We start from the raw sequence: 255786 nt of genomic DNA, 5'->3' as shown, positions 1-255786 counted from the left end.
GAGAGGGCGGGTGTGTGTGTGTTTAGGGCCCGGATGGCTTGGGGATAGAAGCTCCTCTTGAGTCTCTTTGTCCTTGCCTGGATGATTGCAGAACCTTCTACCAGATTGCAGAAGTTGGAACAGTTTGTTGCCAGGATGGGACGGGTCCTTCAGTATCTGCGCTGCTCTAGTCCGGCATCTCCTGGTGTAGGTGTCCTGAAGCGGTGGGAGAGCAATCCTGCAGCAGCGTTCTGCTCTGGAGAGCTTTTTGGTCCTTCACACAGCTGTTCCCAAACCACGATGTCATGTTCTGTGTGAGGATGCTCTAAAAGTCGAGACGAGACTGAGACAAAAAGTCTTTAAACTGCAGCCAGATCCTGCTTCATTTACGGGTGTCAGGCATATTTATGTGTTTTTGCGATGCACTCGCACAGCCCTCCTCACCGCTGTCTACTGTCTCACTCACTGAGAGGACAGACGCACACTCCACTTGACTGTCGCGTCTCTCACCCTCTGTTTGTCACATAATGATTTTATCCTATATCCTCACATGTGATTGGCCACAATATGGAGGGATTGGAGCATAGCTGAGCCACTGTGTGAGAGCTGAGCAGTGAAAGGAAATTAAGTGAGGAGCTGGCTCTCGCTCAATGGGAGTCGACTCTTCTGATTCACTACAAAGCACTCTCTAAGCACGGCTCTTAGCTGATGCTTTTGCATGACACATTATCAAACGTTATGTTCTGTGTCATGGATACTGTTGAGTCCAAATCTCCCGACCACTATGTTGATCTGAGACAGCAAGGCGGAGACAGCGAGACCAAGACAAGACCAAGGGATCCAAGACCAAGACCACGTAAAAGAGACCGGTCTTGCTCTCGAGACCGGTCTCTCTCTTTTCTGCTGTGACTCTCCTTCCTTTAGGCTGGTTTTCTCCCAAACCATTTGCCCTGCAGACACTGCTGTCATGCCAAATCGACCAGCACAAACGTGCCTACAAAACAAACACATTTTTGTTACTGTACTTTCTTCAGTTTTTCATTTATTTTCCAAAATATCACCAAAAATATGTGTGAGAACTACAGTGAGGTTAGAGTAAGAAATTTATTTAAAAAAAAAAAAAAAAAAATTCCCCACTCGCCCCCTGTGGGCGGTCAATCCTTCAAGCTCGGGTCCTCTCCCAGAGGCCTGGGAGCTTGAGGGTCCTGCGCAGTATCTTAGCTGTTCCTAGGACTGCGCTCTTCTGGACAGAGAGCTCCGCTGTTGTTCCCGGGATCTGCTGGAGCCCTAGCTTCGGAGTCACTGCACCTAGTGCTCCGATTACCACTGGGACCACCGTCACCTTCACCCTCCACATCTTCTCGAGCTCTTCTCTGAGCCCTTGGTATTTCTTGAGCTTCTCGTGTTCCTTCTTCCTGATGTTGCTGTCATTCGGAACCGCTACATCGATCACTACGGCCGTCTTCTCATGTTTGTCTACCACCACTATGTCCGGTTGGTTAACCACCATCATTTTGTCCGTCTGTATCTGGAAGTCCAACAGGATCTTAGGATCATCCCACAGGATCATTCTCCATCACCCTTGGGGGCATCTCCCATTTTGACCCCGGGACTTCCAGGTTATACTCGTCACAGATGTTCCTGTACACTACCACTTGTTTATGGTGTTCCATGTATGCCTTGTCTGCTAGCATCCAGTGTTGAGGAGTAACGGAATACATGTCCCACCGTTACGTATTTAAAATACAAAATATGAGTAACTGTATTCCGTTACAGTTACCGTTTAAAAAGGTGGTATTTAGAATACAGTTACTTTGTTGAAATAAATGGATTACACGGCGGTACTTCCGTGTTTCATATTGTGGCGGGTCAGGACTGTTTGGGTTTTGTTTGACAGCTACGTTCTGTTGTTCCAGGCGGCAGCGTTACGGTTGCCATGGTTACACGGTGACGCTCTCTCTCTGCGTGTTTCCTGGGTGAGAGAGGCCTTTTTGTTGTTGTTGTGCTAAGCTAATAGGCAGAATGCTACTGGTATAGCTCTAAAGAATGTAGCATCATAGGCAGTGTAGTCCGTGCTGCAGGGAGAATGGACTGCCATACCCGTTATGTGTCTGTGAGCGAGGGAGGGAGAAAAAGGAAAAGTATGAGCTGTCATCAAGCAAAAACGGGAGCTGGAAGCATGTAAATATAATAATAACCACTGCAGCCAAGAAGAGTGCATGACGAGCCCAGTTGTAAGTAAGCTATTAAGACTCGACTGTACACCGTGTTCGTGTTTTCCTCCAAAAACAATAAGTTCCGTTGGAGCAGCCTTTCAACGCCTCTCTCTGTCTCTCGCTAGCAAAGTTGACCCAGAAAACAAAGTAAAGCTAGTTTTCGGCTACGAGCCCGACACGGAACCCACCGTATTAGCCAGAGGTTCCTTTACTACGGTTCGGAGCCGCAGACCTTCAGTAACAGTAATAAATCACAGCAATAGTACATTCATGTAGTTGTAAACAGCATGATAATATATTAAGTAATCCAAAGTATTCAGAATACGTTACTCTTATTGAGTAACGTAACGGAATACATTACAGAATACATTTTGGGGCATGTATTCTGTAATGGAATACATTTTAAAAGTAACCTTCCCCACACTGCTGGCATCTTACACCCTGCTGTTATATGGACGATTGGCTCTGGAGCATCTTTACACAGCCTGCACCTGGGGTCTTGCCTGGCGTTGGGTCTAAAGTTACACTCATATTCATACATACATACATATATATATACACGTGTATGTATGTATATATATACACGTGTATGTATGTATGTATATATATGTATGTATATATATATATATATGTGTATGTGTGTGTGTGTGTGTGTGTGTGTGTGTGTGTGTGTGTGTGTATATACAGTGGGGCAAAAAAGTATTTAGTCAGCCACCGATTGTGCAAGTTCCCCCACTTAAAATGATGACAGAGGTCAGTAATTTGCACCAGAGGTACACTTCAACTGTGAGAGACAGAATGTGAAAAAAAAATCCATGAATTCACATGGTAGGATTTGTAAAGAATTTATTCGTAAATCAGGGTGGAAAATAAGTATTTGGTCACCTCAAACAAGGAAAATCCCTGGCTCTCACAGACCTGTAACGTCTTCTGTAAGAAGCTTTTCTGTCCCCCACTCGTTACCTGTATGAATGGCACCTGTTTGACCTCATCATCTGTATAAAAGACACCTGTCCACAGCCTCAACCAGTCAGACTCCAAACTCCGCCATGGCCAAGACCAAAGAGCTTTCGAAGGACACCAGGAAAAGAATTGTAGACCTGCACCAGACTGGGAAGAGTCAATCTACAATAGGCAAGCAGCTTGGTGTGAAAAAATCAACTGTGGGAGCAATCATCAGAAAATGGAAGACATACAAGACCACTGATAATCTCCCTCGATCTGGGGCTCCACGCAAGATCTCATCCCGTGGGGTCAAAATGATCATGAGAACGGTGAGCAAAGATCCCAGAACCACACGGGGGGACCTGGTGAATGACCTGCAGAGAGCTGGGACCAAAGTAACAAAGGTCACCATCAGTAACACACTACAACGGCAGGGAATCAAATCCCGCAGTGCCAGACGTGTTCCGCTGCTGAAGCCAGTGCATGTCCAGGCCCGTCTGAAGTTTGCCAGAGAGCACATGGATGATACAGCAGAGGATTGGGAGAATGTCATGTGGTCAGATGAAACCAAAGTAGAACTTTTTGGTATAAACTCAACTCGTCGTGTTTGGAGGAAGAAGAATACTGAGTTGCATCCCAAGAACACCATACCTACTGTGAAGCATGGGGGTGGAAACATCATGCTATGGGGCTGTTTTTCTGCCAAGGGGACAGAACGACTGATCCGTGTTAAGGACAGAATGAATGGGGCCAAGTATCGTGAGATTTTGAGCCAAAACCTCCTTCCATCAGTGAGAACTTTGAAGATGAAACGAGGCTGGGTCTTCCAACATGACAATGATCCAAAACACACCGCCCGGGCAACAAAGGAGTGGCTCCGTAAGAAGCATTTGAAAGTCCTGGAGTGGCCTAGCCAGTCTCCAGACCTCAACCCCATAGAAAATCTGTGGCGGGAGTTGAAAGTCCGTGTTGCTCGGCGACAGCCCCAAAACATCACTGCTCTTGAGAAGATCTGCATGGAGGAATGGGCCAAAATACCAGCTACTGTGTGTGCAAACCTGGTAAAGACCTATAGTAAACGTTTGACCTCTGTTATTGCCAACAAAGGTTATGTTACAAAGTATTGAGTTGTATTTTTGTTATTGACCAAATACTTATTTTCCACCCTGATTTACGAATAAATTCTTTACAAATCCTACCATGTGAATTCATGGATTTTTTTTTCACATTCTGTCTCTCACAGTTGAAGTGTACCTCTGGTGCAAATTACTGACCTCTGTCATCATTTTAAGTGGGGGAACTTGCACAATCGGTGGCTGACTAAATACTTTTTTGCCCCACTGTGTGTGTGTGTGTGTGTGTATATATATATATATATATATATATATATATATATATATATATATATATATATATATATATTTATTAGGGCTGGGTTTTTATAATCGATTTATCGATTAAAATCGATTCTGGCTTGGATAACGTAAAATCGATTCATTAAAATCCTGAATCGATTTTTTAATATAAATTTATTTTGCCCACAAAATTTCAACAACCACCAAACAGCTAAGACAGTAAATGAGAGCAGGAACAGGGATTCTGCACAAAGACTTAAACACACAGCGCAACCCGCGGATCAGAATCAGTGAGATGTCGCCTTTCTCACCTGACGGCACGGACACGGTTGGGGCTGAAAGCCGACAGCTCGCTGATTCTGATCTGTCGGCGGGTCCGCGCTTTGTGTTCACGCCCTTTATGCGCTGATTCTAAAGCTGTTAGTTTTATCTCCCTCCAAACAATATTGACCGAACCAGCAGCAAAAGAAGATCCAAACTACACTTCACATAAACATCGTCATGTATTCACTCTGACTTTTACTGTTTTGCTTCAACCACGATGCACAGCTCTCTCTCTCGCTCTCCCCCTCTCTCTCTCTGTACTGTTTTCTGCATTATTCACTTGCTTGTTAAGCACAAGTCTACCGTTGTTTACAGCGCTGTCGGCCGATGGGTTTTTTTTTTTTCGTTTTATATACTTCCGAAAAGAAAACCTAATTTCTGCCGCTCAATACTGAACAAATTTAAACTTTTTAGAATTATGCAAAATGCAAAACGCTTAGCCGTGTCTCTAATAAAACCGCTGTAACTTCAGAGGTAATGTTCATGTGTTGATTAATGGTTTTCTTTCGTTTTTGATGTACTGCAGAATATTTTTATAAAATCCCAGGCCAGGAAAATCGCCTTCATGTTTTTCTGTGCTTTATCCTCAGCTACTTTGACACAAAGGCCTCTGCTGTGATGCTCACACCTTTGATAAAGTCTTGCGTGTGTCAGCTTCCTTTTTATAGATACAAAAATATGTAACTGTACTGATCTGAATTATAATATTTCTGACTGTCAAAATTTCCCAGATTCAAATCGAAGTGAATCGAATCGTGGATCGAATCGATTCGGGACCTTGTGAATCGGAATTGAATCGATTCTAGAAATCAGTGACGATACCCAGCCCTAATATTAATATATATATATATATATATATATATATATATATATATATATATATATATATATATATATATATATATATATATATATATATATATATATATATATACACACACACACACACCCCATATATCATTTGTGAATTGGTTGTCTGTGTTTCACCTTAGTGCGATCCCTGCCCTCTGGTTCACAATTACCACTGGCTCATGTCTATTTTGTCAGCTAAGTGTTGTGTATCTTACCTAGGGGTTGTGTATCTTATGGGGCTTGGTGGGTAGAAATATTTCATCTATGAAACGCTGAAGGTTCTTGGTTCAAGTATAGTGGTGCTAAATAAAAGAGAAAAGCAGCAGAGTGAACACAGTGGGTACACAACACTCAGAATGCACAACACAACTCAAAGCAGCATGCAGGAGTCATTACCTTATTGTTGCCCTTGCAGTACGGGATTCTGTGGCCATACTGCTTGCTGATGTCAAATCCGTGCTGCACCAGGAAATGCACTGACTGGTGCGCTATGATGTACTCCTCTGAACACAGAACGGTGAGGTTATACACCTGGACTAGGTACGAGTCTGCAGGCTGGGGGAAGAGAATGAGGATGCGTTTGATCACCTGTTGCATTTGTGAAGTCTGCAGTGGCAGTTTCTGTAATGTAATACACAAAGATCTAAAAGCGTTATTTAACTCTGTGTATCAACGGTCTAACTAGCACTGCTGTACCAGCATGTTACACTTATGAGTACTGTGTAATAACTGTTTTAATGTGCAGTACGTGACAACATTTAAGCTACTCTAAGTATAATTTTTGCACATTTTGATCCAGTTTCTTGTAGCATCCGATTCCCAACGAGGGGATGGAGCGGGACCGGGTTGCATGATATATAGCTTTGTATCTGTCCTCAGTGGATCTGAAATATTACCAGAGTCAGAGAAAACGACAAGCATCTGTTTCCCAAGGCTTCTTGCACAACCTACTAATACACTACTTCATCTCACAAAGACTTTTACCTACTCAGCCAGCAAGGACTTCCTGTTCCCAAATTTTCCACTAATACACTACTTCAGCTCACAACGACTTCTATTCACTCGGTCAGCAAGGATTTCCTGTTCCCAAATTTTCTGCAAACTCCCACATTACAAACTGTGCATCTAAAGTGATGAGAAACAGTAACAGTGACGATAAATGTGATTTGATTTTATTTGAAACCTCGTAGAAACCAAATTATTTTGACATGGAGAACTTGTACTTACCATGTTCAGTGCAACAAAGGACACCGTTTTAATAGCCACGACCAAAGCAGGCCAAAGGTCTTTAAAATTTTCATTCCGGACATCAGTGACAGGAACTACCAGTGAAAATGCCATGCTTGTCTCAAACTGCAAAGTTGCTGATGACTACCTGACCATGAGCTACTTTAGCTCAGGAAGAGTTTTAATTAACACTATTAATTAAAACTTTGCACCAGAGCCAACTTTGGCTTTAGTTGGTGTTTTGTGTGGAACAACTTCATTTTGTCCTTTCATTTTCATCAAATACTTAAGCCCAAGTTTATATCTCATCATTTTTAAAGGCATTTCACCTATTTCCATTAATGACAGATCTTATGCTGGCTCTATATATCATCAACATTCAGATACTGCCAGGTATCTAAACACAAACACTTTTTCCAAAAGCTTTCTGAATTTGAGAGAAAATAGACAGAAAGTTTCTTCCTCGTTTCTAGATGGTCCCATCATCTCCAAACAGAGTAACATCAAACTCTTTTCCCACCCTACTAACCATGCCATGCACATGAATGTTGAACAAAGCAGGACTAATGCTACTTCCTTGGGAAATAACATTCTGAATCTCCAGCTACTCAGAAGAAATTATTGATCCAATTAATGGTAAATGGCCTGTATTTGTATTAGAGATGGCACGATACCACTTTTTATGTCCGATACCGATATCATAAATTTGGATATCTGCCGATACCGATATGAATCCGATATAGTGTGTTTTTTAATCAATAAAACGTTTTTTTTAATATCTTGCTGCATTTTGTATAAGTTTATACTCAAGTTTAAATAAATAACAACACTAAAGCTATTCTGTTATACCTGTATGTAAAAAATACACTGCGTCCAAAATATTTCATAGTTCAGCAACACTGATCAATCTAATAAACTTAAACCTAATCCATCCTCCCTATTCTGGTATTTTAAAGACTACTTAGCAGAAATATTAAGCAACCTAACTAATAGGGTTGCAAACTCCCAGCAAAAAAAATAAATAGGGAACCACCCTCCACCCCATGATGCTTAATCGATGTAATCAAATTTAATTTGATGCAGGGGGAAAAATGCACAGAAATAAATTATTTTTCAAGAATAATTAAATAGATTCAACATCTTTCTTCAACAGAATTGCAGACTGCACAGATGGTATCTTCCCAAAGGAAAAAGTACTAGCTTACTAGGGTATATTACATTTAACAGTTACTATATACAGTAATGGACTTCTATATATTTTACATCAGATTAAAACTTTGGGTGTAAGAGTCAGATAATTATTTATTAAAAGCTAGACATTTTAAATGAGAATAAGAAAGAAAAGTATGTCTTTGTGCCCCCTTTTCCCTGTTCATGCCCTATCGGCCCCCCTGGCAAAACTTTGCTAGATCCGCCCCTGCACAGTTACCAGCCATCAGCTACGTAGAAAAGGATCCTGGTCTAGAAAGTAATAATAAATAAATTCTAACAACAGCTTATCAAGCTTAATAGTGCTGCTGTTGTTCAGCCGCTGGTTTCCTCTTTCTGGTGAGAAGTGGGCTAAAAACTAAGAAGAGAGACGGACTCACAACAGAAAAGCCGATGAGCTGATCATTAAGCAGTTTCACGATTGAAGTAGCAGCAGCAGAGAGAGAGAGAGAGAGAGAGAGAGAGGCAGTCCCCCCATATATGTGTTGTTAAGCTTAACGTGGGAACGCTTTACAGACATTCAAAGATGAACTTACACACTTGCTTTACTTCTCTCTGGGAAAACTTCCTCGAAATGCTGGTTTGGTAGCGAGGCTACAAATACACACAGCCGCTCTATCACGTGATGCATACTGCAGCAACGGTTATGAGCCCAGTTATGCCGTGTAGCAAGTTTTGTGAGGTGCTTTTTTAATATTTAATGGATCGGATTACATTTTTTATTTCTCGCCGATATCCGATCCAGTAATATCGGATCGGTCCATCTCTAATTTGTATAGCACTTTACTTAGTCCCTAAGGACCCCAAAGCGCGTTCAGTCATCCACCCATTCACACACTGGTGATAGCAAGCTTCCTTGTAGCCACAGCCGCCCTGGGGCGCACTTACAGAGGCAAGGCTGCCGGACACTGGCGCCACCGGGACTTCTGACCACCACCAGTAGGCAACGGGTGAAGTGTCTTGCCGAAGGACACAAGGACTGAGACTTTTTTGAACGGACCAAATCTGCCATTTAAAAGAGAAGAAGATGACACGGGAAAAAGCAGAAGCTTCAGCTAAGTCAGCGGTAGCCTCCAAGAGCTCCGCAGCCACTGACCACGAATATTCAATGGAGACTTCGACACCGTCAGCCAAAAGAAAAGCTCCACCTACGCCCACCAAACCACCAACACCACCTAGCAAGGGAATTGTGTCCCAAAGTGTGAAAACCAACAACTCTATAATACAAGCCATTAACGAGCTAAAAAAAACAAGATTGATGACTTTGGTGTGCAGCTAAGTAACAACATTATAATGGTGGCTAACACTGTCAAGCTAGATGAAATGAATGCAGCGGATATAAAAGACTGTAAAGCTAAACTATCTGGTTTGGAAAAAGGCATGTCTGCTTTCAACAAAGAAAACACGGAGCTGAAGGAGAGAATGTTGGAACTAGAGCAATACATGCGTCGCTGGAACTTAAATTCATCGCTGGAAAGAAAAAAACAACGAAGAAGAAAGTTATCGACATTGGGCTTCTTCACTTGGCAATGCTGTGGACACCCACCATCGCCTTGTGAAAAAAGAAGCGGGCAATCCTCGACAAATAATAGTTCAGTTCACCGTGAGGCACTACAGAGACACTTTCTGGAAATCTGACCAAGAATTCCTGGGTGTGCAAGGAGCTAGGCCAGGGGTCGGCAACCCGCGGCTCTTTAGTCTTTATTTTGCGGCTCCGGGTGGTTATTTTTTTTTCATCGCTCAAAATAAGCGTCACACTCGCGGAAGTCGGTATGCTCGCCGAAACGGCATGCATTTATTGAGACTTTTGACCCCAGGTAGGCCAATTATGGATCTTCGGATCCACATTATGTCAGCAGCTATTCTCCACCGTGAACTATGTTACAAACACCGCTCACGCCTCACAGATGACAGCTTACAGTCCTGCGTAAAGATGAAAGTGACATCGTACAGCCCCGATTTGCAGATGCTGTGCGCAGAAGTTCAGGACCAGAAGTCCCATTGTAAACATATCACGGCAGACCCGACGATGTTTGCATGAACATGCTTTTCAGCATCTCTTTATCGACCGCTTTTCACACACGGTAGCTGTACGCACACAGCCGGCTGCAGCTTTTCAACTCACAGCCCGACAACACAACAGCAGAGAGAGCACAGACTTTAAGGCAGCGAGGCGTGATTGCGGGTGCCAGTCAGGTCCGTCCACCTCCCCTGCAACGCTGCTGCAGACCACGCTCCGCCACACACATTAACCAGGTAAAATACATATTTAGGCAGAATTTTGCAAATATCTATTTTTTTTAGCAGCATGTGCTTTTTTTCCCAATTACTTTTTAAAAGTCAGGTCAAGGCTCCAAAAGCCCAAAGTAATAACAGTTTTTGTTTGCTACATGGATCATTTTAGTTCAGCTGGGTGTCTTTCCTTTTGTTATATTTCTTTAAGAGTTCAAAATGTGTTAATTACATAAATAAAATGTAATTTTCTCTGTAGCACTTCATGGATTTCATAAGCAACACACTTTAGTTGCTCTGTGGATTCTTTAAAAAAAGCAGTTAAAAACTTTTCTGTTCAAACAAGCCTTTTGTTGATCTACATATTTTATATTCTTTACATTATTTACATTTGATCTTTTACATTGTGTATAATGTCTATTGATTGTATTGTTTATTTTAATATTTGTGTACAGCGCTTTGTGACTGCCTGTCTGTGAAAAGCGCTTGATAAATAAACTTTACTTACTTTAGTTGTTCACACAAAGCATAAAGTTAAAAAAAACAATATATACAATATATATACTTCATTTTAGATTTCAAAAAGTATTTGCGGCTCCCAGTGTTTTCTTTTGCGTGGAAACCGGGTCCAAGTGGCTCTTTGGGTGTTAAAGGTTGCAGACCCCTGAACTAGGCATCTAGCTCCTTGCACACCCAGGACGATTTCTCCAAACTAGACTGGGAGGAAAGAGCTGCAGTTTGGCCCAAAATGGAGCAAGCCAGAGCTGAAGGGAAGGACGTCTACTACCGAGGGCATCAGCGGAGTTCGGGTATTCCCTGGGTGACATTCCAGCTACTCACACATTACTCTATGAGTACAATGTGTTTTGCTAACAATACTAAATAAGTTACTTTCTTCAACCAAACTTTAAGAATGCCAAAAGTTTTAAAAAGGCAGGCTCAATACTTACTGTTTATATTACCTATTTGCAGTGTTGGGAAGGTTACTTTTAAAATGTATTCCATTACAGAATACATGTCCCAAAATGTATTTTGTAACGTATTCCGTTACGTTACTCAATGAGAGTAACGTATTCTGAATACTTTGGATTACTTAATATATTATCATGTTGTTTACAACTACATGAATGTACTATTGCTGTGATTTATTACTGTTACTGAAGGTCCGCGGCTCCGAACCGTAGTAAAGGGACCTCTGGCTAATACAGTTCGGTGTCGGGCTCGTAGCCGAAAACTAGCTTTACTTTGTTGTCTGGGTCAACTCTGCTTGCGAGAGACAGAGAGAGGCGTTGAAAGGCTGCTCCAACAGAACTTATTGTTTCAGAGGAAAACACGAACACTGTGTACAGTCGAGTCTTAATAACTTACTTACAACTGGGCTCGTCTTCTTGGCTGCAGTGGTTATTATTATATTTACATGCTTCCAGCTCCCGTTTTTTCCTTTTCCTCGTACTTTTCCTTTTTCTCCCTCCCTCGCTCACAGACACATAACGTGTATGGCAGTCCATTCTCCCTGCAGCACGGACTACACTGCCTATGATGCTACATTCTTTAGAGCTATACCTGTAGCATTCTGCCTATTAGCTTAGCACAACAACAACAAAAGGCGCTCTCTCACCCAGGAAACACGCAGAGAGAGAGAGCGTCACCCTGTAACCATGGCAACCATAACGCTGCCGCCTGGAACTACAGAACGTAGCTGTCAAACAAAACCCAAACAGTCCTGACCCGCCACAATATGAAACAGGAAAGTACCGCCGTGTAATCCATTTATTTCAACAAAGTAACTGTATTCTAAATACCACCTTTTTAAACGGTAACTGTAACGGAATACAGTTACTCATATTTTGTATTTTAAATACGTAACGGCGGTACATGTATTCCGTTACTCCCCAACACTGCCTATTTGGTACATGACTATAATGATTTTATTAGAGGTCGTTTGCACTTTGTGAATTCAATTTTAAGGGATTCAGTGTTCCCAGTTTTATAGAGTACTACTATTTGTATTTGTCACAGTACTAACAAATCAGCTGGGGTAGCCTTACTATTTTAAAACGTTCATAATAAAATTGATACTCATAGGAAAGGCAATCTGGACATTGGCTAATTTTTTTACGTGGATAATAGCTTTCTGATTTTATGTAATGCTTATGGTTACAACAATGTTGCTCAGAACAAACTTTTATTAACTGAAATAGCCAATCACCTAAAAGAACTATCTTACAAATACTCCACAAACAATCTTATATTAGGAGGAGATTTAAATATGGTTTATGACAAATGGCTTGATAGATCACCCTCTGAATTCCAATCCAATCATATAAGTTCATTTTTACACAACTTCTGTTTAGAGTTAAGCCTAATAGATCCTTGGAGATTAGCTAACCCACTTGTTCAGTCCGTTTCATGGTTCAAGCCTAATGGCTCGGCTAAATCTTGTATCGATTTCTGGCTAATCTCAGACAGAATAATGCAGAATAATGTAGATGTGGGTGTCTCAGCTGTGTCTTTTTACATTTTGTGTGGTTTGAATAAATAAAAGAATAGTTATATAATAAACATATATAAATAAAAATACATTTTTTACATCAGTAGTTCATTTTGTGCATAATTTTATACTGTTGTTGATAATAAATTAATTAAAGCAACAAAACAACCTGAAGAGCCACTTGGGAGCTGAAAGAGCCGGCTCTTTTTAGTGAGTTGAGCCGAAAGAGCCGGTTCTCTAAAAAGAGCCAGAATTCCCATCACTATTGCTTTGGTACCTGGTCAAACGAACAGTTATTTTTATAACTTCTGTTCCCTGAAGGAGAGGAATGAGCACATAAGTATGGGATATCACGCCCTCGCGTGTCCTGGCTGAAGAAACCTTTATTCACGCCTTTAAGGCAGATGACGTGTGATGACACGCGCACAGCCCCGCCTGCACACATAGCCGCTGTCATCACAGTCATCCCTCAGTTCGATAGCCCCTCTTCACTGAGCCAAACTGCTCAGTGAGGCCACCTTGTGTTGTACCTCGTTCCTCTCCTTCAGGGAACAGACATAACTATTATAGACATAACTATTCGTTCCCTTTCAGTCGATTCACTCGGTACAATACATGAGTATGGGACATATATGCAGCCCGGCAGAGCAGCCACCGAACCGGAATCGGACCACCACCACCTTAGTGAGCGGTAGATCCAGCAGAAAGTACAGTATGAGCAACCGAAGGGGCTGTAACGTCCAACGGATAAAACCGCACAAAAGTGTGCGGTGATGCCCAACTAGCTGCCACACAAATATCAGCTACAGGCACCCCTTTAAAAAGAGCCCATGAGGTTTCCATCCCCCTGGTGGAATGAGCTCTCACCCCGTGGGGCAAAGCATGACCTCTGGTGCCGTATGCCAGTGAGATAGCTTCCATAATCCAGTGGGACAGCCTCTGTTTAGACAGAGCTCTACCTCTATTTGGATTAGTGAAGCAGACAAACAGATGGTCACATAAATGCACATTCTGAGTGCACTCAATGTAGGTGCGTAGTACACGCACTGGACAAAGAGAATGCATCCTCCTCTGCTCCTTAGATGCAAAAGGAGGGGAGCAAAAGCTCAGCAAGTCAAACTCCATTGAGCTATAAGATGCAGGCATGAAAATAGGCAGCATTTGGACGCAATACGACCTTGTGGCCATGAGGAGAGAACTGCGTGCAGGAGGGATGCACAGACAGCAAGCAAGATGTAATGCAGTCTTATATGAAATAAATTTCATATCCACAGACTCAATGGGTTCAAACGGGTGGCTACAAAGGGCCTCCAGCACCAAAGACAAGTACCAAGCAGGGACACTCGACTTAAGCATGGGTCTCAGCCGGCGAACACCTTTCAGAAAACGTATGGCAAGGGGATGTGCACCTGGTGTCACCCCGTCAAAGTCAATATGACAAGCAGATATAGCTGCTAAAGAAACCTTAATTGTCGAAAATTAAAGGCCCTTATCCAGCAGCTCCTGCAGGAATGTCAAAACATCCACAATAGAGCACTAAAATGGGAGAGTGTGGCAGTCCTGGCACCAATGCTCGAAGGCTCGCCATTTGCAAGCGTACAAGCCTCTAGTAGATGAGGCCCTAGTGCTCTGAATTGTCGCTATCATACTAGGTGGCAAACCCTTAGCAATCAAGTTTAACCTCTCAGCAGGTAAGCATGAAGGTGCCACAGATCCGGGTGCGGATGAACCACTTCTCCTCCTGCCTGAGAGAGGAGGTCCCTGTGGAGAGGAAGCTGCCAAGGACTGGCTGCTAGCAGGCTGATTATCTCGGCATACCACAATCTTGTGGGCCACCAAGGGGCCACTAGAATCAGAGAGAGAGACTGCCGACGCACTCTCTCTAAAACTGGACATATCATTTCCATTGGGAGAAATGCATACAGGAGCACGTCTGGCCATTAGTGCGCTAGCGCGTCCATGCCCAAGCGTGCATCGTGGTCGATTATGGAGAAGAACAGGGGGCAGTGAGTATTTACCCTGGAAGCTTACCCTGATTACCCTGAAAATCTGAGCCACTATTAAAGGGTGTAACCTCCATTCTCTCACCGGAGGACCCCCCCAAGAAAGAAGGTCCAGCCCCAGGTTCAGGTGGCCCTGGACATGGTTGGCTCATAGAGACAGAAAAAGAACACTGCACCATAACAGCAGAGAGCGAGACAGCTTCAACAGAGGAAGAAAGCGTGTTCCTCCCTGCCTGTTTATCTAAGACACCACTGTTGAATTGTCCATCCTGACTAAGACATACTAGCCCTGCAGGACTGGACGGAAATGTTTTAGAGCTAAGAACACTGCTAACAGCTCTAAGTGGTTGATGTGCAGCTCGCGCTGGGCTGCGGACTGGATCCCTCTCACTGATGCACTCTCGCACACACTCTAAGAAATAAAACATGGGCTTTTTAAAAATTAATTCATAGTTTTATGTTCAATATACTTAAAATTGTTAATCTTATGGGTGTAATTAATATTTTTAAATTTGATTTAATTAATTCTAAACTGTTTTAATGTTAAATAATATTGATATTTCCAATTTATTGAACACATTTAATTAAATCCAAAGAGCCCTTTCCACATCCTTTCTGAGCATGCGCAGAGAATGAAAAAAAAATCATTGCGCATATGCGTTGACCTTCTTCATCTACGCCACAGTGTGCTTTGGCCACGTGTCTGGAAAGAGGGATTCATCCCGATTCATCCGTTGGAGTTAAGGTAATTTCTTCTTATTTTTAATAGAATATAATTTAACTAGTACTTTGTGATAATATATGGCGTATATTTTTCCGGTAAATATGTGGGCCGTATGTGTTCTGTAGGTTGTAGCATTTTGCTAGCATTGGAAACATTCATTTGCATATTCGACGTTACTGCACATCTGAATATTGTCCCATCTGCGTTTAAAATTTCATTCAAACTCCGAATAGCACACTTATTTTATTTGTTTTATTGCACTATCAAGTTAGGAGAACGTTAGACCGAACAAGAATAGGGATACATGTGCAGTGATTGTTGACGAGTCCATACTCGTCAGTTTCACTGAAGAGAACCGCGAACTGCGTAGTTTGCATATCTTCGCGCATCGAGTCTCAAAGAGACCTCTGAAGGTGACCCCCACTTGCCCCCAAAAATAAAATCAAGTATACTGGGTGGTTAGTGCTCCGTTTGTTTGCTACGGTGTCAAAGATATTGCACTTTTATTTAATAGGTCATTGAGAGTTGAAGAGCCCCCCTTCCCCCCCATGCAAAACGAAAACGGCCCAAAATAGGCCAAAACATGCCACAAAATGCTCTGCTTGGTTAGTGCTTGTTTGTGCTGTTAAAATTAACATTTGTGCTGCTACGGTTTTCCAGTTATTAATGTTTTACTTTTTTGCAATGACGTCACGGGCATCAAGCACGCTCCCCGTGCTTACGGGCGCGAGTGAGCGTCCGGGTGATGTAGACGTCGTAGGAAACGCTCGCTCACACCCGAGCATTTTGTGGCATGTTTTGACCTATTTTGGGCCATTTTCGTGTTGCTTGGGGGGGGGGACGACGACTCTGAATGAACTATTAAATAAAAGTGTCATATCTTTGACACCTAGTGATGCAAACAATGATTTTACCAGCAAAAACCGACACAAACGGAGCACTAACCACCCAGTATACTTGATTTTTTTTGGGGGGGCAAGTGGGTCACATTCACAGACTGGGCTGCTCCGGTATATAATGGTAAACGTGCTCACAGGAACAGATTTATGAAATGAGTAATAGAAATTTTGGAGCATTTGAAATTTAACTTGTATTATTAATACATTTTAAAAGAAACAGGATTGTTCTTAAGTTTAGACCATCTCTGTGCTACCCCTTTGCATGTGTCTCACTGTACACGATTTTGGGAAAACAGGACGTTGCTAACATGATACACGTCAGAGTTTCCTTTTACAACTAAAGTGCAAAATTTGTGCATTTTGTGATTTTCGTACTGCATGGGTGAGGCACTCTTTTGCAGCCACCTGATTCTGCCGGTCCATCTATAAATGTTTTGGGTGGCATGTTGGAATAACTTTTCTGTCGATTTAAAAATCTTTTTTTTTTCTTTTTTTTGTAATCGTAATTGATTTTGCACATTCCCATCTGAGTAATCGATTCCCCCCCCTTTTTTTTTCTTTAAATCAAACCTGGACAGCACCAGAACTTTTTGTCTGGGATTAGATCAGGTTTGGTCTGGATTTAGTCCTGTTTTGTGCTGAACTATTTAAAAATTTTACTTTTGAACTTTGTAGATCAATGCGGAGTTCACCCGAATCACCACAGTTCCACTGCTGTCCACATTCATGAGCAGTCTTGACCAGTACTCTGACCAGTTGATGAAGATTCTATGAAAAAAAGGAGGGGAAACAGCGCGGCCGATCACAGCAGCGTTGTCTGCAATTTCACAGGTATTCTGTCTTGTTAAAATGTTCTGTAACTAATAGATTAGTTGCAGGTTGATCTCAGGTCTGGTTATTAACCTGTATTTTTAACTTTCTTGGGTCATTTTATGCTTGTTCTCTCCTGCGTTATACGTCTCATCTCGCTTTTGGCTTATATTCTGGATTTGGTCCTGACACAAAGCAGAACTAAGTAACTCATGCCCCTAGAGGCCATAAGTGCCGCTGCTGGCATTGTAGCGTTTTTCTTTTCTTTTTTTGTTACTCATTAATTGCCCAAAAGAATAATTAGCTACACTGAGAAAAGACAAAGGCAGAGGACATTTCACATTTTGCCACAACTCAGTGACACAATAGATTATTTTTTTCACTCAAACTTGGTATAAATACGGCAAATGTGGTGGTAGCCCGCATACCTCATATTAACGTGACAGTGTGTCGTTTTTTTCATTAATTTTTGGAAATATCTATCAAAATGTTTTTGATTCCTTTGAACAACACTCCTATGCAACAACACTTTTCTTCCTTCTTTCGGGTGGTACACCACGCTAAAGCTGCATTTTCCGCGACCCAATGTATCGCAATCAGTGTAATTGGACTCATAACTTATAATCTTTATGGGAATGAATTGGTAAGCTTCTCATTCTCTAACACAAAATACTACTTGCTTGCAAAAAGCATGTTTAAAATTACTTAGAAACAATTATGAATTGGTTAAACAACAATAAAAATTGACTTAAGTTCTGTGGGGGTCTCTAAAAACTTCAAAAAAAGTAATTGCGCTGCATGTGTTGTTTTGTTTAGAGTTCCTGAATCGAAGTGAAGTGTGAATGCATCCTTAAAGCTGTGATTATATACCTGAATGAGAACCCTGAAAATCTCATCAAAGAGTACATGGTAAGTTTATTTTTAAAAGGATATTCCACCCCTCAGTAAAATTTTGACTGTCATAATTCCCAGAGTTTTGTAAGTTGAAAAATGTATTTTCTAAACAAGCCCAGGCATTCTCCTGTTCTGGCAGCAATCAGTTTTCTTTAAATTAGCTTACAACAATAAAGTGCATGGGAAATACTAGGATTTTGTTTCCATTCATTTAATTGTTTTATGCGAAACTAAAGAAAATAACCCTGGTCAGCAGAATATTGATAATATTATTAATGCATACTCCTTCTGCCCTCTGTCCATGTTTCATGTATCTTCTTCTTGGTCTTTATTTGGTGATAGTCTTAAATCCACATTTTTCTTTGGTCTGTTCTCCTCAGTCTCATTCAGGGATATGTGTAATTAGGGTAGTGTGGACCATTTTAACTAAAATGGAGTGAATAGATAGATGATGCGATGACCAAAATACAACGGATTTAAAATATTTCTGTTTTTAGGATTTCAACGTGATGGAAGCTGAAGAGCTCGAGAGGATGGATTTGGGTGTTTATAAAATAATCCATGAAGGAGCACAGCCTGATGACTCCCTTGAAGATGTTGACATCATTATCGAGAGATGCACAGTCTTGCCGGATCTTCTCGATGTGGCGAGCAGGTGTGCACTTTTGTTTGGGCTAATTTACTGCCTCAATCTGAGTTACCCAAAGCCACTTCGCTACACATTTGAGTTCTTCCAGAAGGTGCTCATGGGACTGGAAGACAAAAAAAACTGTCTAACAAAATACAAGTGCTGAAGAACAAACTCTGCCAAAAGGAGACGCAATGACTCTTCTAGATCGAAATGTCCCCCAAAATAAGTGCTCTGTTTTACTGTTTAAAAGTTTATAAATATATATATGTTGATCCTTGTTTGTAAATATTTTGTCATAGCTTTTAATATTTAAGAGATTTACTGAATGCCATTTTTCTTTTGATTGTGGAAAAGAAAACATAATTGAGAAACTGAGTTTTTTGAACTGGGGACAAAATTACCCAGATGGATATATTTTCTTGTTTCACAACATTTTCTTCAGTTTGAGTTGCTGTGGTAATTCTGCAGACTGTAGCCATTGCAGACCTACAACTGTAGATCCTGAAATCATTCTGTCAGGTTTGACATCCTACTCCTCACTACGTCACTTAGTTGAAACTGGAAAGTTGTTTCAGATCTTTACATTTTATTTTACACACTTCATTTAATGTTGCATTATGCAGTGTTGTTTCCCTGTTTAAGCTTTGCCTCATTGAAGGCTTTTGTTCAAGTTGTTAAAGCAACACAATTTATTTTGTATTTACACTTCATATTAGTTCTCGTGTACCAGGTTTCCATTGTAGGTCAAGGATCTTGAGTGTTATAAATGTTAAAGTGTATGTGCAAACAAATGTGAAAAGGTTCTAAGGTTGTCACTTGTACTCAAGTTAAGTACTGGATTTTTGGTCTTAGCATGTAATTAAGAATATTTTGACATTTGCTATATGCATTTCTTTTATTGTAAAATTTATTACATAATAGAAAACTTATAATTCTGAATCTGATTTTTGGAACTGGGGACTAAATCGTCCAGATTTACCTTTTTGTGTCACTTAAGTATTTTCTGTAAGTGCATTATACAGTGATTTTTAAGTTGCTGTGGTAAATCTGCAGATCTGACTATAATCACAAGTTGTATTGAATTTGACATCTTACGGCACACTACAATGTCACTTTGTTGAAACTCGAAAGTTGTTTCCAATGTTTAGATTTTGGTCATGCACTTTAAGCATTTAATATTGCCTTATGTGGTGTTGTTCCCTGTAGAAGCTTTGCCTTGTTAAGGCTTACCGTAAATAAAGTTGTTGATGCAGCACCCTTTTTTTGCATTTACACTTTATGTAAGCTTTGGTGTAAGAGTTTTCTATTGAAGTGCAAGGATCTTGAATGTTATAAATGGTAACGTGTGAGCAAGTGTAAAAAGGTTCTTGAGTTGTCACCTGTACTCTGTAGTTAAGTGTTAGACCTTTGCTGAAGACCTCTGAAAGGTCCAAACACCTAATTACAATGTATAGATGACAACTCAGGAACCTTTCTAGACTTGTTTTGTTGATACCTAAACATTTAGCATATAGATGAAACTATTCATTAAATCATAATTAATCAAATTAATTAGGTCCAAAACATAATCTAAATGGTGCCATTAAATTCAAATTAATATTGTCAATGGAACCTAAAGCAATACAGTTAATAAAATGAATAAAGTGTTTAAATTCTAATTAATGGTGTTAAATAGTAACAATGAAAGGAAAGCTGTTGCTTTTATAGGACAATTTCACTTCTGATATACATCACCATTGAAATTGCAGATAACAACCATATTGATTTATGTTTAATTGACCAGGTTTTGTGGAAAAGATTGCCTTAACTTTGTCAATTAAATCCAACGTTTTATTTCTTAGAGTGCAGTGCTCCCCACCTTCTTAGGGAAGCATCTGTGGACACCACCTTACGAAAAAACACCATCAAACAGATGGTCACATAAATGCACATTCTGAGTGCACTCAATGTAGGTGCGTAGTACACGCAATGGACAAAGAGAATGCATCCTCCTCTGCTCCTCAGATGCAAAAGGAGGGGAGCAAAAGCTCAGCAAGTCAAACTCCATTGAGCTATAAGATGCAGGCATGAAAATAGGCAGCATTTGGACGCAATACAACCTTGTGGCCATGAGGAGAGAACTGTTGAATTGTCCGTCCTGACTAAGACATGCTAGCCCTCCAGGACTGGACGGAAATGTTTTAGAGCTAAGAACACTGCTAACAGCTCTAAGTGGTTGATGTGCAGCTCGCGCTGGGCTGCGGACCATATCCCTCTCACTGATGCACTCTCGCACAGCGCTCCCCACCTTCTTAGGGAAGCATCTGTGGACCACAAGATACAAATATGGAAGCAAGATGTATAATCGCTCAGTTTGGGGAAATTGTGGGTAGCCTGCAAGGGCCTCAACTTCTCCATTCCCACAAAGTGCAACAAATGGGCACAGCTGATCTTCAACAGTGGAACATCGGCCAGTTACTTCCAACTTTAACGCAGCTTGCAGTCTTGGAGAGCAGCACGCCAAAACTGCATGCACAACTTCTGCTAACAGTGGAAACGGATTAAGAAATCCATGCAAACAGATTCATAAACTGAAAGAATATTATTTTACAGGATTAATTATATCAGCCGCTGGCTGATCACAAACCCTGAGGGTGTATACAAGAAGCAGAGGGAATATCCCGTTTAAGTTTAGATAGTATTTGTAAAGATATTGACCATATCCTTTTCTGAAAGTGTGGATATAATGGATGGGGTAAGGTACATGACATGCTACAACTTTATAGTTGTTAAATTCTGGGTACAAGTATACATACCCATCTTGTACATGTTTTTTATTATTATCATCATCCTACCCAATTATGTTTCTTTTAATCAGAGTATGCTGTTTTAATGACTTTACAATATAATTTACATTGTGTTCCTTACATTTATCCCTAATTGTATGTTATATTAATCCTATATTTCCGTTTTAAAATTTCTAATGTTTGCCTTGTTTTCTTCACTGTCTGGTCTGCCTCTGTCTCACCTGTATGGATGCATTTACACCCAACAAAGGATGTTTTAATTCACCATTATTCCAGTGAAACACGAGTATCCCATCTTCCTGCTACCGGTCTCGAGTTTTTGTTCACCAAAGCACACACCAACTTCATACTGACGGACAGATCACTGCCCTTTTGCCGCCTTGTCTGACCGTGTTTTGTGGCTTTGGTTCACTTCACCTCACTCTTCCCCATTCTTGTCATTAAATCAGGCCGTTCTGCAACCATGACGGCCATTCACTCTATGGCTTTATTCATGGTGTATTTTACCCCTTCCCCAAAGGCCGTTCTCGTTTCCAACATTATATTTGCAGTGTTCGTCTATCTATCAATATCTGCGGAGTATGGTTTTGTACCGAGTATCCTATTTTCTAAAACACAGCATGTAAAGGGTAGCTCGGTTAGCAGGATGCTAGCATGTAGCGCTTAGTGAGACACGCCTCAGACAAGTTGAGCAAAGACCCCGTCTGTGTACTTTATACGTGAGCAACGGATAAAATGAACGTTTCAAAAGACAAACTTGAAGATAAAAAACAATACACTTACCGGAGAACCGCCAGGGTTTGCCGCTGCCATCTTGCTGCTCCTAAATTCAAAACTGCCTCTGCAGACAGGCAGGGGAGGCGTGGAAATTGTCTTTGAGTTAGTCAAACGTTTTCCTTAGTTCGAGTAGATGATAAAATAAAATAAAAATAAATGGGATTTTAAGTAGGACTAGGCGTTCTGTAATGATCTCTATTTAGGAGAAAAACTTGATCACTCATCTTTAAACAGCTCTCTTTTAGGAGACACACTGCTGGCTAACGGTGTCATGTGATCAAGCAGCGTAATTTAATTGGCTGAGAGCCGCTCGACTCAATCTAGTGCTGATTGCTCTGGCTTTTGGGTCAAAGGTTCATCACTTTTGCAGTTGAATTTTTGCAGGTGAATTTTTTGCAGGTGAATTTTTGCAGGTGAATTTTTTGCAGGTGAATTTGTGATGGTGAATTTTTTGCAGGTGAATATTTGATGGTGAATTTTTGCAGGTGAATTTTTTGCAAGTGAATTTTTGCAGGGAAATTTTTTTGCAGGGAAATTTGGAGGATAAAAATTCAGTGTTATAAATTCAATGTCTAAAAATAGTTGAATTCTGATGATACTATATTTCTTCCATAATCAAGTCCTTGATCCTGCCAGCAGCACAAGGTGGCAAGGTGGAGTGAATAAATAAAAGTATATTTATGGTGGCTCCCAGAGACAAAGCACACACAAACTTCAAAACACGTACAAACCCCAAAACACGTAAAAAGTCCATAGCACATAACGCCGAAGCACGTACAAACTCCAAAACACGTAAAAACTCAGAAGCACGTAAAAACTCAGAAGAACGTAAAAACTCCAAAACACGTACAAAAGACAAAAGAAGTGCTCCAGAATGCTACGCGCAGGGTTGAGCTTTTGTTACTTAGTGGCTACACAAGCCAGCATGTACCAACGACTGGATTTGGTGTGTGGTAGTAACAGGTAAATTAACTTTTTTTTTTTTAATTATCTGAATATATATATGTGTGCTTGTGTTTTTCTGGGCAAAGAGGTCTCTAAAGGCAGCCAACTTTTCCCCTGCTCTTTAGTAAGATTTATCTTTGACATGTTCAAAACTTGTGTCCTTTTGTGCATAATTTTATATTATTGTTAATAATAAATTAATTAAAGCAACAAAACAACCTGAAGAGCCGGTTCGGAGCCGAAAGAGCCGGCTCTTTTTAGTGAGCCGAGCTGAAAGAGCCGGTTCTCTAAAAAGAGCCGGAAATCCCATCACCAGTGTGCGGTAGTAACAGGTAAATTAACATTTCTTTTTAAATTATTTGAATATATATATGTGTGCTTGTGTATAAATACACAAACAATACGAATATGCTTTCAATTGTGTAATTTAAGTGATCTAGGTAGCTCTGTTTTGGATGTTCAGTTAATGCTAGAAATGTGTTTTGGAGTTTGTACGTGTTTTGTCTCTAGGGGCCACCGGATATATTTATATATAAACATATATAAATAAAACCACTTTTTTTTTACATTAGTAATTCCTTTTGTGCATAATTTTATATTATTCTTAATAATAAATTAATTAAAGCAACAAAACAACCTGAAGAGCCGGTTCGGAGCCGAAAGACTCGGTTCTTTTTAGTGAGTCGAGCCGAAAGATCCGGTTCTCTAAAAAGAGACGGAAATCCCATCACTAGAAGCAAAATCCCCTAAGACTCTCCTCCTCCTCCTCCCCCTGTCCTTTCGTCAGCTTTTCCGTATTCCGTATAAACCTTGGTTTGATTTCCACTGGTCATTACTTGTCTTGCTGGTCATCCACCAACCCCACAAGCTACATATCTTTTTCTCTTTTTTCAAAACGATGGATACTGTCGCTTTACTTTTGCTGTTTGTGGTCAACGCTGGGACGCTGGTTCAAGGTAAGCTTCGCTTATAATGTAGTAGGAATGCCTCGTAGCATGGTTAGACAGGTTAGAGTGCTGATGTTGATTTGGCACAAAAATACAATACAGACTAATGCAGTACTAATATTTCTTATAACTAAATGCCAGTTAGCGTAAAATACAAATAACTCACCAGCTGGTGAGGAAACCGAGACATGCTCGTGACTGATTTTCAGCTTTGGGCTTCCCACTTTACCTTTTTTAAAAAAATAAATAAATAAAAGGGAACTATTTTATGTTAAGTGGGTAAAGCAAAGGAACCTGTTTTGTGTGTGTTTGTGTATTGTTTTATATGCCCAAGTAGGTTAAGAAGAAGCCAGAAATACTTTTACTTTTATGTCTTTTGTCATGTAAGTCAGGGAGGTCTTGAATTTTTAATATATATATATATATATATATATATATATATATATATATATATATATATATATATATATATATATATATATATATATATATAGTTTATATATATAAAGTCCGGGGACTTTCTGCTGTGTATTTTCACGGCAGAATGAAAAAGCACCTGACTCGGTGACTCACCGATAGAGCATGAACAGTAGCTGAAATTAGAATCGGGGAAACTGAAACTGAAAATAAATGAGATCACTGCTAAACACACAAACATGAACACTATTCATATGATGCGTTGTAATACACTGGTATCACTTCTGCCCTGTGGTGTGTTAGGTAGTTTCCATCTTGAAATGACGTTAGCTTAGTCATTTGACAATTACAGGTGAGTGTGACTAAACAAGAAGTTAAACACTGTTTTTGGCCAAATCCCAGTGGGGGAGTAGCAGCTTTTAATATACAAAAAAAACCCAAAAAACAGTTCCTCCCACACTGAAAAGAGGAAACTGGAGAAATCCAAACTGAATGGACTTGGACATCCAGGATATTGATAACGCAGTTGTACTGACAGCAGACTGACAGCAGACTGACAACCTACACTTACTATAGTTGAACAGAGAGATCAATGTTGCCCTTTGGGGCCCTTATATGTGTGTGGGGTTTTGTTGTTGTTTTTTTTAAATAACATCTTGATCCATACTTCATACCAGCGAGGGATGGTAATATACCATTACTTCCTGGCGGTAATCCTAAGCCTCATGCAGCATGAACCTCTTTCTTTTTAAAGCTAAAAGCCACCTCTGTGCTTGTAAAACCATCTGTGGTACACTATGAGGCGTCACATGTGATATATGATGACTCTAACGCTGTCAAGCTGCTCAGATTTTCAGTGTTGTGAAACAGAAATGCTCCCTATGCTCATCCACGTTTTTTTGTTTTTGTTTTCCTCTTTTTGATGCATATATACCATCAAAACAGTGTACATCACTGTCACAACAGCGTTTGTTTTCATTCAAAGGCTTTATGATTTTTCCTTTTTTTTTTTTTTTTTTTTTTTCTTTCTTTCTTTCTGTTTTTTTGCCTGTCCCATTTGGTTCTTTAGCCGTCAGAATTGTTGTCTGAAGACCAACAAGGATACCCAATGGATTTATTTTGACAAATGGATCATCATGGCATTGCCGTATTGGTCCATTTGATCGACCTTTGTTTTTATTATTTATTTTATTTTATTTTCAGTTGTTACAGACGGGACAGACATGAGTGAGGGATAGGAAAGGGAGAAAGAAAGAGGAAGGAAAAGAAAAACAGAAGGGGAGAGGGACAGTGAGAAAGGGGGGGAAAAAAAAATATCTCCGGGATCACCTGTTGAGAGAAAAAGAATAGAAAACAAGCAAAAAACAACCAAAGCAACATACTAAACACAACACCATTGCATTAATCTAGCTAAGTGTAAACAGCAGTAAATACTAAATATTGAATGTTGTTGTTGTGCAGCACGCAGGACAGACAGCGCACAATGTACTTTGAAGTAGCAGCCAAGAAAGGTGTGATTTAAGTCTACGAACAGTGAACACCCGTGTGCACACCTGTGTGGATCGGCGCGCTTGTATTCAAATGGTTTCCCCATGTAATGGTCTGCAAGAGGATGTAGAGAGCCATAGCCCTGTCCCCCAGGGCATGAAGCAGGCATGGAGGAGATCCAGGCCCCAGACATCTAGAGGCCCCAGAGTGCAAGAGCCCAAGGAGGACCACCGGAGGGGCATCCGTGCCACCCTCATGGGAAGGGCTGAGGATCCCCAGACGAGGGGTCACCCAGTAGCCACCGGGCAGAAGCTAGAGGGGGCTGCACCGGCGTGCCCGCCGGCTCCGCCGGCAGCCAGCTGTGCCAGAGTGAACCGAGCCGCAGGCACAGAGGCCGGAGGCCCGAGGGCCCCCCACGCCCCGGAAGAGGCCTGACCGAGCAACAGGCACCAGGCCCCGCCAAGTAGCCACCGGGAGTGAGCTGGTACATACCTGAGCGCCCAGCCCCAGAACCAAGAACCACCAATGCACCGACCCCTGAGGGCATCAGGGAGTGTGGTGAGGGGAGATAGGCCTCCACGCTTTGGAGGGCCTGGGAGTTCCCAGAGAGGTGGAGTCTAAGACCCGACCTGACATATAGACACAGACAAACAGGCACACACAGACACAGACATGCATTCCCACCCTCATGCACACATATACAAACACTCAGCACTCACCCAACGTAGGGATAAACGTAAATGGACATGTATACACAATCACACTCCCCAAACATACTCTATACCCCGGGTCCAGGTACCCTCGCCCCCAGAGGGGGAAACGGCACCCAGACCCAAGAGATGTTACCCTTCCCTCCGGGGTGGAGGCAAGCAAACCGTCCCAGGCTCCGCAGCAGGGAAGCCAATCGGACAGCCAGCATCTCCTCCCAGCCCCTCCGCCCCGATGGCTAGTAGAGAACGGGGGGTGTGGTTAAGACCCCATACCTCCCTCCTCCCACTCAAGTGTAGTGTTGCTGCGTGTTGCTCTAAAGTGCATTTAAAACAAGGGAGAGCATGGTGCTGCTGCCAGAGAGCAGCAGGTGTTAGCACGGCCCCTCCCGAGAACCCTCAATGTCTACATGGATTTAAAATTGAGAGGTGGGCACCGTCGCCAGAGGTAGGTTTGAATACACAGACCGTCTACTGGACGCCGTTAACGTGCCCACCCTCAAGGCCCTATATATATATATATATATATATATATATATATATATATATATATATATATATATATATATATATATATATATATATATGTATATATATATATATATATATATATATATATGTATATATATATATGTATATATGTATATATATGTATATATGTATATATATGTATATATATATATATATATATATATATATATATATATATATATATATATGTATATATATATGTATATATATATATGTATGTGTGTGTGTGTGTTATGAGAGTGTAAGTAATGTGGATGTCTAAGTTGTGAGATAAAATTGAGGCACAGGTGGCCAAAAGAGGACGGGGGGGGAATGTCTCCCCTGCACCCTGGTGACACACCCGCACCCCAAGGCCCTACCTGTGTGGGTGGGTGTGGTGGAGCGGGAAGAGGGAGGTAGCCAGGGATGGGGAGGAAAAGAAGGGAGGGGAGGATGCCCCTCCCTAGGGCCAGCTCCCCCGCTGACCCCAGTAGGCACCCCCGTCCTCTGGTATCCACCAAGGCAAGGGAGCCCAGGCCCATCCAGACCGGGGCCTACGGCAGCAGCACCGCCAAGCCCCACAGGACCCGGGGCAGCCCACCCTACCCCACCGCAGAGGAAACTGTACCCACCCCAACATTCAATCATCTCCCAGACTACACAAGACAACAGACACCCAGGTTAAGTTTATTCTCCACCTCTCCTATGTCTCTCCCCCACCTCATCCACGTGTTTACACAATCTTCTAGTGTTTCACATGTATATATTTTAGGCATATTACCAGTGAATTTTAGTCCCATGTCACAGAATATTAAGGTCTTTTAGCCCTTAGAACTAAAGACATGGTTTGGAGAAAGAGACTTTGTCCTATCTGTGATGGCACACAGATCCTTAGAGAGTAGAGTAGATAATTCTTCTATGTGGAGCTTGCTAATGTTTATTTGCTTTATCAGAATCATGTTTATTACAGGAGCCAGTTGAGGTGGTTTGGCCATCTCATAAGGATGCCTCCTGGGTGCCTCTTTTGGTGAGGTGTTCCGGGCATGTCCCACCAGGAGGAAGGTCTGGGGCAGACCCAGGACATGCTGGAGGGATTATGTCTCTCGGCTGGCCTTGGTGTTCCCTCGGACAAGCTAGAAGAAGTGGCTGTTTAGGCTGCTGCCCCTGCAACCCGGCCCCGAATAAGCGGATGAAGATGGATGGATGTTTATTACAAATTTTAACATAATTAAGGATTTGTGTCTCATTTTTGCTAGGTAATCATTGATTATTGTTTTCAGCAAGTCTCACACACGTCTCCTGGGCAGTTCCAGCCCTTTTTTTATTGGCAAATCTGTCAATCTCCTCCAGTTTTGATGGTCTTGTTGTACGGACCGTGGTCTGACCTTGTTCAGGTCAGACCACAGATTTTAAATCAGATTCAAGTGAGAGCTTTGTGCAGAACACACAGTACTTTGTTCACTTTGGTCTTCTGGAGTTATTTACTAGGAGCAAAATATGTTTTGGGTCATTGTTGTGTTGGAAGACAAAGTGACAACCCAGACCCAGTTTTGCACAAGTATCTTTTTTTCTTCATAATTCCTTCACTTTGATGAAATTCCCAGTTCTGGACGCACTGAAGTATCTCCAAGTTTCACTGCTGGATGGTGTTCTTTCAGTTGCACACCTCTCCCTTTTTTCTCCAAAAATAAGCAGCATCTGCAGCACAGCGCTCCCAGCTGCTATGCACACTTTCGTGCTTTTGCATTTTTTATGCTTTTTTAGTACAACACACTGATCACTTTCAGTCAGCAGGAACTGAGAGAAATTGGCCTCAGCCTGAACTTTATATTGGATAGGACCCAAAGTATCCCACCTGCGATTGTGAAACCACTGGGTGCTCTGTGGGTTATTGTCTACTAATTGTAACTGAATCCTGGCTCCATTTGCAAATCCCCGATGCCTCAGTGGAGCTACCAAAATCATCCGTGTTTTTTCGAACCGGAAGCTTTGGATAACTAGCTCCTGCCAAGAGCCTTCCTACCACATTTTGGATCAACTTAAGGCTTTTCAAGGAATTTTTAGGACATCTTGATAATAATGAATTGCAGTAGTCCAGCCTACAAGTAATAAATGTTTTTCAGCACCATTGAGAATGAGACAGGATGTTTTTAATTCTACAGAGGCTGTCATTTGATGCTTAGGTCACATGCTGACAAACCTGAAAAACATGTGTGACTACATTTCTGCTATGCAGATTTTGTTTTGCTTTCAACCAGCATGGTGTCACATTTTGCATGCTGTGTGGAAAAGGCCTCTTTCTTTGTTAAATGAAGGCTTTGCGCCTTTCGGTGAGTAAATAAGAGTTAAATGTTACCATTTATTGTGAAGATCTTAGAAAAAGTTGTGGCTAACCAGCTAATAGCTGTCTTGGAGAAGTACAGTATTCTTGATTAGTTTCAATCTGGCTTTTGTAGAGCTTATTCCACTGAAACAGCTCTTAAGTGACATTTGATGTGAACTGATAATGGAGAATGTTCCGTTTTGCTGAGTTTAGAAGCTACCTCTGCTTTTAATACTGTTGACCATCATGTTTTGTTCAATAGGCTGAGATATTAGATGAGTGTATCTGGGTCTGCTTAGGCTATTTCTAAGTCCAGGTCTTCTTCCAGTTCTCTTATACATGGTGTGCCACAAGGTTCTGTTTGGGGTATCTGTTTCTGTTATCTGTTCCCTCTTCAGCAAATTTTGAGCATCTTTAAGGACATTTCTTATCACTGCTATGCAGATGACTTTCAGTTTATATCTGTTTTAAGTCCTAGGATGTTACTAAGCTGAAAAAGGAAATTATCCTGAATAGGTGATTAGACTCTAAAAGTTAGATGGCTGGTATCTTTTTCCAAAACCAACAAGTATAAAAAACTGAACCCTTGTTTGTGCCTCTGGCAAATTTGCACCTAACACAATCAAAACACTTGGTTACGTTGCCTCATTTGCTAAATCTTTCATTAGGAACTTTGGGATAGAAACATCCATCATTTAGAGAAAATATTACGCATTTCGTATTGAGCTGAGAAGGAACGCAGTTTGTCCTGTACTTCATCTAGAATGGAAAAAGACACAAAGCTGGAGTTATTCTGCGTCTTTATGCTGTCAGCTGCCTTTTCTTCTCTTATTCTCTTCCCCTCCCTCTCCTGTTGCTACTTCAGTCATGAAACTGATCAATGATCAGCTGATCAGCTTTTCTGTCGCAAGTCCCGTCTCTCTTGTTTGTTTATCTCCCACTTTGCGCCAGAAAGAGGAAACCAGTGGATGTAAGCTTGATCAGCTTTTGTTAGAATTTATTTAATATTAATTTCTAGTATCAGCTGATGTTTGCTGGAGCCACAGCAGTAAAAGCTGCTGGTCATTATATCGGTTTGGTTATCTGGTGAGAGGGAAACATGAAGATGAAACCAGGAGATGTCCTTACTGAATCATCAGAGCTGAACAGGTGATGGAGGGAAGTTATAAACTGTTTCTGAGAAATAACACCAGGATTCTTTTCTAAGTAGCTGACAGCTGGTAACTGTGCAGGGGCGGGTCTAGCTAAGTTTTGCCAGAGGGCCAGGTAGGGCGTTAACAGGGAAAGGGGGCACACAGAAATACTCTTTCTTTCTTATTCTCATTTAAAATGTCTAGCATTTAACAAATAATTATCTGAATCTTACAACCAAAGTTTTTATCTGACGTAAAATGTATAGAAATCATACATATACCAACAAGACAGTGTACATCATTGTCACAACAGCGTCTATTTTCATTCAACCACAGCACTGAAACTGCTCTGATCAAAGTGTTTAATGACATATGTCTGAATACAGACAGTGGAAAAATGTTAGTTTTAGTTTTACTGGATCTCAGTGCAGCATTTGATACAGTTTGACCACAACATATTACTCAAACGACTGGAGAACTGGGCAGGTCTTTCAGGAACTGTACTAAACTGGTTCATAACATAGTTAAAAAACAGGAAATACTTTGTATCAATAGGTAACTTCACATCTGAGCAGACAAGTATCAGTTCCCCAAGGTTCCATCTTGGGACCTCTTCTGTTTAACATCTACATGCTCCCACTGGCACAGATTATAAAGAACAACAAAATAAACTATCACAGCTATTCAGATGACACACAAATATATATCACAATGTCACCAGGAGACCAGGGCCTTTACAGGCTCTTGGTAATTACATTGAGGAAATTAATGACTGGTTGTGTCACAATTGTTTCCAGCTAAACAAAAACAAAACTGAAGCAATAGTCTTTCGAGCCAAAGGAAAACGATTACAGGTCACCAGAGAACTTCAATCTATACACCTAATGACCACCAACCAGGCGAAAAAATTTGGGTGTAGTGATGGACGCAGACCTAAACTTTAAACCAAAAAAACCCACATTAGGACAATAACAAAGTCAGCTTACTATCACCTCAAGAATATTTCAAGAATAAAAGATCTGATGTCTCAACAGGTCCTGGAAAAACTAGTCCATGCATTCATCTTTAGGCTTGATTACTGTAACAGCATCTTTACAGGTCTATCTAAAAAATCAGTCAGACAACTACAGCTCATTCAGAACTCTGCTGCTCGAGTCCTCACTAAGACCAAAAAAGTGGACCACATCAGTACAGCTCTGAGGTCTTTACACTGGCTGCCTGTCCACCAGAGGATAGACTTTAAAGTTCTGATGCTGGTCTATAAAGCTCTGAATGGTTTAGGACCAAAATACATCAGTGACCTCGTGACCCAGTATGAACCTTCCAGATCCCTCAGGTCATCTGGATCCGTTTTTTTATCAGTTCCCAGAGTCAGAACCAGACAGGGAGAAGCTGCATTCAGCTTTTATGCTCCATATATCTGGAACAAACTCCCAGAAAGCCTCAGATCAGCTGAAACACTCGGTTTATTTAAATTCAGGTTGAAGACCCCCCTTTTCTCAGCTACATTTGAATAAAGCACCAAATGCACACTGTTTTACTTTTAAGCTTAAATTTCAAAACTTACTCTTTTTTTTCCCATTTTAAATCATGCTTTTTATTTGTTTTTGTTTTTTAATGTCTCTGTAAAGTACATTGAATCACCTGTCTGTTGAATTGTGCTATATAAATAAACTTGCCTTGCCTTGCCTTGCCTTTATGGCTTTTCCTATAATACCTGGTGGGTTGGTCTCTAGTCAAAATGCCCGGACCGATTTTTTTTTTTTTTTTTTTTTTTTTTTTGTCCCAGGGCATGACATGCAGTGAATTAATCTGAGAAGAAAAAATAAATAAATGACCAGGCCAGTGGTGCACATCGCAAATTAGCTCGCATAGACTCATTAGCTGTGCCGCTTCTTAATGACAGTATCTTAGCTAACAACCCCAACTACCAGATTCAACTTGTAATTGGCTAAAAATCACATAGCCTACCAGTGAGAGGGGCATTGCTAGCTGGCAGTTTTTTCAAGCGATGTTGAATTTTCCACATTCCGACACTTCAAATGCTGCAGGAGCTGTCCGCTCAGCGCAGCATCAGCACTGTGGAAATACACGGATACATCCGTAGATGCGCGACAGAATTCACAATGTGTTTTCGGGACTTTCAGGTGTATGGACCAATGTCTTCTTTTCTGATCAAACCAGAAAGCTTTAATGAGCAGCTGGATTTGTCTCGCATTAACTGCCTGGACACAGAGGACATTGAAATGCAGCTGATTGAACTGAAAAGCTCTAGTCTGTGGGGGTCAAATTTTGCAGAACTACAGATGCAGCTGGAATCCATAGCTGTGCATGTTCATGGAGCTGCATTTTCACCTGCTGGACATCACTACCTGACAAGTTTAACTGTCTTCAGAACAGAACATTGGCTCTACATATCTGTGTGAGCAGATTTTCTCTCACATGAGTGTCCTCAGGTAGCTGTCTGAATGCTGGACACTCGGAGACCTGTGTCTCTGCGAGTGGGAGACCAGCGATCAGATTAACATGTGTATATTAACAAACATGCCATATTGGCCCAGTTTATTTTTCTGATCCTTGTTGTGAGGAGACCATAAATAGCATCTGTATTTTCTGTTGTACAGTTCATTTGCTGTAATCAAGTTCTTGTTATGGATAAAAAGTGTCCTTTTTTTTGTTTCAAAATAGCTGATAACTATTTAGTGATAGCTGCCAACATCTGTGAACAAATATAATTCTGTAAAGTTGTTCTATGTAGTGTGTAACTGTTAATATAGAGCATTATTCAATTTATTGCTAATGCAATTATATGGCACATTCACTTCTGAGGAAATTTTAGATGCCACTCATCATCAGAAAGGTTGCCTACCCCTGCATGCATTTATTTCATTATGTTTAGATTATCTTAAATCACTGGTCGCTTGTCTAAGTAAAAACTCCTTGGAACATCTGTAAGTTGTTTAGAATGATGCTGCAAGGGTGCTGACAAAGTCTTCCGAGTACTGAGGTCACGCTGTTACTGACCCACCTGCATTGGATCCCCATTAAATTTAGAGTCCATTTCAACATTCTGGCTTTTAGAGTTCTTCATGGATAAGCACAAACTTACATCAATAAACTTTGAAATCTTTATGTCCCTAACATGCCCCTGAGGCCATGTAGTTGAGGCCTGCTGGCTGTGCATCATACAAAGCTGAAAACTAAAGTAGACAGTGCTTGTGCAACTCTGGAAGGGTCTACCTCTGAAATATGTGGTCTCAGCGGTCTCTTTTAAAATACGGCTAAAAATGAATCTTTTTGGCCTTGTGTTTGGTTAACTTTGGTGTATTTTGTTGTGAAGTACTATGTGATGTTTACCTTGAAAGTTGCTATTGTTGTTGTTTTGTTTTCACAAGAATAGGCAAATATGCTCAAATTATAAGTTTTCACAATTTATTATCAGACGGTTAGAATTTCCACTTGTTTTATGTGGACCTCTGGCTCAGAGGCAAATGCTGCTGGGCCCAGGCAGGAAACACTTTTATTGCATGTGGTAAAAACAGAATGTTAACACGATTGGTAAAACATTGGAGGGAAGCCTTTAGACCACATCTCAGGCTGCACCTTTCAGACACCTATTGCGCCCCCCCCCCCGATCCCATGTAATAATAAAACATGGAGAAAAGACAATTAAAAAAAAAAAACACCGAAAACCGATTACCATTGACTAGAAGCTAACTCTGGTACTAATGTTAGTCGGTCGGTGGGTGGGTGGGGTGGGGGTGTTTAAAGGGACCAGATTATGTGCTGGAACTCCTCCATAATTTAGGAACCACAAAAGAAAAAAGTTCAGTGTCGACATGGGAAGAACAAGGAAGCAGTTGTGAATGTTACTGACCACATAGTCACAGACTTCATCATGGTGGCCCAAAGACCCAAAGTCCTCTAGTGGGCCCTGTGTTCACTGCCCAGCATTGCTTAGAAAACTAGGATTGCCAGGTCCACCACTGGTGCCTTGTGATAAGCACACTAACATGTATAAGGAGGAAGGACATCTGCAGGTCACATTGTCTTAGTTTTTAATTGGTTTACTTGCCTGTTCGACATGTTTCGGACCTCAGAAAACAAGTTCTTGTACTGGGCATTATTTTTTGTCTAATTACATGAATTGTAAATAATGAAAGGCATTTTGAACAAGAGGATATTCTGTTTCTCTCCAGACATGCTGGTGCCTCAACAGTCTGCTGAGTCTACACAAGGCCATTTTCCCATATAGAATTAATTAGCCTTAATTCCCAAGGGCACTTGCCTTTCCATCCCTCTGTGCTTCTCTAGGGCATCACATCTAGGATTAACCATGGGCCAGCATGAAGTTGATCGAGAAGTTTATATAATTTTAACTTTGATTTTATATATGGTCTTCCGAAAGACAGAGGGATATGTCACATTTTAGGTTTTTTAAAAGCAAGGAAATTAGTTCTTTTATAAAACGGATGGTATTTTTTTTTCTCCCAGATGAATAGAAATGTGTTTTGTTTGTTTTTAATTTTGAAATCAAAGGCTTGGGCTTGGATTCGCGCTGCTCTGAACACTGCAGCCTGTGGTATTCACATTCCAAGTTGGCGACATGAGGAAAATCTAATATCACAATATTTTTTGCCTACATCACGATACATGATATATATCACAATATGTTTAAATAACCTCCAAAAACAAATGTTATTTTTAGCCAATCAGTCATTCAAATTGATCCCTCAGTGTTTTGTTTTGTTTTTACAAACGAATGTACTGTCAACAGTATGTTTCTTCCTGTGGTCAACACTAGACCTTTACCAGCAAACAATCACAGCAACAAAAAAGGACATGAAGCAAGAATTCACCACAGTGTACCAGGTAGAAAATGTTCCATTTGGGAGGGGGAAATTAATGATGCATTCGCAGAGTTTGGGAGAAAAGACACTCACAGTGAATTGCATGCAGACAGCTTAATATTGACATGGCAATTTATACTCAATGGTTACGGTAAAGCCATTTTAGCCATCATATATGGAAAAACTCGGAAAAACTCGTGATACAGTATATTCGATATATCGCTCACCCCTAAGTCCAAGACCTTAAAGAGTATTGAGATTTAGAAGTTGCAAGAGTTAGATTGAACATAGTCACTTATATATCAAGTTTGCATCAGAGAAATTTGCAATGCCTTCAATGTCTTCCTATCACCAACTCTGCTGTGGTTGTGTAAGATGTAGTCAGAGTTTCTAGCAAATGCTTTGTTCATTGCAGATGTGCCGTAGTGTAATCGGATCGAACCTAATTTGAGAACTTGGGCCCATTGTCAGTGACAACTTTATCTGGTATTCAGTGTATTGCATACATTCTCTGGAGTGTGTCAGTAGTGACTGGAGCTGTAAATACCTGAAGTGCAAGACTACTTGGGGCTCCTATTTTTTTTTAAATCAATGTAGACAACCAGAGGATTGAGGCAACAAACAAGGCAAGTCACCTGGACTGGATTGGACTGCGCGTTTTAAACAGAGAGACCATCTACACTTCCTGTTTTGTAGGACTACACGATATGACCAAGTGCAATAGTGCAATTCCTACAAATTTAGTGAATAGTTTATATCATTACCACATCAAAAGTTTCTCTATTTTTTTTACATTTAGATGAGATTAACAAATATGGAACTTACATGATGTTATCGGGTAGTGACACACACTGGATGACTCACACAATCGCACATAAGCTTCCCTGATGCCTCCAGCCATCATTACTGCTCCTGTATGGGGGCTTGCAAACATCGACTGCAAGAGTGTCCAGTCTCTCAAGTGCATGGTTAACCTAATATAGGATTGCGATGTTCAGCTCGTCCACAAAACTGTTGTTGCAGCGTTGTCTACATATAAAATGATAATATAAATGAGGCAAATCAACTTATGTGAAGTGTTTGTGCACTTGGAGTCAATTTTTTTTGCCATTGCATGAAACCATATATTTATAGATGTAACTTGTAATAGACATGATTATTTTTCTGAGTCTTTATTACATGCCGTACCACAGGGAAAAGCCTGTTCTAATGTTTGAGTCTGAGGTTTATTATGAGGACCTGGCTCATATTTGCCTCCGATTCATAAACTCTCTCTGTACTCTTTAATGTGATTCTTGCGTAAGTGGTAAAGAAGGTTTGTTGTGTTTGTGTCTGTGGTGGGGACCATTTTCTTGTATAATTTATGCAGTTTTCTCCTCCATGTCACACTTTTCATAACTGAATCACGTCCACGCCACAGAGGTAGGCCCTCGTTTAGGAACAAGCTCCTCAATTTGTTTTACCTGGTCCTTCTGCTGTATTGTGGTGATTATTGCAAACTGTCATCTAAAGCAATGAAAACATATTACAGTAAACCGTGTCTTTTGCGACAGCACAAAATAGAGTATAATATAAAAAAGATAGATGTTTTGATATCATCATCTGATATATTTCGTTATATCTCACATCTCTGTATTGAGGTGCTGGTTCCACGGATCGGCAACATCTGCACTTTATAAAGAACTCAAACAGCAACTTGCTTAGAGCCAAAATAAATTTTACAGATATAGTATAACTTTAAACAAAGCTACATTCAACATCTATAGAACACACTTATACAGTTACACAGAAACTATACTAAACAAAGTTGTTGGGGTTTTTTTTTTACTCGCTACTCAGCAGGGTGAAATTTTGAACAATAACTCCACAAAGTCACTTCAAACCTTAACAAATAGCCAAGGCTACATTAACATTTTCATCATAATAAAAAATAAAAAGTGTCATTGTATGTTGTTGTTAGCCTTTCTCTTACCATTCTCACTTTCTATATTTTTGGCTAATTTCACTCAGTAATATTCGAGTGTTTGTACTCACAGTTTTTCAACATGCTTTGTTTTTAACAGTTAATATATATTTTTTGTAGAAATGCAGAATTCAGTGACAAGAAACTGGACAGGGAAACAAGCAATATTGTTTTAACTGTCCATCCATCTTTTTCCACCAATTTTCTTACTTCTTTGACATTACACATGATCGTTGTGATACGTGGTATCACACATCACATTTGGAGTGACAGGATATTGTGGTATAGTTTGACTCACTTATTAACACCCAGGCATTTTAAGACAGTTATAGTTGGGAGGAGCTGCTCACTGACCCACTGGTACATTAATGATTCTTGTCGTTGCTGGGTTTCTTATGATCTCAGCAGTTTTTAACATCTTGGAAGTGGGTTTGATGTACACAAGGATTGATTGAGTCAGGGGAGAAGAGCTACATGGATATGTTCATGTACCCAGGTTTGGCTAATCAGGGTGCAAACAAGCAGTACTCAAAATGCCAGCTGTTGCTGTACACATGTTACTGAGGCTACGTCCACACGTACCCGGGTATTTTTGAAAACGCAGATTTTTCTATGCGTTTGCACCTTTCGTCCACACGTAAACGGTGTTTTCGGTCACTGAAAACTGAGATTTTTAAAAACTCCGGCCAGGGTGGATATTTTTGAAAACTCAGTTTTTGCATTTCCGTGTGGACAAGAAAAACGGAGAAAACGCAGCGTCAAAGGTGTGCGCCTTTTTTGACGTCACACTGTGCGCCACGTTATTGTTTCGGTGAAATGAATTTCTACAATACTGTTACTGTTAATTGTACTCTCTGCAGTGTTTAAATGCTTACATATACACACACAGTTACTGTCCCTCCACACATATGACTCGGTTCTGCTTCTATGCCCCATCCTTGTTTACTATTTCCCACCGAGGCTTCTAGACTTCTGATTGGCCAACATTTCTACACGGTTAGGAATATATCGCCACCATTTCTGCGTTTACGCGTGGACGAGATTATTTTTTAAAACGAAAACGGAAAATCTCCGTTTTCAAAAATATCCGTGTACGTGTGGACGTAACCTAAGAACGTGGGTTTTTTTTTTTTTTCAATTAAATGGCAGATGGTAGCACTTTAGAATAGAATAAATAGCACTATGTGTATTTATTCTAACAATTTGTGGTCTTTTGTTATGCAGTAAAGGGAACAGCAAACTTGACTACTTTGTATGGAGAAACCATTGTTATGCCATGCAATGGTGGAGCTCCACCACCGGAAGATCTGATGTTCATCAAGTGGAAATATGTAAGTACACACTGACATTGAGTTACTTGTGAAGTAAGCAGTCAGCTGTGTGAATATCACCATGCAGTCTAAAGCTGGGCATACACTGTGCAATTTTTTTTGAGTCGCATTATGCAGCTTCTGCTCAAACTGCAGGATTGAATCACAGGGGTTAGAAGTTTGTAGGTCACAATGCATGGTCTCACACTATACAGCCCAGTGCGCTGATGCGACCTGTTGTGAAGGCCCACCTTTTAGCACATCCCAGCACACCCACTCACTAAACTCTGAGCCTTCCTTCCTTCATAACACGACCTGAGTGCTCACGCTTGTGCGTCCATAACATGAAGCTTATAACACAAAATCTGTCTCTCTCTCTCTCCCTCTCTGTCTTTCACTCACACAAACACACACCACCACCATCAACTTTGCTAAATTGCTAATAAAAAACATTGACCAGCCAGCTGCAATGGAGCAGCAATGTCCATCCAACTCTTCACGGTTGTTGTGTCACAAATTGCACAGTGTATACCCAGCTTAAGGGAATGAATAATATAAAACTATGAGAGAGTGTCCTGTCTAGGGCAAAACTTTAGGCTTATGTCCATCATAAATCTACAGCTAGTGTCTTCAAGACTTATTTAAAGAAATCAGATAAATATGGCTCCACTTAATCCACACTGTAATTAAAGAGATTACCTGGCAAAGATGACCTGTTGAATTTTGCATTATGTTAGCAGTGTACACCTATTCTAATTAGCACATATGTGATACATTTGTACGTTCTACTTGGAGAATGCTTGAATGAAAGCTTAAATGCATTGTTTAAAATTGTTCTATTTTTGTGCATGTCTATATAAATATGCTTGAAGAATGAAGATTTGTACAGATTTGACAAACCCTGTCTTCTTTGTGTTATTCTTCTGTTGCCTTACACTTTAGGAAAAAGATGATGGCACACCTGGTGATCTGTTAATCAAACAGGCTCACAGTGACCAGGCCACAGTTCAGGCCACAGATGGTTATGCTCAACGGGTCAGCATCAATAGGCACTTCAGCCTGCTCATTACCCAGGCCTCACTCAAAGACCAGAGGACTTTCACCTGCATGGTGGTGTCAGACGCCAACCTCATGGAGTATCCCGTCTCTGTTGTTGTTTACAGTAAGCTTAACTACAATATTGAATTTGCTCCCCCCCCCCCCCCCCCTTAATTATTCAACAAGGCAGTCTAAACTTTATTTTTGTAAAAAAAAAAAAAAAAAACCCAAAAAAAACAAAGCGAGCTTTTTGTAAAAGTGTGACATAATAATATTTCTAATCTTTTTTGCAACTTTAATTCATGTCAAATCCATGGTAATTAATGTCATTCCTTTCAAATGTCATTTATGCAAAAAGAGTCTGACTGAAAGTCTTGTCTTTTTATGTTTACACTCCCAGATAACACAAACACACCTAGCCAGGTAGTCTGCCTTTACAAAAGTGAACAGGTCATTGTAAAGTGTGCATTAAGTTTGGCTGTTAAAAGGGAGTTTTCCCTTCCCACTTCGCCGATGTGCTTATTCATGTGACTCTTCGGGTGTTCTTGTTTTCTCTGCATTATTGTAGGGGCTTACCTTACAATAAAAAGCACCACAACTGCTGTTGTGATTTGGCACTATATAAATAAAACTGAAATTAATTTAATTTTTAGCACTCAATAATTAACCCAAACCAATTATATTTGTCAAGCTTACTCAATATATAGCAGCTATAAATTAGCTGTTTAAAAAGTGTTATCCACTGTGGATTTGGCACTTTTGTGGCTTATGTGCTTACAGTTTGGAATCAAGATTTCTCTTCCCAAAAGTCCTGATGTATCACCAGCTTATGGGTTTTGCAAATTCAACTGTGAAACAGGGTATAAAGATGGAACAGGAGGCAAATTGCAATTGAATTATATAATATTTTCTATTATATATGATATAATATAAAATATATGTGGGTGTTGGCTCTCTGCGTTATTGTATCACTTCCTGTTACAATGCACAGTAGTATTTTTGTGTAGCCAATTTAAATTTAAACTTGTATGTAGCATGTTATTTCATAGTGTAATCTTCACATGGTTTATCCAAAGTACATTTTCTGCTGACTCACTCGCTAGTTATATTCACAGTATTCATTCAGTGTGTACTTAGAGATTCTCTAGCTTAGCTTAGCGACTCGCTAGTAGCATGGCCTGTTCACCTGCTCAGTGTGTCAGATGTTTAGCTACTCCTCGGCCTCCTTTAGTAATAATAATACTTGTAATAAATGTAGCTTGTTTACATCTCTGGAGGCCAGGATAATTGAATTGGAGACCAGGCTCTGCACCTTTGAAATACTCCTAGCTACCTACGTCTGATCAAAACATTACCTACAGACTGAATCAAGATCTGCAGGGCCTTGTTGTACTGCTAATTTGGTCAGAGGGCCCGGTGGCCTCGCCTCTGTCAGTGCACCCCAGGGTGGCTGTGGCTACAATGTAGCTTCCCCATCACCAGTGTGTGAATGTGTGTGTGAATGGGTGGATGACTGGTTGTGTAAAGCGCTTTGGGGTCCTTAGGGACTAGTAAAAGCGCTATACAAATACAGGCCATTAATGTCAGACTTGTGGTTCTGAAATGGAAGGCAGAGCCTTCAGCTTTCAGGCTCCTCTTTGGGGAATCAGCTCCCAGCTTGGATTTATGAGACAGACACCCTCTCTACTTTTTAAATCAGGCTTAAAATTACTGGATAAGTGGCCTGATTCAGCGATAAAGCACATAGTTAGGCTGGAACAAGTCCTCCTTTAGTAATGCTGCAATAGACCTGGCTGCTTGGGGCTTCCCATGATAAACTGGGCTTTCTTTTTTGTCCTCTCACTCCTTTGGACGCATCATGTGTTTAAACACCACTCTGCATTTAATTAAGGAGTTTTCATTATTCTCTTGCCCTCTTCCACAGCATGTCTTTTGTCCTGTCCTCCTCCCGTCACTCCCAACCAATCATGGGAGATGGCCGTCCCTCCCTGAGCCTGGTTCTGCCAGAGGTTTCTTCCTGTTAAAAGGGAGTTTTTACCTCCCGTTGTCTTTTCCTGCCTGTCCCATTTGGGTTTTTTTGCCATCAGAATTGTCTAAAGGCCAAGGAAGATGCCCAACGGATTTACTTTACTAAATGGACCATCCCAGCCTTGGCGTATTGGTCTATTTGATTCACCTTTGTTTCTATTGTTTATTTTATTTTATTTTCACCTGCTACACACGGGATAGACATGACTGGGGGAAAGGAAAGGGAGAAAGAAAGAGAGGTAGGGAAAGAAAAACAGTGGGGAAGAGGAACGGTGATAAAGGGCAAAAAACAACAAAACAAACAGACAAAAAATACATATATCAATCACCTGGATCACCTGTTGAGAAAGAAAAAAGAGAAAACAAGCAAAAAAAAAGAGAGCAATATAATAAATAACATCATCGCAATAATCTATGTGAATATAAAAGTAAATACTAAATATTGAATATTATTGTGCAGCACGTAAGATTTACAGCACACAGTGTGCTTTGAGGTAGGAGCCAAAAAGGGTGTAGTTTGTGTCTTTGAGCACCCGTGTGTACACCTGTGAGCATGAGCGCGCTTGTATTCAAAAGGTTCCTTCATGTAATGATCTGCTAGAGGGTGTGGGGAGCCATAGCCCCGTCGTCCTGAAGCAGGTATGGAGGAGATCCGGGCTCCAGACATCCAGAGACCCTCAGAGCACAAGAGACCAAGGAAGACCAACGGAAGGGCAACCATGCCACTCTCTCAAAAAGAGCTGAGGAGAGCCCCAAATGAGGGGTCACTCAGCAGCCGCGGAGCAGAAGCCAGGGGGGGTTGCAGTGACGTACCAGAGTGCCCGAGCCCCAGGCCCAGAGGCCGAGGGCAACCCACCCCCCGAAGGGGCCCTTGCGAGCCCCAGGCTCCAGGCCCTGACAAGCAGCCACCAGGAGTGAGCCGGTGCATACCTGGGCGCCCATCCCCAGACACCAAGAACCACCAATGTACCGATGTCTGAGGGCGTCTGCCACTGGCAGGGGGAGTGGTGGGGGGAGATAGGCCTCCATACCTCGGAGGGCCTGAGATGTCCCTAGAGAGGTGGCGTCTGATACTCAACCTGACATGTAGACACAGACAAACAGGCACACACAGATACAAACATCCATTCCCACCCTCATGCTCTCATATGCAAGTACTCAGCACTCACCCAACATGAAGACAGACATAAATAGACACTGTACACACAATCACACTCCCCAAGCATACTGTATACCCTAGGTCTTGGTACCCTTGCCCCTATATGGGGAAACTGCACCCAGACCCAGGTAGTGTTACCATCTTCCCTAGGCTGGAGAGAAACAGACCGCCACAACTCCGCAGCAGCAGGGAGGCCCCACATTCTAGACCCCAATTGGACGGCCAACTCCTCCTCCCAGCCCCCCCACCCCACCAGGCAACAGAGAACGGGGGTGTGTGAAGACTCCAAACCTCCCTCCGCCCGCTCATATGTAGTGTTGATGCATGTGTGTTCTAAGGTGCATTTAAAAAACTACCTCCCGTTGTCACCAAAGTGATTGCTCATTAGTGGTCGTCTCATTGTTGGGGTTTCTTTGTATTATTTTAGGGTCTTTACTTTACAATATTACGGCAACATTTGTTGTAATTTGGTGCAATCTAAGAAATTGAATTTAATTCCAAACCTTGATTTTGTCCTTTTGTGTTTGCAGAGAAGCCATCACCAGTGCGGATTATGGACAAAAGTGAATTATTACAGAAAGACAAATTAACAGCGGTAAGTCTCAGTGTTTGTCCATCAGATGTGTCGGGTTGTTCCATGATGCAACGTGAATTGTGTATACAGAAATGTTTGCAAAATCTAGTTATGCAGTATTAGGTGAGAGAGAGAGAGAGAGAGAGAGAGAGATTTAGTGGTGGAGAATGCAGAAAGCATGACCTTCTTCTTATAGAGATTGAAAATGTGACGTCATTCAAGGGTAAGACCGCAAAGAATTCTGGGAACTCGTGGCAAGAGGTACTAGCGCATGCAGGCTTTCAATTGAAATCAGTCACACAGCGATAAAAAGAAACACAAAAAACTGTCAAGAAGCTGTTGTATTATTAACTGCAATAGCTGGTCGCATGACAGCCACGGGAAGCCGACGGGTAAAGAGATCGTTTTTTTATCGGATTACGTCGTTGAAGAGAAATTGTTCGAGCCATGTTTCCGAAGTAAAAAGAGGCGACGGATGGCCTGGATTACAGCCATTCAAAGACCAAATATAACGTCCCAGAACACTCCAGCTCACATGTTAGTCTGCTCCAAGCATTTCCACAAAGGTCAGTCTTCTGTTGTAGTTAATACGTCATTTTTCATAACATAATTGGTGATATAGGTTCAGGGGCGATTCTAGGATCAGAGCTTTGGGGGTGCTGAGCACCCAGAGAGCTGCCCATCCAGGCAAGGTAAACTTTACTCATCACAATGAGACTTCTTCCCCGTCTCTGTCAGTCCCTGCATCCCTAAATGCCTCCAGTTGTCCCGAGTTCTCTCTGACTGCCTCCTTGGTGCATTTAAACCCCTGTTCCTCCCTGTCCTCATCGTCTGTTGTCTTCATCTCCATTATCAGTCATCATAATTTTCCCCTCTCTGTGCAAGTCTGCAAATTTCTTTATTAAATCATAAGTTTCTTAAATTCATCAAGTCTCTCTGTGCCTGGGTCCTCGTCACAAAACATGACATCACTGTTTTGTACATTTTAACACAATTTAATCCCCACATTTTTGAAAGAATAGCAAAACACTTTTTTGAAAAGTCTGTAACAAAACCATCAAATCTGATCAAGGTTATTAAAATGCTGCCAAAGAAGAATGGATTGGAATTTAAAAAAAAAATACATATCCTAACCTTAATTACTGGGGAAAAATGATAAATGATGCTCATAGTGAGTAAAAAATAAACTGTGTGCATTTTTTGGACAGAGATTCACTTCTAAAGTGTATGTATAATACAATACAGATAAATATATTTATCTATATATATATATTTATATATATTTAGAAAATATTATTAGAAAATGGAGACACTTGGCCTTTGGTACAATGTATGTAAAATATCTTTACTGCAGATACTACTATGGCTCTGCAGCTTTTTTCTTTTCTTTTAACCTATGTCGCCTCACCTTGAGGTTGGTAAATCTGTCTATCACATTTTGGTGGTCAAGTCTCTCACGCATCTCTTTCTCAACTGACATCACAGCCAGGTGCTGGAGTCTGCTTTGACCCTTCTCAGCCAGGTATGGAGCTGACTCAAGACAATAAAAGACCTTTCACAGCTACAGCTGCTAACTGGGTTTGTTAGGGCAACCTGAATAACAATTTTCAGTTTGGGAAAGATCTGATTATCCGGAAGATTGTACAATGTTAACATATCTGGAATGGCACCAGCCTCACTCTTGAGCTTTATAAAGTCTTTGGCAACCGTGACTTCCTCTGACTGAAGCTCAATATGGTAATGCAGTGCCAGGGCTGACAACTCAGTTTGTTTTGCAGATTCTGTATAGCAGCTTTAATATAGGGAGAACACAACTTCCAGATTGTATGAGTTGTTTGTATTAGTTGTTTGTCTTTCTTTTTCTTTGCCAGTTAAACAGTTACTGTTTTGCCTGTTAGTACTCCCTGTCTGTTTTCTTACCAGGTACTTCCTGATCTTGTACTTTGTCCTCATGTTCCCCTCTTTCCTCTCTCCCTCTTTGGACTGACAATCTGTACACACACACACACACACACACACACACACACACAACAGGAGTTATAAGGTTAATGGGCATCCAGTCAGTTAGCTAGTTAGTACCTTGGGTTCAATATCGGCACATGCACATATGGCAAAATAACCAGTTTCTCTCATTACATTTCAAACAGGACAGTGGTAACAACAGCAGGCTACGGACAATGTTAAGTTTTAGATTTTAAATAGGCTGTATACATTTCAATGAGATCAACAGGGCAGTCAAATATCGCTAATTTTACTACAGAGCAAACATCGTCGGAAAACACGTTTTCAACTAGGGCTGCCACAAACGATTATTTTGATAGTCGACTAGTCACCGATTATTTTTGCAATTAGTCGACTAATCAGATCATGCATCCATTGGATGTACAGCGTACAGCTTATTGCACCAGCATGCATCTGCTCTCATATAACTATCATTAGCTTACAGCTCTAAGTGTTTAAGGTATGTGCTAACTAAAAATAAAGACAAGATGATAGTTTATTAAATTTGAATGAAATTTGCAGATTGTTTCGGTGAAGTTTAATAAACTCATTGTTATCTAAAATATAACGGGACACCGGAGTATATTCTCGAGCATCTCACACTTCTGATAATCAGTTGTCTGCTTGACGTTTATTCAGCTGTGTAAAAACTATAACTTTAATCTCAGCCTAACCGATTTACTCAGGAACAAATAAAATACTAAAAAAAAGCCAAACAATAACATTTTTAAGTTATCTAAGTGACTTATATATGTTTAACCTGAGTAGTGAAAGACCGCAGTGGGTTTGAAAACGATTTGCCAAGTCCGGTGTTCTCACGGGCTCTAGTGAGCCTTGCCCCCGGCTAGCTATCAAGCTAGTGGGTAACAGACGTCTCTGAAAACGTCGGAGCACTTTTGAAAATATGTGGTGTCTTGATAAACTGAGCAGATATTTGAGGTTTACACAGCTACATTCTCGCCTGAAAATATGCTAAACGTTTATTTTGTGACCCAGAAAGAATAATAAGAGTAATATTAAAACTAACTAGCTGCCGCCATTGTTGGAAACTGAGCTGGGCTGCGCTATGAATTCTGGGACACAGCTCCTTCTTCTTTTTGGGGTTAAACGGCAGCTGGCATCCTTGTACATGCAGTGCTGCCATCTTCTGTTTCAGTCCGTTATTACACTCTTAAATTCTACTACTTGTTCCTGCGTCTTTTGTGATCTTACAAAGCTTCAAACGACGGGTCGACTATTAAATCAGTCGTCGATGATTTTGATAGTCGACGTAATCGTGACTAGTCGACTAATCGTGGCAGCCCTATTTTCAACACAGCAGGTTACCTGGTGTAATGTTTTTCAGTTAAAAAGAAACACGGTCTGACTCCTACCTAACTATATAAAGAGTAACTGAAAGTTAAATGCAGCTAATATGTCCTGTTTTAAGCCAGGCACTTCCACCTCTGCTCCGCTGCGTCTCAGCCACTATCGCTCTGGTAGCAACGGCGCTAAAGCAAGTAGGAAAGAGCCGAGCTGGAACAAACCATTTTGGGAGGGGGGAGGGGTTATCTATACTTTTGTTGTTAAAATGTTCCATCTCAATTAAGTACTGTATGCTTTTTATACTTTTAGTAGTGTGTCCCACAAACAGCACATATTTTCAAAAAAAGTAAGACATCTTTGGGGGTGCTTTGATTCAGTTTGGGGGTGCTGAAGCACCTCCAAAACTGGGCTAAAATCGCCCCTGTATAGGTTACAAGCAAGTCTGGCGCTGAACAGAAATTGTGGCGCTATGCTCATTTGTTTATTGTGCATAAATAGTGAATTGTCCTGACACAATATTGCGTTTCGCTTCTGTTATTACCATGGTACATTGACAAAAACATATACTTTTATTCACAGGATAAAACAGGTTTTTTTGTATCACTAATTGCCCAGTACGATTACGGCATACGGTATTATTGTCACTACTACATTTCTGTAATGCGAACCAGAAATTATTTCCACTACTAATTAATTACCGTTTAGCTTAAAGGTCCTATTAATAAACGGTTAACGAATGTGTATTTATGAAGACGATTTGTGAGACTGGTAAACTTATGATACGTACGATGGTCTTTCGTTCTACACGGTGCATTTCAAGGTCCTGTACCCATCTGTTGGTAAACTGTACCTGGGCTTGTTGCAGTGACCTGAAGTTACTAAACTTCATGAGTGTATGCACTCACTCCAAGAACCGTATGATTATAAATATGAGCGCGGTGAAAGTTGGGCAGCACGCTAACGTATTTTGTCCACTCTGTGTGCTCGTAAGGGTATAAACCTTTCACTCCTTTGATTTTTTTTCCTCGTATCTTTTCTTTGACTTTTCATCAAGTCTGTCTTTGTACAGACCGGCATTGTTATCCTTCGTTTTGTACATAACTTTTTTGGGGGGCAAAGAAAAAGCAAGAAGGTATTGGAAGCGGAGAATGAACGTTTTGCGGTGCTGCAAATGGTTGCATTTGATGCGGTACTTGGATTGTTTTGCCACGAGTTACCGGCATGCAATGCGCGAAAGTCACGTGGTCTGTCAATCTCTATAGCATTTTCATTAGATCAGTCAATGTCTGTTTTGCCATTAAGGTGACTGTAATAAAGGCAGGTTTTGTTGTTGACTGTTAGACTGCTCCTTCTGAAGGCCACGTCTAATTTTGTCACAATGTGGTTTTTACTGTACTTGTGAAAGTACAAAGAGCTTGCTTCAGCATTATACATGAAATAGTATCAGCTTATACAAGTCTTTGTGGTTTATACTAGGCTGAAACGAAGCTTTATAACATCTAAAGCATATTATACAGTCACCAGTGGCATCATTGTAACATTGTATGTGTAAAATTACATTGTCTGTCTTTACAACAGAGACTTTTCATAAGATTTCTTTTTTCAATTTGAAGCGACTTGCTTCTTTGGTTATCTCTAGGCCAGAATGTGCCTGCTCCGCTCACCTCTGCAATACCATGTATCACAGAAACTTGTATTTATACGCGCTGTTACTGCACAGGAAGCAGCTGCCGTATTCTCTTGAACAATAGCTGTCGTGACTTAGACAATACAGCTACATAAGGGCTAGTATAAGAGGACTATAGTCAAAACTAGAAGCGAGGACTTTGTAGTGTTTTTTTTTTTGTTTGGTTGATTGGTTTTTCTGCAAGTTTTAACAGTTTTAACTGTTTTAACATCTCCCTTTGCATATCTGTATATTCCTGTGCTCCCGTGCTGTATTATCATTAAAATGGTAGTAAAAACTGAAACAATTGTATACTCCTGTCTTCAGCCCAGCTGCGGAGGCCGCAGCACAACATGTGAGGTTAAAAAAATCGAGATGTGCACAATTAGCCAACACACCACAAAGATCGTGTTGTGCGACACATGAGACACCAAAATTGGTGTGCAAAGTTTCATGCTACCATCTGCACCTACCCAGCAATGAACACCCAGTTCTGCAGGCATTAAGTAGTAATTGTTTTTAAGCCGAGATGAGGAAACTTTAATAGCAAATAGTATAAACAACTGAAGTAGGGGGAAAAGAGAAATTCCAAGCAGTATTGAATGTGTACGTTACATAAGATGTGACTAATGAAAGGAAAATAAACTGAAGGAAAAATAATAAAAAATAAGAAAGATGGAAAACTTGGCCCCTACAATCACACTTTCTGTTGGATATGTATGCTGCATTTTGCTGGTATAGCTTTGGTCCACTTGTCCTTGAAGAGGAAGGGTCACTGCAGCTCAGATATTTTTGTTTATCTAGATAACATTTAACTTCTAGAAATTATGTAGTTAAAAGTTAGATGTTTTACTTGAACTTAACCATGTTCTACTTTTAGCTCCGACCACCATGATTGCAGCAGTAGGAAGGAAATATATTTTGGAATAATGTCTTTTATGCTTTAAGTAGTATTTTTTTTTTCATACCAGTTGCATCAAGAAATCACTTAAGTAGCAACTTACAACTTTTCTGACAAATTTAAGTAAATTAAAAGATCAATCTCAATCTAAAGAAACCTGTGATAACAAAGTTATTAACATTTATCAGTTTGGAAAGGGTTACAAAGCCATTTCTAAGGCTTTGCGACTCCAGTAAACCGCAGAGATTATTATTCACAATGGGAAAACCTAGAACACTGGTGAATCTTCCCAGGAGTGGCTGTGTGATGAATCACATCCACTCCTAAGAAGTCAGAAAGATCAATCAGAGAGTCCAAGTAAATGTCAGCAGTTGTTAAAATTGCTGTACTTGACATATGACATATCTGTGGGATGTTAATGATCTAAAACCTTTAAGTATGACAAAAATGCAAGTTGGTGTATAATTGTTTATGTTTTGTTTTCTTTCCTTTTTAGGTTGGAACATGTGTTGTAGCAGAAGCAAACCCTCCAGCCACTATCAAGTGGAGAAAAAATGGACAACTTTTGAAAGATGATCAAAAATGTAATGCATTTCTTCCCTTACGGTCACCTGTAAACTATCCAGTCACACTGGGGAAGTTGCTGTCATAGAGATCCCTCTAGAGGGCATCATATTTATTCAAGAGAATAGCTAAAACGATATATGATAAAATTCATTGCTTACTTGTCAGAAGGACCACAGTAATACATTATAATTATTACATAAATGTTACATAATTTCCTTAGGGATTAATAAAGTATTCTGATTATGATTAATAGGAAAGTCCTTGACTTTCATTGTCTAAATCAAATCAATGTTGGAATAGTAACAGCTGACGAAATCTGTGTGTGTACATGTGTCTGGTGTGGTTGTCATCTTGCCTTTGCAGCTGTTGTGATCACTAACCACTTGAAGCTGGATCCTGACACAGGCCTATCCACCATGCTCTCCACCCTCCAATATGCAGCCACCAAAGAGGATGTTGATGCAATCTTTGCCTGTGAAGCCACACACACACTGATTAATCAGGAGACTGAGCTGGAACCTTTTCCCATTCACTGTGAGTGGAAGGCAGTGCTGACATCTGTCTGTATCACTGTACTACAACTATATGAAATCTGTTTTTTCCATCTTATCATATAGAGCTACATTGTCACAAAGTAATTTTAATACTTGTATGCTTAAGGTTTTTAGGGAATAAATGGCTAAAATGCTTTAATTGCTGTTAGATAAGATCCAATGAAAATTTTGGAAGAAATTCCGTAGTGTGTAAAACTGCATGCTTCAACTCATGCACCATGTTTTTTAAGAGATTCCCTTCAAAGGTGTGGAACAGGGGCTCTCTCACTGCAGCAGACCAAACTGTAAATTTTAAAATCTGACAAGAGGAAATGTAAAATTCTTTGCATTTCAGGGACGTTTTCTGTCTTAATATATATTTTTTATTAAATACACTACCAGTCAAAAGTTTTAGAACACTCCAATTTTTTCCAGTTATTTATCACAATGCAAGTCGATCAAGCCCAATTAAAATGGTAAAAAAAGGTAAGTAGAGAACTGCCAGAGGATAAAAAAATACATTATTTATTATTTAAATCGTTATATAATAGTACAATATAATGTAATGGTGGTCGTAGTAAGCAAGTCTCAGTTTCAACTGTGAAGAGAAGACTTCGAGCTGCAGGTTTGACTGGACGAGTTACAGCAAGAAAGCCATTGCTAAGACATCAGAATAAGACAAAGAGACTTGCCTGGGCCATGAAACACCACCATTGGACTACTGAAGACTGGAAGAAGGTATTATGGACCAATGAATCAGAATTTAAAATCTTCGGTTCATCATGCAGGATCTTTGTACGCCTTCGAATAGGTGAAAGGACTGTCAAACTGTCAAACATGGAGAAGGAAGTGTGATGGTCTGGGGCTGTTTTCCTGGATCCAGGTTCAGTGACTTGTACAGAGTGAGAGGCACCCTGAACCAAAACAGCTACCACAGCATTATGCAGTGCCATGAAATACCCTCTGGTATGCACCTAGTTGGTCAGCGGTTCATCCTACAGCAAGATAATGACCCAAAACTTAAGTCCAAGCTATGCCAGAACTACCTCAGGAAAACGAACCAGATGGTAAGCTTGAAAACATGGAGTGACCAGCACAGTCTACAGACTTAAACCCCATCAAGCTAGTTTGGGATGAACTGGACAGAAGGGTGAAAGCACAGCAACCTACAAGTGCCACACATTTATGGGAATGTCTGCAACAGATATGGAAAGAACTTTCTGAAGAATATTTGATTCTATTGTAGAAAGAATGCCACTGGTCTGTTCAGCTGTTATATGTGCCAAAGGTGGCTACTTTTATGACTCCAAAGTTAGAATATATTTTGGTCTATAAATTGATTCCATGATTTCTTTTTCCACTAAAATTGTTTAGTTTTACTATGCTTTCATTTCAGCGTGCAATGAGACATTAAACTGCATAATAAAAATTGAAAAAATTGAAAAAATGGGGTTTTCTAAAACTTTTGACCAGTGTATAGCTGCCATGTTCATATTACTTTCAGTTTAGCCACAGATTAATCCTAATTACTGAATTTCTCACCTCTCCTGTCTTTTCTGTTACTGGAATGTTAGATTAGATGGAAGGGGGCTGTTGGATAATTAAGTCCTTGCTGGGACTACATCATGGGAGAATTTTATATTTGTGAATTGCTTTCAATTCATACCTATCGCTCAGTAGATAAAGTACTGATCAGTCATATAATAATAACAATAATAATAATAATTTTATTTTATACCAATTAAATGAGTTGAGCCAGTTTGAGAGTTATCTATTCGTCAGTTGGAGGTGTCTTTGAATAATATTTCATATTTACAGATCCATCGGAGCAGGTTACTCTCCAGATTATGTCACAGCCGCCCATTATAGAAGGAGATAATGTGACACTAAAGTGTACTGCTGATGGCAACCCTCCACCTAGATCCTTCTTTTTTCATATTAAGGTGAGCCAGATCCCATTGTTTATCTTGCAGATGAGTAAAAATGTTTCTTGATCCACCAAACGGTCAAAAGAGACTTGGCACTTATGTTCGCGTAGAACACAAGATTTTCAGGTTTTGGTGGTCAGAGGACCTCCCAAAACGTGATGATCTCAGGTGGAGTTTTGGTTAGATCATTTTTTGACCACATGTAATAACTGATGATGCCACATTATTTACCCACTTGATAAATTCAAATTTAGAGCTTTTACTGGTGTTATAAAAATCTTGACAGACATAAATGTAAACTGCAGCTTGACTGGTTGACACATATTGTACTTAATGCATGCTTAATATGCAGTCACTGACCACTTTATCACATCTTTTCAGCTACTTATTAAGACTAATAACTAATCAGCTAATTTTACAGCAGCAACCTAATGTATTTAAGCATGTAGTTATGATCAAGACGACTTGCTCATGTTTAAACCGAGCGTCAACATGGGGAAGAAAGATGGTTAAAAAGTGTCCTTGAATGTGGCGTTTGATGGTGCCAAAAAGGCTGGTCTAAGTAGTTCAGCAGCACTGTAATTTTCCCACAAAGCCATCCCTAGAATTTACAGAGGATGGTCTAAAAAAGAGAAAGTACACAGTGAGCAACAAATGGCAGCAAATGTCTGTGTGAAGATTCTGTGTTGATACCACAGGTTAGAGGATGGCCAGAATGCTTCAAGCTGATAGAAGGCAACAGAAACTCAAATAACCACTTATTGTAACCAATGTGCAATGCAAAAGAGCATTTCTGAAAGTGCAACACTACAAACCTTGAAACAGAACAGTATCAACTGTTCAGGCTAGTTGTGGTGGCATAATAGGGGGATATTGTCTTGGTACACTTTTGGCCCCTTAATAGCAAATTGAGCATCTTTCAAATGCCACAGCCTAGTTGAGTATTTTTGCACACTATGGCCATTCCTTTATGATGATTAAGGCTTTTCTGTGGTCCAACCTGATACTGTCAAGGTCCAACTAATGAAGTGCCCCGTGAGTGTATGTGGTACTTCTAGTTATTCTTGTCTTTTTGTCTGGTTTTTTTTTTTTACTAATGGTATTTTTCTTAACTCCTGCTCTTCACCAGGGCACGAAAGTGCTGGTTGAAAATTCGGACAACTACACTGTAACTGCCATCAACAGAAAGGATACGGGTGAATACAAATGCTCACTGGTTGACAACGAGAAAGTGGAGGCCTCCCAGAACATTGTTGTTAGTTGTGAGTACTTATGACATAACCAGAGCTAAAGCATACTATAACATAACAAAGGACCAAGGACAAATGACTGTGGCAGAACAAACAAAATATAATGTTTCCCACCTGGAGTGAACATTTTTTAATTCCTGTTTATAACAAGGCACTTTTATTCACGGTAAATGAAGTCATACGAGCAGAATAATGGTAATCAGATTTAAATTTTTAGAACTCAGCATGGCAGGGAGACAGTGTGTAGTATCAGGCAGAGAGCAGGAGAACTAACTGGAAATTTCTGACAATGAGTAAGCAAAAGTGGCAAAGGGCAAGGACCTCAGACATGAATAAAACAACATCTATACATGAGCAAAATTCATGTTGGCCTGACTAGCTAGTTGGCAGGCACCAAGGAGCATTTACTGATGCTTTCGGGTTGTGTTTTTTTTAACTATGTTTCCAGCTAAAATAATATCCATAAATTTAAAATATTCAGAGGTACAAATTAGCTTAATCTACAGACATACTTAATCATCACTGATTAATTACACTGAATGAGTATGAATATGTTATTCTAGTGTTATTATTGTATCATTATTATTATCCTATTATTACCCCACACACCCAGCCATCCATGTGATGCAAAAGAAAATATGAATCATCAGATCTGGCCACCTTCTTCCTTTGCTCCATTGTCCATTTCTGATGCTCACGTGCCCATTGTTGGTGCTTTAGGCGGTGGACATAACCCTAACTGGTTTAGAACCAGAATGAAGTTTTTCAGCAGTTTGGGCTATAGTAGCTTGTCTGCTGGACAAGCTACATGGATTAGTCTTTGCTCCCCACGTGCATCAGTACTCCTTGGCCACATTTGACCCTGTTGCTGGCTCACCACGATTCCTTTCTTGGAACACTTTTGATAGATACAGACCCTTGCAGATCAAGAACACCGTTGTGGAGATGCTTTGACCTAGTTGTCTAAGATCACACTGTGGCCTTTGTCAAACTCACTCAAATCCTTATGCTTGCCCATTTTTCCTGCTTCTAACACAAATTTGAGGTGTTCACTTTCCCCCTAATATATCCCGCCCACTAACAGGTGCCACTGTTATGCATGTCACCTGTTAGTAGACAGAATGTTTTGATCAGTATATCTGCTGTTCAGTAATAAGCAATTTGTCTACGGTGTGGCCAGATCGATTTGTATTTGTTAGTCAATGATTTATCAGACATCTTTGACAACAATGATAGTGCTCATAGAAGAGATAAAAGCTGAGCCCCCAGCAGAGGATTGTCAGACATTGTGATATCAAAGTTTGTCACTGGGACCTACAGTTTTCATGTGGCAACAGTCTGTTTCTGGGCATCTGAGCAGTGATTTGTGATGTGTCTTGAGCAGCAGCAATTTCCAATCTACACAATTTTCTCAATTTTCATGTTTATAGAGTTTATTATACTGAGGTGTAAAAACAGCCACAGCTGAAGTTTTTGGTGCCGTTTTAACATTGTCCTCTATGGGCAAGGTGGATGGGGGAGGCTGCGCTTCGGTGACATTTCTTAGAGAGAACCATAAATCTTATCTCAGTGAGGATGACACTGGATGAAAGAGGACAACAGTTTTTCAGACTATTCTCCAGCCTCAGTCTTTACAGTTGGTAACGTCAACATGCAGTAGTGGGAACATTCTGTTTACTGTTACTGTTTGAAAACCGTAAAAGATATCAAAACACTGAGTAATACCTGAAAAGTTAAAGGTCTTGGGGCCCATTAAAAGTTTTGCGTTTTTCTCTAGCTCAAAGTATGCTGAAGTAGTTAAGTTTCAATGTAGGGTGAGTTTGAAGAGGATTTGATTTAAAAAAAAAAAATCATAAGAAGTTTAAAAGTTACAAAAAAAAGTAACAGCACACCTCACCAGAGGAAGCTGAACATTTTGGTATCAGAACTTTATTTGTAGCACAAAGTATGTGGAAGTAGTTAAGTGCCAAAAATGTGCAGCAGGATAACAATCATGTGAATGCTTAAGAGAAAGTTGGCAAATGGCGACACGGTGAATGAATACTGTGAATATAATTAGAAGGTGAATAAATTGAGAGTGTGTTTTGGATAGCACAGGATGATTACACTGTGAAATAGACGTCATCTATAAGTTTTCAGAAAACAGGTAACAGGAACAGAAAATGACACTTTACCGCAGTGAGAGCCAACACACTGAATCAATGGCAGTTTTTTCCTTTAACCTAGAATGGCCAAAATGAATGAAACACTGTGCTATCACACTAAAGAACAACAAGTGCTTTACCGTGATAAAACAATAAATAAACAGTAAAGAAATACAATTTTAAAAATTAACAGAATTGAACTTACTTGACTCTTTTTTTTTTTTTTCCTGTTGTATGTGTTGCCAGACCTGGACCTAAGTCTGAGTCCCACTGGAGAGGTTGTGAAGAACGTTGGGGAAACCCTGTCTGTGAAGATAGAGAAGAGTACCTCAGGTGATGCTAAAGAGTTATGGAAAAAGGTAAGGACTGTGTGAATACATTGTTTTTCAGAAAAGAGGCATTTAAAATATTAAAGTAAATGAAATTGTTTGCAAGAAAAGAAGACATTTTCTAACTGCGTCTTTGTGTAATATGGCTGTATAAACTCCATGTTAGCTTCATGATATTGAATTTCCACTTAAGCTAACATTCCTGTGACCTTGAACAAGAGCAGTGGCTAAAGAGTAGAGAACTATTTGACATCATCTGATTTACATATCTATTACCTGTCCTTGGTAGGGCCACATGCAAAGGCAGCTGAATAAGTAAAACTTAACCAAATTTGGTGATAAGCAAATGTATATTTTGCTGTTTCACTTACATTAGAGTTAAAGGTCCAGATTATTAAAACATTGACTGTATGTGATGCTGCTTTGCAGAATGGAAAGATGGTGAAGAGACCAGAGTTTAGTAATTTGACCTTTGCCGATGCTGGAGACTACGTCTGTGAAGTTTCACTGACTGGTCTGACACGACGTCAGAGCTTTCAACTAGTCATAGAAGGTGAGGAAGAATGCAGTCTTCACACACACTGATACTTGGCAGGACCACTTGGCTTCATATTTTAATACACAATACTGGGGTCGCTGTAACTCAGGTCACCTACTAACTGGAGGGTTGGTGGTTCGATCCCAGTCTGCTGTTGATGTTATTGTCACTGAACTTATAGCCTTGAGGCTTCTTTCATAAATTCTCTTGAACTTTATACCCGATGCACCTTCACTGTAAGATTTACAAGGGCATAACAACTCAACAATGTTTAGTTTGGTTGTCTGAAAAAAAACCTATATGTTGTAATATTTTGTAAATTCAATGATGTTGCATGGTCTGATGCCAAAGATAATAATGTAAAAAAGAAAAATAATGTGCTTGTATCAGGAAAGCCTCGGATCACCAGCCTTACTAAATATCGTGCTGCTGATGGCAAAGACACAGTCCTAACCTGTGAAGCTGAAGGAGTACCAAAACCCCAGTTCCAGTGGAGCATCAATAACCCAATAAAGGTAAGTGTTGTCATTGTGTTTTAGTACCTTAAGCACATGTCCAGTTAGACAGTGGAGAGGGTATCAGAGGGTGGGTCGATCCCTGGCTGCTCCAGTGTATGCAGCTGTAAGATAAAAAGGAATAGAAAAATAGCATGTATGAACTCCTACCAGAATGATTTTGCTGGATGGGTTTACTGTCAGATTTATTTATATAGCACATTTCCAAAAGCTTGTGCTGCACAAAGTGCTTTACAAACTAAAAAGGAACTAAATAAGGCACATGAATTGACAACAATGATAGTGTTTTCTATTAAAGCAAACAAAAAATTGTTCAAGTAACATGTGCTAGAAGCCAGTCCAAAAAAATGTGTCTTCAGTAGAGATTTAAAATTTTCCAGTGTTTGTGAGTCTGGGACCTGCCACAGAGAAGTCTCTGTTGCTACAAGATTTAAGTTGTAGCAACAGATAAACCTTGAAGTGGATAACATGTAGTCGAAACACGTTCAGAGACATTAGTTGGAAGGTATGGCTTTACCTTGGCTAGCTGTCTGAGATGGGTAAAGCTACTTGACTAGTGACTACTGCACTCAACTGTCTACACAGTTTAAAGAAACCATGAAAGTACACATCAAGGTTTTTAACATTTGTCTTACAATGAGCAGATAAAGGGCCCAGAGTACTGTCAATATTTACTAACAGAGATGCCAAAAATAACCATTTCTGTTTGGTTTTCATTTAGTTTTAAAAGATTTAAGGACATCCACTTTTAGCGTCTTTAAGGCAATTAGTCTCTTCAAGTCATCTGCAAAACAGTAAAATAAAAGGTTATACTATGAAAAAATAGACCCCAGTGACAACATACACAGTCAAACAAGGCTGGACCCAAAATTGACCCTTAATTCACCCATAATTAAGAGGGGCTATTTTGAGCCATGTTCATATAAAAGGTCCTTCCAAATAAGTATGACTGAAACAACTGAAGAACAGATCCTTTAAGGAGGATATCATGGTCAACTGTGTCAAAGGCTGCTGCCAGGTCCAACCACAAGAGGGCAGCAGGGCTGCCAGATTCCACAGTTAATAGAATATCATTAAAAACCCCTAAAAGTGCTGTCTCAGTGCCGTGTAGTAATCTAAAACCAGATTGAAAAATTTCAGAGATCCCATTAAGATGAAGGTGTGCCTGCAACTGTGAGTAGACCTATTTCTCTAAAACTTTTGAAAGAAAGGGGTGCTTTGAAATTGGCCTGTAGTTAGCCAGAACAGTTGGGCCCAGACTGTGTTTTTTAAAAAGGGGCTCACCTATAGCCTCTTTAAAACATGATAGGGAACAACCTGTAACAAGGCCAGTGTTAATTAATCTCTGGATATAAAGGCCAGGAATATCAAAAATATTTTTAGTACACTTAAAAATTTATTTAAAATGTCAGAAAATCCTTGATGCTTTCACAGCTTAAGTTAATTATCCCAGGATCAAGAAATGCGACACAAAATTGACACACTATTAAACCATTAGGTGCTCGTCTTTTAGGTGCTGATCAAACTTAAGAAAAGTTCTGGTCATAAAATCTGAAAACTCTTGGATAAAGTGCTTATAATTGTGCAAAGGCACAGGACTATTCAGGTGTAGCTCAAAAAGCTGGAGTTCGAAACTTGAGAATGAATAATCCTGCACTGCTTTATGGCAACGAAAATGGGTGTTGAACACTGTAGCTAAACCAGCACCACTAGGTCTGAGGGAGGCTGAAGAATGAGCTGGAGGAGCTGGGGGCTCTTCAACTGGCAGGGAGGTTGTTCCATCCTTGCAGGAGTCCACTCTGCAGGTGGGGGAGAGACATAGGAGAGGTGGAGAATAAACTTAACCTGGGTGTCTGTTGTCTTGTGTAGTCTGGGAGATGATTGAATGTTGGGGTGAGTACAGTTTCCTCTGCGGTTATCTCACAACTTAGACATCCACATTACTTACACTCTCATAACACACACAAATATATAGGGCCTTGAGGGTGGGCACGTTAACGGCGTCCAGTGGACGGTCTGTGTATTCAAACCTACCTCTGGCACCGGTGCCCACCTCTCAATTTTAAATCCATGTAGACATTGAGGGTTCTCGGGAGGGGCCGTGCTAACACCTGCTGCTCTCTGGCAGCAGCACCATGCTCTCCCTTGTTGGGAGGTATGGGGTCTTCACACACCCCCATTCTCTATTAGCCATCGGGGCGGGGGGGCTAGGAGGAGATGTTGGCTGTCCGATTGGCCTCCCTGCTGCTGCGGAGCCTGGGACGGTTTGCTTGCCTCCACCCCGGAGGGAAGGGTAACATCTCTTGGGTCTGGGTGCCGTTTCCCCCTCGGGGGGCGAGGGTACCTGGACCCGGGGTATAGAGTATGCTTGGGGAGTGTTATTGTGTACATGTCCATTTATGTCTATCCTTACGTTGGGTGAGTGCTGAGTGTTTATATATGTGTGCATGAGGGTGGGAATGCATGTTTGTGTCTGTGTGTGCCTGTTTGTCTGTGTCTATATGTCAGGTCGGGTCTTAGACTCCACCTCTCTGAGAACTCCCAAGCCCTCCAAAGTGTGGAGGCCTATCTCCCCTCACCACACTCCCTGCCGGTGACTGATGCCCCCAGGGGTCGGTGAATTGGTGGTTCTTGGTGTCCGGGGCTGGGCGCTCAGGTATGTACCAGCTCACTTCTGGTGGCTACTTGGCGGGGCCTGGCGCCTGTTGCTCGGTCAGGCCTTTTCTGGGGCGTGGGGGATCTCTAGGGGCAACAGGGAGGATCCATCTAATAGTGTACTCATCTGGTCTAGTTCCATTAGAAGCACAGAGATGAGCCCTGATTCTGGCGAGTGTACTAGCCAGCTTTTCCCGTTTCCTTGGGCGCTTCTTCCAGTGTGTAGCATAAGGACATGAGGATCCTAGGACATTTTGAGATATTATATATTGAAAGGAAGAGAACTAACATCATGACACCATTATGCAACTGACAAAGAACATAGAAAATATCCTGTAGAATAGTTAAGCCAATACAATGTGTGTCCTGTGTGCCTTCAGGAGGAGAGCTCCTACATCAATGGCAAAGTGATTCATAAAATCACCATAGTCCCCAAGGAGAACTTGACTGTCACTTGCAACGTCAGTAACCGCCTGGGACAACATGCCGAGACAATCAGTGTTTCCTCTGGTAAGTTAATGCTGTGAACTACTTAGTGGGTTGGCTTTATTTTATACAGACGTGAGGAGTGAGAGAAGTGTCATAATTCTGTGCAGTGGATAACTAAAGTCAAACAGGTTTGAACAGGCATCTTCTCAATATCTTTTAAATTCCAGTACTGTAATGCTGCTTGAAGAGAATCAATTAGTCTGTACTAGCCTAATTAGGCAGCATTTATGATCCAATACCAGCTAAAATTCAAGCTGGTCCTGATCTCTTACTGATGTGTGATGTGCTTCTTAATCAAAAGTAGTGTATTTCAAACTATACCTTTGTAATGAATACAAGACATCAGATTTAATGTTCTTATTGTCTAATTATGAAGCTATATCTATATACAAGAAATAAAAGACCTGAAAAGTCAATAGATATATTCAAGAAAATATTCGATTAACAATCAAAAACAAATATGATTGATTGGAAAATATTAATACAGCTTTATTTAAATGTAAATTTCTACAAGTTATTTAGATCTGTTATCAACTGTAGTTATTTGCTGATTTAAACTACTACAGAATGTGTTTATATAAAACTTGCCATTCAATTAGTGGAAAAATCTTTGATTTCCTATTACTTAATTTGACTTTCTTGAAATTATGTTTATTTCACAAAAAATACATAAGAAATTATACATAATTGCAAATTTAACTGCTCGATGTGGGTTCTGTGATTATGCCTGGGCCTGGGAACCATGCCCAGGCATTATCAGGAATGTGTTTTAAACATGTACATGAAACACAAAATTTATAAATGCTAATTTACACCATTGAGACCTGCTCTAAAAATAAACTGACTAGATGTAACACTATCTGTGAAGCTATGGTCACAAGTTTTAGAACAACCTCATTTTTCTAGTTACTTATTGCAATTCAAGTCGTTCAAGTCCAAAGAATAGTGTGAAATGGTACAAAAGTAAGTGGTGAACTGCCAGAGGTTAAAAAAAAGGTAAGGTTACCCTATACTGATTAATAATGTACATTCCACACTTATAAATAGAATATAAAATATATATATAAAAAAGGTCAGTCTGCAGAAAAAACAGCTATGCTACTGTCTGTAACACAACAGAAATTATCTGGTGGGGACGTGGAGAGAGGCAGTGACTGAATCCTTTATGAAACTGCTATATTAATCCACTTTTTCCAACTCATCCAATTTAGGGTCAAGGGGGTCCTTGTCACATGTATTATAGGGCAAAGGGTAAACAGGTGTCCAGTCAATCACAGAAAGAGAGACAACTATTCATGCCTATGGCCAGTTTAAAATAGCAAATTAACTATCCCATCACTTTTGGCTATGGCAGAAGGATTTGAATTCAGGGCCTACATGCTATGAGGCAACAGTGCTAACTGCGGCAGTGCTAACTACTGCACTGTGTTGCTGGTTATATTATGAGATGCCTATTCTTTTCTATTCATTATTCCCTTAATATATAATGCATCTTTAGGCTTTAGTGCTTTGGTGTTATGAAATGCAACATTCCACTGTGCACTGCCATTATTGCCGTCTTGCAATCTAAACAGATTGTTTCATGTCACTAAAGTAAATGTGAACAAATCTCAGAATTATAAGCATTGCATAAAACAGTAGACCTAGCTGATAAAATTGCATTGCTTGAGCAAAGAGGATCTCTGTAGTTCAAGAATCATTGTGAATATGCTAAAGAAGACACATTATGTAGTTTTATCACAGCTCAACTTGTTTGTGTGTGCATGTGATCGTATGTGTGGGAATATGATCATTTTAAGCTGAAGCTGTTTGGTGCTGTGTTTACAGGATCTCGAGAAGATCAGGACCAAGCAAAGCTCATAGGGGGTGTTGTGGCAGGGCTCGTCCTAGTTGGTATTATAGTGGGACTCATCTGCTGGCTCGGCAGTAAGAAATCAAGGTATTGCCCACAGTGCAGTGACTCACAGGGCAGGGTCAAAGTCATTCTGTAGGTGCATCATAATTGTATATTCCTATTTTCACCACAGACAAGGAACCTGGAAAACAAAGGAGGAGATGAATAGATCTCATGAAAACGAGAAACTAAAGCCCAGTGACTGTGTTTAAAAGGCACTAGCTGAAGAGGTAAGCATTTGGTTGTGGAAAGCACATGTGCAGTCAGTTTTAAAGGTAAATGGTTAAATTAAAACCTAGTACAATTCCATTCCATGTCTCATTTCTTTAGATTTCTCTAAGTTTGGCCATCTGCCCTATCATTTTATCATAGGAGGTGGATGATGGACAAATAGCTTTTGAAAATTTCCCAAGTGCTGCTAAACTGAGCAAGGAATTTTAAACAGGCTTTTGCAAACACCCTAGTTTTATTTTGGATGCTTACATATTTTACTTTTCATGAAAGCGAGAAACTACCTGGGTCAAAATTATTAGCCTCCCTTATGTTCATAGTTAGGTCCTTTCTGACTGCTAACACCATGCAGTCATTTGTAGTTTTCACCAAGTCTCACACATGTCTCCTGAGCAATCCCAGGCTGTTCTGCTTTGAATTTCTCAAGCTCCTCCACATTTGATGTTCTTACATAGCGGACCTTGGTTCAGACTTTTAATGGGATTCAAGTAGCAGCTTTGTGCAGGCTAGACAGAAACATTCGCTTTGGTCTTCTGGATGTAGTTCTTCAGTAGGAGCGACGTACGTTTTCAGTCGTTGTTGTGTTAGAAAAAAAACAATGACCAGGACCCAGTTTTGCTACTGACTGCTTTAGGTTTCTTTCAAAATGTTAACATATCCCTCTCTCTTGAAAAATGAAATTTTCAATCTCAATGAGATTTTTTTTACCTAGATAAATAAAGGACTAATAAAATAAAAATTCCTAATGATCCTTCCACCTTGATAAGATTAGCAGTTTTGTTTACATTATCAAGGACAAAGGATTATAGATCCACTGCACAGCCAACTCTATTAAGAACTATGTGCTTGCTATGTGGTCTTGTATACATGTTCAGAGGTTTATATGTGAAGACCTATTCACACGGGTTAGTTGCTGTATCCCACCCTCCCAAGGTGTGTGTCATAGGTGACATAAGTGAATTAGATATGGAATAAAATACATTATATATAGTCCTTACTGTCTTTTGCATCGCTAAGAAACTGTCCTTGTGAACTGGGAAAAAAAAACCAAACTTTACAAATGAACTTACAGACTACTTTAAGAGTACAGTTTAGAGTTAAATATTCAGTCTGTTACTGTTCTTATTGTCTTTCCTTAGGGATTAATAAATTAATCTGATTGCCTGTTCTGATTGGAGAAACACATTGGAGAAAATATCTGCTTCCTCAAAAACAATTAATCCCTAAGGACATTATGTGGTTACAGTGTCTTCAAGAAAATTAGACTGCATTAAATTAAATAATACAATATATTACAAAGTTATGAGAAATAGCTCTAATGTATACACATAGCTCAATTATAAATATCCAGAAAATTACAAAGAATTATACATGTCAATTAATATAGATTGACATTTTATTTTCTTATTTTCACTGTAAAGAAAACGCATGTAACTATTGCACTGTGTACTGTGAATTAGATGGAGTCGCCGCTCAGTGGATTTGGGTAATCTCAGTCCCTCACTGAACATGCTCCTCTCTGACACTGCCTTAAGGGAGTCTGGAGAGACAAATGTTGCAGGTTTTTATTGCTGGACATGGTGCTTACTGGCTCCAAGGCAGCTACCTGGGCATGGTTGCTGGCCTGCTCCCTTTAGGGTTGTGGTCTGCGGTGCCCTCTTCGTGTTGCACTGGGGGCTCATTTAAAAAAATAAAAATAAATAAAGTTACAATATTTACAATACATACTGAAAAATAACTAATCTAGCTCTTCTAGATGCAGAAACCTTGGTCACACAACAATGCATATATCACAGCAGTGGCTTGTGCTATGGCTCAATAAAACATTTTTTTTAATCAGGAAGGATTAATCATACTGACCTTAGTAATTTCTTTCTAAAATAATGCTGCTGTTGTGTGCCAATAGAAATACTTTCTTTTCTCAAGAAACTATTATTTTTAGAATTGCTATGTTGGTATGTTTGTAGTTTAGATCTTGGTTCTAAATGTTTCTCTGACTGCTGAGTAGTTACAAAAAAAAGAGACTGAACTGATCAGAAGCGTTTGAATATTTGTTTGCTTTCAGAGGTTAGATCTGATTCAGCAAAACAAAATACTTATATAAATCTGGATTTGCTGAATCAGACCTCAGTCCATCCTTGTGATATGTTAAATTCAATTCAGTTTAAGTACTAACTAAAATAAATTGATATAATATTAAATATATATTTAATATTCCCTGTAAAAATATTACATTCAGATGAGTAAGCACTTTTGCAAAAGTGGGAAGGAAAAACTCCCTTTTAACAAGAAGGCATCTCCGGCAGAACCAGGCTCATGGAGGGGCGGTCCGCCATGATTGGTTGTGTCTCATATTGGAACTTCTGGTTTAGATAGCTCTACGTCTGTGAGTCATTGTCCACAATAGGGATTTAAATCAAATCCGTTCACTGTTGTGCTCTCTAAGACTGTGAGTTTGGAAAAAGTGTTGGTAGCATTAGCATCCTCCTGTGCCTAAGTGAGAAAAAGAGTGACAGGAAAGCTGCAGTAAAGAAATGATGTCTTACTGTTGTCTGTGTAAATCGGTTGGATATTCTTCTGTCAACTAAGCTTCTGTGTGTAAGCTTCTACTTTTTTTGTGGATCTGTGCAGACAAATATAAATTTTGATGTACCTCTACATCATTTGCAGTCATCATTACTAAAATACATGTTCATCATATTTCAGTTTTGGCTGGCTTGACACGTTTCTCCCATTACTTTAGGTTATTGCTGCACGACACTACCAACTGGTCATCTGCTGTGAGCTTGAAACTTTGTTTATACTATAAAACTATTTGTTTCTGCCTACTTTTGTTTGAACAATTGAATTCTGACAACCAGCCCAACACCAACAGAACACCTGTTGGTGTCCTTCTGCTCTATGGATTTCTCCTTTGGTTGCTACCTACCCATAAATGGTTTCAGAAGGATTCCACTAAAGAGACCAGCTACAATCGACTAGCTCTGGATCTTTTTCAGCTCAGCCAGAAAATGGAAAGTTGGATTTCCATCCTTTACCAAAGATGGGAGAATGAACTGCTGCTGGACTCCCTGGAAAACCCCACCCTGTGTCAACCCACCAATACTTCTGTCACTCCCTGCAATTGTTCATCTGTCAAAACAAAAACACAAATTAATTCATCAATAAGCGACATGTCAGCACAGCTGATACATTCATCAGGGAATTTTCAAAGTGTACATTACCATTCCTGTTATCCTGTGATGAAATGATGGACAACTTCTCTAATACAATTGCTCAAGTTATTGAGACTATTGCTCCTGTAAAAACTATTAATATATATGGTCCACCAAAAGCACCCTGGAAAAATAGTGAAAGATGGCGAAAAACACTGCAGGAGAGTTGAGAGAAAATAAACTACAAATTAATTAATTTAGAAATCTATAAAAATGCGTTATACTGCTAGAATAATTAAATTAACCAGAAAATCCTATGTCTCCCAAGTGATCAACGATAACCAGTCTAATTCTGCTTTTTTTCCCCATCCACTGATGAAGTATTTTATCCCTCCAAAACCATGCTAACTGAATTCCCTTCAGTAAATGAGTGTGATGAAATTAAATCATTTTCTAAATATGATAAACAGCTCTCTCCACTCTGGCAAGCAAGTGTTCTGGTGACAGTGGAAAGGAAAAACTACCTTTTAACATTCAGAAACCTCCAGCCGAACCAGGCTCAGGGAGGGGCGACCATCTGCCAGAACTGGTTGGGGGTGAAGGGAGGAGACAGGATAAATGCTATGAAGAGAGTCAGAAATTACTAATAACTAAAAATTAAATGCAGAGTTGTGTATTAACACACAGTGAATAAAAAAGGTGACTGAAGAGGAAACACTATGTGCATAATGGGAATTCCCCAGCAACCTAGACCTATTGCAGTCTGAGGCCTCAGATCCAGCCCTAACTATATGCTTTACAAAAAGGAAAGTTTGAAGCCTAATCTTAAAAGTAGAGATAGCATCTGTCTCCTGAATCCAAACTGGAAGCTGGCTCCATAGAAGAGGGGCCTGAAAACTGAAGGCTCTGCCTTTCATTCTACTTTTAAATACTCTAAGAACCACATCCACAGTCTGAAGGCCATTATACACTGAATGTGCTGCATAAAAACAACAGAAAATTCAGGTTTTTCTGGATCCAAATTTGTTGTGGAACCTTGGCATAATTTTGGATAGTGATCTCAATTTTGATAATGCCATGAATAAGGTTACTATTCATGTGATTACTTAATTATTCTATTACTTCACAAAGCTCTCAGTGGTTTGGGCATCCAGTATATCTCTAACCCAGTCAGACCTCTTAGGTCACCAGGTTCAGATCATTTAACTGTTTCCAGAATCAGATCTGAGTATGCTTAAGGTGCTTTTAGGTACTGGGGTCCTCTTTTTTGGAACAAGCTACCTGCTCACCTGATCAGTTACATCTGTGTGTAAATTCAAAATAAGACTTAATCATTGTAGGCCTGTGTAAATAAAGAGGTTTTAAGTCTTATTTTGTTTTGCTTCATTCAGTTTTGTTTTATTCTGTTTAGCCAATTTATTTATTTATTTTTTTACTGTGTGAAGGCATTGTAAACCTACTGTTTAATGTGTCCTTATTTTCTGTATTAAGAAAATAGTTTACGTAATGAAATGTAGCAGCCTGGGATTGCACCATAAGTCTTCCAATTAGGAGATGACCTACTTCTACAGACACCCCAAAGTATGCTTTTAGTTTGAATAAGCCTATTTTTTGCAGACTTGGATCCAACTGGGTCTTGGCTCAAATCAGAACAGATTTGGACTGAAGGTGGGGACAGCAACTGAACACTGGAGGGGGAAAAGATGAGAACTACAGCCAAATGCAGCCTCAGAATTCACTGCCTGGCTAGACCCAGCTCACTCATCTTGCATGTACTTCCTTATTTTTTTTTTCTTTTTCTATGTGTATAATTATTTTTATTTTCATTTAGTTCAGTTATTTATATTTAATTATATATTTTCCCATTTGAAGTGAACTAGCAAGTAAGAATTTCATTGCTGAGCGTAACCACTGTTTTCCAGTGTATGTGACAATAAACTATTAATTCTTGATGGAGGAGGATTTTAACTTGTTTAACTGACTGACTTGACTTCTTCTGGCTTTGCAGATTTCAGTCCATCTTCTTGTAGTGCCGTTCCATGTAATGTCAGTTTTCTTCCCACATCTTTGGAGATTTGAAAGTTGACATTGCACCACAAATCACTTGCCCTATACCCCTTGTTTTTGTTCAAAACCAGGATACAAAATGAACAATAAATCCGTGAAGAAGCCATTAAAAGTCTTTATTTTTTACAATTACTTTGAATAATTATTATGTTTTAAGGCTGTAAAACCCCTCACTACACACTTTATACGCTTTTCTCAGATAGGCATGAACATTTTCACATTTTTCTCTCTTGTTTAAACACTCTCAGTTCAAACCTTTGTAGAAAAATAAGTCCAGTATTATAGAATGAAACCAGGGGCAATTCTAGGATCAGAGCTGTTCCTTCCTGGAATAAACAAACATACATATCCTAACCTTAATTACTGGGGGAGGATAATGAATGATGCTCATAGTGAGTAAAAAGTGCATGACTGAGTGCATTTTTATGGACAGAGATTCACTTTTAATGTGTATGTATATTAAAATAAAAATACATAACAAATACACCGCAAAAATAGAAGAGTCTTCGAACTGTACAAATGTACAAAATATTAATTAAAAAATGTATAAAATGGAGGCAACTTTGCCTATCGTACAATGTACAGCTCCTCATTCTACCAGGGCACTGTTTGGCATTTTCTGAGAGTGCGCAAATGTGGTGCATGTACTGCAGCAGTCATACAGACAACTAGATGGTCCAAAAGTTGGCCTACCTATTATTGGCTGTATATTCATTTTAATCTCCCCAATCAATGACAATGTTATGTTGGAATGTTGTTAAAGAGGTTCAAAAAATGTTTCAACAAGGCAGAACAGAACTTCCAGATTATATGAGTAAAATTAGGTTGTTTTTTTTTCTTTGTCAGTTTAACAGTTTCTGTTTTGCCTGTCACTATTCCCTGTCTGTTTTCTGGCCTGGTTCTTCCAGACCTTGTACTTTCTCCACACGTTTCCCTCTTTCCTCTCTCCTTCTTTGGACTGACAATCATACACAAATAGATTGTATTCAATTAGATGAAAAAATTACATTAATATGAAAAAAATACTATTAAGATCAATAATAAAAAAGTCCTCTCTCAGTGTACTTTCAACCAAAAGGCAAATAACCGTGGTTGCGTGTACAGCTAATAAAAGATATGAATATTGAAACACTGTTCCAACATTATTCTTGATTGACGGATCATTTGATCTTACACTTTTACCTGAATGTGGCTCCTTTTTTTGAAAAAACTTCCTTATATCCATTATATCCACACAAACACACACACACACACACACACACACAACAGGAGTTATAAGGTTAATGGGACTTATAAGGTTATAAGTCAGTTAGCTAGTTAGTACCTTGGATTTAATATCGGCACATGCATATGTGCCGATATTAAACCCAAGGTACTATACTCTCTATGGAATGAGAGAAGCCGGTTATTTTGTCATATGTGCATATGACAAAATAACTGGCTTCTCTCATTCCATTTCAAACAGGACAGTGGTAACAACCAGGCGGAGCCAGACATTTTATACACCTGGGGCTTAGCCCTAAAGTTTATATAACTATTTAGCCTTGTTGTGCAAACAAGCCTGCATAACTTAATAAATATAGAATTTGAAAAATAACAAACCTAAAAAGATACTAGATACATATTTTGATGAGTTTTGGCAAACAACCACTTGACTAACATGTCTGTCTCACCTTGTTCTATCTCTGTTCTGTCCTCATTATCCTCTCCATCCCCCTCTCTGTTCCTCTCTCTCCCTCTCTCTCCCTCTTTGTGCTAACAAGCCAAACACCAACATCATCAAATATACAGTTGAAACCAGATATTTACATACTCTTCAGATAAAAACCCAAACACGTTTTTAATTGTAAAACATCAAATCAGACTAAATGTTTATTTTTTTGATTGATAAATATAAAAAACGTATTTGTTAAATTTAACAATAAAGAGAGAAATTGTATGCATTTCTTAATTGCAAATGGCACCCAAATTGTATTCAAAATTAAGCCACACTTATGGAGGTCCACAATTCTTTTCCTGGTGTTTTGGTTGATATCTCTTGATTTTCTCATGTCAAAGAAACAGGCTCTGTATTTTTGGGGTGCCTTTACTCAAATGGACTCAACTTACCTGTCAGAAGCTTCTTAAGCTTAGAATGTAATCGTCTGGAGTTTTCTTATTAATTGAAGTTTTTCTTATTAATTAAAAACACAATAAACTTAGTGTATATATACTCCTAAATTTATTTCAATATTTATTTATCTAAAACAAAAACGTTTACTCTAAATTGATGTTTAACAGTAAAAGAAATTTCTTGTTTTTCCCTAAAGTGCATGTAAGTATCTGGTTTCAACTGTGAATATACTGCTGTGTACTGAAATTCCTCTTGTTTCGCATAGATTGTTTTTGTATTTGTATGTTGTTCAATATATTATTGAACAACATACAAAGCATAATATAATAAAATAACATTTACCTGAGTTTTCTCTTTGAAATAAGCTCCTTATGTCCATTGTTGTGTATATCAGCACATAACTGAAACCGATTTGGAGTGCTTTATTTAGCCGTGGAGGGAGCAACTGAAAATATAAAACACACATGTAAGCTAAGACTCTCTAAAAAAACAGCATTGTTGTTCGGCTTTTCATTTCGCCACTTGTTGGTTCACTCGAAGAGCAAGTAACGAAATATGGGGCAAGTGATCAGTTTGATATCAATCTTTTGTGATGCACCGTTATATTTACATTGTTTGTATAGTACGAATGATTTGCTTTGGTACCTTGTCAAACTAAAGCTCTCCTCTGTCTGCCTGTCTGCACTTCTCCAACAAACTCGCAGTCAGCAGCTTCTCCCCCCTCGCTCACATGCGTAAATGCTGTGCTCAGTCGCCTAGTGTCCGAGCTCAGATCATACCAAAAATAGGGGGAATTTACAACGTGCGCTATGTGCTTCGAATATTGTGTGTAGTTTTTGTTTTTTACAGTTGTCAGTCAGGCATCTAACTTAGTGAGAGACTATCTCTCCCCACCGTTACATATTCCATATGTACAGGGTATGACCCCCCTTGGTCGTGGTGTGTGGCTACTTCTTTAAGACACTCCGGCTCGCCCAGCCACGCTCCACAGCTCACGTATAAAACAGCTGTGCAGACATGACACCGATGATAGTTTGATAGGAACATGTCTCCAAGCGGCGTGACGGTGGAGAGATAGCCACTCACTAAGAGAACCAAGGTTACACCATAACCGTATGTTCTCTAGCACATCGAGACTATCTCTCCACACCGTTACATATTCCATATGTATGGGGTAACTCTGTAAGACACCCGGCGAGGACAAAGTGCAACCGAACCGCCAAGAGTGAAGGTGCCGGGAGTCAATGACAACACACCAATAGACACACCACCCTGGTCAGGGCTTCGCAGATGCGAAGGCCTACGACATGCGGGCAATGCCAGACAGAGAGTCGGCGCTATAGGCTGGAGAACTCTCACCCACCACAGCGAGGTCCAACTGGCGTGTAAGCCGGCGAAGCGGGCAATACGCCAGGGGAACACAGCCAGCATCCGCAGGACAAGCTAGGGATGTGACCTGTCCATCCTCAAAGCCGAAGCCGCCCCAAGCTGTTGACAGACAAGCTGGGGGCTGGCAGCCTAGCCTGCTGAAGTGGGGGGCCATCACCACGTGCTTTTCGGCAGACAGAGGAGCCTCAAGGGTGAACTCACAAACGAGACGCTAGAGGTCAGACACAAATCCCCAGCTCACTGGGCGTTCCCGTGCTGGCCGTGTAAGCATGACACACAGGCAAAGCACCAGACAGGGAGCCAGCATAGCAGGCTGGGGAGATCTCACTCACTGGCCAAAGTGTCAGACACAGCGAGGTCTGACAAGCGCATGTGGTTAGAGCGATGGAAACGCCAGAAGCACGGGCGGTCGGCTAGGACGAGCCCGTGTGCACGCTCACCAAGGATCCCCAGCCCAAACCTGGAAACCTGGAATCCCAGGAGCAGAGTGAGGAGAGGAAGCGTAGCTCACCGAGCCGCTGAGTGGGGACCCCACTGGCCGCGCAACCCAGCAAGAGGCGGGCAACGCCAGACAGGAAGTAACCCTCACGCCCCTGTTAGGGCATGCTGCCCTGCCCGGGGAAGGCCCGAAGGGGCAACAAGGGATCAGGGGTGGGGCTATCGGGGGAGGAGCCAAAGACACCTACTCCCGCCAGCATGGCAGCAACCATCTGTGGGCAGGGGACCACAAATGCTGGGAGGGCACTCAACTGCCTGCCACCAGACCTATCATGAAAGAGCGGCACCTGAGAGGGGCTGAGGCCGCGTGACATCAACCTCGAGGTCCACTCTACTAGATGGGACCTCAGGAAGGGCTAGTTCCCACACCCGGCATGCTCCAATCAAGAGCTGAAGGGACCCATCTCGCCCAACTCTGTGCCTGGGGACCAGCAGGGGCAGCCCAGGGACAGGTGGGCAACACCGGAGGAGAGGATGGAAGTTTCTTCAACATCCGCCACCTGATCGTCAACCTCCACCGGCCCAGGCCTCACAGAGGCGGAGCCATGGGAGGGACACTGTGGGAGGGGCCAACAGTGAATCAGCAACAGGTGTGGGAAGGGACCCAGCCCATGGCCTGCCTATCTGGTGTCCACAGCAGTGGCAGCCATTGTCCCCATAGTATCCTGCTTTCTTTTTTTGGGAGGCATGAGATGGGGGAGGGCGGGCCATTTAAATGCTTTCAGAAAACCAAGCATGGTCTCCCTAGTTTGTGCTGGCAACAAAGCAGTCCATGCAAGCGTCAACTTCTCTAGCCAGCACAGCATGCTCTGGGCTGTTATAGTTTAGTTATTTATTTCCCTTTTCGCTCAGGCACAGCAACACTGCTTGTGCCTATCGTCAAATGGCAAAAATGCCATACAGAGACATGTTTGGGACGTGTGGGCTGCCATACTTCTGCTACCAAGCAAAGGGGCAGGGCCACATGCTAACCAAGAAGTGCTAACAGCTGGCCGGCACCAGCCGCAACCTGAATTCCCCTTTCACTTTATTCGCTTCTGCGTCACAGTGCTGACAGGTGACAGCGTATGCTTGGAACTCTGACACCTTTCCTCAATGTAGCCAAGCTATGAGTGGAGCCCTGCTGGCCGCGTTAACCCGCGAGCTGCGGGCGATACGCCAGACAGGCTAACAGACTGGAATGCCTATTACCAGCCGGCTAATGGTTAACCGGCACAAACTGTAGCCTAATTCCCCCTTCCACTGTTTATTCCCCACAGTCTTAAGCAGGGCGACAGCGAACACTTGGAACGCTGAAGCTGTATCCCCTCTGTGTTTACATACATCCCAGCCGAGCTGCAAAGTAGGGGTGGGTTTTGATAATGGATTTATCGATTAAAATCAATTCTGGCTTTGATAACGTGATATTGATTCATTTAAATCCTGAATCGATTTTTTTAATATTAATTTATTTATACGAAACGCCAGAATCTCAGGTTAAACCTCACAAAATCTGCTGTGATGCTTACACCTTTGATAAAGTCTGGAAAGTGTCAGCTTCCTTTTTATAGATACAAAAATATGTAAATGTACTGATCTGAATTATAATATTTCTGACTGTCTGAGGCAAAATTTCCCAGATTTAAATTGAATCGAATCGTGGATCAAATCGATTCGGGACCTTGTGAATCGGAATCGAATCGATTCTAGAAATCAGTGACAATACCCAGCCCTACTGCAAAGTACCCAGGCGACAGCGTATGCATGAACGCTGAAGCCGTGCCCCTGCTGTGTTTGCTCACCTAGCCGCTGTGACAAACCATCCTACTTTGGCAAAACGTCCTACCGTAAGTAGTTTATGCACATTTCTGCTGTCACAGAGTAATTCCAGGACAAATTTAAGTATGTATGATGGTTTGCCACTTAACTTTGCCCATCAGAGTATGCTTGTAGCTCATATTCATAAAGCCAGGACGGTTTGCCACTTCATTTTACCCGTTAAAGTATGCTTGTAGGTAAAATTCACAAAGGTAGCATGGTTTGGCACTTAATTTTACACATCAGCTTATGTTTCTAGCTCTTATTAACAAAGGTAGGATGATTGGCCACTGAATTTTGGTTGTTAAAGTATGCTTCTAGCTCATATTCACAATGGTAGGATGGTTCACCACTGAATTTTAGCTATTAAAGTATTCTTCTAGCTCAGATTAACAAAGGTAGGACGATTTGCCACTTAATTTTAGCTGTTAAAGTATGCTTCTAGGTAACATTCACAAAGGTAGGATGGTTTGGCACTTAATATTACCCGTCAGAGTATTTTTCTAGCTAATATTCACAAAGGTAGGACGGTTTGCCACTTAATTTTGTGTTGTGCGCATGTGCAGAAAGAACGGGTAGGATGGTTTGCCAGTTTTGATGGATTCCCAGAACACCGGCAGCTGCACAGCGTGGTCTGACCGGCGAATATGGCTATTTTTCGAGGCAATAAGCCGGGGAAGGGAGACCAACCAAGGGGAAAGCTAAGGGCCAGCTAAGGGGTATCCCCTTAGGGGAATACCAGGGGAGAGGCAGCGCCCACGGAAGCTGCCGAAACAGGCTCTTAACGGACGCAAAAAGGCCAACATTGTAACATCACTGTTACTTTACCCTGGGTAAACTTTATACTCAGCACTCTCAAGTAGTGATGTGTGAATCATGAATGAATCGTTCAATACTCGAGAATCACTTTACTGACTCGTAAACAAGCCCAACTGACTCATTCACTGACTCATCCCTGTTGCTGTTAGCAAACTAATTTCATTAATAGAAATATATCTAGCTTATAATTAAAATTGTGATGTGGGGGGGGGGGCAACAGCCAGTTTCCTAACAGAAACATTTCTGCTCTGAACTGGAAGAAAAAACCCCGAGTAGAAAGCTCACATCAAGACAATAGCTCCTCAGTTCACAGTGGCATCGCTCTGCTAACTTGCTAACAACACATTATGAGTTACTCACCCCCTCCCTTACTGTGTGAAATCGTAGAGTAAGCGAATCCGGTCATTAAGTGATGACGTGACGAATCCTACTTCCGAGCCTAAAGTAGTCTGCGTTTAATATGGCTTTTGTGTTGTTAACATGTTTAATGTTTTGTATTTTCTTCTATTTAATCTCAAAAAGTTCCTAAAAAAGTCAGTGATCACTGTTGACCTCCCTCGGCTTTTATTACCACTAATCATTTATTTAAGCTCCATTTTTAAAACCTTAGGATGTAACTACAGCCCATGCAGCAGTATATGAATGACTAACCTCATATTGTGGATGGATTATCTCAGTTGTTCTCCTATGGAATCAGAACGATGCCACCTTGAAACGAAACCGAAAAAAATATTGAAACCGAAAAAAAATATTGTAACTGAAATAAATGTACTGAAAAATCTTGAATTGAAACCGAAAAAAAAATTGATAGTGAAAAACAATTAATTGAAACTGTAATTTTTTTGTTTTCGCTTACAATTTTTTTTTTCAGTTTCAATCCATTTTTTTTTTCGGTTTCAATCCATTTTTCGGTTTCAACCCATTTTTTTCGGTTTCAATCCATTTTTTGATTTCAAACCATTTTTCAGTTTCACTCTGCTGGCACTGTTTTGGTGTCCGGGGGCGCGCTGGGAGGGCGGGGATTCCGACCCGCATGTATTTGCATATATTTCTGTGAAGGTTCTCAGTCTCATATATTATAATGCTGACCAATGACTGGAGAAAACACTGACGACGCGGCTGCGGTCACGGACAAACGTGTCTGTTCGGGAATGGCAGATGCTGAGAGGTCCAGCGTTTACATTACCGACTATTTCAAAGTGACAGCCTGAGGTGTTCTTCAGTAAATTGGACTACCGGACAGGAGGACCTGAGGCCCCACCGCATTATTTTTGGTAAGTTAAATGTGTTTGTAAGCTAATCCGTAATTTAGGTAACTAGCTAAGATGAGCACTCGGCTGTCGGGGAAACTTGTTTTGTAAAGTTCGTTTAGCTAACCCGTGCAGGTGAATGAATTTACCCTGACTAAAGAAATCAAGAGAAACGCACCGGGCTGCTCAGTGACTAACCACGGTTACTGTACTTTTATTATGAGTATTATACTGTAAGAGCAACAGGCTGGACTCTGCTTCTGCTCCTGTGCAGAGCTGATTATTAAATATGTGCAAACAGCAGCATGTTTTCTGTCGCTTTCCACATGTGGAACGACATTAACGCCATTTTAAAAACCTGGCACTTCAGTAACCCCTCATTAGTCAATTGCTACGGATTAAATAGCAAAGCCCGATACTTATGTACTGAAACCAACTACTTCCGCTTGTCAGCTTAAGTTAAAATGTTACATTTTTCCACTGATTATTTTTTTAGCATTTTTTTACTGAGTTTGTTACAAATATTCAGGTTAAAAACTGTCCGAATTATTTTTAATGAATTATGTTCACAAAGTCACATGTGCAGTACTCTGTACAGCTTGCATCCTTTAGGACAAATAATTTGAAACATTAATATTTCTTGTTCAATACTGAGCTGATAACACCTCTGTATGTTGTGACCAGGATGCAGCAGCAGACTGAACCTCGACTGAAACCTGCTCCATCATCTCATCTTTGCAGATGTCCATTTATAAAGCATCAACAACTCAAAGGTAAACATCATATTAGAAAATGTGTTAGTATATAAGGCCTTTAAAACAAATAAAAAATAAACGGCTGTCGGCAGAACTGTAGGACTGAACAACTTCAGATTCCGAGTGTGTGAGGACAGAGAAGGATCAGCTCTATTTCAGATTTGAGAGATAAACTTTATATTTCAGTTTGTGATGATTCTGTTCTGTTTGTGATTACAGGAGCCGTCCTCAGATTCAGACCTCAGCACCACCCAGTGACAGCAGACAGATCATCCTATATCTTCAATCTTTGTAGTAAATCCAAAATTAACTGAAGAAAACAGTACAAAGGTTAAAGTACCACATGTGCTGTCAGTGAAAGCTGCAGCTGTTTTATTGATAAATTTAAAGACAAAAAGTCAAAAGGATTAATCACCCCTTTAACTGTGTCACTATACATCAGCATTAACAGTACCTCAGTTTGGTGTTTCAGAAAACTGCTGATCTCAGACCTGCACAACTTCTGTTTTAAACACTGAATGTACTCAGCTATATGAAGAGCACATGATGTTTTCTCTGACACAATTAAATAAAACCTGATTAAAGTCAAAGGTTGTTACTTGTATTTGAACTAAAAACTTGTGATCTGGAATTCTTTCACTGTTTTTTGACAATAGTGTGTTATTTATCATAAAGTAATTCAGAGTCATTCATACCAGAGTAACCAGAGAGCACAACATATATTTAACTTTCTACAGGACTTAAAGCTATTACTATAGCTTATAGCTATAGCTATTACTTAACTGCACTACTGTATAGTTCTGTGTAAATAATCATTCTGTACATACGATAATTTTTAATCCTACAACTGTTTATAACTTGCATAGTTCACATTTCTGTATAACTGTATATCTCAGATTTCTGTATAGTTTATTTCATATTTATATCCTGTTCATAGCTTGTACTCACTACAGCCTGTACATACTTATAGAATATTCATAACATACTTCATACAGTGTACATTATAACACACCATAATAGACCCATTTCTGTAATATACTTACATATCTATATTATTGCTAATATATATTGTAATATATCTATATCATGGCTAAAGCACTTCTGGATGGATGAAAACTGCATTTCGTTGCCCTGTACCTGTGCATGTGCAATGACAATAAAGTTGAATTCTATTCTATTCTATTCTATTATGCAAAAGTCCAGACCCTCTGAGGATTATCTGAGTACTTCTAACATTACACAAAGCAAAGGTCTCCATCAGTGTTCATGAAATGCTGGGTTTATCCTTCTTGTGAGGGAGCTGCTGGTGAAGATCACGAGCCCTGCTTGATCCCGGCGATGAGTTTCAGTCTTCCTGGTGTTTCTGAAATTATGCCTCTCACTGTGGGTCAACAGAACATCTGGCACAGGACAGCTGTAATGGAAGAAATTGAAGAAGTTTTGAAAAAAAAAATTCTTGGAAATGCCCTATATGTGAGAAGCAGATTTTGTATTTACTTTTCTTTTGCCAATCAAGATAACTAAAAGTGTAATTTTCACCATACAATTACTAACCTTGTCATCTCCTGCACTGTCTGTTTTGGGCTCTGGGCTTGTCCTTCCCAGCGCTCATGAGACTGCTTTGCTGCACTGTGGTATGAGGTGCTAACCTGTTGACAGTGTTGGGAAGGTTAATTTTAAAATGTATTCCACCAAAGATTATAGAAGTAATGTATTCTGAATACTTTACAACTACATGAATGTACTATTGCTGTGTGATTTATTACTATTACTGAAGGCTACTCGCCATACCAATACCAACTAGATGTTAAAATCTTAATATAAATGAGTAACAGTAGGTGGACATTAGGTAAGGCTGCACTTTTTGCAGGGATCTCGCGTAGAAAACTATTCCGCACGTATATAAAACAGGTCAGCGGCTCCGAACCGTAGTAAAGGGACCTCTGGCTAATATGTCGGGTTCGTGTCGGGCTCGTAGCTGAAAACTAGCTTTACTTTGTTGTCTGGGTCAACTTTGCTAGCCAGAGACAGAGAGAGGCATTGAAAGGCTGCTCCAACGGGACTTATTGTTTCAGAGGAAAACACGAACACGGTGTACAGTCGAGTCTTAACAGCTTACTTACAGCTGGGCTTGTCAGGCTCTCTTTTTGGCTGCAGTGGTTATTATTATATTTACATGCTTCCAGTTCCCGTTTCTGCTCTGTGACAGCTCGTACTTTCCCTTTTTCTCCCTCCCTCGCTCAAAGACACATAACGGGTATGGCAGTCCATTCTCCCTGCGGCATGGACTACACTGCCCATGAGGCTACATTGTTTAGGGCGATGCCTGTAACACTCTGCTATTGCCTTCATATTAAATCATTTTTGTATAATAATTTTTAGAGGCTCTTACTGCGTGTTTTGTTTGGGTTGGCCATGTAATCCATTTATTTCAACAAACTAACTGTATTCTCAATATCACCTATTGAACGGTAACTGTAACGGATACATTTACTCATATTTTGTATTTTAAATACATAACGCCGGTGCATGTATTACGTTACTGCCCAACACTGCCTGTTGATGAGATCTTGTGCCGCTCCTAAAACACCGGCCTCCAACTCCTAAAGAGACACGAGTGTCCCTAAATTTAGCAAATATTAGCTTCAGGCTAGCTTGCTACCACGAATAGGCTAATACCAGCATTTTACCACAACTTTACCAGATATAGCTAAAAAAAAAAAAACTAAACTAACTAACTTGCTGGGACAGCAAGGAAAGATGACAAAAAATGATTACTTACTTCCGGTTTGGAGGGTCAAGCTGAAATTGAAGCAGCCATTGAAAGACGGGAAGAGAGAAAGATGGCAGCTTGGTCAGCACTAGTGGCCTCTATAATGTATGCAAATACATGCGGGCCGGAATTAATTATTATTATTATGAGGACATTATACTGCTACTGTTCTATCAAAATGTTAAATGAATATCCTCACATGTGGCTCTCATTTTTCTTAGAAACAAAAATCAGGTAAAAAAAAAAAATCTGGTAATTCTTTGTTTTTACATTCATCGGGTCCCAATCAGTCCAAATATCAAAAGAGAAATTAAAAATGCATGCCTTGGAAGAGTTTGGGTCTTGGGAGGTTAATGACCTCTTGATCAGGTTGTTGTTGTATGTAGTGAGCTATCTGTATCACTGTTTGGAGACTATCTATTTTGGTTGGTACTCACCTGTGATTCTCGGCTTCTCAACTCCTTCAATGAAAGAATATGCACTGACTTTCTGAGACACATCTGTCCATCCTCCACTATCACCTGGGCAATTAACTCAGTTTTATCCAAATTTTATCCAAGAGGGCTACCCAGCAGCCACAACCGGTTAGGGGTTGTCCAGGTCTTTGTTTTTATTTCCTGTAGTTTAAATAATTATTGTGTGTCATCTGACCTAACAGATAGACAAGACCGGGTATCATCTGCATCACAATGAAAATGTTTTGTATCCTTTCTAACGTGACACCTAAGCGAAGTAATGCCATCATAGCAAACCTGACAGTCATATTTCTGAGAGATGAACAATGACTGCCGGTTTTTTTTTAGTTGAACAAGTCTCTATTGAGTCTCTAATGAAATCCAGTTGCATTATTCAAATGCTGTTTCCTATGCTAACCCTTGCTACAGGAAAACTGACTATGTGCACAAAAGAGTTAACATGGTCAATGCCACCAACCTGTTTCTGTCTGATTCCTGAATTAGTGCAAATTGTGAAACATGCTTGTGAAACGCTTGAATAAGCGCAAGAGGATGGATACCTTTGTTTTTACTGTTGCATGTTTACTAGAAGCCACTGGCTAAAAGAGTGTATTTTAAACACAAGCTGTCAGAAAAGCGCTGTGAAAGGGCATGCACACATCAGATTTAGGGTTAATAACCTTGGCATACATGAACACAAACCATTTAATAGGTAACTGTGACTGTTTATTATTGATTTTAAAAAAATCAACCAATCAAGAAAAAGCATGAATAACATAAATATAAACATACACTGCACATTATGCATGACATATTATCAATACATTTCTTTCACTAGAGCACATTAATATCTAAATGAATTCAGAACATTAAAATTGCCCTTTGCAACCAAAGGTTATTTAAGCCCATTACAAGGGTGTCCAACAGAATGGACAATACTGAGCTTAGGAGGAAAGATGGTTGCTATACAAAAGAACCACTGCAAAAGTAAACCATCGAATTAAGGGGGAATGCCACTAAATGGCATATCAGAATGTGGAATATCAGTGTTGTGGTTCCAGATATGTGTAAACTCCCTGTCTCCATTAATACATGAACTAGGCTGGGGTAGAGCCACATTCACATTTTTGCATGTTAATCTGGTAGCTATGTGAGTCTGTTGAACTTTATCATGGAGAAGCCTGTTAAAAACCTTGGCTTGTTCCAAAACATGAACTAAATACTCAAGTAAAAAAAAGGCCTTCATGCTGGGGATCACACTCACACTATAAATACAACTGGACCATTTAAAGACTAACACATAAAGCCAGTGAGCTGTGTTAGTAGATTTGTGAATATCATTTTCTTGTATTTACGGTATAACAAAGTTTTGACTGAACCATTTTATTTCCATTTGAAAAGGGAGAAGCCTCAATCAGAGTGGGCTCTGTGAAAAATAAACAAACAATGAAACACTATCACTTATCAACTCTGATTATTTTGATAGTCTAACAGTGAATGACCATAAAATTGGAATGTGGAAGTGAAAACAGGAAAATAGCACCTAGTTTAATCTAGGCAGCATGCTGTCTGCGAATGTTATGTAAGAAAACATGCAAGCGAAGTTTAAACGTATAAATACGACAGTATTTAATCTAAGGACAGTTCAACTTTTTGCTCTCGGTTGTTTGTTTTTGTACTAAGGAGTCTTGATTTATTGACTTAAAAACTCAGAACAAAGGATAAATTGTTCATATGATAAGACACGATGTCAACAAATCCGCAGGTTTGACAAATGCATGAAAGCAATTACAGAAACGATAAATGATTTACAACGTGTCACATCACCTGAGCTTGTTTTCTTCAAAGAAATTGTTCAGGAAATCTCAAAAATTACTTTAGAAAGTAAATTTTTATTACAGTCTCAAATTATGAGGTGAAATTATTATGGAATTTCAGATATTTGACATATTAAAGAAACAAATATTAACACCTGACTCCTACAGTGGATTCTGTGAATATGTGGAATTGTTAGGTTCAACTAGTCCCCCTGAAGGGAAAGGTCACTGCAGACCATAAAATTTTGATTTTATGGTCTGCATACTCTGTATAAAAGCTGTCTTCAGCTGCTCCCTTATCACAAAGGGATCACCACCAGGTAGCACAAGATGTTTGATTTGAGTTTTACACCAGATATCTTTTAAGATGCAACCCCATGTGTTTGGCTAAAATTGTAACTTTTGAAAAACAGAATGGGCAGCAGATCATCCAGTTTGGGTTTAGGAGACAGGCACTGCACTTTCAAGAATAGGCTTTAAACTTTTCTTTGTGATAAAGAAACCCTGAAACACTGCTTAGTTAGCCTCAGGGCGCCGAGGGACATCCCATGATAAGTTTCTTTATTATGACACTATTGTGTCTTTTCTTGGTTTAGGCTTTAACCTGTCGTTGTTTTGGTTGATTAACATTGAAGTTGTTGTAGCAGTTTGTCAAGCACCATGTGCTTGACAAACTGCAACAAGTTTTTATGCTGTTTTTCCTGTAGCAGATGCCATATTGTGAGGTAAGGGTTTTTAACATTACAATGACCGTGCATATAATTGGTCTTGCGTTTTGAAACCTCTGCAGTATTTTGTTCTTCTCCATTGTGTTCACGTGCAAGCTATCAAGTCACACTCTCTCAAAATCAGGCTGAGAGTGCTTCCTCCATCATGTGTGGATGTGAACATTTTCAGTGTGAGACAGTGGGAGACAGGTGGCTGTGGATCGTCTCATCTCTTGAGATCTAACAGATATGTATGTTTTATGGAACTGCACCCATTCCTGTCATTTCTTTAAACTTGGCTTTAGACACAGACAAATCAAACATCCACAAACATTAAACACGCCATCACTTAAAGAAAAAAACTAGGCCTGACGGAATGAAAAAAGGTAAAGGTCACTTATGGAGAACAAATACATTCCTAGGCTTGCTGCCCAAAAATGAAAAACATAATAATAAACATTCCCCGGTGTAGGAACAGAAGCGAGGAGCATAATTAGCCCTCCCATGCTTCTCCTCTGCTTTTCTTGTCCAAATGAAGTATTTATTCCTCTACACGTAGTACAATTACTATGTCAAACTCTGGGCAAAAATGGAGTATTCTGAAAAATACATACGGGAAGAGGAGGAGGAAGTAAAACAGAAGGCACTAAATAGAGGAGAGGGTGGAAAGCAGCTAGAGAGGAAACATCTTGGAGAAAGGCTCACCCCACTGGTTATGAAAACTGACCCTCTGACAACGTGCAGCTGAAACTGTTTTGCTATTATAAGAATCTTTCAGATCTGAGTAATGTGATATGACAGTAGCAGCAGTAGCATGATCTGGTCCACGCACCCAGACACACAAAAGAATTAAAACCAGAGGCCAGCACTGGCAAAGTTCACTGTAAACATAACAAGCCTCTTCTTTTTTCACAGGTTTAATCATTCACATCCATATCTTTCCATTTTTTGATTCCCTGTGCTCTGCAGTGATTTGGTTTTAGCCACTTTGTTGTGCATGTCATCTCTATTTGGCAACAAAAAACTAAGTCTCCCTTGAAATATTTCTGTTTCTTTTCCTCACTATTTTCCCCTAAAATTCTGAGACCAAAGAGAATAAAGAAGCCCTTTTTAGAGGCACGGCTTCATCGCTGTGCTCCACTTTCACACTCTGTTAGGACTAGAGGTTGAGTCTGGGGGCCACTAAGGCAAATTCTCGCAGGATGTTTCGGGCCACATCCACTTTGTACTGAGCAATCATCAGTGCTCGCTTCACATCGTCAAAAGCGAAACCCTCGCCCATCAGTTTGGCTATCTTTGCATCTTCACTCTCCAGCTCCAGGCTGTGTGGTTTTTCTGGTTGTATTTCTGGAGGAATCTTCCTGGGATATGGCTTGGGTGGCCTCGCTGGTGCCTGCAAACAGTCCAGTGATACTTGGAGGAAGAGGAGAGAAATGATGTCAGTGGAAAACTTGGGAAGGAGAAGACTAAACACTGCTTATCAGCATACTGATCTTTTTCCTGCACCTTCAGATTTCAGACATTTTTCATGAAGTCATGAGATTCTAATCATGTAGAAATCTCCTAGATGTTCTACTGCCTTTCTACTCCTCTGACTGAAAGGAATCAAGCCTATTTGTACAAAAGCAGTCTTACTGTCTTCATTGAAAAGTTGCTAGGGACATAAAGAAGAATCCATGTTGATGAGATTTCTCGAGTCAACACACGAAAAACACCTTTTCTTCTATGAACCTTTTAACCAAAAATTTCTCCTTTGGTTAACCGAAGGAGAGATTTTTGGTTCTGCACAATTTCAAAGGCATCTAGATCTAAAAATTTTGATCTTCCAATCCCAACATGAAAGGTTTGAAACCTATAAAACATGCAGTCATTTATACAATGACCGAGCACTATATTAAGATCCCCTGTTGCTTAGTCATGGAGTTTACCATCAACTGCACGAATCCACGGATCCAGCTTGCCCAGCACAGGGTTCTGCCTCTGTGACTTTATCTACAATTTAACAACTTTAATACTACTTACATATGTTTTCAGTATTACTAATTGCCCATGAGCTCAGTGAACACTCACTAAAGAGACAGGATGGTCTCTTTAGTGAGAGGTTGTACCTGGATGGTTGTACTCCAGGATGCCTCTGGAGCTTTTCACATTGTCCGTTTGCCTTTTGGCTGGATGCAAGGGAGCAGCACTGTTCACCATTCCAAAAACTGAGTCTGGACAACAGAGAAAGTCAGTCACACAAGCCAACACGAGCAAAGTAATGTTGTAAATAATAAGTGTAACACTTATTACACTGAGAAATATAATGCCCTAAAATGATTTATTTAGCTTTTTAAAAAAAACAAAACAAAATGTTACCTGGAGTTAACAGGACATGCTCGTGTCCAGAGGGGGGCATGTGTAGTTGAGTGATAACAGAGTTGGATGACATGGAAGAGTTACAGGATGAGGATGATGAGGGCTCAGTAAAGCTGTGTCTCACAGGTGGAGGAGGAGGCTGGGATGGAGGGCAGCTGTTTAAGGTGTCTTCAAATACTGTAAGGGAACACAAGCCAGATGCTAGAGTTCTGTTTTGGGATATTTTGCTCGCTCCTGATTGACAGTATCTACTTATTCTATGAGGAGGTAGCTGACTAAGAATTCTAAACTATGTGCAGTCTTGCAGTCCTACGGATTACATACTAAAGGCATGCTGGAGGACTGGGAAAGAGAGTACAAAAAGGATGAAATCGGCATGAATGTGTGACTCTTCTACACCCTGAGGTGGTGCTAAGACATCAAATATACAAAAATGATTATAATCAGTCAGATATATCTGAGTATTCAAATGAAGACCATATGTTGGAGTTCTGGAATGATATCATCACAGTTAAAGTAAAGTGCCTGAACATGAAAACATGAACATGGAAAAAAAAAAAAAAAAAAAAGAATATATGGTGGTATATGTGGTTCGGACTCGTAACATTTCTTTGGAGGTGGAGGAACACCAAAGAAATTGCTTAAGGGAGCTTGCTTCTTCGACATCTTTAAGAGTTCTAAACAAATGTCTGTCCTCCTCCTGGAAATCTTATGTACGCAAACACGCGTTGCAACTTCTTATCTTGTGCGCGTTTTTTATTTTGACAGCGAATGCGCACCTGCGGACCACTTATGTGCACCCATGGTTATTTAGCTCGTCATATTGCAGCCACAGAAATTCTTTTGTCCATGAAACCATAAAGCTGCACTTTCTTTTTGCCTTATAGTCAGATTTGTCATAACTTTTCCGTTTTGTGGTAAGCTTTTCTTTGGCTGTCACTTCTTCACCCTGACCTGTCTTATTTGGCTCAGCAGAACTAAAATATATATCCTGCTGCTTTTACACACCCACTCACATAACGCTCAGCGATCCTCTGCGCGATCAACGTCTCACATGTTTAAGCTTGCTGCGGGAGATTTCACTTGTCATGTTTGCATAGTAAGCTAATGATTGATAAGACAATGTCAGAGGAATTGGTGCGCAAATTATCATCACTCACCAATCAGTGCTGTCGATCTCTATACACAGTTCGCGCGATTGCAAAGTGAAAGCAAAAAACAAGCGCAAATTCAAACGCGATTTCAATATGTCACATATTGACAGTGGCTCACCGATGCCAATGACATAATTACCCAGCTACATTTCCGAAAGAATGCAAAAGCATTGACATATATTTTTCCTTCCTACGATAGGCTGAGAGAGATTTTGGTAGCCCGACTGGAAAAATCGCTAGCCCCGGGACGTCGGGCTAGCATTTTTGCGAGCCCTGTATCTGATTGAGGAATCACTCATCTTTGGAAAAGAGAGTTTATTACAGAGAAATGGCTCTTTCTAAAATAAAAGCTATACTATACACTTCTTCTGGGCTATATTCTCAGCAGCATATTAAACATATCAGGTCCCCATAAGGAGAATCATGTGCTAACGGCTGTCTAAATGACTCGGGTAAAGTTTGTAGCATGCGTGCTTGTTGTTTTTGTCTGCTTCCACTTGTCTTTGCACTAGGATGATGTCAGAGTAAATGTGCAGTCATATTCGTTGTGTTCCCACTAGTGCTGTCAGCGTAAGTCTGGTTGAAATGACGTTAACGCCACAAGATGCAAGATGCTAGCAGCCAAGGCATACATGGAACGGCATAACCAAGTGGCCAGCATAGTGTACAAGAACATCTGTGCTGAGTATAACCTGGACGTCCCAAGGTCAAAATGGAAGAGGCCCCCAAGGGCGGAGAATGTCTGAGCTAAGATCCTGTGGGACTTCCAAATACAGACAGACAAAATGGTGGTGGCTAACCAACCGGACATAGTGGTGGTAAACAGAAGAAGACGGCCGTAGTGATCGATGTAGCGGTCCCGAATGACAGCAACATCAGGAAGAAGGAACACAAGAAGCTTGAGAAATACCAAGGGCTCTGAGAAGAGCTCGGGAAGATGTGGAGGGTGAAGGTAACGGTGGTCCCAGTGGTAATCGGAGCACTAAGTGCAGTGACTCCCAAGCTAGGCGAGTGGCTCCAGCAGATCCCGGGAACATACATAACATTGGAGATCTCTGTCCAGAAGAGCGCAGTCCTAGGAACATCCTCTGGTAGAGGACCCGATCTTGAAGGATAAACCGCCCGCAGGGGCGTGCTGGGTGTTTTTATATATATATATACTACAGCCCCAGGGCCCCCAGGCTCCGGAGAACCACCCCCACACCAAATAAGCTACCCCCAATGAAGCAGATCAACAATCACGCCCGAACATCCAGCCACACGCCCTGGAACCAAAGGCAGGGCCACATCCTGGGGAACTGCAGCAATGTCCCAAAGGGACAGTGAGCTTCAAACACTGGGCTGTGCCCAGCCGTGCACACACACACACACACCCAGGCCATTCACTCACTCACACATACCCATCCATTCATGACACAAAGACATACACATGCTTCCTGCTCATAATCAGATCATACTATAGCAGGGAGCTTATTAAATGGCTCCAATAATTAGTGTACCACACTTAACTTCACAGAATAAAATTGTGTAATTAAATATCGTGTTATATAGTAATCATTTGTGTTTACTGAACAAAAACAATGAGTTATACAACATTTTTCAAAGGGCACTTATAGTTAGCACAGCAAACGGCACAGATGCATTGTCATGTCTGCAGGAGGAACACAGACAGGACAGGCAGCATGAAACAGCTGACATGCACAGGAAGCTATGGCTGAGTGAGAGGAGGTACATGCACTGTTAGGGAGGGCTACCTGGTTGGGGAAGTAGAAAGTCATAGTCAGATGGTGTCTTTTGGATGTTGAAGGGGCAGAGGGTAGTATGTGCTGCCCCCGAGACTAACCCACCGATGGATTCTGAACATCCACCTGTGGAAGCAAAGAAACGTTCAAACAGCCAGTCTGACACAATATTGCATCTTTTCTTTCTAAATTAATTTATATTTTTTTAAGTTTCATTGAATAAGGTATGGTAAGACGTGTCATTTAGTTAGGATCTAGATTTTTTATTTTACTGTTCATGAAGCAAGTTAATGGATTGTTCCAAAGCAATATATGCTATTGCTGTTGGTCATTTTGTTTATTATTGGTGTGAATGCTGATTCAGTGAAATACTAAGAACACAAAGAATAAAATTATTAATCTTGTTTTGAGAATATCTTTTGTTTCTTATTTAGTTTATAAATAATAAAATTAGTTACTTTACATGCATATCACCAACAAACTGTTTGAGATGACACTGTTATCTTACAACCATTTTTAGTAATAATTCCCACACTTGAACTTTTGTTGTTCAAACTTTAACACACAGTCAAGTGTGCAGCTGCTACTTCACAGCAAGAAGGTCCTGGGTTTGACTCTACCATCTGACTTGGGCCTCTTCCTATGGGCTCTCTTCCACAGTCCAAAGACAAGCACTTAACTGAGTTAGGTTAATTGGTTGATTGATTCTAAATTGTCTAATAGTGAGAATGGTTGTTACCCTTGTGAAAGACTGGTGACCGCAATAACCGTCCTCTCAAAGTGAGAAAGAGGTGATGCTGAAAGAAACATTGATGGGCCAGTTTTGAGTTTATTTGACTTAATAAAGTACTTGGAATGAGTGTCTCAACACTTCTTTTAAGATATTTCTCACTTGTCTAAAGTCTAGATATTTTTTCTTATTCCAAGATATCTTGTGAAGTGTAATTATCTTACAGCACCGAGTGTTTCTTCTTCAATCACCTTTCTCACAATGTGTTTCCACCTCTCTGGTGTTATAAACACACCTTACTTCTTATTAATCTCTGGCTCTCTTCCACAGCATGTCTTATATCCTGTCTTTCTCCTCTCACAACAATGTGAGATTTAATGGTTGTTATTGTTATATATAAATCCTAGCTGTTACGATTTTTCTTGCAATCATCAATACTTTTCATAAAATGGAAGTAAATCATTATGTTTGTTATTTTTTCATGTCTCAGGTCAAACAGAATCTTATGTGACAATAGATAAAATGTGTTTGCTAAAATGAAATGGAGCTCTATAAATAGACATAAACAAATCGACATACAAATTATCGTAGCCTTTAATTTTTCCATTGGTGAGTTTTAAAATCTGTTTTTTGAGATGCTCCAGCTGTCAGTTCTTTCTTTTCCATACTGGGATTGTTTAAAAAGCAGACCACACCCATCTGGATATATATATATGTGTGTGTGTGTGTGTGTGTGTATATATATATATATATATATATATATATACATATATGATGAACCAAGCATTCCTTTAACATTAAATAGTAATGACTTCATGGATTTATTCACTAATCAAATTTTTTTTTTTTTTTTTTGCCTGTCCCATTTGGTTCTTTAGCCGTCAGAATTGTTGTCTGAAGACCAACAAGGATACCCAATGGATTTATTTTGCCAAATGGATCATCATGGCATTGCCGTATTGGTCCATTTGATCGACCTTTGTTTTTATTATTTATTTTATTTTATTTTCAGTTGTTACAGACGGGACAGACATGAGTGAGGGATAGGAAAGGGAGAAAGAAAGAGGAAGGAAAAGAAAAACAGAAGGGGAGAGGGACAGTGAGAAAGGGGGGAAAAAAAAATATCTCCGGGATCACCTGTTGAGAGAAAAAGAATAGAAAACAAGCAAAAAAAACAAAAAAACAAAACAAAGCAACATACTATACACAACACCATCGCATTAATCTAGCTAAGTGTAAACAGCAGTAAATACTAAATATTGAATGTTGTTGTGCAGCACGCAGGACAGACAGCGCACAATGTGCTTTGAAGTAGCAGCCAAGAAAGGTGTGATTTAAGTCTACAAACAGTGAACACCTGTGTGCACACCTGTGTGGGTCGGCGCGCTTGTATTCAAATGGTTTCCCCATGTAATGGTCTGCAAGAGGATGTAGAGAGCCATAGCCCTGTCCCTCAGGGCATGAAGCAGGCATGGAGGAGATCCAGGCCCCAGACATCCAGAGGTCCCAGAGTGCAAGAGCCCAAGGAGGACCACCGGAGGGGCATCCGTGCCACCTTCATGGGAAGGGCTGAGGATACCCAGACGAGGGGTCACCCAGTAGCCACCGGGCAGAAACTAGAGGGGGCTGCACCGGCGTGCCCGCCGGCTCCGCCGGCAGCCAGCTGTGCCAGAGTGAACCGAGCCGCAGGCACAGAGGCCGGAGGCCCGAGGGCCCTCCGCGCCCCGGAAGAGGCCTGACTGAGCAGCAGGCGCCAGGCCCCGCCAAGTAGCCACCGGGAGTGAGCTGGCACATGACCTGAGCGCCCAGCCCCGGACACCAAGAACCAACAATGCACCGACCCCTGAGGGCATCAGTCACCGGCAGGGAGTGTGGTGAGGGGAGATAGGCCTCCACACTTGGAGGGCCTGGGAGTTCCCAGAGAGGTGGAGTCTAAGACCCGACCTGACATATAGACACAGATAAACAGGCACACACAGACACAGACATGCATTCCCACCCTCATGCACACATATACAAACACTCAGCACTCACCCAACGTAGGAATAAACGTAAATGGACATGTACACACAATCACACTCCCCAAACATACTCTATACCCCGGGTCCAGGTATCCTCGCCCCCAGAGGGGGAAACGGCACCCAGACCCAAGAGATGTTACCCTTCCCTCCGGGGTGGAGGCTAGCAGACCGCCCCAGGCTCCGCAGCAGCAGGGAGGCCAATCGGACAGCCAGCATCTCTTCCCAGCCCCCCCGCCTCGATGGCTAGCAGAGAACGGGGGTGTGTTAAGACCCCATACCCTCCTCCTCCCGCTCAAGTGTAGTGTTGCTGCGTGTTGCTCTAAAGTGTGTTTAAAACAAGGGAGAGCATGGTGCTGCTGCCAGAGAGCAGCAGGTGTTAGCACGGCCCCTCCCGAGAACCCTCAATGTCTACATGGATTTAAAATTGAGAGGTGGGCACCGGCGCCAGAGGTAGGTTTGAATACACTTTACCGTCTACTGGACGCCGTTAACGTGCCCACCCTCAAGGCCCTATATATATATATATATGTGTGTGTGTGTTATGAGAGTGTAAGTAATGTGGATGTCTAAGTTGTGAGATAAAATTGAGGCACAGGTGGCCAGAAGAGGACAGAGGGGGGGGGAATGTCTCCCCTGCACCCTGGTGACACACCCGCACCCCAAAGCCCTACCTGTGTGGGTGGGTGTGGTGGAGCGGGAAGAGGGAGGCAGCCGGGGATGGGGAGGAAAAGAAGGGAGGGGAGGGTGTCCCTCCCTAGGGCCAGCTCCCCCGCTGACCCCAATAGGCACCCCCGTCCTCTGGTATCCACCAAGGCAAGGGAGCCCAGGCCCATCCAGACCGGGGCCTACGGCAGCAGCACCGCCAAGCCCCACAGGACCCGGGGCAGCCCACCCCACCCCACCGCAGAGGAAACTGTACCCACCCCAACATTCAATCATCTCCCAGACTACACAAGACACAGACACCCAGGTTAAGTTTATTCTCCACCTCTCCTATGTCTCTCCCCCACCTGCAGAGTGGACTCCTGCAAAGATGGAACAACCTCCCTGCCAGTTGAAGAGCCCCCCGGTTAGGCTGATGCACAAGAGGCCCCCTGCGCCAGGGCTGAGCCCCCGTGCACCCACCCGCCCACAACCTCGGCGACATACCGACGAGGACCGAAGCCCCCAAGGCCCAGCCAGAGCCCCAGCACGGAGGCGAAGCACCCCCGAACCCCAAACCCCCACGCCCGCCCCGGATCCACTCAGGGGCAGCCAGGCCACCAGGCCAGTAACCTACATCCGCCAGCACAGACCATCCTCCAGCCCCGCTGCACGCAGCCACGAGGAGAACAACCTCTGAGAGCGACCAGAGCCACTAACCAGGTTATGAACACAACCCCCGGGTTAAGCCCTCCAGGGATAACGTCTCTAGGGGTCCTCCAGGTGCCCTAAGCCCATCCCAACCTCCACATCAACCACAATAGCCAAGGCGGGACCAAACCACGACCCCCCAACCCCGCTAGGTGATGGAGCCGATCAAAGGAGCCCAGAGGGATTGATCTAATGTGGTGGCAGAGGCTATATCGAGACTAATGTGATCTATTAGATAGTTTCTATATTGGCTAGAATTAAGATTATTTTTATTTTTCCAGTTCATGAGGACCGTTTTCTTGGCGATGCATAGGGCAGTAAAAACCATGTGGACTGTATTAGTTTCTGTAGTGACATCATCCAAATTTCCCAACAAGCATACTAAAGGGGAGGTTGGAATTTTACATTTCAGACACTTTGATAAGTCTTCACATATCTCGTGCCAAAACTTCTGCACTGGTGGACAGAACCAAAGAGCGTGGATGTAATTGTCTGGTGTATTGCCTTGACAGTGTGAGCAGTTGTTGGCGGATGTAAAGCCCATCTTGAACATTCGATGACCTGTATAGTGCACTCTATGCAGTATTTTGTATTGTATTAATTGCAGATTGGGATTTTTAATCAATTTAAAGGTTTTTAAGCACATCTGAGACCAGACGTTTTGGTCTAAGCTGACTGATAAATCTGCTTCCCACTTTGCAATAGGAAGGGATATTGATTCATCTATTTTAGAAAATGTTCTGTATATTTTAGATAATAGTTTGGGGGATTTAAGAGTAAGAAATTGAACCACACTTGGTGGTGTTTGTAATTCAACTTGACTGAGGTTAAATTTCTTTTTTACTATGGATTTAATTTGTTGATATTCTAAAAATCTTTTCTTGTTGATCCCATATTGTGTAACTAGTCTGTCAAATGGAATAAATTCTGTTCCCTCTAATATATGTTCTAAGTATTTAATTCCTTTACAACTCCATTCTGGGAAATTAATCTTATTATTGTTTTGTAATATGTCAGGGTTATTCCAGATAGGTGTACGTTTGCATGGGATTAATGAAGACTCCGTTATTTTTAGAAACTCCCACCATGCTGTCAGAGAAAAGCTGATGTTGATGCTTTTAAAGCATTCATGTCTTTTGATGTTTGAGCTAATAAATGGTAGGTCTGAAATCTCTAGATCATTGCATAGTGCCTGTTCAACATCTAGCCAGGGCTCATCTAAGAGTGTACATTTTAACCATTCTGAGATGAACTGAAGCCTGTTGGCTAAGAAGTATTGGTGAAAATTAGGCAGATCTAATCCTCCTCTATCCTTGGTTCTTTGTAGTGTTTTTAAGCTGATACGCGGGGGTTTATCTTTCCAAAGGAATTTAGAAATATGTGAATCCAGAGATCTGAACCAATCTTGTGATGGTTTGTTGGGGATCATTAAAAATAAGTAATTTATTTTTGGCAAGATCATCATTTTTATAGTGGCGACCCTTCCCATGAGTGATATGGGTAGAGATTTCCATCTAGTCAGATCGCCTTCTACTTTCTTTAGAAGTGGGATGTGGTTTAATTTAATTAAGTCTGAAAGCTTAGGAGAAACATTAATACCTAAATATTTAATATTTCCAGATTGTAGTGGGGCAGAAGATGAATTATGGAAGGAGCAGTTAATGGGAAGAACTGTAGATTTTGGCCAATTAATTGAATAATCTGAAACTCTTGAAAACCAGTTTATTAGAGTAATTACCTCAGAGAGGTTGATTTGTGAGTTTTGCAGAAAGAGCAACACATCATCCGCATAGAGACTGATTTTATGTTCTACGTTCTTACATTTTATGCCCTTAATTGTTGTAGCCTGTCTAAATGCTGCTGCTAGAGGTTCGATAAAAATTGCAAAAAGTGAAGGGGAGAGTGGGCATCCCTGTCTGGTGCCCCTCATGAGACAAAAGCTGGAGGATGTCTGGTCATTTGTTCTGATACGAGCTGTTGGGGAATTGTATAATATTCTTATCCAATTTATGAAAGAGTTTCCAAAACCAAATTTGTGTAAAGTTGCAAATAAAAATTTCCAGTTAACTCTGTCAAATGCTTTTTCTGCATCTAGAGATAATATTATGGTTTCAATGTTTTTATTGTATGAGTATTTTAAATTTTAAACCATTAGAGGAAAATCAATCATAATCATCTCACAGAAATAACGTACAGTTACTCTCAATCCCATTGTTGTTTATGTACACGTTTTTGAGTTAACTTCAGTAATTACTTCTTCCAAACCAAGAAGTTATTACTGTTTTTTAGACCCCATTCCTACTGCTCCTACTGTACTGCTCAAGAAGTCCTACCATTAATTAATGCTTCAATCTTAAATATGATGAACCTAGCTCTAATAATCGGCTTCAAGCTGGCAGTAGTTAAACTGTTACTTAAAAAGCCATCTCTTGACCCAGGGGTCTTAGCTAATTATAGGCCAATCTCCAGCCTTCCTTTCATCTCAAAAATTCTTGAAAGAGTAGTTGTCAAACAGCTAACAGATCATCTGCAGAGAAATGGCTTAATTTGAAGAGTTTCAGTCAGGTTTCAGAGCTCATCACAGCACAGAAACAGTGTTACAAATGATCTTCTTATGGCCTCTGACAGTGGACTCATCTCTGTGCTTGTCCTGCTAGACCTCAGTGCAGCGTTCGATATGGTTGACTATAATGTATTATTACAGCAATAAGTCACACATATCTTTTCCCAGAAGTGTGTGATTAGTGAAATGTATAAAAAGGCTCAACAGGATCACCCTGACGAAGACTTGCATAGACTTTGCTGTTGCTCGCTTGCAAGTAATGAAATAAGAAGTATGTTCAGGAAGTTGCACAACTCGTTTACTGACATAATGTGTAACCCGTTCCACAATCTTGGAGACACCATTCAGTCCAAGGCCTTTGATGGGATTGTTTCTGGTACAAACAGATGGTACAAACTGCCTGATATGTCTTTTACCCAGTCTGCTGATCCTCCACTGTACATAAACACCCTTTATTTAAAAAAAAAAATATGTTAAACTTGCTGCTCTGTGTCTCACTTTATAAGACCATTTTTCTGACAGAAAACCTGGGTGCTCACAGTGAAGGTGAGGACCTGGGTGAGGGAGCACAAGCCAGCAGATGGACTTACGGCTGCTAAGCTTGTGGTACAGTATTGCAATGCTTGTAAAGGGGCTCTGGCTTCATGCTCCACTGGGCACTAAACAGTGCTCCAGTCTTCTCTGCCAGGTCCTTCAAAGACAGAGAGTAAACCAGAGCCACAAGAAAACCACTAAACTCAGAAACCTCTGGTAAGGACCTTGTTTGTTATTATTGCCAGCAGCCAGGCCACAAAACCTCTGTGTGCCCCATCTGCAAAGCTAAGGTCACAGGGGATAGCTATGCACCCCAGCAGGAGATGGAGCCCACAGGGAAAGACAGTGGAAATGCAGCGCTAGAAAATGGTAAATGTCAATAGTCAGCGAGTTACTGCTTTGTTGGAAATGTCTTTGGTTAACCATTGTATGGTACCAGTGAGCAATGTGGATTATAGCAGACAGGAGGAAATTTTGCGTGTACATGCTGATAAGTATCATTACCCCAAAGCTGATGTGACAGTGACCATTAATGAACAGTCCTACATGTTGCCTTTTGTGGTGGTACAGAGCCTGCCTGTTGATGTTATCCCAGGAATGGAGTTTTAGGGAGGATGAGACATTGAAAAACTTGATTGCTAAGGGGACTGAAGGGGAAAATGGAAAGTGAGAGGGGAAATGAAAAGTTCATTTTTTAATAAGCATGTGGTATACGCAGTTGACTGTGACCACCAATATCTTGAGATCCCTGGTCCCTAGGTCCTTTATCATGTACCTAACACACACCCTTCCCTAGGTCTTTAATGTTTGCAGACATACAGAAATCCTGAAGTGCATGCTCCATATGCCAGAAAACATGTCCTCCAAGGAAGTCAGACCAAAACCTAATGTAGTCACTGTCAGTTATCTACACTCATTTCTAAAAGACCAGGGAACCAACCCGTGGCTGCCCTTCCTGCTGTTTGCATACAGAGAAGTTCCCCTACCTTTAACTGAGTTCTTCCCCTTACAAGTTACTCTATGGCTGGGATGTACATGGGCCCTTGGATCTACACTCAAAGGGTTGTGAGTCTCCTTCCTCCACTCGCAGTGATAAAGTACTATGTACTCGAAATGAAGCACCATCTGGCAAGACATTGCAAGGAAGCTGGGGGAACATGTCCAAGGCTTATATAACCCAGAAAACCTGGTATGGCCAGCAGGTAAGGCACTGTGATTTCCAGCACTGTCAAAAGGTTTTGTTATTCCTCCTTTCTGCTAACACTTCTGGCAAAATGGCAATGGCCGTACACTGAAGGCTCAACAAAATGAACAGGTCCGTTTTAAACTCTAGCATCTGGCTTGTGTTGCCTTTAAGCCATTTTAAGATCCGTGGCAACGTGTCATGCAGGACGCATCTCCCTTCTAGAAGTAATGTGAAAGAGAAATAAAGTGTTAAATGGTCTGCTGAGCAGTGTTTTTGTCTTCCATCAGATGCCTCTGAGGAATCAAAAGAACTCGGTGAAGTGTTGATATAAACAAACTGCATACTATATCTGTAAAAAAAAATAATAATAAGAACCCCCTAGATTGTATTATGTTCCATATTAAATTGACTTTTTTAAGAGAAAACATATTCCTAAATGCAAAAAAAGCCAACAAAAAAACCCCCTTCAAGTACAGTCAAAGGTCAAAGTGAAATAAATTAAGGAATATATGGAATCTAAACTAAGGAATAAAACTGCCTATTCTCTGTCTACGTAGAATGCTTTGTTTTTTTAACAGAAAGTAAAAAGAGTTCTGACAATACATATCTTCTGGATGAGGTAGATCTGGTGTGTGTTTATGTGTATCTATTTTTGTGCAAGTGAATGAGTGAGTTTGTGTGTTTGTAAGGAGTATGTGGTGGCTACAGTGAACATTGAAGTTTGGTCAAAGCAAAAAATTGATGATGATTTTTTTTATTAGTTGAGTTAATCAGAAATCTCAACGAATTATTGCAGCCCTAGTCAACACTGCAGTCTGCTCAAGTTACTGAGCAGTTTTAAAGGTTATCTTTACCTAAACTGTTGCGAGATTTAAACAAATAAAAGTTACCGCCTTTTGGACGAGCTAAACTGCTATATGTATTTGACTGACCTGGTGTGGAAATGTTTAGACATTCACAATTTACTGACATCAAAAGGATGATTTCTTTTGCTGAGATGCTGAACCACATCAGTGTCAAAGGCCTGATCCAATGTCCAAGGAAGACAGAGCTTTGCTTACAAGCTCTGTAAGCTATGTAAAAGAGAACCACCAGACTAAAAAGATCCAAAAGATATTAATTAAGAGTTGTTAATTCTCTTGCATTTTGACGTCACAAAAAAAAGATGTACACAAATATCGGAAATACCTTAAAACTGGCAAAATGGATGAGACAAGTCATACCTTCCTTTGGAGTCAAGAATGTTGACATGTTAGAAATTTCCACAGGTGCTTGTGTTACATAAATGTGCTATTGGGCCTGTGCACTAGAACATTAGCCAAAATTGTAAATGTGACTCACCAGTGAAATGAATGGTGAGTCACACATCACTAAGCTTGGTTTAGAACTGGTAAAATGATAATGCAGAGAACAAAAACAGGCACAGTTGATAATGTAGTGTACATAGACAGAGACAAAGAAAGATACAAACAAAAATGAGTGGTAATTCCAGTACTTGTAGTTCCCCATTAAACTATGCATGTACTCTACACAAGGTTTAAGCAGTGTGCCACTCAGTCTATGTTAAATTCCATCTTACATTGTAAAAAAAAAGGGTCATTGTTGCCCCAAAGGGAGGGAATATGTAATCAATTTGGTTTATTTGTTTGTCTGTCTATCTTTTTGTTAGCATTTTAGTGTCCACAGTTATCGTTTTCAAATTTAATCTGATGGTAGTATTTGTTAAAAAAAAAAATTCAAGAAAACATGTCAAGTGATATATGGATTTCTTAGATCATTAGTGCTGCTGTCATCAGCAGAATAACGTTCCCCCCCGCCAGGTGTGTGTCCTGGCATAAAAGTAATGCAGCATTTCAGAAAAGGAACATCAACCAACAGTAAAATATAGGGGTCATAGTGTCATAGTGTGATGGTCTGGGGCTGCTTTGTTTCTCAGTTTTTCACTTTACAGCAACAAACTGTAGCAACAAGGTTTTTAGTGTCACTGATAGCCCCAGACCTAGTCTGCCAGTAGCAACAATCCCACCACAATTTCTCCAGAAAGTTTTCTTGTACTCTTTTATTTTAAATATAGAGAAGGTAATTTCTGCTTCAACGGGTCCCTTAATCAAAACATGAAAAAACAATGTAGCCTGGCCTGCTTATAACAACAATATATGAGCCAAAAATGTAAATTAATTAACACTTGAAAGACTCACCAGGCTCAAGGCACCAGGGCTTCTCCTCCTCAAAGGACAGCTCTGGAGGGCTATTTTCCAAGGACCTGCATGAGCAACAAAATGTAACTGAATCACAGCACCCCAACTAAACTCTAATGACATACAGACAGAAAAAGGCTGTAATGATAGATGTAGCTATATAAAGTGATAGCTACATCAGGAAGAACAATGTGAAGAAGAACGTGAGAAGCTGGAGAAATACTAAGGGCGGAGAGAGGAGCTGGAGAAGCAAGGTGAAAGGTGAAGACAAGTCTTGGTCAACTGCTCTGTCTACCAGTAGCTGATGTTTTGTCCTTCTGGTGTTTTGCCAATTAATTTCTATGCCCCGCTCATGAATTGAGACATATGCCCATTCATCTTAGCTGCTATGATTCCTGGCAGGAGTTTCCATGTGACATTAAGGCAGGTTATTGGCCTGTAGTGGGATGGGACTATCCTACTATTCTGGGGATCCTTCGGGATAAGGACTGTCCAACCTTTAGTTAGCCATTCCAGGTGTGCCTAAAATATCTGCAGATTGTTCTTTTGTGTTGCCAGATGCTCAAGGAGTAAAGTCAGCTTCTTGAGCACGTCAGGTCCTGGTGCTGTCCAATCTGCATACTGGAGACACCGTCTTGGATGTCTACTACTGTGATGATTACTGGATCCTGTTCAGGGAGGTTACTGTGGTCTGCTCTTAAATCCACTAGCCAATAAGTGTTACTATTATGGGTCGTGTCCTGTGTGATGTTGTTGTGGTAATATAGGCCAAAAACCCAGAGGAATTATTCCAATACACTGCTGAATCTATGTCATGAAGAATGACTGCTGTTCTAAAGGCAAAAAATGCTAAACATTTTTGTTAAAGGTCTTTCCACAGCATGTCTTTTATCCTGTCTTCCTTCTCTCACCCCAACCGGTCGCAGCAGATGGCCGCCCCTCCCTGAGCCTGGTTCTGCCGGAGGTTTCTTCCTGTTAAAAGGGAGTTTTTCCTTCCCACTGTCGCCAAAGTGCTTGCTCATAGGGGGTCATATGATTGTTGGGTTTTTCTCTGTATCTATGAAGCGCCTTGAGGCGACTTTTGTTGTGATTTGGCGCTATATAAATAAAATTGAATTGAATTGAATTGAGTTACAGCTGAAAATCTGCATTCAATCATTTTTTTCTTTTTGAATGTTTCATTCACTGTGGTGGTGAATAGAGGCAAAACTACAAAAATTATGTCTTTGACCAACTACCTATGGAACTAACAATATACCATGTGTGTGAAGACCAATACCTGCTTGCTACAGTGATGCAGACAGGAGTCTGACTCAGGCACAGACTGGATGAAGGAATGTGATAGTTGCCCTCCGGTCCTTCCATTGCCCCTTGATGTTGTTCTAACACTGGGCTGCAAAAAGGGTTGGAGGATCTGCAAAGATGACATTTGATTTGTCAAAACAACCTTTGACTACATTAGTTAGTTTGTCTAATGGTTAACTATAAGAGGGAATCTTATGCAAAAGCCCTTTCTAACCCTTTTTCTGTCAGAGGTTTGCTCCTGTCAAAGGGGTGTATTTCTCTCAAAAATTGTACAAGATGTCTTATTATGTTGGTTAGGTTTGTCAGACCAAGGAAAGTTTAGATACAGTCGGAGAAATAATTATTCGAGCTACTTTGTAAGTTTGTAAGCCACTTTGTAAGTTTGTAAGCCACTTTGTAAGTTTATTCATTTCCAAAACAATGAATAGTCTCTAATTGCATAGAGACTCAAAAGTTATTATAAACAGATTTGCATGTCATTGAGTGAAATTGGGTTTTTTTCTCCACAAGATCAAATACTTGTTTTAGTACTTGGTCAAGAATACTAACTTTCTTGGCATGATTTCTTATTATCAGGTTTTCATATCTCTCAGGTGGGATTTTGGTCTTTTAGGTTTCTTGGTTGCCTGGTTGGCAACTTCAAGCTTCAGCTCGCTATAGTAATGAGGTCAGGAGACTGACAAGGCCACTTCACAACCTTCTTCTATAGCCACTCTATAGCCACAAGTCCCATACACCAGCGGTCCCCAACCCTCGGGCCACAGACCGGTACAGGTCCGTGAGTGGTCTGGTACCGGGCTACGAGAGTTGATGCTTGGGTGTCAAATTTATGGTTTTCAGGGTTTTTATTGTTAACTTTTCCCGTGTTGTAGTTGTGTGTCTTATTTTGAAAGAAATATTTACGCATTACCATAGCGACCAGAGAGCATTAAGGGGCAGAGAGGAGGACACAACTACGCAGTGAATTTGTGTTTATTACTATATTTACAAAATACCACAGTTTTTGTGTTGGTCATATCCTTTTATTTTGTTGTATTTATCTGGAACACGTTAAAGGCCGGTCCATGAAAATATTATCTGACATTAAACCGGTCCGTGGTGCAAAAAAGGTTGAGGACCGCTGCCATACACGGCCCATCTTTAGTGATTTGGTTGAGGGGAGGAGGTTCTCATCCAACATTTTACTTTCTATAGTAAAAAGAAACATGGTCCGGTCCTTTTCCCTGTCAATGTAGTGAAGTCATCCTCTACCCTTAGACAAACTGCCCCAAAGCATAATGTTTCCACCTCCTACTCCTACCTTCTATCTCCTGCCTCCAGTACATCTGGATACACAGAATATCTAATCTAATTCTTACTGCAGCTAAAAGGCTATTATCATTCAGCCATTACTTTTGGCAGTTTCTAACCATCAGATATTTGCCTTAACCTGTAGACATCATTGGTAAAAGATCTGAAACCACAGAGAAAACAAAAGAAGAGTTTCATATATACTCCCTGTTATGGAAAATTCTAGTTTATCCTCACATTTAGATTTGTGTGTTTAGAATCTTAGTGTATGATTTTTGTATAACCTTTGCCTGCTTAAGATGAAGCAAGTGTGTGTCAGTATGACCTCGTAAAGAACTGCTTAGCTAGGCCTAATGATGTTTCACTATGTTATCTGCTAACTGTTAGGGCGTAGAAGGACCAAACTCTCAAGATGACCGGTGCCAGGAGCTTCCTGGGAAAAGATAGCGGAAGTTGCTCTCTGCCCAGCCACAGTCCGTGGGACAGAAACCTGTTGTAACTAAAAGATACAGAGAGTTGTGTGTGGGGAGGGGTTATAACAGAGGAGCTGAGACATCCCAAAGGCAAAGCTGGCATGACTGTGAACTGTGATGTTTGATGTGTCTGTTGGCTCTCCTGCCCAGTAATAAATAGCTTGACCACGGCTCTTTCCGTGTTGCAGACTTTATTTACAAAATTCCACGACATCCCCCAGCTCACTGACAAAAACCCATCAGAGGAAGTGATTGCAGAACACTGCTCCATGCACCGTTACTTCTCCTACGAAAAATAAAAATAATTATTTTGCATAAAATAAAAAGAATTATTTTGCATAGGAAAAGACACACTTTTAGCCACTGTAAGAGTCAAGGAGATACTGTAGAGCTTGAGTAAAGCGTCAGGAATGGATAACATGACACAAACCATGTATACCATCTGTTATTACAGGAAATCTCAGGTCTTCCCCTAATACGATGGAAGCACTAAAGGCGATGGCGAAGCTACAGTTAGGAGTTCTGGCAGTGTAGGCTCATGTGCTTCACAGAGACATGGCTGAATGAGACTCACTCGTCACTTTAGATGGCTTTCAGCTTGTACAGGTGCATAGGACAGCATTGCAGAGTGGTAAGAAGAAGTGGGGAGGAATAGTGATGTCTGTCAACGAGAGGTGCTGAAACCCTGGACAGATCAGTGTTAAAGAGCAAGGCAAATTTTAAAGTCATTTGAAAGCCTGATGCTTAGCTTTGTAACAAGTCTGTGTTGATGATTAATTAATAAGCTGGTGTGGAAAATTGCTGCCACACCGCCCCCTCAGCCTGCACTTTGAGGATTCTGACAGTGACAATGACTCGGGGTGTTGATTCGTTTAAGCTAACATAATCATCCTGTCAGGTTTCTGTAAGACAGAGTAAATTGATTTATTGATCAATTATTAACTCATGTACTAACAGAGACTTGGAAGTGAGCGACCAAATGTTTAATAGTCCACACTTCAATGTTTTACTCTTTGGTGCTGTTGAGGATACTGTATTGCTCTTTCTTTGTGATCTTTTATGTTTAAGTCGTTTTTTTTGCTGGTTTTTAGTTTGATTTTTTGTCTGTTTGGGAGCTGACACAGTCTCTAAGGAGATAGGGTTTTGGGGAAATAACAGGAGGAGAGAAGTTACAGAGAGATGTGTAAGACTGCAACTCTGGTTCCTGTTTCCAACTCTGGATAGTCAGGTTTGTGGGGGTTTGATAAATTTGGCCAGATTTCTAGAAATAAGAGCTGTCCCATCCAAAATGGGCTGGATGCTGTCTCTCTTAACAAGACCAGGTTTCCTCCAGAAAGTTTCCCAATTATTTATAAAGCCCACATCATTTTTTGGACACCACCCAGACACCAGAGGTTTAAGGAGAGCATGCGGCTAAACATGTCACTCCTGTTCCGATTGGGAAGGCGACCAGAGAAAGCTCTGCATATGCTTTTCAATCTGTACCTGATTCAGGTTTTCACATATCTGCTTTTCTGCACCAACAAAATTTGTACCATTATCACAATGTATGATTTCAATTTGGCCTCTTCTGCTTATAAACCATTGGAGAGCATTGATGTAGGAGATGGTGTCAAGACTGTCTGCTACCTCTATGTGTACTGCTCTGATAGTGATGCTAGTAAACAACACACCACACCTTTTGAAAATTGCTCAGCCACGTTTTCAAATCCAAATTAAAATATACAACTGAGCAAAATACAACATTGTCATAAAAGAGTATTGCACTTAGTGTTCTTGCCATTGTACATGTGTGGATGCGTGTGTTTGGTCAGTTGAAGCAGTAGTTGTGATATCTTGTGGTTCTCCTGTAGTGTACTGCTTGCTGCAAGTAGTACAACTTGTCTGCATCATTTCTCTGTTCAATGGCTGGCTCAAAAGCTTCCATAAAGGACATGTCGGTAAGTGGATCACCCTTGGAAACTGCCATCATCAGCTGTTTTATCCTCTTTGCTTACTTTGCTTACAAGCAGAGGAAAAAGGTTGCAGTGACAGATTTAGCTATACTAGGAGTAACAACAAGAAGGAAGAAGGAACATGAGAAGTGGGAAACATACCAAGGGCTGAATGAGGAGCTAGAAAAGCTGTGTAAGGTGAAGGCAACTGTCGTCCATGTGGTAAACAGGGCAGTGACCCCCCAGCTGGGCGAGTGGTTCCAGCAGATGCCAAGAACAATATCCTAGTCATAGGAACAGCAAAGACACTGCACTAGACATCCCAGGCTTCTGGTAGAGGACCTAAACTTAACCTCTTAAGCCCCAAGAGATTTTCTTAGCTTCCTGCTCGAAAATGTAATGCCCAAATTTAATTGATTATTTCTCTGCAATTAAAAACTCTGTCCTTACAATCTTGGTGTCAAAATAAAGCTAACACTTGTCAGATTTCATCAGAGGTGTAAATATTGAAGCAGATATTACTGTGTCAAAGTTACTGAGACTGTAACACAGAAAAAGTAAGTATATTTTATCCTCGCCTAATTTAAAAGTTTTTTTTTTTTTAGCATATAACCCTTTTAAAAATATGCCTCGGATCACATTTGGCTCCAGGATTTCAGTAACCAACATATAAACATCATCTGTGCAAAGATTTATGTTTCTAAAGTGAAACAGTGAAAAATTACAGCGCTGTCAATACATGAATATCCAGACGTTGTACAAAAATGTCCAATTTTGGCACATAATTGCCAAGTTGAATTTTTTACGTATTAAAGAGTAGAAATTAATACATTTTATTAACAGGTCTAAAAATGCTTTTTAAAAAATATATTTTTGAAGAATTAACCACACATTTACATGGTAATGGCCCTTTTCTGCAGTGCGCATAAAGCGTTTAATTGGTCTCTGGCCCTTTAAACTCCGAAGGGCTGTAACTTTGGTTTCTTTTGGTTAATTTGCATGATTGACACCTCTTTTTAATCGTTTTAGCCAATAGAATCAAAGTAAAGATGCCACGTTAACGTCACTTCAACCAATCAGACGTTGCAATGCCCAAACCCACGTGGGCCCAAATTTGCTGCATGTGGCGTCTGTCCAGTCACGTGTCTGTAGGTGGGTCTAAAATGGAGGTTGTTGACGGAAAACGGCTCTGATGCGGCTAGGTAGGCATGGTAACATCTGATAATCACGTGGCTACTGGCTACCGGCAAAAATAACGGAGGAAATCGGGACGGTATGTGTTGTTGTGGTCTTCTTTTGTGGCTCATTCAGTGAATTTTGGTCTGATCGTGGTGAAACTTGGTGTGTGGAGTCAGTGATAGCTCTGGAAGCTAACCAGCCTATCTTTAGCCGGTTACATGAAGCCTGGAGAATTTCGGGTTCGGTTTTGTTTGTTTAGCGGTCTTCTGCGCATTTACGTAACTGCTCGTTTAATCATGGCTTGTTTTCGATGTGTTTGGTGGTTGTAGAAATGGCTTATATGACATTTTAGCTGAGATTCAGAGGTTTCTTTGGATACATGTCTGGACTTATATTTCTCACCCCGTGTTATAACCTATTAAACGTGATCCAGTGTTGCCAACTCCTCAGTAAGGAAAATGGCTATTGGTTGTCCTAAAAGTCGCTAGAAGCTGCTAAATGACGTCATTGCATAATTTGCATAATTGGTCATGCTAATGTAATTGTAACGTATGTTGTTGGAGAGAGAAATAACATCGTGGAAGAGACATAAAGTGAGTAAAAAACGTCCTAAATGCATTTAGAGTTTATTTAGAACTACACATTCAATTTCTTTTAGCAATTATTGTTTTTTTTAATGTCACAATTCCAACCCTGCTCCTTTATCCGGGCACAGATGACCGAAAATAGGCACTCTGGTGGAGTTACTATATGTGTGTGTGTGTTTATAAGTAGTTTTAAACCTTGTGATCCACAAAACAGCATAAGAGTAAAAGAAGAACTGACTGTGTTACAGTCAGTGCGGGAGCAGCGGCTTTGCTCATGCGCGATTCATTTGCAGTTTGGACTCATAGGTGTGGACGTCTCCTGTCCTGATAGCAGCTGGGGGAAGACTATCCTCCGCCCGTGAGCGCTTTGGCACGGGCAAGGTGCCCACGGCAGCACCCGCTGCTTGATGAGAGTAGGAGCGATCCGCGCTTTCACATCAAAAAGTCGTCATAAATAAGTCTCCAATAACACCAGAAAAAGTCGCCAGATTTGTCGCTGGTCGCTTTTTAGAATACAGTCGCTAAGGGGGTCTGAAAACTCGCTAAATATAGCGACAAAGTCGTTAAGTTGGCAACACTGACGTGATCTCCTCCTTTTTGCCCCCGGTACCGGGGGCGTGGGGCTTAAGTGGTTAAAGAATAAAAACAGCCCACATGGCGAGTAGGGAGATTTTGTTTATACATGTATTAGAGCACTCTTAACCTTACTGACCACTCAAGGCATTTTACAGTTGTCCCATTTGTCCATGTATACAGTGTTTTACACTTTAAGCACTTTATCTACTTCAAATCCATACATGTAAAGCTCACTTGCTGAAAATAAGATAAAACACAAGTCATGTAGTTTCTCAGATACAGCTGAGTATCCAAGATGTCTATAGCATGCACAGCATAACAGTATGTTTTCATTTTTTTTAAAGCACACAATCTTGACTCAAAATCTGAGGCACAGCCTTGTCAAAGGCTGGTTAATCTACAGTTTTAGAGCAGCATCAAAACTGACCTAAAAATGCAGATTAACCAGAAATTTCCAGGATATTTTCTGGGAATATTTGTTCATATCCAGCTAGATAAATATTTATGTGTGTATGTCTAGGTGTGTGTGTGTGTGTGAGATGTGATACTCACTTGTGGCTACTACAAAGTTTGGACTGAGTTGGCAACTGCCGTGAGGGAACGATGTCGTACTCATCAGTGACTTGCTCGCCATTACAGAAGGGCTGCACAGACACACAAAAGAGAAAATGGATGTGGTATCTGTGATGTGGAAATCAGAAATAAATCAAAATATCTTTCATGTAGAAGAACCCATCCTTAATGATGAAAAAAAAAACCTTTTGTAAAAATATTGGCAGCTGTCATTGCAAGTAGATACATTTATGGTATAAATTTGAAAATCCAAGGGGACTTCCTTCTTGAGTTATATCATTCCCAAAATAGACCCTGATTCAAAATCCTCATAGATTTTTAGTAGATTCACCTGTAGCATAAATATCAAAATCATGCGTGTCTGTGAGGGCGAGGTGGAAGAAAAAGGAGAGTCGAAAAGTACGAGTTGTCATCGAGCAAAAACGGGAGCTGGAAGCATGTAAATATAATAATAACCACTGCAGCCAAGAAGAGTGCCTAATGAGCCCAGTTGTAAGTAGGGTATTAAAACTCGACTGTACGCTTTGTTCGTGTTTTCCTCCGAAGTTCCGTTGGAGCAGCCTTTCAACGCCTCTCTCTGTCTCTCGCAAGCAGAGTTGACCCAGACAACAAAGTAAAGCTATTTTTCGGCTACGAGCCCGACATGGAACCCGTATTAGTCAGAGGTCCCTTTACTACGGTTCGGAGCCGCGGACCTTCAGTAATAGTAATAAATCACACAGCAATAGTACATTCACGTAGTTGTAAAATGCATGATAATATGTTAAGTAATCCAAAGTATTCAGAATACGTTACTCTCATTGAGTAACGTAACGGAATATGTTACAGAATACATTTTAGGGCATGTATTCTGTATTCTGTAATGGGATACATTTTAAAAGTAACCTTCCCAACACTGCTGACATCAAGACAAGAAAACTACTGACCATGCATGGAGGGTTTAACCCAAGTCCAGCAACCTGAAGCTATACACTAAGCGGAAGGAAGGAGCCCAATGACTAGTGACTACATCCATGAATCCACCAACGGCAGTCCAGGAGAAGTTTGTGTTTAATAAAAAGTAAACTGATCACCAATGCTTGTTAAGCTTGTGTTTATTACAAACTTTCGAGCAATCTTAGAGTATTCCCCATCTTAGTTAAGTGCGATAGAACGTCCAATGGAGGCTGTTAAGATAACATTTATTTTTGTAATGGACAAAATTTTGATCTGACACTGGGTCTAAGAGAAATGTTAGAGAATCTCCAAAAATATTTAGATTTACCATTATAGTCCTCAAGAAAAAATTTAACCAAATGTCAGAGTAACCTAGGGCTGCAGCAACCTATTATTTTAGTATAGAGTAATCTATCAATTATTCCATTGATTGACCAAGTAATTTTGCAAGAAGTACTTTTGTCTTGTTAACAAATAATAATAAATATTCAAACGAGAAAAAACACTGGTCTTTTAGAATGAAACCTAACCCTAACCCATTGGTTTCCATTTTAGAAATTGCAATGTTTTAAAGTTTAGCTGCATACAATATCTGTCAAAAAACAACAACTAAATGCTGTGATTGTTTGTACGTGCCATATTGAAATTTAAGCTTTTAAAGAAAACATTTTTTAAATGCAAAAATATATAAATAATCTAAAGTACAGTTAAAGGTCAAAGTCAAATAAAATAATATACATACAATCTAAACTAAGGCATAAAAAAATAATCTTTCTTCTTGGAAGGCTTTCTGACATGAGGAGGCAAGTGTTGTGCTGCTGAAAACAGATGTTATGACGTTGTAGTAATTAATTAATATTAATAATAATTCAGTGTCCAACCTAACAACCCTCAGGTCAGTGGAATGGCCCATGTAAATTTTTATTGGCTTGTGAAAAAAACTTTTATATTTGTATTTTTAAATATTAATGTAATTTAATAATACAGTATTTTATATGATTTCCATTTTGATCTAAAACATGTTATGAAAGCCTTGAAATTAATATGGCATTACCATATTATGGTCAGACTTTTCATTATACAGCACTCCAAAATACACATATATTGAAGTTCTTTTTTTAGCTGCAAATTCAGTGACATGCTCACATTTACATCGTTTAACACAGCGGTGCGCTACAGAGCCATGTAATCCGATTAAGGTCTCAAGGTGTACAGACTCGGGGAAGCTTGAAGTGAGGACCTAAATGCAAACACTGGGAGGCAGGAAGGAGTTAACTGGAGGCGAGCCGTTTATTAAGGCTGATTGTCGAATGGTACAAAAATTAAAAAACAAAACGGAATGGGGAACTAAAACAGAGAAACTAAACCGTGACATGCTAGCAACAGAGCCCATGGAACCTGAAGAAACCTGAGGGTAGATGAACAGATGCTTTGACAAAGGCCAGAGGAAAACAGTGACAATATATGCACTGAGGGGAGATCAGGGGAGTGGAAACACATGAGAACACAGCAGAAACAAATCAGACATAACCAGATAGGGGAAGCAAAACAGAAAACAATACAAATGAGACAAGAACTACCAAAAGATAACAGGAAGGAGCTCAAACACTTAGACTCAGACAAAATCACTCGAGCCTGACACTAAGACGGGGCTAAACAAACATGGAAACACATAACAAACTGGGGAGGCAAAGGATAAAATACAGAGAAGAACATGGGAAGGGAGACAGAACACCAAGGTCTGACTGGGATGAGAGAGAGATGAAGTGACACAGATGTAGATAGAGAGAGAAAGAGACACTGAAGAGTAATAAACAAGGACAGAGGGTAAGACAAAAGGGGAAATGCTAAAGAAAACTAAAAAATCCAAACTAACATGAATCCCTGAGGTAAAACAATAATCAGAAACTCATAAGCACATGGAAACTAAACTAAGAAAAATAAATCAGTCTTTAAGAATACAACAGTGATAATAAACAAGCTTCAAAAGTCCACACAAACAAAACATTGGGTCAAAGAACCATGACAAACCCATCCCACAGTTCTGGACACATCAAACCTCACGGGGCAGAATGAAGAGACTAAACCAAGTCACAGTTAGGATTCTTCCTCCCAGAATTGTGAGAGTTTATCCTTTCTTTTACTTAGTAAATTCAAATAACACAGTCCAGTACTGGCTTATCATTTTAAATATTTAAAAGACACGTAATCTTTACCTTGGAGCTCTCTGAATTTCCTGGCCCGTCCAACCTTTGATGTAACCTCGCGAATTCCGCAGATGGACAACTGAGTGGTCTTCTGTTCAAGTGACAAGGCACAGTGGGTCCCAGCTGGAGTTGGTGTTCCCCTCCAGTCTTGTGTGCATCTGTCAAATGGCTGTCTTTGGAGCACCAAGTCTCAGAGGAAATTTGGAATTCTGACAGCATGCCTGTAGAAGAAGAGGACATGTACGAGGAACTGGGGAGCGAAGAGTGGTGTGATTCAGGGGGGACAGGAGGAGGACGCTCGGGAGGAGGAGGTGGTGGTGGGTCCCTCTGTGGAGGAGGTGGGGCTGGAAGAGGCTTGTCTTGCTTCCTAGATATGCCTGGTGAAGACTAAAGGGGTAGAAAGATAAAGTTGTTCAATTAAATGAGACAACCAATTTGATACTTTGATTTACATTTTTTAAAATTCTTTTAATGAATCTAGTCGTCCATCCATTCTCTTCATGGGGAAACTGGAGCCTCTTCCAGCAACAGGAAGGGTACACCCTGAACAGATCGCAGGGCCAACACAGAGAGACAGATAACTATTCACACTTTCAGGTGTGTGCTAACACAATGCCATAATCTTCCCAGGAGTAAAAATCTCCATAAATTTACCTCTGTAAAATGCTCAGAGAAAATACAGAAAACCCAAGAGCCAAATCTCAGACTCTACAGGACTCTGTTATTATTAGTTAAATGTTAAAGTTCAGTTTGCAAAAGACTGAACAAGTATGACTGTGCCTTGGATTAAAAGGGTTGCCAGAAAAAAAGCATTTTTCTACTTAAAAGAACATGGTTTAGCAGGGCCGGCCAAAATTGCTAGCCCGACGTTCCGGGGCTAGCGATTTTTCCAGTTGGGCTACCAAAATCTATCTCTGCCCTGCCCGTCGGGCTATCTTTTCGCTCCTCCCCCTTTTGTGAGTGTGGACGCTTCATCTCTTTGCTCTTTAAATGCTGTGCTTCTTTTATTGATTTTTATTGATTTTTATGCTGATTTTTCCCTTTTTTCCGTATGAGCTTACCTGCGATAGCTTCTGGACACTTATAGATCATTAGGACTAAAGTGTTCTTAACAGAAACAGCAACATTTTTACAGTTACCTTATCCTCAGCGCTCCGTGTGTCTGTGGCCTAGACACAGCTGAAGCCTGATTACAGCGTCTGGGCACCGAACAGCCTCAATAGCCTGGAAAGGTGCTAACCGCTAGGCTAACTAGCAACAAGATGCCTTCCCTCTCCACAGATGACTACCACAGCCTCCTGCAGAAGATTGCAATACTGGAGGCAAAAATTCATCGCTTAGAAGTAAACGTGGAGGTAAATGGACTGTGTGGAAATGAAACAACCTTGCCTTTGATTCAAAACAATGGCAATGAGCAAGCTAGTACACAGCTAAGGAGCACAGATAACATGACCAAGAAAGTAGACTTTGTGCACTATTATAAATCCTCAAGCGATAATCCCCCCTTGGACTGTCTTGGTGCAATACCAAGACATAAATCATGTCTCCTGGAAGGGGGAGGACGTATCACAGCCAGAGCACAGCGAGCTGAAATCTCTGAAACCGACTGGCCTTCACTTCCTACGAGACAGAGAAGCTCTTCTACCCCTGTATACGAGAGGAAACAGGACTGGACAACCGTGAATAGGAAGGTTAACAACAAACCTCCAAAACAACTGAATGTGAAACTGCAGAACAGATTTGCTCCACTATCAAAGGACAACCATCCATCTAAAAGTAGCGAAGTAAGGTCTGAAAATCTACTGAAAAGTAAAAGGCCACAGGGAAAGCTAAAGGCTAGGCCTGAAACTCTGATTGTGGGCGACTCTGCCGTAAAGGATGTACAAAGGATGTGCGGTAAGAACACTAAAGTCCTCTGCTTTCCTAAGGATATGGTCAACAACCTGAAGGAGAGAATTCTTCAAATTGCAGATGAATATCCAACTGTGACAAACATTGTTCTGCATACAGGGTCAAACGATGTGTCCAAACAACAGTCGGAGGTTCTGAAACGGGACTTTACTGGATTATTAAATACTGTAAACTCTCTGAATGCAGCTGTATTCATCAGTGGACCTGTACCGCCCGTCAGAGGAGGAGACGAGAGATTCAGCAGGTTGTTTACACTGAATAAATGGCTCATATCAGCATGTACTGACCACTCAGTGCATTTTATCAACAACTTTAATATTTTTTGGGAACGCAGGCATCTGTTTAAAGCAAATGGATTTAATTTTAACAAGTCGGGGGTGAAACTGTTCACCTCCAACTTGTTTTATTCCATACGTCATCCATCTGTGCTTGGTGCCAAGGCTGAGATAAACGAGGAGTTATCTCATAAAGAGGAACAAACAGTACTCCAAGAACAGACAAAGCCCAGCAGAAACCTTGAGGAGGAGCTCCATCTGCCCCCACCCGGGAAGAGCCTCAGAAAGGAGAGACATCAGAGGCAAGAAGAGGGGTCCCTATTTGCCTCCAACTCTCTTAACAACACCAACGACCAGGACCAGGGACCACAATCTTCCCCAGTCCCCCAAACCCCTGACAGGCCACCACCCTCCTCCCCCTCCCTTTCTCCCTCCTCCCCACACCTGAAATTCACTGAGGAGATGATGGAGCGGGTCAATGCTGGGCTCAGATCTACCCCCCGGCCCAATCCCTTTTTGTCCCCCATAAACCCCCCACCAGAGCAGCCAAAGGTTCGCCATCGAGCCCCACCCTCAACAGAGCAATCGAAGTCACATTGCCCAGCCTCGCCCCCCTTAGTTCCTCCTTACCACCTTCATGCCCTGTCTCCGCAGTCTGATGTGTGATGTGTGGAGGGTCCGGGCTGCGAGGATTATGGCAGTGGTGACTTTTCCCAGGAGAAGCTGGGACCCTGTTTACTAGAAGGTTTTAAAATTTCTGTACTTTTAGGTGACAGAAGGAGACATGTGGCCTGGTCAAAACACAGAGAGCTGCACTCTAAAAGATCTTTAAATATAGTAAACATACCTTGTGTGCCACAGACTGCTCCCAAACACGAGGGGACAAGTAATGCCTCTAAAACACTTAAGTTGGCTTTATTAAATGTTAGATCTTTAGCTGGGAAAACATTTTTAATTAATGATTTAATCACTGAGCACAGCCTTGATTTTATGTTTTTAACTGAAACTTGGTTGGACCAAAGTAACAGTGGAGCTGTTCTCATCGAGACGACCCCTCCTAACTACAGTTTTATCAGTGAGGCCAGGGTGAGCAGGAGAGGAGGAGGGGTTGCTGTCTTATTTAATGAATCATTTCAATGTAAGCAGCTGTCTCCTGGAAGTTTTCAGTCTTTTGAATATGTGGCTTTACAGCTGAAGGCCCCATCCAAAGTTGTGTTTCTTAATGTTTACAGGCCTCCCAAATACTGCACAGACTTTTTTAATGATCTCAGTGAACTGCTGTCTGTGATCTGTGTTGATTTCGACTGTGTAATTATTGTTGGGGATTTTAACATCCATGTGGACAACCCTCAGGATAAAGGGACTAAAGACCTGAGTAACACTCTGGGCAACTTTGGGCTGACTCAGCATGTAACAGAGGCCACACATAATAGAGGACACACTCTTGACCTGCTGATCTCCAAGGGCCTGAGCATTTCAAAGGTTACTGTGTCTGATGTGGGCCTGTCTGATCATTACTGTGTTTTCTTTGAAAGTAAAATCTCAGCCCACACAAATATATCAACAGCAGTGATCACAAAACGGTGTATAACTGAATACAGTAGTGAGATATTTAACCAGGTCTTCCCATTAACACCTGACCTGTCCAGAGGTTCAGTCAATGAGCTCGTCAATAGCTTCAATGCTAAAATGTTAAATGTAATGGATACAATTGCTCCCATTAAGGTGAAGGTTATCTCTGGAAGGAAAAAGTCTCCATGGAGAAACTCCACACTAGTGAAAAATGAAAAAAGAGAGTGTAGGAAAGCTGAGCGCAGATGGAGAAAAACAAACCTCCAGGTTCATTATGACATCTATAAAGAGAAACTTCACAATTATAATTTACAACTGAGGAGTGCAAGGAGGTCCTACTTCTCTGACATCATCACTAAAAATAGTCATAATGCTCGGGTCTTATTTTCTACAGTTGACAGGCTAACAAACCCTCCTGTGTCAGTGGCAGCTGAACTTCATTCGACCATGGCCTGCAATGACTTTGCCAAATTCTTCACAGAAAAAATCCAAAAGATTAGACAAGCAATTGGTACATCAACAGCAGATCCAGAATATGTACTGTGTCCACCGAAAAACTGTTTAAACACCATGAAACAGTTTCACCCGATTAACAGCAAAGACCTGGAGGACATCTTAGGTCAACTGAACTCCTCCTCTTGCTGTTTAGATGTCCTGCCAACAAGTTTTTTCAAAAAGGTCTCAAAGACTTTAGAGTCAGACCTGTTACAGATCGTCAATTTTTCTTTATTATCAGGTGTGTTTCCAGAATCACTAAAAACGGCTGTAATAAAACCTATACTAAAAAAGGACAATCTTGACAAGACACAAATGAACAACTACAGGCCGATCTCAAATCTCCCATTTTTAAGTAAGATCATTGAAAAAGCAGTTTCTCAACAGCTCAATTACTTCTTAAAACAGAATAACTGCTATGATGCCTTCCAGTCAGGTTTTAGACAGAACCACAGCACTGAAACCGCTCTGACCAAAGTGTTTAATGACATATGTCTGAATACAGACAGTGGAAAAATGTCAGTCTTAGTTTTACTAGATCTCAGTGCAGCATTTGATACAGTTGACCACAACATATTACTCAAACGACTGGAGAACTGGACAGGTCTTTCAGGAACTGTACTAAACTGGTTCAAAACATACTTAGAAAACAGGAAATACTTTGTATCAATAGGTAACTTCACATCTGAGCAGACAAGTATCACATGTGGAGTTCCCCAAGGTTCCATCTTGGGACCCCTTCTGTTTAACATTTACATGCTCCCACTGGCACAGATTATAAACAACAACAAAATAAACTACCATAGCTATGCAGATGACACACAAATATATATCACAATGTCACCAGGAGACCGAGGCCCTGTACAGGCTCTTGGTAAATGCATTGAGGAAATTAATGACTGGTTGTGCCACAATTTTCTCCAGCCAAACAAAAACAAAACTGAGGTAATAGTCTTTGGCGTCAAAGAAAAACGATTACAGGTCACCAGAGAACTTCAGTCTATACACCTAAAAACCACAAACCAGGCGAGAAATTTGGGTGTAGTGATGGATGCAGACCTAAACTTAGAAAAACACATTAAGACAATAACAAAATCAGCTTACTATCACCTCAAGAATATATCAAGGATAAAAGATCTGATGTCCCAACAGGACCTGGAAAAACTAGTCCATGCATTCATCTTTAGTAGGCTTGATTACTGTAACAGCATCTTTACAGGTCTACCTAAAAAATCAGTCAGACAACTACAGCTCATTCAGAACTCTGCTGCTCGAGTCCTCACTAAGACCAAAAAAGTGGACCACATCAGTCCAGCTCTGAGGTCTTTACACTGGCTGCCTGTCCGTCAGAGGATAGACTTTAAAGTTCTGATGCTGGTCTATAAAGCTCTGAATGGTTTAGGACCAAAATACATCAGTGACCTCCTGACCCAGTATGAACCTTCCAGATCCCTTAGGTCATCTGGATCCGGTCTTTTATCAGTTCCCAGAGTCAGAACCAGACATGGAGAAGCCGCATTCAGCTTTTATGCTCCTTATATCTGGAACAAACTCCCAGAAAGCCTCCAATCAGCTGAAACACTCAGTTTATTTAAATCCAGGTTGAAGACTCACCTGTTTTCAGCTGCATTTGAATAAAGCACCAAATCCGCACTCAAAACTTAGTTTTTAACTACTGATTTTATCTACTGTTCTGATTTTATCTGTTTTGATTTTATATACTGTTTTGTTTGTTTGTTTGTTTGTTTGTTAATTAGTTTGTTTGCTTGTTTTAATCAATTTTAAATCATGCTTTTTATTTGTTTTTGTTTCTAATGTCTCTGTAAAGCACTTTGAATCACCTTGTTGTTGAATTGTGCTATACAAATAAACTTGCCTTGCCTTGCCTTGCCTTGCCTATCATAGGAAGGAAAAATATATGTCAATGCTTTTGCATTCTTTCGGAAATGAAGCTGGGTAATTATGTCATTGGCATCGGTGAGCCAGAATTTGCGCTTATTTTTTGCTTTCACTTTGCAATTGCGCAAACTGTGTATACAGAGCGACAGTACTGATTAATAATATGATAATTTGCGCACCAATTCCTCTGACATCGTCTTATCAATCGTTAGCTTACTATGCAAACATGACAAGTGAAATCTCCCGCAGCAAGCTTAAACATGTGAGAGGTTGATCGCGCAGAGAATCGCTGAGTGTTAAGTGAGTGCGTGTGTAAAAGCAGCAGGATATATATTTTAGTTCTGCTGAGCCAAATAAGACAGGTCAGGGTGAAGAAGTGACAGCCAAAGAAAAGCTTACCACAAAACGGAAAAGTTATGACAAATCAGACTATCAGGCAAAAAGAAATTGCAGGTTTATGGTTTCATGGTCAAAAGAATTTCTGTGGCTGCAATATGACAAGCTAAATAACCAGGGGTGCACATAAGTGGTCCGCAGGTGCGCATTCGCTGTCAAAATAAAAAACGCGCACAAGATAAGAAGTTGTAACGCGTGTTTGCATACATAAGATTTTCTGGAGGAGGACAGACATTTATTTAGAACTCTTAAAGATGTTGAAGAAGCAAGCTCCTTTAAGCATGATTGTAATTTTTATACAATGTTGTAATTTGTGTTTCAACAATTTTTTGATTAATGTTTTGTTTCCGTTACAATATTATACTTTAATGTATAATATTGTAAAGGAAACAAAACAGGAAACGAAACATCAATCAAAAAATTGCTCTCGTTTTTATTCGGGATACTTAAATTTATTTTGGGCTAAAAAAAAAAACCAAAAACTGAAGAGTCCCTGCCTGAAGGGCTACCAGAGATTTTGAAATTTTGCGAGCCCTGGTTTAGGATTGCAAAACTGAATCTGAACAAATCACAAGACAAGGGTATCAAACCAGAGATGGCTACTTGCACTCGCGACTTAGACTCGAGTCAGAGTTAAGTTGCAAAAACCAAAGCCTTCAGACTTGAGACTCAGACTCGAGGGTTGGGGCTCGAGTCTTGAGAAACATTTTTTACCCATGTAAATACGGTAACTGTAGGTTATTTGGATAGTAACGAGATGTACTCAGCAATCTTCTGAATATGCTAATAATTTGTGAAGTTTTGTTTTAAATTTATCATTAATTATGTGAGGGTTGTAAGGAAGACATAGTCCAAAGGTTTCATCATATTTCACTGTATAAATGAAGTGTTTCTTAAATCTTTGTTGTCCATACACATACTAAGATATTAAAGTGTCATTTTTTCAAATGATAACCAAGGAGAGATAGCAGCAGCAATAATGTGGCAAATACTATTAAATAATTATACAGACCATTATAATTACAATTACATCCAGCCCTGAACTCCTCATAGGTTACAAAAATATTCCTTTTCATATGACTGACTCAAGCTACGGTGCTTGACAGCTGGAATGAGGTGTGTTTGCCAATATTCAGTGTTTGCTTTTGATCAGACATAGCACTGTAGATTATGTCAAAACATCTCCACTTTGGTTTTTGCTGTCCAAAGGATACTGCTCCAGAAATCTTGTGACTTGTTCAGATGAACTTTAAAAAAAAAAACCCTAAGCTAACATGTTCTTTTTAGAGAGCAACCTTCCAAATAAGCCATATTTGTTCAGTTTGTTTTTTTTTTTTCAAATTGTCTGTCAGTAAACTCTGGGTCTCCATAGCATTGCGATAACACGTACCTTAATACTCCAGACTGCTACTTTTATAGAGATGGTAATAGTTGATAATCATGATCAGTGAGTGAATCAAGTGGATTTAATTAGCAGCATTTGGGGCACTTGGAGTAATTTGTGGATTGTCATGTAAATTCTCTGCTGATCAGTAAACAGTGTAGAAACTGTGTAAATAAACTTAAACACTTGTGTGCCAGGTGAACATATGAGGGGTTTCATAGTAGCAGTGTGCTGAACTGTGACTGACCTTGGGGGAGCAGGTGGGACTGGCAGATGGGGAGCGAATGGCACCTTTGTTGATAAGGTCACGTCGTGGTGGGACAGGTGGGAGGCTGAGGTGCTGGACACATTGACTGGAGTTTCCCCCATGAGCTTTTCTGTGTTGACTGACAGGTGAAGAACTGGGCGACACCATTGGCGATTTCTGATGCTCACCACATTGCTAAGGGAAAAAGTAAATAAACTTTTTTTAAAAAATTCTTAGTCGTTTATTACCAGTTCTATCCTGATTAGAGACTGCTAGAATCCACATTCTTTATAGGGGATAGATGGAAGCAAATCTACACCACTTTAAAATGTGGTAAAATGTTAATCAATTTCCTGTTTTGATTACCTGAGATTGTGCTTATTTATGCTGTCGCCACTGCTCCAGAAGTGATGTATCATAGCCAACATAATGAGAAGGTTAGATATAGCCTTGAGCTCAGTATTCTATTTTCAATAGTACTGTACTATCTATCATCAGCTGTCATGGGGCAAAAGGCAGAGTACAACCTGGACAGACTGCCAGTCTGTCACAGGGTTAACACATAGAGACAGATAAACATTAACACTCATGTTCACACATGCCTGGCCAATGCTCTTTTTTGGACTGTGGAAGTAAGCCTTGGAATCTGCAGTTGTTTAGAAATGGCTCAAATGGCTCCACCATCCTAACTTCTGTAAATTTTATAAGTCTCCTTCTTAGCGTTACTACCAATTGTAGTCAATGGTTATGACTAACAACCATAAGAAGATGTCATCAGATGGTGTCAAACCATCAACAGGTTTTTTAACCTCTTAAGCCCCAAGCCTACCTGATCTCCTGCCTTTTGCCCCCGTATCAGGGGGCATTGGGGCTTAAGAAGTTAACCATGAACTACATTAGTCACAGGAGCTTGCAAAGAAAAACGTCTGGACTTCTTTAAGTTACTTGAAGACGTTTCACCTCTCATCCGAGAAGCTTCTTCAGTTCTAAGGTCAAATGGTGGAGAGTCCCAGATATAAACCTAGTGGGAGTATCCCCCCACAGAGGGACAAAAGGACCCCCTGATGATCCTCAAATCGCCTGAGCCAAGGTGTCAAATTTGGTGTGGGTCCCAATCAGCCATCATGCGAATTCCTGAGGTCAGATGGCCCAGGATGTGAGTGGGCGTTAAGGGGTCTGGGAAGGGATCTCAAAACTGGATTATAGATGGCAGAGAGTTGGTGTCGTAAACCACCGCCTCTGTTCAAAGATGGTCGCTCACAGTGGACATAAATGGCTTCTTTCACTCCTCTTTCAAACCATCTGTCTTCTCTGTCCAAAATGTGAACATTGGCATCCTCGAAAGAGTGTCCTTTATCCTTAAGATGCAGATGGACAGCTGAGTCTTGTCCTGTGGAGGTGGCTCTTCTGTGTTGTGCCATGCGCTTGTGGAGTGGCTGTTTGGTCTCTCCAATGTAGAGGTCTGGGCATTCCTCGCTGCACTGTACAGCATACACCACATTGTTAAGTCTGTGTTTTGGCGTTTTGTCTTTCGGGTGAACCAGTTTTTGTCTGAGCGTGTTGCTGGTCTGAAATGCACCGGGATGTCATGCTTGGAGAAAACGAAATGCACTGGGAAATGCATCCCTTTAAATGTCTTTGTTTTTGAGAGCGTTTTCAATATGATGCGTTTTCCTTCGGGGAAAACACCGTCTCAGTGTAGACGCGAGGCCAAAACAGAGAGAAAACGATGTGTTTTCAAACGTAAACGCATTAGTGTGGACGTAGCCTCAGAGTACAGACAGTGGACTCTGGACTTGTGGACTGGTGTCAGCAGAACCACCTGCTGATCAACGAAAACCAAGGAGTTAGTGGTGGACTTCCGGAGACACAGACCCACCACACTGACACAGGTGAACATCCAGGGAGAGGACATTGAGATAGTGGACTCTGATAGGTACCAGGGTGTTCACCTGAATAATAAACTGGACTGGAGCCACAACACTAATGCTCTTTACAGGGAGGGTCAGAGCAGACTCTACCTACTGAAGCGGCTGAGGTCATTTGGAGTCCAGGGAGTGCTTCTAAAGACATTCTATGACTCTGTGGTGGAATCCATCATTTTTTACAGTGTTGTATGTTGGAGCAGCAGTTTATCAACAGCTAAGAGGAAGAGGTTGGATAAACTCATCAGAAAGGACAGCTCTGGGATGCACCCTGGATCCAGTGCAGGTGGTGGGAGACAGAAGGACTCTGGCCAAAATAACTTCTCTGATGGACAGAGTCTCCCACCCCAGGCATGTAAATGTTGCTGAACTGCAGAGCTCCATCAGTGACAGACTGCTGCATCCTAGATGCATGAAGGAGCGTTTCTGCAGGTCCTTCCTCCCTGCAGCTGTCAGACTGTACAATCAAAACTGCTCCCAACAAACATAAATGTTTACATCAGTGCTGTAACAACTTCTATTGTTATAACTTGCACATTACTTTTCTCAGTTTATATATACACAAGTTACATGTCTACTTTTTAATGCACAGGTACAATACGCAATCTGCACTTTTCTAATTATTCTAAATATTCTCAACTATTTAAACATCTTTCAGTATCCTGCTCTGTTTGCACACTACAACCTGGGTTTGCCACTTATCTATACTCTAATTTTAATAACTGTACAGTACTCTTCTTTGGTAACTATTGTCCATGATGTCAATATGTAAAAATTGTGTTTCTGTTCTGTGTCCTGTTCTGTTTGTATATGTGTGTTTTTGCTGCTGATACAACCAAATTTCCCCTTGTAGGACAATTAAAGGATTATTCTAGTCTTCTATCCTATTCTATACTTTTGACCCTGTGTAAATTAGAGAGAATCCTAATACCTAATACCCTTTTCTGTATTATGAGTCCAGTCCAGTTTATTGTTCAAATAAACACCAAAATACCTGTAGCTATCCACAGCCTCAATGTCCATACCTTGAAAACTCTACCCTTTTCCGGCTGAGAACCATGGCTTTAGATTTGGAGGTGCTGATCCTCATTCCCGCCGCTTCAGATTCGGCTGCGAAGCATTCCATTGCGAGCTGGAGGCCAGCACCCGATGAAGCCAACAGAACCACATCATCCGCAAAAAGCAGAGATGAGATTCTGACACCACCTAAGTGAAAGCCTTCTGCCACTTGGCTGCGCCTAAAAATTCTGTCCATAAAAATTCTGTCCATAAAAATTATGAACAGAATCGGTGACAAAGGGCAGCCCTGGCGGAGCCCAACACCCATTCGGGAATGAGTCCGACTATGTGGACCAAGCTCTTGCTACAGTTGTATAGGGACACCCCATACTCCTGCAGCACCTCAAACAGCACACCAAGGGTCACGGCCAAATGGACCAAATAGCATATGGATCGATAGGGGCTCTATGTCCATGTTACTCTTGGGGGTCACTCCCATAGGCCTTAATTCTGAGACTCTCCACCATCTAAGAACTGAAGACGCTTCTTGGATTAAACATCTTCAAGAAACTTAAAGAAGTCCAGACATTTTTCTTTCCAAGTTCCTTAGACATATAATATATAACTGTATATAATTTTTTGAGCAGTGTATTTAACTCTGTATTAATACTTTTGATCCTGTGTAGATTACCTTCCTGATGTTGGCCAGTCCATTCATGACAAGACAGTCTTCTCGGTCTTCCTCATCATCCAGGTCCAGCAAGGGGGAGCTTTGTTGGTCCAGGAAGAAGCACTTGGAGCCCTCATTTCGTGGGTCAAAGGGATCCACAATAATGGGCTCTGTGCCTTTGATCTCACAGCGACAGAAAGGGCATCCTTGGCCATCTGATTCCTGAATAGATATAACAGGCTAGTCATACACAAACATACAAAAACACAGGTGGTGACATTTTAACCAAAAAATATAACTAAATGCCACATGTTGTTTCAGTAACATCATGAAATTATTGTGCATTCATTGTAAAAGACCCTGTCAAAAACATAAAAAATAGCAGTATAACGTTTTAGAGCATCTATCTAACAAAGACAGAACAAAGCTATGCTTTTGGTAGCCATATAGTTGGGAACGTGACTGTGGACTTGTGGGAACTGATGTCTGTTAATTAAAAGCTTTACCTTTAGCCACATGATCGTTTCATTCATAAGTCAACATTTTAGTAGCACACTGGGAGAATTCTGAGTCAAATGATTATTCTCTGTGGGCTTATTACCACACTACTATATCACTATTACCATTATCACAGAAAAAAATACAGGCCATGGCGGTTGCATACATTACTTATTGTTTTCTTTGAATAAATAAACCTGCGGATTTTTATCATCCTTAGCTCTTGGACAACTCTTCTGATAATTCTTTTCACTCCTCTGTCTTTCAGGGAGCACCTACTTGTGGCCAGTTTATGGTAAATGAGTGATCAGTTCTGCAACCAGTGCCACCAGCTTGTTTTGCAACAATAAGGTTACAAAGGTGTTGAGAGAACTCACTGGTTTTACCAGTCATGAGATCTTTGTTGTGTGACACCTTGGTAATGACAGACCTTAATAGGCCACCAGCTGGAACTGAACCAGCTCATTTTAATTTGAATTAAGTGACAGGATTGCTTGGAAATTACTGATAGATTTCAGCTGGTGTCACTGCTTTCCATGCCTTTTACACCTTCTTCCTTGTATAATTTCTCTATTACACATAACTTTTTTCATGGACATCTATGGTTTGATTTCTTTGCATCTGTAGGTTGGATGGGTTGCTACTGACATCTGGTGAGAATGTCACGTCAATACTGCCTTCAAAAATATATTTACTTTGAAACTTGGTGAAAGTTAAAACTTTTATTTATTTACTTGTTTTCTTTTATTATTCTTATTATTATCTCTGTGGTTATACACTGCTGAAGCTGACAGGGATAGTAAAGAGAAGGAGTAGGTAAAAAAAAAAGGGAAAAACTGCAAGACTTAAACAAATAGCTCCCTGTGTCCACCCCAACATCCCTGGAGAAGCCGATGATAACCACATCTTGCATGTGAGCTCTCGTCAATTTTTAGTTTGGAAGGACCAGCATGTCTTATTAATGGAGACATGCGGGCACACACTCCCTTTGTGACTCTAATCTATTGTGGGTGTTTTAACATTCCTGGATAAAGTTAAGTTCTTTCTTTTTCTACAGTTAAGGTTTATTTGGCAACTATATCTGCTTTTGATATTGGATATGATGAGGTGACTTAAGGTGTACTTTAAGTACGCTGTACTGGTGTAGAGTCAACAACCTGTCTCTGAATGTGGACAAAACAAAAGAGTTGAATGTCAACTTCATGGGAGCACAGAGAGATCACTGTGCACTTAACGTTGATGGATCCTCTGTGGAGGTCGTCAAGAGCACCAAATTCCTTGGTGGTCACCTGGTGGAAAACCTCTCCTGGTCCCTCAACACCAGCTTCATAGCTAAGAAGGCACAACAGCATCTTTACTTCCTGTGGAAGCTGAGAAAAGCCCATCTCCCAACACCCATTCTCACCTTTTACAGAGGGACTATTGAGAGCATCCTGAGCAGCTGCATCACTATCTGGTATGGTAGCTGCACCGTATTGGATTGCAATATCCTACATTGGCTAGTGAGAACAGCTGAGAAGATCACTGGAGCCTTTCTTCCCTCCATCACAAACACGTATCACACCCACTGCATCCGCAAAGCTGCAGAGGACCCCACAAACCCCTCACACACACTCTTCACACTGCTGCCTTCTGGCAAGAGGTACCAGAGCATTCGGGCCCTCACTGCCAGACTGTGAAACAGTTTCTTCCTCCAAGCCATCAGACTCCTGAACACTCAGTAACTGGACCTTAATACATGTCACTACCTCGAGCACTTAACTGCACAATCTCATACACACAAACACACACACGCACACCTTCATACATCAAGCTACCTTTTGTACAATGCTCAGTCTTTTGCACAACCCACTGTCATTGTTGCACTTTTCTATTGCACTGTTGTGTCTGCACTTTCTTGTGTCTGTATTATTCTGTTCTGTCTGGTGTTGCACTGTTTTTTTGTTTGGTTTTTGGCAATTTTTGCACACTTGCAATTTATGTAGTTCTGTGTTGATTGTCTGTTATATGTCATATGTAGCACCATGGTCTTGGGGGAACGTTGTCTGGCTTCACTGTGTACTGTACTACTGCACATGGTTGAAATGACAATAAAGCCACTCGACTTGACTTGTGTACTGCTTCTCACTTTAGCGTCTGCAAAGTGAGTGGGTAGCCTTCATGCATTTTTTTGTGCATCCTTCTTGCACACAGTTCTCTTCTGACAGCCTTAGGGTCGTATTACGTCCAAATATGTTAGGGTACCTGGGTCGTTGTGTTTTTTTTTTTCTTTGACTCTTGTTTATTCGTTATTGTTTTCTCTGTGTGACTTTTTTCCTAGTTGACTTATCTGTTTTTCTAGTTCAGGTTGTCTGGTTAGTTATTAGTTCCCTTTTCATGTCCTGGTCTTGCAATCTTGCAATCAGCCTTACACGGACAGCTTATACACCAACTGGGTAGTGGTGGTTAGCACCAAGCTAGCCTGACTTAGCAGGTGTTCTTAGCAAGGTGAAGAGCGGAAGAACTGAAAGATGACTGTGATGACAGGGGTGTATGTGTGCAGGCAGGTGACCAAAATAGCGGCGCGTGAACAACGCGAGGCTCAGTGTCTCTCCAGAATCTGCTATTTAGCGTTTTTTTTTATCTACTTTTAACCGGATTATTCATCCAGAATTGCTGTGCGTTGCTGACCTACAGCAGACAAGAGATTCTGGACATCTGGACTCATAACTCCAACAGCTTTATCGCCGATCTCCAACTCATCCCAGAGATCTCCAGAACACCGGAGGCTGCCCACTCTCCCCGGCCGGGCGGAAGTGCACGCAGACGGCGCCGAGAACGTAAACAAAGACGAGGTAGGCGCGGAGGGCTACGGGCAAAGCTAAAGCTAACACCACACTGGTTGCCTTTACCCAGTATTTTCCTCGCCAATGTCCGTTCTCTGGCAAACAAAACGGATGAGATACGACTCTCCATCACTAACAACAGACGGATTATGGACTCAAATGTCATCTTTTTCACCGAAACATGGTTGAACAACAGCTGCCTGGACAATGCTATCGAGTTAGCAGGACGCCACACACACCGAGCCGACAGGCTAGCAGATGACTCCGGCAAGACCAGAGGTGGAGGTTTGTGCATTTATATTAACAATGCTTGGTGCATGAACTCCACTACTACTGAGAGTCACTGCTCACCTAATGCAGAGTTTTTAATGGTCAAATGCAGACCTTATTATCTCCCCAGAGAACTCACTTCGATCATACTCACTGCAGTATATAGCCCCCCTGACGCTAATGCTAGGTTGGCCATGAAAGAACTTTCTGCACCATTAACAAACACCAGAATAAACACCCCGAGGCTGCTTTTATTGTTGCTGGCGACTTCAACCACACCAACTTAAAGACAGTCCTCCCCAGATTCCACCAACATGTCTCCTGCCACACCAGAGGAGACAACCCTTTAGACCATGTGTATTCCAACCTGGCTGGAGCCTACAAAGCCACACCCCTCCCCCACATTGGACAATCGAACCATCTCTCCCTGTTCCTCACACCTAGGTATTCACCACTCATCCAATGTGTGAAACCTGCTGTGAGGACAATTAAAGTGTGGCCAGAGGGGACAGACGCAGTGCTCCAGGACAGATTTAAAAACACAGATTGGAATATGTTCACCCACACAGACCTGGATCATTACGCCTCATCTGTACTAGATTACATCTCCGAAACCACAGACAGTGTGACCACCCAGAAACGGATCACCATGTACCCCAACCAGAAGCCTTGGATGAACCGGGATGTTCGTCTCCTCCTGAAGGCCTGCAACACTGCCTTTAGGTCAGGAGATGCACACGCCTACAGTAAAGTCAGGGCTAATCTAAAGAAGGGCATCAAAAAAGCCAAACGCCATTACAAAAAGAAAGTAGAAGAACACTTCTCCAACTCCAACCCCCGATGCATGTGACAAGGACTCCAGACCATTACAGACTACAGGACCACCAAACCCTCCCCCGCATCCTCTGATGTCTCCTTCCTCAACGAGCTCAACAACTTTTATGCTCGTTTTGAGCGAGGGAACCCCACAACCACAACCAAAACAGACATGACGCCAGACCACCAACCTCTGACTCTGTCCCCCACCGATGTAGGAGCGGTGCTGGAGCAGGAACAATGTCCACAAGGCTGCAGGTCCTGATGGCATCCCCGGGCGTGTTCTCAGAGCGTGTTCTGGGGAGCTTGCAGGAGTATTCACAGACATATTCAATCTGTCCTTGGCCCACGCTGTGGTACCGGCCTGCTTCAAATCCACCTCCATCGTCCCGATACCCAAAAACTCCAACCCATCTAGCCTCAATGACTACCGCCCAGTAGCACTCACCCCCATCATCACTAAGTGCTTAGAGCAGCTGGTCCTAGCACACTTCAAATCCTGTCTCCCCCCCACCCTGGACCCCCACCAATTCGCATACCGCCAGAACAGGAGCACAGAAGATGCAGTCTCCATCGCACTGCACTCTGTCCTCTCACACCTAGACAATAACAACACATACGCCAGAATGCTGTTTATAGACTTCAGTTCTGCATTCAATGCAATCCACCCCTCACAACTCATCAGGAAACTGACAGACCTGGGCATCAGTTCCCTCATCTGCAAATGGTTACTGGACTTCCTGACCAACCGCCCCCAACATGTCCGGCTGGATAACCGCTGCTCATCTACAATCACAATGAACACCGGTGTACCACAAGGCTGTGTGATGAGCCCTTTCCTCTACTCCCTCTTCACCCACGACTGCAGACCTGCTGATGGTTCCAACACCATCATTAAGTTTGCAGATGACACCACGGTGATTGGCCTCATCAGTGACAACAATGAGGCTGCCTACAGGGAGGAGGTAGATTGTCTGGCTGAGTGGTGCAACAGAAACAACCTGATGCTTAACACCGAGAAGACTAAGGAGCTCATCGTGGACTACAGGAGGAATGCTGACCCACATCCACCCATCCACATTAAGGGGACGGCTGTGGAGTGTGTGAGCAGCTTCAAGTTCCTGGGAGTCCACATCTCTGAGGATCTCATTTGGACGACCAACTGCTCCAAACTGGTCAAGAAGGCTCACCAGCGCCTCTTCTTCTTGAGGACTCTGAGGAAGAACCACCTGTCCTCAGACATCCTGGTGAACTTCTATCGCTGCACCATCGAGAGCATCCTGACCAACTGTATAACAGTCTGGTACGGGAACTGCTCTGCCTCGGACCGGAAGGCATTGCAGAGGGTCGTGAAAACTGCCCAGCACATCGCCGGAGCACCACTTCCTGCCATAAAGGACATCTACAGGAAGCGGTGTCTGAAAAGGGCTGGGAAAATCATCAAAGACCCCAGTCACCCATCACATGGACTCTTCACCCTCCTTCCCTCTGGGAGGCGCTACAGGAGCCTCCAGACTAAGACCACCAGGTACCGGAACAGCTTCTTCCCCACAGCTGTCAGACTCCTGAACTCTGCCTCCTGACATCTGACCCACGTTAAACTCATGGACTGAACATACACACACCCACAACCACCTACACACACACACACAATGGACAACTGTACCCTCAAACACACAATAATAACATGGACTGAACCACCACTCACAACCACTAGCACTTTATATAGCCTCTGTAGAAATTATCCACATATCCCACTTATCTTAACTGCACTACTGTATAGTTCTGTGTAAATAATCATTCTGTACATACGATAATTTTTAATCCTACAACTGTTTATAACTTGCATAGTTCACATTTCTGTATAACTGTATATCTCAGATTTCTGTATAGTTTTTTTTACTTCATATTTATATCCTGTTCAAAACCTGTACATAGCTTGTACTCACTACAGCCTGTACATACTTATAGTTATAGAATATTCATAACATACTTCATACTGTGTACATTATAACATACCATTTTAGATCCATTTCTGTAATATACTTACGTATCTATATTATTGCTAATATATATTGTAATATATCTATATCATGGCTAAAGCACTTCTGGATGGATGCAAACTGCATTTCGTTGCCCTGTACCTGTGCATGTGCAATGACAATAAAGTTGAATTCTATTCTATTCTATTCAAAATGAGTGCAGGCAGACATATTATCACAGGTCTTTTGCCTTAGAGCAGTAAATAGATGTGTCTTCAACCAAATATCCCATACTATATATATATATATATATATATATATATATATATATATATATGTATTGTATCTCGTTCCTCCCCTTCAGGGAACAAAAGTTTAGGCATAACAGTTTGTCTTTAAAGAAGCTCAGTGACTTTCTACCCTCCATCATGCAGCTGTCAGGAATGGTTATAATTGGTGATTTTAAAATACACATTGACAATGACTGTAACATTTTATAAGTATCACGGAGTCTTTTCACTTTACCTAGCATGCATCAGCACTCACACTGGACCTTGTATGTGTTAAATATTGATTCTGTTTCTTCTGTGGACATTCTGTTTTCTGACGATCATTGTATTTTTTTTTAAATGGTGTGATTAGGTCTTGCATCTTAAATTCTTCTTTTGCTGTTAAATTTTTTTTTAAGCTTTTGGGGGCGCGCTTGAGCATGAGTAGTGAGTAGACATGTCTTCCACAGCTCCCGCTTTAATATATTAAATTAATTCATTCTGCACCTCGCAACCAGCTGAACTTCGTTTGAACATTTAGTAGGTGACTTTATTATCCTATGAGTGGATGAATGCCTCCTAAACCGCCCAAACGACAGGGTGCGAAAGACACAGCGCGGGGCGATTCAAACTCCTCGGCCTGTACAGAAACAGATGCTAACGCTAACAGCATGGACGCGCTAGCAAATGCAGTTATGGCGGTACAAGCCTCTATCGACTCATTTCGGGAGGAGAACCGGGCATCTATTGCTTCTTTACATTCAATCCTGAGTGGGTACGGCCAACGAATTACCGAGCCGTACCCACTCTGCAGTTCACACACAACGGGAAATGCATGAGGTTTACCGACCCTGCAGAGGCGCTGACCTACATTAATAATAATCCCGTGTTATTTCACAACTTATCTTTTCAGATAGCTCATCAACTGAGGATCATCAAGCTATTAACAACTATTTTAGAGAGTTTTATGCTAAATTATATTCCTCAGATTCAGCACCAGCTCAAAATAAGTTTGACACTTTTTTTTCTAATCTGAATATTCCTATTCCTATATTGACTCTGACTCGAAAGAACAACTGGAACAAAGTCCGACACTGGAAGAAATTAAAAATCCAATAATGTCCCTTCAGAGTGGAAAAGCCCCTGGTCTGGACGGGTTTCCAACTAAATTTTATAAGAAATTTATGGACAAACTTGCCCCTCTTCTTCTCTTGGTTTACACGGAAGCAATAGAGAATAACATTCTTCCGCCTACGCTTCGGCAGACATCTATTACACTCTTATTAAAGAAGAATAAGGACCCCCGAGATTGCACATCCTATATACCAATCAGCTTAACAAACTGTGATGGCAAAGTGGTCTCAAAAGCCATTGCACTCCGACTTGAGAAAATTCTTCAGGGGACCAGATTGGGTTTGTCCAGGGTAGACAATCCTATTTTAACCTGAGACGATTGTTAAATATCATCTATACTGAGGCTGATACTCCATCCCCAGAAGCAGAAATATCGATTGACGCCGAAAAGGCGTTTGATCGATATTGAGTGGGATTATCTTTTTCACACACTTTGGAGGTTTGGTTTTGGTCCTAACTTTATTCATTGTATCAAGCTCATTTACACTAATCCCACTGCTTCAGTCTATACCAGGGGTAGGCAACCTTTTTGATGACGAGTGCCATCTAAAATTTCCTCAGAAGTCAATGTACCATATAATTGCATTAGCAATAAATTTAATAACACTCTATATTAACGGTTGCTGCAGAGAAGAAGAGGCAGCTGACAGCGTAAAGATGCAGAATAACTCTAGCTTTGTGTCTTTTTTCATCCTAGCTGAAGTACGGGACAAACTGTGTTCCTTTTCAGCTCAATACGAAACGCGTGATATTTTCTCTTTATACGGGACGATTCCATTTTTTACGGCACGGTTGGCAACTCTACTAACTAACTTTATGAATAAAATAAAGTTCACTATCAGTAACATCATAGCACGCACCCAGCTGTATAGAAACTTCATGCTAGCTAGTACGCAGTACGAGGTATTGTAACTGACTGTAAAAAGTCAGCACAACGAAAATAAACTACACCTAAACTTGGTTTATATCTGACCCAGATAGACTGCAGGTCATAATTTCTTACCTGATGTTCAATTCACCTGACACTCAGCAGCCGCCTCGGGTCTCTCCTCCTCCAGTCTCACCTTTCCCTCATCCACCTGGCCTCTTGTGGCAGCTCCGCCATAGCCACCACCAAACAACTGAGTTCCTTTTACACATCTGCCAGCATCTGGCCAATCCATCATCTTTCTAAATAATCATCGGCTCATAAAAACGAAAAATCACAATCGATGGCCAGTCCAGCTATGGTAATGCCATCAGTTAACCCTTCGTGTGCCAACTGTGGCACACGTGCCCAGGGCATGGTATCTCATCGGAACCTTTTCCTCTTCACAGAGGGACCAAGCAGGGGGATCCAGTGAGTCCATTACTTTTTGTTTTAGCTATACAGGCACTTGCAATAGCTCCTAGAAGCAATAATAGCATACAAGGTGTGCTGCCACTGCTGGGGTGCAGTAGCTCCACCACCCCACTAGGGGGAGGAAGCGGGTTTGTGTACTCAAATTTCTCTAGTAAATATTAGTGATGGGATTTCCGGCTCTTTTTAGGGAACCGGCTCTTTCGGCTCGGCTCACTAAAAAGAGCTGGCTCTTTCGGCTCCGAACCGGCTCTTCAGGTTGTTTTGTTGCTTTAATTACATTATTATTAACAATAATATAAAATTATGCACAAAAGGAATTACTAATGTAAAAAAAAAAGTGGTTTTATTTATATATGTTTATATATAAATATATGCGGTGGCCCCTAGAGACAAAGCACGTACAAACTCCAAAAAGCACGTACAAACTCCAAAACACATTCCTAGAGTTAACTGAACTTCCAAAACAGAGCTACCTAGATCAGTTAAATTACACAATTGAAAGCATATGTGTATTGTTTGTGTATTTATACACAAGCACTCATATATATTCAAATAATTAAAAAAAAAAAAGTTCATTTACCTGTTACTACCACACAGCAAATCAGGTCGTTGGTACTTGCTGGCTGTGTAGCCACTAGGTAACAAAAGCTAAACACTGCGCCTAGCATTCTGGAGCACTTCTGTTGTGTTTTGTACGTGTTTTGGAGTTTTTACGCGTTTTGGAGTTTTTACATGCTTCAGGGTTTCTACGTGCTTCAGAGTTTGTACGTGTTTTGAAGTTTGTACGTGCTTTGTCTCTAGGGGCCACTGTAAATATACTTTTATTTATTCACTCCACATAAAATGTAATAAATAAATCATATAATACAAAAACCAACTAGTCACAGTTCAACTTTTAACTATTTAAATTTTCAGCTTTTTCCTTTTAAATAAATTTAAAATGAAACAACACAAAACACTGCAAACCACAACATAAGAAAACAAAAACAACATGCACATTCTCTGTCATATGGACCCGCATGAATAAACTTTCTGAATCCTTTATCATCTGCAACTGAAAATAGTTGTTGATGATTACTATACCTTTCTACTCCCTGGCTCTCTTTCTCTCTTTTCCCCTCCTGCTCTGTTCCTGTGCTACTGCGAGTGTAACTACCGCCTCTCCCCCCTCTGCCCAGCGCAAAGCACAAGGCTCGCATGCGGAGTGAAGCGGGAAAATAGTGCGATAGAGCGAGAAAGAAAAAAACCCCCACGGCTCGCAATAAGGAGCCGGCTCGAGTCGTTCACCTCAAAGATCGGGCTCTAAGAGCCATTTCGTTCACGACCGACACATCACTAGTAAATATAGGAAAAGTTAATGAAGTCTGGCTAAGTTGATACCAGCACACGAAATATTAGCTCGGAAGTTGGCTGTACTGGAGCATGAGAAATATATGGTTGTAAGTACGATTATATTCTGTGTTCATGTTAAGCATGTGATGTAAAATGGTTTGTTGACTCTCATATTTGAAGCCGGCATGTTAGCTGCACTGCCGAAGCTAATTGTGTTAGCATGTCAATAGGAAATTCCATTATGTGTTAGCATCAAGCTAGTGGGATTTGGAGTTAACATGTTTTCATTTATTTTTCTTGGTTATACCAGCTGCAATTTAAGTTGTTAAGTCTTCAGTCTGTACCTTGTAATGTGAGAAATATATTATGCTCCAAATGTATGTTTCAATATGTTTTTTCTTATGTTTGTAGTTTTACAGTGCCTTCATCAGGGAGACAAATAAACCCTGCAATGAGAACTGGAAGCCTTTGCCTTTCCTTTTGAAGAACTGTTTATCTATCTGCCAAACTGGGCATCAACGTACAGGGAGGGCAGAACACAAGGTATCTCGTGTGGTGGCATAACTCACACTGTCTCACTGTATGTGGACGATTTGTTGTTATATGTAACAAATCCAATCACATCTACCCCTGAAATCCTCAGTCTTACAGGAATTTGGAAGCATATCTGGATACAAACTAAATTTAGCTAAAAGTGAATACTTCCCCATTAGTAATAATGCAGGAGAATACCCCAATCTGCTATTTAAGTTGTCTACCGAGTCCTTTACATATCTGGGTGTAGAAGTCACCAAATCCTATGACAGTTTGTTTAAAAGTAACCTCACTCCTCTATTGGAACAGTGCAAACAAGATGTTAAAAGATGATCTATTTTACCATTATCTCTCATTGGGAGCGCTAATTCTGTAAAGATGAATATTGTGCCAAAATTTATGTATTTATTTCAGGTGTTCCTAGGGTTGAGCCATATCATACCGTCCACGGTAATACCGGTATGATGTTGGGCAATGACAAGAAAATTAAATATCGCGATAGAATATGGGTATAATGTGGATGCGCAGTGCCTTTGTTTTCATACGCACATGGCGAAAAAGGCACGGCGGCGACGGAGAATGACAAGGGCGAAAGCAGATCGTTGAATAAAACGGATGAACCAGAATTGGTTTGTAAAAATGCTGCAACTTCAGTGATGTGGAACTGGTTTAGCTTTCGTCCATCAGATACACAACAAAGCACTACTTTTGGTAGAGCATGCAAGAGGACTGTCATTATTACCGTGTTTTTTGGAAAATACGGCACACTTAAATTCAATCATTTGATTTTTCTGAAAATCGACAGTGCCCCTTATAGTCCCGTGTGCCTTATGTTTGAATTCTGGTTGTGTTTACTGACCTCGAAACGAATCTGTCAAATGTTTTAGTACAACTTTGCTAAGCTACGAACCCGCACCACTTGTCGGAACATTACGGCTATCGTAGGCAGGAGCCTCGCGGAGTGATACGTACGGTGCTTCAACATAATATTACCGTATTGCGTGTGTATAAGCTCTTTTTAAGTTTTGTGGATATTACACTTGATTATGCTGAGGATATGTCGGCCAATTTCCACTGGAAATGCCTTTTGGTTAAACTGTCAGCAAGGAATTTGCATTTGTACTGTTAGATTTTTATATAACTTTAATGCAAAAAACAGCTGCTTGTTTAAGTGAAAATACATTGATGGTTTTTTGTGCACTAATAAAATTGTGGAGTTGTAAAGTATTTTGTCTAGTGTCAATTATTGTCAGTTATATCGTTATTGCAAATTTTCGAATCTATATCGTGATAAATATTTTTGGTCATATCGCCCTGCTCTAGGCGTTACCTGTTTACATACCACAGTCTTTTTTCATGTCATTTAATCGAATGGTTTCTTCATTTATATGGAATAATAAAACGCCTCGTATAAGAAAATAATTTATGGAAAGACCAAAAAATATAGGTGGGCTGTTACTGCCAAATCTGTGCACATACTATTGGGCGGCGAATCTCAATACCATCTCTCTATGGCTAAAGGACTAGAATGATCAGATCCCTGCGTGGCTACAGATTGAAAGAGTCACAAGCAGGCCGCATTCACTCCCAGCTTTACTCTGTGCACCCCTACCGCCTCTAGTTAATAATGTTAAAGATAACATAATTGTTACTCAATCGATAAGCATTGTAAATCAGTTTAAAAAAACATCTGGGTATTCAGAGTATTTCTATTCACTCTCCAATAATACATAACCATCTTTTTCAAGCATCCCTAATGGACAATGGCTTCAAAATTTGGCACGACAGGGGCATTCAGAGTATTGAGGATTTGTATATTAATGATACGTTTGCTAGCTTTGAACAACTATCTAGGAAATGTGATCTGACTAATAACCATTTTTTGCGATACTTGCAAATCAGAGATTTTATACGTAAAAAGGTTGCTAATTTTCCTACTCTCCCCCCTCCTTCCTGTTTGGATTCTATACTAAGGGTCAATGAGATGAAAAAAGGCACAATATCATTTATTTACTCACATATCATGGACAGTTGTAACCTGTCTATTTCATGCATTCGAGAACAGTGGGAGAATGATTTGGGTACCCAGTTGTCTGATGAAGAGTGGGATATGGCTCTTACCAGGGTCCATTTGTCTTCTATATGTTCAAGACACTCCCTAATACAATTTAAAGTGTTAGACAGCTAAACTAGCAAAAATATTTCCGAACATAGACCCATCGTGTGATAGATGCAAACAGACTCCAGCTACTTCCCTTCATATGTTTTGGTCCTGTCCGAAAATTGCTCCTTTCTGGTCATCATTTTTTAAAGTCATCTCTAAAGCCTATGCCTGTAACATCTCGCCTTCCCCCTTTGTGGCAATTTTTGGTTGTTTCTCTGGTATCGCGACTTCTGTTCCCCCTGCCCATTTACAGAGGGTCATTGCCTTTTTGTCATTATTAGCGAGACGCCTGATTTTATTTAAATGGAAGTCTACTCATCACACAACCACAGTCCATCACACAACCACTGGATAAGGGATGTTATGCAAAATGTGAAACTGGAAAAATCAGATGTACTCTCAACGGATCCATCGGCAAATTCCACACAACATGGCGACCCTCTGTTAACATACGTCAACAATCTACCTGGTCTGGAACTGGAACCTTGAATGTTTTTGTCTGCCCTAGAACAGTCCTGTAAAAACAATTGAGAGGTGCACCGCCCTTTTTTTGTTTTGTTTTTTGTCTGTGTGTGTGTGTGAGGTTTTTTTTTGTTTGTTTGTTTGTTTCCCTTTTCCTGTCTTGGCATTATCTGTCTTTATGATCTGTGGGGATTGTTGTTTTGTGGTTATCTGTAGAATAATAAGAATGCTATGTATGATAATTGTAAAACTACAAATAAAGTGTTAAAAAAAATTTTTAAGCTTTTCATTTATCTTTACCCTCTTATAATGGCGTGGATCTCTCAACAGATCTTTTTAATAATCATTGTCTTTCTATTTTAGATGAAGTCGGTCTTGTAAAAACAGTAGCTCCTTTTTCATTCATCAATGATTAAATGACAGTATTTGCTGTTCATCTTCTTGTTAGAATTGCGAGAGCTGCCTATTTTTCAAACCTGGTTTTGAAGACCAGAAGTAACTCCTTACTGTAACTCCTGCTGTACCTGCAGTCCCAAGTTTTTTAAATGAAGATTGGGAAATCTTTCTCTCCAGCTACTCCATACTTGGCTGCAGACCTCCCAAGTACAAGCTGGAGGTCACTGCCTGATAAAGCCAGAAGAACCACATCTGGGAATAGCAGAAACGTGATGCAGAGGCCACCAAAGTACACATCTGCACCTAGAAATTTTGTCCATAAAAGTTATGAACATAGTCTTGAAGGAGGGTGGGCCTGGTGGAGTCCAACTCTCACCGGGAAATGGGCTCACTTACTACCGGCAATGCGAACCAAGCTTTTGCTATGGTTATGCTAGGAACAATCCCATAGTCCCAAGGTAATCCCCACAGGATGCTGTTGGGGATAATGTAAGTTGTTATTTTGTTTAGGAAATATGTTATGGGATAATTAATTATAAATAAAAATTTCATCATTTTCCATTTTAAAGATAATTTTTAAATATAACTTTAATATACTGTATGCAGTGGTCCGCAGTTCACCTTTCGCCGATTTTTTTTGTGCAGCTTTGCATGCTTCCCCCCTCCCCTAGACAGAGCATTGTGTTCTGCGTCCTGATCAGCTGTGGACCATTGTCAATCAATCTCCTGTTAAGTACAGAATGCGTTCAGCTTGTCAATTTTACATAAATCTTCGATCGCTAGCAGTGTGACTCTGAAGTGCTGCACTGTATGTTTGTAAGTTTTCTCCAACAAACACAAAAATGTCGATGAAACGTTTTGCACCAAAGGCAACCATGGGTGCCTTTGGTTTTATTCTATAATACTGGTCTTATTTTTCTACGAAGTTTTGAACTTCCATAGAGAAAAGTGTGGAAATGTTTGAGCCTGTTGGAGAAAAGTGTATAAAGTGTGTAGTGAGGGGTTTTACTGCTATAAAACATCTATAATAACTGTAAAAAAAAAAAAAAGTTAGCTACTTCGCGGATTTCACCTATTGTGGGTTATTTTTAGAACGTAACTACCGCGGTAAACGAGGGACCACTGTACATACTGTATATATACAGTACATTAAATGGGAAGGAAGATAATAGGTTTAAACACACACTCTATAGATCTGCCAGTGTTTGGTATTTTATATGAATAGCCTAAAGCATGCTAGAGTCATAATGAAAATGGGAAACCATAGACCCATTTTGTATTAACCTTTCAGCAGTGCATTTTAAAGAAGTTATTGTCCGACTCTTCAAGACTGTAAGCGTGGCTGTTAGGTGCATTTGTACAAGCCATAATGTGTTTGTAGTGTTGCAAAAAACACTTAAAGGTCCTGTGAATGTTTGCCACATTTTTGGTCTTGTTTTAAGCCCCTCAGAGTAAAATGTGTAGACTGTCGTACTGCCCAGAGATTAATAACATCAGGGTCAGTGCAGAACTCTAGCAAGTCTGAAGAGACATGACTACAACACCATGGTCAGCGAAGAGATACGTATGAAAAAAGGGAGAACAGGACATGCTAATGACTCATATGAGAGTAACATTTACAGACACTGCTCATACAGCTTTCAGTGCACAAACAAGAGGCACAATAAATACACTAGTGTAGGACAGGTTGCTGTGAGAGACACTACATACAAAGACAACAGGAAGCAGAAAACCACAAGGAGAACCACAAGCAGAAAAACTGGAATATATTGTGTGCATATAGTCTCAGTTTTCACTTCTGCTGATATGTAGAAATTCAATTTGGACATATTCATGTGTACAGGGAAGGAGTAAGGAAGAGAGGGGGGGTTTGTTGGACTGACTGCTGAAGAAAGCTGCTTTGACTGTATTTTTCAGAAGTCTTTTCAAACTTCTATGCAGGCTCATTAATGCAATATTTATCACAAAGAAAACATACTACCCAACTGGACAGAACATTTCTCAGTGTGACAATGAACAAATGCATATACACATGCAATACCACCAATATTTAATAACTTTGAAATGGACTTCTGTGATAAGATTTGTTACGGTACCTGCCAGGCAGTAAAACAGGAAGTACACATGAGGTGACCGCATGGTTCAATCTTGATGTCTTTGTCATTCTCAGCACAGATCTTACAAAGCTGAAAGGTAGAGCCCATTTCACAGTACAGCTCATACTGCTCCTGTTCATGCAGAAAATACTGCTGTTAGTCATCAAATGGCATATAAAAGTCATGAGAAACATATAAACATGCACCATGCGTACAACACACGTTTCCCATCTCGTCTTGTACAATGTGTTTTTCTTCTCTCACTCGTTCAGAGCTATTCCATAACCTTTTATCTTTAAAGTCCCAAATTTTATTTGGGGATCTAACTGAATAAGTGTTCAGTTCAAAAGAAAAAAACATGTTTTCTCATAGTGAATGGTGCTGCACCAAATTCACAGAAACAGACTATTTTTATTGGTTTAATTTTAAAGGCTTCCCCCTCAAAAACCAAGTCTGATTTGTCACCATTACTAAACAAAATAAGTACAAGAACAGGTATAGCTGTGTAAGAACTGCTAGCTACTAAAAACCTACAATTTATCTGTACAGTTTTGAAACCACAGAACAATCAGAATTTCCACACGAGTCAGCATGTAGCATAAACCAAAATGGTTTTAAGCATTTTCTAGAGAAATTTTCCCAAATTACTTCCATTGTGACCATTTAATAATCTACCAAGAAGAAAATCACTTTTGTAGCGGAAGCCTTGGTGGAGCTATGTTTTTAGTGATGTTTTCAATGATGCAAGCAAAAACTACCAAGCCAAATTCCATGAAATTGTGCAGTGATGTAAATATTTGAAAAAGAGGATCTCATTGGATGGTGATGTAGAACTGGATAACTTTCTTAAAGTGGCCTTGTCAGATAATACTCTTGCTGGTGCAGGAAAAAACAAATAAATAATAAGCAGACTGCGTGCTGGGCAACTGTCATTCACCTTTGAAGTTTCCCAGTATTCCCTAACTGATCTCGTTTGGAATAATTTTCTCAGAAAATTAAAATGTCAAAGGACAGGGAACACTACACCATTACACATGAATGAATAAACAAATCACTAGTAAAAAGTGGTGTAAAAATAACTTTTATGTACTATTTTGAAATTGAAAAAAATGTGGTGTCACAATTATTTATGTGCCATTACAAGTGGGAAATTTGTAGAGTATTATAAATTTCTCCACGTATACATGTTTTTTTTCAGTAACATAGAAATGCTTACACACACACATAACCACACAGACAAACCCACTTGTGTGACTTTGATGTGATCGTGAGGTGTCGGCTCACATAAACCAGTGAGGTCAGGATTGTAACTGCGACCATCTGGGAATAAGTAGCTGTGAATTTAAAGCAAACAACCAAACAACAAAGAACAGCATTTCATTATATGTTATATTTATAAGAGTTTAACTTGTGCACAATTCAATAATCATGAATTCTGTCTAGTTAAAAACAGTGGGTATAATTATGTAATGAGTAAAGTGAAAAAATGGATTAGTAGTAGTGTTTGTATCAGTAATATAACCTGTTTTTTCCACCGCTTGAATTAAATATATATGTCTAACTTTTTTGAAGGCTTTTAATATTATCAGGTTTATTGTAACAGACAACATCAGATAAACACTTCTGGGTCAAAAACCCTTTCTTGATCCAGGATATAGCTTTCATAAAAGAGCTTTTCATTCACTGATCTCTGGTTTGCTGCTAAACATTTAAAGTGAATCAGATGTGACCACTGAAGATACAATTTGTGACTTTCTGATTGTAGAAAGCGACAAGCTCACCACATACCTGCAGAGAGTGAGTTAGAAAAAGAGATGTGTGACAGGTTACATACAAGCCCTCCTTGTAGCCATCGATTAAAGCCTGGAACAGCGGTTTGTTGTTGGGAATGGTCTGCAGTATGTTTCCATCAGTGGTCACATAGCCAATGGCCCATTGGCCCAAACGTGTACAACTCAGTCTGAAGATGTAACTATTAGAGAAAGATAAAGATATGCATGACTCACACTAAAAACATCACTGACAAGGAAAAATCTGGTAACAACTGAAAAGAATGCAGTGACTACTGGAGAGTCAGTGACACCTTGGAACGATGGCATTAGGCGCAAATCAGGCTTACAACAGAGTCTGTGTCTTCTGTAAGGTGGACCCCCAAACAACAAAACACACAGGTGTTCACTCTGTTGAGAAGGAGGCCTGGAGTCACCCAAAGTCAACTTGAGTCTGGCAATGATATGGTCCAAATTATAGAAGCAACCATGATAGGAGATATTGGCAGGAAACTTCAAGCCATGGCAACAATAGGTTCAGAGAAAAAAGGGTGAAAGGTGAAAATCAAAAGACAGTTACATGTAGGCTTGACACTATATAAATGTCATGGTTACAGGTTTTGGACTTTTGAATTATTTATTAATCATTTAAAGCTCCACTGGAATTCTTATTATGTATGTATTTATACACACACACACACACACACACACACACACACACACACATATACCTGTAGTTTATATTAGGGCTGGACAGAACTAGTTTAGCCTGGAAACTAAACTCGATCTTGACCACTGGTTATATTAAACAATTTCTTTCCTCTACTGGCTGTTAAAGAAAAAGAACAACAACAATAACAACGACAAATAAAATAAAAAAACTAAGAAAATACAACTTATCCCATTATCTAAGATACATTGTCGATGTACCACAAAAAGGGATCCCAGACCTGATCAAAAATATCTTCTCTCCCCTTAACTCTGTGCGTAACCTGTTCATATAATGCCATCTTGGACATTTGTTCAGTCCATTCCCTGAAACAACAGGGGTTAGATGACTTCCAGTGCCTCAGTCTTATCCTGCATCCTGTTATGAAAGCCAAACACACCCATAGTCTTCCAGTGAGAATAATACTGAAACCAGCTTCTTCCAACTATCCTCTGAAATTTGAATCCCAAGATTATTCTCCCAGCACAGCCTCAGTCCCTCCAGATGGGGAGAGTGTTCCTCTCTGAAGATCCCATAAAATTTGGATGCTCTGATTCTATTGATGCCAGGAGCAGTGAACACCTCCTGAATACTAGATGGAGGGTCTGGATTATTGTTCAAAATGGCTTTAATACAGTGTCTAACTTGAAAACACCTCCAAAGTTCCCTTTAATCAAGATTAAATTCTTGTCTGATTTCCGCAAACGATTTCATGCCAGTTTGCCCAAATAAATCCCCCACTTGGTTGATACCTGCCCTAACCCAAGCCTCCCATCTGAACGGTTTCTTACCAACTAATATTTTCTTATTACACCAGATAGAGGCTCTAGAGGTAAGAAAGGGGCTAGTGTTGATAAATTGGTGAGCTCTAAACCAGGTCTCTTGTATATAAGCCAACACTGGATATTTTCTCTGAGTGAAAAAGACTTCTTAAGGTGTAGGAGCCACAAGACTTCAATCGCCACCCATGACGGCTTCTCCCTATACAATGTTATGTAACGATAAAAAATTGAAACATCGCGATAGAATATGGGTAAAACATGCCTGCGCAAATGAACCAGCTGGTAGTTAACGAGGGACACCTGGAATGGCTAACCGAAGGTCGGACGGTCCTGATCCCCAAGGACCCCAAGAAGGGACCAGTCCCCTCCAAATACCGACCACTAACCTGCCTCAGTACTAGATGGAAGCTCCTATCAGGCATCATATCGGCTAAGATGAACAGGCACATGGGTCAATACATGAGCGGGACACAGAAAGGAATTGGCAAGAATACCAGAGGCGCAAAACACCAGCTACTGGTAGACAGAACAGTCAGCCGAGACTGCAAGACCAGACTGACCAACCTGTGCACTGCCTGGATTGATTACAAGAAGGCCTATGACTCAATGCCCCACAGCTGGATACTGGAATGCCTAGAATTGTACAAGATCAATGGGACCCTAAGAGCCTTCATCAGGAACTCAATGGGGATGTGGCGTACAACACTAGAGGCCAACTCCAAGCCCATAGCACAAGTCACCATCAAGTGCGGGATCTACCAAGGAGATGCTCTGTCCCCGCTGCTGTTCTGCATAGGCCTGAACCCCCTCAGTGAGATCATTAACAAGACTGGCTACGGATACCGACTACGGAACGGAGCAGTTGTCAGCCACCTCCTGTACATGGATGACATCAAGCTGTATGCCAAGAGTGAACGAGACATCGATTCCACACCACCAGGCTATACAGCAATGACATTGGAATGTCGTTCGGGCTGGAGAAGTGTAGTCGGATGGTAACAAAGAGAGGGAAGGTAGTCAGAACTGAGGGGATTGAACTACCAGAAGGCAACATTGCAGACATAGAGGACAGTTACAAGTACCTGGGGATCCCGCAGGCGAATGGGAACCATGAAGAGGCTGCTAGAAAAGCTGCAACCACCAAGTACCTGCAGAGGGTCAGGCAAGTCCTGAGGAGTCCTGCTGGGGTAATAGGCTGGCCAAAGGAGGAGATAGAAGCCACTGACATAAAGACAAGAAAGCTCCTTACCATGCATGGAGGGTTTCACCCCAAGTCCAGCACCCTGAGGCTGTACGCTAAGCGGAAGGAAGGGGGTCGGGGACTGGTGAGTGTCAGGGACTGGTGAGTGTCAGCACCACAGTCCAGGATGAGACAACGAACATCCAAGAATACATCACAAAGATGGCCCCAACTGACAGCGTGCTCAGTGAATACCTCAGGCAGCAGAAACCCAAGAAAGAGGAGGGAGACGAGGAACCATCATGGAAGGACAGGCCCCTGCACGGTATGTACCACCGGCAGATAGAGGAGGTGGCTGATATCCAGAAATCCTACCAGGGGCTGGACAAAGCTGGACTGAAAGATAGCACAGAGGCACTAATCATGGCAGCACAAGAACAAGCTCTGAGTACAAGATCCATAGAGGCTGGGGTCTATCACACCAGGCAAGACCCCAGGTGCAGGCTGTGTAAAGATGCCCCAGAGATGATCCAGCACATAACAGCAGGGTGCAAGATGCTAGCAGGCAAGGCATACATGGAATGCCATAACCAAGTGGCCGGCATAGTGTACAGGAACATCTGTGCCGAGTATAACCTGGAAGTCCCGAGGTCAAAATGGGAAATGCCCCCAAGGGTGGTGGAGAATGACCGAGCTAAGATCCTGTGGGACTTCCAGATACAGACGGACAAAATGGTGGTGGCTAACCAACCGGACATAGTGGTGGTAGACAAACATAAGAAGACGGCCGTAGTGATCGATGTAGCGGTTCCGAATGACAGCAATATCAGGAAGAAGGAACACGAGAAGCTGGATAAATACCAAGGGCTCAGAGAAGAGCTCGAGAGGATGTGGAGGGTGAAGGTAACGGTGGTCCCCGTGGTAATCGGAGCACTAGGTGCGGTGACTCCCAAGCTAGGCGAGTGGCTCCAGCAGATCCCGGGAATAACATCGGAGATCTCTGTCCAGAAGACTGCAGTCCTGGGAACAGCTAAGATACTGCGCAGGACCCTCAAGCTCCCAGGCCTCTGGTAGAGGACCCGAGCTTGAAGGATAAACCGCCCGCAGGGGCGGGCTGGGTGTTTTTATATATATATATATATATATATATATATATACACACATATGAGAAGCTGCTGCCTGTGAGTTTGCTGCAGACAGAGGAGAGCTTAAGTTTGACCAGGTACCAAAGCAAATCATTCGTACTGTACAAATAATGTAAATATGACGGTGTATCACAAAAGATTGATATCAAACTGATCACTTGGTTGCGTTACTTGCTCTTCGAGTGAATCAACAAATGGATAAATAAAAAGCCAAACAACAATGCTGATTTTTTAGAGAGCCTTAGCTTACATTTCATATTTTCAGTTGTTACCCTCCACGGCTAAACAAACTCTCTAAATCGGTTTCAGTTGTGTACTGATGAACACAACAATGGACATAAGGAGCTTCTTTCAAAGAAAAAACTCAGGTAGATGTTATTTTATATATTATGCTTTGTATGTTGTTCAGTATATTTCTATGTAAAACAAGAGGAATTTCAATATACAGCAGTATATTCACAGTTGAAACCAGATATCAACATACACTTTAGGGAGAAAACATAAAAACTTTTTTTTTTTTTACTGTTAAACATGAATTTAGAGTAAACTTGTTTTGTTTTAGATAAATAAATGTTGAAATATCTTTGAATTAGTTAAATGTCAGAATAAAGAGAGACAGAGCTGTCTATTTTAATCACTTTCATCAAATTTAGGAGTACATATACACTAAGTTTATTGTTAATTAATAAGAAAACGCCAGACGATTCCATTCTGAGCTTAAGAAGCTTCTGATAGGTTAGTAGAGTCCATGTGAGTAAATTGGTTGCACACCTGTGGATGCATATAAGGCCCCCCAACACACAGAGCCTGTTTCTTTGACATGGGAAAATCAAGAGATATCAACCAAAACACCAGGAAAAGAATTGTGGACCTCCATAAGCGTGGCTCAATTTTGAATACATTTTTGGTCCATTTGCAATTAAGAAATACAGACAATTTCTCTCTTTACTCTTAAAGTTGACAAATATGTTTTTAAATTTATCAATCTAAAAAAATAAACATTTAGTTTGATTTGATGTTACAATTGAAAAAGTGTTTGTGTTTTTATCTGAAGAGTATGTAAATATCTGGTTTCCACTGTATATTTGATGATGTTGGTGTTTGGCTTGATTGTCAGCACAAAGAGGGAGAGAGAGGAGCAGAGAGGGAGAGAGAGAGGAGAATGAGGACAGAACAGAGATGGAACAAGAGCAGGTGAGACACACATGTTAGTCAAATGGTTGTTTGCGAAAACTCATCAGAACATGTTCTCTAGTACCTAGTGTAACTTTTTAGATACCATTTGTTACTTTTCAAATTCTATATTTATTAAGTTATGCAGGCTTGTTTGCACAACAAGGCTAAATAATTATATAAACTTTTCTGAATTTAAATAGTGTACTTTGGTAGAATTAAAAAATAAGTGTAGTGCAGATCTATGATGAGTTTTAGTGCTACTATCATGGTAAATGGTAAATGGCCTGCATTTGTATAGCGCTTTTCTAGTCCTTAAGGACCCCAAAGCGCTTTACACTACATTCAGTCATTCACCCATTCACACTCACATTCACACACTGGCGATGGCAAGCTACATTGTAGCCACAGCTGCCCTGGGGCGCACTGACAGAGGCGAGGCTGCCGGACACAGGCGCCACCGGGCCCTCTGACCACCACCAGTAGGCAAACATGGGGTTAGTATCTTGCCCAAGGATATTTGGCATGCAGCCAGGAGGCAGCCTGGGATCAAACCACCGATCTTCTGATTAGTGGCTGACCTGCTCTGCCACCTGAGCTACATCTAGTTTTGATTCTGGTTCTTTTTTGGTTAAGTCCTAAGTAGTCCTGATTTTGAACTGTTGTAGTCCTGTTTTAATTCCGGATCAGTTCTGGGTCTGGTTGAATTGGGGTTTAGTCCCTGTGTCTTGATACAGCTCTTGCTGCTTAATTTGTTCTGCCTTGCTGCTTAATTAAAAAAATAGTTTAAGGTGTCCTGCATATGTGACATATATATATTTTTCCTACATGAAGTCATTCTTTTTTGAACAAAACTCAAAACAGAGCCTAATAATCTTTCAGTCATTTCTACCCTCACTTAATTTCCTTTCGCTGCTCAGCTCTCACACAGTGGCTCAGCTATGCTCCAATCCCTCCATATTGTGGCCAATCACATGCAAGGATATAGGATAATATCATTATGTGAAAAACAGAGAGGGTGAGAGACGCGACAGTCAAGTGCAGCGTGTGTCTGTCCTCTCAGTAAGTGAGTGAGACAGTAGACAGCGGTGAGGAGGGCTGTGCGAAAGCAAAAACACATAACACCTGTAAACGAAGCAGCATCTGGCTGCAGTTTAAATACTTTTTTTGTCTCGGTCTTGGTCTTGGTCTCCTCTCGTCTCGACTTGGTCTCGGTCTTGGTCTCGGTCTCGTCTCGGTCTCAATACCCTCTGGTCTTGGTCTTGTCTTGGTCTCGGATTAGGCGGTCTTGACTACAAGTCTAGGGATTAGTACTGGGTGGGAACACTACACTACTACACTTGACTGAATGAACAAACCACTAGTAAAAAGGGGTGTAAAAATATTTTAATTTATTATTTTCAAACTGGAAATATGAGGCAGTACTTCTAGAAAACTGTTTTGTCACACATAAATCTGAAGTCATTGGTTGACAAGAACCTGGAGACAGAGCAAGGGGTTTCCTTTTAGAGGTTGAATAAAGTGTTTTGCTGATCAACTTCTATCTAAAGCCTTTGGCTTATTAGGTGTTAAAGGACTAAGGAGACACAGTCACTGATGGCTGTGGCTTAAAAGAGGAGAACCAATGGGGAGAGAAGTGGAAGGTCCTATTAGGGGTGGGCGATATAAACGATATACGATAGAAACGATATAAATTTGGCCAACGATAGAGATTTTGACTATACCGCTCTATCACGATAGCGCATGTTGATGATGTCATCAAGCTGCGCCTGTTTTGGTCGAAAAGCATTGCAGCGGCTACAACCATTATCATCTGCAAATTATGCCGGGCGACAGTCATAGCAAAGAGATGAAGCACTTTTGAAATATGGGGAAAGCCAAAAACTGCGCTTCCTCCACTTCCGTAACATTGATTCATTAATGTTGAATTCTCTCGTAGCTGCTCTATTCCCATGTTGTTGCAGTATATTAATAACTAACCTCGTATTGTGGATGAATAATCTTAGTTGGTCTCCTGACTGAAGTTTGCCCCGTGTATAGCATCCTGCTATACAATTGCATTTGTCCCTGACCACCAGAATCCCTCACGTTAACTTTTAATGAGTGGAAAAAAAGTTGGCGTTTATCCTCCAGCTTCACTGTGCTAATGTTATGCTAACACAGCTGTGTCGCTAGCAATCACGTAGCACAACATTATATACCAGGTAGTCCAACTTTGGTAACCCTGCAAACGCCACTGCTGTTTAGTTTCCTGTCTTCATTTATGTTGGAAGTGGTAGCAGAGCTGTACGTTTTAATTAGTTTGAAAAAAACCAAAGTTTTGGACCCAGATTACTCTGCGAAGCTCCTCACTACGGCCGCCGTAATGCTCTGACAATCCATCAAGCAGTGCGGCTTACCAAAGTTGTACTAAAACATTTTTTAACAGATTTCTGCACGCCAAAATCGATTCAAGGTCAGTAAGCACAACCAGAATTCATACATAAGGAACACTCTCGATTTTTGAGAAAATTAAAGGATTTTAAGTGTGTCTTATAGTGTGGAAAATACGTTATACAGAAGAAAAGAATATATCGCGATATATATCGTTACCGCACATGCTTCAAATTATATCGCGATATGAATTTTAGGCCATATCGCCCAGCCCTAGGTCGTATAGTACGATCTAATACTGTTATATAATTCGATAAGACCAGAGGATTCCAAGAACATCACTAAAGACGAGCTCAGAAACATTAGCATAACAGGTTGCTAGCATATTTTTAGACCTGGTCTTAAATTGAGGGAATTGAGGGATTTTCTTATGCAAATGAAACCGCAAAGTATAAGGTATGTCTGTGAAGGTTCTCAGTCATCCAGGTCATTGTAGTCTAAGAAGCTTGGAAAGAAAAAAGAATCTGGACTTCTTTTAGCTGTTTTCAAGTTGCTTTAAGTTCAAGCAACTTAAAGAACTCCAGATGCTTTTTTCTTTCCAAGCTCCTTAGACAAAGTATAAGGTAGAACAATCTAAAAGCAAAAAGTCAAGGCATAATTAAAAACAAAATTCAATTCAATTTTATTTATATAGCGCAAAATCACAACAACAGTTGCCCCAAGGCTCTTTATATTGTAAAGCTCTTTATTGCTTTACATTGTAAGGTAAACACCCTACAAAAATACAGAAAACACAGAAACCCCCAACAATCAAATTACCTCCTACAAGCAAGCGCTTTGGTGACAGTGGGAAAAACTCCCTTTTAACAAGTGGAGGAGAAGGAGGAACATAATTCTGATTCTTTCTTTTTTCCCCCACAGTTTGTCGATTCAGTTTTCTTGTTGTTTTTTCTTTTTTTCTTTTTTTCTGCAGATCAGTGAACTTCTGCCAACCTTTACTTCTGAAAAATGTTTTTATTTTTTTCCTTTTTTGTTGCCTATTTTTTGTTGATGCCATGAAAGTCAACCTGAGCTAATGTTTTTCTTAAAATGTTACATTGTTTTCAATGTCACATGTGTTTTCTTTATTCTACTGTGAATAATATATTTGCAAATCATTACATTCCACTTTTATTTATAGTTTAGATTTGAGCTAAGATAGGTATAATATGGATGGGCTTTTTACCATCTGGCGTATCCCAGTAAAGTGTGTGAGTGTGTTTTCTGTTTTTTAAATGAGTATCATGTAGTGGCTCATCAGATATGACTGTCCTCACCCACACAGTTATGTGGTTCTGCTTATGTGTTCCAGTGTTGGTTTGCAGCATGATATCTGCAAGAGTCACTTCATAGGCAGTACCCTTTATATTTGGATACTCACACCAGCCCCCTTCCATGCTCATATACACAGAGACCTGTCCTGTTATTACCTGCTCTACCATACCAAAACAAAAGACCTGCTATTCAGAAGCTCAAGGCTATACAAGCTGCTGGGAAATAAGTTAGGGTATTTTTAAAGCTACTTTCTGTGCCATCCAGGAAGATTGCAGGTGCACTTTTTTGTTGGTATCTTGGTTCAGATGCTAAATTGTAAAGCAGTTCAGATGTTTGTGGTGTAGGTGCCACTCTTTGTTTTTTTCTCTTCCTTCCAAAACAAAGCCAATGTATATTTTATAGTCATTTCTATATGAAACCTAAAAGAACACATGGAGACAGAGCAAGGGGTTTCATTCCATATAAAATCAACCAAATTGTTTTCCCAGCTGAAACAAAGGGACCAGCAGGACTCACTGAAAACTAGCATACTATGAATATTAAGTCACAAATGCTCAAAGTGCAAACCTGGTTAAAATTATGTGCCATATTTTGTGTCATATTCTTTATGCCAGTATTTTTGAGCAATCTAAGCCGAAATAAGCTAAATTAGAGTTAACTGCATTAAGCAGAAGTGTCATAGCAGTTGGAAAGTCCGCTCTACAGCTTGGTAAAATAAGTAACAGGGACAGAACAAATGGCAAAATAAAATTTTTACAAGTTAAGGAAGCAATGGCAGTATCCATTCATCCTGAGACCCTCTGTGATCCAGCCCTTTCTGCATGCTGAAATTGAAGGATTACATACCTGCCAGGCTTGTTGATGTACTTGTGCAGTCGAGCTTTGACTTCATCATAAGTAAGGAAGGCCATATAGCCAGGGTGTGTCACCGCTAGGAAATTCCAGTTCCTCAGAATCGATCCCCAAGGCTGAAAAAAAAAACCCCATGTTATTGTGGTTATGCGGTTTTTGTAAGTATTAATGTTTTATATTGTAAACATAAAGTAAACGGAAGTTGGGTCATGTATAACAGCATACACTCATTGCGTTGCCTCTTCAAGGTAAACAGTTCCTTAGGTATGGGTACCGGTATCTGACGGTTCTGACATAAACTGTAGTAACCAGACCGAAAAGCAGCGCACATTTCGGTGCTTTATTTCGGTGCTTTTTTTTCCTGAGATGTCAGACACTTTGGATTTCAGCAAATCATTTTACCTTTGCAAGCGTAGTAGGCGGGGCCAGGTACGTACGTTCTTTTAGAGCAGAGCTACAGATTAAAAACGCCCAAGGCAAAGCGGTCAAAAGTCTGGCTGTACTTCACAGCAAAAGATGCAAACTCAGCAGCCTGCAACAAGTGCTTTAAGGTGATACTGTGCAAAGGAGGTAACTCCTCGAATCTGTTGAAACGTATAGCGTTTTTTTAAAAGCCGAGAAATGCGCCATATTTGATAGCTTGCTGCGAGACCTCACACCGTGCACATCTACTGCGGGTGTGGTTCCTGTTATCGGTCCCGGAGTTAGCAACATCCCCCAAAAACCCGAAGAGGAGAGTCCTGGCCCCTAGCCCTGCCAGTGTAGCAGGAATGATGATGGATGATGATGGCAGCAGCAGCCGTTCTTCTCTGGGTCAGTAGCTTAATGTTGTCCGTGTGTAATTTACGTTGAGTGAGCTAACCACGTTATTAAATTAATGCATGTAAGGTGAACTAGCAAACACCGTCGTAGTTACATGCGGCTGTCTTCTTGTTTGATGGCAGATACTCCCTTCACCCTGGACAAAAAGGCTAAAATGACCAAAGAAAAAGTGGAAAACAGCTAAACATGAGAGGTTTTTGGACAAAGTTTGTGTTTTTTCCATTGATTAAGCACTGCTTCCAGCCAAGAGTGATACCATAAGTCCCCTATAGCTGCAGAAAAGGCTAACATTGTTATCTTTTTACAAAAAAACAGCTAAACATGAGAGGTTTTTGGACAAAGTTTGTGTTCTTAATTTTTTAAGCACCGGTTCAAGCACAGTTTAAACACCACCACCGTTTCAAAAGTACCAGTTTGGTACTGGTATCGGATAAAACCTAAACGATACCCATCCCTACTGTTCCTTGCTGAGGGACCAGACAAAGAGTGATTTAAAAAGAAATCCATAAAGGAGGCAAAACCATGGCGCCCCAAGAGGCAGACATGTTTGCTTGCTCTGCTCTGAGATGCCAACTTGTTGTTTGTGGTTGTTTGCTTTTGTTCTTTTTGCACTAGATAAGTGTTGTGCACTGTTAACATAGCCGAGACAGGCACTACTGGATTTCGGTAACTCACACAATCTTCTGGACTTTACCCTTCCACCGGAGTTTCAAGTCATTGTTCGCCCAGGTAGACACCAGGGACTGCAGACTCACTCTGTATACCAAGGAAACTGGACTGCAGCCTCCGGTAAGGCAAACTCCATGATGCCACCAGCGCATTACAGACAACTGGATCAACAGTCAGATACGAGACATGCTGCATACTCGATCTCTTGCATTTACATGAGGCAATGAGACATAGTACAAAGCTGGGAAGTATGGACTGAGGAAAGCCATTACAGCAGCTAAGAGGCAGTACAGAAGTCTGCCTCTTAGCTGGATGGCTTCTATTCTTCTGCTGACCCCGGGCGGATGTGGCAAGGCTTGCGCACATCACAGAGTACAGGGCCACCGTCAGCACCATCAGACCTCAATGTATTCTACACCCACTTCGAGACCCTCCAACCCCCTCAGACCTTCCAGACCTCCCGGACCTTCCAGACCTCCCAGACCTTCCAGAACCCCCAGATCACCCATGTGACTGGCTACAGGACTTTCCCAGTCCGACAGGACTTCAGCCAGCACTATTACAAACACTGGCATTCCACAGGGTTGCGTCCTCAGTCCTGTCCTCTACACCCTGTACACCCACAACTGTGTTGCCTGCAATAGGGATAACACCATACTGAAGTTCGCGGAAAACACTGCAGTGATTGGTCGCATCACTGGAGGGGACGAAGTGGCTTATAGGAGAGAGGTGGCCGGTCTGGTGTCATGGTGTGAAGACAACCTCAACCCTCAGCACTCATAAGACAAAGAGATGATAGTGGACACGGGAAAGAAGAGGAGGCCTCACCAGCCGCTGTTTATCTGGGGGCGTTAAGTGGAGAGGGTGAGCAGCTTTAGATACCTAGGCGTCTACATCATTGAGGACCTCACCTGGACACTGAACACCACACAGCTGGTCATGAAGGCTCAGCAGTGGCTGTATTTCCTAAGGAGGCTGAGGAAATTTGGTATGTCGGCCAAGATCCTCAGCAGCTTCTACAGCTGCATTGTCGAGAGCACACTGACCAAGTTGCATCACTGCATAGTATGGCAGCACTACTGCTATGGACCGCAAACGCATGCAGAGAGTGATAACAACTGTGGAGAAGATCACCAGGACTGTACTGCCCTCTCTGCAGAGCATCTACCATCGCAGAGTCCAGAGGAGAGCTGGTTCCATCCTCAAAGATCCCACACACCCCCAACACGGACTGTTCACACTTCTGCCATCGGGACGGTTTTAGAAGTGTGAAATCCAGAACATCCCGACTCAACAACGCCTTCTTCCCCACTGCTATCAGACTCAGAACAGCTGACCTATTTTAACAGTAATAATAATTTTTGCACACTCTGCACACAAATCTGTTTGCAAAATTTGCTCACAGTGTGTGGACAGCAGAGAAAGAATTTCATTGCACAGAGAAATGCTTTTCTTTGTACACATGACAATAAACAATTTGAATTGAATTGAATCGAATTGAAAATATTCAATCACCCTCCTTAAGTCAGGTTTGTGGAGGGAACTTGACATAGACCATCCGGTGGCCGGAACTTAGCCTTAGCCTCCTGTATGCCTACCACCCGCAGAAGGCACTGAGGGGGTCAGGTGCATTGTGTCATGGGTAAGGATCAAGGGCGGGGGCCCTGGCAAACCGATCTACAGCTATTGAGGTTGACTACTGGGACACAAAACTCCTCTCTTATAGGGAAGGACCCTGAGCAAGTGCGTGACGTTGAGAGATACCAACTAAATATAGTCAGGGTCACCTCAACATACCACTCTGACACTGGAACCATTCTCCTGAAGAGTCACGGACTCTGTTATAGTCTGGAGTTACCCTTGGTGACACGTAATGGGCAGGGGTAGGTATTCTTGTATCCTCTCGTTTTGCTGCTTGTACACTGGGGTTCATGTCATTGGACAAGATGGCCATTTCCCTGTACCTTCGGGCTAGGGAACGGGTCCTGACTGTTGTATGTGCTTATGGGCCTAACGACAGTTCAGAGCACCCAGCCTTCTTGGAGTCATTGGGTGAGGGTGTTCTTGGTGCTTGTCATGGTGGTAATCTCCGAACCAGATGTTGGAAACTGGAGGTGAAGGGACCCATCAAAGCTGAAGAAGGAGTCCTATTGGGCTTGGTTAGCCTGTGGGACTTTGGAAACAGCTGACGGGTACTAGAAGGCCAACTGGAATGCAGCCTGGGGTGGTAGCTGAAGCAAAAACTCAGGGGAGTTTGGTGAAGCCATGGAAAAAAACTTTTGGTCTGTCTCAGAGCAATTCTGGTAAACCATTCGGCAACTCAGGGAGGGAAAGTGGTGCTCTACTCACTGATCTCAAGTGGGAATACAGTTAGGTATCCTCAATCCCACTGACACCTCTTCCATAGAGGAAGCAGTCTGTGAATGAGAGGGACAACTCGCCCCTCACTAGGGACAAGGTCACTGAGGCAGTTAACCAGTTCCTTGGTAGCCAGGTCCCTGGGGTGGATGAGGTTCGCCCGAGTTCCAAAAGGCTCTGGATGTTTTAAGGCTGTCCTGGCTGACATGTCCGGACTATATCGCATGGAGATCTGGAGTGGTACCTGTCTGGCTACAAAGCTGTTCAATCCTTATGTGACTACTGCAGGAGCTTGGTCCAATTTGCTGGCAATAAGTCGGACTCGCTTTCAATGTGTGTTGGACTCCCTTAGAACTGCACTTTTCCAAAGATTTGGTTCATAGTTTTTATGGACAGATTTTTTTAGGCGCCGCCATGTGGTGGTAGGCTTCTACTTTGGAGGCCTCAGAATCTCATCTCTGAATTTTGCAAAGGATGTGGCTGTGTTCATCAGGTGGCGGCCTCCAGTGCACAGGTGTGGAATTTTGCAAAGGATGTGGCTGTGTTCATCAGGTGGCGGCCTCCAGTGCACAGGTGTGCCAGGAATGGGGATCAACAAGTCCAAATTTGAGGCCATGGTCCTCAGCCGGAAAAGGGTGTAGTAATCATTCCAGGTCCGGGATGAGTTGCTGGCACAAGTTGATGAGTTTGGGTATCTCAGTGTCTTGGTTATGAAAGAAGGGAGTAGGAAACAAGAGATTGACAAACTGTGGCACCAGCGTCCTTGACTGGACTGCTGCCCCTGCCTCCCGGACCCAGATAAGCTGAAGAAAGTGAAATAAAACCAAACTACAGTCTAAAGTAAAAGGTCATATGAGTCAAAATAATCAGATTAAGTAGTTGGAAACTAATTTACTTGATATTGACCAACCTGGAAGAGGCGTGTGAAGATGTCAAACTCGAACACAGAAATGTAGTCATTGCAGGTGAGGTCAATGGTGGATTTGAGAGCCATAGCCTCCAGACCGCTGCTGATGGGATGTATGTCATGAAGGCACTGACGGAAGACTTTCCATGGCACTATTGTCCTGCAAAAGAACCAAGTCGTAAAAGTCACATACAGGATTGTGAGATATAAGTTAGATATCCAGACATGCATCTTTACTGATATAAATGTGCAAATTACCAAATGTATGTGGTGACTGTGATTAGCCACAGTGGGCCTTTAGACACTGGGCTTGCAGTCAAATCAGCAAAGTTACTTAAACACAACAGTATCTTATACCCTGACATAGTTTAAAACCTAATATTCAGCAATTAAAAAAAATGATTCAAATGTTCCCAAGATGCCAAATGCATTAACCACACTGTTCCAAAAAAATAGTAATGTCAAAGTATCTTACTGTATATTTTACAGTTTTGTACTGTCTTTCTAGAATATCATTACATTTACATAAGTAGACTGTGATTTTACATGTCAAAGGTAAAATAACATAACATCACTGTAAATATAGTAAAACACAATTTACTTGTTTTTTAAATATATTTTTTGTACATATTTAGATTGTAAAAATACATTCAGAAATGTATCATAATTTCACAAATATTTGTCTGTTATATGAGAGAATGATCTGTGAAATTCAAATGTAATACTATGGAAAAATATATAAAATGATCGAACAGTAATGAGAATAATCAATAATTAAAGGAGTATTTGAATTATAATTTGATTATAATCTGAAAATTCCATGTCATCTAGGTCTGATTCAATAATTCAGAGGAAACAAGTGAAAATATAATTAATAGGAATAAAAACAAAAAACAAACAAACATATAAAACATTGCACGGCCATGCTGTGCTAATTATATATTTTAAAAAATAAATGTAGAGGTAGGAATTGCAATTAATATAAATCTCAAAGTATTCACAACATTCCTGAACAGAAATAGGCCTCTGCACCTGGGGTGAGGGTGTGGCCATGAAAACAATGTGACATGCCATTGGATGTTGGGACACATAAAACATGACGCTAAGCATCGGCCAATGAATGTGAACTAACAACCACAAGATCGCGGGTATGGCTGTACTGTAGGAAAAAAACCCAATATAAAAGTATTTTACTGTGCATTTTACAGTTTTGTTCTGTTCTTCTAGAATATCATTAAAGTTACGTAAATAGACTGTGATTTCACATTTCAAATGTACATTAACGTTAAATCACTGTAATGCAATAAAACATAATTTTCATGATTATTAAATGTATCTGTCTGTACATATGCATATTTAGATTGTTAAAATACATTCACAAATGTATCATGACTTCACAAATATCTGTCCGTTATTTGAAAGATTGAACTGTTGAATTCAAATGTAATGCTATGGAAAAGTATATAACATGATTCCTATAAGCTTGTGTTACATCACATAAGTTTTATTATCATTACTATTTAGGGCAATAGTGGCTCAAGAGTTGGAAGTTCGCCTTGTGATCAGAAGGTTGCCGGTTTGAGCCCCGGCTCGGACACTCTCGGTATTGTGTCCGTGGTCAAGACTCTTCACCTACTGGTGATGGCGAGAGGGGCGATTGTGCGATATGGCAGCCTCGCCTCTGTCAGTCTGTCCCAGGGCATGCAATCCATTATTATTTAAACCAACTGTTAACTGTATATTTCTGTACATTTACGTATTATGATTCATATTGCCACATTCATTGACCTTGTTTATAGGTAATTCCATTGTTTCATCACGTTAAAATGTTCCTAATTTAATGTCTAAAAGCACTTGGAAAAGGCAGAATCCCAAGTAAAATTAGTGCAACAAACTATTTTCATTACTGAAAATGACTGTATTTTCATGGGAAAGTTATTTTCTGTTATTTTACTGTAGTATTTTGGCGCCCCAGCTGCCGGAATATTACAGTTTTTTTAGGATTTATTTTTTTTCCTATTTATAGATAATTTCATTGTTTAATCACATTAACATGTTCCTAATTTAATGTTTAAAACCACTTGAAAAGGCAAGATCCCATGTGAAATGGTGAGCTATATATATTTTATATGAGGTAGCTGGTGAAACTACGTCGGCGAGGATTCCGCGCGGCACTCCCCTCCATTCACCTCGCGAATCTCCGCCCTCTTCCAAACAAAGTCGACGAATTACTGCTCCGGACTAACAAGGACTTTGCATGCTCTGCTGCCCTCTGCTTCACTGAAACCTGGCTCAGTGAGCGAGTCCCAGATGCTGTCTTAAATCTGCCGGGCTTCCAACTTCACCGGGCGGACCGCGAAACAGAGCTCTCAGGGAAAACAAAGGGTGGTGGAGTCTGCTTCTACATTAATGAAGGTTGGTGTACTGATGTCACAGTGTTACAGAAACACTGCAGCCCACACTTGGAAAGTTTTTTCATCAACTGTAAACCTTTTTATTCACCGCGGGAGTTTTCTTCCTTCATGCTGGTCGGAGTTTACATCCCTCCACAGGCCAACGCGAACAACGCACTGTGCGAGCTGGCTGACCAGATTACTACCCTGGAGAGGAAATTCCCAGATTCCTTTACAATTATTCTTGGGGATTTTAACAGAGCAAACCTAAACTACGAACTCCCTAAATACAGACAGCATATAGACTGCCCCACCAGGGACAACATCATACTGGATCACTGCTACACCACTCTAAAAGATGCCTATCACACTGTGCCCCGGGCAGCTTTGGGACATTCTGATCACTGCATGGTCCATCTTATTCCAGTTTATAGGCAAAAACTCAAACGTGCGAAGCCTGTAGTCAAAACTGTGAAGAAGTGGACTAACGCAGCAAAGCAGGAACTGCAGGACTGTTTTGACTGCACTGATTGGACTGTTTTTGAAGCTGCATCTGAGAACCTAGATGAGCTCACGGACACTGTGACATCATACATCAGTTTCTGTGAAGATGTGTGTGTGCCAACAAAGACCTTTTGCACATACAACAACAATAAACCATGGTTCACTCCTAAACTCCGGCATCTTCGTAAGGCCAAGGAGGAGTGGTGACAGGGCCCTGTACAAGCAAGCTAGGAACACACTGACCAAGGAGATCAAAGCAGCTAAAAGGATCTACTCCCAGAAGCTGGAAGAACGGCTCTCAGCCAACGACCCAGCGTCAGTGTGGAGGGGCCTGCAGGTAATCACCAGCTACAGACGCCCCCCACCCACTATTGAAGCAAACAAAGACCTAGCAAACGAGTTAAACACTTTCTACTGCAGGTTTGAGACGGACAGACTCCCACGCCCCACCCTCCCCTCCCCAGGGACATTGCTTCAGACATGGACCCCCAACACACTTTCCACCTCTCCCCCCTTCACCCTCCCCCTCCCCAATCCAGTCTCAACGACCACCCCCACCTTCCCCAATCCAGACCTAACGACCACCACCACCCTCCCCAATCAAGACTCAACAACCACCCCCACCCTCCCCAATCCAGACTCAACAACCACCCCCACCCTCCCCAATCCAGACTCAACAACCAGCCCCACCCTCCCCAATCCAGACCCAACGACCACCCTCTCCAATCGAGACTCAATGACCTCCACCACACCTCTCACCCCCCTTTCCTCCTCCCTGCAACTCAGAATACACACTGAGGATGTGAGTCGACTATTCCAGAAACAGAAGCCCAGGAAACCCCCCGGACCAGACGGCGTCTCAGCCTCCTGCCTCAAGACCTGTGCGGAACAGCTGGCTCCCATCTTTACTCGCATCTTCAACAGATCCCTGGAGCTGTGTGAAGTTCCCTCCTGCTTCAAACGCTCCACCATCATCCCTGTTCCCAAGAAACCCACCATCACAGGACTGAATGACTACAGACCTGTCGCCTTGACGTCTGTGGTCATGAAATCCTTCGAACGACTGGTGTTAGCCCATCTGAAAGACATTACAGGCCACCAGCTGGACCCTCTGCAGTTTGCCTACCGGGCAAACAGGTCGGTGGATGATGCAGTGAACATGGGGCTGCACTACATCCTGCAACACCTCGACCACCCGGGAACTTATGCCAGGGTCCTGTTTGTGGACTTTAGTTCGGCTTTTAACACCATTGTGCCTGAACATCTCTCCTCCAAACTCTCCCAGCTCAGCGTGTCACCAGCTACCTGTCAGTGGATCACCAGCTTCCTGACAGACAGAAAGCAACAAGTGAGGCTGGGGGAGATCACCTCTGAAACTCGGTCCCTCAGTATTGGTGCCCCTCAAGGATGTGTCCTCTCACCACTACTGTTCTCCCTCTACACTAATGACTGCACCTCCAAGAACTCAGCTGTTAAACTCCTAAAGTTTGCAGATGACACCACTGTCATTGGCCTCATTCAGGATGGTGATGAGTCTGCATACCGGCAGGAAGTTGAGCGGCTGGTACTCTGGTGCAGTCAGCACAATCTGGAGCTGAACACTCTTAAAACTGTCGAGATGACAGTGGACTTCAGGAGATATCCCTCAACTCTGCTCCCCCTCACCATATCAGACAGCCCTGTGTCGACTGTGAAGATCTTCAAGTTCCTGGGTACAACCATCTCCCAGGACCAAGTGGGAGACCAACATCAACTCCATCCTCAAAAAGACCCAGCAGAGGATGTACTTCCTGAGACAACTGGGGAAGTACAGTCTTCCACAGGAGCTGCTGATCCAGTTCTACACTGCGGTCATTGAGTCTGTCCTGTGCTCCTCCATCACAGTCTGGTATGGTGCAGCCACTAAACAGGACAGGAGCAGACTGCAGCGGACTGTACGGGCATCAGAAAGGATCATTGGCGCCCCCTGCCCTCCATCCAGCATCTGTACCTCTCAAGAACCAGGAAACGGGCAGGGAAAATCATCACAGACCCCTCACATCCTGGACACAGACTTTTTGATCTGCTGCCCTCTGGCAGATGGTACAGAAGCCTGCAGACCAGGACCACCCGACATAGGAACAGTTTCTTTCCCCTCGCCATCTCCCTTCTTAACAGTTGACCTGTCACACTGCTCCCACTGCCAGACTGCAACTGCACCTTATGTACATTCTGTAGTATTCATTCCACCTCATTTCATTTCTGTATTTTATGTATATAAGTTTAGATTAGTTATTTATAGTTGGTTTACACAGCTTTGTGTATGTATGTGTAATGTATGTATATAGACACCTGTGTGTGTGTGTGTGATTTACATTGCTTGCTTGAGAGCCACCATCTACCGAAACCAAATTCCCTGTATGTGTCTGCACATATACTTGGCCAATAAACACGATTCTGATTCTGATTCTGAAATTAGCGCAACAAACTGTATTGTCATTACTGGAAATCACCGTATTTTTATGAGGAAGTAATTTTCTGTTATTTTACGGTAGTATTTTGGCGCCCGAGCTGCTGGAATATTACTGGTTTTTTAAGATGTTTTTTTTAACAGTGTAAATTACAAAAAGGAAAATACACAGAGGCAGTAAATATTAAACATTAAGCATTCTGGAACAAACAACATGTTTATGAACATAAGTGAGGATAAGACTGAGCAATATGCAACATCTTTTACCCAGCAACTGGTAAACCTAAACAATGAGGTAGCCTAAAATTTCAACAACACAGTAAAGATAACACAAACATTGCATGAACCAAATACTTTCTATGCCTAAATATCCTTTAGCAGCATACTAACACCAAGTTGCTCTCCGATGCATCCATCGGCGTGTGAATGGTGAGATAGAAAGCGCATAGATAATGGATGATGGTGTGAATGGAGCATTTTATATAAAGCACCACTGGTGCTCAGGTAGAGTACAAAAGTGCTATATAAGGTAAGAACCAGTAGATTTATTGACCTCTCGGGCAGAATGTTTACTGCACTGACAAGATGATGAATGCAACTCAACAGCAAAAATAGAAATATTAAAGTAAAACTTCTTTCAAGTGAAATTAATAATAGATGTGCGTGGGTGTGTAACTAATCAGCTGTTTGGGCTGTGTTTTATGGGGGGCTCTCTGGAAATGTGTATAAAAAACGAAGCAACCTTGTGGTCCCGTCCTGAAAACGGGACATTAGAAGACCCCAAAAAATGCAATCTATACTACTATATGAATTCCATAGATTTGAGTTTATATTCAGTTTTGGAAGGTAGAAGTTACCATATTTTTCGGACCATAAGGCGCATTAAGCGAAACAAAACAGGCAGATAAGTCAAACTTCACTCAACTCATTCTTCTTGGTTCCTCTATTTCCATACCATTGATTCATTAATGTTGAATTCTCTCGCAGCTGCTCTATTCCCATGTTCTGTACCTGAAAACAGGGTTTGATCTTTGGTTTCATTCTATAATACTGGACTTATTTTTCTACAAAGGTTTGAACTTTCAGAGCGTTTAAACAAGAGAGAAAAGTGTAAAAATGTTCATGCTTGTCTGAGAAAAGTGTATAAAGTGTGTAGTGAGGGGCTTTACAGCCTGAAAACATCAATAATAATTGTAAATAATAAAGCTGGCTATTTTGTGGATTTCACCTATCGTGGGTTATTTTTAGAACATAACTCCCACGATAAATGAGGGAACACTGTAACGTAAAAATCTAAAATCTAAAAAATTTTGTGATTAATTTTTATTAAAGGACAAAACATCTCAATGGCATTCACTAATAAGGTTCAGGAAATACAAAGACAATGATATATTTTATAACAGTGTTCTGTAAATAGCAGTCATTTCTGGAGATGTTCATGGCCACAGTTGAGGTGTCCCAGTGTCTAGTGGCAGAATGGATGTTGCGGATGCTGTCCCTTTTTTTGAGGGAGGCCCAGACAGTGGCAGGTATTGTGGGGCAAATTCACAAATGTCTGCAGGGCAACTCCAGGGAAGAGGGATATAGTTCAAGGATTGACCCTTCACCTACACGCAACAGCTCTGAGATGCAGGAGCCAGGTGGTTGCAGCCTGGCCCAATTGAGACGGGAACACAGCTGCTGGATTTAGCCATGTTGGAACAGTTTGTGGGGCTCCCGGGACAAACAGATCTGGTAGAGTGGGTCTCTGTTGGTCAGCAAACCTGGAAGTGGTGGATATGTTGGCAGAAGGGCCAACATATCCACCATATCATATCAAAAATCCTTGAAAGAGTAGTTGTCAAACAGCTAACAGATCATCTGCAGAGGAATGGTTTATTTGAAGAGTTTCAGTCAGGTTTCAGAGTTCATCACAGCACAGAAACAGCTTTAGCGAAGGTTACAAATGATCTTCTTATGGCCTCTGACAGTGGACTCATCTCTGTGCTTGTCCTTCTTGACCTTAGTGCAGCATTCAATACTGTTGACCATAATATCCTATTAGAGCGATTAGAACATGCTGTAGGTATTACAGGTATTGCACTGCAGTGGTTTGTATCATATCTATCTAATAGACTCCAATTTGTGCATGTAAATGGAGAGTCCTCTTCACACACTGAGGTTAATTATGGAGTTCCACAGGGTTCAGTGCTAGGACCAATTCTGTTAACATTATACATGCTTCCCCTAGGCAGCATCATTAGAAGACATAGCATACATTTTCACTGCTATGCAGATGACACCCAGCTCTATCTGTCCATGAAGCCAGATAACACACACCAATTAGTTAAACTGCAGGAATGTCTTAAAGACATAAAGTCTTGGATGGCCACTAACTTTTTGCTTCTTAACTCAGATAAAACTGAGGTCATTGTACTCGGCGCTGAAAAGCTTAGAAATATGGTATCTAACCAGATTCTTACTCTGGATGGCATTACCTTGGCCTCCAGTAACACTGTGAGGAACCTTGGAGTCATTTTTGACCAGGATATGTCCTTCAACGCACATATTAAGCAAATATGTAAGACTGCGTTCTTCCATTTGCGCAACATCTCTAAAATTAGAAATATCCTGTCTCAGAGTGACGCTGAAAAACTAGTTCATGCATTTATTACTTCCAGGCTGGACTACTGCAATTCATTATTATCAGGATGTCCAAAAAACTCACTGAAAAGCCTTCAGCTAATCCAAAATGCTGCAGCAAGAGTACTGACAGGGACTAGAAAGAGAGAGCATATTTCTCCTGTTTTGGCTTCCCTTCATTGGCTTCCTGTTAAATCCAGAATTGAATTCAAAATCCTGCTCCTCACATACAAGGTCTTAAATAATCAGGCCCCATCTTATCTTAATGACCTTGTAGTACCATATCACCCTATTAGAGCACTTCGCTCCCGCTCTGCAGGCCTACTTGTTGTTCCTAGAGTATTTAAAAGTAGAATGGGAGGGAGAGCCTTCAGTTTTCAGGCCCCTCTTCTGTGGAACCAGCTTCCAGTTTGGATTCGGGAGACAGACACTATCTCTACTTTTAAGATTAGGCTTAAAACTTTCCTTTTTGCTAAAGCATATAGTTAGGGCTGGACCAGGTGACCCTGAATCCTCCCTTAGTTATGCTGCAATAGATGTAGGCTGCCGGGGGATTCCCATGATGCATTGAGTTTTTCCTTTCCAGTCACCTTTCTCGCTCTCTATGTATTAACAGACCTCTCTGTGTTGAATCATATCTGTTATTAACCTCTGTCTCTCTTCCACAGCATGTCTTTTATCCTGTCTTCCTTCTCTCACCCCAACCGGTCGCAGCAGATGGCCGCCCCTCCCTGAGCCTGGTTCTGCCGGAGGTTTCTTCCTGTTAAAAGGGAGTTTTTCCTTCCCACTGTCGCCAAAGTGCTTGCTCATAGGGGGTCATATGATTGTTGGGTTTTTCTCTGTATCTATGAAGCGCCTTGAGGCGACTTTTGTTGTGATTTGGCGCTATATAAATAAAATTGAATTGAATTGAATTGAATTGAATTGAATTGAATTGAATTGAATTGAAATTGAATTGAATTGAAGGGTTCCACATAGGTCTTAGTCCACCAAATCCAAGGGAAAAGAGTCAAGGCTGCAGTTAGCTCCCTTCTGGAACATCGGTTAATTCTGGGAACGGAATGATTTGGGTTTAATAAACTGATGAGGCATTGTTTAGGGATGTGCACACAACTGGTAGGCACATATGATGTCTGTGCTGTGTTCAGCGGTGATGCAAAGTCCTCCAACACTCTCCAGGCAGGAGGAAATTGGAAGTCTCTCAGGGGCATCCCCAGTTCCGGTGATTTACTTCATGGAAGATTTTCCCCTTGAGCAGTCTTCTGACAACACTGTGAAATTAGACTTTGGCTAAGTGATGAAAATTGAAAAATGGGCCAATTCACTATCGAAAGGTGTTTCAGGTTATCTCCTGAGTCGGCATCCAGAGAGACTGACGGTTGGTGAAGTGTCTGAATAAGACTTTAAAGTCCATAATTCCTAAGTTCTCCCTTTGAGTTGCTGTTTGGCAGGAAGCTGCTGGGGACCTAATTAAGGAAAACTGGGAGTAAGGTCCAAGACCTGATAAGAGTGAAGTTCAGTGCGTTCTGCGCCCGAGGGCAAAGCGTCACACATTGGGGAGCTTATCAGAGGAGAGCCTTGGCTAGTGTTACTGCACTCTACCCAGGATGACAGAGAGTCAGAGCTCTGTTAAGCAATTAGCAAACTAATTGGTTTTTATATAGTGTTCTGTAGGGTTCTGTGAAGGACCAATTCTGTTTACACTGCACGTTTCCCTTAAATAGTATCATTTGGATGGATAACAATGGGTATAATCTGCATTGTGTACATTTTCATTGTTATGCTATTCATTTTTTATTCATATAGATGATGCCAAACTCTATCCATCCATGAAGCCAGGTAACCAGAGCATGTCCTTCCATGTGCATAATGAATTACACAATTGTGTAGGACTGCTCATGTATTTGTAAAGTATCTCTAAAATTAGAAACATCCTGTCATAGAGCTGAAAAACTAGTTTTTGCATTTATTACTTCTCGGCTGGACTCTCTGAAAAGCTGTCCATTGATCCAACATGCTGCAGCGAAAGAGAGAACATTCCCTTCATTGGCTCCCTGTTAGATTCAGAATTTAATTTAAAATCCTTCTCCTTACATACAATGCATTGAATAACCAGGACTGATTTTATCTTCAAGACCTGATACTCCAATAGAGCTCCAATATAGTGTTTCTTTTTCACTCACTATATGCTTTAACACCACTCTACATTTAATCATTCATTACTGTTAATCTCTTTCTGTCTTTCTTTTTTTTAGTCTGTCTTACTTCCATTACCCCCAAACGGTCGTGGCCGATGCCCCCCCCCCCCTTCCTGAGCCTGGTTCTGTCAGAGATTTCTTTCTGATAAAAGGCAGTATTTCCTCCCCACTGTCATCAAGTGCTTGCTCATAGAGGGACGTTTAATTGTGGGGGGTTTTCTCTCTCTATTACTTCAGGATCTCTACCTTAGATTATAAAGCCCTGTAACAGAACTCTTGTGATTTAGTGTTAATACATACATAATTGCTATTGTATATTGTATACATAATACAATATACACCAAATCACAAGGGGGCAAGTATCCTTGGGCAAGATACTAACCCCAAGTTACTTTCTGATGCATCTGTCAGCGTATGAATGTGTGACTGTAGTTAGAAAGCACTATGTATAAAGAAAGTGCTTGTGAGATTGGGTGAATGTGGCATGTTATATACAGTGCTTTGAGTACTCCGGGAGAGTAGAAAAGCGCTATATAAGAATCAGTCCCTTTACCATATGTGAATTTAATTAATTCATAACATATCGTTTTAACATATTAAAACAAAATATATGATTCACAGTTTAAATTTCATTTTCTGAAAAATATCCAACAGTGTATCTGTGAAAATGTGAAGCTATTGCCTTAAACACTATCTTCTATTAGGGTAAAAAAAAACCTGTGGATAAAAAAAATCCACACAAAACTGGCATTTCAGGCATTTTGAGAATTTACAGAATTTGGTGCCCTATGTTTAATGTATTTGTTTTTTTGTTTTTTAAGTCATCCTTTTTACATCGCAGTTTTAAAATGACACAACTGTAACCGTAATTTGGACTGTACCATTAATCCCAGAGGAAGAGAAAAGTATTCACAGTGCTTTACTTCCTCCATAATGTGTTATGTTACAGCCTTATTGTAAAATGGATTAAATTCATTTTTCAACTCAAAATCCTACACACAATATCCAATAACAACAAAGTGGAAAAAGTTTGCTTAAAATTCAGAAGTGTAATTCTTGCATGACACCGAAAACTGAGCTCAGTTGCACCCTGACACACACCTGTCTATATAAGGTCCCTTTGAGGACAGTGCACAAAAAGTCAGAGGAATTATCTGTAGATTTTCAAGACAGAATTGTATCAAGTCACAGAACTTGGGTGGGGGTATAGAAAAATGTCTGCAGCACTGAAGATCCCAATCAGCACAGTGACCGCCATCATCCATAATAGGAAGATTTTGAAACACCGGGACTATTAGCTACTTGGCCAGTCTGAGCAAGTTGGGATAGAAGGAGTATCATTTCTGCAGCACTTCACCGATCAAGCTTGTACGGTAGAGCAGCCAGACGGAAATCATTCCTCATGACAGCCTGCCTGGAGTTTGCTGGAACTCAACTGAAGGACCCGCAGACCATGAAAAACAAAATTCTCTGGTCTCTCTTAAATAAAGATTTAACTTTTTGGCCTGAATCCTGTGTATCATGGAAAGCAGGCACTGCTCACCACCTGGCTAATACCATCCCTACAGTGAAGCATCGTGGTGCCAGCATCAGCAGCAGAACTGGGAGATTAGTCAGGGTTGAGGAAAAAATGACAGCAGCAATCTACAGAGACATCCTTGATGACAGCCTCCTTCAAAGTGCTCTGGCTTTTGAAATGTGGCAAAGGTTTATCTTCAACAGGATAATAACCCTAAGCACACAGCCAAGATAACAACAGTGGTAACAAGAAGGAATGGCTTCGGGACCACTCTGTGAATGTCTTTGAGTGGCCCAGCCAGAGCCCAAACCAACCTGATGGAGCTTGAAAGGTTCTGCAAAAAATGGGAGAAACTGCCCAACAACAGGTGTGCCAAGCTTGTAGCATCATACTCAGAAATACTTGAGTGCTGCCAAAGGTGCATCAACAAAATACTGATCAAAGGCTGTGAATACTTGTGTAAGCAAAAATGTTTTACTTTGTCATTATGGTATTATGTGTGGAATTTTGTGTTTAAAAATGAATTTAATCCATTTTGGAATAAGGGTCTAACATGACAAAATGTCGAAGAGGTTAACCACTGTGAATACTTCCCGGATGATGTAGTTTGCAGCTGATGTCACATATCTGAAGATACAGTAATTTGTCAACCAGCCTACTGAATAAAAATAATAGAGGTAAACTGTTCAGCTATCCTTCCTATGATTACATTTTTGAAGCTTGTCTTTGAGGTGAGTTCTGAGATGTAATGTATGTGAGTATTATTTACAGACTGAAGCCATCAGCCAGTGTTATAGGTGACACAGGAGCTGTCATGGTTCAGCCCATCCACAAGCACAAACCACAGAAATGGAAACTTCAGCTTGATTAAATGCGAAACAAACAAAGAATTGCAGTGTTATAGTAGCCATGACTGGTAGTTGTATAGCGCCTTTCTAATCATTCAAAGCACTTTTTACTACACGTCTCATTCCCCCAATCACACAGAAATTCATACAGTGGGTTTATCTATGCCTAAGCACTTTATAGCATCCACACATACACTGCCATGGATGCATTAGGGCATGTGGACTCAGGAGTCAAGAGAACGATGCACTGACTTTCCTATAAGTAGATGACCCACTGAGGCATATCATGTTTCTCATTAAAACAAAGTAACTACAGACCAACTTTTTGCATTTCATATACCTCCAACAGCTTCCTATCTGACACAGTTGGCTAATTTGGCTAATAATGGCCATAGTGATGTTTTCTGCTTAAATTTATGAATGTTTATTTATAGTGAGCATCAGCATCAGCTTCCTTACAATATAAACAGTAAATTCATCTGAAAGACATTATGTGCAGTTAGCCTCAAGCCAAGTCCTGACGTCTCAATCTTCTCTCAGGATGGGTAACAAGTGTGACCCTTCGACTGATTAAAGGGCTATACCTCAGCTTCGGTTTGCAACAATCTAATAATCTAACAGATTATACTATACTTAGTTTCTAAGGTGGCTCTGAACACAGTGTAGGATGAGCAGAGATAATTCAACTATATTGAAAAAAACACATGGTCTTAGAGATAATTATGAGGTTTTACAGAATCAAAATAAAGCAGTGATAGTGCATCCAGTAGCAATTTATATCTCTCTACACAAGTGGATTTTTTTAACATAACATTTTTCATAACAAACACTTTAATTCACTATTATACTGAGTTACATATATTCTGTAATGTATTGAAATTATAGGAACAGGATCTTATAATATTCTCAAAATTCCAAGAATATCACAAAATAAGTTTTGCATTTTTTATGCAAATAAAAAAAAACATCCAAGAGATTTAGCTCTTTTTTATGAGGAAGGTATATGAACAAAACATATTCTTTTAAGACATTTGAAAATCATGGAAAATACTAGCCAAAAATGTCCTCCTGATAAAACTGAAAAGAATTAGAAACCGCTTCATAAGGAAGTAATCACTACCCTACTGCAGACCTTTGTCAGTATGAATGGAAAATGGTAATGATCTGAAATTGTATGCTTAATGAAAAATACTGCTAAATTACTCTTTCTCGTTTGGATCTCGGCAAAGGCAGTTGCACTTTTCTCCTCTCCTCCTTTCCCTTATCTTCCCTGCTTAGCCTCTTGTGTCCTTGTCTTGTCTCGTGTGTATTACTTTCCCTGGAACACTCTCTCACAGTCTGTTCTCTAAAACCTAAAAGAGAATTATGGATTTGATCAACTGGTCTCTGAATGCTATTGACACCCTTTTGTCAACGAGAAGTCTGGGCTCGGGAGAGCCCGAGTGCCCTGGAAGGACTTTCCCTGCCGGATACACGATGGACGGGTGGCAGAAATGGAGGATCGTGTGCCTTGCGGGACTGCCGATCGAGGATGCTGAAGATATCTACCTATTCGGAACCATGATAACAGGGTTTTTGCTGATCGGAGCTGGCTTGGCCCTGGCTTATCGGAGAATTAAGAAAGCGGAACCAGCTGTTCAAACCCCCCCAAGGCTGCCCGCTGGGATTGAAACGATGGGACGAGGCGCGACTTCTCAGAATGGGCTCACTGAGTGCAGCATGGTTAAGACCTTGGAGAAGCTTACGGCTGCCGTGAATACTCAGAATAACACCTCTGAGCGTATATTGGATTACATCAAGGGGAAGTTCCCTCAGAATAACACCTCAGAGCGAAAGTTGGATTACATCGTGGAGCAGCTCACTGCAGTCGTGAGTTCTCAGAATCGTCTCTCTGAGCACAAGAATGACAAGACCACGGAGCGCAAGTTTGATAACATCATGGAGAAGCTCGCGGCTCTCCAACGGGAGATTGAGAGACCAGTGTCGGAGTGTTAAAGAACAGCTTTGAAATTCTCATGTGTTGTTCGCATAAAAGAAAAATCAACAACATCAACATGATAATGCGGATATCCCTTTGGCGCCAGCTGTGGGCTCAAGGCTGGAGCCGAACAAAAACTCCCTGATAACGACTGTGTTTTGACTGTTCCTTCCCATTATAAGGCCACCTGGGTTGGCTGGTAGACTGTTTACTTAGCCTGGTAGGGCGAAGGACACTGTCTCAGCTGAACTATGGACACGCACACACATACACTTACACTGATAAGCACTCACTCATCCCCCCTCCCTTTCCAACGCCTTCGATGCTTGTTGCCTCCTGGGAACACGAGGCGGGTCTGGGCCCGCGCTGGAGAGACGGCGCAGTGGCAGGATGGCTGCTGTGTTGCCTGGGATTACTCCTCATCCCCTACCCAACCCTGTTGCTGGTCACGTGCTCTATAATGTTGTACTGTGGACATTTATGTGCTTTCTGTGCAGAGGAGTTTTTTTGTTTCCTGTTCTCATGCTGTCCTCCTATAGCCCAGCATGAGTAGAGGTCTCTTCTTTTCCTCTTGTACTTTCATACTGTAGTGTACATTTCAGTGTTTTTTTTCTGTAATGCAAACGTTCTCTGACTTGTATCCCCATGTGATGTCTGTGTTGTGTGTGTAAGGTCGGGGGGCGGGTTCATTCCACTGCAGGGCAACCTGCCACTGCATGGCGAATAAAATTTGAACTTGAACTTGAAATTTAGCACCAGTGTGGAATTTGACAAACTTTTAGCTAGCCAGCTCTAGAATAGGCTTGGTACATTTGTTGTGGTGTTTTACTACTTTATACCATTACACGTTAAAGGTGATGGTGTTGATTATTTAATGGAATCTGTCATTCCCAACTATTTGTGTGCATGTCCAATTTGGACAAGTGAATAACATACACATCTATCAAAAAACAAACAAACAACAACAAAAATAATACTGAGGTGACACTTACTTTTCACCAAAAAATCTCCTCCAGAAGTCAGCAGCATCAGCTTTGGTAATCCTGAACGTGTCTCCTTGGAACTGTCCTCCAGGGAAGATTGCTTTGATTTCTGCCAGCATATGACTGAAGATCAGAGACAGCTTGGTCAGGTTCCTCCTGCAGAGGCCAGAAAACAGGAAATTATAGCCTCACATGTTTGACAGACACCACATGGAAACTATTTGAGCTGTACAAATATACTGTACATGTTCCTGACTTCTGATTTGTTGGCAATAGCTGGTCAAATCAGACATTTCGAACACTCTCTTAGACCAACATATGCTAGAACACAGTTTATAGATAATTTAATGTTGGATTTCCTTTAAAAATGTTAACTATAATATGAACTACATGAGCACATTAGAAAACAAACTGGCTTAAATAACGACTACAGAAGGATCTCTGTGCTATATCACACAACATATCACATCTATCACACACTAGATAAAACTGAACTTAAAAAAAAACAAACAGACATATTCTAACACTTAAGGATGTGTGGGCATAGGATGTGAGAACACATTTTTCTCAGGGTTAGGGTTAGGGATCTCATGATCTGATAATGATAAATGTGACAAATGCAGAGCCAGTGTCAAGTTTTATTTTGCACAGTTTTCTATCTTGCCCTCTCGCCCTATGACAGCTGGGATAGGCTCCAGCCCCCCCGCAACCCTGAAAAGGATAAGTGGAAGCGAATGGATGGATGGATGGATATTTATGCAGCCTAAAATCCAATAGCATATTGCCACTTGTTTTCTGAGTGTACAAAAAGGGTGATAATGTTAGTGCTTTGTAAAAGGAAAGTAAATTTGTTCTTATTCACAAAAACTAACCAGTATAGACAGGTACATTTCCTTCTTTTGAAAGCAAAAACCAGACAATCATAAATGTGACATAGAAAGATTCACCAGTCAAATAAACCACTGACTTGTTGATCCAGAAGACCCTCTATGGAATGGATTCATGTCATTTGTTTTTGAATTACTGCATATGGACACTATCTACACATTGCAACAAGTTTTTACACTTCCCAGGATGAGCAAAGAAAACCTATGTGTGAGAAGCTGCTTGTTCAACAGAAAGATTGCACACTGTCACTTTGTTGCCTGCTACTATTACTTCCTATTAGACCCTGGTTAAAACCAACAGATGGCATAGCTATACTTTCAACTTTCAAATGGTCATAACCCCAAATGTCAATCAAAGAAAATCCTGTTTATTTGAACAATTATATTTGACGTTATATTCCACCTTTGCTATGAGGAAGGGCAAAAATGAAACTTCGTAACTTCCCAAACACTATCATAAGAGATGTAGCTTTACATGTGATTTTTTCCCATCAGATGAGTTTTAAAATTGTTGTCTTGTACAATTCGCCATCACACACATATTATTTTATGATCAACAACTGATGACTATAATATGAACTGGTTGACAAAAATTGAAAATGGCAATGTCAAAATTTTATTTCAAACAAATAATCAAAGGACTTAAAAGAGTCACTAAAACAGTAGAACCCTAATTGATGTCGCATTTACCAATAAAATGGGTCAGATGACAAACACATCATCTATTAACTGTAATGTAAACACAACTTGCAAATATTAATTGGAATTATAGAAATAGATAACCAGGATTTGTGTTGTGATTGCATTACTACTTTATCTTTTACTTTTTATCTAATTGCTATCATTTTAATTGATGCCCACTCATGGTAAATGATGGTAAACTGTTGTTATGTTATTCAGCCATGTTCAGAAACACTACAAATCCGTTATGCGCAACGTGCATCACTCATACACTGCATCACACTTTTTGGATGTTAATTTGTCATATTTAACCACAGTTTAGTGTTTTTCTTCATTGTCTGTTTGGAGTATAAAATGTAAGATTAACTTGATATCTGAGTGTCTCTTAGTCTCCTATATTAGCTAGTTAGTCTAGTTTTTTTTGGGGGGGGGTTGCCTTGTTTAGTTTACTAAGAAATCAGTTGCCATGAACAGTTAAATGTCAATCGGAGCTGTAGTCAATTTGATAAATTATACAATAATTTAAAAATTATTCATAATATTTTTCAACTTTTTCTTTATTTCTGATTTAATTTTGGAATGTTTGCCCATCTACTGTCTTTCTCCATTTCCTTGGAAATGGAATAAAGTATTTGGGTAATATTAGGTTAAAGTGGGAAAGGTGAGCATCAGTATTCTGTGGTAGCGTTCCACTTCAGTTGGTCTGCATGTGTATGAGCATGTGAGTGTGCTTGTGTGTATGCCTGCACTGAAAAAAAGTAATTTCATGCTTCTTTGGTTACCATTAGGCCTCTAATCAACCAAGGGCCAACCAAAATAATTTCTCATTGGGATGCAAAGGAAAAGACCACACATCCTTGTGGGGGAGGGGTCTGCTCTTAAGTACCCCCAAACAAACAGAAAAAGCAGCATGTATTCTGGGCTATATAATGTATTTGGATACATTTTTTGGATGTAAATTTTCTCCCTGCTTACAGCATCACCCCACTTTAATGCTCAGTGCAAAGTACAAGACAGATAGATGGTCAGTCTCTCATGTGTCCTTGCCATGATCTGTGCTATCAGTCTGTAATCTGCCTCATCTGACAAGCTGCCCATGAAAGGCAGCCTATTCATTAGGACTAATTTATTCAGCGTGTCTAGGGTAGCATGGCCAGAAACTGCTGGCTGACTTATGTAATTTTTTGATTGTTCTGTTATAAGCAACACATAAATGAAATCATACTAAACAGCTTTTCAACATGTTAATTAAAAAGATCAATTTCAGATTCCCCATAAATAAAATACAGCAAAGTCACAAATTTGCTTACACAGTTGGTATCACACTGTTGTGCTGACAAGTGCACTCCAGCTGCTCAACTGCTCACTATATCAATTTCTACTGGCTTCCTGCCATCTCAACAATTTGTCTCCATCACAAACGGCTTCCTCTAGCTCACTATGACATTGTAGACTTGCTTTAAATGTCAGGGTCACTATAACAGAAGTCTCTAAATAATAAATGAATTGTTCATTAACAGTAATATGGTAAGGACCATACAGTTGTGCTGTATTCAATATTCAGTCTTGAGTATTTACTTGATAAATGTATTACCATTTCTCCAACATCATGTACTGGTATTCAAAAGATTCATTTGAATCATTTTTAGGCTCTTATGAATGATGATGAAAGCTATTATTATCAATTCATAAATGTAACATTTCCTATCATACTGGGAACAGTATTCTATTAAAAGGGTGATGTAAGGAAGATGTTTCTAGATTTATTAATAAAAAGCATTCTCTTTTCTGCAATTAAGGGTTGTCTGTGGTTGATGATAACTATGATTATAAAGTCTGGATGTTAAAGGGTAGAGCGATCAACTGGAAAACGTGGTCTGGCATTGTAGGGCCAATGCTGGGTTTGACAGCACACTTTCGGGGAGAGGTTTCCTCGACCATTTCCCCCAGTCAATACCAGTCATTACAGTGTCCCCCGGTCGCATCCGTTCGGTAGTGATCCCCAGTCAGTACCAGTCACTACAGTGTTCCCTGGTTGCATATGTTCGGTAGTGACCCTCAGTCAATACCAGTCTCTACAGTATCCTCCAGTCACATCTGTTCGGTAGTGACCCCCAGTCAATACCAGTCACTATGGTGTCCCCCGGTCACATCCGTTCGGCAGTGACCCCTAGTCAATACCAGTCACAAGCAAGCATTGCTATGGTTAAAAGCTTTGAAGATGCTGCAGTTTAAAGCTTGTCTGCCACAGCCCCTGTCTCTCATGTACCTCAATGCTCATAGCTGAGTGTCCCGCAGAAGCTTGGAAAGAAAAGTGTCTGGAGTTCTTTAATTTTCCTCGAAGATGTTTCAGCTCAAGGAAACTTAAAGAAGTCCACATCCTTTTCTGTCTAAGCTAAGACTACAATGAGCTGGATGACTGTGAACCTTCACAGACATATAACTCATGAAGTAGAACTGGATGTAGAACAGGAGGTAGAGCTAATTCACAATTTGAAGGTTGGTGGTTCAATCCCTGGTTTCCAAAGTATCCTTGTGCAAGTTGCTCAATTCACTGGAGTGTGAATGTATATGACTGTTAGGCCAGCACTTAGAAAAGTGCCTGTGTCAATGGGTGAATGAAGCACGGTGTATAAAGCACTTTGAGTGCTCCAGTAGAGTAGAAAGGCACCATTTAAAGGCTACATTTCCCATTTAGAGCTGGGGGATGTGGACAAAAGAAATAAATGGGCCCTTCGGACCCAAATGACTCAATCCAAGCTTTGATCCAACAGTGGAGGGGCTGTTCTTTTTTCTTCATGTGTGTTTGAAGGGTGGGGGCATAATACTGCAGGTCAAAGCACATTGATATAAACCCTTAGTCAGAAGGCAGTGAGTAAACCTGTCAAAATAGCTTTCCAGTCCTTTGTATGTATGTACTCTCACAAACACACATACATTTATACTGAGACTTATTCCTACCCAGGTTCTACTTTGTGGAAGCTTACTCAGGCTCAGACCTTCCATGGGAACATGTGACATCATCAGTTCAAAGGACTGCTCACTATGACACATCAACAAGCGTAATAAAAATCCTTCTGCAGAAGTACATTTCAGATCAAGCCTATACATGTTAGTTGCAGAAATACAGTACTGTGCAAAAGGTTTTAGGCAGGTGTGAAAAAATTCAGTAAACAAAGAATGCTTTCAGGAATATATGATTGTTGTAATGTTTGTTTATTTTTATCAATTTACAAAATGCAAAGTGAGTGAACAAAAGTTTAAATCAACTCAATATTTGGTGTTACTGCCTTTAGCCTTCAAACAAGCATTAGTTCTTATAGTACACTTGCACAAAGTCAGGGATTTTGTAGGCCAAACTCTGCTACCAAGTTGAGGTTGTGAAAGACAGTTTCATGTCATGGCAAGATTGAGCAAAGCAACAAGGCACAAGGTACTTATACTGCAACAGCAAGGTCTCTCCCAGACAAAGATTTCAAAGCAGACTGGGGTTTCAAGATGTGTTGTTCAAGCTCTCTTGAAGAGGCATAAAGAAACGGGCAATGTAAAGGATCATAGACACAAGTGGTTGGTCAAGGAAACTTACTGCAGCAGTGCTTATTACCCTTTGAAATCAGAAGATGTCCAGCAGTGCCATAAGCTCAGAACTGGCAGAAACCAGTGGGACATTCCATCTAATGTCTGGAGAAGTCTGGCCAGAAGTGGTCTTTATGGAAGAGTTGCAGCCAAAAAGCCATGCCTTTGACGTAGAAACAAGGCCAAGTGACTCAAGTATGCACGTAAACATAGGAACTGGGGGTGCAGAAAAATGGCAGTAGGTGCTCTGGACTGATGAGTCAAAATTAGAAATATTTGGCTGTAGCAGATGGCAGTTTGTTTGTTGAAGGGCTGGAGAGTGGTGCAATAATGAGTGTCTGCAGGCAACAGTGAAGCATGTTGGAGGTTCCTTGAAAGTTTGGGATGCGTTTCTACAAATGGAGTTGGAGATTTGGTCAGGATTAATGGTGTTCTCAATGCTGAGAAATACAGGCAGATATTTCTCCATTATGCAATACCATCAGGGAAGTGTATGATTGGCCCCAAATTTATTCTGCAGCAGGACAATGATCCCAAACATACAGTCGAAGCCATTAAGAACTATCTTCAGCGTAAAGAAGAACAAGAAGCCCTGGAAGTGATAGTATGGCCCCCACAGAGCCCTGATTTTAATATCATCGATGGTGTCAGAGATTACATGAAAAGACAAAAGGATGTTAGGAAGCCTACATCCACAGAAGATATGTGGTTAGTTCTCCAAGATTTTTGGAACCTGCCAGCCGAGTTCCTTCAAAAACTGTGTGCAACTGCACCTAGAAGAAGGCAAAGGGTCGTCACACCAAATATTGATTTGATTTAGATTTAGATTGTTCATTCACTGCATTTTGTTGATTGATAAAAATAAATGATTAACACTTCCATTTCTGAAAGCATTCTTTGTTTACAGCATATTTTTTACACCTGCCTAAAACTTTTGCACAGTATGCCCATTCTCATGAACAAATTAAAAGAAATAACTGATACAGTGAATATCAAATTAAACAAAGAAAAATGGACTATGCTTTTCTTTTCCATCTATACTTTTATTCTCTCTTTTCTTTACCCTCAACTCTCAACTAGCCACAGAAGATAACTGCCCCATGCTAAGCCTATTTTTGGAGAGGATCACTTCCCTTCCTATTAAATACATTTTTTTCTTGGCAGTTTGCTGAGTGGTCATATGCTAAAAATATAAACAGTCCTTGCTAATGCTCTTTGAAGATTTTAATATCTTAACACCTTAACTATTCTGGTATAAAATGTCACAGAAATATAGGCTACATAAAAAAAATGTATATGAGAGTACAAAAGTATGTGGTGTAGTATGTGAACTATCAAATGAGGATCACAGCAGAAAAAAAGTTGTTTCAGCATAAGTTGAAGCAACCTTCAGCAAGATCAGGAAAAAAAATCTGAAAAAGAAGAGGTTAACTTGCTCAATTAAATAAAATAGCCATGAGTCTGTTTCTAATGAGAGGCTCAAATTTAATACAAAAGAGACTGCAGATCGTTCTTAAACTTTTAGAAATGCTCTTCTTCACATAACATTCACAGATGTGTGCTTGAACGTACTTCTCCAGTTTAAAACACAATTACTCAAACAGACATAAGCAAAGACACACAGTCAGCCTGTCTCTCAGTCTTTTGTAGGATAAAAGAGAGCCTCTTGCCTGTATGTTTAAGAGTCTACTTTCTCACGATATGAATAAAAAGATGTATGAATAAACTTGGACTATATATTTACAACTACATATTTTTTCACACTGTTCTAGCTAGGGTCTATTTAAACATTGTATGCTAGTGAAATTGAGTTTCTTATGTTAAAAGAGTCATTGCTAGACAGCAAAAAAGGATGCATGTAATTTTGAAACTGTTTACCATTCTTTCAATGTGTCAGCAGAACATCCACTTGAGAACATTGAGAAGAGTTGATGAACAATGCCCCTATCATTTTCCAGTTTCACATCTTTAACATCTATGTATAGTATTTGTGAAAATATTTTGAAAAATATTTGCTGATATGTAAATATCAGGATGTACTTTCTCCCTAATAATCACTGGTATAGGTTCCAAAATTCAACTATGGGAAAAACTGCTGGAACACTTCTCACTTAGTCTGGTTTAATAGGCATCCTGGAACATATGCATATAATGTAAAAGCTCAACCTCATGTTGTAACAGCAAAAACTATTTGATATAACCGGAAATCAATTTGATTAACACATAAATCAAACCCTGCAACTGGTTCAACTGTTCTTTTAGACTTCATTGAAGCAGAAGGAATCATCACGAACCCACACACACCGCATGCCTCTTTGCTTTATGCAAATGAAAACAGCTATGTTAAAAGTCTAGAAATACTGACTCATACAACATCATGTAACTACCAAGAATGTACTAAATAGCTAAATAATTTGTCAGGTGATTCAGATATGACATTTATAAATCTTCACACGTGAAATATATGTTTCTATGGTTTCTTCTTTACCATATTGCAACAGCAACATATAGTGTTTATAGTAAACACTGTGTTTTACTGCAATAAATTAAGCCTATACAATCAGAGGCAATAAGAGAATAAAAGTAAGAAAAAAAGAAAGAAAGAGTTTCACACATACAGATCAAAAAGGGTGCTGGATGCTTCTTCAGCTGAGATAAAAAAGGAAATATATGAAGCGGATGTAAAGTGCGTGGGGATTTTCCCTCTGAAGCTCTGCACATAGCTATCAGAAAGGGCTCCTAAGAATTACTGGAGCCTTACACATTTAAATTACCTATTGCAAAAACAGTTTTTAAATGACATAAATCATTTAGTTTTTAGGCCTGTTGACTCATAGCAAGAAGTTTCTGGAATTGAATACACCATCTGGCTGGGCCTTCTGTATATGTTACATGACAGGCTTGCATTTGAAAAAAAAAATCTGAATTTCATATCAAATCTTGCAATGCGCAAGATGTGTAGTGGCATTTATCCTTAGATAGTTTGGGAAGAAAGCCAGTCAGAAGGGCTGTCTGGACATCAGTAAAAAAGAATAAAGTAAAAAAATCAGTAAAAAAAAATTAAATATATGTGTGTTTTATTAAGCTCCAATATGGACTGCAGAGTACAGTGAAGTAGTGCACCTTGAAAACAGATGAAATTGCAGCAGAGACTCTCTGCATAGCTACTTTTTGGATTATATGACTACTTTGCAACTCGGACCATGGAAAGAATGTGACGTGTTCTTCCTGCAACTCTGCAATGGGTAAAGTTCTCACAGAGAATCATCTTCATAATCATCATTGCTGCTATCACAGTATTTCAGCTGTCTAACCAGCTGTGTACAGCTACAAATATCTATCATCATGATGTGGCTGAGATTTAAAAAAAAAACAAAAAAACAACTTAAAGTTGTCAAGATCATTCCAACATATTTTCCAGATGAATCAACCTGCAACTTAATATTGAGTGTTAAGACAAAGAGCAGGAGTTGGTGTGTTGAAGTACTTATGGAAACTTTTGACTTTCACAGTTGTAATTGCAAGTGTGACACATATGAGTTGGTTGTAAGAGGCTGGAAAACTGAGCTATTAAGATTTTAAGAAAATGTTATTTAAATAACATTTAAAGGTGAATGGTAAGACAGACAGTCATGTTGTCTCTGTGACTATGGTTATCATGAGTAAAACAAAAAGAAATCACAGTCTCGTACAGTATTCAAAAAGGAAACTGACATCTGAGGGCATCAAGAAGCATCTACTGTGCATATCTAGCCCAAATGTACACAAATATATATAGCTTTGGAATTAAGTGGCCAGAACAGAGTGTACCTCCAAAAAGCTTGTAATTTTTAAATCTGAAACAAAACTGTTAATTATTATTGTTCCTATTCTGTCTGAGAGACATCATAAGATAGCTACTTCTCTTAAAGCAGTCTTCCAGAGAAAACCAAGAAAACCTGTGTTAACATAAAACACAAAAACCAGGAAATATCCCGTCGTCATACCTGTCCTGTGACTGCTCCTCGTACATCCTCTCTCTTCCCTCTTTGAAGAGCCGGATTGCTCGTTTGGATTTCTTCATAAGGCTATCAATGTAGATTTTAAAGTAATCATTCTCACTAAGCTGTATGATCATCTGGTTCTCTTCATATTTGCCTAGTATGACCCGCAGGTGTTGGTAGGCATCAGGTAAAATATCCAGGATGTATGGTGGACTGTTTTTCAGTTGGAGTCTGGGATTTTGGCAGAGCCGCACCTGTTGCAAAGGAATTAATCAATAAATGAAAAATCAATGTTTTCTCAATGCACATCAAATTTTCTCCTGCCACTCTACCTGAGCTGTTTTGGCAGCATGAGAGGAACAACAGGAACAATATTATGCATATATTAGTTTCATTATGTAACACAGGTATGTATATGACGGATTTTGATAAGGACTTTTGTAAATAAATGTAGTTCTAAAGGTTCTATTGAGATGAAATTCTCACCAGATGTCGGTAAACCCATCCAACCCACATATGCAAAGAAATCAAACCACAGATGTCTCTTAATTAAGTTGTGTGTAATAATGATAAACAACACAGGGAAAAAGTGAACACATGAAGAAAGGGAGGTGCAAAAATACATGGAAAGCCTGACACCAGCTAAACTCTATCAGTAATCAGAAAGCAATCCTGCCAATTAATGCAAATTGATATCAACTGCTCCAGCTGTTTTATGGACAACATTTCTAGGTGTAGCTAAGTAAGGGAAGGTTTCCACTTAAGTGGTCTCCACTCATCTCTGCTTTTTGCAGATGATGTGGTTCATTTGGTTTCATCATTTGGTGGCTTGTTCACGAGTGAGGGGAGAGGAGAATGGGAAAGCAACAGGTGGATTGGTACTGTGGCAGCAGTGATGCCATCATGGTCAAAAGGGAGCTGAGCGTGAAAATTGAGCTCTTGATTTAGTGGTCGATCTACATCCCTACCTTCACCAATGGTCATGAGCTCTGGGTGGTGACTGAAAAAACAAGATTGCAGACACAACCAGCAGAAATGAACTTTCTCTGAAGGGTGGCTGGACTCTCCCTTAGTGATAGGGTGAGGAGATAGACAATCCGGGAGAAGCTGAGAGTAGAGCATCTAGGCCCTGTAGCAGACCCAGGACACGCTGGAGAGATTATATCTCTCAACTGCCTTAATGTTCCCCCAGACAAGCTAGAGGAGGTGGTTCTAGGGAGAGGGATATCTGGGCTTCTCTGCTTAGGCTGCTGACCACATGGATAAGTGGAAGAAATTGGACAGATGGATAGATAGACTGATGGTTCAGTCCCAACTGATGCCCTATTAAAAGCTGTCTCATTACCAAGGTTTCACACAAGAAATATCTTGTGATGGGTAAACCACTGAGTGCTCTCGAGACCTATGGAACTTTATTGTTGCAAGAAACACAATGATGGCATTGTTTACAGAAGAAATTCTAAACGATTGAAGGTTCCAGTGAGCACTGTTTGGGCTATAATTCAGAGGAGTGAAAACAACTATCAGAAGAGTTGTCCAAAGAGCCAAGGACAGAAAGGTACAGAAAGACTTGGAATGTGTTTTAAAGAAGATATTAAGTAATAATCTCAACTGCCATGGCCTGTATGGATGCTCATGATCCAAGACTCCATTGCTGAAGAAAAAGCATGTTGAAGTGCGTTTAAAGTTTGCTGAACAACATTTAGACAAGTCTGTGAGGATACAGTCTGGTCAGATGGGAACAAAATTAAACTTCTTGGATAACATAATATGTACCATGTTTGGATGTCAAAAGGCACTGCATATCACTTTATGGCCAAGGTCATTTCTCAAGACTTACAACTTTATCCATGAGCTTCCAAGTTTTTTCTACAGTCCTCCGGTCAGCAACTGCTTGTTTGGGTGGCCCCACTACATCCTGGATGGCATCAATGATGCCTAAAATTCGCCCCTTACTTCTATTTGGTCCACGTCCACCAGGATATCGACTACTGAGAGCAGTTGCCATTTCCTACAATCACACAGAATTTGTACTATCAAAACATTAAATGACATGAAAACATTTGAAAAAAAAAGTACATTTCTAATAGAAAAAAAAATCAGCAAAAACAGTTACAGTTGTTTTTTTTCATTAATATGCTTTCAGACAGAGAGAATGATGACAGAATATGCACAGCCTATACAAGATGTTTATTATACCGAGCTTCTTCTTAGCCCCCCCCCCCCCCCTCCCCCCCCCACACTTCTCCTTGGTCCTGGACTTGTCAGTTAAACCCCTGCAATATAGGTTTTAGCGTCTTTCCTGATGAGTGCATGTCACCTGATTTGCACGTTAATTTTTCACATCCAGAACTTTAACTGCAAAATTAAGCTGCACAAAATAAGCTGCCTATTATATTCTTCCTTTGTGGTTTGATTAAGGATCAAGTTTTTATTTTGGGTGCAGTGATCTTGTCGTATGTTAACTTATTTCTGGTTTCTGGTTTTCATGAACTACCTGTTATGAACGTAAGTTACCATATAACCACTGTTTCCGGGAGGCAGATTTTTCGTTTTAAGCGACTGTGACTGAGGTCACACAAGATTCTTACACTTATATAGACGGATGTTGGAGGGGAACAAAGTCCTAACTTACCAAATCACAGGGGAATGTCTGCTGGGATCCCTACTGAATTCGGTCCACATCCAACACAAAAACAAGAACTATCCCAGAGTCCAAAGCTGAAAAAAAAAATGGGCATGAAAAGTATCCAGCCTATATAATTCTGTTATCTCACTATAAACCCTCAAAATTTATAATTGTCAAATAAGAGCAACTCCCTAGGAGTAGCCGGAGGAGCTGTATAAACCCGAGGCACAATACGTTTTGTACAGCAAAATAGGTGCGAAGTTAAATGCTCTAAACATTATACTTCCGGTGGAACATTTCAAAATAAAGTGACGATTGATTAAATCATTTACATCTAGATTTTCAGCTCCGTGGTCAGCTTGTATTCGATTTTCTTTTTAATTAAAATTAACACCCAACAATCATGCTCTTTTAATAGACCAGTTGGACAAAGATGACGGCCAACGACAAGATGAATTTAAGGTGATTATGTCATCACTGTCTGTTGTAATCAAAGATAGGACTGTTAGAGATTATTTAAAAACAATTTTGTCGACTTCTTTCCTTTTATTTTGGTCAATATAAGAATTAGACACTGTAGCCCATATTATTAACACTCAAAATAATAGAACTATATCTCTTGATTAATTTATGATTATCGTTTCAAGTGGCAACATGGTTAATCAGGATGTAGTCTTATGAAAAACTAAAATAGTGCATAGCATAGCACTCGACTTCCCAGGCCCATCTCAGAGCTATGAAGACTCTATTCCTTTTATAAATATTGCAAAATTGAATTTGACATATCTTACATTCAACACAAGATATGTAAATCTCCCAGCACAAATGTGTTTTGTTTAACTTTTACCTTTTTTTAAATTGTCTTTTTGCTTTCGGTTGCTGGCTACATTCATCTTGTCTTTATTTTTGCGTCACACAAACGCAACTCATAGCGTAAAGTCTGTGCTTTTATTTTAGAGGTATAGTAGTCTAAGTTCCTGCATCGTTTTAGCCTTGTTCTGGAATCTTGCTACAACCACAACGTGACATGAGGGCCGCTCCCACTCCTTTCTGTCGGAACGAGCAGTGTTATACCGGAAGTGACTAGAGTGCTTGGGTGTGACAAGTGTGCACCCTCAAATAAACGTGTTATTGAAGTTGTGTAGTAGTGATTACAGCATTTACACATAACACCGCTGTGATTTGTTAGATCTTGATGGCTGATGTTCTTCCTGATACAACCACTGAGGACGTTGTCTTTATTCTGATGATCGAACCACGGATCTTCCCAGCAAACAAGGAAACCATCTGCAGCCCCCCAACCCCCCACACACCCATCCACTCAGTCCCCCGACCGTTGCGTCGTGTAAGGAAGTTCTCTGGAAGTTAGAGAATCGGTTGCTGGTGGTAAAAATGACAGGTCGGTAATCGTTTTGCGAGCATTAATCGGACCTTCAAATTTACCGTTAAGGCGGCGGACCTCACCATTCGGATTAACGCTGTCCTCGGTGTCCTACGAGGATAGCGCTGCTATTCTTTCACCGCCACCGTCCTCGGGAGAGTTCCAGCTGGCGCTGCTTCCGGGAAGTTGTGTTAACCGGTGTTAACAACGTAAAAAGACCATTGCACGCTAATAAATTTTAACAATGTTTAATTAACAGTGTCATATATTGGCAGCAACTGGCAGGTCTGCCCGGGAGAAGCAAATCGCACCAACTCTAACTGCTATCCCTTTTTCCTTATTCACTGCCTATGCCAGTGCTTTTAATTATTAATACTACAATTAGCATCTGTCAGCAAGCATAACACAGGGAAAATCCTATGCAAAAATAAAATTTAATAAATGTGAGATTGATGATTACAACATAATTTTTATATAGTCTTGATTTTGACAAGTGCAATCTGTATACTGTCTTAAACTGGTAAGGGTAAGTCTTGCACATGAGGATGAGGTATGAATTCTGTCAACTACTTTTTTCAGATCAGAGAGACTTTATTTATCCCCAAGGGGCAATTAAGAGACAACAGAGCAGCATGACCTTAAAGATAAGGACAGGGCATAAACAGACAATAAAAATGAGATTAAAAAAATACTTAGAATATACAGTATATACACAGTTTTAAAATTAGAGAGACTAAATAAATGAATAAATAACTATAAGTGACTAAGAGTGAATAAAGTGTCAGCAGTATAAAAAAGAGTAAAGAGAAGTTTATGTTTATGGGTGTGAGAAATGGTCCTATCGGCTGGAGTTAAAAAGCGGAGTGGCAGTGTCCCAGTAATCTTCCCCAAATTTAGGACACAGTTTCTATTCCCAACTGGAAGTGATATTTTTGGTTGACTAATTGCCCAATGCAATAATGAAAATATATATTCTTAATATGAGAGTCTTACTGTGAGGTTTCAATTAAAATAAGTCCTTCCATGAATGCTTGGGGGGCTGATTTGGAAACTGGGAAAATAGAGGCTGCACAGTATCTTATTTGAAAATACAGAAATAAATGAAATGAAGGCAAATCATACAAATAAGACATATCACTAAAAGTGTTGTCTTTGAAAAAATGATTTAAAAAACATTTTATACCATTTCTTGCACATATATGGAAGGAAGATTCCAAAGGAGATGGGGGAAAGAGATGATTGTTACACATTGGGGCCAGAGCAGAGGTAGAGACAGAATTAAGGTGTGGCTGGATTTGATACCATATTTTTAGACAGGGAATTGCAACAGGGTTATCTGTATATTGTCACAGGGAAACAGGAAGGGATGAAAATAATAATGGTGAAAGTGAGGTAGAGAGACATGATTGAGCCTCAAGGTAACACCAAGTAGCATGAGGATCCTGTTACGCTGGATCCTACTCTGTTAAAGTGAGGCTGAAATGAACTAGTAACATGGACAGTGTCATGGTGGACTGAACGGACTGAAGTGCAGACTCGAGGAAAAAGTGCTTATTACAGCAATAATAAAAAGTGATCCAAATGTAATATTGTATTTAATATATATATATATATATATATATATATATATATATATATATATATATATATATATATATATATATATATATATATATATATGATAATATAATGGTGTTTTATGTTGTGCTTTATATTGTTGAAGCTGAGCTTCCTATTAGAGCCTGCAAAGAATCTAAAACACTGATGCCTGATGTGGGTGTTAGTGGTGGAATTTGTTAGAGAGTATAATGGAAGAATACAGGCACAACCATCAGTTACAGTGCAACAATAGCCAAATTAAAAAATTTTTTTTCCTCTAACAAGTTTTACTTTTCAATAAGGCATTGGTGTTTTAGATCCCTTGCAAGCACTGAACCTGTGCAGTAAATATATAATTAGATTTCAGTAGAAAACACTCTTTTCCAGTCTTTATTATAGAATTTTCATGTAGTTTCATATGTCAGGCTCAACAAAAACACAAGTGGTATAAAGGTATAACACAATTTCAAGCCATTCACAAATTTTGAAGCTTTTTTAGAAACTACTGACTGATGCCACATCTGTAAAACTGTTATTAGCATTCCCTCTGAGACTGAATTTTATTTTTTTTCCATTGAAAAAGAAAACATAACATCTTTCATCCAAAGTGATGCAACTGGAGGGTGAGCAGCTTTTCAAGACAGCAAAATTCTATGGTGTGCCAACAATGAAGTAAAAGCAATAACACAAATCTGCTTACGACCAAGGTTTATAGTGGAATCCTCAGAAACACCAAAAATGACAACTAGTGGACATGGGTTCAATGTAACACTCAAAACATGAGAGAACACCTCAAAATAAAAAGTCCAGTATGATTGAAGTGTTGGGCATGTAAAAAACATATGAGTTAAATCACATTCTTCAGTAGAAGTATATAGACCAACAAATCTGAGCCACAGTATGACTGGTCAGAAAAAGACAGACTGCTTTGCAGCAGTGTCTCTTAAAACAATGATGGTAATTGGGTCCACCTATGGGCAGAAATCTGTGCCATCAGAAACTGAATTTGAATAAGTTAAATTCGAATTTGAATTGCTCAGATTGAATCTGAATTGTAACTTGAATAAATGCTTTTAAAAACTAAATATGAATTAGCCTAATTTGAAATTCAATTTATTGGTTTGAAAATGATCATCACTAAGCTGAAATTGAATTATATAGTTTGAAAATGAATTCATTTGCTTTGAAACCATATTTTATCCTTTAAACATTTAGCTCTCGAATAATTTCATATTCACTTCTCACCATTCAGTTTCAATTCTACAATTCAATTTCAGTTCCAAAATTCAGTTTTTTGGGACTTACATCCAGTTCAAGAGTAATCAAGCGCAGATTAATAGAACTATGTTTTACTAGCGGACCGAAAGTGTTACTGACGGGAATCTACAGCATCTTGAGCTGAATTAAGACTACAGAAGCCATTTGTCATGTCGAATGACCAGCGGATAAACTCGGAACCGGATGTAAGTCCCAAAAAACTGAATTTTGGAACTGCCTGCCTGCCTGTACTCAGTGGATCTGTGGTGTTTGGGATGGAGGATGAGATGATGTTCTTCAGTAGCCCCTCAAACACCTTCATTACCACTGAAGTCAGTGTAACTGGTGGTAGTCATTCAGGCATGAGGGCTTGTTGTTCTTGGGCACAGGGAGGATGGTGGATCTCTTGAAGTATGTGGGGACCACAGACTTTGCCAAGGACTCGTTGAAGATGGAAGTGAACACAGCTGCTAGTTTGTCAGTACAGCAACGCAGCAGACGGCAGGTGATGCCGTCTGGCCCCACCGCTTTCCTTGTGCTCACTGTTGGGTCTGTCTAGCACAGGCCCACTGCTGGAACGAGACAATTTAACTACACAGCAAAAGCATTGAACACCAAGTAGGCAAAGTTCTTCGTGTTACTCACACGAGGGAGACCTGCCTGGAGCCAAGTGTTGTTCCACCCACTTGACCTCCGTCAGACTCTCAGCCAGGTTCCCCCATAGCACTCCTTTTATTGAGCTCACATGAATTTTACCTCAGACAGTCAGAAATATTATAATTCAGATCAGTACATTTACATATTTTTGTATATATAAAAAGGAAGCTGACACTTTCCAGACTTTATCAAAGGTGTAAGCATCACAGCAGATGCCTTTGTGTCAAAGTAGCTGAAGATAAAACACAGAAAAACATGAAGGTGATTTTCCTGGCCTGGGATTTTATAAAAATATTCTGCAGTACATCAAAAATGAAAGAAAACCATTAATCAACATATGAACATCACCTCTGAAGTTACAGCGGTTTTATTAGAGACACGGCTAAGCGTTTTGCATTTTGTATAATTTTAAAAAGTTTAAATTTGTTCAGAAGCCTATTGAACGGCAGAAGAAAAGAAAAAAACATCGGCCGACAGCGCTGTAAGAACGGTAGTCTTGTGCGTAACAAGCAAGCAAATAATGCAGAAAACAGATTTCGGGGATAGACGGGAAACTGTTCTTGAAGTACACTGAGAAAGAGAGAGAGCTGTGCATGAAGTGTGTGGTGGAAGCAAATCAGCAAAAGTAAAAGGGAGTCCATGACGATGACAATGTTTATGTGAAACTTAGTTTGGATCTTCTTTTGCGGCTGGTTCGGTCAATATTGTTTGGGGAGAGATAAAACTAACAGCTTTAGAATCAGCGCAAAAAGGGCGTAAACACAAAGCGCAGGCCCGCTGAAACATCAGAATCAGCGAGCTGTCGGCTTTCAGCCATGCCGTGAGAAAAACGACATCTCACTGATTCTGATCTGCGGGTCCACGCTTAGTGTTTACGTCTTTGTGCATAAGCCTGTACCTGCTCTCATTTACTGTTTTAAATGTTTGGTGGTTGTCAAAATTTTGTGACGTTTCACCTGAGATTCTGGAATTTTGGGCAAAATACATTTATATTTAAAAAATCGATTCAGGATTTTAATGAATCAATATCACGTTATCCAAGCCAGAATCTATTTTAATGAATTAATTATTATTAAAACCCACCCCTACTTTATAGTCCGTGATTGTGTGTAGTCCGTGTCACATGCTGCGTGTGTCGCCCTGGCGGAAGTGAGACTACACGCGCTCCTGATACCAGCGTTTGGCATCCCTCACCGCGTGCCGCACGCTGTATGAAGCAGTTTGTAGGCGCTCATATTGCCAGATGTGAGACCTGCGTTGTAGGTGGCGGTCCTGGCGTTCACTGCAGTGCGGATCGATCTGTCTGTTTCTGGTTCGGGAATGTCACGGCTCTTGCAGTGGGGATGATCTCCTCCATTAGCATGCTGATGAAGCTTACTGCTACTTCCATAAACCCATTCATGTCAACTGCACATGCCCTGAACATGTCCCAGTCTACGTCATTGAGCGCATCCTGTAGTGTTTGGCAGACCAGCGTTTCAGCTCCCTTGTGGTTACTTCATCTCTCTGTATGTGTTGTTTACACTGAGGAATTAGGAAGATGGCATTATGGTCAGACTTCCCAAAAGCTGGGTGTGAAATAGCTTTGTAGCCCTGCTTGTATGGCGTGTGGCAATGGTCCAAGATTCTTTCTCCCCTTGTCGGACATGTGACATGTTGGTAAAAGTTCGGCATGACTTGTCAGAGGTTTCCTTTATGAAAGTCTCCTGCCACAATGAGGGCTGAACCCAGATCCTTGTTTTGAAATGCACTCAGCACATAATGTAGTTTAGACAAAGCCATACCTGTGTCTGCTTGGGGTGGGGATGTAGACCACCGTGGCGTGTGAACTCATGGGACAGGTAAAAAGGGCGACACTTAATGCTCAGGTATTCCAGATGTGGAGAGCAGCTGCTGGAGAGTGTAGAAATGCTCCTGGTGTCACACCACTTTCTGTTTACCATAAGACACAATCCTCCACCTTTGGTTTTGTTTGACTCTGCCATTCTGTTCAGATCAATCAGATGCAGTTACAGCACGGTCCAGCATGGCGGGGGTCAGCCATGTCTCAGTGAAGCACAGAATGTTGCAGTCCCTCATGTCTCTTTGGAAGGTGACTCTTGCCCTCAGATTATCTAGTTTGTTCTCCAATGATTGAACATTACCAGCAGGATATTTGGCAGAGGTGCACAGTGCGCCTGCTGCCTCAGTCTGTTCTGAATGCCAACACGTTTCCTCCCAGCTCTTCTTTGTTCTTCGCCTCGGGTGAGCGTCCTGTCCATGCCGCGTAGTATCTCAGTCAGCCAGGACCGGTCGGGTTTAAAACTGCCCAAGATTACATGTGCAAATTGTTATCGATGTTGAGAAGTGATCTGCTGTCGTAAACTATAAATCTAGAAGATTTTGGAATGTATAACAAAGCAATAAATAAGTAAACAACTAAAAAGGTGCATAGTCTGTGCGCAGTGGTCAGGAAGGCATCTGGATGTGGCCGTGCCATCTGAGAAGCCATCTCTTAAGGGGGATAAATAAAGCTGCAGTTTACGTTTTGTTTCCAAAGTTCTGCAGTGCTAAGTCCTGTTGCTCTTAAATCTCTTTTCATCTGTTTATCAGGAGTGGGGCCAGTGGAGGTTTGCCCAGTGCAGCAGCGGTTTTCTCTGTGAATTTCACATTCTCTGTAGCAGCGTGCTCCGTGCTTGCTCAGATTTGAAGTTTAATTTTTCGCTGTAGAAAGAAGTTTTCAGTGGACGCTAATGTGTTTGTCACTTTTTACGGAATCAAACTCAAAGTAATGTCAGTACTTCCAAGCTTTTAATGCTACATGGTTGTACTCTCTCCCGCACTCCATATTATCCATTGTTGATCCACACATGTCTGTTGCTGCCACGGACGTCACACGCTTGTACGTCATTGTCATGTGACACTGTCACAAACAAAATCGCAGTTTAGTAACGCGGTAACACAGCATGCTCACGGGAAAGTAACAGTAATCGAATTACTTTTTTGCAATAGTAATCTCCTATTTTACTTGTTACTTAAGAAAAAGTAATAGGATTACTGCCCATCTCTGCCTGCAAGACAAAACATACAACATACAATTTTGCTATGATGTGTGTGTCCACTCAAGACCAGCACCCACCATCCCCACTACAAATGGTTGTAGTAGTACCCGAGCAGATGGGCCCCTAGACTTGAGCCCCAACACCAGTAATCCACTCAATCTCTAATGAATAAAAAAATGACAAGACAAAGTAGTCTGTGTCTGAGATAAACTAATGCACAACCCACCTAAACTATCTCAAACGTCATCAACACTGCCGAGAAAGAGACTGAGGCCCAGACTCCTGACAAGAAACATCTGTAATATATTTTGTGACGAACCAATAAGTTGCTACGTATTTTATTTTCAACTTTCATAAATTTATAATCTCACTCTTTCTCTGTTTTTCCTTCTGTGCACTGAGCAGAGGAGGAGGAGGAGGCAGTGCCTGCAAGACCATTAGAAGTATGGCAGCTTTTCCTTATCTTGTCTACTGTTGTAACCTTTCAGCCGTTCAAGTTGTTCTGAATAGTTTATATTTCTGACATATGCAATTAAAACTGAAATATTTTCACATGCCTTTTTTCAGAAGTGTCTCCCATTTCTGTAAAATGGGAGACACTTAAAATACAGCCCAATCCCCAAAAGTGAGGACACTGTATAAAATGTGTAAGTCATTTAAACCACTCTATGACTGTCTTAGAAACAGTAACAGTCATACTAAGTTATATTTATAAAATATTTTAAGAATAATGCAATTGCAAAGAATTTGTGGTTTTGATAAACCACTTTGTAAATAGCAAGATGGTCTCCTCTGAACCTGTAGAACTGTGGTTTTCCTGTATTGTCAGATACAAGTATATGGTGTATGTAAATGTTGTTAAATACCGTATTCCCTTTAATGCGGGTTTCAAGTCAAGGTTTTATTAGTTTGAACAAATTCTGTACATAATCACACTGCACACTACTTTTCACAAGCGATTCCTACTAAAAAAGCTAGCAGATGTTATTTGTATCTTTAAAATGTTGGAATACGGAAGCATAGTAAGCACACAAGTCTGTGTGTTTTGCATACATGGAGAATGGCTCTATGCAGCCAAGTATGGACCCCACCCTTATCAGCTGAGACCAGACTCAGGGAGCATGAAGTTTTTGCAGCCAAACATTACCTATTATCCAATTAGACACACTTATTGGATGCCATGTGTATCTGATAATCAAAGTGGTGGTGTGGACAGAGAAGATATACAATGTTTAGGTCAGATTAGTCCTCACTTGCTACACTTCCACAGAACTGCCGTCAAAGTGAACCAGCACAGGACTCTCAGATGACCTGCTACACAGCTTTGTTTTTAAATTTACAAAGCAAAAGAACATGGAGGTAGGATGAATTATATTTTTTCTACTCATCCAAGGTTTGAAGTGGGGACTGGGGGCAGGGAACTGACATAGGATAGATAGAAGGCATAAAACAATACTTTTGATTTGGTTCAATACATTGACTCAGTTTTACTAATATGTTGTAATTTTATTAGTTTTACATTCAGGATGTATAACTTATTTATATACATATACTTAAAATATTTATAAGCTTTCACAGAGAGAAAGTAATACCTAATACAGTTATTTATCCAATAGTAGACTCACACTTGTTTGATAAACTCTGTATAGTAACCAAAACATTTATGTGTTGCAAAAAGATTCCTAGAAACATTTAGAGCACAGGTCATCACTGGAATATCTATCTATATATTCCATTTTTTTTTTGTTTTTTTTAATAAACAGCATAACAGAGTCAACCTGTTAAAAAAAAGGCCAAAGTCATCAGCAAATAAATATGTTTTAAGAAACGTTTTAAACATAGAAAAAATACATTGCCAGGTGTGTTTCTCAGTCAATTAGCAGAATTTGAACTTGACTCATTAGTTGGATTAATATATGTTTATGTGTTGAAAACAAAGTTATGCTTGGTTAATTAATAGTTTTTAATGTTATTTTCACTTGTTAAATGAAAATGATCCCCCCCCTCAATGTAAAATCTTTAGTCATCAGGTTAATTCAATGCAAATTGGCTGCTTACATTTAAAGTCTGAACATATCCAGTTACCTCTTGTTAAACCAAGATAATCTCATTGTAATTCTATTCCAAACAACTATATAACATGTTTGCAGCTTATGCATTTGCGTTAATCTATTTTTTCTTAATAATAATAATAACAATAATAATAATAATAAAAATAAATTTTATTTATAGGCACCTTTAAAGACCCTCAAGGTCACCTTACATACAAGATATTTATTTTTTTTAAAAAGTACAAGTATAAACAAGGTAAAAATGCAATTACAAAACTAAACTTCTCTGAAACACCTCTAATGCAAAAAAAAATAAAATAAAATAAAATAAAAAAATACAAGTTATCTTCATTTCAAAATTACTTGAATATGATTTTAAAAAGCATTAAACAACAATCATACAGAGTAATACATGCAGTGAAATGTTTGTGTCCAAGCTGTGGACAGGCTGCAGACGTAGCCGTGCTATCTTGCAAGGAAACAGTCACATTCTTTAAACACTGAGTTATATTGGTTCTTAAAACATTTTTTTCTACATTTGCTATAGAACAGACCTCAGATAACCCAACTACATTATTACATTGTTGCCAAAAAATACTGTAAATGTGATATAAACAATTATGTCATTTATCCATCTTCTCTGTGGCTTGGTCGTGGGGGCAGCAGTCTAAGCAGAGAACCCCAGGCCTCCTTCTGCCCAGCCACCTCCTCCTGTTTATCCAGGGGAACTCCAGTGTATCCGTGGTGTGCTCCGGGGCCTCCGCCCTGTGGGACACACTCAAACCACCCGAACTGGCTTCTTTCAATGTGAAGGATTAGCAGCCACCCTTCAGAAAAAGCTAATGTCATGCTTGTATCTGCGATCTTGTTTTTTCAATCACTACCCAAAGCTTATGACCATAGGTGAGGGTACACTGTAAAATATAACTTGTTGTTTCAACTTAAAAATATCTGGTAAAGGGCTGCCTTAAAATTTTAAGTTAAGTCAAGTAATAGAGTTTGTTCTTGTAACACAACCAAATGTTATGTTGATGAAAAATCACATGTTGTCTAAACTTTCGTCTTAGTTTAGTTGACTGAGATTTGTTAGTCAGTTCAACTCCTTTAATTGTCATTTTTACTTGGGAAAACCCTTTCAGCTAAATTAAAATAATCTATTGTTTAAACTCTTGTCCTAGTTCAGTTGACTTGGGTTTTTTAGTTAATTCAAATACTTTAGTAGTTCTTTTAACTTAGGAATTGTTTTAGCTTAACTAACATGAGGTTTAAATATCTACATTCCTTTAAATTAATTTTCTGTTGTTTACAGAAAAAAAATAAAAACCCACAGATTCCATTAAATTGTATCTGATCATTTCAGGCAGAAAGTTTGTTTTAAGAACATGACAAAATAATTACTCATGAGCACCCAACATTCACCATGTATTGTGCCATCTTAGTCATCTGAGAAACAGAAAAATCAGTGACGTAGCTCATCAGGCTCACAATCCATCAAAACTGAAACAATAAATTTGAACTTGATCTTGAGCCCAGTTTGGGTGAAGATTGAATTCTGACCAATACTCTAGGAGCAGTAGTGATTCTTGTGAAGTAACAACATAAAGTCTGCATTAATGTAATGTATCAACGGGACACTTGCCCATTAATACATTACATGTATCACATCACACCTGTTAGCATAAAACTTGAAACATTAAAATAGTACAAAACCTTTGATAAGTGACAGTAAAGATCAGTTTATAACAACTAAGACATCAAACTCTTGTATTTGTCTTTGTTTACAATTGCAACAAATTCCACACAACCAATATCTCTGAAAATGAGTGCATGCTTCTGAAACATTTGATAATATGAATATTTCAGAAACATTAGTTTGAGTCTGCTCAATTGCAAAACAAAGGAAAAACTACTGACTTGCATGAGATATGCATCTGCAGAGTCCACCATTATATTGTTGTTCACATAAGTTTCTTAAACCATGAACAAATGAGTAATTGTCTAATCTGGAATGTAAAGTGTAGTCATTTAGTGACATACAAAAGTGAGAATGAGAACTTGCAAGAATAAAAAAAAACAAACAGTAAAATAAAAACTGTCCTTAACACTAAGGCAATTGTATGCTGTGAGCATACAATTACAGTTCTGCTTGGCGTTCTGCAAGAGTCTGTTTCTTAGACCATGCACTACTGAGATGCACTGCCTTCCACCAATGTTCATTAGGACGTTCTGAATGACTTCAAAGATGCCCTTAAGTTCCTTTGGGTAGTCTATGTTGAGGGCAACTCACACAATCTAGTCATACTGAACACAAGAGTTCAAAAATAAGTTAAAATAGTGAGCTGTTGTTAAGCATAAAGCATTTCAGGGTAACAAATAACTGCACAATATAATTAAAGCAAAAAAATAAACACACTGGAGGACTATCTGATAAAAACTAATATAATGCTGGTTTGTAGACCATATTTTGTCTCAATCCTCAGTGCACTCTTGCAGCTTAGCATGCAGCAGTTAATAACAACTTTGAACCCAGTCAGTTATTGGAAATATTGCCAAAATGAACTTCCACCAAAACACAACAGCCTGTGAACTTGAAAGAAATTTACAAGTACAGAGAGAATATGAAATAAGCTTTATTAATTCGCTGAGTTAGCTTGCTAATATTGCAACAGTGGTTCATTGCACAACCTTAAAGCTAGCGGTACAATACTTGTGATTTGGTCAGTGCCACATTAAACCCATAAAAAAGGCCATATGTCAATTTATTAGGTCAAATTTGGTCATGACACACAAGCTGGACCTTGTCGGCTAAAGTTACATTAGCTAAAGCAATGTTACTCACCTTGAAAGCATATTCCAAAGATGACGATTAGAAAACGTCCAAGTAAAGTGAGCATGTCGTTAACCGCCAATTCCCCATGATGCACCTCGATAGCAGTCACGTGGGACAGTTTTGAATCCTGCTGTGCTCAACTTACCCACATTGTCAAGATCACATAAGTTGCTGATTTAGCTGGACATGAGTTTTCAAGTTAGCTTTTTTTGGTGTAATTGGGACGTTTTTAACTTGTAATTCTGTGTTATAACAACAACTTCAGTCATCTATCGTCAAACTGATATAGAATAATATGTTGAAATAACAAACATCTAGAATTATATTTTACAGTGTAGGGATGTAGAGCAACCAGTAAATTGAGATCTTCGCTTTTATATTTAGCTCTCTGTTCACCATGATGGACTGGTACAGCATCCACATGACTGCAGTTGTGGCCCCAATCCATCTGTCAATTTCTGGTTATCCCTCTTTTACTTGTTATCTTCCAACACAGTATGAGTTTAGAATGTCTTGTCATTTGTTAGTTATGGTTTGGCCACTTTGTTTATTCATTTATTTTTACCAACAGAACAAAGACAGCAGGATGACAACAGAATGGAACTCAACAATGGAAAACAGAAAGCAATCAGATAGCAAACAAACAAGAACTGACATGAAAACCCAAAAAGAAACTATAAAAAGACAAAGGCAACTGATATGTCAAGCAATGGAGGAGATCGAACAACTCTGGAGACAGACAGAAAGACAGACAAATGAAATTGACTTCTTAAAGACAAAGACAGAGGGGCAACAGGAAGACATTGAGAGACTGACATCTGAAAGAAACAAACAGCACCGACTATTAAAGCAATTTAACTTCCAAATAAAAAATATAACTGAGAAACTCAAACAAAGCAAAAATTCAGTTGCTAAGGAAAAAACAAACCTTCTGAAAATGTGGACTAAAATATACCAAGAGAAGGATACTCTGGACAGAAGACGTCAATACTTCATCAATGAGCGACACAAGCTAGACACTATAAAAGCTAGTAAGACAGAATCACCAATAAGGGAGGAACCCAACGAGCCCCTTAATAAGCAGGTAAAGAGGGAACTGGATATACTGGAGAATGCAACTGAGAAAAACAGGGAAATAATGGTTGAAGTAAAGAAAGTTAAAGAAAAAATGGAGAAAACTAAAGCAAACATACAGCAAGCATTAAAAAGAAATAAAGAGGACATTTCAAAAAACAGTGAACAAATTAACCACATTAAACATATTATGTATGTAAAGATCAACATGGTCAAGCACAGATGGGCAAGCATTATAAAACAGGCTGAAATGAAGAAAATTCACATGTATAAAGAAGGACAGAGCGAAAGAAACGATGGAAAAGCCACATTTGACACAGTGAAGAGAAAACTGTGTAGAATCCAGGAAGAGATGGAGAAACTTTGGGATGTGCTGGAAGACAGTGAACAACAACTGGAAGTGACTCAAAGTGCAAAGCAGCAGCTAATGGCAGAGAGCAATCACGTGAACATCAAGATGAATATTGATTATCAAAAGCAACAAGATTCAGATCTAAGCTTTAAAGTGACACACACCCAGCCTGAAAGAGATGACTTAAAGAGAGTTGAAATGAAACTAAAGACAGGAAGGGAAAATGTAGAAAAAGACAAACCAAATACTTACATGCAGAATTTGATCTCTGAGGAAGAAGAAAACAATGAAGTGCTTTGTAACAAGGGTGAAGAAACAAAGCAGAGCATGAGGGACTTAACAGAAGTAAAGGCTCAAACCAAATGGACAAATTTTCGAGAAAAGCAAAAAAGAAGGGAGCTTGAGCATTTGCTGGAGAAGATAATGAAAGAGAGGGATGAGTTAGAAATCATGAAGACAAAAATACAGCGACAAAGGGAAAGGGTTGAACAAAAGCTGGAAAATACTGTCACTGAGATAAAAGGTAAAATAGAAAAAACTGGTGCAGAAATTAACAACACTTGGGAGAAAATGCAGAGAACCCAAAGGGAGATTAGTAAGAACCAGGAAGAAGCCAAGAACTATATGGTAAGTATTTATTCTTTCCTTTTAGCAATTTTTGTCAGGATCCCCTGTTTATTATTGAACCTGCTTTTAGTTGAAAGACATTCAGTATTTGATAACGATTCCTTTATTTACCGACTGGAATTGTTGGAAGAAATACTCCACTAAGTACTCCAATAAAACTGTAAAAAAGTAGTAAGATGCCTGATATAACAGTTTGGGTTTAACTGAGCTTGAAATTGTAATTTGCGTATACATAATTTTTTTAATATTCTGACAATTGAAAGGGTATGGTTACTGATATCCACATACTGTAGTTGCTGTTGTCAATAAGTTGTGGAAATTATTCTAGCCATCCTAAAGATGATAAGGCTATCCCCAGGCTAATGCAATGTTAAAATCTCTGACTTTTTTTTCCAATGTTTCCCACTTGCTTCAAGTATGGAATGTTAATTACATAAGTAATTTTACTGTATAAACCTAACAAACTGAAATGCAAAAGAATGTGTAAAAATAATCAGTTACGCATTGGGAACGGTGGATTTTGGAGTTAGTGGCAAAAATACTGCCTACCACCAGATGTGTTTTTTTGTTTTGGGGTGGGGGGTGCCCTTTAAACATGGAAAAGAGACCTACACCAGTGGCAGGCAATAGAGAAAGTAAGGTGAAGAATGATTGAGTCCACTTAAGTCTGCCATAGTAAAGTAAATTATGTCATCAGACGGTGGGCACAAATGTCCATGCAGACATCTGTGTGCCTGTGTGTAATCAAGGCTAAGTCTGCTACCAAAATGGCATCATACTGTGCTGATAAGATGCTGATAATGTTATATTTAATTTAATGAAAAAAAGAACAGTCAACATTTACAATTAAGCTTGAACTTCTGTTCATAGTAGCAAACTCATTCCATGTAATCTTGATCCTTATCCATGTAAGGCTACGTCCACACTTACACAGGTATTTTTGAAAACTTGCCAGAACATGCCAAAGCAGCAGGTGGCGCTATATTCCTATCCGTGTAGAAATGTTGGCCAATCAGAAGTCAGCCTGGGTGGGAAAGAGTAAACAAAGATGGCGCATAGAAGCAGAACTGAGTCCTATGTGTGGAGGGACAGCAACTGCGTAAGCATTTAAACACTGCAGAGTAAAATTAACAGTAATGGTATTTTGTCTAAGTCCGCCATTGTAGAAATTCATTTCATTGAAACAATAACCTGGCGCACAGTGTGACGTCCAAAAATGCGCACACCTTTGACGCTGCGTTTTCTGTTTTTCTCGTCCACGTAAACGCAAAAACTGAGTTTTCAAAAATCTCAGTTTTCAGTGACCGAAAACGCTGTTTACGTGTGGACGAAAGGTGCAAACGCATAGAAAAATCTGTGTTTTCAAAAATACCCGGGTACGTGTGGACGTAGCCTAAGTGACATAGAAGATTTCTACCTTTATTGCAACTGCCAGGCTCAGGAGCATAGCAGTCTGTAAGATCTAGGGTTGGGCAATTGGACGAATATATCGACGATAGGCTGAGCCCACTGGCGATTTATTTTTTATTTGCCCATGAGTAAGTTTGCTAATAATGGAGCAAATAGAATCAGTAAACAGAAAAAAAAAAAAAAAAAAGTACTGGTTTAAAAGCACCTTCTATCTGTGAGCAAATGCACCCTCCTGAGAGTGTGCCCAAATGCTTGTTGATGGAGCTGCAGAAGCTGGTGATAGCCTTGTGTGGTGGCGCAAATGAGGGATAACCAGGGAAGGTGACTAAGGGATGTTGACAACGCTACCTGAAAGGAGAGTTACACCCCAGGAAAGATTTTTTATAGCCAGTGTAGATGTTACACTATCTACCAAAGCCCACAGGCTAGTTATTAATAGCAGAGGTGAGGCAGATCAGTTTTACAAATCAAATTTATTAAGAAAAACTACTAAAAAGCATAGAACTGAAATCAGAGAAGTTCTTAGGGTAGCAGGGCCGAGACTGCAAGACTGTTAATTAAAACAATTAACAAACAATGATTAAAAACCACAAGGCTCGCTGCCACGGTGCTACCCTAGTAAAATAACTCAATAAAGTAACTAAACAAAATAGTTGAGACCGGCCACTTGAGGCAACCTACAGAGAGGAGTGCCCAAGGGTGCCACCAATTACTCACCCATGTAGTTCCACTGCAAACCTCACTGTCACTCACACTGAAATCTAAATGGTGCAGTCTACCTATGCCCAGTGTGTACACTCTCATGCATCGAGGAGGGGATTCCACCTCATGTGCCTAGCCCCTCAACAAGCGGCCGTACCTCCACTAAAGCAATAAAACAAAGTGTAAAACGTTAAACAAATTAGTAAAAGAGAAAAATAAAACAAACCCACCCTAAGTTACAGTTCTTTATAAAAGCAAGTTAAAAATATATAAAACAATTCCAAGTAAAAGATCATAAGACCAAGAGTCAGTCGAGGCCAGTCCATAAACGTTTGTAAGGCCACAAGAAGACAGAATAAAATTGAAAAAGAAAGAACGAAACAAAACAAGACAGCAGCAGTATGGCACAATCCTGTAACAAAAAAGGGAAACAGTCGTCAAGGTCCACCCTACTATATGCCACATTATGACAAACGCAAGAGTCCCTCTTACCATTCTCTAAAGGGCAACACTAAAACGAGCAGCTTTCCTGAGGAGCTCTGCAGTGCTTAAGCTGCCTAATGCCCTCAGCCACCTTGAATGGGAAAAGACTGCCAAATACCTCCATGTGGTAGTGAAGCGCAGCTGTTTCTTATAAGGTTGCTAATTATCAGCTGGGAAGATGTGATGTTAGTGCTGCATTCGAGGACATCACGTAAATTCCTTCCCTAAAATCTGCTTCACTACACTAGCATACCCAGCCAGATGGTGGACATGTACATGCTCATGCAAGTTAGTCGTGTTTGAGTACTTTATACATCTGCACAAGGGGCAGACTGTTTTGGTTACATCCTTAGGTTTACTATTTTCATCTGGTTTAAAGCCAAAGAAATCCCAAATTGGCAACTTTATATTTCTTTAGTGCTGTCAACGTTAAAGCGCCACCATAATGACTAACGTGTTTAACAATTAACCCATCTGGATCGCAGACTGAGTCAAAATCCCTTAAATGTCTCTCTCAATGCATTTCGAGCAGTTTGTCCAAAGTTTATTCATTCTGCACTCCAGATGGGTTAATCGTGATGACCGCATAAATGCTGACAGCCCTAATTTTTTGGGGAAATTAGTTTGTCCATGTTTGGACTTCATCTGTGATGTAAATGTGCAAATCACTCCATGCATGATTACATTGCTCTGCCAATCAAAAAGTCTGCGTATGCGCGAATATATTGCCCATCATCGATTATTGGACTGACGATTGTCGGTTGGAAAAGTTTTACATATGGCCCAACCCTAGTAAGATCCATAAATGTGAAACAAAAAATTAAAACATAGATGTTTTAAGAAGATCTTTATTGTTGTCTTGGTGTCATCAAAAGCAAAAAAGCTCTTTTTTTTCTGTTTTTGTGAAGGAAAAACTGACATCCATGAAAACTTGGGTCAACAAATGGATATCGACACAATCTACAATCAAACATACTTTTTCAGTGAACGCATCCAAACTTCAAGAATCACAGAAAGAAATAGACACAGACTCCCTCGAGGATCAAACATCAGCAATTCCAAAGGACAAAAGGGGGACAGAAAGTATAACAGATACAACATCATTACAAAATTCTGTAACATTAGATGATCAGCATCAAAATAAAAAAATAAAAGAACAACAGAAGGAGCATTTTGAATCCAAATATTGTTTTGCAGAAGGCAAAAATGGGGAGCAGGACTTTTGCTTACAGATGCGAACTGAAATTCATGAAGAAGCAGTGCATGATAAAACTGAATTACTGATAATTGTAAGAGAAAGGGAAGAAGTGGAAAAACTGATACGTAACCTAAAGCAGCAAGAGGGGGAAATAAAGGAGCAAATAAAGTACACTGTTGATAACATGAAAGAAAAAACTCAAGACATTAAAAGGCTCATTTTGGAAATAAATGACCTGCAGAGGGCAGACACTGTAATTACAGTCGGGGAAACTGAAAATGCCCAGGAAGTATTAACTAAGCTGTTGGAAGAAACTGAACAGAGAAAGATTTTGATGGTGAGCACCAAAGTTTTCAAAAATGAAATAATGAAATATGAAGTACAAGAGGGGGACGATGCCAAAAAAATAAAACAAGAGTCTAGCTTGATAAGACTTAATGTTAACAAGCAAAAACTAATTCAGAAATCAGGAGAAGAGATGAAAAAACATGTTGAACACACCGATGAAGATAAAAAGGACAGAGGAGCTGATATACAAAGACTCAGGGCAGAGATTTACAAAACACAAGAGATTATAAGAACGCTAAGAGGAGGACTTGAGAACCTAGCGGAAAAAAATAACATGGACAAATATCAACAGAATGAAGGCAGTGAAATTGAAGGATTGCTAAAAGATATCAAACAGTTTCAAGAGTTTTTGGAAAGTGTAAAAACCAAAATAAAGCAAAGTGAAGTACATATGACAGAAGAAATGAGCAATATGAAATCAATGAAAACTGCAGTGAAAAAGAAGAGAAGAGAATTAGATCAAAGGTTAGAAAATACTTTGAAAGAGAGAGACGGATTAGACATCTTTAAAATAAAAATGCAGAGGCAAACTGAACTGATTCGGCAGAATTTAGAAAAAATGACAAAAGTTAAGAACACAGTTGAGAAAATAGCCGCTAAGACCAGAAGGAAAATTGAAGAGATAGAAATTAGTATGAAGGAGACTGAAATAAAACTAAGACAGTTTAAAGACCTTGACTGCATTAACCTTAACTTGACAAAAGGCACAAAACCAGACATGGAACACGGTATTACACCAAAGCAAATAACTGCTCTTGAAATTTTCAAGACTGAAATTAAGAAGACAATGGACAATGAAAGAGATAAACTGACAAAAAACAAAATTGACAAAGAAACTAAGGGAACAGAAAGCCTCAAACAAGTTAATGAGAAACTGGAGGAGGTAAAACTTTTATTAGACAGTCTGGGTCAAAAAAATAAAAAATCAGTTAGTGAGAATGTAAAACAAATAATCAAGAGAGAAGAGACTGAGATGACAGAACAGATCCAAACAGCGATAAAGAATGAGAAAATGGTTAAACAGCTAACTGAAATACAGGATGAACAGGTGAACCATTTGAGTGAGAAAACTGAAAGACACAAACAGGAGCTTGATGACAGAGTACACATGACCAAAAGGCAAATAAGAGAAATGGAGCTGCTGCAATCGGAATTGAAAATAAAGGCAAAAGAATTCGAGCGTTTTTTTAGAAAAAGCATGAGAAAAAAAAAGGAAATTGAAATAATGTGGTATGAAATACAACAAGAAAAGGAAGCATTGAGGACCGAGATCAAAAAGAAAAGAAGAGAATTAGACCAAAGACTGGAGATGACTATGAGAAAAAGGGATGAACTAGAAGTGTTAAGGGTAAAATTGAAACGACAGATGGAAGAGCTGGCTGAGGAGAAGCAGAGAGACCATAATCTGTTCATCCATCTACCCAATGAACATGAAAAACATTTTGGAAGGAAAGATGTGAACATGTTAATGGAGAAAATTAAAAACTACAGCTCAAAAGTTTCTCAGTATACTATTTACATCCAAGACATAAGAGACAAGTTTAATTTACACATGGGAACAATTAGGACAGAGATGAAAATTCTAGAAAATGTGAATGCTCATTTAGAAAAGGACAGAAAAGGATTCAGAGAAGTTGAGGCTGAAAATAAGAATATAACAAACAAAATGAAGAGGTTAAAATATCAGCTTAATATAATCTTTGGAAGAGTTACCATACAAGACACTGCAGAGATGGATGAGACAATCAACATCTGGGAAAAAATCCAAAGAGAAAAACAGAAGCTTGATATGAGACTAGAAAATATTAAAAGGGAAAGACAAGAGATAGAAGCTCTGGTGGTTGAGCTGGAGATGAAGAAAAGAGAAAACCAACGTATAATCAAAAGAAGCATTCAAAAAGAACAGAAGATAAAAAGAATATGGGCTACTTTCAAAGAAGAAAGAACTGCCCTCGTGAGAGAAACAAAGCAGAAAAAGGAGGTTGAACAACGACGAGAGGAGATCATCAAACATCAAGGTGAACAAGAAATAAAGCAGAAGTTGCAAAAAGAAAAGAAAGGGATGGAAAGTGAAATTGAAGACATGAGGATGAAAGAAAAAAGGAAGCAAATTCAAAAACAATGGGAACTACTCAAGAAATACTTAGGGGAATATAAAAAGGTAATTAAAAACACTAAATTCATCATTGGAATAATTCAGAATGAAAATAAACACATGCAAGACCAAAAAAATTTCTACATGACCACAAGGAAAGAAACACTGAATATTAAAAGGGAATTAAATAGGCAAAAGGAAATTATACGGTGCGCATTAAAAAACATACAACAAGAGCCAAAACATGGGGAACAAGTGGAGACAAAAATCAAGACGGAGCAAGAAAAACATGAAAATGGAAGGAAAACAATATATGAGATAGAAAAAAAAGATGCCTTGGATGAAAGGGAAAAGATTAAGGATGGTATAAAAAGGGTTATCTTACAAGACACAAAACAAGACCTGATAAAAAAAGAGATCAAAAAATGTAACCAGGAAAAAGAAAAAGTCAACCAGATGAAAACTAGACGTGAGAATAGAAAAGAACTGTTGTTGAAGGAAAGGAGAAACATCAAAGATGAACAGAAAGAGATGGAAATGAGAGGAGACCAAGTCATGGTCACCAAGAGAGAATGCACAGAAAATGAATGGAAGCAGCAGTTTGAACTGGACAAACGAGATCTTGATAAACTGAAAGAAGATCTGAGACACGACAGAGAAGATCTGGAGAGAGAAAGTGAGGTGCTGAATAAAGAGAAAATGGATTTGACGGTGTGGATGTCTGGCATAAAGAAACAATCTGAAATATTGGAAGAAAAGAAACAAAATATAAAAGAAGAAAGAGACTCAATGGAAATCATAAAGCTTGAACTGCTCAATAAGATGGAACATGTAAACAGGCTGTTACATGAGACAAAAGAAGAAAAAGCCAAGATTAAAATTTGTATCCTTCAGGTTCAAACGGAAAAAGAAAGACTTGAAGACATTTTAAGCAAAATATTCCTAACACATAATGAACAAAAAGTCAAGGAAGATGACCTCAGAAGACAAACAAAAGAAGTGGAAATCATGAAAAAGGAATTACAGAGTGAAAGAGCAAAAGTGGAGAGTCTGATGAGGAATCTGAAGAAGAAGCAAGAAGAGCTTGAACGTGCAAAGGAAATCATAAGTGAAGAAAAAGAAGAGGTGAAAGAGATGAAGACTGACATTGCCAAAGAACGAGAACTGTTGTTGAAGGAAAGGAGAAATATGGAAGAAGAGCGGTCTGAGATGGAAATGAGAGGAGACCGAGTCATGGATGAAATGAAATCACTAGAGATTCTGAAAGTGAAACTTCAACAACTGAAGGAGGATATAAAAGCCAAAATGGACAGATTACTACAAAATGTTGACAACGGGTCAAGGCTGCAAACAGTGTTGGAAGAAAAACTTACAACCCAAGACGAACTGAAAGAAAGCATTTGCTGTTTCACTGAAATGTTAGAGAGAGAAAAGCAAGGTGTGAGAAGTATCCTTTCAGAAATGGTCACCAAGAGAGAATGCACCGAAAATGAATGGAAGCAGCAGTTTGAACTGGACAAACGAGATCTTGATAAAATGAAAGAAGATCTGAGACACAACAGAGAAGATCTGGAGAGAGAAAGTGAGGTGCTGAATAAAGAGAAAATGGATTTGAAGGTGTTGATGTGTGACATCAAGAAACAATCTGAAATATTGGAAGAAAAGAAACAAAATATAAAAGAAGAAAGAGACTCAATGGAAATCATAAAGCTTGAACTGCTCAATAAGATGGAACATGTAAACAGGCTGTTACATGAGACAAAAGAAGAAAAAGCCAAGATTAAAATTTGTATCCTTCAGGTTCAAACGGAAAAAGAAAGACTTGAAGACATTTTAAGCAAGATATTGTTAACACATAATGAACAAAAAGTCAAGGAAGATGACCTCAGAAGACAAACAAAAGAAGTGGAAATCATGAAAAAGGAATTACAGAGTGAAAGAGCAAAACTGGAGAGTCTGATGAGGAATCTGAAGAAGAAGCAAGAAGAGCTTGAACGTGCAAAGGAAATCATGAGTGAAGAAAAAGAAGAGGTGAAAGAGATGAAGACTGACATGACCAAAGAACGAGAACTGTTGTTGAAGGAAAGGAGAAATATGGAAGAAGAGCGGTCTGAGATGGAAATGAGCGGAGACCGAGTCATGGATGAAATGAAATCACTAGAGATTCTGAAAGTGAAACTTCAACAACTGAAGGAGGATATAAAAGCCAAAATGGAGAGATTACTACAAAATGTTGACAACAGGTCAAGGCTGCAAACAGTGTTGGAAGAAAAACTTACAACCCAAAACAAACAGAAAGAAAGCATTCGCTGTTTCACTGAAATGTTAGAGAGAGAAAATGAAGGTGTGAGAAGTATCCTTTCAGACATGGTCACCAAGAGAGAATGCACAGAAAATGAATGGAAGCAGCAGTTTGAACTGGACAAACGAGATCTTGATAAACTGAAAGAAGATCTGAGACACGACAGAGAAGATCTGGAGAGAGAAAGTGAGGTGCTGAATAAAGAGAAAATGGATTTGAAGGTGTTGATGTGTGACATCAAGAAACAATCTGAAATATTGGAAGAAAAGAAACAAAATATAAAAGAAGAAAGAGACTCAATGGAAATCATAAAGCTTGAACTGCTCAATAAGATGGAACATGTAAACAGGCTGTTACATGAGACAAATGAAGAAAAAGCCAAGATTAAAATTTGTATCCTTCAGGTTCAAACGGAAAAAGAAAGACTTGAAGACATTTTAAGCAAGATATTCTTAAGACATAATGAACAAAAAGTCAAGGAAGATGACCTCAGAAGACAAACAAAAGAAGTGGAAATCATGAAAAAGGAATTACAGAGTGAAAGAGCAAAACTGGAGAGTCTGATGAGGAATCTGAAGAAGAAGCAAGAAGAGCTTGAACGTGCAAAGGAAATCATGAGTGAAGAAAAAGAAGAGGTGAAAGAGATGAAGACTGACATGACCAAAGAACGAGAACTGTTGTTGAAGGAAAGGAGAAATATGGAAGAAGAGCGGTCTGAGATGGAAATGAGCGGAGACCGAGTCATGGATGAAATGAAATCACTAGAGATTCTGAAAGTGAAACTTCAACAACTGAAGGAGGATATAAAAGCCAAAATGGAGAGATTACTACAAAATGTTGACAACAGGTCAAGGCTGCAAACAGTGTTGGAAGAAAAACTTACAACCCAAGACAAACAGAAAGAAAGCATTCGCTGTTTCACTGAAATGTTAGAGAGAGAAAAGCAAGGTGTGAGAAGTATCCTTTCAGACATGGTCACCAAGAGAGAATGCACAGAAAATGAATGGAAGCAGCAGTTTGAACTGGACAAACGAGATCTTGATAAACTGAAAGAAGATCTGAGACACAACAGAGAAGATCTGGAGAGAGAAAGTGAGGTGCTGAATAAAGAGAAAATGGATTTGAAGGTGTGGATGTCTGGCATAAAGAAACAATCTGAAATATTGGAAGAAAAGAAACAAAATATAAAAGAAGAAAGAGACTCAATGGAAATCATAAAGCTTGAACTGCTCAATAAGATGGAACATGTAAACAGGTTGTTACATGAGACAAATGAAGAAAAAGCCAAGATTAAAATTTGTATCCTTCAGGTTCAAATGGAAAAAGAAAGACTTGAAGACATTTTAAGCAAAATATTCCTAACACATAATGAACAAAAAGTCAAGGAAGATGACCTCAGAAGACAAACAAAAGAAGTGGAAATCATGAAAAAGGAATTACAGAGTGAAAGAGCGCAAATGGAGAGTCTGATGAGGAATCTGAAGAAGAAGCAAGAAGAGCTTGAACGTGCAAAGGAAGTCATGAGTGAAGAAAAAGAAGAGATGAAAGAGATGAAGACTGACATGACCAAAGAACGAGAACTGTTGTTGAAGGAAAGGAGAAATATGGAAGAAGAGCGGTCTGAGATGGAAATGAGCGGAGACCGAGTCATGGATGAAATGAAATCACTAGAGATTCTGAAAGTGAAACTTCAACAACTGAAGGAGGATATAAAAGCCAAAATGGAGAGATTACAACAAAATGTTGACAACAGGTCAAGGCTGCAAACAGTGTTGGAAGAAAAACTTACAACCCAAGACAAACAGAAAGAAAGCATTCGCTGTTTCACTGAAATGTTAGAGAGAGAAAAGGAAGGTGTGAGAAGTATCCTTTCAGACATGGTCACCATGAGAGAATGCACCGAAAATGAATGGAAGCAGCAGTTTGAACTGGACAAACGAGATCTTGATAAACTGAAAGAAGATCTGAGACACGACAGAGAAGATCTGGAGAGAGAAAGTGAGGTGCTGAATAAAGAGAAAATGGATTTGAAGGTGTTGATGTGTGACATCAAGAAACAATCTGAAATATTGGAAGAAAAGAAAGAAAATATAAAAGAAGAAAGAGACTCAATGGAAATCATAAAGCTTGAACTGCTCAATAAGATGGAACATGTAAGCAGGCTGTTACATGAGACAAATGAAGAAAAAGCCAAGATTAAAATTTGTATCCTTCAGGTTCAAACGGAAAAAGAAAGACTTGAAGACATTTTAAGCAAGATATTGTTAACACATAATGAACAAAAAGTCAAGGAAGATGACCTCAGAAGACAAACAAAAGAAGTGGAAATCATGAAAAAGGAATTACAGAGTGAAAGAGCAAAACTGGAGAGTCTGATGAGGAATCTGAAGAAGAAGCAAGAAGAGCTTGAACGTGCAAAGGAAATCATGAGTGAAGAAAAAGAAGAGGTGAAAGAGATGAAGACTGACATGACCAAAGAACGAGAACTGTTGTTGAAGGAAAGGAGAAATATGGAAGAAGAGTGGTCTGAGATGGAAATGAGCGGAGACCGAGTCATGGATGAAATGAAATCACTAGAGATTCTGAAAGTGAAACTTCAACAACTGAAGGAGGATATAAAAGCCAAAATGGAGAGATTACTACAAAATGTTGACAACAGGTCAAGGCTGCAAACAGTGTTGGAAGAAAAACTTACAACCCAAAACAAACAGAAAGAAAGCATTCGCTGTTTCACTGAAATGTTAGAGAGAGAAAAGGAAGGTGTGAGAAGTATCCTTTCAGACATGGTCACCAAGAGAGAATGCACAGAAAATGAATGGAAGCAGCAGTTTGAACTGGACAAACGAGATCTTGATAAACTGAAAGAAGATCTGAGACACGACAGAGAAGATCTGGAGAGAGAAAGTGAGGTGCTGAATAAAGAGAAAATGGATTTGAAGGTGTTGATGTGTGACATCAAGAAACAATCTGAAATATTGGAAGAAAAGAAACAAAATATAAAAGAAGAAAGAGACTCAATGGAAATCATGAAGCTTGAACTGCTCAATAAGATGGAACATGTAAGCAGGCTGTTACATGAGACAAATGAAGAAAAAGCCAAGATTAAAATTTGTATCCTTCAGGTTCAAACGGAAAAAGAAAGACTTGAAGACATTTTAAGCAAGATATTGTTAACACATAATGAACAAAAAGTCAAGGAAGATGACCTCAGAAGACAAACAAAAGAAGTGGAAATCATGAAAAAGGAATTACAGAGTGAAAGAGCAAAACTGGAGAGTCTGATGAGGAATCTGAAGAAGAAGCAAGAAGAGCTTGAACGTGCAAAGGAAATCATGAGTGAAGAAAAAGAAGAGGTGAAAGAGATGAAGACTGACATGACCAAAGAACGAGAACTGTTGTTGAAGGAAAGGAGAAATATGGAAGAAGAGTGGTCTGAGATGGAAATGAGCGGAGACCGAGTCATGGATGAAATGAAATCACTAGAGATTCTGAAAGTGAAACTTCAACAACTGAAGGAGGATATAAAAGCCAAAATGGAGAGATTACTACAAAATGTTGACAACAGGTCAAGGCTGCAAACAGTGTTGGAAGAAAAACTTACAACCCAAAACAAACAGAAAGAAAGCATTTGCTGTTTCACTGAAATGTTAGAGAGAGAAAAGGAAGGTGTGAGAAGTATCCTTTCAGACATGGTCACCAAGAGAGAATGCACAGAAAATGAATGGAAGCAGCAGTTTGAACTGGACAAACGAGATCTTGATAAACTGAAAGAAGATCTGAGACACGACAGAGAAGATCTGGAGAGAGAAAGTGAGGTGCTGAATAAAGAGAAAATGGATTTGAAGGTGTTGATGTGTGACATCAAGAAACAATCTGAAATATTGGAAGAAAAGAAACAAAATATAAAAGAAGAAAGAGACTCAATGGAAATCATAAAGCTTGAACTGCTCAATAAGATGGAACATGTAAACAGGCTGTTACATGAGACAAAAGAAGAAAAAGCCAAGATTAAAATTTGTATCCTTCAGGTTCAAACGGAAAAAGAAAGACTTGAAGACATTTTAAGCAAAATATTCCTAACACATAATGAACAAAAAGTCAAGGAAGATGACCTCAGAAGACAAACAAAAGAAGTGGAAATCATGAAAAAGGAATTGCAGAGTGAAAGAGCAAAACTGGAGAGTCTGATGAGGAATCTGAAGAAGAAGCAAGAAGAGCTTGAACGTGCAAAGGAAATCATGAGTGAAGAAAAAGAAGAGGTGAAAGAGATGAAGACTGACATTGCCAAAGAACGAGAACTGTTGTTGAAGGAAAGGAGAAATATGGAAGAAGAGCGGTCTGAGATGGAAATGAGAGGAGACCAAGTCATGGATGAAATGAAATCACTAGAGATTCTGAAAGTGAAACTTCAACAATTGAAGGAGGATATAAAAGCCAAAATGGACAGATTACTACAAAATGTTGACAACGGGTCAAGGCTGCAAACAGTGTTGGAAGAAAAACTTACAACCCAAGACGAACTGAAAGAAAGCATTCGCTGTTTCACTGAAATGTTAGAGAGAGAAAAGGAAGGTGTGAGAAGTATCCTTTCAGAAATGGTCACCAAGAGAGAATGCACCGAAAATGAATGGAAGCAGCAGTTTGAACTGGACAAACGAGATCTTGATAAAATGAAAGAAGATCTGAGACACAACAGAGAAGATCTGGAGAGAGAAAGTGAGGTGCTGAATAAAGAGAAAATGGATTTGAAGGTGTTGATGTCTGACATCAAGAAAGAATCTGTAATACTGGAAGAAAAGAAACAAAATATAACAGAAGAAAGAGACTCAATGGAAATCATGAAGCTTGAACTGCTCAATAAGATGGAACATGTAAACAGGTTGTTACATGAGACAAATGAAGAAGAAGCCAAGATTAAAATTTGTATCCTTCAGGTTCAAACGGAAAAAGAAAGACTTGAAGACATTTTAAGCAAGATTTTCTTAACACATAATGAACAAAAAGTCAAGGAAGATGACCTCAGAAGACAAACAAAAGAAGTGGAAATCATGAAAAAGGAATTACAGAGTGAAAGAGCACAAATGGAGAGTCTGATGAGGAATCTGAAGAAGAAGCAAGAAGAGCTTGAACGTGCAAAGGAAGTCATGAGTGAAGAAAAAGAAGAGATGAAAGAGATGAAGACTGACATTGCCAAAGAACGAGAACTGTTGTTGAAGGAAAGGAGAAATATGGAAGAAGAGCGGTCTGAGATGGAAATGAGCGGAGACCGAGTCATGGATGAAATGAAATCACTAGAGATTCTGAAAGTGAAACTTCAACAACTGAAGGAGGATATAAAAGCCAAAATGGAGAGATTACAACAAAATGTTGACAACAGGTCAAGGCTGCAAACAGTGTTGGAAGAAAAACTTACAACCCAAGACAAACAGAAAGAAAGCATTCGCTGTTTCACTGAAATGTTAGAGAGAGAAAAGGAAGGTGTGAGAAGTATCCTTTCAGACATGGTCACCATGAGAGAATGCACAGAAAATGAATGGAAGCAGCAGTTTGAACTGGAAAAACGAGATCTTGATAAACTGAAAGAAGATCTGAGACACGACAGAGAAGATCTGGAGAGAGAAAGTGAGGTGCTGAATAAAGAGAAAATGGATTTGAAGGTGTTGATGTGTGACATCAAGAAACAATCTGAAATATTGGAAGAAAAGAAACAAAATATAACAGAAGAAAGAGACTCAATGGAAATCATAAAGCTTGAACTGCTCAATAAGATGGAACATGTAAACAGGCTGTTACATGAGACAAAAGAAGAAAAAGCCGAGATTAAAATTTGTATCCTTCAGGTTCAAACGGAAAAAGAAAGACTTGAAGACATTGTAAGCAAGATATTGTTAACACATAATGAACAAAAAGTCAAGGAAGATGACCTCAGAAGACAAACAAAAGAAGTGGAAATCATGAAAAAGGAATTGCAGAGTGAAAGAGCAAAACTGGAGAGTCTGATGAGGAATCTGAAGAAGAAGCAAGAAGAGCTTGAACGTGCAAAGGAAATCATGAGTGAAGAAAAAGAAGAGGTGAAAGAGATGAAGACTGACATTGCCAAAGAACGAGAACTGTTGTTGAAGGAAAGGAGAAATATGGAAGAAGAGCGGTCTGAGATGGAAATGAGCGGAGACCGAGTCATGGATGAAATGAAATCACTAGAGATTCTGAAAGTGAAACTTCAACAACTGAAGGAGGATATAAAAGCCAAAATGGAGAGATTACTACAAAATGTTGACAACAGGTCAAGGCTGCAAACAGTGTTGGAAGAAAAACTTACAACCCAAGACAAACAGAAAGACAGCATTCGCTGTTTCACTGAAATGTTAGAGAGAGAAAAGGAAGGTGTGAGAAGTATCCTTTCAGACATGGTCACCAAGAGAGAATGCACAGAAAATGAATGGAAGCAGCAGTTTGAACTGGACAAACGAGATCTTGATAAACTGAAAGAAGATCTGAGACACGACAGAGAAGATATGGAGAGAGAAAGTGAGGTGCTGAATAAAGAGAAAATGGATTTGAAGGTGTTGATGTGTGACATCAAGAAACAATCTGAAATATTGGAAGAAAAGAAACAAAATATAACAGAAGAAAGAGACTCAATGGAAATCATAAAGCTTGAACTGCTCAATAAGATGGAACATGTAAACAGGCTGTTACATGAGACAAAAGAAGAAAAAGCCAAGATTAAAATTTGTATCCTTCAGGTTCAAACGGAAAAAGAAAGACTTGAAGACATTTTAAGCAAAATATTCCTAAAACATAATGAACAAAAAGTCAAGGAAGATGACCTCAGAAGACAAACAAAAGAAGTGGAAATCATGAAAAAGGAATTGCAGAGTGAAAGAGCAAAACTGGAGAGTCTGATGAGGAATCTGAAGAAGAAGCAAGAAGAGCTTGAACGTGCAAAGGAAATCATGAGTGAAGAAAAAGAAGAGGTGAAAGAGATGAAGACTGACATTGCCAAAGAACGAGAACTGTTGTTGAAGGAAAGGAGAAATATGGAAGAAGAGCGGTCTGAGATGGAAATGAGAGGAGACCAAGTCATGGATGAAATGAAATCACTAGAGATTCTGAAAGTGAAACTTCAACAACTGAAGGAGGATATAAAAGCCAAAATGGACAGATTACTACAAAATGTTGACAACGGGTCAAGGCTGCAAACAGTGTTGGAAGAAAAACTTACAACCCAAGACAAACAGAAAGACAGCATTCGCTGTTTCACTGAAATGTTAGAGAGAGAAAAGCAAGGTGTGAGAAGTATCCTTTCAGAAATGGTCACCAAGAGAGAATGCACCGAAAATGAATGGAAGCAGCAGTTTGAACTGGACAAACGAGATCTTGATAAAATGAAAGAAGATCTGAGACACAACAGAGAAGATCTGGAGAGAGAAAGTGAGGTGCTGAATAAAGAGAAAATGGATTTGAAGGTGTGGATGTCTGGCATAAAGAAACAATCTGAAATATTGGAAGAAAAGAAACAAAATATAAAAGAAGAAAGAGACTCAATGGAAATCATAAAGCTTGAACTGCTCAATAAGATGGAACATGTAAACAGGCTGTTACATGAGACAAAAGAAGAAAAAGCCAAGATTAAAATTTGTATCCTTCAGGTTCAAACGGAAAAAGAAAGACTTGAAGACATTTTAAGCAAAATATTCCTAACACATAATGAACAAAAAGTCAAGGAAGATGACCTCAGAAGACAAACAAAAGAAGTGGAAATCATGAAAAAGGAATTACAGAGTGAAAGAGCACAAATGGAGAGTCTGATGAGGAATCTGAAGAAGAAGCAAGAAGAGCTTGAACGTGCAAAGGAAATCATGAGTGAAGAAAAAGAAGAGGTGAAAGAGATGAAGACTGACATTGCCAAAGAACGAGAACTGTTGTTGAAGGAAAAGAGAAATATGGAAGAAGAGCGGTCTGAGATGGAAATGAGAGGAGACCAAGTCATGGATGAAATGAAATCACTAGAGATTCTGAAAGTGAAACTTCAACAACTGAAGGAGGATATAAAAGCCAAAATGGACAGATTACTACAAAATGTTGACAACGGGTCAAGGCTGCAAACAGTGTTGGAAGAAAAACTTACAACCCAAGACGAACTGAAACAAAGCATTCGCTGTTTCACTGAAATGTTAGAGAGAGAAAAGCAAGGTGTGAGAAGTATCCTTTCAGAAATGGTCACCAAGAGAGAATGCACCGAAAATGAATGGAAGCAGCAGTTTGAACTGGACAAACGAGATCTTGATAAAATGAAAGAAGATCTGAGACACAACAGAGAAGATCTGGAGAGAGAAAGTGAGGTGCTGAATAAAGAGAAAATGGATTTGACGGTGTGGATGTCTGGCATAAAGAAACAATCTGAAATATTGGAAGAAAAGAAACAAAATATAAAAGAAGAAAGAGACTCAATGGAAATCATAAAGCTTGAACTGCTCAATAAGATGGAACATGTAAACAGGCTGTTACATGAGACAAAAGAAGAAAAAGCCAAGATTAAAATTTGTATCCTTCAGGTTCAAACGGAAAAAGAAAGACTTGAAGACATTTTAAGCAAAATATTCCTAACACATAATGAACAAAAAGTCAAGGAAGATGACCTCAGAAGACAAACAAAAGAAGTGGAAATCATGAAAAAGGAATTACAGAGTGAAAGAGCACAAATGGAGAGTCTGATGAGGAATCTGAAGAAGAAGCAAGAAGAGCTTGAACGTGCAAAGGAAATCATGAGTGAAGAAAAAGAAGAGGTGAAAGAGATGAAGACTGACATTGCCAAAGAACGAGAACTGTTGTTGAAGGAAAAGAGAAATATGGAAGAAGAGCGGTCTGAGATGGAAATGAGAGGAGACCAAGTCATGGATGAAATGAAATCACTAGAGATTCTGAAAGTGAAACTTCAACAACTGAAGGAGGATATAAAAGCCAAAATGGACAGATTACTACAAAATGTTGACAACAGGTCAAGGCTGCAAACAGTGTTGGAAGAAAAACTTACAACCCAAGACGAACTGAAAGAAAGCATTCGCTGTTTCACTGAAATGTTAGAGAGAGAAAAGGAAGGTGTGAGAAGTATCCTTTCAGAAATGGTCACCAAGAGAGAATGCACAGAAAATGAATGGAAGCAGCAGTTTGAAGTTGACAAACGAGATCTTGATAAACTGAAAGAAGATCTGAGACACAACAGAGAAGATCTGGAGAGAGAAAGTGAGGTGCTGAATAAAGAGAAAATGGATTTGAAGGTGTGGATGTCTGGCATAAAGAAACAATCTGAAATATTGGAAGAAAAGAAACAAAATATAAAAGAAGAAAGAGACTCAATGGAAATCATAAAGCTTGAACTGCTCAATAAGATGGAACATGTAAACAGGCTGTTACATGAGACAAAAGAAGAAAAAGCCAAGATTAAAATTTGTATCCTTCAGGTTCAAACGGAAAAAGAAAGACTTGAAGACATTTTAAGCAAAATATTGTTAACACATAATGAACAAAAAGTCAAGGAAGATGACCTCAGAAGACAAATAAAAGAAGTGGAAATCATGAAAAAGGAATTACAGAGTGAAAGAGCGCAAATGGAGAGTCTGATGAGGAATCTGAAGAAGAAGCAAGAAGAGCTTGAACGTGCAAAGGAAATCATGAGTGAAGAAAAAGAAGAGGTGAAAGAGATGAAGACTGACATTGCCAACGAACGAGAACTGTTGTTGAAGGAAAAGAGAAATATGGAAGAAGAGCGGTCTGAGATGGAAATGAGAGGAGACCAAGTCATGGATGAAATGAAATCACTAGAGATTCTGAAAGTGAAACTTCAACAACTGAAGGAGGATATAAAAGCCAAAATGGACAGATTACTACAAAATGTTGACAACAGGTCAAGGCTGCAAACAGTGTTGGAAGAAAAACTTACAACCCAAGACGAACTGAAAGAAAGCATTCGCTGTTTCACTGAAATGTTAGAGAGAGAAAAGGAAGGTGTGAGAAGTATCCTTTCAGAAATGGTCACCAAGAGAGAATGCACAGAAAATGAATGGAAGCAGCAGTTTGAAGTTGACAAACGAGATCTTGATAAACTGAAAGAAGATCTGAGACACAACAGAGAAGATCTGGAGAGAGAAAGTGAGGTGCTGAATAAAGAGAAAATGGATTTGAAGGTGTGGATGTCTGGCATAAAGAAACAATCTGAAATATTGGAAGAAAAGAAACAAAATATAAAAGAAGAAAGAGACTCAATGGAAATCATAAAGCTTGAACTGCTCAATAAGATGGAACATGTAAACAGGCTGTTACATGAGACAAAAGAAGAAAAAGCCAAGATTAAAATTTGTATCCTTCAGGTTCAAACGGAAAAAGAAAGACTTGAAGACATTTTAAGCAAAATATTCCTAACACATAATGAACAAAAAGTCAAGGAAGATGACCTCAGAAGACAAACAAAAGAAGTGGAAATCATGAAAAAGGAATTACAGAGTGAAAGAGCACAAATGGAGAGTCTAATGAGGAATCTGAAGAAGAAGCAAGAAGAGCTTGAACGTGCAAAGGAAATCATGAGTGAAGAAAAAGAAGAGGTGAAAGAGATGAAGACTGACATTGCCAAAGAACGAGAACTGTTGTTGAAGGAAAAGAGAAATATGGAAGAAGAGCGGTCTGAGATGGAAATGAGAGGAGACCAAGTCATGGATGAAATGAAATCACTAGAGATTCTGAAAGTGAAACTTCAACAACTGAAGGAGGATATAAAAGCCAAAATGGACAGATTACTACAAAATGTTGACAACAGGTCAAGGCTGCAAACAGTGTTGGAAGAAAAACTTACAACCCAAGACGAACTGAAAGAAAGCATTCGCTGTTTCACTGAAATGTTAGAGAGAGAAAAGGAAGGTGTGAGAAGTATCCTTTCAGAAATGGTCACCAAGAGAGAATGCACAGAAAATGAATGGAAGCAGCAGTTTGAAGTTGACAAACGAGATCTTGATAAACTGAAAGAAGATCTGAGACACAACAGAGAAGATCTGGAGAGAGAAAGTGAGGTGCTGAATAAAGAGAAAATGGATTTGAAGGTGTGGATGTCTGGCATAAAGAAACAATCTGAAATATTGGAAGAAAAGAAACAAAATATAAAAGAAGAAAGAGACTCAATGGAAATCATAAAGCTTGAACTGCTCAATAAGATGGAACATGTAAACAGGCTGTTACATGAGACAAAAGAAGAAAAAGCCAAGATTAAAATTTGTATCCTTCAGGTTCAAACGGAAAAAGAAAGACTTGAAGACATTTTAAGCAAAATATTGTTAACACATAATGAACAAAAAGTCAAGGAAGATGACCTCAGAAGACAAATAAAAGAAGTGGAAATCATGAAAAAGGAATTACAGAGTGAAAGAGCGCAAATGGAGAGTCTGATGAGGAATCTGAAGAAGAAGCAAGAAGAGCTTGAACGTGCAAAGGAAATCATGAGTGAAGAAAAAGAAGAGGTGAAAGAGATGAAGACTGACATTGCCAACGAACGAGAACTGTTGTTGAAGGAAAAGAGAAATATGGAAGAAGAGCGGTCTGAGATGGAAATGAGAGGAGACCAAGTCATGGATGAAATGAAATCACTAGAGATTCTGAAAGTGAAACTTCAACAACTGAAGGAGGATATAAAAGCCAAAATGGACAGATTACTACAAAATGTTGACAACAGGTCAAGGCTGCAAACAGTGTTGGAAGAAAAACTTACAACCCAAGACGAACTGAAAGAAAGCATTCGCTGTTTCACTGAAATGTTAGAGAGAGAAAAGGAAGGTGTGAGAAGTATCCTTTCAGAAATGGTCACCAAGAGAGAATGCACAGAAAATGAATGGAAGCAGCAGTTTGAAGTTGACAAACGAGATCTTGATAAACTGAAAGAAGATCTGAGACACAACAGAGAAGATCTGGAGAGAGAAAGTGAGGTGCTGAATAAAGAGAAAATGGATTTGAAGGTGTGGATGTCTGGCATAAAGAAACAATCTGAAATATTGGAAGAAAAGAAACAAAATATAAAAGAAGAAAGAGACTCAATGGAAATCATAAAGCTTGAACTGCTCAATAAGATGGAACATGTAAACAGGCTGTTACATGAGACAAAAGAAGAAAAAGCCAAGATTAAAATTTGTATCCTTCAGGTTCAAACGGAAAAAGAAAGACTTGAAGACATTTTAGGCAAGATTTTCTTAACACATAATGAACAAAAAGTCAAGGAAGATGACCTCAGAAGACAAACAAAAGAAGTGGAAATCACTAAAAAGGAATTGCAGAGTGAAAGAGCAAAACTGGAGAGTCTGATGAGGAATCTGAAGAAGAAGCAAGAAGAGCTTGAACGTGCAAAGGAAATCATGAGTGAAGAAAAAGAAGAGGTGAAAGAGATGAAGACTGACATTGCCAAAGAACGAGAACTGTTGTTGAAGGAAAGGAGAAATATGGAAGAAGAGCGGTCTGAGATGGAAATGAGAGGAGACCAAGTCATGGATGAAATGAAATCACTAGAGATTCTGAAAGTGAAACTTCAACAACTGAAGGAGGATATAAAAGCCAAAATGGACAGATTACTACAAAATGTTGACAACGGGTCAAGGCTGCAAACAGTGTTGGAAGAAAAACTTACAACCCAAGACGAACTGAAACAAAGCATTCGCTGTTTCACTGAAATGTTAGAGAGAGAAAAGCAAGGTGTGAGAAGTATCCTTTCAGAAATGGTCACCAAGAGAGAATGCACCGAAAATGAATGGAAGCAGCAGTTTGAACTGGACAAACGAGATCTTGATAAAATGAAAGAAGATCTGAGACACAACAGAGAAGATCTGGAGAGAGAAAGTGAGGTGCTGAATAAAGAGAAAATGGATTTGAAGGTGTGGATGTCTGGCATAAAGAAACAATCTGAAATATTGGAAGAAAAGAAACAAAATATAAAAGAAGAAAGAGACTCAATGGAAATCATAAAGCTTGAACTGCTCAATAAGATGGAACATGTAAACAGGTTGTTACATGAGACAAATGAAGAAGAAGCCAAGATTAAAATTTGTATCCTTCAGGTTCAAACGGAAAAAGAAAGACTTGAAGACATTTTAAGCAAGATTTTCTTAACACATAATGAACAAAAAGTCAAGGAAGATGACCTCAGAAGACAAACAAAAGAAGTGGAAATCATGAAAAAGGAATTACAGAGTGAAAGAGCACAAATGGAGAGTCTGATGAGGAATCTGAAGAAGAAGCAAGAAGAGCTTGAACGTGCAAAGGAAGTCATGAGTGAAGAAAAAGAAGAGATGAAAGAGATGAAGACTGACATGACCAAAGAACGAGAACTGTTGTTGAAGGAAAGGAGAAATATGGAAGAAGAGCGGTCTGAGATGGAAATGAGAGGAGACCAAGTCATGGATGAAATGAAATCACTAGAGATTCTGAAAGTGAAACTTCAACAACTGAAGGAGGATATAAAAGCCAAAATGGACAGATTACTACAAAATGTTGACAACGGGTCAAGGCTGCAAACAGTGTTGGAAGAAAAACTTACAACCCAAGACGAACTGAAAGAAAGCATTCGCTGTTTCACTGAAATGTTAGAGAGAGAAAAGCAAGGTGTGAGAAGTATCCTTTCAGAAATGGTCACCAAGAGAGAATGCACCGAAAATGAATGGAAGCAGCAGTTTGAACTGGACAAACGAGATCTTGATAAAATGAAAGAAGATCTGAGACACGACAGAGAAGATCTGGAGAGAGAAAGTGAGGTGCGGAATAAAAAGAAAATGGATTTGAAGGTGTTGATGTGTGACATCAAGAAACAATCTGAAATATTGGAAGAAAAGAAAGAAAATATAACAGAAGAAAGGGACTCAATGGAAATCATGAAGCTTGAACTGCTCAATAAGATGGAACATGTAAACAGGCTGTTACATGAGACAAATGAAGAAAAAGCCAAGATTAAAATTTGTATCCTTCGGGTTCAAACGGAAAAAGAAAGACTTGAAGACATTTTAAGCAAGATATTCTTAAGACATAATGAACAAAAAGTCAAGGAAGATGACCTCAGAAGACAAACAAAAGAAGTGGAAATCATGAAAAAGGAATTACAGAGTGAAAGAGCAAAAGTGGAGAGTCTGATGAGGAATCTGAAGAAGAAGCAAGAAGAGCTTGAACGTGCAAAGGAAATCATGAGTGAAGAAAAAGACGAGGTGAAAGAGATGAAGACTGACATGACCAAAGAACGAGAACTGTTGTTGAAGGAAAGGAGAAATATGGAAGAAGAGCGGTCTGAGATGGAAATGAGAGGGGACCAAGTCATGGATGAAATGAAATCACTAGAGATTCTGAAAGTGAAACTTCGACAACTGAAGGAGGATATAAAAGCCAAAATGGAGAGATTACTACAAAATGTTGACAACAGGTCAAGGCTGCAAACAGTGTTGGAAGAAAAACTTACAACCCAAGACAAACAGAAAGAAAGCATTCGCTGTTTCACTGAAATGTTAGAGAGAGAAAAGGAAGGTGTGAGAAGTATCCTTTCAGAAATGGTCACCAAGAGAGAATGCACAGAAAATGAATGGAAGCAGCAGTTTGAAGTTGACAAACGAGATCTTGATAAACTGAAAGAAGATCTGAGACACAACAGAGAAGATCTGGAGAGAGAAAGTGAGGTGCTGAATAAAGAGAAAATGGATTTGAAGGTGTGGATGTCTGGCATAAAGAAACAATCTGAAATATTGGAAGAAAAGAAACAAAATATAAAAGAAGAAAGAGACTCAATGGAAATCATAAAGCTTGAACTGCTCAATAAGATGGAACATGTAAACAGGCTGTTACATGAGACAAAAGAAGAAAAAGCCAAGATTAAAATTTGTATCCTTCAGGTTCAAACGGAAAAAGAAAGACTTGAAGACATTTTAAGCAAAATATTGTTAACACATAATGAACAAAAAGTCAAGGAAGATGACCTCAGAAGACAAATAAAAGAAGTGGAAATCATGAAAAAGGAATTACAGAGTGAAAGAGCGCAAATGGAGAGTCTGATGAGGAATCTGAAGAAGAAGCAAGAAGAGCTTGAACGTGCAAAGGAAATCATGAGTGAAGAAAAAGAAGAGGTGAAAGAGATGAAGACTGACATTGCCAACGAACGAGAACTGTTGTTGAAGGAAAAGAGAAATATGGAAGAAGAGCGGTCTGAGATGGAAATGAGAGGAGACCAAGTCATGGATGAAATGAAATCACTAGAGATTCTGAAAGTGAAACTTCAACAACTGAAGGAGGATATAAAAGCCAAAATGGACAGATTACTACAAAATGTTGACAACAGGTCAAGGCTGCAAACAGTGTTGGAAGAAAAACTTACAACCCAAGACGAACTGAAAGAAAGCATTCGCTGTTTCACTGAAATGTTAGAGAGAGAAAAGGAAGGTGTGAGAAGTATCCTTTCAGAAATGGTCACCAAGAGAGAATGCACAGAAAATGAATGGAAGCAGCAGTTTGAAGTTGACAAACGAGATCTTGATAAACTGAAAGAAGATCTGAGACACAACAGAGAAGATCTGGAGAGAGAAAGTGAGGTGCTGAATAAAGAGAAAATGGATTTGAAGGTGTGGATGTCTGGCATAAAGAAACAATCTGAAATATTGGAAGAAAAGAAACAAAATATAAAAGAAGAAAGAGACTCAATGGAAATCATAAAGCTTGAACTGCTCAATAAGATGGAACATGTAAACAGGCTGTTACATGAGACAAAAGAAGAAAAAGCCAAGATTAAAATTTGTATCCTTCAGGTTCAAACGGAAAAAGAAAGACTTGAAGACATTTTAGGCAAGATTTTCTTAACACATAATGAACAAAAAGTCAAGGAAGATGACCTCAGAAGACAAACAAAAGAAGTGGAAATCACTAAAAAGGAATTGCAGAGTGAAAGAGCAAAACTGGAGAGTCTGATGAGGAATCTGAAGAAGAAGCAAGAAGAGCTTGAACGTGCAAAGGAAATCATGAGTGAAGAAAAAGAAGAGGTGAAAGAGATGAAGACTGACATTGCCAAAGAACGAGAACTGTTGTTGAAGGAAAGGAGAAATATGGAAGAAGAGCGGTCTGAGATGGAAATGAGAGGAGACCAAGTCATGGATGAAATGAAATCACTAGAGATTCTGAAAGTGAAACTTCAACAACTGAAGGAGGATATAAAAGCCAAAATGGACAGATTACTACAAAATGTTGACAACGGGTCAAGGCTGCAAACAGTGTTGGAAGAAAAACTTACAACCCAAGACGAACTGAAACAAAGCATTCGCTGTTTCACTGAAATGTTAGAGAGAGAAAAGCAAGGTGTGAGAAGTATCCTTTCAGAAATGGTCACCAAGAGAGAATGCACCGAAAATGAATGGAAGCAGCAGTTTGAACTGGACAAACGAGATCTTGATAAAATGAAAGAAGATCTGAGACACAACAGAGAAGATCTGGAGAGAGAAAGTGAGGTGCTGAATAAAGAGAAAATGGATTTGAAGGTGTTGATGTCTGACATCAAGAAACAATCTGAAATACTGGAAGAAAAGAAACAAAATATAACAGAAGAAAGAGACTCAATGGAAATCATAAAGCTTGAACTGCTCAATAAGATGGAACATGTAAACAGGTTGTTACATGAGACAAATGAAGAAGAAGCCAAGATTAAAATTTGTATCCTTCAGGTTCAAACGGAAAAAGAAAGACTTGAAGACATTTTAAGCAAGATTTTCTTAACACATAATGAACAAAAAGTCAAGGAAGATGACCTCAGAAGACAAACAAAAGAAGTGGAAATCATGAAAAAGGAATTACAGAGTGAAAGAGCACAAATGGAGAGTCTGATGAGGAATCTGAAGAAGAAGCAAGAAGAGCTTGAACGTGCAAAGGAAGTCATGAGTGAAGAAAAAGAAGAGATGAAAGAGATGAAGACTGACATGACCAAAGAACGAGAACTGTTGTTGAAGGAAAAGAGAAATATGGAAGAAGAGCGGTCTGAGATGGAAATGAGAGGAGACCAAGTCATGGATGAAATGAAATCACTAGAGATTCTGAAAGTGAAACTTCAACAACTGAAGGAGGATATAAAAGCCAAAATGGACAGATTACTACAAAATGTTGACAACGGGTCAAGGCTGCAAACAGTGTTGGAAGAAAAACTTACAACCCAAGACGAACTGAAAGAAAGCATTCGCTGTTTCACTGAAATGTTAGAGAGAGAAAAGCAAGGTGTGAGAAGTATCCTTTCAGAAATGGTCACCAAGAGAGAATGCACCGAAAATGAATGGAAGCAGCAGTTTGAACTGGACAAACGAGATCTTGATAAAATGAAAGAAGATCTGAGACACGACAGAGAAGATCTGGAGAGAGAAAGTGAGGTGCGGAATAAAAAGAAAATGGATTTGAAGGTGTTGATGTGTGACATCAAGAAACAATCTGAAATATTGGAAGAAAAGAAAGAAAATATAACAGAAGAAAGGGACTCAATGGAAATCATGAAGCTTGAACTGCTCAATAAGATGGAACATGTAAACAGGCTGTTACATGAGACAAATGAAGAAAAAGCCAAGATTAAAATTTGTATCCTTCGGGTTCAAACGGAAAAAGAAAGACTTGAAGACATTTTAAGCAAGATATTCTTAAGACATAATGAACAAAAAGTCAAGGAAGATGACCTCAGAAGACAAACAAAAGAAGTGGAAATCATGAAAAAGGAATTACAGAGTGAAAGAGCAAAAGTGGAGAGTCTGATGAGGAATCTGAAGAAGAAGCAAGAAGAGCTTGAACGTGCAAAGGAAATCATGAGTGAAGAAAAAGACGAGGTGAAAGAGATGAAGACTGACATGACCAAAGAACGAGAACTGTTGTTGAAGGAAAGGAGAAATATGGAAGAAGAGCGGTCTGAGATGGAAATGAGAGGGGACCAAGTCATGGATGAAATGAAATCACTAGAGATTCTGAAAGTGAAACTTCGACAACTGAAGGAGGATATAAAAGCCAAAATGGAGAGATTACTACAAAATGTTGACAACAGGTCAAGGCTGCAAACAGTGTTGGAAGAAAAACTTACAACCCAAGACAAACAGAAAGAAAGCATTCGCTGTTTCACTGAAATGTTAGAGAGAGAAAAGGAAGGTGTGAGAAGTATCCTTTCAGACATGGTCACCAAGAGAGAATGCACAGAAAATGAATGGAAGCAGCAGTTTGAACTGGACAAACGAGATCTTGATAAACTGAAAGAAGATCTGAGACACGACAGAGAAGATCTGGAGAGAGAAAGTGAGGTGCTGAATAAAGAGAAAATGGATTTGAAGGTGTTGATGTGTGACATCAAGAAACAATCTGAAATATTGGAAGAAAAGAAACAAAATATAAAAGAAGAAAGAGACTCAATGGAAATCATAAAGCTTGAACTGCTCAATAAGATGGAACATGTAAACAGGCTGTTACATGAGACAAAAGAAGAAAAAGCCAAGATTAAAATTTGTATCCTTCAGGTTCAAACGGAAAAAGAAAGACTTGAAGACATTTTAAGCAAAATATTGTTAACACATAATGAACAAAAAGTCAAGGAAGATGACCTCAGAAGACAAATAAAAGAAGTGGAAATCATGAAAAAGGAATTACAGAGTGAAAGAGCGCAAATGGAGAGTCTGATGAGGAATCTGAAGAAGAAGCAAGAAGAGCTTGAACGTGCAAAGGAAATCATGAGTGAAGAAAAAGAAGAGGTGAAAGAGATGAAGACTGACATTGCCAAAGAACGAGAACTGTTGTTGAAGGAAAGGAGAAATATGGAAGAAGAGCGGTCTGAGATGGAAATGAGCGGAGACCGAGTCATGGATGAAATGAAATCACTAGAGATTCTGAAAGTGAAACTAATTGCGAGAAAATCCCTGAAAGGTGAACTTTCTGATGTACAACCCAGAGAGGACATCCTCAGTAGTGTTACAATCTCCACAAGCAACCTTATAGGAAAACTAAATAGACTGATTCATCAAGACTTACTGACATATATTAAGAGAGTAGAGGGGGAAAATGAAAAAATATTACAAGTGATCTCTACATATGAACAAAATTGTGTCAGAATTCATAAGCAGAAAATTAAAATTACCGCAGATTATGACAAGATACAACAACAAAAGAAACATGTTTTTAAGACAATGTTTGACAAAGCAATCCAAACTGAGGATGTTGTAAAAGAATGTTTACATGAACATCAGGATGAAGAGACTAATGAACATGAATTTAAGCAGAGGATGAAGGATGTTACAGGTAATCTTGAAGGAAGCAACAGATACTTGACACCTGACAATGAAGGTCTGCTGTTAGTAGGAGAAGGTGAAGAATTTGAAAATGTCAAGAAAACAAAGCTTGCAACATTGTCCATCTTGTCAGCAGGGGAAGATGACTTCACACAGAAGGGAATTTTAAAAACTGAGTTTTTGAAACAAATCTGGAAGGACACTAGAATAGAACGAAATGAGATAAATCAGATGAAGCTCAGAGGTCAAAAAATGAGAAACAATCTGGATAAAAGAGTAAAGGTGATCAATCATTTTGTTAGGAGATCAATATTACAGAAAGAAAAGACATCAGTTGAGAAAACAAGAAAAATATTGGAACATGGGCAAAGTAATACGTTTTTATCTGTAAGTGGCAGGGATGGAGATCACAAATCACTTGATGAAAAATATACCGAGCTCCAACAACTTAAGGTCCACATGCTTAGTGAGATTGAGAAATTCCACATACAAAACAAAGCGTCTAAGACACTGACAACTAGCAACAAAGCTAATCAAACAGTTCAACTAGATTCTCCAAATATCTATCAAGAGCAAATGAAGGTAGAAGAATCTGAAGCAGCACCAGAGAGATCTCCTGGACTCCTCTGTCAGCTCAGACTTTCCTGTTATCGCTGTTGCTCCCGTTATTGTGCCTACTGCAAGCAAGGATGTCCAAAGAAAAAATGAGAGGCAAGAAAAGTGCTACATAAAAATCAGTCCATTTACCATTTGTTTTACTTTTTAGTTATATGAATATGTGTGTATTTGGAAAATGTGTTTTTCCTGTTAATCATCATAACCTTAGAACGTAAGAGTACCAGTCTGATGTCAATCATCTAATTTTTAAACAACTAGTTATGTAATGTAAAACTATTCCTTTAACATGTTATTTTTTTCACAAATGCAGAATATTAAAGTTTAACAGATAATCTTAACATTTTTAATTACATTTTTATGCTGATTTCTAATTAATCTTCTTTAAACATATTTATTCTGTTGTCTTGTGTTAGAATACAGAAGCACAAAGAATACAGTAAAATCAAAGCTAACAAGAATATTTGAAAACTGTGACTCCATATATATTCATATTTAAATGAAAGAAAAATGCATGTTTAACATAAAATTTATCCCTAAATAAATCTTTTTCCAAAACCATTCACATCACTGCAATATTTTTCTTTTGGTAAATTTTGAAATATATAAGAACCCAATTGTTTGAAACATTATTTAAATTAATTACACAGTTAATTGTAAATTGAACCATTAAATATAAAACTCATGCCATCGAATTATCTTCATTGGGGTATATCATGTACACACACACATATATATATATATATGTCATATATAAACCCTTTGTCACGGCTGCTGAGGCGAGCCGTGTGGTGTAGAAGGGAGAAAGGACCCAAAACGCAGGCAGTAGATGATAATGCTAGTGATGTTTTATTTACACAGTGGTGAGATGGCAAAACAGGCAAAGAGGGAAGACAAAACTAAAGACCTAAACTGGGAAAGCTAAATGACAAACCTGAGAGGGTACCAGAATGGGGAGAGGCGGAGAGGCACGGACAAGGGACAGGACACCGTGGAACACAGACGAACCGGCAACAGGCAGGAGAACACACAGGGTTTAAATACACATAGCAGCAATCAAGGGATGAGCAACAGGAGGGAAACACACCTGGGAGAAATCAAAGCTGACGGGACAGGGGAAACGTAAACTGAACACACTCACATGAGAGAGAGACCTTCAGAATAAAACAGGAAACTCACAAACACAGAACTGGACAAGACGCTGAACTAAACAGACAGATTCACACACAGACAGTGTGACACCATAGACAGACAGAACACAGACGTGGAACCAGGGCAAGCACAGAACAGAAACCTAACAAATGGCAATTCATAAAAGAATACATACTCACAATGAACAAAAGCATAAAGAAACATAAAACACTGAGTCAGTCGGCAGACCATGACACCCTTTGCTACGGTAGTATGGACCTGGAAAGTGTAGACAAAATAAACAACACTTGATTCTGTAACTTGCCTGATTCTTCAATACAATTTTTATTGTGTTTTTAGTGAAATAATTTTCTATATAATGTTTAGAAAATCCTTATTAGAATTCAGAATCTTTTTTCAAAAGATTTTAGAAAGTTCTTTCAATATTGAGAAAAAGGACCAATAAGACAACAGGCCTAGTTAGATCTTTAAATGAACCCAGCTTCATTTGTTGATCCATCCAACAAGGTTATAATGGTTGACAGCTGAGATTCTAATAATTAATCCTTTAGGTCAGTGGTTCTCAAACTTTTCACAATGAGTACCACCTTATAAAATATATGGTTCTTAAAGTACCACCCTTATGCCCGACATTAAAGTACAGTAGTATAGGCCCCTAAAAAAAGTCAGTGATCACTGTCGGCCTCTCTCGGTTTTTATTATTTCATTTCATTTATTTATTTATTTCACACTTGGTACAACAATTCAAACAAGCCAACCACACTTTCTATCAAAAAGAACTACAACCATGTGTGAAAAGGAGCAGGAAGAAGAAAATATTCTTATTAAACCCTACCCCCTATCTACAATCCAATTTATATTACAAGTGGACACCAAAAATCAGGGAACAAACTAACATTAACATTTATCTCCGGTCCTAACCCAAACCAAACAACAAATTTACAATCAGAATATACAAATTTACAAACAGAATATACCACATAGTAACAAGGAGAAAAATAAAATTAAAATAAATAAAACAAAAAATTATAATGGATCCTTTTTCAATGAACTCCAATTTCATTTACATTCTTCATATTGAGTTATCGTTTTAAGCATGTAGCACTTTTTAAAACAATGTAAATTTATACAATTCTTTAAATTATAATGAAGTGAGTTCCACAGTCTTATAACCCCTAACCCTTGGACTCATTAATCTTTGTGTAGTCCTAGCTAACTGATGCTTAAAATAAAATTTCCTTCTGCTATCTTCTCCCCCTGAACACAATAAAAATACTTTTTGTAACTTAAAGGCCACCATGTAGCACAGTGGTTCCCAAACTTTTTTTCGCTGGGCCCCGCTTTGTTCTACAGAAAAATGTTCGCGCCCCCCCCCCCCCACACACACACACACACGCACGCACTACTAAAACGCAGCTGTTTCATCCACACGTAAACAGCTTTTTGAATCACCAAAAACTGCGATTTTTTAAAACTCATTTTTTGCGTTTACGTGTGGACGAGGATACAGAGTTCCTCACGCAATGTCAAAGGTATGTGCCTTTCACGTCAGCTGTGTGCCACGTTATTGCTTACATGAGAGGAATTGCAGAATGGCAGATAAACCGTATTTTGTCTCTATCTTCAGGTTTTACACTCTTACATATAAACACACAGTTACTGTCCCTCTATTTAGAAAGGCAGAGGCATCACGGTGTAATTATTTTACATGTAGTTGTTTTTTTCCTGTGTAATAATATTCAACATTGCTATCAATACATTTTTCCAAAAAAATGCCTCTCTGTGCAAAATGGGTTTAAAAACATAAACAGCTGTGGGATACTGTTTGTCCATGATTTAGACAGGGGGAACAAATCGTGGCAGGATCAGGAAGTTGGTTTGGAAACATCAGCTATGCTTCATCTCCTGCTTTGCGTTTGTGTAGGCGCCCCGTGCTAGCAGTGTCCAAGCGTTGTTTTGGGTTTTTTTTTCCCTTTTCATGCCGCGCCCCCCCTGCAATGGCTCTGTGCCCCCCCTAGGGGGCGGCCCCCACACTTTGGGAAGGTCTGATGTTGCACATCATTATATACCAGCTAGCCCAACTTCAGTAACCCTACAAACGTCACTGCTGTTTAGTTTTCTGTCTTCATTTATGTCAGAAGTGATTGCAGATTTTTTCAGAAATCCCTTCAGAAATCCATTTTTCAGAAATCCCTCAATCTGAACATGGTATATTATTTAATCTTACATTTTTTTTGGGAGACTTCCCGCGTACCAGTTGACTGCCTTAAGTCAACTGGGACCATTCTGTGTAGTGTTTTTATGCTTTCCCAGTGGCTGTGTGAGTTTCTTTTGAGTTACTTCAGCTTCCTCCGACTATTCAAAGATGTGCTTGCTAGCTTACATGGTGATTTGATACCTACATGCACTGTAGGCGTGGATGTCAGATGCTTAGCTGTCTCTCTGTACTGGCATTGTGATCTTCTGGTGAGCTGGTTGTACCAGTTTGTACCCTGATACAGCTGTGAGCAAGCTCAAGTCTTGTGACCTCAAATTGGATAAGCAGTTAGAAAATGGATAGATGGGATATTGCTACTTAGTTGACCATCTATGTCTGAATATGTGGATTTATCTGTAGGCAGAAGGATGATAAGTTGAAACAGTCAATGGTTTTAGATGACAGCAGTGAATGGACCAAGTGAGTTGGTTTTAAATGTGAAGAGGAGCTTGTTTGTGACTAGATATTTTCTGAGCACTCAGCGTTTGCTTAAAAAGTCTGATAAAAATTTTCCCCAGCTCATGACTGTCAAATGTAAGAAAAAGAAAAATCAAGAAGTTGCTACACAAAAAAAGTTCACTTATTTTTAAAAGATTCTTCTACAACTGCTTTCTGCTTCTTATAAAATATATAAATATAGAAGAGGTAAATCCAAGCTAAATTCAGTTTCTTGTCTCATTTGTCTCTTGTCCTTTGTCTACAGCAAAAATAACAGTTTCACAAAACGGTGGAGGCCTTAGTAACTTTACACTGTATGGCTAAAGGCCTACAGGCCACAGCTCTTAATCTTTGAATGCAGGTGTTTTAGTTCCTTTGCTACATTTATGTAAAATCAATTAACTACCCAGGCAATCTCACTAAATTTGAGCATGGTACTGTAATGGGATGCCGCCTTTGCAAGAAGTCAGTTTGCAAAATTTCATATCTCTTAGATATTCCACAGTCAACTTTAAGTGGTTTAACTAAGATATTTGCTCTGTGCAAAGCGTTAAATCAGGCACGGTTGTCTCACAGCAAAAGGTCCTGGGTTCAAATCTAGGGTCTGTGTTGGCCCTGCAACATATGAGCGACTTGTCCAGGGCGTACCCAGCTTCTCACACTTACAGTGTTCACTGTGCTCATTTGTAAACTGCTTTACAAACTCAAACATTATGGTTAACAGGCAGATTTTCCTGTTTGACTGAAGCTAGTCAAACAACGTAGAGCCACTTACTGCTACATCAGCCACTTACTGGTTAAATCAGCTTCACAGACAGTGTTACATCTATGGTTTTTGAGACCAGGGCTCAATGGTGTAAATTAGCCTCTATATGTTTAGTGGTTCCTCTTTAAATGTTTAATAAAAAGTTTTTTTAGCCCACACCGGTTGGAGTCATCTTACTGATGTATTTGTGGATGTTTGTTGTCTCATCCTGGATTGTGGTGCTGACACTCACCAGTCCCTGACCTCCTTCCTTCTGCTTTGTGTACAGCCTCAGGGTGCTGGACTTGGGGTGAAACCCTCAATGCATGGTCAGGAGCTTCCTTGTCTTGATGTCAGTGGCTTCTATATCCTCCTTTGGCCAACTTATTATCCCAGCAGGGTACCTGATCATGGGCAGGGCATAGATGTTGATAGCCCGGATCTTGTTCTTACTGTTTAGCTGACTTCTCGGGACTTGCCTGACCCTCTGCAGGTACTTGGTGGTTGCAGCTTTTCTAGCGACCTCTTCATGGTTCCGATTTGCCTGTGGTGTCTCCAGGTGTAGCTGTCCTCTATGTCTGCAATATTGCCTTCTGGTAGTTCGATCCCCTCAGTTATGACTACCTTCCCTCTCTTTGTGACCATCTGACTACACTTCTCCAGTCCGAATGACATGCCGATATCATTGCTGCATATCCTGGTGGTGTGGGTCAGTGAATCAATGTCTCGTTCACTCTTGGCATACAGCTTGGCTGGTTCTGTGGAGAAAAGCTGGTTTATTCTTCTACCTTCGATCTAGTGTAGCTCTTCAAGTGGCTGGCCAAGGCTGTGAGTCGTTGTTTGGCAGTTTCCAAGGCCTCAGGTATGAACAGCTTACTGTACTTTGTAGGCACCTTCTTCATCGCACCTTTCTGCAGCTGGAGTTGATTTTCTGCGTCCAGATGCCAATTAAATCAAAAACACAAAGATCACATGAAAAGAGCAGAGTTCTATGCCAGTTTTTTCTATTGAATGGTCAAGTTCAGCAACATAGGAAAAGTAAAAAAGCTCCCCTAAGGTGTTTGCCGTGAGCACATGCAGGTCAAAAACCAACACAAACAGACAAACAGTGGCCAAGAAACTACCCAGGGCGTATCTTTTTTTCCCTGATTCACATTAAATTTAAACTAATATGTATTTTCTCAACTCTACAAATGTCAACATTAACCCCAATTATCGATGCAATATGTTTGGCAATACTTTTCCCCAATCAGTTGTCAATTTGCACTTTGTTCCTCTTTTAATCTTTGACACTTGTGTTAAATAACTTTCTGGCACTACTCCATAACTTTCTGAGTGCTGTTCCCAGCATCCATCATTTTTAATTGGGTCCCTGACGGTTTTATGGACAGAGTGAGTCCAAAAGTCCGAAAACTACAGATATCAAACATACTGCAGAGAGAAAATAATTAATCCTCCTGACAGCTTTGTTGAGTTTGCTGCTATATCCGTTAAAGAAGGGTTTTTCACAACTTTGGCAAACGGAGATGGACAAAAAGTGTCCCAGGTGCACTCTCAGGTGGTCAAGTTTGTTGACTATATTGGTTAGAGATGGATGGTTCACAAACCTTCTGGCAGCAAAGACAGGCAGAGTCTCCCATGTGCATCGTAGCAGGGTGAAGTTTATTTAACCCTTTGTTTGGACTTGTCATTGTTGGTCAAAACACAAAGGTTACTTATTGATCCTAATTACTACATTTCAGACAGCACTGATCACGTATCTCATACAACAAGTGGCACTACACATACAGTGGGGCAAAAAAGTATTTAGTCAGCCACCGATTGTGCAAGTTCCCCCACTTAAAATGATGACAGAGGTCAGTAATTTGCACCAGAGGTACACTTCAACTGTGAGAGACAGAATGTGAAAAAAAAAAATCCATGAATTCACATGGTAGGATTTGTAAAGAATTTATTCGTAAATCAGGGTGGAAAATAAGTATTTGGTCAATAACAAAAATACAACTCAATACTTTGTAACATAACCTTTGTTGGCAATAACAGAGGTCAGACGTTTACTATAGGTCTTTACCAGGTTTGCACACACAGTAGCTGGTATTTTGGCCCATTCCTCCATGCAGATCTTCTCAAGAGCAGTGATGTTTTGGGGCTGTCGCCGAGCAACACGGACTTTCAACTCCCGCCACAGATTTTCTATGGGGTTGAGGTCTGGAGACTGGCTAGGCCACTCCAGGACTTTCAAATGCTTCTTACGGAGCCACTCCTTTGTTGCCCGGGCGGTGTGTTTTGGATCATTGTCATGTTGGAAGATCCAGCCTCGTTTCATCTTCAAAGTTCTCACTGATGGAAGGAGGTTTTGGCTCAAAATCTCACGATACTTGGCCCCATTCATTCTGTCCTTAACACGGATCAGTCGTCCTGTCCCCTTGGCAGAAAAACAGCCCCATAGCATGATGTTTCCACCCCCATGCTTCACAGTAGGTATGGTGTTCTTGGGATGCAACTCAGTATTCTTCTTCCTCCAAACACGACGAGTTGAGGTTATACCAAAAAGTTCTACTTTGGTTTCATCTGACCACATGACATTCTCCCAATCCTCTGCTGTATCATCCATGTGCTCTCTGGCAAACTTCAGACGGGCCTGGACATGCACTGGCTTCAGCAGCGGAACACGTCTGGCACTGCGGGATTTGATTCCCTGCCGTTGTAGTGTGTTACTGATGGTGACCTTTGTTACTTTGGTCCCAGCTCTCTGCAGGTCATTCACCAGGTCCCCCCGTGTGGTTCTGGGATCTTTGCTCACCGTTCTCATGATCATTTTGACCCCACGGGATGAGATCTTGCGTGGAGCCCCAGATCGAGGGAGATTATCAGTGGTCTTGTATGTCTTCCATTTTCTGATGATTGCTCCCACAGTTGATTTTTTCACACCAAGCTGCTTGCCTATTGTAGATTGACTCTTCCCAGTCTGGTGCAGGTCTACAATTTTTTTCCTGGTGTCCTTCGAAAGCTCTTTGGTCTTGGCCATGGCGGAGTTTGGAGTCTGACTGGTTGAGGCTGTGGACAGGTGTCTTTTATACAGATGATGAGGTCAAACAGGTGCCATTCATACAGGTAACGAGTGGGGGACAGAAAAGCTTCTTACAGAAGACGTTACAGGTCTGTGAGAGCCAGGGATTTTCCTTGTTTGAGGTGACCAAATACTGATTTTCCACCCTGATTTACGAATAAATTCTTTACAAATCCTACCATGTGAATTCATTGATTTTTTTTCCACATTCTGTCTCTCACAGTTGAAGTGTACCTCTGGTGCAAATTACTGACCTCTGTCATCATTTTAAGTGGGGGAACTTGCACAATCGGTGGCTGACTAAATACTTTTTTGCCCCACTGTATATATACCTACTAGGGGTGCAACGATACACAAAATTCACGGTTCGGTTCGGTTCGATACTTTGGTGTCACGGTTCGATATTTTTTCGATACAAAAAAAATGTTCATGCCTTTTTAATTTGTCATTTATTAAATTTTCACAGCACATTCTGCACCAAATCTCTGTGCGTTCATCATTTGTTTGAAGCCAGCTCACCTCCTGCAACCACTTTTCCGAGAATACGCGCTTCTTTTGTGGTTCGGACTCCTTTTGACATTTCTTTGGAGGTGGAGGAACATCACAGTAATTGCTTAAAGGAGCTTCTTCGACATCTTTAAGAGTTCTAAACAAATGTCTGTCCTCCTCCTGAAAATCTTATGTACGCAAACACGCTTTGCAACTTCTTATCTTGTGCGCGTTTTTTATTTTGACAGCGAATGCGCACCTGCGGACCACTTATGTGCACCCCTGGTTATTTAGCTTGTCATATTGCAGCCACAGAAATTCTTTTGTCCATGAAACCATAAAGCTGCACTTTCTTTTTGCCTTATAGTCTGATTTATCATAACTTTTCCGTTTTGTGGTAAGCTTTTCTTTGGCTGTCACTTCTTCACCCTGACCTGTCTTATTTGGCTCAGCAGAACTAAAATATATATCCTGCTGCTTTTACACACCCACTCACATAACGCTCAGCGATTCTCTGCGCGATCAACCTCTCACATGTTTAAGTTTGCTGCGGGAGATTTCACTTGTCATGTTTGCATAGTAAGCTAATGATTGATAAGACGATGTCAGAGGAATTGGTGCGCAAATTATCATCACTCACCAATCAGTGCTGTTGCTCTCTATACACAGTTCGCGCGATTGCAAACTGAAAGCAAAAAACAAGCGCAAATTCAAATGCCGCACAGCAAGAAGGTCCTGAGTTCAATTCCACCATCAGGCCGGGGTCTTTCTGTGTGGAGTTTGCATGTTCTCCCCGTGTTTGCGTGGGTTCCCTCCGGGCACTCCGGCTTCCTCCCACCGTCCAAAGACATGCAGCTTGTGGGGATAGGTTAATTGGATAATCCAAATTGTCACTAGGTTTGAATGTGCAAATGAATGTGAGTGCGAATGGTTGTCTGTCCATGTGTGTTGGCCCTGCGACAGACCGGCGACATGTCCAGGGTGTACCCCGCCTCTCGCCCTATGACAGCTGGGATAGGCTCCAGCGCCCCCCCGCGACCCTGAAAAGGATAAGCGGAAGCGAATGGATGGATGGATGGAAATTCAAATGCGATTTCAATATGTCACATATTGACAGTGGTTCACCGATGCCAATGACATAATTACCCAGCTACATTTCCGAAAGAATGCAAAAGCATTGACATATATTTTTCCTTCCTACGATAGGCCGACGGGCAGGCAGAGATAGATTTTGGTAGCCCGACTGGAAAAATCGCTAGCCCCGGGACGTCGGGCTAGCGATTTTGCGAGCCCTGTATCTGATTGAGGAATCACTCATCTTTGGAAAAGAGAGTTTATTACAGAGAAATGGCTCTTTCCAAAATAAAAGCTATACTATACGCTTCTTCTGGGCTATATTCTCAGCAGCATATTAAACATATCAGGTCCCCATAAGGAGAATCATGTGCTAACGGCTGTCTAAATGACTAGGGTAAAGTTTGTAGCATGCCTGCTTGTTGTTTTTCTCTGCTTCCACTTGTCTTTGCACTAGGATGATGTCGCGTAAATGTGCAGTCATATTCGTTGTGTTCCCACTAGTGCTGTCAGCGTAAATCTCGTTGAAATGACGTTAACGCCACAACACGGCAAATCTCCGCTAACAAGCTACCGCGGATCGCCCCGTGCGTGGGGCTGGACGGCCAACACGTTAACGAGCTAACTGCGCTAACACACTAGTTCCCACCCATGTAATTGAGCATTGCTGGCACATCCAACATACTGTTTTACTTTAGTCCATGACGCGCTTACCTTCAAGGTCATACGTCACATGAAAACCAAAATAGTTCCAAACGCCAGATCTGAATGAGGGTGGGGGAGGTTCAATTTGCCATGTTCCAAGGAGAGCTTAACTTCTGTCTGCTAGCTTGCCCTGCACTCAGTGAATCTGCGTTCGACTACTCCGCCTAGGCTGCACCGTCAGAAGGAAAGTTGATAAAATAAATTAAAAATTTTGTATTGTTCGATACATATGCGTACCGAACCGAAAGCACTGTATCGAACGGTTCAATATCGATACGAGTATCGTTGTACCCCTAATACCTACATATTATTTTTATTATCATGGTGAAGGGGTTTGTGTGACCCAGGGATCCCAGGGGCTATGTTGTCCGGGGGCTTTGGCCCCCTGGTAGGGTCTCCCATGGCAAATTGGTCCTGGTGACGGACCAGACAAAGAGCGATTCAGAAGACCCTTATGAGGAAAACATCGAGGGAACAGTTTACCCTGCCTGGGATAGGATTACTGGGGCCCTGCCCTGAAGCCAGGCCCAGGGAGGGTGCCCGAGGGCGGGCATCTGGTGGCCGGGCCCGGCAGGGCACAGCCTGAAAAGGGGACGTGGGCCCATCCTCCCGCAGATCCACCACCCGCAGGAGATGCCGTAGGGGCCGGGCGCATTGCTTGCCGGGCAGCGGCCAGGAGCGGAGGCCCTGGCGGACTGATCCCCGGCTACCAAGACTGGCAATTGGGACATGGAATGTCACCTCTCTGGTGGGGAAGGAACCTGAGTTAGCGCGTGAGGTTGAGAGGTACCGGCTAGATATAGTCGGGCTCACCGCTACGCATGGCTTGGGCTCTGGAACCAGTCTCCTGGAGAGGGGCTGGACTCTGTCTCGGTCTGGAGTTGTCCCCGGTGAGAGGTGGTGGGCTGGGGTGGGTATTCTAATATCCCCTCGGCTTGCTGCCTGTACGTTGGGGTTCTTCCCGGTGGATGAGAGGGTTTGTTCCCTGTGCCTTAGGGAACTTGGTGCCTTGGTGACTTAACCCTTTAAAGCCGGTCGGAGCAGGCACGCTCCGTTTTGCGTAACTTTTTTAAAATTCCGGTAGCACTGCAACCACGTAAGCTAGCGCAATAATTTTTTTTGCATATGAAACCGGAGGAGTTGTACTTACATCTTATGCCATCAGCTTGTCCTAGGTCACAGTTTCCTTCCACATATAGCTTTGCAAAAACTGCACAAAAAGCACTTGCAGCAACAAAAACATAATATTCCAGAAACACGCTTTGCCGATCCAATCAGCTGTTTGTAACACTTCCTACGTCCATCAGCGCGAACTATCGCATGTCCGCCATGACCTGCCCGGAACCGGAAGTGACGTCATTTTGCAGAAATGTAGTTTTTTTTACCATCGGGGCCTTATGAGCCTATACTTGTGTTTTTAAAAGTTACGTTTGACTTTATGACTTTCTGTGTCGTTCTGGGATGCTTAGGACTCATATTGCACTGATGGATATAGTTTATTTTGATGCATATGCTGTTTTTTGGCAAACTTGCATTATAATATTTATTTTCGTTTTTCCTGCAGTATGTGAAAATTGGTGTATTTCAAAAATAAAACTATGAAGACACTTAAAATAAATTTCCTGTGGTGGGTAACTAGTTTGTGCAACTTTTTTGTATTTACAGTTTTGAGGGATAAGCCTCTTAAATTTCTCTAACTACAAGTACATGTTAAAAAACCAAAAAATGATTTTCAATTTTTTTGTAGTTTATTGCACTTTTTTGCAATTTATGTAATTACTATGCACTTAATGCATATATATTATTAAAATTTGGGCTATAATGGTCGTATTGGTGTATATCAACTTGAAACGCTCCCAAAAATGGCACTACAGCATGTAAAAATATACTATAAGCTCTGGCGGACTTGGTTCTATGGTAGGTCTTAAAGGGTTAAAGACATAAAGACCTGGATGACCTCTAATTTTCTGCTTCTTAATTCAGATAAAACTGAGATTATTGTACTTGGAAGAAAATCTTAGAAATATGGTATCTAACCAGATTCTTACTCTGGATGACATTACCTTGGCCTCTAGTAACACTGTGAGGAACCTTGGAGTCATTTTTGACCAGGATATGTCCTTTAATGCACATATTAAACAAATATGTAAGACTGCTTTCTTCCATTTAATATTCAATATCTCTAAAATGAGAAATATCCTGTCTCAGAGTGATGCTGAAAAACTAAGAGAGTGCATATTTCTTTTTCTTTGCATTCGGGAGACAGACACTAGCTCTATTTTTAAGATTAGGCTTAAAATTTTTCTTTTTGCTAAAGCATATAGTTAGGGCTGGATCACGTGACCCTGAATCTGCCCTTAGTTATGCTGCAATAGGTGTAGGCTGGGTGTGGGAGATTCCCATGATGCACTGAGGCTACGTCCACACTAATGTGTTTTCATTTGAAAACGCATCGTTTTTTCTCTGTTTTGGCATCCCGTCCACACTGAGAAAGCGTTTCCCCCAAGGAAAAACGCAGTGTTTTGAAAATGCTCTCAAAAACATATATATTTCAAAACGAAGCTGTCCCGTCACAGTGTGGACACTCGAAAACGCAGACTTTCTAAAACAATGACACATTTTAGTCATGTGATGTAGTCATGTGACCAATTAAACAAAGATAGCGGAGTGCATTATACAGCAGTTGTTTTTCAATGTGGACGCACAACTCTGTGAAAACTACTTAAAACGCTAGTGTGGACGCAGAGCGTTTTCAAACGAAAACACCGTTTTCAAATCTATCCAGGGTAGTGTGGACATAGCCTGAGCATTTCTTCTTCAGTCACCTTTCTTACTCACTATATGTTAATAGATCTCTCTGCATTGAACCTCTGGCTCTCTTCCACAGCATGTCTTTTATCCTGTCTTCCTTCTCAAACCCCAACCGGTCGCAGCAGATGGCCGCCCATCAGGGAAGGGTGGTCATCTGTTCTGCCGGAGGTTTCTTCCTGTTAAAAGGGAGTTTTTCCTTCCACTGTCGTCAAAGTGCTTGCTCATAGTCATGTGGGGTCATGGTTTTCTCTGCATGTAGGGTCTACTTTACAATATAAAGTGACTGTTGTTGTGATTTGGTGTGGTATAAATAAAATTGAATTGAATTGTAAAAGTACCAATGTTCTGCATTAAAATATACCTCAAACTCTATATAATTGTTGAGTCATTAAAGTGTACACCACAGCTGGAACTAATTTACTGTAGCTAAATTATACAATAATTTATTAACTGATTTATATTTTATATTAATCCATTCATTCTCATGTTCTTATGCTAGGAGGCTGGAACCTATCCCAGCTACCATATGGTCAGTGTGAAGGTACACCCTGGTCAGGTCGCCAGCCTGTTGCGGTGCTACAGAGAGACAGACAGCCATTCACACTCATATTCACACCTATGAGCAATTTAGAATCACCAGTTATTCTTGGTGACTCCAGTAAATGCATGTCTTTGGACTGTGGGAGGAAGCCGTAGTACCTGGAGAGAACCCACGCAGACACAGCGAGAACATGCAAACTCCACACAGAAAGCTCAAATCTCAGATGGTAGATTCAACCCCAGGACCTTCTTGCTGTAGTTTAACAGTGCTAACCACCATACCATCATGTTACCCTCATGTTAGTCTAACTCTGCTAAATAGGATTAGAGCTTTTATTGGAGTTCATAGTGAAACATTTGTCTATGTACAGTTTATCTTTATATGAATAAATTAAAAATCACTATGAAAGAGTTGAACTGTGATACACATCAGTAACTTACCGGCTTAAAGATTTGTTCACTTTAAAAACAAAGTTTGCCAGTTTAACTACATCTGTTATTTTTACTGTGTACCGGTGGATGTAGTGATTCATCACTGGCTTCACTTTGATACTGAAAATCTTAAAAATCATAGAAGTCCAAGGCAGCGCCACCAGTCACGGTATATGCAGTTACATGTGTTTCCTGCAGACTGAACAACTTTTTGTTGGCATATTTTTTATATCTCTAGTTTGGCCAAAGTTGTAAACAAAATATAAACAAATATAGTTTAAAACAGCACTTATGTTCTTGCGGCAGTATAACTGCAGCTATAAATTGTGCAGTATAAGTGTTTAACACAGTCACCTGAAGTGTCCATCAAAATGACCTTAAACAGTTAGAAGTCAGTTGATTTGACTTAGCTCAAATAGCTACCCACGAAAGCATGAAATTGTAGCAGTGCACGCAAAGCAGACACTCTTATCTGTGCAATGGCTTCTTTGTGGAATTAATTAATTAATCTATCTATTATTCCATCGAGTAATATGATAAGAAATACTTTTGTTATTATAAAGAGAAAAAAAAGACAGGTCTTTCAAAATAAACTGCTCACTGTTTTCCATTTTAGTAACTGCAATGTTTCAAAGTTTAACTGCATACAACAAAAAAAACTAAACCGTTTAATTGTATGTATATGCCATATTGAAATAAATTTTTTTTAAAGAAAACATTTCCAAAGTGCAGTCAAATGTCAAAGTCAAATAAAACAAGAGATATATGGAATTTAAACTAAGACATTACAAATTTACATTTATTCTATCTTCTTGGAAGGATTTCTGACATAATAGAAGATAAGTTTTTGGACTTCTGAAAACAGACGGTATGATTGTGTAGACATTAATTAATATTAATAACAATTCGGTGTCTGATGTAACAACCCTCAGATCAGTAGGTCAAGAGTTTAACGGCCCATGTAAATTTTTATTGGCTTGTGAAAAAAAGTTGTTAAATATTAATCCAATTTTTTTTCCTATTATTTCACTTTCAATCTGAAAGATTTTATGAAACCCTATGAAACAGATATTACGGTACAGGTGCGACTGGCTTAGAAACACAAGTCTTCAGTGGCTTTGTCCCAATCCAGCGACCGCACGCTTCGGAGTACGCATTTTGAGACCTATCTATGAGGCTATCACAATCCGAAGTGTACTCCAAATGCAGCCTCCAAATGCAGCCTCCAAATGCAGCCTCCAAATGCGTGGGCGGCCAAAGAGTAAACTTTCAAAAGTACTGAATATTATGTCACTTATTTGTGTGCAAATGTTTAATAATAAAGAACATTAAAACATGACTGTTGGCCACATGTCAGCAAAGTTATGTGACATCAGTGACGTTTGTACTTTCAGCGTTAACTTGGTTTTAAAGCCTTTACTTTAAAATATACGCCGTTCAGTAGTTGACCATAATCTTACAGAGAATGTGATGATTTTATGGATAATTAAAGTCAGTAAAATAGCTGAAAGTCAGTGATGCTGCTCAGTTTGCAGTCCTGAATGTCACGGCACAGCAGGATTCACTGCACTGTTAATGTTAGCTATGTTATATTGCTGCCTTTCCAGTGTTTTCAGTGTGTGAGAAAGTACTCAGGGTCTTCAAGTTACACACTATGAAAGGCAGCAACAAGTTTAATATTCAGAAACCTAAAGTATGTATCAGCAGCAGAATGGACCTAAAAATAAATGTCCATGTTTGTTTCAGTTCTATGAAGCTTTGAGTATTTTGGATTAGTAGTACTGCTGTGTTTGTTGCATCATATTGCTATAATTGTTTATATGCTTTATATATTCTGAGGTAAGTTGATCTATAGTGTTACATCATATTCTATATGGATGTTATGTGTTTGTATACTTTCTGCCCAGTTTGACCCATTTAGCAGAAGTCAGCCTGTTTAAGGCCCTGATATCTATTCTGTATGACTTAAAGCAGTTATGACATGTGTAACGGGTGTATTTGAAAATAATTTATATTTCACCAAAGATCCATCCTGCAGTGTTATCTTGCTTTGTCAATATTGGTTATGTATATGTGTTTATTTATATATGTTTATTTTCTGTATTTATATTTTGGGAGCTTTTATTTTGTTTGTGTGACCTTTGACTTCCTGCGAAGTCACTTCCTGTAGCTGCGCTATTTTCCTCAGTTGCCTAGAGGCCCCGCTGAGGAGAGGTGAGCATATGCTAGTGTTCTCAGTTACAGAACGAATAAACACAGTTAAAGTAACTAAAAGTAATTCAAACACTGCTCGTCCCCTTTGTGCATTTTGTCTTACAGTTCTGTTTGATGTTTTAGTGTGAATTAGTTTTTCTGTCGAGTACAGCACTTTATTGTAACATACTAGTTAGCTAATCTCAGATGAGAGCATAGGAGCATGCATGTGGCTTCTCATGTGGTTCGCTATCCTTCTCTCTCCCTTGAAGGTGTTTGAGCTGGTTATATCTTTTGTTTGTGATTCATGTTCACTGTTTCAACTTGCTGTTAGATATATGTAACTAAAAAAATATGTAAAATTGCCACTGGTAAATGAAGTCTCCCTAAAGTATAATTTTGTTGATGAGGTAATTGTCACTATATGTTCACGATGCAGTGCATTTTCGTTTGTTATATATGATTATAAATACATTTTAGCAGTATTGTTTGTTAATTGGATTTATTGTGGTTGCACCTCAGTCGCCTAGAGGCCCCGCTGAGGAGAGGTGTTCATGCAGAAGTCCAGTAAAGTGAAGTCGCTGTACTGTTTTGTTTTTATTTTAAACAGTTCTGGGAGAATAAATCCATCCAGCTGGCAAAGTGAGAGCTGACTCCTCTGGTCATTCGCACAACACAACGCAGAGAACTAACTGCAATAAGAGTTTAAGGCCAGACCGGCTACAGTGGTGCCGTGACCCGGATCCACACCACTTCAGACTTGCTCATCGTGGTTCGTGGAGACGCGATCAACATCAGTTTGGCCACCAGAGGTTGCTGTAATGGACAATGTAATGTAAGCTTTGAACACAAATCCCAAGCGTTCTAGGAAACACTTGCACCCTTTTTTTTTGGACTGTTGTTTACAAGGTAAATTTAATTCTGCTGTTTGCATTGTACATATGTTAGAACAATGGATGATGAAAAGGTTTCAAGTGACGGGTTCAGCTTTGCCATGGGAAGAGGGAGGGTAATTGAGGGGTTGCCTAGTACACCAGTTCGTAGTGTAGGCTCCCCAGCTTTCTGTTCCACTCGCATACTTGGTTGCACATCTTCCAGTAGTGGTAAAGGTAAATCATTCTCAGACCCTTCAGCCACAGCAGACCCAGCATTAAATGACCTGATAACACACATAGCTCAACAGGTGGGGCAGACCATTAGGGATCAGTTGAAAAAGGAATGTGGGGAAAGGGATGACGGGGCCGCACAAGCTCAGAGCAGTGTAAGCCAGCCACCCAGCGAGCCCACTTACCTTAACCTGACTGGGGCAAAGCTTGTCCTGCAGTCAGATGTGAGAGAGCCTCCTGTCTTCAGAGGAGATGGGTCGGATAAACATACAGTCTGTGAGTGGGAGGAGCTGATGAGAATGTATGTCAAGAAGCGAGCAACACCCCTTCAGGAACAGTACCAAGAAATAATGTTCAAGTTGATGGGCAAAGCTAAGGACATTGTAAGAATAACTCTGAGAAGCACCCCATCATTAAAACCTTGTGAGAATCCAAATGTTATATATGACATACTAAGGCAACATTTCAGTGACATAACATATTCGTGTATGCCTATGGCCGATTTCTACAGCACAGTTCCAGTGCCAGGAGAAACTCCTGTAGAATATTGGGTCAGACTGAATAAAGCAGTTGATGCAGCAGAAGAAAGCCTGAAGAGGCTCGGACGGCACATGGAGGATCCCTGCCAGGAGGCAGCCATGATGTTTGTGAAGTACTGCCCTGATCCCACCCTTGCTGCTGTTTTCAAGTTCAAGGCACCAGATAAGTGGACAGCCAGTGAGATTCAGGAGCATGTGAATCGGTACCAGCTTGAGATGAAAGAGCGTATGCTCCCCAGGTCTAAGTGTCTCACACCAGTTAAAGCTAACATCCAGACCCCTGCAGCTGAAGGTCTAGCGACATCAATGCACCCGGGAGAAACACAGGTGCAGGCGGGATCAAATGAGACAGTAAAGGCCCCTTGTAACGACAGTTGCCTGAAATTACTAATCAGCCTTTTTGACCATGCTTTGTCGCAGAATAACCAGGTTGCAGACAAGCAGCTTCCTCCAGGTCAGGCCCGACCCAGATGTTGAAGAGTATGTCAGTCCCCTGAACATTCTACCCTTGCGCATTGTAGGCAGAAACACCTATGCCTTGCATGCTTTGAGCCAAACCATATTAAGAGAAACTGCCCTCGTCGCTCACCTATTCAAAGGCACCCTGCCTCCCAACCTCATGACACCCAGCCTTTAAACTAGCTGGCCCGCATTTGGTGAGGGGATGTGTGGGCACAGATGTTGAAACCCTCGGCAGTGATGATGTTGAAAAGCATTACATTAAAGCATGTGCAGCCGCACCAGATGGTGTTAAGGTGGTAGTACAAAACACACAGAGAGTTGGCCCGTTTGACAAACTGTTTTACACTCCTGTCAGCATTAATAACAGACACCACATGCAGGGTATGCTTGACTCTGGTTCCATGGCGTGCACACTCAGTGAGCAAGCAGAACAGAGTATGCTGAGTGAGAATATACTGCCAGAACCCACTCCCCTGCCTCAAGAAATAGTGCTAGTAGGCTGTGGTGGCACACTTACCAAGCCCAAATGCATGTATGAAGTTGAAATTAAACTGTATGGAGAGACCTGTATTGTTCCCATTCTTGTAGTGCCAGGTCAACGTGATGATATAATCATTGGCACAAATGTCATCCGGTTTCTCATGCATCAGTTGAAAATAACCAATGACTATTGGCGCCTCGTGTCAGGTGGCGGTTGTCCCCCAGAGTGTGAGCAGTTTCTTGACCTCATGGCTAATTCGTCCCGATAGAGAGGTGAAGAACTCCCAGACAAGATCGGCACAGTCAAGCTTCAGCAGTCAGTCACCTTGTTAGCAAGACAAGAGCATCTAGTCTGGGGCAAGCTGCCGAGTAATGTTTCTATGTCACCAGGGAGCACAGTGATTGTTGAAGCCACTTCATCAAAGTCCATGCCACGTAACATCATGGTTGGCCGCATCATAACGCCATTGTGGGGTGATAGGTGGGTTCCCATGAAGGTCACTAATCTGTTGGATAAACCAGTCACCCTGAAAAGAAACAGTAAGTTGGCTGACGTGTCCCCTTGTGTTGCTGTTGAGGATTTTGAAGTTTTCCAGGGCACCTGTCGACCCCAGAAATCTGTGCAGGAGGAAGAGAAGGATGATGCACACCTCACTGATCTTAAACAGAGACTAAAACAGGTTGGGCTCAGTGAAATTGATATTGACCTGTGCCATGTTGGTCAAGGGGGGAAGGAGAAATTGGTTAAAATGCTTGAGAAGTACAATGACATTTTCTCTAAGCATACACATGACTGTGGCAAGGCCGAAGGCTTTGTACACCACATCAGGCTCCACTGGTGTTAGTGTGGAAAAAGGATGGTAGTTTAAGAATCTGCACTGACTTCAGATGGCTGAATGCAAGGACCCTCAAAGATGCACACCCACTGCCACACCAGTCTGACTGCCTTGCTGCATTGGGTGGAAATACCTACTTCAGCACCATGGATCTGACCTCGGGATTTTATAACATCCCTATGGCAGAGGAAGACAAGAAATACACAGCATTTACAACCCCAATGGGATTGTTCGAGTACAACAGAATGCCCCAAGGACTCTGTAACAGCCCCGCCTCATTCATGCGAATGATGCTCAGTATTTTTGGGGATCTGAACTTCAGTAGTCTGCTGTGCTATCTCGACGATCTGCTTGTATTTGCTCGGACAGAAGAAGAGGCCTTGGAGCGGCTAGAGACTGTGTTTCAGCGCTTGCGCATCCATAACCTCAAACTAAGTCCTAAGAAATGCCACTTAATGAGGTCATCAGTCAAGTTTTTAGGCCACATAATAGATGGCAATGGAGTGGCTGTGGACCCAGCAAAGGTTGAGGTCATAGCAAAGATGACAAAGGCTGAATTGATGGAGGATGATGGCTGCACCCCGTCAGTTAAGAGGATTAAGTCATTCCTGGGGATGATATTCTACTATCAGCATTTCATCCCTAGCTGCTCCTCTATGGCCAAGCCTTTGTTTGCCCTCACTGCTGGACAAAAGAGGAGAGGGAGAGTTAAAACAGGCACCAATGCTGGTGTATACAGAAAGCTGAAGCCCTCTGACTGGACAGATGAATGTGACGCAGCTCTGTCTAATCTGAAAGAGAAGCTGTTGAATTGTGTAGTCCTTACACATCCAGACTTTTCTTTGCCTTTGATATTGTCCATTAATGCTTCATTAGATGGGCTCAGTGCTGTATTGTCACAAATACCAGCTGGACAGCAGAAAGCTCGTCCAATTGCTTTTGCAAGTAAGACCCTGAGCAATTCACAGAAAAAGTACCCAGCCCACAGGCTAGAGTTTTTGGCATTGAAATGGAGTGTGTGTAAGAAGTTCAGTCACTGGCTAAGAGGTCATCCTTTTACAGTGTGGACAGATAACAACCCTCTCACCTACATCATGACAAAACCAAAGCTTGATGCTTGTGAGCAGCGCTGGGTGTCCAAGCTTGCTCCTTACACATTTGATCTGAAGCACATACCTGGTACCAAGAATGTGGTAGCTGATGCTCTCAGCAGAGACCCCTTTGCAACAATAGCTGATCACAGAGCAGTACAGTCACCTCCTTGCTGAATCTGAGAGTGTCAGTTCTGAGGGAATACAAAATGCATTCCGGTTGAAGGTCCATGGTCAACGCGTGGACACACCACCTTCCCGCACCACAGGACTGCAGCCGCCCTCGTCTCAGCCTGGGTGTGATGCTATGGATGTTAAGGCAATCCTGGATTTTCACAGTGAGTGGGATCTGGCTGCTGAAACAAGGGCTGTGGAACTGTTCCAGTCAGTTCAGGACCTAGTGTTGCCAGGACAGGAGTCATTTCCTGTGTCCACACTAGAGGAACTCCAGCATAGCCAGGAACTTGATCCCAGTATTTCAAAGATCTTACCATTTGTCACAAGGAGAAGGCGACCTTCCAGGTGTGAAAGGGCAGGATTTGATGCGAAAGCCATGGTGTTATTTAAACAGTGGGAAAGGCTTAGGATCCAAAATGGAGTTCTCTATTGGATTACAAAGGACCCCCTGGGTAAACAAAGGAGACATCAGTTTGTTTTGCCTGACAGTCTCAGAGCAAAGGCATTGAATGGTGTCCATGATATTGCAGGACATCAGGGGCAAGCGAAGACTTTATATCTGGCAAGACAACGGTTCTTTTGGCCGAAGATGGAGTCTGATATAAAAGAGTATGTCAAATGTTTTCAAAGATGCATCCTGGCCAAAACACCAGAACCCTCTGCTCGAGCCCCACTTGAGAGCATCAGAACCTCCGCCCCTATGGAGCTGGTGTGTTTGGATTTTTGGAGTGCGGAGGATAGTAAGCAACGCTCAGTAGATGTTCTTGTCCTTACGGATCATTTCACTAAGCTAGCCCATGCCTTCCCTTGCACAAACCAGACTGCAAAGCAGGTGGCTAAGAAACTATGGGACCATGTTTTCTGTGTGTATGGGTTTCCTGAGTGGATTCACTCCGATCAGGGGGAAAATTTTGAAAGTGAGCTCTTGGCAGTACTGCTCAAGTTCTCGGGGGTCTCCAAATCCCATACTACGGCATACCATTCCATGGGAAATGGAGGGACTGGGAGGTTTAATAGGACACTTGGCAACATGCTTAGGTCCTTGCCCCTCAGAGTAAAGAACAAGTGGCCTCAACAAATACAGAGTCTGACATTTGCATATAATGCAACTGTACATGAGACCATGGGTTTTGCCCCATTTCAGCTCATGTTTGGCCGCATCCCGAGGCTCCCCGTTGATGTGATGTTTAAACAGGTGCTCTGTGATCCTGTAGTTGTGGATCAAAAAAGTTATGTGAAAACACTCATGTCACATCTTCATGAGGCAGCTAAGATTGCCCAGACTCATGCCATCAAGGAACAAGACAAACAGGCAAAAGGATATAACAGAAAACTAAAGGGCACTCATCTGAACATAGGAGACAGAGTACTCATTGCAAATAAGGGTGAAAAAGGAAAGAAGAAACTTGCTGACAAGTGGGATGCAACAGTGTACACAGTCAGAGACAGAAATCTGCAGACTCACACATACAAGTTGGAAGATGACAGAGGCAACATAAAGGTGGTACATCGCAACCTGGTTTTAAATATCAGCTTCCTGCAAGTAGTGACCGCTGAACTGTGTGACACTGGATCAGAGGGAGGGTCATGTGCGTCAGACCAGTTAGATTCCTTGGATGAGGAGACTGCAGAGGACAGGACCAGTGCTTGGATCAACTCAGATGATGATGAGAGTCAGGAGACCCTGAGTGAGGGACTCTCAGGATTGGGCAAGACAAGTCAACAAGCTCCAGAGGTGGTTGCAGGGGATTCAACCCAGTGTTCCCTGGTAGGAGAGGACTGCCCAGACAGAGACACAGACTTGGACAGTTTGGTAGCAGAACCTGACTTAGACTCCCCGTCTGTGTTAGATACATTTTCAGAAACTGCACTCACTCACTCGCATCCATCAGACACAGATTGTGATGCACACACCAAGCCCCTACCAGTAGCCCCAGTGCATGTTGCCGACGCGCAGATGCCTCCAACGGATGTGTGTCATGATGTGGGTCCACAAGGACAGCCACGGGCAGGCCCGGACAATGTTGTCATAACGCGAGCCAGCCGAGTCAGTAAAAGAGTTAATCGACTCATTGAGTCCATGGTTCAGAAGCCTTTTGGCTTTAAGCGTTTGGCAAATTCAGTTAGCAGAAGGTCTCAGTCTCTTCTTACGCTGTTTTAAGTAAACCCAGGTGTTTAGAGATCTTTCTGTATTTTGATTCTAGGGGACAGTATCATTATGGCACAATTAAATAGTGTGTTTTTAAGGTATTGATGTGTGTGGATGGCCAGGAATGTGTGTGTGGTGTAAATGGCATCACACTGATCTAAGAAAGGCTGAGGCCTGATCACCCTCATGCTCTTTCTGAACCTATCTGGTAGGTGGCTTATACAGCTGAGACTAGAGCTTATAGCTCGGAGGTTTAAACCCGTACCCAGGAGCCATAAATTCTGTAGATTTGTCCCTGTGTTCCGATTAGATTGTTCACCTGACTGTTCTGGATTTTGGTGAAATCTAGGAGGGGTGGATGTAACGGGTGTATTAGAAAATAATTTATATTTCACCAAAGATCCATCCTGCAGTGTTATCTTGCTTTGTCAGTATTGGTTATGTATATGTGTTTATTTATATATGTTTATTTTCTGTATTTATATTTTGGGAGCTTTTATTTTGTTTGTGTGACCTTTGACTTCCCGCAAAGTCACTTCCTGTAGCTGCGCGCTATTTTCCTCAGTCGCCTAGAGGCCCCGCTGAGGAGAGGTGAGCGTACGCTAGTGTTCTCAGTTACAGAGCGAATAAACACAGTTAAAGTAACTAAAAGTAATTCAAACACTGCCTGTCCCCTTTGTGCATTTTGTCTCACAGTTCTGTTTGATGTTTTAGTGTGAATTAGTTTTTCTGTCAAGTACAGCACTTTATTGTAACATGCTAGTTAGCTAATCTCAGATGAGAGCATAGGAGCATGCACGTGGCTTCTCATGTGGTCTGCTATCCTTCTCTCTCCCTTGAAGGTGTTCATGCAGAAGTCCAGTAAAGTGAAGTCGCTGTACTGTTTTGTTTTTATTTTAAACAGGTATGTGAGCTCCCTCTTTTATTTTTGTGTCATGTGAACTGGTTATATCTTTTGTTTGTGATTCATGTTCACTGTTTCAACTTGCTGTTAGATATATGTAACTAAAAAAATATGTAAAATTGCCACTGGTAAATGAAGTCTCCCTAAAGTATAATTTTGTTGATGAGGTAATTGTCACTATATGTTCACGATGCAGTGCATTTTCGTTTGTTATATATGATTATAAATACATTTTAGCAGTATTGTTTGTTAATTGGATTTATTGTGATGTTGCACCTCAGTCGCCTAGAGGCCCCGCTGAGGAGAGGTGTTCATGCAGAAGTCCAGTAAAGTGAAGTCGCTGTACTGTTTTGTTTTTATTTTAAACAGTTCTGGGAGAATAAATCCATCCAGCTGGCAAAGTGAGAGCTGACTCCTCTGGTCATTCGCACAACACAATGCAGAGAACTAACGGCAATAAGAGTTTAAGGCCAGACCGGCTACACATGGTATGATTTTATCACCCAATAAAGGAATATTTAATATATCAGTCTACTCTTCATTCTATCAGAAACATTTATCACAGCTCGTACATTTGCTTTTTACACATATATGTAAGCATTGAGCCAAATTTAGTAATGCCAACATATTAAACGAACAATATTTGTCTCTTATATATGATACATCTATATGTACACTGTCTAAGATACTTGTCATTGAGTGAAGATTTAAGGTGATAGGAAATATAAATAACTGCAACTTGAATCTTTGACACAGAGTTGAAGCTCACTGCTGTAATATAATAATCTGACAATAAATATAATATTGGCCATATTATATTTACATTACCAAAGTGAGATGACTTTAGTCTCATGAACAATATTAGCTAATTGTTATTTACTAACTAATCTTAAAATGACTGTTCAGTACAGAAATAAAGCCCAACAATCATGTTTTTACAGTCCTGTAGTCTCAGCCTGAGATACTCATTTAATCAAAGTGATGTCATGAAAAAAAATGAATATATATATGTGTAATATATATTTCTAATATTCCAAAACTCAAAGTGGATCGAGTAGTAAAGTGGTGAAAAACGTCAGGATAGAGAAGACTCGTGTGTTTCTAAGCCAGTCGGCACTCGTACCGTGATATCTGTAAGAAAGTGCAACAATATTGTAGGTGCAGCTGGCGGTGCGGCTAGCTGGACTGTGACTTTGCATGTGATGGCTCACTGGACACGGTGCAAATATGGGTGAAGCTATTGCGTTCGCGTTCCCATGGCGCTCACTACAGAGCAGTACGTTAAACGAGGCATGGAAGCAAATAATTTATCTTGAGAATTTTTTATAATAGAATTATTACTTGATGAATCATTGTAGTCCTCAGTACAATCATAGGTTGCATAAAGGACACACAGGCACATCCAAATCCATACACCGCAAAAAAAAAGAAAAGAAAAGACACCATCAGCAACAGGAACAATATATACACTCCCTTCTCTGGTAAACACAATAATGTGTAACATCCATCCTGCAAACTGTGTGGGAAGCCCACATCAACAACTTGGGTTGAAACATCAAGTAAAGGTTGGGCATTGCCTGACGACATCAGCTCCAGGCCAAAGGTTACAGTTGCTCTGTAAGAACGACTGCATTTGTGGCGTCTTTACATGTTTTGAGCAAGACAAATGGTGGACAGATTTTAAATCCTTTTGAGGCAAATTAAGTATCATTAGTGCCAGATACTTCATACATTAGACTGACTTGATTCTACTAAACAGAATAGTGACAGGATACATTTTAAAACTGAGGTTTTATTTTCTAAAGAAAAAACACCTATTATGCTACATGGTTGAGCACCTGAACAAGAAAGTTCTTCTGAATATCTTACCGGCTTGACCACCAGGCAAATTGGGGGGATATTCTCATAAGAAGTCATGTCAGGGCCTGCAGGATTTGCATTGTTATTGTTTGAGCATTTTCTGCTTTCCCTGTGAGGTTTGTTCACACTGCTGCGTTGATCATCTACATCAGTGTGCACAGAGTCGGAGCCAGCCTGATTATAGATTTGTTCAGATGTTTGAATACAGAAAAAACATGTTAACTTATTATTTGTCCATTAAGTCAAAACGTTTCAACATATCAGCAGTGATTAACTAAAGCTCAGCAAAGGGCAGTTTTGGTCACACAATTACTGATTCAATCCACAGAAATTTGAAAAAAATCTAGGCAGAAAAATGAAAACAGTTGCTCTTTCAGTGTTGCCAAGAAATCAATGTCATTGCCAAGGCAACTTTAATTAAGGCACTCTATCCCTGCATGGAGCTGCATAATTATAATGAATTACAAGTAAGGAGTTCTTACGGAAGAAAACATTATTTTCAACTACATGTTCATGTGTCCTGACAAAATAAAAGGCATTCATATTTAACTTTATTAAGTCTTAACAGTATTCTTTGGGTCTGTGTTAAATCCACGTGCAACCTACCTGAGTACCCTGAGTCTTTTTCTGAGTCACAGTAGAGCATGCGGGTGCTCTTGTCACCCATTCCAGACTGCACCCTGTGAGTGCCACCCTGAGATGCCCACAGGGTGGCACTGTTACTCTTATCCTTGGCATTCTTCGAAGTGCTATGGGTGTCATGCTCTGCAACAGGTTCCTGTTCTTTTAACATTCTGAAACTATCAAGAAAACAAACAAACAAACAAACTCTTTTTTTGAGACAAAAAAACATATAGATGGATTTTTTAATACTGCTGGTGGTAAAGATTACCAGTATAAGCCTACATGAGGAAAATGATTATATTCGATACGAAATGATACTGGCAGTATCTGAAAAAGAGGTTTTTTGTTCTTGTGCATGCACTCAGATAAATAGGTGAAGTTGAAAAACATATGTATACTATCCAGGCTGGTTGATGCACCTAAATATGGCACTATTTAGGGGGAAATGTCACAGGATCAGATGTGGACAGGTTGCTAGTCTGTTGCAGAGCTAACACAGGGATGTATCAAATCAGAACTAGTGCGAACAACAATAAAATCAATCAATAAAAACAATAAAATCTCATAATGAAAAGAAACCCCCACTAGGACTAAAATCAAATTTTTGAGAAACAAATGTTCTTTGTAGTCTTTGTAGAAAGTATTGAAGGTAAAGTAAATGTGAATACTGAAATTGCAAAAGACCTACCTCATCATCCTGTCCTGGAAGCTTAGTGGCCTGGAATGTTACAACCCAAAACATTTTTCATTTTTTCAGTCTTTCACCACCCCCTAAATGGTTAGATATCATTTCTAGTGTGGTCTTTGTAAAAATACACTGCCATAGGATCATTTAGATTTTTTGTGCAAATTGCAATTTTATGCTCTGTCTCATGTCCACGTGTCTTTAACAACCCCCTTTTTTCTTCCAAAATAGAAGTCTCCATAAAGACATAGGTTGGGTGAAATACAAGGAAGGAAGTGTTGCTTATTTTACTTATTGCTTAAGGCAATAAGTAAAGGAAACATTTTTTCACACATTATTATAATCACATGAACTGCCACAAGGGATGTTTCCCACTGCTTTCAACCAGCTTAACTTGTAACAGAGGTAGCTCTTCTGGAAACAAAGTAAGTAGGTTCAGAAAACCTTTTTCTTTTTTTCTGAATCGATGACTGTACAGTATGCTCCAGTTCTTCTTGAAATTATAGATCTACACAAAATGTTTACTTCAAGTAGTCACATAATACATGTTTGTATTATATGGCTATTTTGTTTTTTCTATACAAGAAACCCATCAACTGTATTTGAAGTTTGTGAAGTCTTTAAATTTGTATTTTGAGGATTACAATGACCACCTATGGCCACGAGCTGTGGGTAGTGACCGAAAGAACAAGATCGCGGATACAAGTGGCAGAAATGAGCTTCCTCCGAAGGGTGGCTGGCCTCTCCCTTAGAGATTGTGTGAGAAGTTTGGCCATCCGGGAGGGGCTCAGAGTAGAGCCGCTGCTGCTCCACATTGAAAGGAGCCAGCTGAGGTGGTTCGGGCATCTGACAAGAATGCCCCCTGGGCGCCTCCTGGGTGAGATGTTCCGGGCATGTCCCACCGGGAGGAGGCCCCGGGGCAGACCCAGGACACGCTGGAGAGATTATATCTCTCGGCTGGCCTGGGAACGCCTTGGTGTTCCCCCGGATAAGCTGGAGGAGGTGGCTGGGGAGAGGGAGGTCTGGGCCTCTTTGCTTAGGCTGCTGCCCCCGCGACCCGGCCTCGGATAAAGCGGATGAAGATGGATGGATGGAGGATTACAATGATGCCAGACTTTAAGATGCAAGCTCACAGAGAATTGGAATAAGTCAGTCTTGGTTGGCAAATCATCTGTGCAATTTGTGGTTTAGAACAGCAAGGAGACACGTTGCAAGAGGAAAAAAAAATCTATTACAATAAATTTTCATAATATCAACAATTTCTGTCATTTCTGGAGGAGAGCACAATATGAATACCACCTGCATGACTAAAGCAAGGCTTGGCTGATACAGTCTATTTAGCATAACAGTGTACTGTATGATGAATGACGTAAAAAAAAAAAAAAAAGACTGCAAGTTAATGACTTGTAAGTGGTCAGCTTTGAAAAGTTGCAAGAATGGACAATAATGCATTCAAGAATAGTCTATTTTTCATCATCATGTTGTTTTCTGATATACTCTGTGCAAACATAACAGCATGCACATGCTGACCTGCAGCAGGAGGAAATTGATAAGACGCTATGGCAGACTGTACAAGCCCACCCCTAACACCATTATGTAATACAATGCCTGCGCTGTTCAGTGGAAAAACGCAAACCTGTTATAAATCCAAATGGAAACTTGCCATTCACTGACTGTACGACTTCCATAAAACATTTAATAAAACTGACTCCACAATATTAGAAAAAACGGAGACGAGGCTCAGACTAAAACTGTTCAGTTACCCTTCAAATGTGGAACTCAGTACAGTTTACTCACCGGTCAGCACCTTTATCTTAAGAGAAAATTGCTCCCTCCTGGTAGCAGAAGTCCGCCAGTAGGCTACTAGGTTTAAAAATCTATTTTGGGTAGAAGAATCATATATATGACAATATATATCCTTTGCCTCTGTCAGTAGCAGGAAAAAACAAATCAAAGCTCTACTTTGCTGAAGTGATGCATGAAGAACCTGCTATAAGGAACGTAGGCACACTAACCGTGTACTGAAGGCATCCATGACGTTCATTTACGTAGCCAGATAATAAGCAGGTCTTGCACAGAACAGTTAGATGCTGACGTAACGCCAACGGTTTAGCCAATCCCGCGCACAGATACGTGATTAGTTGGTGACGCCGGACAGGCCATGTGAGGGTTGAGCTTGGTGCTAGTATGGTGTGTTTAACTGCTGTCGTAAATACAAAATCAGACGTTCATGTGTTTCAAAGTAATTTGACATTTGAGAAAGCAATAAGCGTAGTAGCATTCTTAGCTTACATTAATTCAGTGATTGTCTTACTTTTAAATCTTCACTATAATTAAAAAAAAGTACTATTGAATCTTAATATCCTGACAAACGTGTTGTGGTTTTGTTTCATTTTCTACCTTGTGTTTACAAAATACACATTATAAACTAATAAAAACTCTGCGTTTGGGTATTTTACCTGCCTTACCAACCACTGAATTAAAACAAAGCTCACCTTGGAAAGCATGTTTAAATTGTTTCCATCAGTAGACAAAATTATTCTCTTCTAGATCTTTCATCCACTTTGCTGAACAGCCCTCTTATTTTTACCAACTCATTCACAAAAAACAAGTAGCTTCAGATGAACTGCTGAGGAGTGTTACTGACTAGCATTAGTATTAAGTCAAGGACATTCATAGTGAGGCAAGTAGTTCTGGAATGGAAACTAAAAATAACTACTGACCATGAAGGACTTTTAGGGTTTCTATTTTGAAATTGATTATTTGCTGTTACTGAAACCTCTTTTGACAGGTGTGCTTCCCTTCACTTTCATCACTGGTGCTCTGAAAACATGTCCAGATGATACATTCATTAGACAACCACAGCAGTCAAACTGCTTTTCCTTCTTTCAGCTGCTCCCTTTAGGGATCAGCACAGCAAGTGTTTCAATCGTCATATGGTTTAATACCAGCGTATCTCTAGAAGCCTCTTGTCACACCAACCATCTGCATGTCCTCCTTCACTACATCCTTGAACCTTCTCAGTGATCATCTTCTTTTTAAGCCTAATCTTAAAAGTAAAGCTAGTGTCTGTCTCCCTAATACAAACTGGAAGCTGGTTCCATACAAGAGGGGCCTGAAAATTGAAGGCTTTCCCTCCCATTCTACTTTTAAATACTAAGTACTAAATAAGTAAGCCTGCAGTGCTAGAGCAAAGTGCTCTAATGGGGTGACTAGAAGGTCATTAAGATAAGATGGGGCCTCCACCCCATGTTTTTTTGTTAGTTTCACCATTTCCAAACCATACATCAAAGCAGGTCTCATTACCATATTGTAAATGCTCCCTATCACTCTTGTTGCTTCTGTTACATATCAACCTTGACACTCAACATTCTAACTAAGGAGCTTTAAATAAAATCTTTCCCTATAGCTGCTTTGCAGTTATTAAACATCATCCACCATAAAGTAGTATCTTGCAATTTAGTTTCCCCAACACTGTATGTTTTTCAAACAATACTGGAAGTTTGTAAGAAAAAAAGGAGAAAAAAGTGGAGTGTGGTCCAGTGGAAAGTGCCCCACCAGCTACATTTGGCAATGTTTATTGTTATCATTACTGATGATGCAATCATGTAACTTTTAAATGAGCGCAATAACACTCAGTGCTATTAGTGTAGAACAGAAAGTAGCAACAGAAATCTCACTGCTTTTTGACAGCCCAACAAAACCTGAATGCAGCATAGGAGACGTGGATGTGTGTGGCAACATGTAAGGCAGCTCATGGAGGCGTGGCTTCTTCACAGCAACATGTTTCTCGCTGGGGGAAAGAACTGTGAGCCTCACAATCCCATGTGTGCAAACTGAAGCCACGCCCCCCCTCCCGACATTCTGCAAAAGAGATGACAGAAAGAAATGCAGTGTTATCTGAGTATGTAATTCTTACATCCTCTGAACGTGATATGATTTAATTGCTGCCACTCTGACCATTTGGGCATTTAATTACGCTTCTTCAGGTAGTTTACTGAAGATCAATCTGCATGCATAAGGGGCTATCATCTCAAAGTTGACATACAACTTAGATACTCTCTTATTCATCAATCCAGACTAAATGCACGACCACTGAGCACTTTGGAGGAATGTAACGAATTTAATTTTGATTTAATTTCTAAAAGCAAACAAACAAACAAACAAAAAACTAATAAAGTTAGAAAAAAGTATCCAATGTAATGACCCCCCACCAAAAAAACAAAACACACACACACACCATGGGTCAACTGGAGTCTGCAAGGGATAATGAAATACAGCAGTGGTGCAATTTAAACCATGCAGAGTGGAGGCTGACTTGCTTAAAGAAAGTGGGCAGAAAAATAATTGGACTACAGCAATGATGTCAGAATTCAGTTTTGTAGTATGGGAAAGTGGAAGTGATGTAAAAGAGTAGATTAGCAGCCAAAAACCTGTAGTAGGACACTTGAGTGGAACAATAAAGGGAGGGTTTGTATGAATTCAAAAACTCGTACCAGTTTGCTTCTTGTCTAGAAGTATGAAGCGCCAGTCTGATTTTCTTATGTCTGTGTTGAATAATGCCACTTGAATTGCTTTTTGAGTTGGTGGACTGCCTCTATGTGGTTAAATTACTGAAAATGTTATACTACATCTTTGAAAAATCCTGGTAAAGATGTTGCACCCCAACATCCTAAATAATTCTTGGATAAATGGCCATCCAACAAATTATGTTACTTGAGAAATTGTAATACATAATTGAAGTGAGGTTTGCAGAGTTATAAAGAACTGAATATGTCTACATGTAGTACATTTCATTATGTTTTTTTTTTTACATTTGTGGCATACAACTTGTGATCCCAGCCCACCACACATCACTCACACCCTTGTGGTGTAGGGGGTCACGTAGGTCGCAGTGGGTAAGGCCAGTCACGTGGTTTTGCTGGGTGTTGCATTACCCACATGGGGCCACTGCAGCAACCTCACCACTAGGGTCTAGTGGTGAGGTTGCTGCAGTGGCCCCATTCACTGCTGTCTGTCTTGCTCAATTTTGACATTTTATAATAGTAATTTATAATAATAATTATTATTATTATAATTAATAGTAATTTTATCTGCACCTTTGATGGGTTTTTGTGGGTGTTGGGGACTGAGCCTCGGCCCTTGCAATTTTTTGTTGAGAAATGTAATTCTTATTTCTGTTGAACTATTATCCACAGAGTGATAATCTCTACCCATCTTCTGAAAGGCCTCTCAGATAGTAATCATATTAAGGATCTGATGCTAAATGACTAG

General features: G+C 40.3%; 5 protein-coding genes and 1 pseudogene across 9 annotated transcripts; 4 read left to right on the top strand and 2 right to left on the bottom strand.

Moving 5' to 3' along the window:
* Window positions 1-24088: 24088 nt before the first annotated feature.
* On the top strand, window positions 24089-68005 carry alcama (activated leukocyte cell adhesion molecule a). 2 transcript variants are annotated; one of them, XM_087847131.1, is made up of 15 exons: window positions 24089-24255; window positions 38862-38968; window positions 39890-40109; window positions 43703-43767; window positions 50116-50203; window positions 50550-50720; window positions 52538-52662; window positions 53777-53909; window positions 56288-56400; window positions 56800-56923; window positions 57299-57423; window positions 60459-60588; window positions 62395-62506; window positions 62595-62691; window positions 67465-68005. In XM_087847131.1, exons 1-14 carry the CDS (start codon window positions 24198-24200, stop codon window positions 62671-62673), a joined length of 1650 nt encoding a protein of 549 aa, XP_087703257.1. In that variant the 5' UTR covers window positions 24089-24197; the 3' UTR covers window positions 62674-62691; window positions 67465-68005. The 2 variants fall into 2 exon arrangements, with proteins under 2 accessions (XP_087703257.1, XP_087703256.1); XM_087847130.1 differs by having other exon boundaries at window positions 65436-68005.
* A 12471-nt stretch (window positions 68006-80476) lies between these two features.
* On the bottom strand, window positions 80477-181923 carry cblb (Cbl proto-oncogene B, E3 ubiquitin protein ligase). 3 transcript variants are annotated; one of them, XM_006800536.3, is made up of 20 exons: window positions 181847-181923; window positions 180389-180474; window positions 179594-179764; window positions 177757-178007; window positions 168636-168782; window positions 153136-153292; window positions 148371-148492; window positions 138914-139051; window positions 138326-138413; window positions 137080-137211; window positions 120981-121181; window positions 117366-117560; window positions 109196-109573; window positions 106023-106114; window positions 99406-99540; window positions 98127-98191; window positions 87554-87667; window positions 84646-84822; window positions 84396-84500; window positions 80477-83700 (listed from the first exon to the last, which is right to left on the bottom strand). In XM_006800536.3, exons 3-20 carry the CDS (start codon window positions 179759-179761, stop codon window positions 83447-83449), a joined length of 2919 nt encoding a protein of 972 aa, XP_006800599.1. In that variant the 5' UTR covers window positions 179762-179764; window positions 180389-180474; window positions 181847-181923; the 3' UTR covers window positions 80477-83446. The 3 variants fall into 3 exon arrangements, with proteins under 3 accessions (XP_006800599.1, XP_035767848.1, XP_087703253.1); XM_035911955.2 differs by having other exon boundaries at window positions 181826-181848; XM_087847127.1 differs by lacking the exons at window positions 87554-87667; window positions 181847-181923 and having other exon boundaries at window positions 180389-180633.
* On the top strand, window positions 110184-115110 carry LOC148100843 (uncharacterized). The gene has a single exon (XM_087847128.1). It carries the CDS (start codon window positions 110449-110451, stop codon window positions 112036-112038), a length of 1590 nt encoding a protein of 529 aa, XP_087703254.1. The 5' UTR covers window positions 110184-110448; the 3' UTR covers window positions 112039-115110.
* LOC148100842 (uncharacterized) lies at window positions 167016-167660 on the top strand. Its single transcript, XM_087847129.1, has one exon. The coding sequence runs from the start codon at window positions 167031-167033 to the stop codon at window positions 167658-167660; it is 630 nt and encodes a 209-aa protein (XP_087703255.1). The 5' UTR covers window positions 167016-167030.
* Window positions 181924-186555: 4632 nt separating the features above from the next.
* On the bottom strand, window positions 186556-187261 carry LOC148100841 (uncharacterized; annotated as a pseudogene).
* A 2300-nt stretch (window positions 187262-189561) lies between these two features.
* Window positions 189562-224254, top strand: LOC102777763 (uncharacterized). Of its 2 annotated transcripts, XM_087847126.1 has the most exons (4): window positions 189562-189676; window positions 193770-195251; window positions 198755-216694; window positions 217601-224254. In XM_087847126.1, exons 1-4 carry the CDS (start codon window positions 189671-189673, stop codon window positions 223784-223786), a joined length of 25614 nt encoding a protein of 8537 aa, XP_087703252.1. In that variant the 5' UTR covers window positions 189562-189670; the 3' UTR covers window positions 223787-224254. The 2 variants fall into 2 exon arrangements, with proteins under 2 accessions (XP_087703252.1, XP_035767819.2); XM_035911926.2 differs by having other exon boundaries at window positions 198755-224254.
* Window positions 224255-255786: the final 31532 nt, after the last annotated feature.

This window comes from Neolamprologus brichardi, chromosome 10 (genome assembly GCF_056152115.1).
Source record: "Neolamprologus brichardi isolate AB-2024 chromosome 10, ASM5615211v1, whole genome shotgun sequence".
In the NCBI taxonomy this organism is placed as follows: Eukaryota; Metazoa; Chordata; class Actinopteri; order Cichliformes; family Cichlidae; genus Neolamprologus; species Neolamprologus brichardi.
Note: the sequence above shows the minus strand (reverse complement) of the source record. Positions and strands in the feature narration are given on the sequence as shown.

What these genes read in the sequence shown, in the direction of transcription:
- alcama (XM_087847131.1), top strand. Translation starts at nt 24,198, where the DNA reads ATGGATACTGTCGCTTTACTTTTGCTGTTTGTGGTCAACGCTGGGACG. An exon ending in TTTGAAAGATGATCAAAAAT is followed by an intron (nt 50,204 to 50,549) that starts GTAATGCATTTC and finishes TTGCCTTTGCAG; the next exon opens with CTGTTGTGATCACTAACCAC. An exon ending in CTCGGCAGTAAGAAATCAAG is followed by an intron (nt 62,507 to 62,594) that starts GTATTGCCCACA and finishes TTTTCACCACAG; the next exon opens with ACAAGGAACCTGGAAAACAA.
- LOC148100843 (XM_087847128.1), top strand. Translation starts at nt 110,449, where the DNA reads ATGCCTTCCCTCTCCACAGATGACTACCACAGCCTCCTGCAGAAGATT.
- LOC148100842 (XM_087847129.1), top strand. Translation starts at nt 167,031, where the DNA reads ATGGATTTGATCAACTGGTCTCTGAATGCTATTGACACCCTTTTGTCA.
- cblb (XM_006800536.3), bottom strand. Translation starts at nt 179,761, where the DNA reads ATGGCAACTGCTCTCAGTAGTCGATATCCTGGTGGACGTGGACCAAAT. An exon ending in AGGAGATTTTTTGGTGAAAA is followed by an intron (nt 153,293 to 168,635) that starts GTAAGTGTCACC and finishes GTTCTTTTGCAG; the next exon opens with GACAATAGTGCCATGGAAAG. An exon ending in CCTGGAGTACAACCATCCAG is followed by an intron (nt 83,701 to 84,395) that starts GTACAACCTCTC and finishes TCTTCCTCCAAG; the next exon opens with TATCACTGGACTGTTTGCAG.
- LOC102777763 (XM_035911926.2), top strand. An exon ending in AAGAAGCCAAGAACTATATG is followed by an intron (nt 195,252 to 198,754) that starts GTAAGTATTTAT and finishes GTTTTTGTGAAG; the next exon opens with GAAAAACTGACATCCATGAA.